Source organism: Scyliorhinus torazame, chromosome 4 (assembly GCF_047496885.1).
Source record: "Scyliorhinus torazame isolate Kashiwa2021f chromosome 4, sScyTor2.1, whole genome shotgun sequence".
NCBI lineage: Eukaryota > Metazoa > Chordata > Chondrichthyes > Carcharhiniformes > Scyliorhinidae > Scyliorhinus > Scyliorhinus torazame.
This window is the reverse complement of record NC_092710.1, coordinates 112,619,789-112,908,146: the sequence shown is the minus strand read 5'-3', so window position 1 is coordinate 112,908,146 and position 288,358 is coordinate 112,619,789. Positions and strand designations below refer to the sequence as shown.

Genomic DNA, 288,358 nt, shown 5'->3' with positions numbered 1-288,358 from the left:
GAGTACGAGTGAGTGTGAGTGAGTGGGTGTGGGTGTACGTGTCTGAGTATGAGTGAATGTGTGTGGGTGTATGTTTCCGAGTATGAGTGAGTGTGAGTGGGAGTATGTTTCTGAGTATGAGTGAGTGTGAGTGAGTGTGTGTGGGTGTATGTTTCTCAGTATGAGTGAGTGTGAGTGTGTGTGTGTGGGTGTATGTTTCTGAGTATGAGTGAGTGTGAGTGTGTGTGTGTGGGTGTATGTTTCTGAGTATGAGTGAGTGTGAGTGAGTGTGTGTGGGTGTATGTTTCCGAGTATGAGTGAGTGTGAGTGAGTGTGTGTGGGTGTACGTTTCCGAGTATGAGTGAGTGTGTGTGGGTGTATGTTTCCGAGTATGAGTGAGTGTGAGTGGGTGTATGTTTCTGAGTATGAGTGAGTGTGAGTGAGTGTGTGAGTGTATGTTTCTGAGTATGAGTGAGTGTGAGTGAGTGTGTGTGGGTGTATGTTTCTGAGTATGAGTGAGTGTGAGTGAGTGTGTGTGGGTGTACGTTTCTGAGTATGAGTGAGTGTGAGTGAGTGAGTGTGTGTGAGTGTATGTTTCTGAGTATGAGTGAGTGTGAGTGAGTGTGAGTGAGTGTGTGTGGGTGTATGTTTCTGAGTATGAGTGAGTGTGAGTGAGTGTGTGTGGGTGTACGTTTCTGAGTATGAGTGAGTGTGAGTGAGTGTGTGTGGGTGTATGTTTCTGAGTATGAGTGAGTGTGAGTGTGTGTGTGTTGGTGTATGTTTCTGAGTATGAGTGAGTGTGAGTGTGTGTGTGTGGGTGTATGTTTCTGAGTATGAGTGAGTGTGTGAGTGTGAGTGGGTGTATGTTTCTGAGTATGAGTGAGTGAGTGTGAGTGTGTGTAGGTGTATGTTTCTGAGTGTGAGTATGAGTGTGTGTGTGTGGGTGTATGTTTCTGAGTATGAGTGAGTGTGTGTGGGTGTATGTTTCTGAATATGAGTGAGTGTGAGTGAGTGTGTGTGGGTGTATGTTTCTGAGTATGAGTGAGTGTGAGTGAGTGTGTGTGGGTGTATGTTTCTGAGTATGTGTGAGTGTGAGTGAGTGTGTGTGGGTGTATGTTTCTTAGTATGAGTGAGTGAGTGTGAGTGTGTGTGGGTGTATGTTTCTGAGTATGTGTGAGTGTGTGTGAGTGTGTGTGTCGGTGTATGTTTCTAAGTATGGGTGAGTGTGAGTGAGTGTGGGTGGATCTATGTTTCTGAGTATGAGTGAGTGTGAGTGAGTGTGTGTGGGTGTATGTTTCTGAGTATGAGTGAGTGTGAGTGAGTGGGTGTGGCTGTATGTTTCTGAGTATGAGTGAGTGTGAGTGAGTGTGTGTGGGTGTATGTTTCTCAGTATGAGTGAGTGTGAGTGAGTGTGTGTGGGTGTATGTTTCTGAGTATGAGTGAGTGTGTGTGGGTGTATGTTTCTGAGTATGAGTGAGTGTGAGTGAGTGTGTGTGGGTGTATGTTTCTTAGTATGAGTGAGTGAGTGTGAGTATGAGTGAGTGTGAGTGAGTGTGAGTGAGTGTGTGTGGGTGTATGTTTCTGAGTATGAGTGAGTGTGAGTGAGTGTGAGTGAGTGTGTGTGGGTGCATGTTTCTGAGTATGAGTGAGTGTGAGTGAGTGTGTGTGGGTGTATGTTTCTGAGTATGAGTGAGTGTGAGTGAGTGTGTGTGGGTGTATGTTTCCGAGTATGAGTGAGTGAGAGTGAGTGTGTGTGGGTGTATGTTTCTGAGTATGAGTGAGTGTGAGTGAGTGTGGGTGGATCTATGTTTCTGATTATGAGTGAGTGTGAGTGAGTGTGTGTGGGTGTATGGTTCTGAGTCTGTGTGAGTGTATGTTTCTGAGTATGAGTGAGTGTGAGTGAGTGTGTGGGTGTATATTTCTGAGTGTGAGTGAGTGTGAGTGAGTGTGTGTCGGTGTATGTTTCTGAGTATGAGTGAGTGTGAGTGAGTGTGTGGGTGTATATTTCTGAGTGTGAGTGAGTGTGAGTGAGTGTGTGTCGGTGTATGTTTCTGAGTGTGAGTGAGTGTGTGTGGGTGTATGTTTCTGAGTATGAGTGTGTGTGTGTGGGTGTACGTTTCTGAGTCTGAGTGAGTGTAAGTGAGTGTGTGTGGGTGTATGTTTCTGAGTATGAGTGAGTGTAAGTGTGTGTGGGTGGGTGTATGTTTCTGAGTATGAGTGAGTGTGTGTGGGTGTACGTTTCTGAGTATGAGTGAGTGTGAGTGAGTGTGTGTGGGTGTATGTTTCCGAGTATGAGTGAGTGTGAGTGAGTGTGTGTGGGTGTACGTTTCTGAGTATGAGTGAGTGTGAGTGAGTGTGTGTGGGTGTACGTTTCTGAGTATGAGTGAGTGTGAGTGAGTGTGTGTGGGTGTATGTTTCCGAGGATGAGTGAGTGTGAGTGGGTGTATGTTTCTGAGTATGAGTGAGTGTGAGTGAGTGTGTGTGGCTGTATGTTCCTGAGTATGGGTGAGTGTGAGTGAGTGTGAGTGGGTGTATGTTTTTGAGTATGAGTGAGTGTGAGTGAGTGTGTGTGGGTGTATGTTCCTGAGTATGAGTGAGTGTGAGTGAGTGTGAGTGGGTGTATGTTTCTGAGTATGAGTGAGTGTGAGTGAGTGTGTGTGGGTGTATGTTTCCGAGTATGAGTGAGTGTGAGTGGGTGTATGTTTCTGAGTATGAGTGAGTGTGAGTGAGTGTGTGTGGGTGTATGTTCCTGAGTATGGGTGAGTGTGAGTGAGTGTGTGTGTGTGTATGTTTCTGAGTATGTGTGAGTGTGTGTGGGTGTATGTTTCTGAGTATGAGTGAGTGTGAGTGTGTGTGTGGGTGTATGTTTCTGAGTATGGGTGAGAGTGTGTGAGTGTGTGTGGATGTATGTTTCTGAGTATGAGTGAGTGTGAGTGAGTGTGTGTGGGTGTATGTTTCTGAGTATGAGTGAGTGTGAGTGTGTGTGTGTGGGTGTATGTTTCTGAGTATGAGTGAGTGTGAGTGAGTGTGTGTGGGTGTATGTTTCTGAGTATGAGTGAGTGTGAGTGTGTGTGTGGGTGTATGTTTCTGAGTATGTGTGAGTGTATGTTTCTGAATACGAGTGAGTGTGAGTGAGTGTGTGTGGGTGTATGTTTCTGAGTATGTGTGAGTGTATGTTTCTGAGTATCAGTGAGTGTGAGTGAGTGTGTGTGGGTGTATGTTCCTGAGTATGGGTGAGTGTGAGTGAGTGTGTGTGGGTGTATGTTTCTGAGTATGAGTGAGTGTGAGTGAGTGTGTGTGGGTGTATGTTTCTGAGTATGAGTGACTGTGAGTGAGTGTGTGTGGGTGTATGTTTCTGAGTATGAGTGAGTATGAGTGAGTGTGTGTGGGTGTATGTTCATGAGTATGAGTGAGTGTGAGTGGCTGTATGTTTCTGAGTATGAGTGAGTGTGAGTGAGTGTGTGTGGGTGTATGTTTCTGAGTATGAGTGAGTATGAGTGAGTGTGGGTGGATGTATGTTTCTGAGTATGAGTGAGTGTGAGTGAGTGTGTGTGGGTGTATGTTTCTGAGTATGAGTGAGTGTGAGTGAGTGTGTGGGTGTATGTTTCTGTGTGTGGGTGTATGTTTCTGAGTGTGAGTGAGTGGGTGTGAGTGTGTGTGGGTGTATGTTCTGAGTATGGGTGAGTGTGAGTGAGTGTGTGTGGGTGGATCTATGTTTCTGAGTATGAGTGAGTGTGAGTGAGTGTGTGTGGGTGTATGTTTCTGAGTATGAGTGAGTGTGAGTGACTGTGTGTGGGTGTATGTTTCTGAGTATGAGTGAGTGTGAGTGAGTGTGTGGATCTATGTTTCTGAGTATGAGTGAGTGTGAGTTATTGTGTGTGCGTGTATGTTTCTGAGTATGAGTGAGTGTGAGTGAGTGTGTGTGGGTGTACGTTTCTGTGTGTGGGTGTATGTTTCTGAGTGTGAGTGAGTGGGTGTGAGTGTGTGTGGGTGTATGTTTCTGAGTATGGGTGAGTGTGAGTGAGTGTGTGGGTGTATGTTTCTGAGTATGAGTGAGTGAGTGTGTGGATCTATGTTCCTGAGTATGAGTGAGTGTGAGTGAGTGTGTGTGGGTGTATGTTTCTGAGTATGAGTGAGTGTGAGTGAGTGTGTGTGGGTGTATGTTTCTGAGTATGAGTGAGTGTGAGTGAGTGTGTGTGGGTGTATGTTTCTGAGTATGAGTGAGTGTGAGTGAGTGTGTGTGGGTGTATGTTTCTTAGTATGAGTGAGTGAGTGTGAGTATGAGTGAGTGTGAGTGAGTGTGAGTGAGTGTGTGTGGGTGTATGTTTCTGAGTATGAGTGAGTGTGAGTGAGTGTGAGTGAGTGTGTGTGGGTGCATGTTTCTGAGTATGAGTGAGTGTGAGTGAGTGTGTGTGGGTGTATGTTTCTGAGTATGAGTGAGTGTGAGTGAGTGTGTGTGGGTGTATGTTTCCGAGTATGAGTGAGTGAGAGTGAGTGTGTGTGGGTGTATGTTTCTGAGTATGAGTGAGTGTGAGTGAGTGTGGGTGGATCTATGTTTCTGATTATGAGTGAGTGTGAGTGAGTGTGTGTGGGTGTATGGTTCTGAGTCTGTGTGAGTGTATGTTTCTGAGTATGAGTGAGTGTGAGTGAGTGTGTGGGTGTATATTTCTGAGTGTGAGTGAGTGTGAGTGAGTGTGTGTCGGTGTATGTTTCTGAGTATGAGTGAGTGTGAGTGAGTGTGTGGGTGTATATTTCTGAGTGTGAGTGAGTGTGAGTGAGTGTGTGTCGGTGTATGTTTCTGAGTGTGAGTGAGTGTGTGTGGGTGTATGTTTCTGAGTATGAGTGTGTGTGTGTGGGTGTATGTTTCTGAGTCTGAGTGAGTGTAAGTGTGTGTGTGTGGGTGTATGTTTCTGAGTATGAGTGAGTGTAAGTGTGTGTGGGTGGGTGTATGTTTCTGAGTATGAGTGAGTGTGAGTGAGTGTGTGTGGGTGTACGTTTCTGAGTATGAGTGAGTGTGAGTGAGTGTGTGTGGGTGTATGTTTCCGAGTATGAGTGAGTGTGAGTGAGTGTGTGTGGGTGTACGTTTCTGAGTATGAGTGAGTGTGAGTGAGTGTGTGTGGGTGTACTTTTCTGAGTATGAGTGAGTGTGAGTGAGTGTGTGTGGCTGTATGTTTCCGAGGATGAGTGAGTGTGAGTGGGTGTATGTTTCTGAGTATGAGTGAGTGTGAGTGAGTGTGTGTGGGTGTATGTTCCTGAGTATGGGTGAGTGTGAGTGAGTGTGAGTGGGTGTATGTTTTTGAGTATGAGTGAGTGTGAGTGAGTGTGTGTGGGTGTATGTTCCTGAGTATGAGTGAGTGTGAGTGAGTGTGAGTGGGTGTATGTTTCTGAGTATGAGTGAGTGTGAGTGAGTGTGTGTGGGTGTATGTTTCCGAGTATGAGTGAGTGTGAGTGGGTGTATGTTTCTGAGTATGAGTGAGTGTGAGTGAGTGTGTGTGGGTGTATGTTCCTGAGTATGGGTGAGTGTGAGTGAGTGTGTGTGTGTGTATGTTTCTGAGTATGTGTCAGTGTGTGTGGGTGTATGTTTCTGAGTATGAGTGAGTGTGAGTGTGTGTGTGGGTGTATGTTTCTGAGTATGGGTGAGAGTGAGTGAGTGTGTGTGGATGTATGTTTCTGAGTATGAGTGAGTGTGAGTGAGTGTGTGTGGGTGTATGTTTCTGAGTATGAGTGAGTGTGAGTGTGTGTGTGTGGGTGTATGTTTCTGAGTATGAGTGAGTGTGAGTGAGTGTGTGTGGGTGTATGTTTCTGAGTATGAGTGAGTGTGAGTGTGTGTGTGGGTGTATGTTTCTGAGTATGTGTGAGTGTATGTTTCTGAATACGAGTGAGTGTGAGTGAGTGTGTGTGGGTGTATGTTTCTGAGTATGTGTGAGTGTATGTTTCTGAGTATGAGTGAGTGTGAGTGAGTGTGTGTGGGTGTATGTTCCTGAGTATGGGTGAGTGTGAGTGAGTGTGTGTGGGTGTATGTTTCTGAGTATGAGTGAGTGTGAGTGAGTGTGTGTGGGTGTATGTTTCTGAGTATGAGTGACTGTGAGTGAGTGTGTGTGGGTGTATGTTTCTGAGTATGAGTGAGTATGAGTGAGTGTGTGTGGGTGTATGTTCCTGAGTATGAGTGAGTGTGAGTGGCTGTATGTTTCTGAGTATGAGTGAGTGTGAGTGAGTGTGTGTGGGTGTATGTTTCTGAGTATGAGTGAGTATGAGTGAGTGTGGGTGGATGTATGTTTCTGAGTATGAGTGAGTGTGAGTGAGTGTGTGTGGGTGTATGTTTCTGAGTATGAGTGAGTGTGAGTGAGTGTGTGGGTGTATGTTTCTGTGTGTGGGTGTATGTTTCTGAGTGTGAGTGAGTGGGTGTGAGTGTGTGTGGGTGTATGTTCTGAGTATGGGTGAGTGTGAGTGAGTGTGTGTGGGTGGATCTATGTTTCTGAGTATGAGTGAGTGTGAGTGAGTGTGTGTGGGTGTATGTTTCTGAGTATGAGTGAGTGTGAGTGACTGTGTGTGGGTGTATGTTTCTGAGTATGAGTGAGTGTGAGTGAGTGTGTGGATCTATGTTTCTGAGTATGAGTGAGTGTGAGTTATTGTGTGTGCGTGTATGTTTCTGAGTATGAGTGAGTGTGAGTGAGTGTGTGTGGGTGTACGTTTCTGTGTGTGGGTGTATGTTTCTGAGTGTGAGTGAGTGGGTGTGAGTGTGTGTGGGTGTATGTTTCTGAGTATGGGTGAGTGTGAGTGAGTGTGTGGGTGTATGTTTCTGAGTATGAGTGAGTGAGTGTGTGGATCTATGTTCCTGAGTATGAGTGAGTGTGAGTGAGTGTGTGTGGGTGTATGTTTCTGAGTATGAGTGAGTGTGAGTGAGTGTGTGTGGGTGTATGTTTCTGAGTATGACTGAGTGTGTGGATCTATGTTTCTGAGTATGAGTGAGTGTGAGTGAGTGTGTGTGGGTGTATGTTTCTGAGTATGAGTGAGTGTGAGTGAGTGTGTGTGGGTGTATGTTTCTGAGTATGAGTGAGTGTGAGTGAGTGTGTGGATCTATGTTTCTGAGTATGAGTGAGTGTGAGTTAGTGTGTGTGGGTGTATGTTTCTGAGTTTGAGTGAGTGTGTGTGGGTGTATATTTCTGAGTATGAGTGAGTGTGAGTGGGTGTGTGTGGGTGTACGTTTCTGAGTATGAGTGAATGTGAGTGAGTGTGTGTGGGTGTATGTTTCTGAGTATGGGTGAGTGTGAGTGTGTATGTGGGTGTATATTTCTGAGTGTGAGTGAGTGTGAGTGAGTGTGTGTCGGTGTATGTTTCTGAGTGTGAGTGAGTGTGAATGAGTGTGTGTGGGTGTATGTTTCTGAGTATGAGTGTGTGGGTGTATGTTTCTGAGTCTGAGTGAGTGTGAGTGAGTGTGTGTGGGTGTATGTTTCTGAGTATGAGTGAGTGTGAGTGTGTGTGGGTGGGTGTATGTTTCTGAGTATGAGTGAGTGTGAGTGAGTGTGTGTGGGTGTATGTTTCTGAGTATGAGTGAGTTTGAGTGAGTGTGTGTGGGTGTATGTTTCTGAGTATGTGTGAGTGTGTGTGGGTGGGTGTGAGTGTGTGTGGGTGTATATTTCTGTGTACGAGTGAGTGTGAGTGAGTGGGTGTGGGTGTACGTTTCTGAGTATGAGTGAGTGTGAGTGAGTGTGTGTGGGTGTATGTTTCTGAGTATGAGTGAGTGTGAGTGAGTGTGTGTGGGTGTATGTTTCTGAGTATGAGTGAGTGTGAGTGAGTGTGTGTGGGTGTATTTTTCCGAGTATGAGTGAGTGTGAGTGAGTGTGTCTGGGTGTATATTTCTGAGTACGAGTGAGTGTGAGTGAGTGGGTGTACGTTTCTGAGTATGGGTGAGTGTGAGTGAGTGTGTGTGGGTGTATGTTTCCGAGTATGAGTGAGTGTGTGTGGGTGTATGTTTCCGAGTATGAGTGAGTATGAGTGAGTGTGAGTGTGTGTGGGTGTATGTTTCTGAGTACGAGTGAGTGTGAGTGAGTGGGTGTGGGTGTACGTGTCTGAGTATGAGTGAGTGTGAGTGAATGTGTGTGGGTGTATGTTTCCGAGTATGAGTGAGTGTGAGTGGGTGTATGTTTCTGAGTATGAGTGAGTGTGAGTGAGTGTGTGTGGGTGTATGTTTCTCAGTATGAGTGAGTGTGAGTGTGTGTGTGTGGGTGTATGTTTCTGAGTATGAGTGAGTGTGAGTGTGTGTGTGTGGGTGTATGTTTCTGAGTATGAGTGAGTGTGAGTGAATGTGTGTGGGTGTATGTTTCCGAGTATGAGTGAGTGTGAGTGAGTGTGTGTGGGTGTACGTTTCCGAGTATGAGTGAGTGTGAGTGAGTGTGTGTGGGTGTATGTTTCCGAGTATGAGTGAGTGTGAGTGGGTGTATGTTTCTGAGTATGAGTGAGTATGAGTGAGTGTGTGTGAGTGTATGTTTCTGAGTATGAGTGAGTGTGAGTGAGTGTGTGTGAGTGTATGTTTCTGAGTATGAATGAGTGTGAGTGAGTGTGTGAGTGTATGTTTCTGAGTATGAGTGAGTGTGAGTGAGTGTGTGTGGGTGTATGTTTCTGAGTATGAGTGAGTGTGAGTGAGTGTGTGTGGGTGTACGTTTCTGAGTATGAGTGAGTGTGAGTGAGTGAGTGTGTGTGAGTGTATGTTTCTGAGTATGAGTGAGTGTGAGTGAGTGTGAGTGAGTGTGTGTGGGTGTATGTTTCTGAGTATGAGTGAGTGTGAGTGAGTGAGAGTGGGTGTACGTTTCTGAGTATGAGTGAGTGTGTGTGGGTGTATGTTTCTGAGTATGAGTGAGTGTGAGTGTGTGTGTGTTGGTGTATGTTTCTGAGTATGAGTGAGTGTGAGTGTGTGTGTGTGGGTGTATGTTTCTGAGTATGAGTGAGTGTGTGAGTGTGAGTGGATGTATGTTTCTGAGTATGAGTGAGTGAGTGTGAGTGTGTGTAGGTGTATGTTTCTGAGTGTGAGTATGAGTGTGTGTGTGTGGGTGTATGTTTCTGAGTATGAGTGAGTGTGTGTGGGTGTATGTTTCTGAATATGAGTGAGTGTGAGTGAGTGTGTGTGGGTGTATGTTTCTGAGTATGAGTGAGTGTGAGTGAGTGTGTGTGGGTGTATGTTTCTGAGTATGTGTGAGTGTGAGTGAGTGTGTGTGGGTGTATGTTTCTTAGTATGAGTGAGTGAGTGTGAGTGTGTGTGGGTGTATGTTTCTGAGTATGTGTGAGTGTGTGTGAGTGTGTGTGTCGGTGTATGTTTCTGAGTATGGGTGAGTGTGAGTGAGTGTGGGTGGATCTATGTTTCTGAGTATGAGTGAGTGTGAGTGAGTGTTTGTGGGTGTATGTTTCTGAGTATGAGTGAGTGTGAGTGAGTGGGTGTATGTTCCTGAGTATGAGTGAGTGTGAGTGAGTGTGTGTGGGTGTATGTTTCTGAGTATGAGTGAGTGTGAGTGAGTGTGTGTGGGTGTATGTTTCTCAGTATGAGTGAGTGTGAGTGAGTGTGTGTGGGTGTATGTTTCTGAGTATGAGTGAGTGGGTGAGTGGGTGTCAGTGTATGTTTCTGAGTATGAGTGAGTGTGAGTGAGTGTGTGTGGGTGTATGTTTCTGAGTATGAGTGAGTGTGAGTGAGTGTGTGTGGGTGTATGTTTCTGAGTATGAGTGAGTGTGAGTGAGTGTGTGTGGGTGTATGTTTCTGAGTATGAGTGAGTGTGAGTGAGTGTGTGTGGGTGTATGTTTCTTAGTATGAGTGAGTGAGTGTGAGTATGAGTGAGTGTGAGTGAGTGTGAGTGAGTGTGTGTGGGTGTATGTTTCTGAGTATGAGTGAGTGTGAGTGAGTGTGAGTGAGTGTGTGTGGGTGCATGTTTCTGAGTATGAGTGAGTGTGTGTGGGTGTATGTTTCTGAGTATGAGTGAGTGTGAGTGAGTGTGTGTGGGTGTATGTTTCCGAGTATGAGTGAGTGAGAGTGAGTGTGTGTGGGTGTATGTTTCTGAGTATGAGTGAGTGAGAGTGAGTGAGTGTGGGTGTATGTTTCTGAGTATGAGTGAGTGTGAGTGAGTGTATGTTTTTGAGTACGAGTGAGTGTGAGTGAGTGTGTGTGGGTGTATGTTTCTGAGTATGAGTGAGTGAGTGCGGGTGTACGTTTCTGAGTATGAGTGAGTGTGAGTGAGTGAGTGTGTGGGTGTATGTTTCTGAGTATGAGTGAGTGTGAGTGAGTGGGTGTATGTTCCTGAGTATGTGTGAGTGTGAGTGAGTGTGTGTGGGTGTATGTTTTTGAGTTCGCGTGAGTGTGAGTGAGTGTGTGTGGGTGTATGTGTCTGAGTATGAGTGAGTGTGAGTGTGTGTGTGTGGGTGTATGTTTCTGAGTATGAGTGAGTGTGTGTGGGTGTATGTTTCTGAGTATGAGTGAGTATGAGTGAGTGTGAGTGGGTGTATGTTTCTGAGTATGAGTGAGTATGAATGAGTGTGAGTGGGTGTATGTTTCTGAGTGTGAGTGTGAGTGTGTGTGGGTGTATGTTTCTGAGTATGAGTGAGTGTGAGTGAGTGTGTGTGGGTGTATGTTTCTGAGTATGAGTGAGTGTGAGTGAGTGTGTGTGGATTTATGTTTCTAAGTATGAGTGAGTGTGAGTGAGTGTGTGTGGGTGTATGTTTCTGAGTACGCGTGAGTGTGAGTGAATGTGTGTGGGTGTACGTTTCTGAGTATGAGTGAGTGTGAGTTAGTGTGTGTGGGTGTATGTTTCTGAGTATGAGTGAGTGTGAGTGTGTGTGGGTGTATTTTTCTGCGTATGTGTGAGTGTGAGTGAGTGTGTGTGAGTGTGTGTGGGTGTATGTTTCTGAGTATGAGTGAGTGTGAGTGAGTGTGTGTGGGTGTATGTTTCTGAGTATGAGTGAGTGTGAGTGAGTGTGGGTGGATCTATGTTTCTGAGTATGAGTGAGTGTGGGTGGATCTATGTTTCTGAGTATGAGTGAGTGTGAGTGAGTGTGTGTGGGTGTATGTTTCTGAGTATGAGTGAGTGTGAGTGAGTGTGGGTGGATCTATGTTTCTGAGTATGAGTGAGTGTGGGTGGATCTATGTTTCTGAGTATGAGTGTGTGTGAGTGAATGTGTGTGAGTGTACGTCTCTGTGTATGAGTGAGTGTGAGTGAATGTGTGTGGGTGTATGTTTCTGAGTGTGAGTGAGTGTGTGTGGGTGTATTTTTCTGCGTATGTGTGAGTGTGAGTGAGTGTGTGTGAGTGTGTATGTGTGTATGTTTCTGAGTATGAGTGAATGTGAGTGAGTGTGTGTGGGTGTACGTTTCTGAGTATGAGTGAGTTTGAGTGAGTGTGTGTGGGTGTATGTTTCTGAGTATGAGTGAGTGTGAGTGAGTGTGTGTGGGTGTATGTTTCTGAGTATGAGTGAGTGTGTGTGGGTGCATGTTTCTGAGTATGAGTGAGTGTGAGTGAGTGTGTGTGGGTGTACGTTTCTGAGTATGAGTGAGTGTGAATGAATGTATGTGGGTGCATGTTTCTGAGTGTGAGTGAGTGTGTGTGGGTGTATGTTTCTGCGTATGTGTGAGTGTGAGTGAGTGTGTGAGTGTGAGTGAGTGTGTGTGTGTGTGTATATTTCTGAGTGCGAGTGGGTGTGTGAGGGTGTCTGTTTCTGAGTATGAGTGAGTGTGAGTGTGTGTGAGTGAGTGTGTGTGGGTGTCTGTTTCTGAGTATGAGTGAATGTGAGTGAGTGTGTGTGGGTGTACGTTTCTGAGTATGAGTGAGTTTGAGTGAGTGTGTGTGGGTGTATGTTTCTGAGTATGAGTGAGTGTGAGTGAGTGTGTGTGGGTGTATGTTTCTGAGTATGAGTGAGTGTGTGTGGGTGCATGTTTCTGAGTATGAGTGAGTGTGAGTGAGTGTGTGTGGGTGTACGTTTCTGAGTATGAGTGAGTGTGAATGAATGTATGTGGGTGCATGTTTCTGAGTGTGAGTGAGTGTGTGTGGGTGTATGTTTCTGCGTATGTGTGAGTGTGAGTGAGTGTGTGAGTGTGAGTGAGTGTGTGTGTGTGTATATTTCTGAGTGCGAGTGGGTGTGTGAGGGTGTCTGTTTCTGAGTATGAGTGAGTGTGAGTGTGTGTGAGTGAGTGTGTGTGGGTGTCTGTTTCTGCGTATGTGTGACTGTGAGTGTGTGTGTGTGGGTGTATATTTCTGAGTATGAGTCAGCGTGAGTGAGTGTGAGTGTGTGTGGATGTATGTTTCTGAGTGTGAGTGTGAGTGACTGTGGGTGTATGTTTCTGAGTGTGAATGAGTGTGAGTGAGCGTGAATGACTACCACAGCTGGTTTCACGGCACTCTCTCATGAGACGCTGGTTATATTTTTATCTGTAGATTTTGTGGCCTGGATCTTTTTACCAGCTGTCACCTTGACAACAACAGCTATAGCGAGCAATATTTGCCCAGAGATGGAAAAAGAATCCGAAAGCATCTGGTGTTGCTTTTCTACAATTTGCCAGCAACCTTTCCTTGAAGTTATTCACTCCTCTGGCTCTGACCTCCCATTAAGTCAAATCCGGATAATATTTTTCCTTCATTCTTAGGATGTTGCGTGTCACAGGCAAGGCGGGTGTTTACTCTCCGTCCTCCGTCACCCTGGTCTTGTTAGGCCACTCCAGGGGGAGTGCTGTACCATGTGAACGCATCAGTGTGGGTTTGAGCTCACCGCTGGGAAACATGTAGCTCTGGAATGTCTTTCTTGAAAGAAACCTGTTTGTAGATAATGATTACCTATTAAATCATGGATGGGTGGGTGAACGTGAGAGGATACTTTGAAATCATATCTCAACAATGGAGCAGCTAGTCTAGAACAATACTGGGATTAGAAAGGTTCAATTATGAGGATAATTTGCACAGTCTAGATTTGTAATCCCATGAGTTAAAAAATTTAAGGAGGTGATCTAATTGAGGTATTTAAAATGATTAAAGGGCAGCATGGTAGCGCAAGTGGTTAGCACTGCTGCCTCAGTACCGTAGGCAGCAGCGCTAACCACTGAGTCACCATGCCGCTCCTTAATGTCCAAAAATGAGCAGGTTAACGGGGCAGCACGGTGGTTAGCACTGCTGCCTCATGGCGCCGAGGTCCCAGGTTTGATCCCCGCTCTCGGTCACTGTCCATGTGGGGTTTGCACATTCTCCCCATGTTTGCATGGGTTTCGTCCCCACAACCCAAAGATGTGCAGGGTAGGTGGATTGTCCACGCTAAATTGCACCTTAATTGGAAAAAATGAATTGGGCACTCTAAATTTATAAAAATAAAAATAAAATGATTAAAGGATTCAATAGGGTAGAAAGCGGGCAGGGTTCCGTGGTCCCGCCGGCAGTGCGTTCCCGCCCGTGGGTATCCCAGCGGCATGGGGTGGCTTCAATAGGAAATCCCATTGACAAGGAGTGGGAACACAGAATCCTGCCGCCAGGTGAACAGCGCAGCCAAATTGTCCATTCTGTCCAGCAGCAGCAGCGGGGTGGACTCGCAATGGAGAATCCCGCCCACTATTTAATCTATGGGAGAGTTCAGAACAAGAGGACAGAGCTTTCAAATTACAGGGGTGATGTCAGACAGATTACTTCACCGATGACTAGTGAGAGTGTGGAACGGTCTGTCCTGTGGTGTTGCTGGGGCCGCCGTGGGGTGGGGGGCGGGTAAGGGTGCATGTGTATGTGTCTGTCTGTCTGTCAATTGGAAATTTCACTACAGATTTCCATTTCTATTAAAGATGTACAGAACCAAGGCAGGAAATTGGAGTTAAAATGCAGATCAGCCATTATATCAAACAGTGCGGCAGAACTGGCTGGAGGGGCTGAATGGCCTAATCCTGCTGCTCCCTGACACCCGGTCCCTGAGACAGTGCTGGAATGTCATCAGGTATTCATGTTGGGTGGAATCTTTCCAAAAAATGACCATGTGTCAGGTTCAGTCAGAACACCGGCACATTCCTCCCCAGCGAAACAGGTTTCCCGACGAGATCTTCCCTCACTTCACCATTTTTCTGAAGGGGGGCGTGTTTTGTGACGCCATTGTGAGGGGAGAGCCTAAACACCTCCCCTTCCCACGGGCATCCTCTTTGATGGGATGCTCCTCCCTGGCCCCTGCCCGAACATAGATCACCGGCGACGGGGCCCTACCAGCGGGCCGCCCAAATGGGCTGCCCCTTCAGGCCCTGCTTCCTTCAGACCCTGCCCCTGGTAGTGCCGTTCTAGAAGTACCAACCTGGCACTGTCAGGGTGCCAGGGGACAGTGTCAGAGCCCCAACCACCTGTGGGCTACAATAGCCTCCAAGTCCCCCGGTGTGGTCATCACATCTGCAGGTGTCCGTTTTGGAGACCAGTAGTGATTTCCGCTGACACCACGTCACGCCGACGGATGGGAACATACCACATCCCTGGAAGATTAGGCGTTAAGCTGATTTTTAACATTACAATATATTTAAATGAATGGTAATTAGATTCTTGCCCTCGCTGGGCATGAACCTGATTATGTCTGCTGGGAGGGCCTAACATTGCAAACTGTTTTGTGCCCGACACAAATCCCGTTTCAGAACTCTCCAAGACTTTCCCCACCATACCGGGATTAGTACCGGGAGCACTTCAGCCCCCATTATCGGTTACTCAAACTGTTTTATAACTAACCTGAACCATAAGCAGGGAGCTCGTGACGAGGCTGTTCCAGGATCCAAGTCAACAGGTGCCGGAATGTGGCGACTAGGGGCTTTTCACAGTAATTCATTGAAGCCTACTTGTGACAATAAGCTGTGATTATTATTATTATTATGTTGCACTCTTAGTTCACTTGCTAAGTGAGAAAGTGACTGCATTGTGAATGAATGGTGTCTGGTACCTGTAGGTAGTGTCCATACTTCCCTGAATCCTGTCACTATGCATTCAACTCGTTGCCAGGCATGGGCAAACCCAATGGTTAGGAGAGCAGCCACTTCCTTGTACCCCCCCCCCCCCCCCCACACCCACCCACCCACACATTTTGTAGCATCCAGGAGATGACTTAACTAATCTTTGCTCTGGTTGGCACTGTGCCCTTCAGTGTTCCCGAGATAAGGAGGGCACGGGAAGGAGGGCATGTTCCTCATGGTAGAATTCCTAGTTCTCATTGCTCCCCAGCGACCTCTACTGGCGAATGTGTAGGTGCTGTGTCAGCCCGATGCCGCTTTGTAAAAATTCATTTTCAGTGTGTGGGTGTCGCTGGCTAGGGCAGCATTTATTGCCCAAATTGCCCTGGAGAAGATGGCGGTGAACCCCCTTTTTGAACTGCTGAAGTCCATATGGTGTAGGTACACTCACAGAGCTGTTAGGGAGGGTATTCCAGGATTTTGCCCCAGCGACAGTGAAGGAATGGTGATATATTTCCAGGGCAGAATGGTGAGTAACTTGGAGGGGATTCTCCAGATGGTGGGTTCTCAGGTATCTGCTGCCCTTGTCCTTCTAGATGGTAGTGGTCGTGGGTTTGGAAGGTGCTGTTGAAGGAAGCTTGATGAGTTGCTTCAGTTAATCTTGTCGATGGCACACATGGCTGACACTGTGCATCGGTGGTGGAGGGAGCGAGTCATAGAATCATAGCATTTACAGTGCAGAAGGCTGTTTAGCACTGGGCTAAATCGCTGGCTTTGAAAGCAGACCAAGGCAGGCCAGCAACACGGTTCAACTCCCGTCTCAGCCTCCCCGAACAGGCGCCGGAATGTGGCAACTAAGGGCTTTTCACAGTAACTTCATTTGAAGCCTACTTGTGACAATAAGCGATTTTCATTTCATTTTTCAGAAGGAGGCCATTCGGCCCATTGAGTCTGCACCGGCTCTTGGAAAGAGCACCCTACCCAAGCCCACATCTCCACCCTATCCCCGTAACCCAGTAACCCCACCCAACACTAAGGGCAATTTTGGACACTAAGGGCAATTTATCATGGCCAATCCACCTAACCCGCACATCTTTGGACTGTGGGAGGAAACCGGAGCACCCGGAGGAAACCCACGCACACACGGGGAGGATGTGCAGACTCCGCACAGACAGTGACCCAAGCCGGGAATCGAACCTGGGACCCTGGAGCTGTGAAGCAATTGTGCTATCCACAATGCTACCGTGCAGCCCTGAATGTTGAAGGTAGTGGATGAGGTGCCATTTATGTGGACTGCTTTATTCCGGATGGTGTCGAGTTTCTTGAGTGTTGTTGAAGCTGCACTCATCCAGGCAAGTGGAGAGTATTCCATCACACTCCTGACTTGTGGTCTGGAATATCTTCTCAAGAAGGAAAATTAAGGGCAGCACGATGGTGCAGTGGTTAGCACTGCTGCCTCACGGCGCTGAAGTCCCAGGTTCGATCCCGGCTCTGGGTCACTGTCCGTGTGGAGTTTGCACATTCTCCCCGTGTTTGCGTGAGTTTCACCCCCACAACCCAAAGATGTGCAGGGTAGGTGGATTGGCCACGCTAAATTGCCACTTAATTGGAAAAAATAATTGGGTACTCTAAATTTATAAAAAGAGAAGGAAAATTAGATGCTCGCTCAGACATAAGCTACTGAATCAGGCCGCTGATAGGCTTGTTGTTTGAGATATCAGACAAGACACTGGCAATGGACAAAGAGTCAATCCAAATTAATCAAGAAATAAATGCTCTGTCAAGAAAGTCTTTCCTTAAAGAAATGGATTTAAGGAGCTTCACGTGAGCTGAATTTGTTAACCTGTTCATGATGATTAGGTACCTCAACTCCAATGAGTTTTCACTATTTTTGTCTATTTTTCCTGGCTATGCTCACAATCTGATCTATTATTGGTTGTTTGTGTATCGAGAATTGGAAAGTAGGGAAATTTTGCTGAACCCTTCTTGTACCTTGGTTCGACCAGTCGGAAGAGTACTGTGCGCATTCTGATCACCATATTATAAGAGGATATCGAGGCAGTGGAGAGGGTGCGGAGAAGATTTAATGGATGATACAAGAAATGAATGAATAGACAGATCAGGAAAGGAAAGACAGGCCGGGTCTACTTTCACTTGAAAAGAGAAGTCTGAGGGGTGACCTAATAGAGATCACTAAAATCTCAGATAGAGTGGATACAGACAGAATATTTCCTCTTGCGGGGAAGAGCCGGGCTAGAGGCCGTCAATATATGAGAGTCACCAAGAAATCCAGTGGGGAATCCTTGAGGGTGGCACGGTAGCACGGTGGTTAGCACTGTTGCTTCACAGCACCAGGATGCCAGGTTCGATTCCCGGCTTGGGTCACTGTCTGTGCGGAGTCTGCACATCCTCCCCGTGTCTGCGTGGGTTTCCTCCGGGTGCTCCGGTTTCCTCCCACAAATCCCGAAAAACGTGCTGTTAGGTGAATTGGACATTCTGAATTCTCCCTTTGTGTACCCGAACAGGCACCGGAATATGGCGACTATGGGCTTTTCACAGTAACTTCATTGCAGTGTTAATGTAAGCCTACTGGTGACACTAATAAAGATTATTATTAATAATAAAAAAAGAACATCCTCACCCGGAAAATAGTGAGAATTTGGAACTGACCAAAACAAATAATATGGATAAGTCGAAGAGGAAACTAGACAAACATATGAGGGAGAAGGAACTAGGGGGATGATGATAGATTCAGACGAGTGAAGACAGGAGGGACACGAATGGAGAACATGGCCTGTTTGTGTGCTGTACATCCTTTGTAATCTGGTGTAATCTAGAAACAATGATGTTGACAGTTTCCAAGGGGTAGTTTGACGAGGCTCCACTGTCAGTGTGGGCTCTCCTCGCACTTAAGCCTGGTCTGGAATCTGTGGTATAAGACCATTGGCCTGATTCTCACTGGCTCGTTGCTCTCTCTCTCATCAATAACCAATGCATTCGGCCAACAACCACTGACACTGAAACAGATGAACCATTCGTTGTCTTGTTGCTATTCACGGGATCTTGCTGTGCACAAATTGACCGCCGCGTCTCGCGAAATTACAACAGGGACTGTGCTTCGGAAGCAACTCATTTGCTGTGAAGTGCTCGGGGTCGTGCTGAGGTGGCGAGAAGCCCGAACTACGAATTCTTTCTTTCGTTACATGAGCCGCCAAGGCAGGTTTTAGAGCTGGGGAACAAAGAAATGTAAACAGCCTGGATCAGAAAGGGTTAAAACAGTAGCTTGCCTATTAAAACAAAACACATCACACACGCAGTCACTTGACAACACACAAAGCTACCTTGGCAACAGTTCAAAATGTACTAGGCAACTGAGTGTTTCTATTGAGAGAAAACTGGGGTTTAAATAAACGTGTTCTATAACATTCCTCCAGCCTGTCTCCACCCCACCCCCAGCCCTGTGGGATTCACAATGGAACAGGTCCCTCCACTGCGACTCAAGTCTTCTCGCCTGGATCGCAGTAAACAGGAGCAAGGCCTTTTAATTCTGTCTCCCACCCCCAACCACACTGTGTACATCTGGACCAAAACACAGCTTGACCTCCGGCCATACCCACCCCCAACGATGCCCCAGTTGGGCCCCATCCCCCTTGCTTTTCGGAACTCCCTCTGGTCTCAGCGACTCCTGCCTGCTTGGAGTGGGGGTGGTGTGGGGAGGGGGGGCTGGGGAAGGAAGGGAGTAGGAGGTAAGGGGCCAGAGGAGGGGGGTTTAGCTGACTGGAGGCTGGGAGAGAGAGGAGGTTAAGGGTGGCTGAAGGAAGACTGGCAACAACATTGGGCTGAGGGGAGTTGGCGCCATGCCAAGCCCTGGAGTACTAAGCTTTCAGCTCTTGGCTCTGTAAACTGGTTTCAGCGAAGCTTCCTGTTTGGTTTCCCAGCAGACCCCACCCTCTACCCCCCCCCCCCCCCCCCACCTCTCCTCTTGGCTGATTGCCAGGCCCGCTGGGACCTCAAATAGAATGAGCACAGAAAAGAGCTGTTTTTCTCTTTTTCTCTCTCTGTCTTTTTGCAACCGTGTCAATAACATCACCTCCACCGACACCATTTACTGGGAGTCTCCGCTCTAAACTGACTTCAGACTCGTACTCGAATCTTGCAAATCATAATACCCTCAACACCAGCAGCCACCCCCCCCCCTCCCCCAGCCCCCCCACCTCCTCCCCCAGCCCCCCTCTTCCTTTTCGATGGAAGTAGAGTGGAAAATGGGAGTGGAGGTTGGGGTACAGGGGTCCTTGGTGAGTATGGTAGCGTTGTAGTTACATTATTGGGCCAGTATATTCAGCTGCAACATGGTTTCCAACCCCACCGAGCGAGGTACCCTCAGAAATGTGACTTCCTTGCAGAAAGTAATCCTAGAACCTAAAAATCCTGGTGTCAGTAAAGTGGTGACACTGAAACTGTCAAATTGTCAGAAAGACACAATTGGTTCAGAGGGCGGCACAGTGGCGCAGGGGGTTAGCACTGCTGCCTCACTGCGCCGAGGTCCCAGGTTCGATCCCGGCTCTGCGTCACTGTCCGTGTGGAGTTTGCACATTCTCCCCGTGTTTGCGTGGGTTTCGCCCCCACAACACAAAGATGTGCACGTTAATAATAATATAATAATAATAATCACTTATTGTCACAAGTAGGCTTCAATGAAGTTACTGTGAAAAGCCCCTAGTCGCCACATTCCGGCTCCTGTTCGGGGAGGCCGGTACGGGAATTGAACCCGCGCTGCTGGCCTTGTTCTGCATTACAAGTCAGCTGTTTAGCCCACTGTGCTAAACCAGCCCCGTTAGGTGGATTGGCCACGCTAAATTGCCCCTTAATTGGAAAAAATGAATTGGGTACTCTAAATTTATTAAAAAATAGATAAAGACCCAATTGGTTCAGGAATTTCCTTTTGGGGAGGAACCAACTGCAACATGCATTCCTATAGCACTGTTTTTAAAAAAAATTTAGACCCAATTCATTTTTTTTCCAATTAAGGGACAATTTAGCGTGGCCAATCCACCTAACCTGCACATCTTTGGGTTGTGGGGGCGAAACCCACGCAGACATGGGGAGAATGTACATTGCTGTAGCACTGTTAACATGGTAACACATCACAAGTGCTTCACAGAGGCAGTATCAGATATTTTATCCAGACCAGAACCTGCAACCAAAGAGTCAGTGAGGTTTCTGAAAAGGTGGAGGAAACAGCAGTGGTTGTTTGCAGTCAGACCGTTCCAGGAGAAATGCCAAGAACAGAACATGGGCTACTGCACCATGTTTGTTAATCTGACCAAGGTCTTTGATATTGCAGTATAGGGGTTAATTCTAAATGTGTGATTTGCGAATGAGACATAGTTTACATAATCACAGGAAGTAATGCAATACCTCATGACCTTCCTCTCTCCTGTGGAACCTCATGGCAAAGAAGCCACAGTAAGTGATGTTCCAATAAAGTTAATGTTGTCCTTACCTCAGCAGACCCTGTGAATGTTCTGTGCGAGCACAGTGAGGCCAAGAATATGATATGGTGGCAGCAAGTGAAGAGAACGTTGATGGAAAAACCTCTGCCATTGCCGGAATGCTTTGAGCAGGTTTCAATCAAGCAGAAGTGTGCCTCAATTGGCACCCTTGATTTTCCAGATATCGCACCACATCGGGCCTCGCTGAGCAGGGAGCAGGTCAATACGCTGTTATAGGTGAGGGGTGGCTATGTAGGTGACATCCTAGTCAGTTATGGGATTGCCAGAGAAAATCTACGTATGATGAAGTTATAAAATCGCTTGATGCTGCTTCAGTCTGTGAAGGAATACCATTGTTGAGTGAGCCAAATTTAACAAGTATACCCCAAAACAAGGGATACGCATGTATACATTTATCAACAATCTGTATAGACTTACAGAGAACAGGGAATATGGCAGCTTAAAAGATGAACTAATCAGAACAGAATTGTCCAGGATGAATCTGACCATTTGAAGGCGGGAGATGATTAACCTTAACAGAGGCAATTCAACTGAGCAGACAAGCTGAGGTCAGGAAGCAAAAGTCAATCGATGATTTGGGGTGACAGGGAAAACTATATCACAATGACTGACTCAGTGAAGAATATTAAATTTAAAAGCAGAGGGCAGCAAGGTGGTGCAGTAATTAGCACTGCTGCCTCACGGCGCTGAGGTCCCGGGTTTGATCCCGGCTCTGGGTCACTGTCCGTGTGGAGTTTGCACATTCTCCCCGTGGATTTCGCCCCCCACAACCCAAAGATGTATAGGGTAGGTGGATTGGCCACACTAAACTGCCCCTTAATTGGAAAAAATGAATTGGGTACTCTGAATTTATTTATAAAAAATTTAAAAGCAGAGAGGTGCCCATTCTAAAGCATGGGAAGCAGGAAGAGCGTCCATCAACCGTCACCAGCTAATTGATATTGGTGGGCCATTTTTGCAGGAAGGTGGGCCACTGTCAGGTTGTGCGCCGCAGCAAGGAGCCTGTACAGAATAAACAAAAAGAGATGCCTTTGATTGGTGACAAGATGCATGAGGGAGAAGATATCAATGATATCAAGATGCCTTTCCTTGGAGAGATCCAGGAACCGAACAGAAAGTCCGGGAGTTCTGATATTCCAGTAGGGGAAGCTAGACACAGGTGCAGCAGTTTCAGTTCTTTCTGATGCTGAACCATTGTTGGAGTTCCCTTCAACCATCATGCATAAAACAACATGGACCGGGAGGTATAGAACTCAAGGTCAAAGGGCAACTGAATTAAACCCTTCAACATCGAGAGAGAACAGCGAGAGCTGGTTGTACAGTGAAAGCATTGCCAACTTGTACTTCTCAGCAATCATTCAATTAAACTTCAAAATGGTCGAGCACCATATGAACTCTTCATGGGAAGAAGGCAGAGAACTCAATTCCCTCCTCTCTCTCTCTCACACATTCATGTCATGTGTGCAAGATGATAACTTGGACAAGTTGAGGGTCAAAGAAGATGAGTATTGATCCAGGCAGATGCGGAACTATGACAAACATCACAAGGCGTGCAACCTGTCAGAGCTCCAACCAGTGTATATTCCATACCAAACTCGTTATGGATATGTGGTTGAACAAATCCCACATACATGGTCCTACCCCATCCAAACAGATACTGGTACAGTGAGGCACAACAGATGTCCGCTAGTTGCCGCAGCAGAAGCTACTGCCTACACAGTCGAAGCTATCATCTGCCAAATCCATTAGACCAGGGATGCTACATTCATCAAAGATACGGGTGAGTACCAGATTGATGAACCTGATTCATCTGCAAATTCTCCTCCTGCCCAGCAGAGTCAGAGAGACCACCCACAGAACTCAAATCCCCAGCAAAGGAGCTGAGGACCCATTTGAGTAGACTAGTGAAACTGCCCAGCAGTTGTCGCTATAAAAAGAGATTGCAGCTAATTTGGGTGTTAAACTCTGTTGGTGTCTCTGTAATAAGAACACAAAGGAAGTCTTGACTTATTGTGTCCTACAATCACTTCTCCTATGTGTCAACTATGTATTAGCACCAACCATCTTCAGCATGTTTTTCTCCACCATGTTCTCTGGTGCCTTCTATGATGTAGATCCCAGCATCAAATCCATTGCAAACCCAGGAAACTGTTCAATTTGAGACGACTCCAGACAAACACCAAAGTCTCCAAAGACATACTTTGCAATTTCCTGTTTCCCGATAACTGTGCACTAGCTGTCGGGTTAGAACTGGATATGCAGTGCAGCATGTTCTTTGTTCTCCAATGCATGCAACACCTTCAGCCTTACAATTAGCAGGAATAAACCAGAGTCGTATGCCAGCCTACTCCAGAAAAGCCCTGTCTCGAGCCCCAAGATTTCAGTCCATGACCAGAATCTGGCAGCAGTGGATACATTATCTCGGTTCCACACCCACGCGAGCTGTCTATGTGGATGACGAGACACCACATCAGTGTAGCCTTTGGCAGATTTTGACCATAAGTCTGTGAAGGAATAGGAGTAGGTCTGCCTACCAAACTGTAGAGGAAGTCTGTAGAGGAATTTATATAGAATTTACAGTGCAGAAGGAGGCCATTCAGCCCATCGGGTCTGCACCGGCTCTTGGAAAGAGCACCCCACTTAAACTCACATCTCCACCCTATCCCCGTAAACCAGTAACCCCACCTAACCTAAGGGCTATTTAGCATGGCCAATCCACCTAACCTGCACATCTTTGGACAGTGGGAGGAAAACGGAGCATCCGGAGGAAACCCACGCACACACGGGGAGAACGTGCAGACTCCGCACAGACAGTGACCCAAGCCGGGAATCGAACCTGGGACCATGGAGCTGTGAAGCAACTGTGCTCACCACTGTGGGGTTACTGGGTTACGAGGATAGGGTGGAGGCGTGGGCTTAGGTAGCGTGCTCTCCAAGGGCCGGTGCAGACTCGATGGGCTGAAGGGCCTCCTTCTGCACTGTAAATTCTGTTCTATTCTACTTGCAGCAGAACCTCCTGGGTGCAGATTGGCCTTAGCATCACCTAACCACTTACTGGAACCCTACTAAACCCTTTTGAGAAAGGGATTTGGCAAAAGCGCCACTGAACAGACAAAGATGAACCTTCCATATGTAGAGTGCGCAGGAGGGACGTGAGGGCAGAGGATGAGGCTATCATTTCCAGTCTCCTGATCCCAGAGCTTGACCAATGGGACTGAACGTTCCGACACTCCATCCTAGTCCAGATCAAGTGCTTTTTTAGACACGGAGCAAAACAAGAGTTGGGGATATGTCGGATACCCTGGGCGGTGTCCGAAAGGGAAGGAATTGGAGCAGGGTGTACAGCAGGCCTGTTCTGAAACGCTGCCAGCTGACATTCGGCAAAGACAAAACACCTTTGTGGTTTCCCTTCTCTCGCACAGACTCCACACTGTGCGCACGGAAGGAAGATGCACAAAACTTTATAAAATCGCACTCAAAAACTTACAACCTGCAAGACTGCTAACACATAAAAAACACACCAATTAAAGGCAGCATGGTAGCATAGTGGCTTCACAGCACCAGGGTCCCAGGTTCGATTCCCCGCTGGGTCACTGTCTGTGCGGAGTCTGCACGTTCTCTCTGTACCTGTGTGGGTTTCCTCCGGGTGCTCCGGTTTCCTGCCACAGTCCAAAGACGTGCAGGTTAGATGGATTGGCCATGATAAATTGCCCTTAGTGTCCCAAAAGGTTAGGAAGGGTTATTGGGTTACAGGGATAGGGTGGAAGTGAGGGCTTAAGTGGGTTGGTGCAGACTCGATGGGCCGAATGGCCTCCTTCTGCACTGTATGTTCTATGAAGCAGAAGGCCACTAGGCCCCTCGAGTCTGCAATAAGATCATAGCTGGCACATGGCTAATTCAGGGCCATTTCATATACTTAACCCTTTATTATCAGCCACAAATCTAAGCTCTCACTTGGAATCACAAGTAGTCCTGCCTGAAATCGTATGTCAAGAAAACATTCAGCAAAGTTGATCGCTAATAGTGGGAAACCAGATAAACGAGATAAACTTCTAACCTTTTTCTCGAAACATATTTACCTGTTTAAACTTGCTGAATTTTTAAGTTTTACTAATTATACTCACAGCTTGTCCTGATTTGTAACTAAGATTCCCTCAAACTGCTATTTTCCACCTCGGGTGCAGATCGGACTGCGGTGTGTTCCAATCTCTCACTGGGTGTTGCTTTGGACATCGTGGGGCAGTGTGTAATGGAAACTAGCAAGCTGATAGCCCATTTGACATCTATCCCCAGTCAATCAGTGGGAACTGTAATGAGAGGGGGTGCAAGGTGGCGCAGTGTTTATCACTGCAGTCTCACAGCGCTGAGAACCCGGATTCAATCCCGGCTCTGGGTCACTGTCCGTGTGGAGTTTGCACATTCTCCCCGTGTCTGCATGGGTTTCACCCCCACAACCAAAAGATGTGCAGAGTAGGTGTATTAGCCATGCTAATTGCCCTTTCATTGGAAAAACAATAATTGGGTTCTCTAAATTTATAAAAATATATATATATCTATAATGAGAGGGAGCCAGGAAACTTGCTGTGGACTTGCTATCACCCATTTCACACTATCGCAGCAAGTCAATCATACTGTTTCACACCTCCTCACCCTCAAATCTATTCTTTAGTGATAGTCACAGATTATTAACTGCTGAAATACATCAGGGGCGGATTCTCTGTTCCCGACGCCAAAATCATAATTGGCGATCGGGCGGAGAATCGATTATGACGCCAGAATAGGGGTTTGCATTTCTCCGCCTCCTCCGAAATGACGTCATTGTGATGCGCAGCGCGCGCAGTCACAATGCCGTTGGCGCTTCATCAGCCGGCCCACTCACGATGCTCCGTCTCCGATGGGCGGGGTTCCCAATGGTGCGGGACACGTGTCGTCACACAAATCGTGTACCCGGCGTGGAGGCTGCGTACCATGCCGCTCGATGGGGGGCCTTCTGCGAGGACTGCGGGGACTGGTTGGGGGCGGACAGGCGGTAGCCAAGGGTTGGTACTGAGAAAGAGCTGCACTGTCACAGGGTCAGGACTGAGGGAGTGCTGCACTGTCAGAGGATCAGTACTGAGGGAGAGCTGCACTGTCACAGGGTCAGGACTGAGGGAGTGCTGCACTGTCAGAGGGTCAGTACTGAGGGAGAGCTGCACTGTCAGAGGGTCAGTACTGAGGGAGTGCTGCACTGTCAGAGGGTCAGTCCTCAGGGAGTGCTGCACTGTCAGAGGGTCAGTACTGAGGGAGAGCTGCACTGTCAGAGGGTCAGTACTCAGGGAGTGCTGCACTGTCAGAGGGTCAGTACTGAGGGAGTGCTGCACTGTCACAGGGTCAGGACTGAGGGAGTGCTGCACTGTCAGAGGGTCAGTACTGAGGGAGAGCTGCACTGTCAGAGGGTCAGTACTGAGGGAGAGCTGCACTGTCAGAGGGTCAGTACTGAGGGAGAGCTGCACTGTCAGAGGGTCAGTACTGAGGGAGAGCTGCACTGTCACAGGGTCAGGACTGAGGGGGTGCTGCACTGTCAGAGGGTCAGTACTGAGGGAGAGCTGCACTGTCAGAGGGTCAGTACTGAGGGAGTGCTGCACTGTCAGAGGGTCAGTCCTCAGGGAGTGCTGCACTGTCAGAGGGTCAGTACTGACGGAGAGCTGCACTGTCAGAGGGTCAGTACTCAGGGAGTGCTGCACTGTCAGAGGGTCAGTACTGAGGGAGTGCTGCACTGTCACAGGGTCAGGACTGAGGGAGTGCTGCACTGTCAGAGGGTCAGTACTGAGGGAGAGCTGCACTGTCAGAGGATCAGTACTGAGGGAGAGCTGCACTGTCAGAGGGTCAGTACTGAGGGAGAGCTGCACTGTCAGAGGGTCAGTACTGAGGGAGAGCTGCACTGTCACAGGGTCAGGACTGAGGGAGCGCTGCACTGTCAGAGGGTCAGTACTGAGGGAGTGCTGCACTGTCAGAGGGTCAGTACTGAGGGAGTGCTGCACTGTCACAGGGTCAGTACTGAGGGAGAGCTGCACTGTCAGAGGGTCAGTACTGAGGGAGAGCTGCACTGTCAGAGGGTCAGTACTGAGGGAGTGCTGCACTGTCAGAGGGTCAGTACTGAGGGAGTGCTGCACTGTCAGAGGGTCAGTACTGAGGGAGTGCTGCACTGTCACAGGGTCAGTACTGAGGGAGAGCTGCACTGTCAGAGGGTCAGTACTGAGGGAGTGCTGCACTGTCAGAGGGTCAGTACTGAGGGAGAGCTGCACTGTCAGAGGGTCAGTACTGACGGAGAGCTGCACTGTCAGAGGGTCAGTACTCAGGGAGTGCTGCACTGTCAGAGGGTCAGTACTGAGGGAGTGCTGCACTGTCACAGGGTCAGGACTGAGGGAGTGCTGCACTGTCAGAGGGTCAGTACTGAGGGAGTGCTGCACTGTCAGAGGGTCAGTACTGAGGGAGTGCTGCACTGTCACAGGGTCAGTACTGAGGGAGAGCTGCACTGTCAGAGGGTCAGTACTGAGGGAGTGCTGCACTGTCAGAGGGTCAGTACTGAGGGAGAGCTGCACTGTCAGAGGGTCAGTACTGAGGGAGTGCTGCACTGTCAGAGGGTCAGTACTGAGGGAGAGCTGCACTGTCACAGGGTCAGTACTGAGGGAGTGCTGCACTGTCAGAGGGGGCGGACAGGCGGTGGCCAAGTGTTGGGCTGTCAGAGGGTCGGTACTGAGAAAGTGCTGCACTGTCAGAGGGGCAGTACTGAGGGAGTGCTGCACTGTCAGAGAGTCAGTGCTGAGGGAGAGCTGCACTGTCAGAGGGTCAGTGCTGAGGGAGTGCTGCACTATCAGAGGGTCAGTACTGAGGGAGTGCTGCACTGTCAGAGGGTCAGGACTGAGGGAGTGCTGCACTGTCAGAGGGTCAGTACTGAGGGAGTGCTGCACTGTCAGAGGGTCAGTACTGAGGGAGTGCTGCACTGTCAGAGGGTCAGTACTGAGGGAGTGCTGCACTGTCAGAGGGTCAGTACTGAGGGAGTGCTGCACTGTCAGAGTGTCAGTACTGAGTGGAGCTGCACTGTTAGAGGGTCAGTACTGAGGGAGTGCTGCACTGTCAGAGGGCCAGTACTGAGGGAGTGCTGCACAGTCAGGGTCAGTACTGAGGGAGTGCTGCACTGTCAGAGGGTCGGGACTGAGAAAGTGCTGCACTGTCAGCAGGTCAGTACTGAGGGAGTGCTGCACTGTCAGAGGGTCAGTACTGAGGGAGTGCTGCACTGTCAGAGGGTCAGTACTGAGGGAGTGCTGCACTGTCAGAGGGTCAGTACTGAGGGAGTGCTGCACTGTCAGAGGGTCAGTACTGAGGGAGAGCTGCACTGTCAGTGGGTCAGTACTGAGGGAGAGCTGCACTGTCAGAGGGTCAGTACTGAGGGAGCGCTGCACTGTCAGAGGGTCAGTACTGAGGGAGAGCTGCACTGTCAGAGGGTCAGTACTGAGGGGGAGCTGCCCTGTCACAGGGTCAGTTCTGAGGTAGTGCTGATCTGTCAGAGGGTCAGTACTGAGGGAGAGCTGCACTGTCACAGGGTCAATACTGAGGAAGTGCTGCACTGTCAGAGGGTCAGTACTGAGGGAGAGCTGCACTGTCACAGGGTCAGTACTGAGGGAGAGCTGCACTGTCAGAGGGTCAATACTGAGGGAGAGCTGCACTGTCAGAGGGTCAGTACTGAGGGAGAGCTGCAATGTCAGAGGGTCAGTACTGAGGGAGTGTTGCACTGTCAGAGAGTCAGTGCTGAGGGAGAGCTGCACTGTCAGAGGGTCAGTACTGAGGGAGAGCTGCACTGTCAGAGGGTCAGTACTGAGGGAGAGCTGCACTGTCAGAGGGTCAGTACTGAGGGAGTGCTGCACTGTCAGAGGGTCAGTACTGAGGGAGTGCCGCACTGTCAGAGGGTCAGTACTGAGGGAGAGCTGCACTGTCAAAGGGTCAGTACTGAGGGTGTACTGCACTGTCAGAGGGTCAGTACTGAGGGGGAGCTGCACTGTCAGAGGGTCAGTACTGAGGGAGTGCTGCACTGTCAGAGGGTCAGTACTGAGGGAGTGCTGCACTGTCAGAGGATCAGTACGGAGGGAGAGCTGCACTGTCAGAGGGTCAGTACTGAGGGAGTGCTGATCTGTCAGAGGATCAGTACGGAGGGAGCGCTGCACTGTCAGTGGGTCAGTACTGAGGGGGAGCTGCACTGTCAGTGGGTCAGTACGGAGGGAGCGCTGCACTGTCAGTGGGTCAGTACTGAGGGAGAGCTGCACTGTCAGTGGGTCAGTACGGAGGGAGCGCTGCACTGTCAGAGGGTCAGTACTAAGGGAGTGCTGCACTGTCAGACGGTCAGTACTGAGGGAGAGCTGCACTGTCAGAGGATCAGTACTGAGGGAGAGCTGCACTATCAGTGGGTCAGTACTGAGGGAGCACTGCACTGTCAGTGGGTCAGTACTGAGGGAGCGCTGCACTGTCAGAGGGTCAGTACTGAGGGAGCGCTGCACTGTCAGAGGGTCAGTACTGAGGGAGAGCTGCACTGTCAGAGGGTCAGTACTGAGGGAGAGCTGCACTGTCACAGGGTCAGTTCTGAGGTAGTGCTGATCTGTCAGAGGGTCATTACAGAGGAAGTGCTGATCTGTCAGAGGATCAGTACTGAGGGAGAGCTGCACTGTCACAGGGTCAGTACTGAGGGAGTGCTGCACTGTCAGAGGACCAGTACTAAGGGAGTGCTGCACTGTCAGAGGATCAGTACTAAGGGAGTGCTGCACTGTCAGCAGGTCAGTACTGAGGGAGTGCTGCACTGTCAGAGGGTCAATACTGAGGAAGTGCTGATCTGTCAGAGGATCAGTACTGAGGGAGAGCTGCACTGTCAGAGGGTCAGTACTGAGGGAGAGCTGCACTGTCACAGGGTCAGTATTGAGGGAGTGCTGCACTGTCAGAGGGTCAGTACTGAGGGAGTGCTGCACTGTCACAGGGTCAGTACTGAGGGAGAGCTGCACTGTCAGAGGGTCAGTACTGAGGGAGTGCTGCACTGTCAGAGGGTCAGTACTGAGGGAGAGCTGCACTGTCAGAGGGTCAGTACTGAGGGAGAGCTGCACTGTCACAGGGTCAGTACTGAGGGAGAGCTGCACTGTCACAGGGTCAGTACTGAGGGAGTGCTGCACTGTCAGAGGACCAGTACTATGGGAGTGCTGCACTGTCAGAGGATCAGTACTAAGGGAGTGCTGCACTGTCAGCAGATCAGTACTGAGGGAGAGCTGCACTGTCAGAGGATCAGTACTGAGGGAGAGCTGCACTGTCAGCAGGTCAGTACGGAGGGAGAGCTGCACTGTCAGAGGGTCAATACTGAGGAAGTGCTGATCTGTCAGAGGGTCAGTACTGAGGGAGTGCTACACTGTCAGAGGGTCAGTACTGAGGAAGTGCTGATCTGTCACAGGGTCAGTACTGAGGGAGTGCTACACTGTCAGAGGGTCAATACTGAGGAAGTGCTGATCTGTCACAGGGTCAGTACTGAGGGAGTGCTGCACTGTCAGAGGGTCAGTACTGAGGGAGATCTGCACTGTCAGAGGCTCAGTACTGAGGGAGGGCTGCACTGTCAGAGGCTCAGTACTGAGGGAGGGCTGCACTGTCAGAGGGTCAGTACTGAGGGAGGGCTGCACTGTCAGAGGGTCAGTACTGAGGAAGTGCTGATCTGTCAGAGGGTCAGTACTGAGGGAGAGCTGCACTGTCAGAGGGTCAGTACTGAGGGAGAGCTGCACTGTCACAGGGTCAATACTGAGGAAGTGCTGCACTGTCAGAGGGTCATTACAGAGGAAGTGCTGATCTGTCAGAGGATCAGTACTGAGGGAGAGCTGCACTGTCACAGGGTCAGTACTGAGGGAGTGCTGCACTGTCAGAGGACCAGTACTAAGGGAGTGCTGCACTGTCAGAGGATCAGTACTAAGGGAGTGCTGCACTGTCAGCAGCTCAGTACTGAGGGAGTGCTGCACTGTCAGAGGGTCAATACTGAGGAAGTGCTGATCTGTCAGAGGGTCAGTACTGAGGGAGAGCTGCACTGTCACAGGGTCAGTACTGAGGGAGCGCTGCACTGTCAGAGGGTCAGTACTGAGGGAGCGCTGCACTGTCAGAGGGTCAGTACTGAGGGAGAGCTGCACTGTCAGAGGGTCAGTACTGAGGGAGAGCTGCACTGTCAGAGGGTCAGTACTGAGGGAGAGCTGCACTGTCACAGGGTCAGTACTGAGGGAGAGCTGCACTGTCAGAGGGTCAGTACTGAGGGAGTGCTGCACTGTCAGAGGGTCAGTACTGAGGGAGAACTGCACTGTCAGAGGGTCAGTACTGAGGGAGAGCTGCACTGTCAGAGGGTCAGTACTGAGGGAGAGCTGCACTGTCAGAGGGTCAGTACTGAGGGAGAGCTGCACTGTCAGTGGGTCAGTACTGAGGGAGCGCTGCACTGTCAGAGGGTCAGTACTGAGGGAGTGCTGCACTGTCAGAGGGTCAGTACTGAGGGAGAGCTGCACTGTCACAGGGTCAGTATTGAGGGAGTGCTGCACTGTCAGAGGGGGCGGACAGGCGGTGGCCAAGGGTTGGGCTGTCAGAGGGTCGGTACTGAGAAAGTGCTGCACTGTCAGAGGGGCAGTACTGAGGGAGAGCTGCACTGTCAGAGGGTCGGTACTGAGGGAGTGCTGCACTGTCAGAGAGTCAGTGCTGAGGGAGAGCTGCACTGGCAGAGGGTCAGTGCTGAGGGAGTGCTGCACTATCAGAGGGTCAGTACTGAGGGAGTGCTGCACTGTCAGAGGGTCAGTACTGAGGGAGTGCTGCACTGTCAGAGGGTCAGTACTGAGGGAGTGCTGCACTGTAGGAGGGTCGGTACTGAGAAAGTGCTGCACTGTCAGCAGGTCAGTACTGAGGGAGTGCTGCACTGTCAGAGGGTCAGTACTGAGGAAGTGCTGATCTGTCACAGGGTCAGTACTGAGGGAGTGCTGCACTGTCAGGATCAGTACTGAGGGAGAGCTGCACTGTCAGAGGATCAGTACTGAGGGAGTGCTGATCTGTCAGAGGGTCAGTACTGAGGGAGTGCTGCAGTGTCAGAGGATCAGTACTGAGGGAGAGCTGCACTGTCAGTGGGTCAGTACTGAGGGAGCGCTGCACTGTCAGAGGGTCAGTACTGAGGGAGCGCTGCACTGTCAGAGGGTCAGTACTGAGGGAGAGCTGCACTGTCAGAGGGTCAGTACTGAGGGAGAGCTGCACTGTCACAGGGTCAGTTCTGAGGTAGTGCTGATCTGTCAGAGGGTCAGTACTGAGGGAGAGCTGCACTGTCACAGGGTCAATACTGAGGGAGTGCTGCACTGTCAGAGGGTCAGTACTGAGGGAGTGCTGCACTGTCAGAGGGTCAGTACTGAGGGAGTGCTGCAGTGTCAGAGGATCAGTACTGAGGGAGAGCTAATCTGTCAGAGGATCAGTACTGAGGGAGAGCTGCACTGTCACAGGGTCAGTACTGAGGGAGTGCTGCACTGTCAGAGGACCAGCACTAAGGGAGTGCTGCACTGTCAGAGGATCAGTACTAAGGAAGTGCTGCACTGTCAGCAGATCAGTACTGAGGGAGTGCTGCACTGTCAGAGGGTCAATACTGAGGAAGTGCTGATCTGTCAGAGGATCAGTACTGAGGGAGTGCTGCACTGTCAGAGGGTCAATACTGAGGAAGTGCTGATCTGTCAGAGGATCAGTACTGAGGGAGATCTGCACTGTCAGAGGCTCAGTACTGAGGGAGGGCTGCACTGTCAGAGGGTCAGTACTGAGGGAGGGCTGCACTGTCAGAGGGTCAGTACTGAGGGAGAGCTGCACTGTCAGAGTGTCAGTACTGAGGGAGAGTTGCACTGTCAGAGGATCAGTACTGAGGGAGATCTGCACTGTCAGAGGCTCAGTACTGAGGGACGGCTGCACTGTCAGAGGGTCAGTACTGAGGGAGAGCTGCACTGTCAGAGGGTCAGTACTGAGGGAGGGCTGCACTGTCAGAGGGTCAGTACTGAGGAAGTGCTGATCTGTCAGAGGATTAGTACTGAGGGAAGGTTGCACTGTCAGAGGGTCAGTACTGAGGGAGAGCTGCACTGTCAAAGGGTCAGTACTGAGGGAGAGCTGCACTGTCAAAGGGTCAGTACTGAGGGAGTGCTGCACTGTCAGAGGGTCAGTACTGAGGGAGAGCTAATCTGTCAGAGGATCAGTACTGAGGGAGAGCTGCACTGTCACAGGGTCAGTACTGAGGGAGTGCTGCACTGTCAGAGGACCAGCACTAAGGGAGTGCTGCACTGTCAGAGGATCAGTACTAAGGAAGTGCTGCACTGTCAGCAGATCAGTACTGAGGGAGTGCTGCACTGTCAGAGGGTCAATACTGAGGAAGTGCTGATCTGTCAGAGGATCAGTACTGAGGGAGTGCTGCACTGTCAGAGGGTCAATACTGAGGAAGTGCTGATCTGTCAGAGGATCAGTACTGAGGGAGATCTGCACTGTCAGAGGCTCAGTACTGAGGGAGGGCTGCACTGTCAGAGGGTCAGTACTGAGGGAGGGCTGCACTGTCAGAGGGTCAGTACTGAGGGAGAGCTGCACTGTCAGAGTGTCAGTACTGAGGGAGAGTTGCACTGTCAGAGGATCAGTACTGAGGGAGATCTGCACTGTCAGAGGCTCAGTACTGAGGGACGGCTGCACTGTCAGAGGGTCAGTACTGAGGGAGAGCTGCACTGTCAGAGGGTCAGTACTGAGGGAGGGCTGCACTGTCAGAGGGTCAGTACTGAGGAAGTGCTGATCTGTCAGAGGATTAGTACTGAGGGAAGGTTGCACTGTCAGAGGGTCAGTACTGAGGGAGAGCTGCACTGTCAAAGGGTCAGTACTGAGGGAGAGCTGCACTGTCAAAGGGTCAGTACTGAGGGAGTGCTGCACTGTCAGAGGGTCAGTACTGAGGGAGAGCTGCACTGTCAAAGGGTCAGTACTGAGGGAGTGCTGCACTGTCAGAGGGTCAGTACTGAGGGAGTGCTGCACTGTCAGAGGGTCAGTACTGAGGAAGTGCTGATCTGTCACAGGGTCAGTACTGAGGGAGTGCTGCACTGTCAGAGGATCAGTACTGAGGGAGAGCTGCACTGTCAGAGGATCAGTACTGAGGGAGAGCTGCACTGTCAGTGGGTCAGTACTGAGGGAGCGCTGCACTGTCAGAGGGTCAGTACTGAGGGAGCGCTGCACTGTCAGAGGGTCAGTACTGAGGGAGAGCTGCACTGTCACAGGGTCAGTTCTGAGGTAGTGCTGATCTGTCAGAGGGTCAGTACTGAGGGAGAGCTGCACTGTCACAGGGTCAATACTGAGGAAGTGCTGCACTGTCAGAGGGTCATTACAGAGGAAGTGCTGATCTGTCAGAGGATCAGTACTGAGGGAGAGCTGCACTGTCACAGGGTCAGTACTGAGGGAGTGCTGCACTGTCAGAGGACCAGTACTAAGGGAGTGCTGCACTGTCAGAGGATCAGTACTAAGGGAGTGCTGCACTGTCATCAGGTCAGTACTGAGGGAGTGCTGCACTGTCAGAGGGTCAATACTGAGGAAGTGCTGATCTGTCAGAGGATCAGTACTGAGGGAGAGCTGCACTGTCAGAGGATCAGTACTGAGGGAGAGCTGCACTGTCAGCAGGTCAGTACTGAGGGAGTGCTGCACTGTCAGAGGGTCAATACTGAGGAAGTGCTGATCTGTCAGAGGATCAGTACTGAGGGAGAGCTGCACTGTCAGAGGATCAGTACTGAGGGAGATCTGCACTGTCAGAGGTTCAGTACTGAGGGAGGGCTGCACTGTCAGAGGGTCAGTACTGAGGGAGGGCTGCACTGTCAGAGGGTCAGTACTGAGGAAGTGCTGATCTGTCAGAGGATTAGTACTGAGGGAGAGCTGCACTGTCAGAGGGTCAGTACTGAGGGAGAGCTGCACTGTCAAAGGGTCAGTACTGAGGGAGAGCTGCACTGTCAAAGGATCAGTACTGAGGGAGTGCTGCACTGTCAGAGGGTCAGTACTGAGGGAGAGCTGCACTGTCAGAGGGTCAGTACTGAGGGAGTGCTGCACTGTCACAGGGTCAGTACTGAGGGAGTGCTGCACTGTCAGAGGGTCAGTACTGAGGGAGAGCTGCACTGTCAGAGGGCCAGTACTGAGGGAGAGCTGCACTGTCAGATGGTCAGTACTGAGGGAGAGCTGCACTGTCAGAGGGTCAGTACTGAGGGAGAGCTGCACTGTCAGAGGGTCAGTACTGAGGGAGCGCTGCACTGTCAGAGGGTAAGTACTGAGGGAGTGCTGCACTGTCAGAGGGTCAGTACTGAGGGAGAGCTGCACTGTCACAGGGTCAGTACTGAGGGAGTGCTGCATTTTCAGAGGGGGCGGACAGGCGGTGGCCAAGGGTTGGGCTGTCAGAGGGTCGGTACTGAGAAAGTGCTGCACTGTCAGAGGGGCAGTACTGAGGGAGAGCTGCACTGTCAGAGGGTCGGTACTGAGGGAGTGCTGCACTGTCAGAGAGTCAGTACTGAGGGAGAGCTGCACTGACAGAGGGTCAGTACTGAGGGAGAGCAGCACTGTCAGAGGGTCAGTGCTGAGGGAGTGCTGCACTATCAGAGGGTCAGTACTGAGGGAGTGCTGCACTGTCAGAGGGTCAGTACTGAGGGAGTGCTGCACTGTCAGAGGGTCAGTACTGAGGGAGTGCTGCACTGTCAGAGGGTCGGTACTGAGAAAGTGCTGCACTGTCAGCAGGTCAGTACTGAGGGAGTGCTGCACTGTCAGAGGGTCAGTACTGAGGAAGTGCTGATCTGTCACAGTGTCAGTACTGAGGGAGTGCTGCACTGTCAGAGGATCAGTACTGAGGGAGAGCTGCACTGTCAGAGGATCAGTACTGAGGGAGTGCTGATCTGTCAGAGGGTCAGTACTGAGGGAGTGCTGCAGTGTCAGAGGATCAGTACTGAGGGAGAGCTGCACTGTCAGTGGGTCAGTACTGAGGGAGCGCTGCACTGTCAGAGGGTCAGTACTGAGGGAGCGCTGCACTGTCAGAGGGTCAGTACTGAGGGAGAGCTGCACTGTCAGAGGGTCAGTACTGAGGGAGAGCTGCACTGTCACAGGGTCAGTTCTGAGGTAGTGCTGATCTGTCAGAGGGTCAGTACTGAGGGAGAGCTGCACTGTCACAGGGTCAATACTGAGGGAGTGCTGCACTGTCACAGGGTCAGTACTGAGGGAGTGCTGCACTGTCAGAGGGTCAGTACTGAGGGAGTGCTGCAGTGTCAGAGGATCAGTACTGAGGGAGAGCTGCACTGTCAGTGGGTCAGTACTGAGGGAGTGCTGCACTGTCAGAGGGTCAGTACTGAGGGAGTGCTGCAGTGCCAGAGGATCAGTACTGAGGGAGAGCTGCACTGTCAGTGGGTCAGTACTGAGGGAGCGCTGCACTGTCAGAGGGTCAGTACTGAGGGAGCGCTGCACTGTCAGAGGGTCAGTACTGAGGGAGAGCTGCACTGTCAGAGGGTCAGTACTGAGGGAGAGCTGCACTGTCACAGGGTCAGTTCTGAGGTAGTGCTGATCTGTCAGAGGGTCAGTACTGAGGGAGAGCTGCACTGTCACAGGGTCAATACTGAGGAAGTGCTGCACTGTCAGAGGGTCATTACAGAGGAAGTGCTAATCTGTCAGAGGATCAGTACTGAGGGAGAGCTGCACTGTCAGAGGGTCAGTACTGAGGGAGAGCTGCACTGTCACAGGGTCAGTACTGAGGGAGTGCTGCACTGTCAGAGGACCTGTACTAAGGGAGTGCTGCACTGTCAGAGGATCAGTACTAAGGGAGTGCTGCACTGTCAGATGATCAGTACTAAGGGAGTGCTGCACTGTCAGAGGGTCAATACTGAGGAAGTGCTGATCTGTCAGAGCATCAGTACTGAGGGAGATCTGCACTGTCAGAGGCTCAGTACTGAGGGAGGGCTGCACTGTCAGAGGGTCAGTACTGAGGGAGGGCTGCACGGTCAGAGGGTCAGTACTGAGGGAGAGCTGCACCGTCAGAGTGTCAGTACTGAGGGAGAGCTGCACTGTCAGAGGATCAGTACTGAGGGAGATCTGTACTGTCAGAGGCTCAGTACTGAGGGAGGGCTGCACTGTCAGAGGGTCAGTACTGAGGGAGAGCTGCACTGTCAGAGGGTCAGTACTGAGGGAGGGCTGCACTGTCAGAGGGTCAGTACTGAGGAAGTGCTGATCTGTCAGAGGATTAGTACTGAGGGAGAGCTGCACTGTCAGAGGGTCAGTACTGAGGGAGAGCTGCACTGTCAAAAGGTCAGTACTGAGGGAGAGCTGCACTGTCAAAGGGTCAGTACTGAGGGAGTGCTGCACTGTCAGAGGGTCAGTACTGAGGGAGAGCTGCACTGTCAAAGGGTCAGTACTGAGGGAGTGCTGCACTGTCAGAGGGTCAGTACTGAGGGAGTGCTGCACTGTCTGAGGGTCAGTACTGAGGAAGTGCTGATCTGTCACAGGGTCAGTACTGAGGGAGTGCTGCACTGTCAGAGGATCAGTACTGAGGGAGAGCTGCACTGTCAGAGGATCAGTACTGAGGGAGAGCTGCACTGTCAGTGGGTCAGTACTGAGGGAGCGCTGCACTGTCAGCGGGTCAGTACTGAGGGAGCGCTGCACTGTCAGAGGGTCAGTACTGAGGGAGAGCTGCACTGTCAGAGGGTCAGTACTGAGGGAGCGCTGCACTGTCAGAGGGTAAGTACTGAGGGAGTGCTGCACTGTCAGAGGGTCAGTACTGAGGGAGAGCTGCACTGTCACAGGGTCAGTACTGAGGGAGTGCTGCATTGTCAGAGGGGGCGGACAGGCGGTGGCCAAGGGTTGGGCTGTCAGAGGGTCGGTACTGAGAAAGTGCTGCACTGTCAGAGGGGCAGTACTGAGGGAGAGCTGCACTGTCAGAGGGTCGGTACTGAGGGAGTGCTGCACTGTCAGAGAGTCAGTACTGAGGGAGAGCTGCACTGACAGAGGGTCAGTACTGAGGGAGAGCAGCACTGTCAGAGGGTCAGTGCTGAGGGAGTGCTGCACTATCAGAGGGTCAGTACTGAGGGAGTGCTGCACTGTCAGAGGGTCAGTACTGAGGGAGTGCTGCACTGTCAGAGGGTCAGTACTGAGGGAGTGCTGCACTGTCAGAGGGTCGGTACTGAGAAAGTGCTGCACTGTCAGCAGGTCAGTACTGAGGGAGTGCTGCACTGTCAGAGGGTCAGTACTGAGGAAGTGCTGATCTGTCACAGTGTCAGTACTGAGGGAGTGCTGCACTGTCAGAGGATCAGTACTGAGGGAGAGCTGCACTGTCAGAGGATCAGTACTGAGGGAGTGCTGATCTGTCAGAGGGTCAGTACTGAGGGAGTGCTGCAGTGTCAGAGGATCAGTACTGAGGGAGAGCTGCACTGTCAGTGGGTCAGTACTGAGGGAGCGCTGCACTGTCAGAGGGTCAGTACTGAGGGAGCGCTGCACTGTCAGAGGGTCAGTACTGAGGGAGAGCTGCACTGTCAGAGGGTCAGTACTGAGGGAGAGCTGCACTGTCACAGGGTCAGTTCTGAGGTAGTGCTGATCTGTCAGAGGGTCAGTACTGAGGGAGAGCTGCACTGTCACAGGGTCAATACTGAGGGAGTGCTGCACTGTCACAGGGTCAGTACTGAGGGAGTGCTGCACTGTCAGAGGGTCAGTACTGAGGGAGTGCTGCAGTGTCAGAGGATCAGTACTGAGGGAGAGCTGCACTGTCAGTGGGTCAGTACTGAGGGAGTGCTGCACTGTCAGAGGGTCAGTACTGAGGGAGTGCTGCAGTGCCAGAGGATCAGTACTGAGGGAGAGCTGCACTGTCAGTGGGTCAGTACTGAGGGAGCGCTGCACTGTCAGAGGGTCAGTACTGAGGGAGCGCTGCACTGTCAGAGGGTCAGTACTGAGGGAGAGCTGCACTGTCAGAGGGTCAGTACTGAGGGAGAGCTGCACTGTCACAGGGTCAGTTCTGAGGTAGTGCTGCACTGTCAGAGGGTCATTACAGAGGAAGTGCTAATCTGTCAGAGGATCAGTACTGAGGGAGAGCTGCACTGTCACAGGGTCAGTACTGAGGGAGTGCTGCACTGTCAGAGGACCTGTACTAAGGGAGTGCTGCACTGTCAGAGGATCAGTACTAAGGGAGTGCTGCACTGTCAGATGATCAGTACTAAGGGAGTGCTGCACTGTCAGAGGGTCAATACTGAGGAAGTGCTGATCTGTCAGAGCATCAGTACTGAGGGAGATCTGCACTGTCAGAGGCTCAGTACTGAGGGAGGGCTGCACTGTCAGAGGGTCAGTACTGAGGGAGGGCTGCACGGTCAGAGGGTCAGTACTGAGGGAGAGCTGCACCGTCAGAGTGTCAGTACTGAGGGAGAGCTGCACTGTCAGAGGATCAGTACTGAGGGAGATCTGTACTGTCAGAGGCTCAGTACTGAGGGAGGGCTGCACTGTCAGAGGGTCAGTACTGAGGGAGAGCTGCACTGTCAGAGGGTCAGTACTGAGGGAGGGCTGCACTGTCAGAGGGTCAGTACTGAGGAAGTGCTGATCTGTCAGAGGATTAGTACTGAGGGAGAGCTGCACTGTCAGAGGGTCAGTACTGAGGGAGAGCTGCACTGTCAAAAGGTCAGTACTGAGGGAGAGCTGCACTGTCAAAGGGTCAGTACTGAGGGAGTGCTGCACTGTCAGAGGGTCAGTACTGAGGGAGAGCTGCACTGTCAAAGGGTCAGTACTGAGGGAGTGCTGCACTGTCAGAGGGTCAGTACTGAGGGAGTGCTGCACTGTCTGAGGGTCAGTACTGAGGAAGTGCTGATCTGTCACAGGGTCAGTACTGAGGGAGTGCTGCACTGTCAGAGGATCAGTACTGAGGGAGAGCTGCACTGTCAGAGGATCAGTACTGAGGGAGAGCTGCACTGTCAGTGGGTCAGTACTGAGGGAGCGCTGCACTGTCAGCGGGTCAGTACTGAGGGAGCGCTGCACTGTCAGAGGGTCAGTACTGAGGGAGAGCTGCACTGTCAGAGGGTCAGTACTGAGGGAGAGCTGCACTGTCACAGGGTCAGTTCTGAGGTAGTGCTGATCTGTCAGAGGGTCAGTACTGAGGGAGAGCTGCACTGTCAGAGGGTCATTACAGAGGAAGTGCTGATCTGTCAGAGGATCAGTACTGAGGGAGAGCTGCACTGTCACAGGGTCAGTACTGAGTGAGTGCTGCACTGTCAGAGGACCAGTACAAAGGGAGTGCTGCACTGTCAGAGGATCAGTACTAAGGGAGTGCTGCACTGTCAGCAGGTCAGTACTGAGGGAGTGCTGCACTGTCAGAGGGTCAATACTGAGGAAGTGCTGATCTGTCAGAGGATCAGTACTGAGGGAGAGCTGCACTGTCAGAGGGTAAGTACTGAGGGAGTGCTGCACTGTCAGAGGGTCAGTACTGAGGGAGAGCTGCACTGTCACAGGGTCAGTACTGAGGGAGTGCTGCATTGTCAGAGGGGGCGGACAGGCGGTGGCCAAGGGTTGGGCTGTCAGAGGGTCGGTACTGAGAAAGTGCTGCACTGTCAGAGGGTCAGTACTGAGGGAGAGCAGCACTGTCAGAGGGTCAGTGCTGAGGGAGTGCTGCTCTATCAGAGGGTCAGTACTGAGGGAGTGCTGCACTGTCAGAGGGTCAGTACTGAGGGAGTGCTGCACTGTCAGAGGGTCAGTACTGAGGGAGTGCTGCACTGTCAGAGGGTCGGTACTGAGAAAGTGCTGCACTGTCAGCAGGTCAGTACTGAGGGAGTGCTGCACTGTCAGAGGGTCAGTACTGAGGAAGTGCTGATCTGTCACAGTATCAGTACTGAGGGAGTGCTGCACTGTCAGAGGATCAGTACTGAGGGAGAGCTGCACTGTCAGAGGATCAGTACTGAGGGAGTGCTGATCTGTCAGAGGGTCAGTACTGAGGGAGTGCTGCAGTGTCAGAGGATCAGTACTGAGGGAGAGCTGCACTGTCAGTGGGTCAGTACTGAGGGAGAGCTGCACTGTCAAAGGGTCAGTACTGTGGGAGAGCTGCACTGTCAGAGGGTCAGTACTGAGGGAGCGCTGCACTGTCAGAGGGTCAGTACTGAGGGAGTGCTGCACTGTCACAGGGTCAGTACTGAGGGGAGCTGCACTGTCAGAGGGTCAGTACTGAGGGAGTGCTGCACTGTCAGCGGGTCAGTACTGAGGGAGCGCTGCACTGTCAGAGGGTCAGTACTGAGGGAGAGCTGCACTGTCAGAGGGTCAGTACTGAGGGAGAGCTGCACTGTCACAGGGTCAGTTCTGAGGTAGTGCTGATCTGTCAGAGGGTCAGTACTGAGGGAGAGCTGCACTGTCACAGGGTCAATACTGAGGGAGTGCTGCACTGTCAGAGGGCCAGTACTGAGGGAGAGCTGCACTGTCAGATGGTCAGTACTGAGGGAGAGCTGCACTGTCAGAGGGTCAGTACTGAGGGAGAGCTGCACTGTCAGAGGGTCAGTACTGAGGGAGCGCTGCACTGTCAGAGGGTAAGTACTGAGGGAGTGCTGCACTGTCAGAGGGTCAGTACTGAGGGAGAGCTGCACTGTCACAGGGTCAGTACTGAGGGAGTGCTGCATTGTCAGAGGGGGCGGACAGGCGGTGGCCAAGGGTTGGGCTGTCAGAGGGTCGGTACTGAGAAAGTGCTGCACTGTCAGAGGGTCAGTACTGAGGGAGAGCAGCACTGTCAGAGGGTCAGTGCTGAGGGAGTGCTGCACTATCAGAGGGTCAGTACTGAGGGAGTGCTGCACTGTCAGAGGGTCAGTACTGAGGGAGTGCTGCACTGTCAGAGGGTCAGTACTGAGGGAGTGCTGCACTGTCAGAGGGTCGGTACTGAGAAAGTGCTGCACTGTCAGCAGGTCAGTACTGAGGGAGTGCTGCACTGTCAGAGGGTCAGTACTGAGGAAGTGCTGATCTGTCACAGTGTCAGTACTGAGGGAGTGCTGCACTGTCAGAGGATCAGTACTGAGGGAGAGCTGCACTGTCAGAGGATCAGTACTGAGGGAGTGCTGATCTGTCAGAGGGTCAGTACTGAGGGAGTGCTGCAGTGTCAGAGGATCAGTACTGAGGGAGAGCTGCACTGTCAGTGGGTCAGTACTGAGGGAGCGCTGCACTGTCAGAGGGTCAGTACTGAGGGAGCGCTGCACTGTCAGAGGGTCAGTACTGAGGGAGAGCTGCACTGTCAGAGGGTCAGTACTGAGGGAGAGCTGCACTGTCACAGGGTCAGTTCTGAGGTAGTGCTGATCTGTCAGAGGGTCAGTACTGAGGGAGAGCTGCACTGTCACAGGGTCAATACTGAGGGAGTGCTGCACTGTCAGAGGGTCAGTACTGAGGGAGTGCTGCACTGTCAGAGGGTCAGTACTGAGGGAGTGCTGCAGTGTCAGAGGATCAGTACTGAGGGAGAGCTGCACTGTCAGTGGGTCAGTACTGAGGGAGTGCTGCACTGTCAGAGGGTCAGTACTGAGGGAGTGCTGCAGTGCCAGAGGATCAGTACTGAGGGAGAGCTGCACTGTCAGTGGGTCAGTACTGAGGGAGCGCTGCACTGTCAGAGGGTCAGTACTGAGGGAGCGCTGCACTGTCAGAGGGTCAGTACTGAGGGAGAGCTGCACTGTCAGAGGGTCAGTACTGAGGGAGAGCTGCACTGTCACAGGGTCAGTTCTGAGGTAGTGCTGATCTGTCAGAGGGTCAGTACTGAGGGAGAGCTGCACTGTCACAGGGTCAATACTGAGGAAGTGCTGCACTGTCAGAGGGTCATTACAGAGGAAGTGCTAATCTGTCAGAGGATCAGTACTGAGGGAGAGCTGCACTGTCACAGGGTCAGTACTGAGGGAGTGCTGCACTGTCAGAGGACCTGTACTAAGGGAGTGCTGCACTGTCAGAGGATCAGTACTAAGGGAGTGCTGCACTGTCAGATGATCAGTACTAAGGGAGTGCTGCACTGTCAGAGGGTCAATACTGAGGAAGTGCTGATCTGTCAGAGCATCAGTACTGAGGGAGATCTGCACTGTCAGAGGCTCAGTACTGAGGGAGGGCTGCACTGTCAGAGGGTCAGTACTGAGGGAGGGCTGCACGGTCAGAGGGTCAGTACTGAGGGAGAGCTGCACCGTCAGAGTGTCAGTACTGAGGGAGAGCTGCACTGTCAGAGGATCAGTACTGAGGGAGATCTGTACTGTCAGAGGCTCAGTACTGAGGGAGGGCTGCACTGTCAGAGGGTCAGTACTGAGGGAGAGCTGCACTGTCAGAGGGTCAGTACTGAGGGAGGGCTGCACTGTCAGAGGGTCAGTACTGAGGAAGTGCTGATCTGTCAGAGGATTAGTACTGAGGGAGAGCTGCACTGTCAGAGGGTCAGTACTGAGGGAGAGCTGCACTGTCAAAAGGTCAGTACTGAGGGAGAGCTGCACTGTCAAAGGGTCAGTACTGAGGGAGTGCTGCACTGTCAGAGGGTCAGTACTGAGGGAGAGCTGCACTGTCAAAGGGTCAGTACTGAGGGAGTGCTGCACTGTCAGAGGGTCAGTACTGAGGGAGTGCTGCACTGTCTGAGGGTCAGTACTGAGGAAGTGCTGATCTGTCACAGGGTCAGTACTGAGGGAGTGCTGCACTGTCAGAGGATCAGTACTGAGGGAGAGCTGCACTGTCAGAGGATCAGTACTGAGGGAGAGCTGCACTGTCAGTGGGTCAGTACTGAGGGAGCGCTGCACTGTCAGCGGGTCAGTACTGAGGGAGCGCTGCACTGTCAGAGGGTCAGTACTGAGGGAGAGCTGCACTGTCAGAGGGTCAGTACTGAGGGAGAGCTGCACTGTCACAGGGTCAGTTCTGAGGTAGTGCTGATCTGTCAGAGGGTCAGTACTGAGGGAGAGCTGCACTGTCACAGGGTCAATACTGAGGAAGTGCTGCACTGTCAGAGGGTCATTACAGAGGAAGTGCTGATCTGTCAGAGGATCAGTACTGAGGGAGAGCTGCACTGTCACAGGGTCAGTACTGAGTGAGTGCTGCACTGTCAGAGGACCAGTACTAAGGGAGTGCTGCACTGTCAGAGGATCAGTACTAAGGGAGTGCTGCACTGTCAGCAGGTCAGTACTGAGGGAGTGCTGCACTGTCAGAGGGTCAATACTGAGGAAGTGCTGATCTGTCAGAGGATCAGTACTGAGGGAGAGCTGCACTGTCAGAGGGTAAGTACTGAGGGAGTGCTGCACTGTCAGAGGGTCAGTACTGAGGGAGAGCTGCACTGTCACAGGGTCAGTACTGAGGGAGTGCTGCATTGTCAGAGGGGGCGGACAGGCGGTGGCCAAGGGTTGGGCTGTCAGAGGGTCGGTACTGAGAAAGTGCTGCACTGTCAGAGTGTCAGTACTGAGGGAGAGCAGCACTGTCAGAGGGTCAGTGCTGAGGGAGTGCTGCACTATCAGAGGGTCAGTACTGAGGGAGTGCTGCACTGTCAGAGGGTCAGTACTGAGGGAGTGCTGCACTGTCAGAGGGTCAGTACTGAGGGAGTGCTGCACTGTCAGAGGGTCGGTACTGAGAAAGTGCTGCACTGTCAGCAGGTCAGTACTGAGGGAGTGCTGCACTGTCAGAGGGTCAGTACTGAGGAAGTGCTGATCTGTCACAGTGTCAGTACTGAGGGAGTGCTGCACTGTCAGAGGATCAGTACTGAGGGAGAGCTGCACTGTCAGAGGATCAGTACTGAGGGAGTGCTGATCTGTCAGAGGGTCAGTACTGAGGGAGTGCTGCAGTGTCAGAGGATCAGTACTGAGGGAGAGCTGCACTGTCAGTGGGTCAGTACTGAGGGAGCGCTGCACTGTCAGAGGGTCAGTACTGAGGGAGCGCTGCACTGTCAGAGGGTCAGTACTGAGGGAGAGCTGCACTGTCAGAGGGTCAGTACTGAGGGAGAGCTGCACTGTCACAGGGTCAGTTCTGAGGTAGTGCTGATCTGTCAGAGGGTCAGTACTGAGGGAGAGCTGCACTGTCATAGGGTCAATACTGAGGGAGTGCTGCACTGTCAGAGGGTCAGTACTGAGGGAGTGCTGCACTGTCAGAGGGTCAGTACTGAGGGAGTGCTGCAGTGTCAGAGGATCAGTACTGAGGGAGAGCTGCACTGTCAGTGGGTCAGTACTGAGGGAGTGCTGCACTGTCAGAGGGTCAGTACTGAGGGAGTGCTGCAGTGCCAGAGGATCAGTACTGAGGGAGAGCTGCACTGTCAGTGGGTCAGTACTGAGGGAGCGCTGCACTGTCAGAGGGTCAGTACTGAGGGAGCGCTGCACTGTCAGAGGGTCAGTACTGAGGGAGAGCTGCACTGTCAGAGGGTCAGTACTGAGGGAGAGCTGCACTGTCACAGGGTCAGTTCTGAGGTAGTGCTGATCTGTCAGAGGGTCAGTACTGAGGGAGAGCTGCACTGTCACAGGGTCAATACTGAGGAAGTGCTGCACTGTCAGAGGGTCATTACAGAGGAAGTGCTAATCTGTCAGAGGATCAGTACTGAGGGAGAGCTGCACTGTCACAGGGTCAGTACTGAGGGAGTGCTGCACTGTCAGAGGACCTGTACTAAGGGAGTGCTGCACTGTCAGAGGATCAGTACTAAGGGAGTGCTGCACTGTCAGATGATCAGTACTAAGGGAGTGCTGCACTGTCAGAGGGTCAATACTGAGGAAGTGCTGATCTGTCAGAGCATCAGTACTGAGGGAGATCTGTACTGTCAGAGGCTCAGTACTGAGGGAGGGCTGCACTGTCAGAGGGTCAGTACTGAGGGAGAGCTGCACTGTCAGAGGGTCAGTACTGAGGGAGGGCTGCACTGTCAGAGGGTCAGTACTGAGGAAGTGCTGATCTGTCAGAGGATTAGTACTGAGGGAGAGCTGCACTGTCAGAGGGTCAGTACTGAGGGAGAGCTGCACTGTCAAAAGGTCAGTACTGAGGGAGAGCTGCACTGTCAAAGGGTCAGTACTGAGGGAGTGCTGCACTGTCAGAGGGTCAGTACTGAGGGAGAGCTGCACTGTCAAAGGGTCAGTACTGAGGGAGTGCTGCACTGTCAGAGGGTCAGTACTGAGGGAGTGCTGCACTGTCTGAGGGTCAGTACTGAGGAAGTGCTGATCTGTCACAGGGTCAGTACTGAGGGAGTGCTGCACTGTCAGAGGATCAGTACTGAGGGAGAGCAGCACTGTCAGAGGATCAGTACTGAGGGAGAGCTGCACTGTCAGTGGGTCAGTACTGAGGGAGCGCTGCACTGTCAGCGGGTCAGTACTGAGGGAGCGCTGCACTGTCAGAGGGTCAGTACTGAGGGAGAGCTGCACTGTCAGAGGGTCAGTACTGAGGGAGAGCTGCACTGTCACAGGGTCAGTTCTGAGGTAGTGCTGATCTGTCAGAGGGTCAGTACTGAGGGAGAGCTGCACTGTCACAGGGTCAATACTGAGGAAGTGCTGCACTGTCAGAGGGTCATTACAGAGGAAGTGCTGATCTGTCAGAGGATCAGTACTGAGGGAGAGCTGCACTGTCACAGGGTCAGTACTGAGTGAGTGCTGCACTGTCAGAGGACCAGTACTAAGGGAGTGCTGCACTGTCAGAGGATCAGTACTAAGGGAGTGCTGCACTGTCAGCAGGTCAGTACTGAGGGAGTGCTGCACTGTCAGAGGGTCAGTACTGAGGGAGTGCTGCACTGTCAGAGGGTCAGTACTGAGGGAGAGCTGCACTGTCAGAGGGTCAGTACTGAGGGAGAGCTGCACTGTCAGAGGGTCAGTACTGAGGGCGAGCTGCACTGTCAGAGGGTCAGTACTGAGGGAGAGCTGCACTGTCAGTGGGTCAATATTGAGGGAGCGCTGCACTGTCAGAGGGTAAGTACTGAGGGAGTGCTGCACTGTCAGAGGGTCAGTACTGATGGAGAGCTGCACTGTCACAGGGTCAGTACTGAGGGAGTGCTGCATTGTCAGAGGGGGCGGACAGGCGGTGGCCAAGGGTTGGGCTGTCAGAGGGTCGGTACTGAGAAAGTGCTGCACTGTCAGAGGGGCAGTACTGAGGGAGAGCTGCACTGTCAGAGGGTCGGTACTGAGGGAGTGCTGCACTGTCAGAGAGTCAGTGCTGAGGGAGAGCTGCACTGTCAGAGGGTCAGTGCTGAGGGAGTGCTGCACTATCAGAGGGTCAGTACTGAGGGAGTGCTGCACTGTCAGAGGGTCAGTACTGAGGGAGTGCTGCACTGTCAGAGGGTCAGTACTGAGGGAGTGCTGCACTGTCAGAGGGTCGGTACTGAGAAAGTGCTGCACTGTCAGCAGGTCAGTACTGAGGGAGTGCTGCACTGTCAGAGGGTCAGTACTGAGGAAGTGCTGATCTGTCACAGGGTCAGTACTGAGGGAGTGCTGCACTGTCAGAGGATCAGTACTGAGGGAGAGCTGCACTGTCAGAGGATCAGTACTGAGGGAGTGCTGATCTGTCAGAGGGTCAGTACTGAGGGAGTGCTGCAGTGTCAGAGGATCAGTACTGAGGGAGAGCTGCACTGTCAGTGGGTCAGTACTGAGGGAGCGCTGCACTGTCAGAGGGTCAGTACTGAGGGAGCGCTGCACTGTCAGAGGGTCAGTACTGAGGGAGAGCTGCACTGTCAGAGGGTCAGTACTGAGGGAGAGCTGCACTGTCACAGGGTCAGTTCTGAGGTAGTGCTGATCTGTCAGAGGGTCAGTACTGAGGGAGAGCTGCACTGTCACAGGGTCAATACTGAGGGAGTGCTGCACTGTCAGAGGGTCAGTACTGAGGGAGTGCTGCACTGTCAGAGGGTCAGTACTGAGGGAGTGCTGCAGTGTCAGAGGATCAGTACTGAGGGAGAGCTGCACTGTCAGTGGGTCAGTACTGAGGGAGTGCTGCACTGTCAGAGGGTCAGTACTGAGGGAGTGCTGCAGTGTCAGAGGATCAGTACTGAGGGAGAGCTGCACTGTCAGTGGGTCAGTACTGAGGGAGCGCTGCACTGTCAGAGGGTCAGTACTGAGGGAGCGCTGCACTGTCAGAGGGTCAGTACTGAGGGAGAGCTGCACTGTCAGAGGGTCAGTACTGAGGGAGAGCTGCACTGTCACAGGGTCAGTTCTGAGGTAGTGCTGATCTGTCAGAGGGTCAGTACTGAGGGAGAGCTGCACTGTCACAGGGTCAATACTGAGGAAGTGCTGCACTGTCAGAGGGTCATTACAGAGGAAGTGCTAATCTGTCAGAGGATCAGTACTGAGGGAGAGCTGCACTGTCACAGGGTCAGTACTGAGGGAGTGCTGCACTGTCAGAGGAACAGTACTAAGGGAGTGCTGCACTGTCAGAGGATCAGTACTAAGGGAGTGCTGCACTGTCAGAGGATCAGTACTAAGGGAGTGCTGCACTGTCAGAGGGTCAATACTGAGGAAGTGCTGATCTGTCAGAGGATCAGTACTGAGGGAGATCTGCACTGTCAGAGGCTCAGTACTGAGGGAGGGCTGCACTGTCAGAGGGTCAGTACTGAGGGAGCGCTGCACTGTCAGATAGTCAGTACTGAGGGAGAGCTGCACTGTCAGAGTGTCAGTACTGAGGGAGAGCTGCACTGTCAGAGGATCAGTACTGAGGGAGATCTGCACTGTCAGAGGCTCAGTACTGAGGGAGGGCTGCACTTTCAGAGGGTCAGTACTGAGGGAGAGCTGCACTGTCACAGGGTCAATACTGAGGAAGTGCTGCACTGTCAGAGGGTCATTACAGAGGAAGTGCTGATCTGTCAGAGGATCAGTACTGAGGGAGAGCTGCACTGTCACAGGGTCAGTACTGAGTGAGTGCTGCACTGTCAGAGGACCAGTACTAAGGGAGTGCTGCACTGTCAGAGGATCAGTATTAAGGGAGTGCTGCACTGTCAGAGGATCAGTACTAAGGGAGTGCTGCACTGTCAGAGGATCAGTACTGAGGGAGAGCTGCACTGTCAGCAGGTCAGTACTGAGGGAGTGCTGCACTGTCAGAGGATCAGTACTGAGGGAGAGCTGCACTGTCAGAGGATCAGTACTGAGGGAGTGCTGCACTGTCAGAGGATCAGTACTGAGGGAGAGCTGCACTGTCAGCAGGTCAGTACTGAGGGAGTGCTGCACTGTCAGAGGGCCAATACTGAGGAAGTGCTGATCTGTCAGAGGATCAGTACTGAGGGAGAGCTGCACTGTCAGAGGATCAGTACTGAGGGAGATCTGCACTGTCAGAGGCTCAGTACTGAGGGAGGGCTGCACTGTCAGAGGGTCAGTACTGAGGGAGGGCTGCACTGTCAGAGGGTCAGTACTGAGGAAGTGCTGATCTGTCAGAGGATTAGTACTGAGGGAGAGCTGCACTGTCAGAGGGTCAGTACTGAGGGAGAGCTGCACTGTCAAAGGTTCAGTACTGAGGGAGAGCTGCACTGTCAAAGGGTCAGTACTGGGGGAGTGCTGCACTGTCAGAGGGTCAGTACTGAGGGAGAGCTGCACTGTCAGAGGGTCAGTACTGAGGGAGTGCTGCACTGTCACAGGGTCAGTACTGAGGGAGAGCTGCACTGTCAGAGGGTCAGTACTGAGGGAGTGCTGCACTGTCAGAGGGTCAGTACTGAGGGAGAGCTGCACTGTCAGAGGGTCAGTACTGAGGGAGAGCTGCACTGTCAGAGGGTCAGTACTGAGGGCGAGCTGCACTGTCAGAGGGTCAGTACTGAGGGAGAGCTGCACTGTCAGTGGGTCAATATTGAGGGAGTGCTGCATTGTCAGAGGGGGCGGACAGGCGGTGGCCAAGGGTTGGGCTGTCAGAGGGTCGGTACTGAGAAAGTGCTGCACTGTCAGAGGGGCAGTACTGAGGGAGAGCTGCACTGTCAGAGAGTCGGTACTGAGGGAGTGCTGCACTGTCAGAGAGTCAGTGCTGAGGGAGAGCTGCACTGTCAGAGGGTCAGTGCTGAGGGTGTGCTGCACTATCAGAGGGTCAGTACTGAGGGAGTGCTGCACTGTCAGAGGGTCAGTACTGAGGGAGTGCTGCACTGTCAGATGGTCAGTACTGAGGGAGTGCTGCAATGTCAGAGGTTCGGTACTGAGAAAGTGCTGCACTGTCAGCAGGTCAGTACTGAGGGAGTGCTGCACTGTCAGAGGGTCAGTACTGAGGAAGTGCTGATCTGTCACAGGGTCAGTACTGAGGGAGTGCTGCACTGTCAGAGGATCAGTACTGAGGGAGAGCTGCACTGTCAGAGGATCAGTACTGAGGGAGTGCTGATCTGTCAGAGGGTCAGTACTGAGGGAGTGCTGCAGTGTCAGAGGATCAGTACTGAGGGAGAGCTGCACTGTCAGTGGGTCAGTACTGAGGGAGCGCTGCACTGTCAGAGGGTCAGTACTGAGGGAGCGCTGCACTGTCAGAGGGTCAGTACTGAGGGAGAGCTGCACTGTCAGAGGGTCAGTACTGAGGGAGAGCTGCACTGTCACAGGGTCAGTTCTGAGGTAGTGCTGATCTGTCAGAGGGTCAGTACTGAGCAGGAGCTGCACTGTCACAGGGTCAATACTGAGGGAGTGCTGCACTGTCAGAGGGTCAGTACTGAGGGAGTGCTGCACTGTCAGAGGGTCAGTACTGAGGGAGTGCTGCAGTGTCAGAGGATCAGTACTGAGGGAGAGCTGCACTGTCAGTGGGTCAGTACTGAGGGAGTGCTGCACTGTCAGAGGGTCAGTACTGAGGGAGTGCTGCAGTGTCAGAGGATCAGTACTGAGGGAGAGCTGCACTGTCAGTGGGTCAGTACTGAGGGAGCGCTGCACTGTCAGAGGGTCAGTACTGAGGGAGCGCTGCACTGTCAGAGGGTCAGTACTGAGGGAGAGCTGCACTGTCAGAGGGTCAGTACTGAGGGAGAGCTGCACTGTCACAGGGTCAGTTCTGAGGTAGTGCTGATCTGTCAGAGGGTCAGTACTGAGGGAGAGCTGCACTGTCACAGGGTCAATACTGAGGAAGTGCTGCACTGTCAGAGGGTCATTACAGAGGAAGTGCTGATCTGTCAGAGGATCAGTACTGAGGGAGAGCTGCACTGTCACAGGGTCAGTACTGAATGAGTGCTGCACTGTCAGAGGACCAGTACTAAGGGAGTGCTGCACTGTCAGAGGATCAGTATTAAGGGAGTGCTGCACTGTCAGAGGATCAGTACTAAGGGAGTGCTGCACTGTCAGAGGATCAGTACTGAGGGAGAGCTGCACTGTCAGCAGGTCAGTACTGAGGGAGTGCTGCACTGTCAGAGGGCCAATACTGAGGAAGTGCTGATCTGTCAGAGGATCAGTACTGAGGGAGAGCTGCACTGTCAGAGGATCAGTACTGAGGGAGTGCTGCACTGTCAGAGGATCAGTACTGAGGGAGAGCTGCACTGTCAGCAGGTCAGTACTGAAGGAGTGCTGCACTGTCAGAGGGCCAATACTGAGGAAGTGCTGATCTGTCAGAGGATCAGTACTGAGGGAGAGCTGCACTGTCAGAGGATCAGTACTGAGGGAGATCTGCACTGTCAGAGGATCAGTACTGAGGGAGAGCTGCACTGTCAGAGGATCAGTACTGAGGGAGAGCTGCACTGTCAGAGGATCAGTACTGAGGGAGAGCTGCACTGTCAGAGGATCAGTACTGAGGGAGATCTGCACTGTCAGAGGCTCAGTACTGAGGGAGGGCTGCACTGTCAGAGGGTCAGTACTGAGGGAGGGCTGCACTGTCAGAGGGTCAGTACTGAGGAAGTGCTGATCTGTCAGAGGATTAGTACTGAGGGAGAGCTGCACTGTCAGAGGGTCAGTACTGAGGGAGAGCTGCACTGTCAAAGGGTCAGTACTGAGGGAGAGCTGCACTGTCAAAGGGTCAGTACTGAGGGAGTGCTGCACTGTCAGAGGGTCAGTACTGAGGGAGAGCTGCACTGTCAGAGGGTCAGTACTGAGGGAGTGCTGCACTGTCACAGGGTCAGTACTGAGGGAGAGCTGCACTGTCAGAGGGTCAGTACTGAGGGAGTGCTGCACTGTCAGAGGGTCAGTACTGAGGGAGAGCTGCACTGTCAGAGGGTCAGTACTGAGGGAGAGCTGCACTGTCAGAGGGTCAGTACTGAGGGCGAGCTGCACTGTCAGAGGGTCAGTACTGAGGGAGAGCTGCACTGTCAGTGGGTCAATATTGAGGGAGCGCTGCACTGTCAGAGGGTAAGTACTGAGGGAGTGCTGCACTGTCAGAGGGTCAGTACTGATGGAGAGCTGCACTGTCACAGGGTCAGTACTGAGGGAGTGCTGCATTGTCAGAGGGGGCGGACAGGCGGTGGCCAAGGGTTGGGCTGTCAGAGGGTCGGTACTGAGAAAGTGCTGCACTGTCAGAGGGGCAGTACTGAGGGAGAGCTGCACTGTCAGAGAGTCAGTGCTGAGGGAGAGCTGCACTGTCAGAGGGTCAGTGCTGAGGGTGTGCTGCACTATCAGAGGGTCAGTACTGAGGGAGTGCTGCACTGTCAGAGGGTCAGTACTGAGGGAGTGCTGCACTGTCAGATGGTCAGTACTGAGGGAGTGCTGCAATGTCAGAGGTTCGGTACTGAGAAAGTGCTGCACTGTCAGCAGGTCAGTACTGAGGGAGTGCTGCACTGTCAGAGGGTCAGTACTGAGGAAGTGCTGATCTGTCACAGGGTCAGTACTGAGGGAGTGCTGCACTGTCAGAGGATCAGTACTGAGCGGGAGCTGCACTGTCAGAGGATCAGTACTGAGGGAGTGCTGATCTGTCAGAGGGTCAGTACTGAGGGAGTGCTGCAGTGTCAGAGGATCAGTACTGAGGGAGAGCTGCACTGTCAGTGGGTCAGTACTGAGGGAGCGCTGCACTGTCAGAGGGTCAGTACTGAGGGAGCGCTGCACTGTCAGAGGGTCAGTACTGAGGGAGAGCTGCACTGTCAGAGGGTCAGTACTGAGGGAGAGCTGCACTGTCACAGGGTCAGTTCTGAGGTAGTGCTGATCTGTCAGAGGGTCAGTACTGAGGGAGAGCTGCACTGTCACAGGGTCAACACTGAGGGAGTGCTGCACTGTCAGAGGGTCAGTACTGAGGGAGTGCTGCACTGTCAGAGGGTCAGTACTGAGGGAGTGCTGCAGTGTCAGAGGATCAGTACTGAGGGAGAGCTGCACTGTCAGTGGGTCAGTACTGAGGGAGTGCTGCACTGTCAGAGGGTCAGTACTGAGGGAGTGCTGCAGTGTCAGAGGATCAGTACTGAGGGAGAGCTGCACTGTCAGTGGGTCAGTACTGAGGGAGCGCTGCACTGTCAGAGGGTCAGTACTGAGGGAGCGCTGCACTGTCAGAGGGTCAGTACTGAGGGAGAGCTGCACTGTCAGAGGGTCAGTACTGAGGGAGAGCTGCACTTTCACAGGGTCAGTTCTGAGGTAGTGCTGATCTGTCAGAGGGTCAGTACTGAGGGAGAGCTGCACTGTCACAGGGTCAATACTGAGGAAGTGCTGCACTGTCAGAGGGTCATTACAGAGGAAGTGCTAATCTGTCAGAGGATCAGTACTGAGGGAGAGCTGCACTGTCACAGGGTCAGTACTGAGGGAGTGCTGCACTGTCAGAGGACCAGTACTAAGGGAGTGCTGCACTGTCAGAGGATCAGTACTAAGGGAGTGCTGCACTGTCAGCAGATCAGTACTGAGGGAGTGCTGCACTGTCAGAGGGTCAATACTGAGGAAGTGCTGATCTGTCAGAGGATCAGTACTGAGGGAGATCTGCACTGTCAGAGGCTCAGTACTGAGGGAGGGCTGCACTGTCAGAGGGTCAGTACTGAGGGAGGGCTGCAGTGTCAGAGGGTCAGTACTGAGGGAGAACGGCACTGTCAGAGTGTCAGTACTGAGGGAGAGCTGCACTGTCAGAGGATCAGTACTGAGGGAGATCTGCACTGTCAGAGGCTCAGTACTGAGGGAGGGCTGCACTGTCAGAGGGTCAGTACTGAGGGAGAGCTGCACTGTCAGAGGGTCAGTACTGAGGGAGGGCTGCACTGTCAGAGGGTCAGTACTGAGGAAGTGCTGATCTGTCAGAGGATTAGTACTGAGGGAGAGCTGCACTGTCAAAGGGTCAGTACTGAGGGAGAGCTGCACTGTCAAAGGGTCAGTACTGAGGGAGTGCTGCACTGTCAGAGGGTCAGTACTGAGGGAGAGCTGCACTGTCAAAGGGTCAGTACTGAGGGAGTGCTGCACTGTCAGAGGGTCAGTACTGAGGGAGTGCTGCACTGTCAGAGGGTCAGTACTGAGGAAGTGCTGATCTGTCACAGGGTCAGTACTGAGGGAGTGCTGCACTGTCAGAGGGTCAGTACTGAGGGAGTGCTGCACTGTCAGAGGGTCAGTACTGAGGGAGTGCTGCACTGTCAGAGGATCAGTACTGAGGGAGAGCTGCACTGTCAGAGGATCAGTACTGAGGGAGAGCTGCACTGTCAGTGGGTCAGTCTTGAGGGAGCGCTGCACTGTCAGAGGGTCAGTACTGAGGGAGCGCTGCACTGTCAGAGGGTCAGTACTAAGGGAGAGCTGCACTGTCAGAGGGTCAGTACTGAGGGAGAGCTGCACTGTCACAGGGTCAGTTCTGAGGTAGTGCTGATCTGTCAGAGGGTCAGTACTGAGGGAGAGCTGCACTGTCACAGGGTCAATACTGAGGAAGTGCTGCACTGTCAGAGGGTCATTACAGAGGAAGTGCTGATCTGTCAGAGGATCAGTACTGAGGGAGAGCTGCACTGTCACAGGGTCAGTACTGAGGGAGTGCTGCACTGTCAGAGGACCAGTACTAAGGGAGTGCTGCACTGTCAGAGGATCAGTACTAAGGGAGTGCTGCACTGTCAGCAGGTCAGTACTGAGGGAGTGCTGCACTGTCAGAGGGTCAATACTGAGGAAGTGCTGATCTGTCAGAGGATCAGTACTGAGGGAGAGCTGCACTGTCAGAGGATCAGTACTGAGGGAGAGCTGCACTGTGAGCAGGTCAGTACTGAGGGAGTGCTGCACTGTCAGAGGGTCAATACTGAGGAAGTGCTGATCTGTCAGAGGATCAGTACTGAGGGAGAGCTGCACTGTCAGAGGATCAGTACTGAGGGAGATCTGCACTGTCAGAGGCTCAGTACTGAGGGAGGGCTGCACTGTCAGAGGGTCAATACTGAGGGAGTGCTGCAATGTCAGAGGGTCAGTACTGAGGGAGGGCTGCACTGTCAGAGGGTCAGTACTGAGGAAGTGCTGATCTGTCAGAGGATTAGTACTGAGGGAGAGCTGCACTGTCAGAGGGTCAGTACTGAGGGAGGGCTGCACTGTCAGAGGGTCAGTACTGAGGGAGTGCTGCACTGTCAGAGGGTCAGTCCTGAGGCAGTGCTCCACTGTCAGAGGTTAAGTACTGAGGGAGAGCTGCACTGTCAAAGGGTCAGTATTGAGGGAGTGCTGCACTGTCAGAGGGTCAGTACTGAGGGAGGGCTGCACTGTCAGAGGGTCAGTACTGAGGGAGTGCTGCACTGTCAGAGGGTCAGTACTGAGGGAGAGCTGCACTGTCAAAGGGTTAGTATTGAGGGAGTGCTGCACTGTCAGAGGATCAGTACTGAGGGAGATCTGCACTGTCAGAGGCTCAGTACTGAGGGAGGGCTGCACAGTCACATGGTCAGTTCTGAGGTAGTGCTGATCTGTCAGAGTGTCAGTACTGAGGGAGTGCTGCACTATCAGAGGGACACTTCAGAGGGAGTGCTGCACTGTTGGATGGGCAATGCTGAGGGAGAGCTGCACTGTCAGAGGATCAGTACTGAGGGAGATCTGCACTGTCAGAGAGTCAGTACTGAGGGAGTGCTGCACTGTCAGAGGGTCAGTGCTAAGGGAGTGCTGCACTGTCAGAGGGTCAGTACTGAGGGAGTGCTGCACTGTCACAGGGTCAGTACTGAGGGAGAGCTGCACTGTTGGATGGGCAGTGCTGAGGGAGAGCTGCACTGTCAGAGGGTCAGTCCTGAGGGAGTGCTGCACTGTCACAGGGTCAGTACTGAGGGAGAGCTGCACTGTTGGATGGGCAGTGCTGAGGGAGAGCTGCACTCTCAGCAGAATTGTAAATCAATAAATTTATTTATTGCAGATGAATGAGAAAAAACGTTTTCACCGAGAAATCTCTCTATTTCCTGCTGCACTGCGTAGCATAAAAATAATGAGGGCGCAATGCTGCCTGAGCCCCATCTTTCTCCATCCTATTGCGACACATTTCTGAGAAGAGATGACTGACTGTAGACAAGGAACCACTCAAACAAGTCTGTGGAAGACTGACTGTATTGTGTAACTGTCACAGGGTCTAAGTTTCTAAACCATGTCAGGCAGCAAAACCACCTTTTCACAGCCCCCCCACTTTGTACAGGGTACCAGTTCCTGATCAATTAGATGTTTGCTCATTTAATAGAGCCTTGCTTGCCAAACCCTAGCCAACCCCTATATTTATTAAATGGACAGTGATGAAGGATTGTCTGCCTTTTGCTGCTTTAAGTTGCAGGCTGATATATTATGTTTATTGATTTTTAGAGTACAAACACATATCCCTCGGGATTTCCCACAGGAAAACCATGAAACTTCAAGTCAATGGCCTTTGATGAGAACAATTACCATGGAAACAGAGGCAGGTCTGTACAGCCATGTTCAAAAGCAGATCTCAGCCATTTTGAAGAGATTGCTATCCCACTCTCACTCCCCAAACAGCAATAAAAAATGTCAACTCATTTGTAAGTGCTTTAATCAGTGCTTCAGTGGCTATTGTCATAATATCCACGCATGTATATAATGAGATGCAGACAGGCAGTGATTGACACACAGGATGACCAGTAAGCACACAACACAGCACAGCCAATCACCAGACAGGACACTACCACTATAAAGCCAGAGGGCACTAGGTTTCCCACTCTCTCGGGACCCAGCTACTGAGACAGTCAGAGTCCACGAGCTAGCAAGTGCAAACACCATGCGGTAGCTAGTAAGTCTGGTCAGGCTACTGCAAAGTCACGAGTCAGATCAGTATAGTGTAGACCCACAGCTGAATATGTACAGCAGTTCATCTAGTTGAATAAAACAGTGTTGGATCTTCTCCTGTGTTAGACGTCTGTTTCTAACTTCCCTGCATCGAGTGCAGTCCACATCGAACCAACCTGCCTAACACATCATGGTACCAGAGTGATACTGATCTTGACGGACCTACCTCGAGTGAATCAGCATTGACCAGCAAGCAGCCATCCAGCCAGCGAAATGGAAAACATCCAGCCTCCTCCGCAACTTTGCATCTCTGGCAACCGTGGCGCCAACTGGAAAATCCTCAAGCAAAAGTTCCTCTTGTACATCGAGGCCTCCGATCTCGAGGCAGCATCGGATGCCAGGAAGATCGCGCTATTTCTCTCCACCGCGGGGGACCACGCAATCTATATCTACAATTCGCTTACGTTCGATGATGGCGTAAACAAAACAGTCCTGCTGAAGTTCGACAGCCACTGCGACATTGAGGTGAATGAGAGCTTTGAACGGTACATCTTCCAGCAGAGGCTTCAGGGTAAGGATGAACCTTTTCAGTCCTTCTTGACCCATCTCCGCATCCTAGCGCAGTCATGTAACTATGACTCGACGTCTGATTCCATGATCCGGGATCAGATCGTTTTCGGGGTCCACTCCGACTCCCTGCGGCAGCAGCTCCTTAAAATAAAACAGTTGACCCTCTCTGTCGCTATCGAGACGTGCGTTGTCCATGAGCATGCCAAGAATCGTTACTCCCACATCAGGGCGGCAGAAACTGCAAAGCTGGCCTCCCACAAGGCAGGAAGGGTGCAGGCCATTGCACAAATGCAGGGCCTGAGCATCGAGGAGAGTGGCCGTATCGCGCGCTTTTCCCGGGTCCCTGCGCATGCGCGCCACGACCGAGTGGACGACGAGCTCGACAACTCGACTGCGCAGGTGCGTACGTCGGTCGACCGCATTGCGCATGCGCGATGGCGCACGGAACGCGCTGACGTCAGCATCATGACGTGGCCGAATTGTGGCCCCGCCCACTTAAAGCGGCAATGTCCGGCAAGAGGACACCGATGTCTCCAGTGTGGTAAGCTTGGCCACTACGCAGCCCTCTGCGGATCCGCTCCACCGCTCAGCAGCCAGCGTCCCCAGCTGCGGCGCAGAAGTATCCGATCAGTACAACAAGGCATGCCAGATTCCAATCCCGACAGCCCAACAGACCCTGATGCTGACTGCCTCAAGTCCCCACACCGGGTGGGCATCATAACCACACATGCGCTGCCTCCACCACACCTGCGCAACGCCTCTCGATCCTCAGTGTGGATCCCGACGACGAGTGGTGTGCTGTCCTCACAGTTAACAATGCTCGCATCCGATTTAAACTGGACACTGGCGTATCAGCGAACCTCATCTTACAATCCGACCTCGACACCATCCGGGCCCGACCAAGCATTCTTCCACCGGCCTGCCAGCTCCTTGACTACAATGGCAATGCCATAGCTGCCAGTGGCTCCTGTCAACTAGGGGTATCCAACAAGGCGATCAGGGCAACAGTGCGGTTTGAAATCGTCGGGCCTGACAGAGCGTCCCTGCTCGGTGCTCGAGCCTGCAAGCTCCTGAATCTGGTTCAGCGAGTCCACACCATGTCATCATCACCGGCGACAGCCTCGCCTGATGGAAACTTGCAAGCCGACATAGACGACATTATCACGCAGTACCACAGCGTATTCGATGGAATGGGCACGCTCCCGTACCGATATAAAATCCTGCTCAAGCCGAACGCCACCCCTGTAATTCATGCACCACGCCGGGTGCCAGCTCTCCTCAGGGATGGCCTGAAGATGCAATTACAGGACCTCCAAAACCAGGGCATCATCTCGAAGGTCACAGAGCCAACAGACTGGGTCAGCTCCATGGTCCGCGTAAAGAAGCCATCAGGGGAGCTCCGCATTTGCATTGATCCCAAGGATCTAAACCGCAACATCATGCGGGAGCACTACCCGATCCCGAAGCGTGAAGAGTTAACCAGTGAGATGGCTCATGCCAAATTCTTCACTAAGCTGGACGCCTCCCGGGGTTTTTGGCAAATACAGTTGCATCCAGTCACAAGCTGTGCACGTTCAACACCCCGTTCGGCCGCTACTGTTACAACCGCATGCCTTTTGGTATCATATCTGCCTCCGAAGTGTTTCATCGCATCATGGAGCAGATGATGGAGGGCATCGAGGGGGTGCGAGTATACGTGGACGACGTGATCATCTGGTCAACAACGCCCCAGGAACACATCGCTCGCCTCAAGCAGGTCTTCCAGCGAATTCATGAACATTGGGCGAAATTCTCCCCCAACGGCGCGATGTCCGCCGACTGGCGCCAAAAACGGCGCCAATCAGACGGGCATCGCGCCGGCCCAAAGGTGCGGAATGCTCCCCCCCCGTTGTCGTTGGCCTCCACGTTCCTTTCGATACACCCCCTCACCTTCCCACACACCACCTCATCTGCCAACAGTCCCACGTCCAGCCGCCACAGCGGGCGTTGGTCCCTCTCCTCTCCCAGCCCCATTTCCACCCAGTGCGGGGCATGGTCCGAAATGGCTGTGGGATGAGCGCCCTTGGGATGAGCGCCCTGCCCAGAACAAAGAAGTCTATCCGGGAGTATGCTTTGTGTACATGGGAAAAGAAAGAAAATTCCCTGGCCTGCGGTCTTACAAACCTCCATGGGTCCACTCCTCCCATCTGATCCATAAACCCCCTGAGCACCTTGGCCGCCGCCGGCCTCTTTCCAGTCCTTGATTTGGAGCGGTCCAGTGCTGGATCCAGCACTGTATTGAAGTCCCCTCCCATTATCAGTCCTCCTACCTCCAGGTCCGGAATGCGCCCCAACATGCACTTCATGAATCCTGCATCATCCCAGTTCGGGGCGTATAAATTTACCAACACCACCCACGTCCCTTGCAACCTACCGCTCACCATCACATATCTCCCTCCATTATCCACTACGATAGCCTTGGCCTCAAATGACGCCCGCTTTCCCACCAGAATTGCCACCCCTCTATTTTTTGCATCCAGTCCCGAGTGAAATACCTGTCCTACCCATCCCCTTCTTAACCTAACCTGGTCCGCCACCTTCAGGTGTGTCTCTTGGAGCATAGCCACGACTGCCTTCAGTCCCTTCAAGCGCGCGAACACTTGAGCCCTCTTCACCGGCCCATTCAGGCCCCTCACGTTCCCCCCGCGCTTTCCAAAGCCTGCCCCGCCCCCTCTGGCGCAGCTCCTGTCGCAGCCTTGTCTCTCTCCCCCAGCCCCTATAACATTCCCTGCGTGTGATTGACCCCCTATATACAACAACCATCGTACTTTAACCCTCAAACACCCCCCACCCTCACAAACCCTCAATTAGAGTCCAACTTTTCAGTTAGTATAAAGGTCCACGCCTCTTTGGGTGTTTCGAAGTAGTGGTGTTGGCCGTTATATGTGACCCACAGTCGCGCTGGCTGCAACATTCCAAATTTCACTCCTTTCCGATGCAGCACCGCTTTGGCCCGGTTGAAACCCGCTCTCCGCTTAGCGACCTCCGCGCTCCAGTCCGGGTATATTCTGATCTCAGCATTGTCCCACCTGCTGCTCCGTTCCTTCTTGGCCCATTTCAGGACCCTCTCTCTGTCCGTAAACCGGTGAAATCTCACCACCATCGCCCTTGGCGGCTCATTTGCCTTGGGCTTCCTCGCCAGCACTCGGGGGGGCCTCCGCGCCCATCAGCACCCCGATCATTGTGCCGTGGCGTTAGCCCCCTCCACTCCTTCTGGGAGACCCAGGATCCTCAGATTATTCCTCCTCGACCTGTTCTCCAGGTCTTCGAGTCTTCCCGCCCACGTCTTGTGTAGCGCCTCGTGCCGCTCCACTTTCACCGCCAGGCCCAAGAGCTCGTCCTCATTCTCACTCACTTTGTCCTGAATCTCCTGGATCTTCACCTCGTGGGCTTTCTGGGTTGCCCCCAGTCCTTCAATTATTGCCAACATATGCACCACCATCTCCTTACGCAGCTCCTCGAAGCAGCGCTTGATGAATTCCTGCATCTCCTCTTTGTCCCCAGCCGCCACCATTTTGCTTGTTTTCCCTCTCTTCTCCCGCTGCTCCAATGCCATTTTTTTGGCCGTTTCGCTGCGGGTCCGGTCCATACAAGTTAGTAGGGGACCTCTCTCCTCTCTTCCCCACGGGTTGGCTGTGAAAAAAGTTCCGTTGGGGCTCTTCTACCAAGCCCGAAAGTCCGTGTTCGCGGGAGCTGCCAAATCGTGTGGCTTAGCTCCGCATAGCCGCAACCGGAAGTCGGCGTGACAGTTAAGCACCATGTTGACAATGCCATCGCTGATGCACGGCCAGTATACAGCTTCTCGGGCCCTCCGTCTGCACTTCTCAACCCCCAGATGGCCTTCGTGAGTTGGTCGAGGACCAGCTTGTGCATGCTGTGTGGAACCACAATCCGGTCCAGCTTTAGGAGGACACCGTCAATGACGGCCAAGTCGGCCCGGACATTGTAGAATTGTGGGCACTGTCCTTTGAGCCACCCTCCCGTAATGTGGCGCATCACACGTTGTAGAAGGGAGTCAGCCGCAGTCTCCCGGCGAATACGGGCCAGACTTGAATAATCAGCTGGCAGATTTGCCGATGTGAAGGCCACCTGCGCTTCGACCTGACAGACGAACCCCTCCGAGTCTGGCGGTGTGCTCACTGCTCTGGATAGGGCATCCGCAATGATGAGGTCCTTTCCCGGGGTGTAGACCAGTTGGAAGTCGTACCTCTGGAGCTTGAGCAGGATGCGTTGGAGGCGATGGGTCATCTCGTTCAGGTCCTTATGTATGATGCTGACCAGGGGGCGATGGTCGGTTTCCACGGTGAACTGGGGGAGACCATACACATAGTCATGGAACTTGTCTATGCCGGTTAACAAACCCAGGCACTCCTTCTCGATCTGCGCATAGCGCTGTTCTGTGTGGGTCATGGCCCGCGAGGCATAGGCGACCGGGGCCCATGATGCAGTGTCATCCCGCTGTAGGAGCACCGCCCCAATGCCGGACTGGCTGGCATCAGTTGAGATCTGCCTGCTCCTGGAAGGGCTGTTTAGCACAGGGCTAAATCGTTGGCTTTGAAAGCAGACCAAAGCAGGCCAGCATCACGGTTCAATTCCTGTAACAGCCTCCCTGAACAGGCGTTGTTGTGGCGACTAGGAGCTTTTATTATCTTAGGGGCAGCACGGTAGCCTTGTGGATAGCACAATTGCTTCACAGCTCCAGGGTCCCAGGTTCGATTTCGGCTTGGGTCACTCTCTGTGCGGAGTCTGCACATCCTCCCCGTGTGTGCGTGGGTTTCCTCCGGGTGCTCCGGTTTCCTCCCACAGTCCAAAGATGTGCAGGTTAGGTGGATAGGCCATGCTAAATTGCCCTTAGTGTCCAAAATTGGCCTTAGTGTTGGGTGGAGTTACTGGGTTATGGGGATAGGGTGGAGGGGTTGACCTTGGGTAGGGTGCCCTTTCCAAGAGCCGGTGCAGGCTCGATGGGCCGAATGGCCTCCTTCTGCACTGTAAATTCTATGATAATCTTCGTATCACGAGAGGATTCGAAGAACGCCAATACCGGTGCTATGGTGAGCTTAATTCTGAGCTCCTCCCATTCCTTCTGGTGTGTGGGCAGCCACTGGAACTCCGTGGACTTCTTTACTAGGTGGCGAAGAGCCGTTGTATGGGAGGCAAGGTTGGGAATGAACTTCCCCAGGAAGTTGACCATGCCGAGGAAGCGTAGCACTGCTTTCTTGTCTGCCGGCTGCGGCATGGCTGTAATGGCGCTCACCTTGTCTGCATCCGGACGCCCTCCTGACCGGGATATGTGGTCCCCCAGAAGCTTTAGCTCAGTTTGGCCGAAAGAACACTTGGCTCGGTTGAGGCGCAGGCCGTTTTCCCGTATCTGCGCAAAGACACGCTGGAGACGACTGATGTGCTCCTGTGGTGTGGTGGACCAGATGATGGCGTTGTCAACATAGACGCGTACCCCTTCGATGCCTTCCATCATCTGCTCCATGATTCTGTGGAAAACCTCGGATGCCGAGATGATGCCAAACGGCATTCTGGTATAGCAGAACCTGCCGAAAGGAGTGTTGAAGGTGCACAGCTTTCGGCTGGACTGATCCAGTTGAATCTGCCAAAAATCCTTCGAGGCATCAAGCTTTGTGAAAATTTTAGCCTGGGCCATTTCGCTCGTGATCCCTTCCCATTTGGGTATGGGGTAATGTTCCCTCATGATGTTGTTGTTCAGGTCTTTCGGGTCGATGCAGATCCGGAGTTCGCCAGAGGGCTTTTTAACGCACACCATGGAGCTGACCCATGGCGTGGGCTCCGTGACCCGGGGTAGCACTCCTTGGTCCTGGAGATCCTGCAGCTGCTGCTTGAGGCAGTCTTTGAGTGGTGCTGGGACCCTGTGAGGTGCATGAATGACCGGGATGGCATCTGGTTTGAGCCGTATTCTGTAGGTATAGGGCAGTGTGCCCATGCCCTCGAATGCCTCCTGGTTATGGGCGAGGAGCGAGTGGAGCTGTGCCCTAAATTCTGCATCCGGGAAGTCGGACGTGCCTTCTGGAGACAGAGCGTGTACCCGCTGCACGAGGTGGAGAACCTTGCACGCCTGTGCGCCTAGCAGGGAGTCCTTTGATGATCCAACTATCTCGAAGGACAGTGTGGCCGTGTGTGTGTTGTGTGTCACCTGGAGCTGGCAGGATCCCATGGCCGGGATAACGTTTCCATTGCAGTCGACCAACTGACAGTGGGATGGCCGAATTGGTGGTCTGACCTTCAAGGCGTAGAAGGCTGACCATGCTATTAGGTTGGCGGAGGCACCAGTGTCCAAACAGAATGTTATTGGTGATCGGTTGACCGTTAGGGTGGCACACCATTCATCACCCGGATTGACACTGTTCACTGGCACCGGCTGGTGGGTCCCGCTTGGAGACATCCGGTTCCTATCAATGACCGCAACGCGGAAGGCTTCCTGGTCGTCTGTATCACCGGTTTGTATATTGTCCGGGTATGACTCGGAGTACGGAGGCTGAATGGTCTGCACGTCCCTGCGAGACTGGCGGAATTGGGGAGCGTTGGCAGGTTGAGCTGCTCGGCAGCAGGCAGCGTGGAGGCCCATTTTGCCACAGCGGAGGCATTGTCAGTTCTTTGCTGGAAATTGCCGCTTTAAATGTGCAGATCCACAGTTGCCGCACGTTGTGACGTCATGGCGTTCGTTGCGCCATCGCGCATGCGCAGTTTGGTCCTGCGTACAGCGCGTCTGCGCGTCATGTCCCTCGGCGTCGACGTCTCTTTTGGCGTGTACAAGCGCGGGAGGCCGCGGAAAGCGCGCGAAATGGCCGCCCTCGTCCGGGCCGCGGGCCAGGAGGAATTCGATCGCCTGGACCCGCTCGGCCTCGTAGGACCCCTGCCTTGCCGATTCGGCCGCGTAGGACCCCTGCTGTGCCGATTTGGCCACCTGGAATTGGGAGTAGCGGCTGGTCGCGTTTTCATGGAGGACGCAGGCTTCGATGGCGGTGGCTAGGGTGAGGCTTTTAATTTTGAGGAGCTGCTGGCGTAGGGTGCCCGAGGTGACCCCAAAAACCATCTGGTCCCGAATCATGGAATCGGAGGCGGCCTCGTAACCGCAGGACTGCGCGAGGATACGGAGGTGTGTTAGGAAAGAATGAAAGGGCTCATCCTTACCCTGCAGGAAGAGATACCTCTCGAAGCTCTCATTTACCTCGATGCTGAAGTGTTGCTCGAGTTTGAGAAGGACCATCTTGTACTTCGTCTTGTCCTCACCTTCCGCGAACACCAGGGAGTTGTAGATGTGGATGGCGTGTTGCCCTGCCGTGGAGAGGAGGAGGGCGATTTTCCTGGTGTCCGAAGCATTCTCCCTTTCTGTGGCTTCTAGGAAGAACGGGAAAAAAAAATTGCTTATTGTCCCAAGTAGACTTCAATGAAGTTATTGTGAAAAGCCCCTAGTCGCCACATTCCTGCGCCTGTTCGGGGAGGCTGGTGCGGGAATTGAACCGTGCTGCTGGCCTGCCTTGCTCTGCTTTAAAAGCCAGCGATTTAGCCCAGTGAACTAAACCAGCCTCTGGAAGCGCTGTTTAAACAGCTTCCAGTTGACGCCGAGGTTTCCAGCGATTTGGAGCGGCTGCGGCGGGCTGATGGTGTCCATGGCGCAGGATGGCGGATTCCTGAAGATGCGTAGGTAGATCTCACAGTTGCTGGGTTCCAATCCTGGTACTATGTCGTGTTGGGTGCTCTGCTACACAGATGAACCAACACGGTTGCGGATGGCACAACTCAGTTTTATTACTAACAATAACAACATCTGTAAACTGGTTACTGTGGTTCGTTCATTACCCTCTAATCTGTGGACCCAGCCCTAACACTATCTTGGAGAAGCACTCAGCACATGGTGAATGTCTGAGTGGCTTGCTGTGAGCTCTGTGCCCTGAGCTGTCTCCTGCTGGAATGAGCGGGAAGTGTCGTGTTCCCCGTTTTATAGTGTGTATGCTCTTGCCTGTGATTGGCTGTGATGTTGTGTGTGTATTGATTGGTCCGTTGATCTGTCCATCAGTGTGTATGTGTGTTTGCACCATGATGTTTATCTGAATATCATAACACAATCTGGTCATTTATTTAATTGCTGTGCGAAGATTAGCGTTTCCTACGTTACAACAGTGACTAGACCTCAAAGTAACTTTGTCTGTAAAACAAAACAAGTTGTAAAAGCTGCTGTGTAAATGTGAAACTCATGATGGGAAGGAGTAACTGAGGTGATAGCATAGACACTCTGATGGGAGACTGGACGGATGCACAGGGAGAAAGGAACAGAAGGAGGTTGGATAGGGTTACAGGAAGAGGGGAGGGAGCAAGCTCGTACGGATGATAAATACCAACCTGGACCTCAGCTCTGGCCTTTGCGGTTCAGCAATAGCTCCGTGGGTAGCACTCTCGGCTCTGAGTCACAAGGTTCTGGGTTCACGTCCCGCTCCAGGACCTCAGCATGCAAGTCGAGGCTGACACTCCAATGCAAACCTTAAGTGTCATTTTACAGCTCAGAGATTAAACTGAGGCCCATGTAAAAGATGCCACGGCAGCATTTCAAAGAAGAGCAGGGGAGTTCTCCCTTCTGTCCTGGGATCAAAATCTATCCTTCAACCAACATCATTAAAAGAACAGGTCATTATGCCGTTGCTGTTTCCTTTTTAAATTTAATTTAGAATACCCAATTCATTTTTTCCAATTAAGGGGCAATTTAGCGTGGCCAATCCACCTACCCCATACATCTTTGGGTTGTGGGGGCAAAACCCAAGCAAACACAGAGAGAAATTGCAAACTCCACATGGACAGTGACCCAGGGCCAGGATCGAACCTGGGACCTTGGCGCCGTGAGGCTGCAGGGCTAATCCACTGTGCCACCGTGCTGCCCTGCCATTGCTGTTTCTGAGAGCTGCCTGCGAGCGAATGGGTTGCTGCGTTTCCTATATTGTGACAGTGACTACACTTCACTGGCTGGAAAAGCGTTTTGGGACGTCTGGCGATTGTGCAAAGCACCATATAAATGCACGTTTTCCGTTTATAACTGAGTGCCTCGCTCAGCCATTTCAGAGGGCAGTTAAGAGCGACATATTGCATTGGGGCTGGCACGGTGGTGCAGTGGTTAGCACTGCTGCCTGACGGCGCCAAGGACCCGGGTTCTATCCCGGCCCCAGGTCACTGTCCATGTGTCGTTTGCATGTTCTCCCCATGTCTGCGTGGGTCTCACCCCCCACAACCCAAAGATGTGCAGGGTAGGCGAATTGGCCATGCTAAATTGCCCCCTTAATTGGAAAAAATTAATTGGGTACTCTAAATTTATTTTAAAAAAATATTACTCTCTTATTCTTCTCTCTGTTCTCTATTACTCTCCCATTCCTCTCTGTTACTCTCTCTCTGTTACTCTGTCTTTTTTGCTCTCTGTCTCTGTTACTCTCGTTCTGTTACTCTCCTTTCTATGTTACTCTCTGCTGTTGGAACATTATTTTATTCTCTCTGTTACTCTTTGTCTCTGCAGTTTTCCTGTTCCTCTCTGTCTCTTGTTACTTTCCAGTACCTCTCTCTGTTACTCTCTGTCTCTTGTTACTTTCATGTTCCTCGCTCTGTTACTCTCTGTCTCCGTTACTCTCTGTCTCTTGTTTCTTTCCTGTTCTTCTCTCTGTTCCTATCTATCTGTTACTCTCCGTCTCTTGTACTTTCCTGATCCTCTTTCTGTCCCTCTCTGTCTCTGTTGCTCTCTGTCTCTGGTACTTTCCTGATTTTCTCTGTTACTGTCTATTGCTTGTTACTTTCCTGTTCCTCTCTCTCTTACTCTGTCTCTTTTATTCTCCCTTTCCTCTCTGTTACTCTCTCTGTTACTCTCCCCTTTCTCTCTATATTGTCGGTTGAATTATTCTCGGGTGGTATTTTCCCAGGTCTGGGAAGTCGGGATCAGAGTGCGACCAGAGAAATAGCAAAAAAGTGTCACTGGGTCAGAATTCCAGCCTTTTTCCGAGGGGCAGGTCGGAGTGGTCAAAAGCCCCATTGCTGAGGCGGGAAGCCAGTTGAGGCAATGAAAAGGACAATTGAGAGCACTTTCACACTGGCAATGCTTCTTTCCCAGTGGTGTACGGGTGACATGCTGATGCTGTGTCGGTATCTGAGCAGCTGAGACAAGGTGAGTTCACAACAGGAAGTTATTGACGCCTGAAACTGACATGGAATCATTAAGATAGAGGAGGAAAGTAGCAACCCCAAGACCAGCTCCAGTCAAAGGCTGGTGCTGACAGGAGCTGGTCATTGCGACAAATATCATCATATATGGCACAGGAGAATGCCATTCGGGCCATCGTGCCAGTTTTTGAAGGAGCTATCCAATTATTCACTGCTCTTTTCCAATTGCTCTACAAATGTTTCCCTTCAAGTGCTTACCAAGTTATCTTTTGAAACTTACTGTCGAACTTGATGTGTGTCAGTCATGGCTCAGTTACTTCGGAGTAAGAGGTTGTAGGTTCAATCCCATTCCAGGGTTTCAATGTAAAAAACAAAAGCTGACACTCTGGGTAGACACTGTGGGAGCACTGTAAAAGGTGCTGCCCTTCAAACAGGTTGTGCTCATGGAAAAGCCATTTCCTTGGGGCGAGCCGGACACCTCTACGGGGCATTGGACATTTTCAGCTGTGAGTGTACAGAGGGACATGGGGTCCACATACGGAATCACAGCATTAGGGGCAGTTACTGCCGTATCCCACACAGAGAGGATGCGACTCAGCGAGCCCGGAACGGGTGAATCACACAAGAGCCCCAAATCGGACGTCCTGCAGATTCCGCCGAGCCGAAGGGCTCATTTAAATTCCCGGACGCAAAATTCTCCCGGCACCCGGGCGACAACAGTTGTGCCTGGGGCACCATTTAGTCCTGATCTACACAAACATGGACCAGGCGTGACGGCAGCGCAGTGACAAATGGAATTTACCCCTGAAAGGTAATGGTGCCTGGAGATGGGCAGGGGAACAGCATTGGGATGGTGTTCAATCTGGAGATGGGCAGGGGGACAGCATTGCAGGATGGTGTCCTATCTGGAGATTGGAAGGGGGGCAGCATTGCAGGATGGTTTCCGATCTGGAGATGGGCAGGGGGACAGCATTGCAGGATGGTGTCCTATCTGGAGATGGGCATGGGGACAGCATTGCAGGATGGTGTCCTATCAGGAGATGGGCAGGGGGACAGCATTGGGATGGTGTCCTATCTGGAGATGGGCAGGGGGACAGCATTGCAGGATGGTGTACTATCCGGAGATGGGCAGGGGGGCAGCATTGCAGGATGGTTTCCGATCTGGAGATGGGCAGGGGGACAGCATTGCAGGATGGTGCCGTATCTGGAGATGGGCAGGGGAACAGCATTGCAGGATGGTGTCCTATCTGGAGATGGGCAGGGGGACAGCATTGGGACGGTGTCCTATCTGGATATGGGCAGGGGGACAGCATTGCAGGATGGTGTCCTGCCTGGAGATGGGCAGGGGAACAGCATTGCAGGATGGTGCCCTATCTGGGGATGGGCAGGGGGACAGCATTGGGATGGTGTCCTATCTGGAAATGGGCAGGGGGACAGCATTGCAGGATGGTGTCCTATCTGGAGATGGGCAGGGGGACAGCATTGGGATGGTGCACTATCTGGAGATGGGCAGGGGGACAGCATTGCAGGATGGTGTCCTGCCTTGGATGGGCAGGGGAACAGCATTGCAAGAAGGTGCCCTATCTGGGGATGGGCAGGGGGACAGCATTGGGATGGTGTCCTATCTGGAGATGGGCAGGGGACAGCATTGCAGGATGGTGTCCTATCTGGGGATGGGCAGGGGGACAGCATTGGGATGGTGTCCTATCTGGAGATGGGCAGGGGGACAGCATTGAAGGTTGGTGTCCTAACTGGAGATGGGCAGGGGGACAGCATTGGGATGGTGTCCTATCTGGAGATGGGCAGGGGAACTGCATTGCAGGATGGTGTCCTGCCTGGAGATGGGCAGGGGAACAGAATTGGGATGGTGTCCTATCTGGAGATGGGCAGGGGGACAGCATTGGGATGGTGTCCTATCTGGAGATGGGCAGGGGGACAGCATTGGGATGGTGTCCTATCTGGAAATGGGCAGGGGAACAGCATTGGGATGGTGTCCTATCTGGAGATGGGCAGGGGGACAGCATTGGGATGGTGTCCTATCTGGTGATGGGCAGGGGAACTGCATTGCAGGATGGTGTCCTGCCTGGAGATGGGCAGGGGAACAGCATTGGGATGGTGTCCAATCTGGAGATGGGCAGGGGAACTGCATTGCAGGATGGTGTCCTGCCTGGAGATGGGCAGGGGAACAGCATTGGGATGGTGTCCTATCTGGAGATGGGCAGGGGGACAGCATTGGGATGGTGTCCTATCTGGAGATGGGCAGGGGGACAGCATTGGGATGGTGTCCTATCTGGAAATGGGCAGGGGAACAGCATTGGGATGGTGTCCTATCTGGAGATGGGCAGGGGGACAGCATTGCAGGATGGTGTCCCATCTGGAGATGGGCAGGGGGACAGCATTGCAGGGTGGTGTCCTATCTGGAGATGGGCAGGGGAACAGCATTGGGATGGTGTCCCATCAGGAGATGGGCAGGGGACAGCATTGGGATGGTGTCCTATCAGGAGGTGGGCAGGGGGACAGCATTGGGATGGTGTCCTATCTGGAGATGGGCAGGGGGACAGCATTGCAGGATGGTGTCCTATCTGGAGATGGGCAGGGGAACAGCATTGCAGGATGTTGTCCTATCTGGAGATGGGCAGGGGGACAGCATTGCAGGATGGTGTCCTATCTGGAGATGGGCAGGGGGACAGCATTGGGATGGTGTCCTATCTGGAGATGGGCAGGGAGACAGCATTGCAGGGTGGTGTCCTATCTGGAGATTGGCAGGGGGACAGCATTGCAGGATGGTGTCCTATCTGGAGATGGGCAGGGGAACAGCATTGGGATGATGTCCTATCTGGAGATGGGCAGGGGAACAGCATTGGGATGGTGTCCTAACTGGAGATGGGCAGGGGAACAGCATTGGGATGGTGTCCTATCTGGAGATGGGCAGGGGAACAGCATTGGGATGGTGTCCTATCTGGAGATGGGCACGGGGACAGCATTGCAGGATGGTGTCCTATCTGGAGATGGGCAGGGGGACAGCATTGGGATGGTGTCCTATCTGGAGATGGGCAGGGGGACAGCATTGCAGGATGGTGTCCTATCTGGAGATGGGCAGGGGGACAGCATTGGGATGGTATCCTATCTGGAGATGGGCAGGGGGGCAGCATTGGGATGGTGTCCTATCTGGAGATGGGCAGGGGAACAGCATTGCAGGGTGGTGTCCCATCTGGAGATGGGCAGGGGGACAGCATTGCAGGATGGTGTCCTATCTGGAGATGGGCAGGGGGAAAGCAATGGGATGGTGTCCTAACTGGAGATGGGCAGGGGGAAAGCAATTGGATGGTGTCCTAACTGGCGATGGGCAGGGGAACAGCATTGCAGGATGGTGTCCTAACTGGAGATGGGCAGGGGGACAGCATTGGGATGGTGTCCCATCTGGAGATGGGCAGGGGGACAGCATTGGGATGGTGTCCTATCAGGAGATGGGCAGGGGAACAGCATTGCAGGATGGTGTCCTAACTGGAGATGGGCAGGGGAACAGCATTGGGATGGTGTCCTATCTGGATATGGGCAGGGGGACAGCATTGCAGGATGGTGTCCTATCTGGATATAGGCAGGGGGACAGCATTGGGATGGTGTCCTAACTGGAGATGGGCAGGGTGACAGTATTGGGGTGGTGTCCGATCTGGAGATGGGCAGGGGAACAGCATTGCAGGATGGCGTCCAATCTGGATATGGGCAGGAGAACACCATTGGGATGGTGTCCTATCTGGAAGTGGGCAGGGGGACAGCACTGCAGGATGGTGTCCTATCGGGAGATGGGCAGGGGAACAGCATTGACATGGTGTCCAATCTGGAGATGGCCAGGGGGACAGCATTGGGATGGTGTCCTATCTGAAGATGGGCAGGGGGACAGCATTGGGATGGTGGCCTATCTGGAAATGGGCAGGGGAACAGCATTGAGATGGTGTCCTATCTGGAGATGGGCAGGGGGACAGCACTGCAGGATGGTGTCCTATCGGGAGATGGGCAGGGGAACAGCATTGAGATGGTGTCCAATCTGGAGATGGCCAGGGGGACAGCATTGGGATGGTGTCCTATCTGGAAATGGGCAGGGGAACAGCATTGGGATGGTGTCCTATCTGGAGATGGGCAGGGGAACAGCATTGCAGGATGGTGTCCTATCTGGAGATGGGCAGGGAGACAGCATTGCGGGATGGTGTCCTATCTGGAGATGGGCACGGGGACAGCATAAGACCATAAGAAATAGGAGCGGAAGTAAGGCCATTTGTCCCATCGAGTGCACTCCACCATTCAATCATGACTGATTTCAACTCCATTTACCCGCTCTCTCTCCATAGCCCTTAATTCCTCGAGAAATCAAGAATTTATCAACATTGAAGCATTGAAGGATGGTGTCCTATCTGGAGATGGGCAGGGGGACAGCACTGCAGGATGGTGTCCTATCGGGAGATGGGCAGGGGAACAGCATTGAGATGGTGTCCAATCTGGAGATGGCCAGGGGGACAGCATTGGGATGGTGTCCTATCTGGAAATGGGCAGGGGAACAGCATTGGGATGGTGTCCTATCTGGAGATGGGCAGGGGAACAGCATTGCAGGATGGTGTCCTATCTGGAGATGGGCAGGGAGACAGCATTGCGGGATGGTGTCCTATCTGGAGATGGGCACGGGGACAGCATAAGACCATAAGAAATAGGAGCGGAAGTAAGGCCATTTGTCCCATCGAGTGCACTCCACCATTCAATCATGACTGATTTCAACTCCATTTACCCGCTCTCTCTCCATAGCCCTTAATTCCTCGAGAAATCAAGAATTTATCAACATTGAAGCATTGAAGGATGGTGTCCTATCTGGAGATGGGCAGGGGGACAGCATTGCAGGATGGTGTCCTATCTGGAGATGGGCAGGGGAACAGCATTGCAGGATGGTGTCCTATCTGGAGATGGGCAGGGGAACAGCATTGCAGGATGGTGTCCTATGTGCAGATGGGCAGGGGGACAGCAATGGGATGGTGTCGAATCTGGAGATGGACAGGGGGACAGCATTGGGATGGTGTCCTATCTGGAGATGGGCAGGGGGACAGCATTGCAGGATGGTGTCCTATTTGGAGATGGGCAGGGGAACAGCATTGCAGGATGGTGTCCTATCTGGAGATGGGCAGGGGAACAGCATTGCAGGATGGTGTCCTATCTGGAGATGGGCAGTGGAACAGCATTGGGATGGTATCCTATCTGGAGATGGGCAGGGGGGCAGCATTGGGATGGTGTCCTATCTGGAGATGGGCAGGGGAACAGCATTGCAGGATGGTGTCCTATCTGGAGATGGGCAGGGGGACAGCATTGGGATGGTGTCCTATCTGGAAATGGGCAGGGTGACAGCATTGCAGGATGGTGTCCTATCTGGAGATGGGCAGTGGAACAGCATTGGGATAGTATCCTATCTGGAGATGGGCAGGGGGACAGCATTGGGATGGTGTCCTATCTGGAGATGGGCAGGGGAACAGCATTGGGATGGTGTCCTATCTGGAGATGGGCAGGGGGACAGCATTGGGATGGTGTCCTATCTGGAAATGGGCAGGGGAACAGCATTGCAGGATGGTGTCCTATCTGGAGATGGGCAGTGGAACAGCATTGGGATGGTATCCTATCTGGAGATGGGCAGGGGACAGCATTGGGATGGTGTCCTATCTGGAGATGGGCAGGGGAACAGCATTGGGATGGAGTCCTATCTGGAGATGGGCAGGGGACAGCATTGGGCTGGTGTCCTAACTGGAGATGGGCAGGGGAACAGCATTGCAGGATGGTGTCCTCTCGGGAGATGGGGAGGGGGACAGCATTGTGATGGTGTCCTAACTGGAGATGGGCAGGTGAACAGCATTGCAGGATGGTGTCCTATCTGGAGATGGGCAGGGAGACAGCATTGGGATGGTGTCCTATCTGGAGATGGGCAGGGAGACAGCATTGGGATGGTGTCCTACCTGGAGATGGGCAGGGGGACAGCATTGCAGGATAGTGTCCTATCTGGATATGGGCAGGGGAACAGCATTGGGATGGTGTCCTATCTGGAGATGGGCAGAGGAACAGCATTGCAGGATGGTGTCCTATCGGGAGATGGGCAGGGGAACAGCATTGGGATGGTGTCCAATCTGGAGATGGGCAGGGGACAGCATTGGGATGGTGTCATATCTGGAGATGGGCAGAGGAACAGCATTGCAGGATGGTGTCCTATCTGGAGATGGGCAGGGGGACAGCATTGGGATGGTGCACTATCTGGAGATGGGCAGGGGGACAGCATTGCAGGATGGTGTCCTGCCTTGGATGGGCAGGGGAACAGCATTGCAAGAAGGTGCCCTATCTGGGGATGGGCAGGGGGACAGCATTGGGATGGTGTCCTATCTGGAGATGGGCAGGGGACAGCATTGCAGGATGGTGTCCTATCTGGGGATGGGCAGGGGGACAGCATTGGGATGGTGTCCTATCTGGAGATGGGCAGGGGGACAGCATTGAAGGATGGTGTCCTAACTGGAGATGGGCAGGGGGACAGCATTGGGATGGTGTCCTATCTGGAGATGGGCAGGGGAACTGCATTGCAGGATGGTGTCCTGCCTGGAGATGGGCAGGGGAACAGCATTGGGATGGTGTCCTATCTGGAGATGGGCAGGGGGACAGCATTGGGATGGTGTCCTATCTGGAGATGGGCAGGGGGACAGCATTGGGATGGTGTCCTATCTGGAAATGGGCAGGGGAACAGCATTGGGATGGTGTCCTATCTGGAGATGGGCAGGGGGACAGCATTGGGATGGTGTCCTATCTGGTGATGGGCAGGGGAACTGCATTGCAGGATGGTGTCCTGCCTGGAGATGGGCAGGGGAACAGCATTGGGATGGTGTCCAATCTGGAGATGGGCAGGGGAACTGCATTGCAGGATGGTGTCCTGCCTGGAGATGGGCAGGGGAACAGCATTGGGATGGTGTCCTATCTGGAGATGGGCAGGGGGACAGCATTGGGATGGTGTCCTATCTGGAGATGGGCAGGGGGACAGCATTGGGATGGTGTCCTATCTGGAAATGGGCAGGGGAACAGCATTGGGATGGTGTCCTATCTGGAGATGGGCAGGGGGACAGCATTGCAGGATGGTGTCCCATCTGGAGATGGGCAGGGGGACAGCATTGCAGGGTGGTGTCCTATCTGGAGATGGGCAGGGGAACAGCATTGGGATGGTGTCCCATCAGGAGATGGGCAGGGGACAGCATTGGGATGGTGTCCTATCAGGAGGTGGGCAGGGGGACAGCATTGGGATGGTGTCCTATCTGGAGATGGGCAGGGGGACAGCATTGCAGGATGGTGTCCTATCTGGAGATGGGCAGGGGAACAGCATTGCAGGATGTTGTCCTATCTGGAGATGGGCAGGGGGACAGCATTGCAGGATGGTGTCCTATCTGGAGATGGGCAGGGGGACAGCATTGGGATGGTGTCCTATCTGGAGATGGGCAGGGAGACAGCATTGCAGGGTGGTGTCCTATCTGGAGATTGGCAGGGGGACAGCATTGCAGGATGGTGTCCTATCTGGAGATGGGCAGGGGAACAGCATTGGGATGATGTCCTATCTGGAGATGGGCAGGGGAACAGCATTGGGATGGTGTCCTAACTGGAGATGGGCAGGGGAACAGCATTGGGATGGTGTCCTATCTGGAGATGGGCAGGGGAACAGCATTGGGGTGGTGTCCTATCTGGAGATGGGCACGGGGACAGCATTGCAGGATGGTGTCCTATCTGGAGATGGGCAGGGGGACAGCATTGGGATGGTGTCCTATCTGGAGATGGGCAGGGGGACAGCATTGCAGGATGGTGTCCTATCTGGAGATGGGCAGGGGGACAGCATTGGGATGGTATCCTATCTGGAGATGGGCAGGGGGGCAGCATTGGGATGGTGTCCTATCTGGAGATGGGCAGGGGAACAGCATTGCAGGGTGGTGTCCCATCTGGAGATGGGCAGGGGGACAGCATTGCAGGATGGTGTCCTATCTGGAGATGGGCAGGGGGAAAGCAATGGGATGGTGTCCTAACTGGAGATGGGCAGGGGGAAAGCAATTGGATGGTGTCCTAACTGGCGATGGGCAGGGGAACAGCATTGCAGGATGGTGTCCTAACTGGAGATGGGCAGGGGGACAGCATTGGGATGGTGTCCCATCTGGAGATGGGCAGGGGGACAGCATTGGGATGGTGTCCTATCAGGAGATGGGCAGGGGAACAGCATTGCAGGATGGTGTCCTAACTGGAGATGGGCAGGGGAACAGCATTGGGATGGTGTCCTATCTGGATATGGGCAGGGGGACAGCATTGCAGGATGGTGTCCTATCTGGATATAGGCAGGGGGACAGCATTGGGATGGTGTCCTAACTGGAGATGGGCAGGGTGACAGTATTGGGGTGGTGTCCGATCTGGAGATGGGCAGGGGAACAGCATTGCAGGATGGCGTCCAATCTGGATATGGGCAGGAGAACACCATTGGGATGGTGTCCTATCTGGAAGTGGGCAGGGGGACAGCACTGCAGGATGGTGTCCTATCGGGAGATGGGCAGGGGAACAGCATTGACATGGTGTCCAATCTGGAGATGGCCAGGGGGACAGCATTGGGATGGTGTCCTATCTGAAGATGGGCAGGGGGACAGCATTGGGATGGTGGCCTATCTGGAAATGGGCAGGGGAACAGCATTGAGATGGTGTCCTATCTGGAGATGGGCAGGGGGACAGCACTGCAGGATGGTGTCCTATCGGGAGATGGGCAGGGGAACAGCATTGAGATGGTGTCCAATCTGGAGATGGCCAGGGGGACAGCATTGGGATGGTGTCCTATCTGGAAATGGGCAGGGGAACAGCATTGGGATGGTGTCCTATCTGGAGATGGGCAGGGGAACAGCATTGCAGGATGGTGTCCTATCTGGAGATGGGCAGGGAGACAGCATTGCGGGATGGTGTCCTATCTGGAGATGGGCACGGGGACAGCATAAGACCATAAGAAATAGGAGCGGAAGTAAGGCCATTTGTCCCATCGAGTGCACTCCACCTTTCAATCATGACTGATTTCAACTCCATTTACCCGCTCTCTCTCCATAGCCCTTAATTCCTCGAGAAATCAAGAATTTATCAACATTGAAGCATTGAAGGATGGTGTCCTATCTGGAGATGGGCAGGGGGACAGCATTGCAGGATGGTGTCCTATCTGGAGATGGGCAGGGGAACAGCATTGCAGGATGGTGTCCTATCTGGAGATGGGCAGGGGAACAGCATTGCAGGATGGTGTCCTATGTGCAGATGGGCAGGGGGACAGCAATGGGATGGTGTCGAATCTGGAGATGGACAGGGGGACAGCATTGGGATGGTGTCCTATCTGGAGATGGGCAGGGGGACAGCATTGCAGGATGGTGTCCTATTTGGAGATGGGCAGGGGAACAGCATTGCAGGATGGTGTCCTATCTGGAGATGGGCAGGGGAACAGCATTGCAGGATGGTGTCCTATCTGGAGATGGGCAGTGGAACAGCATTGGGATGGTATCCTATCTGGAGATGGGCAGGGGGGCAGCATTGGGATGGTGTCCTATCTGGAGATGGGCAGGGGAACAGCATTGCAGGATGGTGTCCTATCTGGAGATGGGCAGGGAGACAGCATTGGGATGGTGTCCTATCTGGAAATGGGCAGGGTGACAGCATTGCAGGATGGTGTCCTATCTGGAGATGGGCAGTGGAACAGCATTGGGATGGTATCCTATCTGGAGATGGGCAGGGGACAGCATTGGGATGGTGTCCTATCTGGAGATGGGCAGGGGAACAGCATTGGGATGGAGTCCTATCTGGAGATGGGCAGGGGACAGCATTGGGCTGGTGTCCTAACTGGAGATGGGCAGGGGAACAGCATTGCAGGATGGTGTCCTCTCGGGAGATGGGGAGGGGGACAGCATTGTGATGGTGTCCTAACTGGAGATGGGCAGGTGAACAGCATTGCAGGATGGTGTCCTATCTGGAGATGGGCAGGGAGACAGCATTGGGATGGTGTCCTATCTGGAGATGGGCAGGGAGACAGCATTGGGATGGTGTCCTACCTGGAGATGGGCAGGGAGACAGCATTGCAGGATAGTGTCCAATCTGGATATGGGCAGGGGAACAGCATTGGGATGGTGTCCTATCTGGAGATGGGCAGAGGAACAGCATTGCAGGATGGTGTCCTATCGGGAGATGGGCAGGGGAACAGCATTGGGATGGTGTCCAATCTGGAGATGGGCAGGGGACAGCATTGGGATGGTGTCATATCTGGAGATGGGCAGAGGAACAGCATTGCAGGATTGTGTCCTATCTGGAGATGGGCAGGGGAACAGCATTGGGATGGTGTCCTATCTGGAGATGGGCAGAGGAACAGCATTGCAGGATGGTGTCCTATCGGGAGATGGGCAGGGGAACAGCATTGGGATGGTGTCCAATCTGGAGATGGGCAGGGGACAGCATTGGGATGGTGTCATATCTGGAGATGGGCAGAGGAACAGCATTGCAGGATGGTGTCCTATCTGGAGATGGGCAGGGGAACAGCATTGGGATGGTGTCCAATCTGGAGATGGGCAGGGGGACAGCATTGGGATGGTGTCATATCTGGAGATGGGCAGGGGAACAGCATTGGGATGGTGTCCTAACTGGAGATGGGCAGGGGAACAGCATTGCGGGATGGTGTCCTATCTGGAGATGGGCAGGGGAACAGCATTGCAGGATGGTATCCTATCTGAAGATGGGCAGGGGAACAGCATTGCAGGATGGTGCCCTATCTGGGGATGGGTAGGGGGACAGCATTGCAGGATGGTGTCCTATCTGGAGATGGGCAGGGGAACAGCATTGCAGGATGGTGTCCTATCTGGAGATGGGCAGGGGAACAGCATTGTAGGATGGTGTCATATCTGGAGATGGGCAGGGGAACAGCATTGGAATGGTGTCCTAACTGGAGATGGGCAGGGGAACAGCATTGCGGGATGGTGTCCTATCTGGAGATGGGCAGGGGAACAGCATTGCAGGATGGTATCCTATCTGAAGATGGGCAGGGGAACAGCATTGCAGGATGGTGCCCTATCTGGGGATGGGTAGGGGGACAGCATTGCAGGATGGTGTCCTATCTGGAGATGGGCAGGGGAACAGCATTGCAGGATGGTGTCCTATCTGGAGATGGGCAGGGGAACAGCATTGTAGGATGGTGTCCTATCTGGAGATGGGCAGGGGAACAGCATTGGGGTGGTGTCCTATCTGGAGATGGGCAGGGGAACAGCATTGGGATGGTGTCCTATCTGGAGATGGGCAGGGGAACAGCATTGCAGGATGGTGTCCTATCTGGAGATGGGCAGGGGAACAGCATTGGGATGGTGTCCTAACTGGAGATGGTCAGGGGAACAGCATTGGGATAGTGTCCTATCTGAAGATGGGCAGGGGGATAGCATTGTGATGGTGTTGAATCTGGAGATGGGCAGGGGGACAGCATTGGGATGGTGTCCTATCTGGAGACGGGCAGGGGGACAGCATTGGGATGGTGTCCTATCTGGAGGTGGGCAGGGGGAAAGCATTTGGATGGTGACCTATCTGGAGATGGGCAGGGGGACAGCATTGGGATGGTGTCCTATCTGGAGATGGGCAGAGGAACAGCATTGCAGGATGGTGTCCTATCTGGAGATGGGCAGGGGAACAGCATTGGGATGGTGTCCTATCTGGAGATGGGCAGGGGGAAAGCATTGGGATGCTGACCTATCTGTAGATGGGCAGGCGGACAGCATTCGGATGATGTCCTAACTGGAGATGGGCAGGTGGAAAGCATTGGAATGGTGTTGAATCTGGAGATGGGCAGGGGGACAGCATTGGGAGGGTGTCCTATCTGGAGATGGGCAGGGGGACAGCATTGGGATGGTGTCCTACCTGGAGATGGGCAGGGGGAAAGCATTGGGATGGTGACCTATCTGGAGGTGGGCAGGGGGACAGTATTGGGATGGTGCCCTATCTGGAGATGGGCAGGGGAACAGCATTGCAGGATGGTGTCCCATCTGGAGATGGGCAGGGGGACAGGATTGGGATGGTGTCCTATCTGGAGATGGACAGGGGGTCAGCATTGGGATGGTGTCCTATCTGGAGATAGGCAGGGGAACAGCATTGCAGGGTGGTGTCCCATCTGGAGATGGGCAGGGGGACAGCATTGCAGGATGGTGTCCTATCTGGAGATGGGCAGGGGCGCAGCATTGGGATGGTGTCCTATCTGGAGATGGGCAGGGGGATAGCATTGGGATGGTGTCCTATCTGGAGATGGGCAGGGGACAGCATTGGGATGGTGTCCTATCTGGAGATGGGCAGGGGAACAGCATTGGGATGGTGTCCTATCTGGATATGGGCAGTGGAACAGCATTGCAGGATGGTGTCCTATCTGGAGATGGGCAGGGGCACAGCATTAGGATGGTGTCCTATCTGGAGATTGGCAGGGGGACAGCATTGGGATGGTGTCCTATCTGGAGATGGGCAGGGGGACAGCATTGGGATGGTGTCCCATCTGGAGATGGGCAGGGGGACAGCATTGCAGGATAGTGTCCTATCTGGAGATGGGCAGGGGGACAGCATTGGGATGGTATCCTAACTGGAGATGGGCAGGGGGACAGCATTGCAGGATAGTGTCCTATCTGGAGATGGGAATGGGGACAGCATTGGGATGGTGTCCTATCTGGAAATGGGCAGCGGTACAGCATTGCAGGATGGTGTCCTATCTGGAGATGGGCAGGTGGACAGCATTGGGATGGTGTCCTAACTGGAGATGGGCAGGGGAACAGCATTGCAGGATGGTGTCCTATCTGGAGATGGGCAGGGGGACAGCATTGGGATGGTGTCCTATCTGGAGATGGGCAGGGAGAAAGCATTGGGATGGTGTCCTAACTGGAGATGGGCAGCGGTACAGCATTGCAGGATGGTGTCCTATCTGGAGATGGGCATGGGGACAGCATTGGGATGGTGTCCTAACTGGAGATGGGCAGCGGAACAGCATTACAGGATGGTGTTCTATCTGTAGATGGGCAGGGGGACAGCATTGGGATGGTGTCCTAACTGGAGATGGGCAGGGGAACAGCATTGCAGGATGGTGTCCTATCTGGAGATGGGCAGGGGGACAGCATTGGGATGGTATCCTATCTGGAGATGGGCAGGGGGACAGCATTGGGATGGTGTCCTATCTGGAGATGGGCAGGGGGACAGCATTGGGATGGTGTCCTATCTGGAGATGGGCAGGGGAACAGCATTGGGATGGTATCCTATCTGGAGATGGGCAGGGGAACAGCATTGGGATGGTGTTCTATCTGGAGATGGGCAGGGGAACACATTGCAGGATGGTGTCCCATCTGGAGATGGGCAGGGGGACAGCATTGGGATGGTATCCTATCTGGAGATGGGCAGGGGGACAGCATTGCAGGATGGTGTCCTATCTGGAGATGGGAATGGGGACAGCATTGGGATGGTGTCCAATCTGGAAATGGGCAGTGGTACAGCATTGCAGGATGTTGTCCTATCTGGGGATGGGCAGGTGGACAGCATTGGGATGGTGTCCTAACTGGAGATGGGCAGGGGAACAGCATTGCAGGATGGTGTCCAATCTGGATTTGGGCAGGGGAACAGCATTGGAATGGTGTCCTATCTGGAGATGGGCAGAGGAACAGCATTGCAGGATGGTGTCCGATCGGGAGATGGGCAGGGGAACAGCATTGGGATGGTGTCCAATCTAGAGATGGGCAGGGGACAGCATTGGGATGGTGTCATACCTGGAAATGGGCAGGGGAACAGCATTGGGATGGTGTCCTATCTGGAGATGGGCAGGGGGACAGCATTGCAGGATGGTGTCCTAACTGGAGATGGGCAGGGGACAGCATTGCGGGATGGTGTCCTATCTGGAGATGGGCAGGGGAACAGCATTGCAGGATGGTATCCTATCTGAAGATGGGCAGGGGAACAGCATTGCAGGATGGTGCCCTATCTGGTGATGGGCAGGGGGACAGCATTGCAGGATGGTGTCCTAACTGGAGATGGGCAGGGGAATAGCATTGCAGGATGGTGTCCTATCTGGAGATGGGCAGGGGGACAGCATTGTGATCGTGTTGAATCTGGAGATGGGCAGGGGGACAGCATTGGGATGGTGTCCTATCTGGAGATGGGCAGAGGGACAGCATTGGGATGGTGTCCTATCTGGAGATGGGCAGAGGAACAGCATTGGGATGGTGTCCTATATGGAGATGGGCAGGGGAACAGCATTGCAGGATGGTGTCCCATCTGGAGATGGGCAGGGGGACAGCATTGGGATGGTGTCCTATCTGGAGATGGGCATGGGGACAGCAATGGGATGGTGTCCTATCTGGAGATGGGCAGGGGAACAGCATTGCAGGATGGTGTCCTATCTGGAGATGGGCAGGGAGACAGCATTGCAGGATGGTTTCCTATCTGGAGATGGGCAGGGGAACAGCATTGCAGGATGGTGTCCTATCTGGAGATGGGCAGGGGGACAGCATTGTGATCGTGTTGAATCTGGAGATGGGCAGGGGGACAGCATTGGGATGGTGTCCTATCTGGAGATGGGCAGAGGAACAGCATTGCAGGATGGTGTCCTATCTGGAGATGGGCAGGGGAACAGCATTGGGATGGTGTCCTATCTGGAGATGGGCAGAGGGACAGCATTGGGATGGTGTCCTATCTGGAGATGGGCAGGGGAACAGCATTGGGATGGTGTCCTATCTGGAGATGGGCAGGGGAACAGCATTGCAGGATGGTGTCCCATCTGGAGATGGGCAGGGGGACAGCATTGGGATGGTGTCCTATCTGGAGATGGGCAGGGGGACAGCATTGGGATGGTGTCCTAACTGCAGATGGGCAGGGGAACAGCATTGCAGGATGGTGTCCCATCTGGAGATGGGCAGGGGGACAGCATTGGGATGGTATCCTATCTGGAGATGGGCAGGGGGAAAGCATTGGGATGGTGACCTATCTGGAGATGGGCAGGGGGACAGTATTTGGATGGTGTCCTATCTGGAGATGGGCAGGGGAACAGCATTGCAGGATGGTGTCCCATCTGGAGATGGACAGGGGGACAGCATTGGGATGGTGTCCTATCTGGAGATGGGCATGGGGACAGCATTGGGATGGTGTCCTATCTGGAGATGGGCAGGGGGTCAGCATTGGGATGGTGTCCTATCTGGAGATGGGCAGGGGGACAGCATTGGGATGGTGTCCTATCTGGAGATGGGCAGGGGGACAGCATTGGGATGGTGTCCTATCTGGAGATGGGCAGGGGGACAGCATTGGGATGGTGTCCTATCTGGAGATGGGCAGGGGGACAGCATTGGGATGGTGTCCTATCTGGAGATGGGCAGGGAAACACATTGCAGGTTGGTGTCCCATCTGGAGATGGGCAGGGGGACAGCATTGCAGGATGGTGTCCTATCTGGAGATGGGCAGGGGGACAGCATTGGGATCGTATCCTATCTGGAGATGGGCAGGGGAACAGCATTGGGATGGTGTCCTATCTGGAGATGGGCAGGGGAACAGCATTGGGATGGTGTCCTGTCTGGAAATGGGCAGGAGGACAGCATTGGGATGATGTCCTATCTGGAGATGGGCAGGGGGAAAGCATTGGGATGGTGTCCTATCTGGAGATGGGCAGGGGAACAGCATTGGGATGGTGTCCTATCTGGAGATGAGCAGGGAAACAGCATTGCAGGATGGTGTCCTATCTGGAGATGGGCAGGGGGACAGTATTTGGATGGTATCCTATCTGGAGATGGGCAGGGGAACAGCATTGGAATGGTGTCCTATCTGGAGATGGGCAGGGGGTCAGCATTGGGATGGTGTCCTAACTGGAGATGGGCAGGGGAACAGCATTGCAGGATGGTGTCCTATCTGGAGATGGGCAGGGGCACAGCATTGGGATGGTGTCCTATCTGGAGATGGGCAGAGGGACAGCATTGGGATGGTGTCCTATCTGGAGATGGGCAGGGGGACAGCATTGGGATGGTATCCTAACTGGAGATGAGCAGGGGGACAGCATTGCAGGATGGTGTCCTATCTGGAGATGGGAATGGGGACAGCATTGGGATGGTGTCCTATCTGGAAATGGGCAGCGGTACAGCATTGCAGGATGGTGTCCTATCTGGAGATGGGCAGGGGGTCAGCATTGGGATGGTGTCCTAACTGGAGATGGGCAGGGGAACAGCATTGGGATGGTGTCCTATCTGGAGATGGGCAGGGGCACAGCATTGGGATGGTGTCCTATCTGGAGATGGGCAGGGGGACAGCATTGGGATGGTGTCCTATCTGGAGATGGGCAGGGGAACACATTGCAGGATGGTGTCCCATCTGGAGATGGGCAGGGGGACAGCATTGGGATGGTGTCCTATCTGGAGATGGGCAGAGGGACAGCATTGGGATGGTATCCTAACTGGAGATGAGCAGGGGGACAGCATTGCAGGATGGTGTCCTATCTGGAGATGGGAATGGGGACAGCATTGGGATGGTGTCCTATCTGGAAATGGGCAGCGGTACAGCATTGCAGGATGGTGTCCTATCTGGAGATGGGCAGGGGGACAGCATTGGGATGGTGTCCTAACTGGAGATGGGCAGGGGAACAGCATTGCAGGATGGTGTCCTATCTGGAGATGGGCAGGGGGACAGTATTTGGATGGTATCCTATCTGGAGATGGGCAGGGGAACAGCATTGGAATGGTGTCCTATCTGGAGATGGGCAGGGGGACAGCATTGGGATAGTGTCCTATCTGGAGATGGGCAGGGGGACAGCATTGCAGGATGGTGTCCTATCTGGAGATGGGCAGGGGGATAGCATTGTGATGGTGTTGAATCTGGAGATGGGCGGGGGGACAGCATTGGGATGGTGTCCTATCTGGAGGTGGGCAGGGGGAAAGCATTTGGATGGTGACCTATCTGGAGATGGGCAGGGGGACACCATTGGGATGGTGACCTATCTGGAGATGGGCAGGGGGACAGCATTCGGATGATGTCCTAACTGGAGATGGGCAGGGGGACAGCATTGGGATGGTGTCCTATCTGGAGATGGGTAGGGGGACAGCATTGGGAGGGTGTCCTATCTGGAGATGGGCAGGGGGACAGCATTGCAGGATGGTGTCCTATCTGGAGATGGGCAGAGGAACAGCATTGCAGGATGGTGTCCTATCAGGAGATGGGCAGGGGAACAGCATTGGGATGGTGTCCTATCTGGAGATGGGCAGGGGGAAAGCATTGGGATGGTGACCTATCTGGAGATGGGCAGGGGGACAGCATTCGGATGATGTCCTAACTGGAGATGGGCAGGGAGACAGCATTGGGATGGTGTCCTATCTGGAGATGGGCAGGGGGACAGCATTGGGAGGGTGTCCTATCTGGAGATGGGCAGGGGGACAGCATTGGGATGGTGTCCTATCTGGAGATGGGCAGGGGGACAGCATTGGGATGGTGTCCCATCTGGAGATGGGCAGGGGGACAGCATTGGGATGGTGTCCTAACTGGAGATGGGCAGGGGAACAGCATTGCAGGATGGTGTCCTATCTGGAGATGGGCAGGGGGACAGCATTGGGATGGTGTCCTATCTGGAGATGGGCAGGGAGAAAGCATTGGGATGGTGTCCTAACTGGAGATGGGCAGGGGAACAGCATTGCAGGATGGTGTCCAATCTGGATTTGGGCAGGGGAACAGCATTGGGATGGTGTCCTATCTGGAGATGGGCAGAGGAACAGCATTGCAGGATGGTGTCCTATCGGGAGATGGGCAGGGGAACAGCATTGGGATTGTGTTGAATCTGGAGATGGGCAGGGGGACAGCATTGGGATGGTGTCATATCTGGAGGTGGGCAGGGGGAAAGCATTGGGATGGTGACCTATCTGGAGATGGGCAGGGGGACAGCATTGGGACGGTGTCCTATCTGGAGATGGGCAGGGGGACAGCATTGGGATGGTGTCCTATCTGGAGATGGGCAGAGGAACAGCATTGGGATGGTGTCCTATCTGGAGGTGGGCAGGGGGAAAGCATTGGGATGGTGACCTATCTGGAGATGGGCAGGGGGACAGCATTGGGACGGTGTCCTATCTGGAGATGGGCAGAGGAACAGCATTGCAGGATGTTGTCCCATCTGGAGATGGGCAGGTGGACAGCATTGGGATGGTGTCCTATCTGGAGATGGGCAGGTGGACAGCATTGGGATGGTGTCCTATCTGGAGATGGGCAGGGGGAAAGCATTGGGATGGTGACCTATCTGGAGATGGGCAGGGGGACAGTATTGGGATGGTGTCCTATCTGGAGATGGGCAGGGGAACAGCATTGCAGGATGGTGTCCCATCTGGAAATGGGCAGGGGGACAGCATTGCAGGGTGGTGTCCCATCTGGAGATGGGCAGGGGGACAGCATTGCAGGCTGGTGTCCTATCGAGATGGGCAGGGGCACAGCATTGGGATGGTGTCCTATCTGGAGATGGGCAGGGGGACAGCATTGGGATGGTGTCCTATCTGGAGATGGGCAGGGGGACAGCATTGGGATGGTGTCCTATCTGGAGATGGGCAGGGGGACAGCATTGGGATGGTGTCCTATCTGGAGATGGGCAGGGAAACACATTGCAGGTTGGGTCCCATCTGGAGATGGGCAGGGGGACAGCATTGCAGGATGGTGTCCTATCTGGAGATGGGCAGGGGGACAGCATTGGGATCGTATCCTATCTGGAGATGGGCAGGGGAACAGCATTGGGATGGTGTCCTATCTGGAGATGGGCAGGGGGACAGCATTGGGATGGTGTCCTATCTGGAGATGGGCAGGGAAACACATTGCAGGTTGGGTCCCATCTGGAGATGGGCAGGGGGACAGCATTGCAGGATGGTGTCCTATCTGGAGATGGGCAGGGGGACAGCATTGGGATCGTATCCTATCTGGAGATGGGCAGGGGAACAGCATTGGGATGGTGTCCTATCTGGAGATGGGCAGGGGAACAGCATTGGGATGGTGTCCTATCTGGAAATGGGCAGGGGGACAGCATTGGGATGATGTCCTATCTGGAGATGGGCAGGGGGAAAGCATTGGGATGGTGTCCTATCTGGAGATGGGCAGGGGGACAGTATTGGGATGGTGTCCTATCTGGAGATGGGCAGGGGAACAGCATTGCAGGATGGTGTCCCATCTGGAGATGGGCAGGGGGACAGCATTGCAGGGTGGTGTCCCATCTGGAGATGGGCAGGGGGACAGCATTGCAGGCTGGTGTCCTATCGAGATGGGCAGGGGCACAGCATTGGGATGGTGTCCTATCTGGAGATGGGCAGGGGGACAGCATTGGGATGGTGTCCTATCTGGAGATGGGCAGGGGGACAGCATTGGGATGGTGTCCCATCTGGAGATGGGCAGGGGAACAGCATTGCAGGATGGTGTCCTATCTGGAGATGGGCAGGGGAACAGCATTGCAGGATGGTGTCCCATCTGGAGATGGGCAGGGGGACAGCATTGGGATGGTGTCCTATCTGGAGATGGGCAGGGAAACACATTGCAGGTTGGGTCCCATCTGGAGATGGGCAGGGGGACAGCATTGCAGGATGGTGTCCTATCTGGAGATGGGCAGGGGGACAGCATTGGGATCGTATCCTATCTGGAGATGGGCAGGGGAACAGCATTGGGATGGTGTCCTATCTGGAGATGGGCAGGGGAACAGCATTGGGATGGTGTCCTATCTGGAAATGGGCAGGGGGACAGCATTGGGATGATGTCCTATCTGGAGATGGGCAGGGGGAAAGCATTGGGATGGTGTCCTATCTGGAGATGAGCAGGGAAACACATTGCAGGTTGGGTCCCATCTGGAGATGGGCAGGGGAACAGCATTGCAGGATGGTGTCCTATCTGGAGATGGGCAGGGGCACAGCATTAGGATGGTGTCCTATCTGGAGATGGGCAGGGGGACAGCTTTGGGATGGTGTCCTATCTGGAGATGGGCAGGGAAACACATTGCAGGTTGGGTCCCATCTGGAGATGGGCAGGGGAACAGCATTGCAGGATGGTGTCCTATCTGGAGATGGGCAGGGGCACAGCATTAGGATGGTGTCCTATCTGGAGATGGGCAGGGGGACAGCATTGGGATGGTGTCCTATCTGGAGATGGGCAGGGGAACACATTGCAGGATGGTGTCCCGTCTGGAGATGGGCAGGGGGACAGCATTGCAGGATGGTGTCCTATCTGGAGATGGGAATGGGGACAGCATTGGGATGGTGTCCTATCTGGAAATGGGCAGCGGTACAGCATTGCAGGATGGTGTCCTATCTGGAGATGGGCAGGTGGACAGCATTGGGATGGTGTCCATTCTGGAAATGGGCAGCGGTACAGCATTGGGATGGTGTCCTATCTGGAGATGGGCATGGGGACAGCATTGGGATGGTGTCGTAACTGGAGATGGGCAGCGGAACAGCATTACAGGATGGTGTCCTCTCTGGAGATGGGCAGGGGGACAGCATTGGGATGCTGTCCTAACTGGAGATGGGCAGGGGAACAGCATTGCAGGATGGTGTCCTATCTGGAGATGGGCAGGGGGACAGCATTGGGATGGTGTCGTATCTGGAGATGGGCAGGGGGACAGCATTGGGATAATGTCCTATCTGGAGATGGGCAGGGGGAAAACATTGGGATGGTGTCCTATCTGGAGATGGGCTGGGGGACAGCATTGGGATGGTGTCCTATCTGGAGATGGGCAGGGAGACAGCATTGCAGGATGGTGTCCTATCTGGAAATGGGCAGCGGTACAGCATTGGAGGATGGTGTCCTATCTGGAGATGGGCATGGGGACAGCATTGGGATGGTGTCCTAACTGGAGATGGGCAGCGGCACAGCATTGCAGGATGATGTCCTCTCTGGAGATGGGCAGGGGGTCAGCATTGGGATGGTGTCCTAACTGTAGATGGGCAGGGGAACAGCATTGCAGGATGGTGTCCTATCTGGAGATAAGCAGGGGGACAGCATTGTGATGGTGTCCAAACTGGAGATGGGCAGGGGAACAGCCTTGCAGGGTGGTGTCCTATCTGGGGATTGGCAGGGGAGCAGCATTGGGATGGTTTCCTATCTGGAGATGGGCAGGGGGACAGCATTGCTGGATGGTGTCCTATCTGGTGATGGGCAGGGTGACAGCATTGCTGGATGGTGTCCTATCTGGTGATGGGCAGAGAAACAGCATTGGCATGGTGTCCTATCTGGAGATGGGCAGGGGAACAGCATTGCAAGATGGTGTCCTATCTGGAGATGGGCAGGGGAACAGCATTGCAGGATGGTGTCCTATCTGGAGATGGGCAGGGGAACAGCTTGCAGGATGGTGTCCTATCTGGAGATGGGCAGGGGGACAGCATTGGGATGGTGTCCTATCTGGAGATGGGCAGGGGAACAGCATTGCAGGATGGTGTCCTATCTGGAGATGGGCAGGGGGACAGCATTGGGATGGTGTCCTATCTGCAGATGGGCAGGGGAACAGCATTGGGATTGTGTCTCGTCTGGAGATGGGCAGGGGGACTCGAGGAAACGGAGGGCTCGATGCTGGCCAAAAAAGGGTGATGGCTAGTCGGCAGGAGGATGGGGGTTCGAAGCCCCCCGACCAGGCTGATCACATGGAACGTGAGAGGACTGAATGGGCCGGTCAAGAGGGCTCGCGTGTTTGCGCATTTGAGGGAACTGAAGGCCGACTTGGCAATGCTGCAAGAGACACACCGAAAGGTTACAGACCAGACGAGATTGAGGAAGGGGTGGGTTAACCAAGTGTTCCACTCAGGACTGGACTCAAAGACCAAGGGGGTAGCGATCTTGATCAGCAAACGAGTGGCATTCGAGGCAGGGAGAATCGTGTCAGACACTGGGGGTAGGTACATAATGGTGAGTGGGAAGCTGGAGGGGGTACGAGTAGTACTTGTGAACTTATATGCTCCGAATTGGGACGACGTGGAATTTATGAGGCGGGTGTTAGGTAAGATCCCAGACTTAGAGTCACATAACCTGATCATGGGAGGGGACTTCAATACAGTCATTGTTCCGGAATTGGACCCGTCAAAATCCAGGACAGGGAGGGGGCCGGCTGCAGCAAAGGAATTGAAGGATTTTATGGAACAGATGGGGAGAGTAGACCCATGGAGGTTTGCACGGCCGAGGATGAAGGAGTTTTCCTTTCTATCACATGTCCACAAGGTATACTCTCGCATCGACTTCTTTGTTCTGAGCAGGGTGCAATACCGAAGGTGGTGGATACTGAGTACTCGGCAATCGCAGTGTCGGATCATGCCCCACATTGGGTGGATCTACGGGTTAGCGTGGAGAGAGGGCAACGCCCGCTGTGGAGGCTGGATGTGGGGTTGCTTGCGGATGAGGCGGTCTGTGGGCGGGTCCATCCAGAACTACCTGGAAACAAATGATACAGGGAAAGTCTCTGCAGCGACCGTCTGGGATGCTTTGAAGGCAGTAGTCAGAGGGGAATTAATCTCGATACTGGCCCACAGAGAAAACGCGGAACGGGCTGAGAGGGATAGGTTAGTTGAGGAGATACTCCAGGTGGATAGGAGATACTCAGAGGCCCCAGACGCGGGGCTACTGAGGGAGCGGTGGAGGTTACAGGTGGAGTTTGGGCTGTTGACCACAGGGAAAGCAGTGGAACAGTTGATGAAGGCAAGGGGGGCGATTTAGGAGTACGGGGAAAAGGCAAGCAGAATGTTTGCTCAGGAAAAAGGAGGCGGCCAGGGAGGTAGGGAAAGTAACCAGCGGGGGTGAACGAGGTGTTTAAGGACTTTTATAGTAAATTATATGAGCCGGAACCCCCGGCTGGGGTGGAGGGGATAAGGCAATTTCTGGATCAGTTGAGGTTCCCGATGCTGGAGGAGGACCTGGTGGAAGGGCTGGGAGCCCCAATTGAGATCGAGGAAATAATCAAGGGGCATGCAGCCGGGCAAGGCTCCGGGGCCTGACGGCGAGAAGTTTTCAGAGATATTGAGCCCACTGCTGGTGAGGACATTTAACAAAGCAAGAAAGAAGGGAGCCCTCCCCCCAACAATGTCGCAGGCCTCGATTTCATTTCTCCTGAAGCGGGAGAAGGATCCGGAGCAATGCGGGTCATTCAGGCCGATTTCTCTACTAAATGTGGATGCCAAACTGCTGGCTAAGATATTGGCCACAAGGATAGAGAACTGTGTCTCGGAGGTGATAGGGGAAGACCAGACGGGCTTTGTAAAGGTCCGGCAACTCAAGGCCAATGTTCGAAGGCTTCTGAATGTTATTATGATGCCCTCGGAAGGAGAGGAGGCGGAGGTGGTGGTAGCGATGGATGAGGAGAAGGCTTTTGATGGGGTGGAGTGGGATTACCTGTGGGAGGCGCTGGGAAGGTTTGGGTTTGGAGAGGGCTTTATTGACTGAGTGCGGTTGCTCCATCAGGTACCAGTAGCGAGTGTGTGTACGAACCGGCTGAGGTTGGGGTATTTTAAACTACACCGAGGGACGAGGCAAGTGTGCCCCCTCTCCTCGCTGCTGTTTGCTCTGGCCACAGAGCCATTGGCCATGGCATTAAGAGCCTCTAGGAACTGGAAAGGGCTGGTTCGGGGGGGGGTTCCCTTTTTACTTGCTATAAATATGGCAGTCAATAAGGTTGCCCTTCTTTTATCTAGATATCGATATGAGATTGCTTTCAGAGTCGCCAGGTATCAAATGATACCACCACAAGGTTCAACCGGATATCAATCAAAGACCCAACAACCAGTTAGTTAGTTCAAGTTCAATAATACTTTATTTACACACAAGATTAACTTATACGTGCAACATAAACACTACGAGTTAAACTACACCTAACAACTATGACAACCTGTACTTAACTTCAGGCACCCAGCTTAGGTCAGAGGAACAGTGGCCTTTGTTCGAATCTGGATCTACTGGGTCTGGAGAAGTAACTGCTGCTCAGCTGGACTCATCCGTCTGGTAGCGGGCGTTGTACTTGAACTTGCTTCTGGCGGTGCTACGATTGGAGATGGACGTTGCCGGAGCGCCAGGTCCAAAAGAGGTCAAACACATGGCAGTGTCTCTCTTTATCCTTGGGGAGTTCCGTTCTCTTTTGGGCAGTCCTTGGGTTTGGACCCCATTAATTGGGCAGTTCAAGATCACTGTCTTCGATCTGAGCCAATAAAGGGGTGGGTGCCTTGATGGCTGGGAGTGTCCCAAGCAGTCATTGACCCTGTTGTTGATGCTTCCTGAGTAAAGGGGGTGGCGCCGAAATGTCTGGGATTGTATCGGTTACTCAAGTATCAATCTTTTGTCTTACGGAGATGGACCATCAAAATGCTAATCGGTTGGGGGGTTTCGATGCTGTCTGGATTCTTTGCTCACAAATATACATTCAGGCTCTGTGCCTGCCTGAATCTTGCATTGTCCATATTTCCCTTTAGGCTTTGCGAACGTCCATGTTTCTTGCTGCAAATGGCCATCCCAGATGGCTACAAGGGGTGGAGAACCGGGTCTCGCTCTATGCAGATGACCTGCTCTTGTACATTTTGGACCCGTTGGAGGGGATGGGGGAAGTAATGCGAATCTTGGGGGAATTTGGCAATTTTTCGGGATATAAATTGAACATGGGGAAAAGCGAGATGTTTGCAATCCAGGCAAGAGGGCAGGAGAAGAGACTGGGAGAGCTGCCACTTAGAATGGTAGGGAAGAGCTTTCGATATCTGGGAATGCAGGTGGCCCGGAAATGGGAGGTATACACAAGTTAAACCTATCCCAGCTGGTAGAATAAATGGAAGGGGACTTTAAGAGATGGGACATGCTCCCGCTATCACTGGCGGGGAGGGTACAGACCGTGAAAATGACGGTCCTCCCCAGATTTCTGTTTGTCTTTCAGTGCCTCCCCATCTTCATCCCGAGAGCCTTTTTAAAACGGGTAAATAAGGTTATTTTGGGCTTTGTGTGGGCGAGTAAAACCCCGCGAGTGAAGAAAGTGTTGCTGGAGCGCAGTCGGGGGGGAAGGTGGGTTGGTGCTGCCGAACTTCTGCAATACTACTGGGCAGCTAATATAGCCATGATCAGGAAGTGGGTAGTGGGGGAGGGGTCGGCATGGGAGCGGATGGAGGCGGCGTCATGTAAAGACACCAGTCTGGGAGAACTGATGACGGCACCTCTTCTGTTCTCGCCGGCCCGACACTCCACAAGCCCGGTGGTAGTGGCGGCTCTGAGAATCTGGGGGCAGTTGAGGAGATATAAGAGAGTGGAGGGAGCATCGGTTTGGACCCGATTTATAACAACCACAGGTTTGACCGGGTAGGCTGGATCATAGAATTTAAGGTGCAGACGGAGGCCATTCGGCCCATCGAGTCTGCACCGGCTCTTGGAAAGAGCACCCTACCCAAGGTCAACACCCCCACCCTATCCCCATAACCCAGTAACCCCAGCCAACACTAAGGGCAATTTATCATGGCCAATCCACCTCACCTGCACATCTTTGGACTGTGGGAGGAAACCGGAGCACCCGGGGGAAACACACGCAGACACGGGGAGGATGTGCAGACTCCGCACAGACAGTGACCCAAGCTGGAATCGAACCTGGGACCCTGGAGCTGTGAAGCAATTGTGCTCTCCACAATGCTACCGTGCTGCCCCAAAAATAGAAGGGGAAAAAAGATGGTGGGTTCTGGAGTTGGCAGAGGGCAGGAATTAGAAGGATGGGGGATCTATTTATAGACGGGAGCTTTCCCAGCTTGAACGTATTCGAGGATAAATTTAAATTGCCAGCAGGGAATGGGTTTAGGTATTTGCAGGTGCGAGACTTTCTGAGAAAACAGGTGCTGGCCTTCCCGCTGCTGCCGCCATGGGAGATACAGGATAGAGTAGTTTCCAGTGCCTGGGTGGGAGAGGGGAAGGTATCGGATATTTACCAGGAACTTTCGGAGGCGGAGGAATCTCCGGTGGAGGAGCTTAAGGGCAAGTGGGAGGACAAGCTAGGAGGAGAGATAGAGATGGGTCTATGGGCGGAAGCCCTAAGCAGGGTTAATACCTCCTCATCATGTGCCAGGCTTAGCCTGATACAATTTAAGGTAGTCCACCGGGCACACATGACAGTGGCCCGGATGAGCAAGTTTTTCGGGGTAGAGGACAGGTGTGCGAGGTGCATGGGAAGCCCAGCAAATCATGTCCATATGTTTTGGGCATGCCCGAAGCCCAGAGGGTTTTGGCAGGGTTTCGCTAAGGCAATGTCCACGGTGCTAAAAACACGGCTGGTGCCGAGTCCAGAGGGAACGATCTTTGGAGTGTGGGAAGATCCGGGAGTTCAGGGGGCGAAAGAGGCTGATGTCCTGGCCTTTGCTTCCCTGGTAGCCCGGAGACGGATCTTATTAATGTGGAGGGACTCGAAGCCCCCGAGTGCAGAGACCTGGGTTAGTGACATGGCTGGGTTCTCAGTCTCGAGAAAATAAAGTTTGCCTTGAGAGGGTCAATGTGAGGGTTCACCCGGAGGTGGCAGCCGTTCATCGACTTTCTCGGGGAAAATTAAAAATGTCAGCAGATGCAGTATTCCAGGGGTTAGGGTTAGGGTTTGGGGGGGCGGGCGGATTGTTGTTGTATGGTTGAGGTGTGTGAAGATTGGGCTGGGGGGGAAATGTTTATTTTACCATGTTGATGTCATTGTTTTCGTTACTGTTATAAAATTTTTCAAATACCTTAATAAAATATTATTTAAAAAAAAGAAAAGATCGAGACATGGGACAGTCTTTGTTGACAGGAGGTAGGCATGGAGGGAGATGGGGTGGGAGCGGTCACTGTTGGATGGGGAGTGCTGGTCTGCAGTTTGAAGGGAAGGACCAGTGCTGTCCGTGGAGAAAGATCATTAAGGAGGAATCTGGCGAGGCAGTCTTTTCTTACACCATGTGCTGCCGATCTGCAGACTGCTGGGAAGGAGAGAGTGATGCTAACCAGTGGAGGATTACACAGCATTCACCTTGACAGATACCAGGAGGTAATTGACCATTTCCTGCACAGCACACTAACCGCTCACCCACCACCTCTTGTGACCTCCAACCTAATGCACTATCAATTACGAGAGCAGGCAGGGATCTACCCCCATACCTGTAGTACAGGGGCCTTACCGTAATACCCTTTGTATGCGGTATATACAATACAACAGTGGTGACTACCACATTCACCCCCTGTTAAAAAAGAGTCCAGCGGGGGTGGTGAAAAACTATTTACATTCAGGTGTTTAACATTTTAAGGAAAAGTTTACAAATTCAGACGATCAGGCGCCTTGATCTGGCAGATGGAATACAATGTTGACAAATGTGAGGTTATCCATTTTGGTAAGAATAACAGCAAAAGGGATTATTATTTAAATGATAAAATATTAAAACATGCTGCTGTGCAGAGAGACCTGGGTGTGCTAGTGCATGAGTCACAAAAAGTTGGTTTACAGGTGCAACAGGTGATTAAGAAGGCAAATGGAATTTTGTCCTTCATTGCTAGAGGGATGGAGTTTAAGACTAGGGAGGTTCTGCTGCAATTGTATAAGGTGTTAGTGAGGCCACACCTGGAGTATTGTGTTCAGTTTTGGTCTCCTTACTTGAGAAAGGACGTACTGGCACTGGAGGGTGTGCAGAGGAGATTCACTAGGTTAATCCCAGAGCTGAAGGGGTTGGATTACGAGGAGAGGTTGAGTAGACTGGGAGTGTACTCGTTGGAATTTAGAAGGATGAGGGGGGATCTTATAGAAACATATAAGATTATGAAGGGAATAGATAGGATAGATGCGGGCAGGTTGTTTCCACTGGCGGGTGAAAGCAGAACTCGGGGGTATAGCCCCAAAATAAGGGGAAGTAGATTTAGGACTGAGTTTAGGAGGAACTTCTTCACCCAAAGGATTGTGAATCTATGGAATTCCTTGCCCAGTGAAGCAGTAGAGGCTCCTTCATTAAATGTTTTTAAGATAAAGATAGATAGTTTTTTGAAGAATAAAGGGATTAAGGGTTATGGTGTTCGGGCCGGAAAGTGGAGCTGAATCCACAAAAGATCAGCCATGATCTCATTGAATGGCGGAGCAGGCTCGAGGGGCCAGATGGCCTACTCCTGCTCCTTATGTTCTTATGTTCTTATGTTCTCCTTGTTGTAGGTTCGGTTGAGGAGTTTGGTGGTGTGGAGAAATTTGGAAAGGTTAGCGTCATGGTCCTGCTGGTCGTGGCTGCAGATGGTGACGTTATCCAGGTACGGGAAGGTGGCCCGCAGTCCGTACCGGTCAACCATTCGGTCCATCTCCCGTTGGAAGACAGAGACCCCGTTAGTGACGCCAAAGGGAACCCTAAGGAAGTGGTAAAGGTGGCCGTCCGCTTCAAACTCGTGTACGGGTGGTTCGCCTTGTGAATGGGGCGCTGGTGGTAGGTCCACTGTGGAGAAGACCCGGTACTGCGCAATCTGATTGACCATACCAGTTCTGCATGGGATGGGGTACGCGTCAAGCTGCGTGTACCGATTGATGGTCTGACTGTAGTCAACGACCATCCTGTTTTTCTCCCCAGTTTTCACAATTACCACTGTTGCTGGCCTCGATAATACCTTCCCGTAGCTGCTGCTGGACCTCAGACCTGATGAAGGTCCTGTCCTGGGCGCTGTACCGTCTGCTCCTGGTGGCGACGGGTTTGCAATCCGGGGTGAGGTTTGCAAACAGAGAAGGCGGGTCAACCTTAAGGGTCGTGAGACCGCAGACAGTAAGGGGTGGGAGGGGCCCACCAAATTTCAGGGTTATGCTCTGGAGGTTGCACTGGAAGTCCAGGCCGAGTAGCAAGGCAGCGCAAGGGTTGGGGAGGACGTAGAGCCGGAAGTCGCTGAACTCTACGCCCTGGATGGTGAGGGCGGCGGTGCAGTACCCCCGGATCGCCACGGAGTGGGATCCGGAGGCCAGGGAGATTTTCTGGTTAATGGGGTGTACCGAGAGGGAGCAGCGCCTTACCGTATCGGGGTGGATGAAGCTCTCAGTGCTCCCGGAGACCAGAAGGCAGGATATCTTGTGCCTGTTGACCTTCACTGTCGTTGACGCCGTCGCGAGGTTGTGCGGTCGGGACTGGTCGATCGTCATGGAGGCAAGACGTGGCTGGTCGGCGGCGGTTGCAGGCGATGAGCGGCCCCATGAGGTGGCCGACGAGCTTGGGTCCTGAGGCGGGGATGATGGCGGTGCCCATGGGCCGCACGTGGTCTGAGGCGAGGAAGATGGCGGCGCCCACGGGTCGCACGTGGGGGGTGCAGGGACAATAGTGGCGATCGAGCGGGCCTGGTGAAATGTCCTTTCTCCCCGCAGACCTTGCAGACTCACCGGGGAGTCGATGCCGCGTGGACAGGAGGTGCCTGCCGTAGATTTTGTTGGTCTGCTGAGTGTAGTTCTCCTTCAGTAGCGCCATGGCCTCAGCGTAGGATGGCACGTCCCGGATGAGGGGAAAGATATCGGAGCTCAGCCACGTATACAGGATCTGGAGCTTCTGTGCCTCTGAGGGTGGTTCTCTCGCAGATCCGATGTATGCTTCAAAGCAAGCTAGCCAATGTGCGAAGGCCGACTTGGCATTGTCTGCTTGAGGGTGCAGCTGCAGGCGATCAGGCTTGATGCGGAGATCCATCGTTGTAAAATCTCTGTGTCATAAATTGATGCACTATCAATTACGACAAGACGAGAGTAGAGAGTAATTGAGGCTTTATTACACAGAGATGTGTGGCCTCCAACAGCTGCTGCCGAAATGGCTGCAGCTCGGAGAGCCCACACATTTATACTCCGCCTACTGGGCGGAGCCAGCAGGCAGGGATCTACCCCCGTACCTGTAGTACAGGGCCCTGACCGTAATACCCCTCGTATGCGGTATATACAATACAACAGTGGTGATTACCACACAGCCCAGCCTCTCCGCTGAATCTGATTCACCTCCACCTGCTATCCTTTTGAAATCCACCATCCTCTGTGCAGTCACTGCTTGCAACATCACCCCCACCCCCCAGGAAGTGACCATGAGGCAGAGTGGGGTGTAGGGGGAGGGGGGTAGCTCTTCCCTGTCCGCGAAATAGTGCCCCCTCTTTGGCCGGCTCGCGTGCCCTGGACCACCCCCCCCCCCACACACACACAGTGCCTCCAGCCCCTAATAAAGTCCGTCCCCCCCCCGAATCCGCACTGCCACACCAAGTTCCCGATGGTGAGACCACACGCGACCGACGCCTTTGGGAACCCGGCCGGTTGGGGGCATCGGCAACTGGAGAATCAGGACACATGTCCCAATACTCCCTCTGTCCTCCCTGTGTTAGTCCTCTCTCCGCTCTCCCTGTGTTAGTCCTCTCTTCCTGTGTTAGTCCTCTCTCTGTCATGATATTCAAACACACACATCATGATGGACACACTAACAGGCAAATCAGAGTACACAACACCACAACCAATCACAGACAAGAACACCAACCACATAAAAAGCACGAGCACGACACCTGGAGGTCAGTAGGTCTGGGGAGAAGGGAACAGAAAGAGCTGTTGAAACACCACAAGCAGGGAGCCCCCCACGTGCAGAGTGCAAAGACCAAGTTGTAAATAGTGAGTTTAAATAAAGAAGCTTTGTACCATATGCAACTGTGTTGGCTCATCTGTGTGTCAGAACACCCAACACCACATGGTACCAGGAGTGGGGGTACGTGTATATGTGGACGATATCATCATTTGGTCCACCACTCCGCAGGAACACATGCATCGTCTTCGACGTGTCTTCACCCGCATACGGCAAAATGGCCTGCGTCTCAACCGTGCGAAGTGTGCTTTCGGCCAGACGGAGCTGAAATTCCTCGGGGACCACATCTCAAGGTCCGGGGTCCGTCCCGATGCAGACAAGGTTAGCGCCATCACAGCCATGCCACGACCGGCTGACAAGAAGGCTGTCTTAAGATTCCTGGGCATGGTCAACTTCCTTGGGAAGTTCATTCCCAACCTGGCTTCTCATACAACAAACATGCACCATCTCGTAAAAAAATCGACGGAATTCAACTGGCACCAGTCGCATCAGCGGGAATGGGAGGAGCTCAAGCACAAACTGGTCACGGCACCAGTGCTGGCCTTCTTTGACACGACTCGCCCTACAAAGATCTCAACAGACGCCAGCCAATCTGGTATTGGAGCGGTACTCCTGCAAAAAGACAGCACGTCATCATGGGCCCCGGTTGCGTATGCCTCACGAGCCATGACCCCGACCGAACAGCGCTACGCGCAAATCGAAAAAGAATGCCTGGGCTTGTTAACTGGACTGGACAAGTTCCACGACTATGTGTATGGCCTGCCACGATTCACGGTCGAAACTGACCACCGCCCCCTGGTCAACATCATTAACAAAGACCTGAACGACATGACTCCTCGCCTCCAGCGCATCTTACTCAAACTCAGGAGGTACGATTTTGAACTGATCTACACTCCGGGGAAGGAACTCATCGTGGCGGACACTCTTTCCCGAGCAGTGAGCACACCACCAGATGCAGAGGGGTTCGTGCGTCAAATTGAGGCACACGTGACTCTGACAGCAGCAAATATGCCAGCTGATGATCCTAGTCTGGCCCACATACGCGCAGAGACGGCGACTGACCCTCTGCTGCAGCGAGTGATGCGCCACATGACGGAAGGGTGGCTAAAAGGGCAGTGCCCCCAGTTTTATAATGTGCGAGATGATCTCACCAATATAGACGGGGTCCTTATGAAATCGCATAGGATCGTCATTCCACACAGTGTGCGCCAGATGATTCTTCGTCAACTACACGAAGGCCACTTGGGCGTCGAAAAATGCAGACGAAGGGCCCGGGAGGCGGTATATTGGCCGGGTATTAATGAAGACATAGCCAACATGGTGCTCAACTGCACAACCTGTCAGAGGTTTCAGCCAGCGCAACCTCCGGAAACACTTCTCCCACACGAGATGGTGACGTCCCCCTGGGCGAAGGTGGGTGTTGACCTATTTCACACGCTCGGCAGAGATTACATTGTTATTATAGACTACTTCTCAAACTACCCGGAAGTCATGCCTCTCCATGATCTGACGTCGTCCGCAGTCATTGGGGCCTGCAAGGAAACGTTTGCTCGCCATGGCATTCCAAGGACTGTCATGTCAGACAATGGACCTTGTTTTGCCAGCCGTGAATGGTCGTCCTTTGCCGCAGCATATGGTTTCACTCATGTGACATCCAGCCCTCTGCATCCACAATCGAACGGGAAGGCTGAAAAGGGTGTCCACATCGCAAAGCGGCTCCTGTGCAAGGCGGCTGATGCCGGATCGGACTTTAACCTTGCCTTGCTGGTCTATCGATCGGCCCCGTTATCCACGGGCCTCTCGCCAGCGCAGCTACTAATGGGTCGCTCCCTCAGGACGACGGTACCTTCCGTCCTGGCACCGACAACAGACCATGAGGCGGTTCTTCGGAACATGCAACTGCAGCGTGATCGCCAGAAAGGTCGGTACGACACACGAGCGACGGACCTGCCCCCCCTGTCCTCCGGAGACAAAGTACGCGTCCATCAACCGTATGGTGGCTGGTCAGCACCGGCCGAAGTCCTCCGACAAGTGGCTCCCCGCTCGTTCCTGGTTCGCATGCCGGATGGTTCCGTGCGTCGCCGCAATCGGCGCGCCCTTCGCCGACTTCCACGCTCACAGCCACACAACACGCCAGATCCTCACCAGGCTTCCGAGGATGACTTTGTGGAGCTGCCGCACATCACGCCCTTTCCATCGCCACCCATGGCCATGCCTGCACAGCAGCCGGTGGTTCTTGATCCACCCTTAAGGCGGTCAACCCGAATTCGTCGCAAACCCATTAGAATGGACTTATAATACAGTTCATATGTTTAATAAGTTGGACAATTTTACATGATAACCTGTTGTTGTTTATCGTTCCAGATGTCGTCTGACTGGACAACTGTTCAAATTTTTTTTCTTCTTCTCTCGTTCGCATTTCTGTTATGTTATGGTACAACTTGGTTCATGTGACGCACCCGACATCGCCCCATGTACATAGTTCCGTCATAGACACATGCTGCACACGACACACACACACTCTTAGAGGCACTCACGTCACGATCATATTTATTACCACGTAGGCACATATCTTTGTAAAAAGGGGGGATGTCATGATATTCAAACACACACATCATGATGGACACACTAACAGGCAAATCAGAGTACACAACACCACAACCAATCACAGACAAGAACACCAACCACATAAAAAGCACGAGCACGACACCTGGAGGTCAGTAGGTCTGGGGAGAAGGGAACAGAAAGAGCTGTTGAAACACCACAAGCAGGGAGCCCCCCACGTGCAGAGTGCAAAGACCAAGTTGTAAATAGTGAGTTTAAATAAAGAAGCTTTGTACCATATGCAACTGTGTTGGCTCATCTGTGTGTCAGAACACCCAACACCACACTCTCCTCTCTTCCTGTGTTAGTCCTCTCTCCTCTCTCCCTGTGTTAGTCCTCTCTCCTCTCTCCCTGTGTCAGTCCTCTCACCTCTCTCCCTGTGTTAGTCCTCTCTCCTCTCTCCCTGTGTTAGTCCTCTCTCCTCTCTCCCTGTGTTAGTCCTCTCTCCTCTCTCCCTGTGTTAGTCCTCTCTCCTCTCTCCCTGTGTTAGTCCTCTCTCCCTGTGTTAGTCCTCTCTCATCTATTCCTCTGTTAGTCCTCTCTCCGCTCTCCCTGTGTTAGTCCTCTCTCCTCTCTCCCTGTGTTAGTCCTCTCTCCTCTCTCCCTGTGTTAGTCCTCTCTCCTCTCTCCCTGTGTTAGCCCTCTCTCCTCTCTCCCTGTGTTAGTCCTTTCTCCTCTCTCCCTGTTGTGGTGAATGTATTATGCCAATAATCCACCATTGTATTTGTATCTATGCTGTTGCCCTTGTATTTGTATCTGTGCTATGCTGTTGCCCTTGTGGGCTCCACCTATGGGCCATTGTATGGCATTATCCATAGGGGAACACGTTAGGGCCTGTATGGGCTCCACCCATGGCTCCTTCCCTTGAAGGGAGGTATAACGAGAAGACGACCTGGAGGTGGTTCTCAGTATTGGATCAGTCGCGGGCAGGCACTGCTCTAAGTTGATTAAAGCCACAGTTTACTTCTACTCCCGTCTCAAGTGAATTGATGGTCGCACCGCCTGTGTTAGTCTTCTCTCTGTTACTCTCTCCTCTCTCTCTGTGTTAGTCCTCTCTCTGAATACTCTCTCCCCTCTCCCTGTGTTAGTCCTCTCTCTGTTACTCTGTCCACTCTCCCTGTGTTAGTCTTCTCTCTGCTACTCTCTCCTCTCTCCCTGTGTTACTCCTCTCTCTGTTACTCTCCCCTTTCTCACTGTGTTAATACTCTCTCTGTTACTCTGTCCTCTCTCCCTGTGTTAGTCCTCTCTCTGTTACTCTCCCCTTTCTCCCTGTGTTAGTCATCTCTATGTTACTCTCTCCCCTCTCCCTGTGTTAATCTTCTCTCTGTTACTCTCTCCTCTCTCCCTGTGTTAGTCCTCTCTCTGTTACTCACCCCTCTCTCCCTGTGTTAACCCTCTCTCTGTTACTCTCTCCTCTCTGCGTTAGTCCACTCGCTGTTACTCTCCTCTCTCCCTGTGTTAATCCTCTCTCTGTTACTCACCCCTCTCTCCCTGTGTTAACCCTCTCTCTGTAACTCTCTCCTTTCACCCTGTGTTAGTCCTTCTCTGTTTCTCTGTCATCTCTCCATGTGTTAGTCCTCTCTCTGTTACATTCCTGTTTCTCTGTGTGTTAGTCTTCTCTCTGTTGCTCCCCTATTTCTCCCTGTGGTAATCCTCTCTCTGTTACACTCCCCTTTCTCGCTGTGTTAATCCTCTCTGTTACTCTGTCATCTCTCCATGTGTTAGTCCTCTCTCTGTTACATTCCCCTTTCTCTCTGTGTTAGTCTTCTCTCTGTTACTCTCTCCCTGTGTTAATCCTCTCTCTGTTGCTCTGCCCTTTCTTGCTGTGTTAATAATCTCTCTGTGACTCTCTCCTTTCTCCCTGTGTTAGTCCACTCTTTGTTACTCTCTCTTTTCTCCATGTGTTAATCCTCTCTCTGTTCCTCTCCCCTTTCTCCCTCTGTTAGTCCTCTCTCTGTTACTCTCTCCTTTCTTACTGAGTTAGTCCTCTCTCTGTTACTCTGTCCTCTCTCCCTGTGTTAATCCTCTCTCTGTTACTCTGTCCTCTCTCCCTGTGTTAATCCTCTATCTGTTACTCACTTATTTCTCCCTGTGTTAATCCTCTCTCTGTTACTCTGTCCATTCTTCCTGTGTTAGTCCACTCTCCCCGTGTTAATCCTCTCTCTGTTACTCTGTCCTCTCTCCCTGTGCTAGTCCGATCTCTGTTACTCTCCCCTTTCTCGCTGTGTTAATAATCTCTCTGTTACTCTCTCCTCTCTCTGTGTTAGTCCTCTCGCTGTTACTCACCCCTTTCTCCCTGTGGTCGTCCTCTCTGTGTTACGCTCTCCTCTCTCCCTGTGTTAGTCTCTCTCTGTTACGCTCTCCTCTCTCCCTGTGTTAGTCCTCTCTCTGTAACTCTCTCCTTTCACCCTGTGTTAGTCCTTCTCTTTTCCTCTCCCTTTTCTCGCTGTGTTAATCCTCTCTCTGTTACTCTCTCCTCTCTCTGTTAGTCCCCTCTCTGTTACTCTCTCCTTTCACCCTGTGTTAGTCCTCTCCCTGTTCCTCTCCCTTTTCTCGCTGTGTTAATCCTCTCTCTGTTACTCTCCCCTTTCTCGCTGTGTTAATCATCTCTGTTGCGCCCCTATTTCTCCCTGTGTTAACCGTCTCTATGTTACTCTGTCCTCTCTCCCTGTGTTAGTCCATTCTCTGTTACGCTCTCCTCTCTCCCTGTGTTCATCCTCTCTCTGTTACTCTCTCCTTTCTCACTGTGTTAATAATCTCTCTGTTACTCTCTCCGTTCTCCCTGTGTTAGTCCTCTCTCTTTTACTCTCCCCTTTCTCCCTGTGTTAATCCTCTCTCTGTTACTCTGTCCTCTCCCGTGTGTTAATCCTCTCTCTGTTACTCTTCCTTTCTCCCTGTGTTAGTCCTCTCTCTGTTACTCTCTCTTTTTTCCATGTGTTACTCCTCTCTCTGTTTCTCTCTCCTCTCTCTTTGTGTTAATCCTCTGGCAGTTACTCCCCCTTTTGTCTCTGTGTTAGTTCTCTCTCTGTTACTCTCTTATTTCTCCCTGTGTTAGTCCTCTCTCTCTTACTCCACAGTTTCTCCCCGTGTTCGTCCTCTCTGTTCCTCTCTTCTTTGACCCTTTGATGCATGTGGAATCACAATGTGGCACTGTTACATAATCTGTTCCCATGCTAAAGATACAGGAATTTCTAATGGAAATAGTTGAGTGGAAGTGAGAATCTTGACATGTTTATAGATAGTTGAGTGGATAACTAATTGCCATGGTAACTAAGGAAATGCCGTTGTGGAGTTTGAATCTGCAGATATGTTGTTATTGTGATATCTAGTTTTTGTAACATGATCAGGTAGAACTTTGTTTGCAGGGACAATAGGGAGCAATTTTGCACGATATGGTTTTCTGTAACCAAAAGAAGAAAATGACCAACCAGAAAGGAGAACCACGCCTGGAGTTAACCAATGAGGAGGAAGAATATTGATGTATGTTCAAAGGGCACAAGATCGTGACAAGACTTTGAGTCACGACGGACGTGGCCACACAAAGCATTTCATGACAACTTCCCTCTGAAATATATAAAAATAATCACAGACTCCAGAATGTGGGATGATAATTGTTGGGTATCGCGGCTGCCATGGAAACAAATTACTGTGAATACAGATTACCGTCGCACTTTGAACTGACCAATAAAATGACTGGACATGTGTCTGGCCTTTATTTGGACTGGGGGAAAGGTCAGAACTCAAAATGCATATATTCAATTTTGAAACTCATTTGAGGATTGCTATGTTTCTAGATCAGCTGCAGTAATATATTAGAGTGGAGCCTCCCTTCACACCAAAACCAGGAACAATCAATGTCATTAATAAATCCAGTCCAAAATTCAGGAGAAACAACTCTATCGAGAGTATCATTACCAAATGGAGGCGTTGAGGCACATAATGGAGATGTATTTGAGGAAAACTAGCTAGTCAGAGTGGGAGCGAGGAATAGAAGGGTATGCAGATAGTTTCAGCCGGGGTAAGATGGCAGGAGGCCCATGTGGAACAGGATCATCAACATGGGCCAGTTGAACTGAGAGGCCTGGAGTACATCTTGTGTGAAATACTATCGGTGGGACTCCATTTCAGAGACTAAGGGCTGATTTTCTCTGGTCGCCGACGCCGATATCGTGTTCAGTGATTGGCCGGAGAACCCAAGTCTCTGACCAAATAGGGGCGGCGCCGCTTTCACGATACTCCGCCCCCTCCAAAGCGGCGCTCTCTAGGAGTACGCTGTGCCACGTACCGATGGCCTCAGGACATTGCCTGAGGCCCCACCCCCGATGCTCTGCTCCCGACCGGCCGAGTTCCCGACAGCGTGGGTCACTCATGGTCTCATCCATCGGGAACTCAGCGTGACGGCTGCAGACTTCGTTCCACGCCGCCACAGTTGGGGGGAGGGCCGATCCGCAGGCAGGGGGGGGCTGTATTAGGGGCAGCTGGGGGCACAGTGGGGGGATGGTCTGGGGCACGGGGGCCGACCAAAGGACCACTATTTTGCGGGCCGGGTCCGCGGGCGGCCTCCGCCATGTAGAAATTCTCCAGGAGATATCGGCAACTAGAGCCGGGTCCTCTGCGATGTCGGCATGCTAGCCCCCAGCAAAACGGGGAATTGGTGGCCATTTTTTCTAGCGTAAAAGGCCACCGTTCCCACGGCGGCATGGGGATATAGCCCCAGAATCGGAGAATCCAGTATTGACGCCGGAACTGAATCGGTGATGCTCTACGACAGCAAAATTGGCACCGTTCCCAGAGCAATTCATCAATCGTCAGTGGCGAGCATCAGCTCCACATGGAACACAACCAATTCCAATGAAAAACGGTGTTTGATTCGCCAGAGTGGAGATTGACACTCGAGAGGCTGACACGATGCAGCAGAATGGGGCAGCACGGCGGCGCAGTGGTTAGCACTGCTGCCTCACGGCGCCGAGGTCCCAGGTTCGATCCCGGCCCCGGGTCACTGTCCGTGTGGAGTTTGCACATTCTCCCCGTGTCTGCGTGGGTTTCACCCCCACAACCCAAAGATGTGCAGGTTAGGTGGATTGGACACGCTAATTGCCCCTTAATTGGACAAAATGAATTGGGTACTCTAAATTTATTTCAAAACAAGCTGCAGCAGCCTATCAGCACTCCACTCCCCCCCCCCCACACACACACACACATCCCAGCTAACAAGGTGGCTGCAAGGAGAGCAGCACTCTGTTTCACCAATGGGGAACTGGACATGCTGGACGCAGTGGAGGAGCGGCGGGATACCCTGCACCCCGGGGTGGGGTGGAGGTGACCCCCCTGCCGCTATGCACTGTGCCTGGGCACAGCTGGGATATGCCATGAGCGCCGTGGGCAATGCCACCATAAGAAATTGCAGGACCTCCGCAGGGTGGCCAGGGTGATTAGGCAGCACTGTGCCCCTAGCACTAACCCACATGCTCGTAACCTTCCCCCACCCCCAACCCAGAGGGCGATCGAACCCCCACCCTGCGCCACCTGCCAGCACCCATACCAGCTGCCACGGCCGGGTGTCGTGGTCACGAAGGCCACCAGCTACCCACCCCCTAGGTCCCTTGAGTCCGACTGTCTAACACTGTGCGTGTTCTGTCTCTCCCCCCAACCCCGGAGAAGGTGGCTCACAAACGTAGTGAGAGGGAAATACCGGAGGGGGACCGCCGGACCTGCAGCCCCTCACCGCAGCAGAGCAGCGGGCACTGGAATTGATCAGTGTGCCCGGGGAGAGGGCAGTCACCGAGGCAGAGGTTGGCATCGAGCAAGCAAGTGACCACTACCGTCCTCCCCTCCCCAGGGGCTCCTACCTCCACCTGCCTCAATGCTCTGCCAGATGCGTGCGAGGGGCTGGGTTGGCCGCGGAGGCTGGGGCGGCGGTGGGTGGGGGTGTGGGGGAGGTGGCGGATGTTGGGGGTGGGCTTGGCTCAGGGTCCCCAGTTCAGCCAACGCTCTCCTCTGCGGTGTCCCACCCCCATCACCATCCCCACCTCTGCCAGGGATGCGATGGGACCGTGTGATGGAATGGCCAACTCGCACGCAGGGATCTCCCAGGTGGGCAGCGGAAGGTTCTACCGTGGGCAGGAGTCAGACATTGTCAAACGGAGCGGAGCACCGGAGCTCGTCGCAGACTGGGTTGTTATCATCCTCCAGTCCATGGACGAGACCCGCTATTAGGAATCATAGAGGGGGCTGCAAGGGGGGGAGGGGGAAGATTGCACAAGGAGGGTGTTCATCGAAGGGGATGGGACGCCCGTGCCAATGGCCTGGCCCCTAGTCGGTGAACCTGGAGGTGATCATCGCGTCCCGTGTGGACTGGTCCTGGCGGACATGTTGTGCGGCCTCCTGTGCCTGCCCAGGCCCCATGTCCTGCCTATCCATGCCTCCTCCGCATCCTCCTTGTCGGGCCCTAAATGGTTTACCCTGAATCCTCAGACTGAGACCCCTGGTTCTGGACACACCCATCATTGGTAACATCTTCCCTGCATCTACCCTGTCTAGTCCTGTTAGAATTTTATAAGTCTCTATGAGATCCCCCCTCCTTCTTCTGAACTCCAGTGAGAACAATCCCAACCTAGTCAATCTCTCCTCATATGACAGTCCCGCCATCCCTGGAATCAGTCTGGTAAACCTTCTCTGCACTCCCTCGAGAGCAAGAACATCCTTCCTCAGAGAGGGAGATAAAAACTGCACACAATACTGCAAGTGTGGCCTCACCAAGGCCTTGTACAATTTCAGCAACACATCTCTGCTTCTATACTCGAAACCTCTTGCAATGAAGGCCAACATACCATTAGCCTTCTTTACCGCCTACTGCACCTGCATGCTTACCTTCAGCGAATGGTGCACAAGGACACCCAGGTCCCGCTGCACACTCCCCTCTCCCAATTTACAACCATTCAGGTAGTAATCTGCCTTCCTGTTTTTGCATTCAAAGTGAATAACCTCATACTTATTCAAATTATACTGCATCCGCCATTGATTTGCCCACTTGCCCAACCTGTCCAGATCATGCTGTAAGATCCCTGCATTCTCGACACAATTCACCCTCCCACCTAACTTGGTATCATCTGCAAACTTTGAGATGTTACATTTTGTTCCCTCATCCAAATCATTAATATATATTGTGAATAGCTGGGGTCCCAACCCCGATCCCTGTGACACTCCACTAGTTACTGGCTGCCAATTTGAAAAGGACCCCATTAATTCCTATTCTTTGTTTCCTCTCTGCCAACCAGTTTTCTATCCAACTCAATACATTTCCCCCAATCCCATGCGCTTTAATCTCTGATAGCATTGATCTCTCTTCCTCCACTCACTCCCTCCAAGTCTCAGGAGTGAGACTTGAACCCACAGTCTTCCGACCCACAGCCAGGAGTACTACCCGCTGTGCCATGCTTGGCATCCATAAATCATGCGGGTGATATTCCACATTCTGCTGCATGAACTTTCCTTTTTGAAATGGGACAGTACGTCAGGAAATCACAGCTGCAGGAATGTCACGTGATCACCTCACAACTTTCAATGTTCATATTATGAAATAGAAGCTTCAAAATCTGTGTTTTTACAAACAATACCTCGGGGAGTAAAGTGTACAGAGGTACAGAGCTGGATTGGCCAGATCCTGCAGTGTCTTTTGTTTTTATACATTTAGAGTATCCAATTCTTTTTTTTTCCAATTAAGGGGCAATTTAGCGTGGCCAATCTACCTATCCTGCACATCTTTTTGGGTAGTGGGGGTGAGACCCATGCAGACACGGGGAGAATGTGCAAACTCCACACAGACAGTGACCCGGGGCCGGGATTGAACCCGGATCATTGGCGCCGTGAGGCTAACCACTGCGCCACCATGCCAATCCTGAGCCCAACATTACTGACGTCACTTAAATTAATCTCTGCTCACCCAGTTTTGAGCACTTTTGAGGCCTTTGCATTTATTGAAAGATTCTTTTTTTAAATCTCCAAGTCACAAAAATCGGTCTGTTTTTTTTTTAATCCTCTCGCCCTCCCCTATGTTCCAAAAGAAAATGACTAGGTGTGGACTTTGATAGATATTGATTTTCTTCCTGAAATAAAAGCCAATAACGTGTACCTGCCTGTGCGGCACACGTTATTATCTTTGCTAACTGAGTTTACCTTCCACTTGTAGCAAATAGTCCTGCTTAATAAAGACTGATTGTGATACAGTGGGACAGAAGTATTGAAGATGAAACAGCAGGATATTGTTAAATTGCTTCAATTTTAACATGACTCTAAACACAACAGAAAATCGGAATGCTTCCTATTACCAGTTTAAATACTGGCCTACGCTATTGACACGTTTATAACACAGGTCTCCAGATTTGCTTTTGCTGTATTCATTGAGATAGTAGGGACATTTATTACATATATCCTTCAGCCACAGAGAGTTTGCATCTGCAGACCTGACTGGAAGTCTGATTGCTATTGCTTCAGGAAACTATAAGGGATAAGTAGCGATCTGTCACTATGAACCCTCTGCCTCAAGCAATGTCACTGCTCATATCTCCATTAGTAACCAGCAAGCCAAGGCTTGGCTCAGTGGGAGCATTCCTGCCTAAGAATTGAAAGGTTATGAATTTGCGCCCTACTTCAAACAGCCAAGATAAGCATTCTGATCTCTGAATACTTGGATGATAACCCAGCGGAGCCTAAATGTTGGAATTGAGCACAGCATTGCACCATACTCATTCTACTGCTAGGGTGAGCTGTGTAAGGAGACTAATGAACTCTTCACTTACAGTACTGGGACTGGAAAGATACTGAGACTAAATGGGTTGAGGACAGGTTGCCTACACTCATTTTGCATCCCCTTGAGTTTAGCAAGTTAGTCGGTGATTATGATGATAGGGTAGATAAAGAGTAAATATTTTCTGTGGTTGGTTGGGTTGGGGAGGCAGTCTTGACAAGGCAACATAATGTTAAAATTAGGACTAGCCAATTCAGAGGTGACATCGGGGTACAGTCCTTCACATAGAGGAATAACACCTGAAACTCTCGCCCCATGAGGCTAGGTAGGGGTTGGTGATTGAAAATAGAGTTTGTTGGGCAAGAGTATTTGTGAGGGCCACGAAGAAGAATCAACCTGAGTTTGTAGAGTCAAACAGAAAGCAACTTTATTAACAACAATATGTACACAGTTCCAACAGTTCATTACTGGTTCCCTCTCTAGCCGGTACAACACTGGCCAGCTCTATTTATACAGCTGCATTACTAATGATTGCCCATTCTCATCCCCATTCTCCTGCCTTCTCCCCGTAACCCCTGATTCCCTTATTAATCAAGAACCTATCTATCTCTGTCTTAAAGACACTCAGTGATTTGGCCTCCACAGCCTTCTGCAGCAAAGAGTTCCACAGATTCACCACCCTCTGGCTGAAGAAATTTCTCCTCATCTCAGTTGTAAAGGATCATCCCTTCAGTCTGAGGCTGTGGCCTCAGGTGCTAGTCTCTCCTACTAGTGGAAACATCTTCTCCACATCTACTCTATCCAGGCCTCTCAGCATTCTGTAAGTTCCAATGAGATCCCCCCTCGTTCTTCTAAACTCCATTGAATACAGATCCAGAGTCCTCAACCACTCCTCATATGACAAGCCCTTCATTCCAGGAGTCATTCTTGTGAACCTCATCTGGACCCCTCCAACGCCAGCACATCCTCCCTTAGATACAGGGCTCAAAACTGCTCATAATATTCCAAATGGGGTCTGACCAGGCCCTTGTATAGCCTCAGCAGTACATCCCTCCTCTTGTATTCTAACCCTCTCGAAATGAATGCTAACATTGCATTTGCATTCCTAACTGCCACTAACCTGCACGTTAACCTTAAAGGAATCCCGAACTAGGTCTCTTAAGTCCCTTTGGGCTTCAGATTTCCAAAGCCTTTCCCCATTTAGAAAATAGTCTATACCTCCATTCTTCCTACCAAAGTCCATAACCTCACACTTTTCCACATTGTATTCCATCTGCCACTTCTGTGCCCACTCTCCTAGCCTGTCCAAGTCCTTCTGCAGCCCCCCTGCTTCCTCAATACTACCTGTCCCTCTGCATATCTTTGTATCATCTGTAAAACTTAGCAACAGTGCCTTCAGTTCCTTCTTCCAGATCATTAATGTATATTGTGAATATTTGTGGTCCCAACTCTAACTCCTGTGGAACTAGTAACTAGTTACCGGCTGCCATCCTGAAAAACACCCCCTTATCCTCACTCTCTGCCTTCTGCCAGTGAGCTAATCCTCTATCCATGCCAGTACCTTGCCCCTAACGCCATGGCCCTCCTGTACGGCACTTTATTAAAGGACTTCTGGAAATCCAAATAGATCACATCCACTGGTTCTTTGTCTAACTTGTCTAACTTCCTTGTTACCACCTCAAAGAACTCTTAACAGATTTGTCAGACATGACCTCCCCTTGACGAAGCCGTGCTGACTCAGTCCTATTTTATCATGCACTTCCAAGTACTCCGCAATCTCGGGCGTCATTCTCCGACCCCCCGCCTGGTCGGAGAATGGCCGTTGGCCGCCGTGAATCCCGCCCCCGCCCCGCCGAAGTCTCCGGTACCGGAGATTGGGCGGGGGCGGGAATCGGGCCGCGCCCGTTGGCGGGACCCCCCGTTCAATTCTCCGGCCCGGATGGGCCGAAGTCCCGTCCAGAAATTGCCTGTCCCGCCGGCGTAAATCAAAGCTGATATTTACCGGCGGGACCAGGCGGCGTGGGCGGGCTCCGGGGTCCTGGGGGGGGGGGGGCGCGGGGCGATCTGACCCCGGGGGGTGCCCCCACGGTGGCGTGGCCTGGCCTGCGATCGGGGCCCATCGATCCGCGGGCGGGCCTGTGCCGTGGGGGCACTCTTTCCCTTGCGCCTCCGCTACGGCCTCCACCATGGCAGAGGCGGAAGAGACTCTCCCCACTGCGCATGCGCGGGAAACGTTCAGTGGCCGCTGACGCTCCCGCGCATGCGCCGGGAAACTGTCAGCGGCCGCTGACGCTCCCGCGCATGCGCTGCATTTCCGTGCCAGCTGGAGGGGCACCAAAGGCCGTTTCCGCCAGCTGGCGGGGCGGAAATCCCTCCGGCGTCGGCCTAGCCCCTCAATGTTGGGGCTAGGCTGCCAAAGATGCGGAGCATTCCGCACCTTTGGGCCGGCGCGATGCCCGTCTGATTGGCGCCGTCTTTGGCGCCAGTCGGCGGACATCGCGCCGTTGGGGGAGAATTTCGCCCCTCATCTTTAATAATGGACTTGAAAGCCTGCATGTTACCTTTATTTAGTTACATCTGATTGATTCCAGCTTCTCCCTCTCAAACTGCAGGGTAAATTCCATCATATTGTGATCACTGCTCCCTAAGGGTTCCTTCACCTTAAGATCCCTAATCAAGTCTGCCTCATTACACATCACCATGTCCAGAATTGCCTGTTCCCTAGTGGGTTCTGTCACAAGCTGTTCCAAAAAAACATCTTGTAGACATTTCACAAATTCCTTTTCTTGGGATACACTACCAACCTGATTTTCCCAGTCCACCTGCATATTGAAGTCCCCCATGATTATTGTAATATTGCCTTTTTTACATGCCTTTTCTATCTCCTGATTTATTTTCTGCCCCACATCCTGACTACTGCTAGGGGGCCTGTGCATAACTCCCATCAGGGTCTTTTTACCTTTGCGATTCCTCAACTCTACCCACAGAAATTCTGACCCTATATCGTTTCTTGCTATCCATTTAATTTAAGTTCTTACCAACAAGGCAACCCTGCTCCCCTGCCCATCGGCCTGCCCTCTATTCCTAAAATGGGATCTTCACTACAGAGGCAACCAGGGCAGGCAGGGCAGCATGGTAGCACAGTGGTTAGCACAGTTGCTTCACAGCTCCAAGGTCCAAGGTTCGATTCCCGGCTTGGGTCACTGTCTGTGCGGAGTCTGCACATCCTCCCCGTGTGTGTGTGGATTTCCTCTGGGTGCTCCGGTTTCCTCCCACAGTCCAAAGATGTGCGGGTTAGGTGGATTGGCCAAGATAAATTGCTCTTCATGTTGAAAAAGGTTGGGTGGGGTTACTGGGTTATGGGGCTACAGGGATAGGGTGGAGGTCTGGGCTTAAATGGGGTGCTCTTTCCAAGGACCGGTGCAGACTCGATGGGCTGAATGGCCTCCTTCTGCACTGTAAATTCTATGTAAATTCTATGTGATGCTCAAGGGCAGGGTCAATGGTAAAAAGGAAGAGTAGGTCAACCAGCGAATCAGGATACTTGTCTTGAATTTAGAACAGACAGTGAGTAATTGTGAAATGGGAGACAGAGGGAGGGAGGGCTTCGTCCATTTGAGGTTCAAGCAGAGTAAGAGGTCCTTAAGTGCTTTCCAAACAGTGAAGTGCTTTGAAGTGTCGTGACTGTTGTAATGTATGGAAAGGTGTCTGCCAGACTAAACACAGCAAGACAAGATCCCACAGACAGCACTGAGAGAAATGAACAGACACTGTTTTTAGTCATGGTCGCTGCAGGATAAATATTGACCAGGACACTGGGGAGAACTCCCCAGCTCTTCTTAAAATAGTAGCATGGTATTTATTTTTTGTTATGTCCACCGGGAGGGCAGACCAGGCTTTTCACCTGAAAGGCAGCCCCTCAGACCGTGCAGCACTCTCTGAGTCTGCACCAAAGTATCAACCTGGAGTTTTTGTGCACGAGGCTCGATGGAGTGAGTCTTGGAGCCTTGACTTCTGACTCAGATGCTGGCTCGGGTGCCACCACTAAGACACCTAAATGATAGGAGCTATTGAGTCTGCAGCGAGAGGAAGCTGAATTCGCTCAGTTGGCTGGACGGCTGGTTCGCGATGCTGGAGCAACGGCAACAATGGGAGTTCAATTCCTATACTGGCTGAGGGTTCTCCTGCCTTCTCAACCTTGCCTAAGGTGCGGTGATCTTCAGGTTAAATAGCCACCAGTCAGCTCTCAAAGGGGAGAGCAGCCTGTAGTCCTTGGGGACGCAGTGGTGACGTTTATTCACAAATGAAACGTGAGGAAATCTTAGGCACAGTGTATCAGCTGCTATCTCGACTGATGTTGATTCAGCTGCCTCACAGCATCAGTAACTCCTCCCACAGTGATTTTGACAGTGAAGCCCATCAGTGTTCTTTGTTTAACAAAAGTCCTTTTTGAAATCTTCAGACAAGAAGGCCGATAAGATATTAACAGGTTAAAGCAGCATTGATGATGAGACATGCTCTTTAATACAGACTATGTCTGCTCATCTTGTGCAAACATGTTGATGCCAACTGCATTATTGCATCAACCCCTAATTATCAGACCTCACAGTCTGAATTTAACAGCAACATGAGTTTTATCCATCGTTCAAATTAATCTGAAGACACCTTACTGAATAAGTGTTGTGCTGTAACTATAGAAGATTATGTTTACCACAATCAACAAACGCAAATGGAATCAGTGAAACTGTTATTCTGTCCCATGGCGAGAGGAAGTTCAGTCATATATTAGGATGGCATGGAGAGTTAAGTGGATGACTAAGAAAGAAAACTTGCATTTATTCAGGGTTTTCACAACGTCAGGATGTTCCAGTGTATTTCACAATGGATGAAGTACTATATGAAGTGTAGTCTCTGTTGTAATGTAGGAACCACAGCAGCCAATTTATGCACAGCAGCAAAGTTGCCAGAAGCAGCAGTGGGAAAATGACCAGATATTATCAAATGGTGAAATCTCCTATGCGGCCTCCGACAGTGCAGCATTCACTCGGTACCGCCCTGAGGGCTGTAAGCACAGTCGTTTCCGAATAAAGCACAATTAAGGACACTGGACTGTATAACACATTTAACAACAAACTCGCCATTGTTGGCAAGTTGCAGTGGAACAATCTGTTTGCTCTTTCAAAGGCCCCAATACAGGCATGATGGGCCCCTGTGCTGTACAGGCCAATGAAGTCCCATTGGTGTGGCTGTGCAGTTACAATCATTGAATTGGCATTCCCCAATACCTTGTTTAATTTTATTCCTCATTGTTAGCACGGAATGGCCAAGCTAGATTCCTTGATCTTAATCTCTAGCTCGGGTTAGTCTTCTAGAATGCACTGGCGGTGATGCTTATGTAAATTTTACACTGCGCATATACAATATATTATTTGCAACGCCCCCATAGCCTCACCCACCTGACCTCTGTAACCTCCCTACAACCCTCTCAGATTTCTGCATTCCTCCAACTTCCTTGCCACATATTGCTGGGTTTCTTATATTACTGATGTTGTGAACTTGCGATTATTTCCCTGCAATTTTGTGGTCTCTGTGTATTTATGTCTTCTGTACCGCATCTTCAGCCTGAACAAAGGAATGGCCTCCGTGGTAGGCTCCATCTGCTGGGAAAATATGTCAATACATGGTACAATCTCATGTCGCCATCTTGCCATCCTTTGAATTTGACAGTCGGCAACAGTCATTGAATAAGCCAACATAGCTTTGGGGGCAGCATGGTAGCACAGTGGTTAGCACAGTTGCTTCACAGCTCCAGGGTCCAAGGTTCGATTCCCAGCTTGGGTCACTGTCTGTGCGGAGTCTGCACGTTCTCCCCGTGTGTGCGTGGGTTTCCTCCGGGTGCTCTGCTTTCCTCCCACAATCCAAAGATGTGCAGGTTAGGTGGATTGGCCATGCTAAAATTTCCCTTAGTGTCCAAAAAGGTTAGGTGGGGTTACTGGGTTACGGGGATAGGGTGTGGGCGTGGGCTTAGGTGGGGTACTCTTTCCAAGGGCTGGTGCAGACTTGATGGGCCGAATGGCCTCCTTCTGCACTGTAAATTCTATGATTCTATTAACTGATGTAAATCCACTGTGCGGACTGAAGTATAGCTGAATCAGCAACAACGTTGCATTTATATAGCACCTTCAAAGCAGCAGAACATTCCAAGGTGCTTCACAGGACTGTTATCAAACCAACTTTTTTTTTAATTTAAAGTGCCCAATTCTTTTTTTTTCCAATTAAGGGTCAATTTAGTGTGGCCAATCCAGCTACCCTGCACATCTTCTGGGTTGGGGGTGGGAGGGGGATTGGGGGGGGGGGGGGGGGGGGGAGTGAGACCCATGCAGACGGGGAGAATGCGCAAACTCCACACGGACAGTGACCTGGGGCTGGTATCAAACCAGGGTCCTCGGTGCCGTGAGGCAGCAGTGCTAACCACTGCACCACCAGCAGTGCTGCCCTAACAAACCATCTTTAACAGTGATCTGTATAAGGGGATATTAGGTAGGTTTGCAAAAACTTGCCAAACAGGTAGGTTTTAAGGAGTGCTTTAAAGGAAGAAAGAGAGGCAAAGAGCTGAGGGCTTCGGTAGCTGAAGGCATGGCCAGCAATTGGTGCAGTGATGGGAATTGGGGACATGCAAGAAGCAACAATTGGAGGACCAGAGATCTTGAAAACTTGTATTAACACTGAGCGAAACGACAGAGATAGAGAGGGATGAAACTGCCCAGGAAATTGAGAACAAGAATAAGAATTTTAAAACCAAGGGCATTGTTGGACTGGGAGCCACTGTGTGTCAGCGAGCACAACCGTGATGGTGAACAGGATTTTGTGTGCGTTATGAGACAGGCAGCAGAGCTTTTGATGGCTTCAGATTTGCAGAAGGTGGAATATGGGAGGCCATCTCGGGGAGTGTTGTTTTAGTCATGTTTACAGGAAACAAAAGCATGGCTGGAGTTTCAACTGCAGATCAGCTGAGGCTGGAGCAAGGGTGGGTTATTTTTTATTTGTCCACTGGATGTGGGTTCCATTGGCCAGGCCAGCATTCGTTTCCCATGAGAAGTTGGTGGTGGGCTGCCTTCCTGAACCGCTGCAGTCCATGTGGTGTAGATACACCCACTGTGCTGTGAGGGAGTGAGTTACAGAATTTTAAAAAATATAAATTTAGAGTACCCAATTCATTTTTTCCAATTAAGGGGCAATTTAGCGTGGCCAACCTGCCTACCCTGCCCATCTTTTGGGTTGTGGGGGCGAAACCCACGCAAACAAGGGGAGAATGTGCAAACTCCACACAGACAGTGACCCAGAGCCGGGACCGAACCTGGGACCTCGGCGCTGTGAAGCAGCAGTGCTAACCACTGTGCGTTCCAGAATTTTGACCCAACCACAGTGAAGGAACGGCGATATATTTCCAAGTCAGAATGGTGAGTGACTTGGAGGGGAACTTCCAAGTGGTGGGGTTCCCAGGTATCTGCTCCCCTTGTCCTTCTAGATGGTAGTGGTCATGGGCTTGGAAGATACTGTCGAAGGAGCCTTGGTGAGTTCCTGCGGTGCATCTTGGAGATGATACACATGGCTGCTACTGGGCTTCAGTGGTGGAGGGTTTGAATGTTTGTGGATGGGGTGCTATTCAAGCGGGCTGCTTTGTCCTGGATGGTGCCAAGCTTCTTTGTTGTTGGAGCTGCACTCATCCCCGCAAGTGGAGGGTATTCCATCACAATCCTGACTTGTGCCTTGTAGACGGTGGACAGGCTTTGGGGGGGCAGGAGGTGAGTTACTCATCACAGGATTCCCGGTCTTGTAGCCACAGTAATAATGTGGATGGTCCCGTTCAGATTCCGGTCAATGGTAACCCCAGGATGTTGATAGTGGAGGATTCAGTGATGGTAATGCCATTGAACATCAAGGTGCGATGGTTAGACTCTCTCTTATTGGAGATGGTCATTGCCTAGCATTTATGTGGTGCGTATGTTACTTGCCACTTGTCAGCCCAAGCCTAGATTTTGTCCAGGTCTTGCTGCATTTGCACGTAGACTGCTTCATTATCTGAGGAGTCGCAAATGGTGCTGAACATTGTGCAGTCATCAACGAACATCCCCACTGCTGACCTTATGTTGGAAGGAAGGTCATTGTTGAAGCAGCTGAAGATGGTTGGGGACTAGGACACTACCCTGAGGAACTCCTGCAGTGATGTCCTGGGACTGAGATGATTTACCTCCAACCACCACAATCATCTTATTTTGTGCCAGGTATGACTGCAGCCTTGGAGAGTTTTCCCCCTTATTCCCATTGACTCCAGTTTTGCCATACTCGGTCAAATGCTGTCTTCTTGTCAGGGGTAGTCACTCTCACCTCACTGGTGGTTCTGGAGGTGGAAATAGGCAGTGTTACTGTTGGGTGGACATGACGTTGGATGTTCGGCTCTTTGGGATTATCCAAATACTTAGCTGTGCTCTACGGGCTGTTCCCAGGGATGCACACCAGGACAAAGATCAGCTGTTGCTGGAGGATCATCAACTCAGTGAAAAATTCTCTTTGGTCTGCCCGAAACTTGTTGGTCTTCCAGTGAAAGAATTGTCCTTGCAGACTGGCACATTCCAAAGCCCAGGGCTTTGCGCTGAGGGAAACACTAAAGCCTGGTGCAGCTGCTGCAGAGGCTCAATGAGGAAAGGTCGCTGTCCAAGACCTTTCAGCCGGAATGAACTGAGGGGCTGGGAATTGTATAGAACCCCCTCGGACTTTATGACTTACATACTGAACGGAGGTTGAGGGGCGACCTGATAGAGGTCTACAAAATTATGAGGGGCACAGACAGAGTGGATAGTCAGAGGCTTTTCCCCGGGGTAGAGGGGTCAATTACTAGGGGGCATAGGTTTAAGGTGTGAGGGGCGTTTAGAGTAGATGTACGAGGCAAGTTTTTTACGCAGAGGGTAGTGGGTGCCTGGAACTCGCTACTGGAGGAAGTGGTGGAAGCAGGGACGATAGTGACATTTAAGGGGCATCTTGACAAATACATGAATAGGATGGGAATAGAGGGATACGGACCCAGGAAGTGTAGAAGATTGTAGTTTAGTCGGGCGGCATGGTCGGCACGGGCTTGGAGGGCCGAAGGGCCTGTTCCTGTGCTGTACTTTTCTTTGTTCTTTGAATGTGTACAGTCAATATTATAATAATCACAATAGTATTGAAGCACCTCAGAGTGCAACTTGATCTATGTAGACAACTTAAACTACCTTAAATTACACCATTTGTGTAATGACCATTTTGAAATGCCTGTAATGTTTCTTTGACTGTATTGAAGCACCTCAGAGTGCAACATGATATACGTAGAGACGCCGAATATTGTTGCACTTTGTGTGATGGCCATTGCGAAATGTTTGTAAAAGAAAGTTACTGTGGATGCTGGAATCTGAAACAAAAACAGAAAATGCTGGTCAATCTCAGCAGTTCTGACAGCATCTGTGGAGGGAGGAGGGAGCTAACGTTTCGGGCCTGGGGGACTCGTTGTCAAATGAAATGTTTGTCATGTTCTTTCAGATATTTTCAGAATAAAGTATATTTTTGCAAAAAAAAATCCTTTGGTCACCTGCTTGTTTGTTGATCAACACGGTTAACATGACTTTACACCAGGTATGATGTAGCGGGGCCAGGTGTTTTAGGAGATACTCCTCTTACGCAACCTGTGGCTCTGTGTGACTCAGAAGGTTGTGAGTTCAACTCCCACTGTCACATAAGGGAGTGTTTGGAGGCGTTGTAATCATAGAAATCATAGAAAGCAGAGAATCCCTACAATGCAGGAGGCCATTCGGCCCATCTAGTCTGCACTGACCCTTCCAATGAGCACTCTGCCCATTTACAAGTGTCTACCCTGCCCTATCCCCGTAGCCCCATCACCTAACCTGCACATCCCTGGACATTAGGGGCAATTTAGCATGCCCAAACCGTCTAGCCCGCACATCTTTGGGCTGTGGAAGGAAACCGGAACACCGGGAGGAAACCCATGCAGACACGGGGAGAACGTACAAACTCCACACAGTCACCTGAGGCTGGAATTGAACCCGAGTCCCTGACGCTGTGAGGCAGCAGTGCTAACCACTGTGCCACCGTGCGGCCCAAACTTGTACTTGTAGACTGATGCAAGTCCCACTCTGCACTCAACTCAACGACCCACCCAGTGGTGTGAATGGACACCCTGCTACAGAAGAAGCAAACAAGCCCCCTTCCTTTACTTTGTTGGTGTATTTTAGCTGTTGAAAATGGAATACAAGGATTGCCTGGGAGCCGCGCAACCTGAGGGAAGGAGAGTTGGGAAGCGCGGCTCCTGCACCATTTGAGCTCGACAGGAGTGATGTGGAAACGCAAGGGTTACAGGCGCTTAAAAAAAAACCTTTGCATCACAAGTCCCCATCTGTTGTCTGCGCTAAAACCACGTGTTGGTTTCGCTCACCAAATTAGCATTCACTTCGCATCTGTATCAGTAAACAAAGCCTAATGCTTCTGTATAGGAATGGAGTGAGAGAGCCTAATTAGTCAAGTGTATCTTTAAACATCATTCTTTCTCCCATCTGTACCTGAGGGGATTTATTTTTTTTGAAAAGAAAATCAGCGCAGCATGCATAATCCTATCAGTTCAAACAATCTCTGCTCTGTTATCCCCCTCCTCCTCCTCCCCTCAACACTCTGAATTCGAGACTAACAGCAGGGATGGATGGCAGTGAATTCTGGCAACTGAGACTTCAACAGAAATATTAGAATTACAGCCTGTTTTTCTCTCTGAAGCAGCAAGTAGGCAGAACATTTAAGGAAACACAGGCACAATAGGTCATCATTGGAATAAATTGCTCCTCGCGCTATTTATTTAAATAATTGGAATTGAATTGAATTGAAACATTTTTTTTCTGACCCTGCACACACACACACTGCAAGGAATAAAGATTGGAAATGGAACATGGGTTTACAAATATCACCCCCTAGAATGAACTGTATGTGTGAGGGGTAATATTCCCGAGCACAAATATTACATTGTAGTGAGGCGGGACGTCACAGCAAGGGCTGTGTTTACGCGCCTCTCTCTCTGTCCATCTGTGTTAGCAGTCGAATTGTGGGATATTTCCACTGTTCACACTCATGTTGCTTGTCGCAATGAGCCAGTCCTGGAGGCGGAGAGCGGCTGAGAAATGAGCCGACGTGGCATGTTCGCTAACCCCCCCCCCCCCCCCCAGCAAAGTCCTGGAAGCACTTGAAACATCCTACTCGTTTTAATTCAGTTATGGAAAGTATTTTATGTAACAGATGGCGTTTCGCAATCGGGCAACTGCGCCAAGACTTACTTTCCTCATTACAGCCATAACAGAATTGGAGCATGCTCCATGCATTTTGACATACACAGTTTCTGTCCTGTATATTCAATGTAACATCCATGCCCTTGTGTACACTATCATTATATGTCGCCTGTTTATAGATACGCCTGGGTTTGGTGGGTGGGGATTGTCCCATGAGGAAATATTGGCTCCTGTATTCTCTATAGTTGGATAAGAATGAGAAGGGATTCTAATAATAATCTTTATTGTCACATGTAGGCCTACATTAGCACTGCAATGAAGTTACTGTGAAAAGCCACACTCCGGTGGCTGTTCGGGTACACTGAGGGAGAATTCAGAATGTCCAATTCACCTAATGTGCACATTTTTCAGGACTTGTGGGAGGAAACTGGAGCACCCGGAGGAAACCCACGCAGACACAGGGAGAACGTGCAAACTCAGCACAGACAGTGACCCAGCGGGGAATCGAACCTGGGACCCTGGAGCTGTGAAACAACTGTGCTAACCACTATGCTACCCGTCCCACCCATTGTTTCTCATTGAAGTGCACAGAATTCGTACAGGGTTTGACAGGGTGGATGCAGGGAGAATGTGTCTACTGGCTGGGGGTGGGGGCGAGAATGAGGGGACGTCGTCTCCGACTAAGGGCTAGATTACTCAGAATTGAGATGTGGAGGAGTTCCTTCACTCGGAGAGTGGTGAATCTTTGGAATTCTCTATCCCCAGAGGGCTGTGGGATCTCAATCAGCGAGCATGTTCAAGACAGAGATGGATAGATTTCCAGACATTGAACATATCAAGGGATCTGGGGGATAGTGTGGGAAAAGGACATTCAGTGGACCAGCCATGATCTAGTCTCGTTGAATGGCAGAGCAGCCACGAAGAGTCAAATGGTCTTCTCCTGCTAATGTTCCCATGTAACTGTTCATCAATATATGCAGGTATAGCTTATTTATAACAAGACCATAATAGTACAATGAAAAACAGACATTCGGCCCAACTGCTCCATGCTGCACACAAGCCTCCTCCCAATCTATTTCATCTAGCCCTAGAATATGGACAGATAGATGTTTTTAATAATACAAGATAAAAAAGTATATATATATGTGCATATGATATAAAGTATAGTTTTGGTATATGTGCAGATAAGAGCTGTGGATATATAGAAGCTGTACATGTTTCTATACAGAAGCAGTCGGTAGTGAGGTGGATTGGAGAGATTGCCTGAGTTGTTCAGTGCAGCATCATGGCCTGACTCCAGCATTCCCTGAGGGAGTGGGGGGGGGGGGGGGGAGGAAGCGCCTGCGCGCTGTGACTTGGCTCAGTGCCCAGAAACTGAGCCAGAGCCTCAGGGGTTGGGCACCGAGTGTGTACGACCCAACAGTCCAACATCCTCTTTCATAAAAGTAATCATCACGCGCACACAGCAGCCCCTCCTCCTCCCCGGCTATATTATATGTCTTGTTGCTTTGTGTCTGCACATTTTTCAGACGCATTGCCTCACCCCCCACCGACTCACACACACATACACACTTGTACCGAGGCTGCGAATTATTCTGGCAGCGGCTCAATTGCATCGAAGCAGGAAAAAACAACTCCCCCCCCCCCCCCCCCCGCCCCTCAAAAAAGCACGCAGGGGACAGATTACTGTTGCAATCCGCCAGGAGAAATGGAGCCGCCAAACATTTGCTTTAGGCTGACAAACCAGAACGTATTCATTTTTTAAAAGTTACACATGTTTAGTTCCATTTGTCCCCTACACTTCCTTTAAGAGAAGGCAGCTTGGATATGTAACTGCTGTTTTAAATAGCCATTCATTTTTAGCAACACGTCTTTCTTTCTTAAAAATGGAAATGTGTCCAGTTTTGTAAACTTTGTATCAAAAACTAGTTTTTTTTAAATGGCCGCATACATTTATAATCGGTGTTAATTTTGCATGCATGCAACCCATATCTTACAGAAAGTTGAAAAAAAATGACTTGCTGCTTGCGAATTAATTTGGAAATAGTAACACGAATGTTCCGCATTTCTGGTTGAATGTTGACATTTGTCCAACCCCCGCCAGCGCCAGAGTAATTTTTTTGATGACACATTTTGCAATGAGCTCATTTATTCTGAAGGGAAATCTTCAGAAGCGCGCTGTAAATTGTAAACACGCCACAATGTACCATTGACAAGCGAACTGGGGGGCGTGGGTCAAATATTAACCATGTACAACATGTTATAGTTAATCCCCTGCGTATTTAAAAGCGAAACTATTAAGAGAAAACTATTTGAAAAACAAAACATGCAAACTGTATGGCGAGAGGTTCCCATGTAGACACACTGCGTTTTTCAAGCAAAAATAAACGCAGCAAAAAAAGTGTAGGGGGATGTTGTTATTGCAAATAAATGCACAATTGGACGCCTGCGTTTGCGGTGCAAAAGCACAAGAGAGCCAAAAGCTTGCAGCATTTCTTGGCTGCAGTTCCTGTGACATTTCCAATATCAACAAGAGGGCACTGTATCCGGCTCCTGACGTCAGCCCGGGCTGCACTATGTCAATACAGCGAACTCTTGAGTATTCCGGGGTTCTCCACATTCCCCGTCAGTTTTACATGTTGATGCAAAGCTTCATTTACACCTTAAAGCTCCCGAAATACAAGCCAAATTGATGGTGGGGGTTCCGTTGCTTTTCGTTCGAAATCAAGTTCCACTTGCGCAGCAATTCCATCCTTCCTCGCGAAAGGGAAACACACGTTTGGGATTTGCTCGGGAAGGGTTAATGCAATTTGGAAAGAGCAATGCGCCTGAGAAAAAGACGCTCAGGGGTTAAAAAGGAGACAAGTCGGCAAGGTGGAGGAAGAAAAAGCACGCGCGCACAAATGGATCTTGACATCGACACTTCCTATTTATTAGGAAAAAAAGAAAAGTCCCATTCATGACAGGCGTTTCTAATTTTAGAGTGGTTGAATCATTAATTTGCACTGTGCTCAGGATCCCCTTTCACTGCCCTCTGTGAATGTGTGCTTTTGCAATAGTGCTAGCTTTGCACTAACTCACATTTCCGCCTGGGTGAGCTCGCACGGTTTGCATTGCATCGGGCTCTGCAAATTTGCAGAGCAAGCGATGCATGGCGCCGGTGACGCGCGCCGCCCTGGCATTCCAAATGGAATGTTGGTAAACGGAGCTCTTATTTACATACAGTGATGAGGGGGGGGGGGGGAGAAAGAGGGAGGTGAGTGAGTCAGAACGCATACACTTTTCTACCCCTTCCCCTCCCCCCATCTCCACAGAAGGTTGGAGGGGGGGAGGACAATGGAGCTACGTCACCAGAGCTCTCACTCTGGGCCAGGAGGCGCGGCGACGGAGCATGCGCATGGAGGGGCTGTCGATTTTTAAAAACGGTTTGCAGGAAGACGGAGGGGAGGAGGGCGGGTGATTGACAGGTGACGTCAGAGCGGGTCGAGCGCGTAGCAGCGCGAGAAAGGGGGCAGTGAGAGGGAGAGCGAGTCCGGGGCGCGCGCTCCGGGGACAGGCGCTGCCATGAAGTTGCAACTTAGTAACCATTTCATGTAGATACTTTGTTTCTTTTCATTTGTTGTTTTTATTTTGTATCCGTTTGCAGCGAGATTGTTGCAAAGTCAGCAGGAATAGAGCGAGAGAGAGGGGGGAATCCTGCATTACACACACACTGAGAGCAGCCAGTACAACACACTCGCCGGAGGGACCCCCCCCCCCCCCCCCAAAAAAAAACACACCCCGCGTCCCTCCCTCCCTCTCTTCCTCACTCTCTGAGCCGCCACCATGTCGTCCGCCGCGGTCGCCTCCACCCGGAGACAGTCGTGTTATTTGTGCGACTTGCCCCGCATGCCGTGGGCGATGATCTGGGACTTCACCGAGCCCGTGTGCCGAGGATGCGTCAACTACGAGGGAGCGGACCGCATCGAGTTCGTGATCGACACCGCCCGCCAGCTGAAGCGGGCGCACGGCTTCCAGGAGGGCCGCTCCCCCGGGCCGGCCGCCGGCAAAGCCACGCTGGCCAAAGACAGCGGCTCGCCGCAGCTGGTGCACCCGGCGGACGGCTGCTCGTCCAGGCCGCCGCAGCCTCTGGACCGCTACCCGCTGGCCTCGGACCGGCCTCCCCCTCGCCTGGAGTTCCCGCCGGCCCGCCAGAACGGCACCGGCGCCCTGCTCAACGGCTACTCGAAAGCGGACGAGCCGCCCGAGCTGAACCGCCAGAGCCCCAACTCGCGGAGGGCGCACGGGGCGCCGCCTCCTCCCAACCTGGTGCCCATGGTGAACGGCAGCTCGCACCCCCTGCCGCCCAGCTCGCAGCCGCACGGCGTCAACGGGCGCCTCCTGGATGTAAACAAGCGGCCGGGCTGCGGCTCCTCGGCCGCGGAACACGAGACTGCCAAGGACAGCAAACACCGGGCCGACGAGCTGGCCGACAGCCTCAAGTGCCGGGGGGAGGAGTGGGCCGGGAAGCCCAAGACGGTGAAGGAGACGCTGATGAGTCTGGGCGGACACCCGCCCTTCGACGTGAGGTTCAAGAAGGAGCACTCGCTGCAGCACGGCCGGGTGCTGGCTTTCGAGGCCACGGCGGCGGCAGCAGCGGCGGCGGCAGCGGCCAAATCAGGTATGCAACCCGAATGGAAGTTTGTGCAGAAGATGCCTGGCTCTGCAAATGTTCTTTCTGCAAAGTGTGACTGGAGTAAACGGGGCAGCTGAGGTGGCATTGCATGCAAAAGGGGAACTATCTGGGTGCAAGAAGTGGGTTCGTGTGAGGTGAAGGTTAGGCTCAGGAATGTGTGTGTGTTGGGGGGGGGGGGTTACCGTTTCCTTGACTTAAAAGAGGAGGAGGCCGCTCGGCCCGTCAGGCCTGTGACCGCACCAGCGTGACACTTCCAGGAAGTGACATTGAGTGCAGTGAGAGAAAGTTGTTTTTTTAAATCTATACTTGTTATTATACTTGTAGTTGTCAAACAGCTTTTAATGTAACGTCCCCTCATGCCTCCCCTCCCCTCCCTCCTCATCCTTCACCAGGTACCCGAGGAGGCCGCAAGAGGAAAGCGTCACCCGAGCCAGAAATGGAAGGGCCACCCCTCGGCAGCAAGGTCAACGGAGAGGGGCAGCCGTGGCCCCTGATGCCAACCGACGGCCTGAAAATGACGCCAGTGCCCTACGCCCCCTCGCCGTCTCCCCACTCCACACCGCCGGACGCCGGGCAGAATGGACAGTCTCCCATGGCCGCCCTGATCCTGGTTGCGGACAATGTGGGCAGTGTGCACTCACCAAAGGAAGCTGGACAGGTCCACTCAACCACCCGACGCAACAGCAGCAGCCCCCTCTCGCCGTCGTCCCTGAGCCAGAGGCGAATGGTCCACCGGGACACCTCGGCATCATCGGGAGGCAACCCTCACCCGGGCTTAGAACCAGTGCATCCGCCAAACATTCCAGACTCCTCGGTGCCCAACAGTGTGCCACTCTGCTGTACGATATGCCACGAACGCTTGGAGGACACCCACTTCGTGCAGTGCCCATCGGTGCCCTCGCACAAATTCTGCTTCCCCTGCTCCAGGGAGAGCATCAAGCAACAGGGGGCCACAGGCGAGGTGTACTGCCCCAGCGGTGAGAAGTGCCCACTGGTCGGCTCCAATGTGCCCTGGGCTTTCATGCAAGGAGAGATTACCACCATCCTGGCGGGGGACGTTAAAGTAAAAAAGGAGAGAGACCCATGATTCGTTTGTGTGTTTGTGTTTTTTTAAAAAAAAAGAAAGACACTCTTGAAACCAACTTCCCCCACCCCCCCAAAAAAACTGATTAATTGTATATACTCAACACTTAAACATGGCTGTACAATTTTGATTTTCAATACATTGTGTTTCTATATTTTTTGAAGATTAAGAAGGTATGTACTCATGATTGTTTTTTTTCTCCTCTCTCTGATGTAAATCGTTATTATACATTATGGAAAAATCTTTCTGTACTGGCCTTTTCTTGGTGACAGTAACTGTTTAATGTAGACTGTGACTAACATTGCTTTCAGAGCACTTGGCAAAAAAAAACTGAATGCTTCTAGTTGTACCTGTATGCACTTGTTAAAATTGCCAAATACAGTTTTCTGGCATTTTATTAATATCTTGTTAGTCTGTGATTACTTCTTCCTCGTAATGAGTAAGGTTTGAGTGGCGAGGGTGTACAGTGACAAGTGTTGGTGAGCGCTGTGATGTCATCCGGTACTGTAGGGCGTGGTTACACATAAAATGAAAAACTGCTATGGTTTGACCTTGAAAACTGCAGACGTTTCTGTTTTAATGAGTAGCACAGTGCAAGGCAGTATGCATGTACTTTGACTTTAGTAGCATGACTCTTATTGCCTAGTTATTGGATTTTGTTCTTTAGACTGACTAGCAACTATTCAGGAAGTGCCAGAATTGCCTACGGCAGGTTTCTCTCTCTCTCCTACTCACTCACACACAACCTAGGTTGGGTGGAGTAAATCTGTAAATTCCTCCCCCCTAGGCTATTCTACTTGCTTGGCGTAATTCAATGTTTCGATTTTGGCAGGCATTTTTAACAAAGCCTCTATTATCACTGTGCCAGGACCCAGCTGAGAATGACTTTGAACACTTGTACTTGCCAGACAGAATACTGCCACAAAAGGCGAGGTTCTTTACTGCTAATATGTATAGTGACCGTTGACAAACAGGAGGAATGGGGGATTAAAAAGTATAAACCACAAAGCTCATCATCTGTGCAAAACCGACTTTTGAACTTGGCTAACATAAGCAAATCCTTTAGCAGAAAGTAGATGAATTTGACCCCTTTTCAGTTGGCTCAGTGGGGAAAGGCTGTACCATTTTGGAAGAGAGAAAAATGGTGCACTCTGCATGTTTTGCTGCATCACTGTACTTCGGGGATAGAGGGGAGGGGGAACTTGCAGCATCAGCATTAGGGTAGAGTCATGTGACTTCCCTTGACATACAAGACAGATCTCCGATGTACGTTAATAGTTTTTAATCTGCTTGATAAGTGTCTGCTGGAGACATGATGGGAGGTGGATGACTAACTATCGCAATAGGAAGAATGTTTAAAAAATGTTTAAACTATCCCCTTTTTCCCACCATCTTGCTGTTTCCCTAGATATCTGGATTTGGCCTTTTTTATATGATGTAGGCGATTTAACGAAATATTAAAACGGAAGATTCAATCCAATCCCCTTAATGTGCACAAGTGAAACTTACAAAACAAATTCTGGCCCCAATTTTCAAAATTGCCCAAAGGAAGTTGGATCATGGTGAAGGGACTGGTTGGTGCTGTATTTCTGTGGAGCCCAAAGGTGTTTCTGAGTCTCTCTCTTTCCATTCCCCCTGCCCCCGCGCACAGTGGTGCAGAAAACAAAATCTCATACAAAGTAAAGCTGGTGATTTTGCCACATGATGCCACAGTTACATCGCCCTTTTCGTCCTGATTCTCAGCTGCAGACATGGAATCATTCAGCACTTCTTAAACAAAAAGAAACACTTGATCAGATGACAACTCCTGGAATCCCTGAGTCACTCAGATGCCTTTTGTTCTGGTACACCATGGTGCTAGCACGCCTCCCCGTCGTACACTCTCACCATGCCAGTTCAATGCAAACCGAAAGATTAATTATAGTCCACCCAGAATCCTTTCGATAAAGTCAATGAGATATGGGGGGGGGGGGGGAAAGAGAGAGAGAAAGAGGAATTCCACTGTAACATTGTATGGCCAACCTATTAAAACCCCATGTATATTTTCAAATCGCAATTCAATGTTTGTTTATTCAAGTTTTTTAAGCTTGGAACAAATGGATATTTAAAATTTCTTGTCTCGTTCACTTTATTGTTCTAAAATACAGCTGCTTTGTGGTATTCGTGAGAGTCAGAACAATAATTAGTCAGGGCATCAGTGCTAAATCAGAGACTTGTATGTGAACAGCTTGAAGTCCTGCTGATTTTTTTTCAAAAAAGATCCTACCAATTTCCTTTTGCTAAGGAATTAAATATTTCAAGGTATTTGGCCTGCTTGAATTGTAAGTAGCAGGTTGGGTAACCCATTGTATGAGTCTAATACTAACACATGTCCACTTCCCTATTACTGTACTCCTATTCACCATGTTGCAATAACTCCGTGATTAGTGTTATCACATGTTCAACGGTCACTCCTTTAACAGCAGCTTTCTGGCACGCTGGTTTAAGATCAGCTACAACTGATTAAAAGAGACTTGCTCTTGTTGTTTACTCCATTGAGAGCTGACCACTAAGTCTTCATAGTGCTGATTCCCGATATATGATGTAGTAGCAGAAATGGTACATTGTGCTTTTTGCTCTATTTGTGCGAGGCAGAACCTACCTGAGCCACTGCAGCTGTAGTAAGGTAGCTGGGAAATGCAGCAGGGAAGCTATAGTGTTTAACATGGCTGCTCAGTTCAATGAGAGGTGCATATATGACGCACGCTTTAAAATGTGCTTTTTGTTTCTTCAAGATTGCATTTACTGCCCCCTCTCCCCTAGACAGTAGCAATGTAGGACAATGAGCGTCTGTAATTGGGGAAGGCATTTAGGACATTATGGCATGTTTTGCAATACCAGCCTATAGGTTGACTGACTTATGTAGTGCAGTCAGATGGCTGTGCTGTTAGTAATCGCAACCATGGCTTTAGATTGCCTGGGTTACTGAACAGGGACAGAAGAACAGGAGGCGGCCATTCGGCCCCTTGAACCTGCTCTACCATTCGATCAGATCATGGTGATCTGTACCTCAACTCCATCTACTACTCATTTGCTTGATACCCATATCCAACAACCATATCTCCAACTCTGTCCTGACCCCCCCCCCACCCCAAAAGAATCTGCAGTCTTTGGAAGGGGCAACTGAATTTTAGTACAATTATGCAAGGGCGAGCAAGCAGTGTGTGAAATCAATTTAATCACAATAGCACGGCAGATTTACTGAATCATTTCCTGAATTAAAATGCTTAATTTGCCCTCTAATCATTCTTGGATCATCGCTGCTTCTTTAATGTCACAGTCATTTGACCAGCCAGTTCCTTCGTTATTTTGGATTTCATAGCATAATTGATTATTTTCGAATGTAACTGTGACCAGTCCGAAATGAGGAGCAGTCGGTGATTATTATTACTGGGAGTGTTTGTCTAGATGTAGATTCATGTCTCGCTGTTGCTTCCGAGGCGCCCTGGACTGTTTTAGTGCTTGATTCTTTACAAAAAGACTCGTCTTATGACCTGGAATTCACTGTCTGAAAGGATGGTAGAATCAGAAGGAACTTTCAAAAATAAATTGGATGAATACTTGAAAATTGGGGGTGGGGGGGGGGTTGGAATTACAGGCCTTGAGGAAAGAGCAAGGGAGTGGAATTAATTGGATAGCATTTAAAGAGCTGCGTGGTGGGCTGGATGGCCTCTGTGCATTGTCGACGGACTTGGGCAGAGTAAACAATGGGGAGGTCAATCCATCTGGACATACTGTTACCTGGCACTGCACCCTCTTCCCACACAAACTGTCACTTTATACACACACGGTGAATCAAATTCCAACTGAAACGTTGACCCCCCCCTTCCCCCCCCCCCCCCCCACAATCCCCCTCCCCATTTTCAGCTGAGGATGATGTTGATGTGCTGAAGTATTTGACAACTGTTGAGCTGGAAAGTTGGGCTGATCATCAAAGCCACCCAGGAATGCCACTCACCACGATTTGCACCACCAACAACCAGGAATGCCACTTCCCAGGATTTACGATCAGTCCAGAATTGTTCATGGAAGGGAGCAGGGCTACGTCGGCTGAGGGTGCCTGGCAGCACCTTTTCCCCAGAGGGGGAAGAGTGATTGCAGCTGCTCATTCACCCATTGAGGCAGAAAAAACAAGAATGTATTTTAACTTGTGCTATTCCTAAGTGACTCCGTGTTTCCGAACGCTTCTGACAAGATCTCCCCCCCCCCCCCATTAGCCACACTATTCTTGATATTCGACAACCCCACGTTGAATGGGAAATCAAGGACTAGACAATGATGGCGTGTAAGACCCTCGCGTAACACTTGGCTTGGGTGAAATTGCAGATACTTTTTTTTTTAGACCGAACTTTGGCAGGTGTAAGCTTATTTTTCACCTTGCTGTTTGCAAAGTTTTTTTTCTGTCGACCTCCCCCTGTTTATTTTATTTATTTTGATGAAACTTCATGTCAACCGTAAGACCAAACAAAAGCCCCGACGGGGGCCGCTGGTGCAAGAGTGAATAGGAGAGTATTTGAGACTTGCAAGAGGGCAGGACACCGAGAGGAGGGCCCGCAGGAGAGCCGTCGGGGCGTGTTGTGTTTTGGAAAATCTATGTGTTTATCTTCACTGCACCTTCACCTGAGACAGTAATGGTGTTTCCACTATGACACCTACCGATAGAGAATTCGTGGGCTATAACAGTCGAAGCATTCAAAAAGGACGTTACACATGCTAGCTGAACAGGATAGAATGTGCAGGGTTAGGGGGAGGATGGCACTAAGTGAGGGGCCCGTGCAGACCCGATGGGTCTGCACTCTATAACAATTCAGTGAAAAGTAGCAACTTTCTTCCTGTGAACTCCAGCATTTATCAGACGCGACAATGTCCTTACCAATACCCAGGCTTGAGTGAAAGGTGAAGTGCACCATTCCACACTGAAACATTGGCAAGTCCAAACCGGCTCCTTGCGGAGTAGCAGCTGAGCATACAAACTCCAGCCAGAGACTTCAAAATAGATGCAAATTAACAGACCTAAATCACAACTGTGGAGGGTGCATTTTCACCTCCTGCAGCCGGCCATTTCGGTGTGGGGAGGGGAGGGGAGGGGGCTTTGCTTTGGGGAATAAGTTTGAGTTGATGTCGTGACTGAAAAAGAGTCAAAACGCCTTGGGTGTGTTTTTTGAATGAAGAGCGGAACCAGACAGGGACTGATAGAAACTCGTCAGAGCCCCGAGGCTGATTGTGTGTGTGCATACGACACCAACGCGTTATAATACACAGCAGTGGGGATGCGGAAGAGAGCAAGTTCCTGCATGAAAAGAGAATTGGAAAACCAGCTGTTCCTTGCCAAGGTATGTGGGCATGTTTTGAGGAGTTAGTTTATTTATCCTTGGTGCTTTGGAGATGTGAATTTCCTCTGGAACTTTGGCAGACAAAAACCCCATCCGCCTGGCTGTCAGCTCCCAGTTAATGACCGTCTCCTTACCGTACAGCAGCGCCTACATGAATAAATATTGGCTGGGGTTATGAAAGGCGCTACAATAATGCTTTTTTTTATTTTAGAAGGAAATTTCAAAATCCTCGTGTATTTTCCCTGTATATTAAAACCGATTCCAGGGAACATCACACCACTTACTGGATGGACACTGCTCCCATGGTTCCATCACTAAAACTTCAAATGGCACTAACGCAGTAAAGTCCACCCACACAAGTGTTGCACATTTACCATGATATTACTATACAATAATAAAACGATGCAGTGCAGGAGGAGGCTATCCTGCCCAACACATCTGGGTTGGCTCTTTGGGTTTTCACTCCATTGCTTCCCTTTTCCCGACAGTCTTGCATTTTTTTCAACTTTTCGAGCATTGATCCTATTACCTTTTGAAAGTTACTCCTAAATGTGCTTTTGAGGGAGCATCGCACCCCCTCCCTCCACACATACACACGTTCCTTTCTCCAACCATTTTAAAACTGCTACCCACTCCTGCCAGTGGAAATACTCCCTCCCCCCCCCCCCCCCCCCCCCACCTTCCTGCATCAAAACCACTCGTCAACACTACTTCCATTACATTTTCCCCTCCAAGGTGAACAACCCCAGCTCTGATCTCTACATAACTGAGGGTCCTCATTCCTGCTTTCCCTATGAATAACGAAAAGCAACCCCTCTCTCTGAACCCCCCCCCCCCCAAAAAAAACAAGAGAGAAAATAATCAGGCCATCAGGAAGTTCAAAGGATAATAATCATCTCTAAAGTGCGAGCATTGAAGGCGTGGTTAAATGGTAGCGTGAAGGAATTCCAAATGTCAGCTGCTTTGGAGCTGGGAGACCAGCGCTAATTTTATTAGTTGATGCAGTGCAACCAGGCAGAAAAACATATGCCCTTGCATTCCGGTACAAGAGATTACTGAGAGGATGGGGGAGGGGGTGGGCTCGGTACTAAACAAGGAATAGTAACTCATCTGTCCAGCTGGACAAACTATAATTAGATAAACGACTTGGCTTTGAACAACCATTCATCACCGCAGCTAACACCAAGAAAGGAATTTCTCTTCAGCTGCCGACTCGACTTTTTATTCTTTATATATCTGGGATTCGAGAAGAGGCCGATTGTGAAACAGAAATAATGATCCGTCTCTTTAAATTTCCTTGTAGCTGCCACAGACTCCGGGGTCTGCACTGCCTCATTCCCCGGAGCCACCCGGGCAAAGCAAAGGCTTCTTCCACCAGCTGACATTGGGCAGGGTGGCAGCGACACGTCGCAGTTGCCACGGTTACAGGGGATGCGGGGCAGTTTGCATGGCAGGATGATGAAATGCAAAAAAAAAAGGAAAACTGGCCGCCCCCGCCAATGCAAGTTTGTGCAAACGTAAGATCATTATTCCACAATAAAGGCATCCCGGGCTCCGCGAGCTACCGCTTTGATCCGAAGGGAAAATGTATATTTCAGCCACCCACACACACACCATCCCCCTCCCCAATTCTCTAATGTTTTTCACACTGACATTGTAGCATTATTCACCTACCAAGCCCCTTCCCCACACACACACCATTGGGAAATGTATTAACGCAATTTCACCCGGAGAGATGAGAGATGGAATGTTACAAGCGGGGAAACCAATCCTCTTTCTGCCTTCGCATTTCATCCTGTGACCCCTCTGGTTTTCAGAGCTATAAATATTTCTTGAAGTTATGCGTTAGCTCCTTTTTAAGTCGGCGATTATGGCCCAACTCGAAAAGGGAAAATAAACCACCCTGCTGCAAGCAACGTCAGTCGATTGGCTGGCCAGCATTCTTTTCAGTTGCTTATGTACAGGTTGTTCCTGTTATAAGATCCCTCTCGCCATTTAACCTCGAGGAGCCTTTCCTCTCGACATGTGGCATTTGCTGAGAAAGTCTTTTAGAACCCTCACAAATCGCTTAAAGGCAGGTTACACTTGGGTATGCATCAGCAGCCAGCACTGCCTTGCTGCCTCATTGAGCATGAGTTTAATCTTAAAGCAGCAATAAAAGCTGCGATTGTATTTTCCAATGCAACACATCTTTCTCTAAACCTTCAAGTTATATGAACTCATCTGGAACATTGATGCAAGGCGGTTGGATAATGGAACCTAAAATGAGGCCATTCTGCCCATGCAGTCTATCCTGTCATTTAATTTTTTCAAAATAAATTTAGAGTACCCAATTATTTTTTTCAATTAAGGGGCAATTTAGCGTGGTCAATTCACCTACCCTGCACATCTTTGTGTTATGGGGGTGAGACCCACGTAGACACGGGGAGAATGTGCAAACTCCACACGGACGGTGACTCGGGGCCAGGATCAAACCCGTGTCCTTGGTGCCGTGAGGCAGCAGTGTTAACCACTGTGCCACCATGCCACCCTTTCCTGCCATTTGATGAGACCCTGGCTGATTTGCTACTTCAAACTCAACCAGTATCCTTGTTTCTGCATTCCTTAATAATCTTACCCAAAAAGCCTAGCCATTTCTGCTTTGAAATGTTAATTCATCCACAGCCTTTTTTTTTGAGGGGAGGTGGGGTGCTGCGGGGAGAGGGTTCCAGATTTCCACTAGTCTTTGTGTGAAGAAAGTATGAAGGGCCCTTGCTCTGTCTGGACTGCCCCTCCTCCAGCGGAACTAGTTTCTCTCTTGTCTACCCCATCAAATCCTTTCATTATCTTAAACATCTCAACTGGATCACCCCTCAGTTTTCTTTACCCGAGGGAAGGCCAGTCTCATGCTGGTTAAAGCTGCACCACAGTCCAAGGAACAGGACACTGAACAGCCAACAACGGAAAGAAGCAAAATGGGATCATCTAATAACTGAGGTGGTACAAATCAGTAACATTGCCTTCCCAGAGATATACATATACAGTAAAAGTCAATTACCATCCTATTAGGCTCCTCTGTCCAATTTATCAATTAAAGAAATTTGCATTTTATCTCCCATTGACATTGGTGGAGAGAATTTTGCATTGGCCCCTTGATTTCACAAATTAATCATAGATAGATTGATACAGATGGAGGGCTATTGCTAAAAGATTGAGGTATAGAGAGAGATATTGTTAATAGAGGCTTTATTGGAAATAGAATGATCTTTTAAAAAAAATTTAGAGTACCCAATTATTTTTTCCCAATTGAGGGGCAATTTAGCATGGCCAATCCACCTAACCTGCACATCTTTGGTTTGTGGGGGTGAAACCCACGTAGACACGGGGAGAATGTGCAAACTCCACACAGACGGTGACCGGGGCCAGGATCAAACCTGGGACCTCGGCGGCGTGAGGCAGCAGTGCTAACCACTTGGCAACCGTGCCGCCCTGGAAATAGATTCATTTTGATGGAAAGACAGATATTGTTAGTAGATTGGTATAGGTGCAAACAGATTGATTGTAAAGAGAATGAAATTGATAGTAGAAGATAAGATGTTGTGGAAAACATGGGGATTATTAATGGGTACTATAGGTGAAAAAAGAACCAACTTCTTCTCAGATTCTCTGCTCTGCCCTAGGCCTGAACTCATGTTTTTCTTGTTTCTCCACTATCTCCTCTAGAGCCCTCTCCAAACTCATCGCATCCATGGGACATGTCTCCTGATGTCTTGACCCGATTCCCATTAATCTATTGACCACCCAACTGCCCTCCCCTGTCAGCTGATATTGGAAACAGTTATTTCTCTACAGACACTCTCTCCCGCTTTTTAAATCAACCCTCCCCTAAAGAAAACGCTTTTCAACCCACCTTTCCTCTGCAAAGGTTTTGAAGATGCTTCTGCTTTTCAGAGCCATGCCCAACTTTCTATGTTTAAATCCCTTCATCAGGTTTTTGCTTCTGTCATAATATCAAAATGGCTTTTATCAAAGTCACCAATTACATCCTATGTGACTGTAACAAAGATAAACTCCCCCACATTGACCTTTGACCTGCCAGCAGCCTTTGATGTGGTTGACTACACGGTCCTCGCCCAGTGCCCCTCCACTGTTGTCCAGCTGGGTGGGGATGCACTTGCCTGCTTCCATTCTTATCCATCAAGGCATAACCAGAGAATCACCTGCAACGGCTTCTGTTCCTGGTCCTCACCCTTGCGTTCATCTGATGAAAGATCGTCAACCTGAACCGTTAACTCCGTTTTACTGTCCACAGATGATACCTGATCTGCTGAGTATTTCCAACAATTGGTGCTTTTACTGTTTATGTCGACATACAAGTCAACCTTTCAAGCCTGGAAAAATCCCTCCAAAAATGGGGTTTGACTTATACACTGAGTATAAAAGCCAGTTTGGGGGGCAGCGCGGTGGCGCAGTGGTTGGCACTGTTGCCTCACGGCGCCGAGGTCCCAGGTTCGATCCCGGCTCTGGGTCACTGTCCATGTGGAATTTGCATATTCCTTCCGTGATTGCGTGGGTTTCTTCCAACAACCAAAGATGTGCAGGGTAGGTGAATTGGCCACGCTAAATTGCCCCTTAATTGGAAAAAATGAATTGGGTACTCTAAATTTGTTTTTAAAATAAATAAAAAAATAAAAGCCAGTTTGAAATGTTATCGGCATCCGAGGCAGATGGGTACATCTTAAGCTCCACTCGTCTTCGCAACACAGCCCATATATAGCCTGTTTGATCCCTTGTGCCTGGCTATAAGGTAAGTGCATTTGTGGGGTGAAAAATTGAGCTGAGCACAGCATATTGTGGCTGGAAAGGCGGTTGACTTATATGCCACATATATGTAAAAACATGATTGTTGGGGTTGATAAAATGGGGTTGCCTTACACACCAGATTGGCTTATACACTGCAATCTACAATATTTTGCTTTAGTTTTCTACACAATAGGTTGGATTAGATGGAAAGAGGGGGTATGACACTGTACACTCATTAGCATAAATGAACAGAGATGTTAATTACAGGACAAAAACAACCCATTTGGCCAACATGTCCATGTCAGTGTTGCGCATGAGTCTGCTTCCAACTACATCTAACCCTATCCACATATCCCACTATTCCGTTCTCCCTCTTATGTTTATCTAGCTACCCCTTGAATGCATCAATGATATTAACTTCAACTTTGCTGGTGAATTCCTTATTGGCTTTAATAGCAGCTATCTTACATTCATCGTACTTGTTTTGGTCTTATCTGCAAGTGGAAATGTCTACATCTACCCGATCAAACCGCTTCATCATCTTGAAGATTTCTATCAGGTCACACAGAGAGAAAAGTACCCCAATTTTTTGATAGGCATGACCTCAAGGTACTGTATTTTTACAGCAAATCTTTTTTTGCACCTACTCTGGTGTCTATATTTATTTCTAATTAGGCGATCAGAACTATTCACAGTATGCCAAGTGTGGTTTAATCGTCTGTCCAAGTTTAACATAACCATACTGCTTTTGAACACCATCCCTCTGGAATGTTTTTTCTCCACTCATTAACCTTTGTCACTACTTTTAATGATCTGTAATCTGTCCCCTTGATCACTGTATTCAGTTGCCTCATTTAGACTCAGTATCAAGTAGTCTATAGCCTCTTTATTGTTTAAATTTCATATTACCTTTTCTCATCATCTCCTTTATGGCTATGTATTTAATGTTTGTCTTTTTCTTTTGTTTTAATGTTGCCTTTATTTCTGGCATGCTATTTACTGGTTTGTTTGTTCTTGTTTTTTACTGGGATATATTTACCCTGGGTAATATTGACCACCGATTAATATGTTTCGCACTGCTGTTCTATTTCCTTGCTTGTCAATACATTTTTCCACTTTATTTTTCCTGAGCCACTTAAAATGAGCTTTTGTCAATTTATTACTTTGGTCTTTTCCTTACTGATGTCGTGCTTCATCTTTATCCTGAACCTTATTATGTGTGATGGCTATAGCCTCAAGAGACATCCTCAAAGTATCCCTGAAGTGGTCAAACCACCCACTAACTCATGGGAGACCCTAACCTGAGACCAGGGGAGGGCACGGAACAATGTAGAGATTTTATTGGGAATGCGCAGAGGTGAAGTCAAGGCATCGGAAGAGAAGCACAAACCTCCTCACAAACTGCCCATCCAACGCCCCCCCCCCCCCCCCCTCCCCAAGCAACACCTGCCCTGCATGTAGGGAGAGTCTGCAGATCACACATTGGACTCAACAGCCATCTCGGAACCCATTGAACTGGAGTGACAGCAAGTCACTCTCAATCTCGAGGGACTAAGAAGAAAAAGCCTTGATGTTCTCCTAAACTCTTCTTACCTTTTGGTTCATCACACATTATTAGATCCAGCAGCCACTCCCTCTTTAGTTGGGAAAAGACTGTGACATGGGACTGAAACGTTGCCAACAGTTGATGGAACTAAGCAGGCTCATTAGTCATCTTGTGTCAACAATGTGTAAAAACAAAATTGCATTTTGAAAGCACCTCTCACATCCCAAAATGCTTTACAGCCAATGACACCCTTTTGAAACACAACCATTGTCGTAATGGAGGGACTGTGGCAGCCAATTTACTGACAGCACGCTCCCATAAACAGCAAAATGATAATGGGCAGATCATCTGTTTCGGTGGTGTTGGTGAGGGGGATATCTAGTCGGGCACTAGAAATAACTCCCCCTTGCTGTTCTTTGACGTACTGCAAGGTTTTTTTTACATTGACCTGAGAGGACAGAGGGGCCTCGGTTGTGGAAATACAAAGTACAACCCTAGTGTGTCAGCCTAGATTATGTACTTGGGTCTTGAACTCACATTCCACTCTCAGAGGCAAGATTGCTGATCACTGAACCACAAGCTGACTACTGTTAAGCGCATGTTTTTCCTCTTACTGTTGGATCCAGGGATGTCCGCATTATCTTGGTCCACTTGGGGAGGGCAGCATATGAAGGCCCTTGGAAATGACCTGGGGTAAAAAAGCCACCTCCCTGACAGTTCTTGAAATCTCAACTCCATGGCCATGTACGCTTCATTCCATAGAATTAGCTGTTGCTATTTTTAGGCAGTTTAATCACTGTTGTTTGGAGACCTGGTAAATGATGGAGGGTGTGTTGTGGGGAAGAACGTGTGTGTGTACCTGGGCTGTGAGCATGAAAACCATCAGCAGCTTGCCCGCCAGCAGCAGAGTAAAACCATCGCTAAAAGTCATGACCTACAAAGAGGCTTGAATCAGCTTCTGTAACGTCTCTGCTTTCATCTCGGATTCTGGGAGTTACTCTCTCTCTCTCATGCGTGGCTCGAAGTCTGTAAAATGGAAATTAGGACGACGGCTCCACTGGGAGATGAGAGCGAGATTGTTTGTGCGCTGAATGATGTGCCTATGTGAGCTGTTGGCTGCCTGCCAAAGGCTGAGAGAGGCCCCTTTAGTCTAACAGGAAGGGCTTTGTGGAGTCATTATTTATGGTATGCAATGCTAGCATCAGCTGATGGGGCGCATTGATTAAGGTGACTAGCAAATAACAGTTAAGCATTTCAGCCCTGCTTCCCCAGCTAGCCTCTCAGGCAGTTATTCAGCAGGATCTGTGACAAGACTTGTACAGTTCTAGCTGCCATTTACATCACTTGTGCAAGGGAACACATGCTCCCCCCTCCCCGCCTGTCGAAGCAGTGCTTGCCTTTTGTCACAGGAGCTTCCAGGCAGAGCAGCCTGTCTGGTGATTCACCAGGGATTAAAGAAACACCGGGCTGTTTCCCCCCACACAGCCCAGCGTAGCTTCCTCTCGCAGCCTTCACCCAGGTCACAAAGGAAAGCTACATCCGCCACCCCCCCTCCTGACCGTCTAAAACTGCAGGGCCGTGCTGCCACACATCACTCGATTCACCAAGCACAAGAGTTTGGGAGATTGTTGGAAGGAGAGCGGAGGGGAGGAGGTGCTACCAGAAGAAATAAACATTCAAACAATGTCCCTGACTGAACGTTCAGACCGTCGCTGCCAGCCCAGGATTGCAAACGCCGGCTGGACGACACTCCGTGGAGGTTTCACCCACATGACTGACCTCTAACCCCCCTCCCCAACTCCAATCCGGTCAAGGAAAAACATGCTCAAAGAAAACCTTGAACAAAAAAGAACACCACAAAAACTTGGTCTTAAATCCCCCCCCCCCCCCCCCACACACACACAAATGATTTTCCTCCCGGTTTTCTTTAGTTTCAGAATTAAGTATCTCTGGCAAATTAATTATGAGTCCTTAGAGGCTCCAGGACACCCCTGGAGGGTTGGCACCCCATACAGTTAGGCACAAGGATGCCATCAACAGTGGTGTGCTAGAAATAACAAATGGAGTTGGGATGTAAAGAGGGCTATGGAAACTTGACTGTGTAGGCAATGGGTTACTGAGGTTAGACTTTGTTTGCTCTCTCTCTCTCACACACACACACACACACACTCATTCAGTTGGGCACTCAGCCACGATTGCTAAAGAATGTGGGCTGGCGTAAGCTCATTGTTGCTAGCATGTAAGCACATCTAGAATATTCCGTGCTCAAGCCTGTTCCGAATTAGTCAACTACAAGAATCGACTGACTCAGACTGGAAGAGAGGCTGTTTAAGGGTTCATTGAAGGAGTTCAAAACGTCAACTAGATATATTTTTTCTCTCTTCTCAATTTCATTTTTTAACTCACTGTAGCAATCTCTCAGGGACTGTTTGGAAAAAAAATGTATTTGTAATGTCAACTTATTCTCACTTCCTATTCTGAACTGTCGATTTGAAGAGAAACTGCCACATGAGTCACTAACCCCCTATATTGTTATTTATGGATTTAAAAACTGCGCATTCGCTTCTTGACATATTTGGCAATGGGAGTGGTTCAGTTTGCAGCCGTTTGAAACCCAGTTTCCATGTTTTGCTGAGTTACAGCTGTATTTCACCAAGAAAACCACCACAACTTCTTTTAACCACTTCCTTTCTTGCACAAACTGGTTGTGTCACAAAGCTTAGAGAGAAAGAGAGAGAGAAATATGCAACGCTTGTTTTTACAAGGAGATGGTGACAGAAAAGGTCATTTACTCAGTGCCATTTGAAATCGAGTCACTCAGCTGGCAGCATTCACTGTGTACATTTATGTCATTTATAAATTAACTAAATCAGCCAGCAAGGCCAAAACACACAGGAAAGGACAAGGTTACACTATAAACAAAACCCCTGGAGCAGGTGGTTTTGTCTGTGTTTGTAAGTGACACAGGGCATCAGATAAGCTCATTAGAACAAAGAAACAATAGAACCCCCGACAGTGCAGAAGGAGGCCGTTCGGCCCATCGCGTCTGCACCGACCCTCTGAAAGAGCACTCTAACTACCAGGCCCACTCGCCCTCCCTAAACCCGTAACTCCAGCTAACCTGCACATCCCTTTTTTGGGCAGCACGGTAGCACAAGTGGATAGCACTGTGGCTTCACAGCGCCAGGGTCCCAGGTTCGATTCCCCGCTGGGTCACTGTCTGTGCGGAGTCTGCACGTTCTCTGCGTGGGTTTCCTCCGGGTGCTCCGGTTTCCTCCCACAGTCCAAAGGTGTGCAGGTTAGGTGGATTGGCCATGCTAAATTGCCCTTAGTATCCAAAAAGGTTGGGAGGGGTTATTGGGTTACGGGGATAGGGTGGAAGTGAGGGCTTAAGTGGGTCGGTGCAGACTCGATGGGCCGAATGGCCTTCTGTACTGTATATTCTATGTTCTTATGCTCCCTGGATATCGAGGGGACTGCGGGAGGAAACCAGAGTACCCTGAGGAAACCCACGTAAACACGGGGAGAACGTACAAACTCCACACAGACAGTCACCCAAGCCAGCAATTGAACCCGGGTCCCTGGGGCTGTGAGGCAGCAGTGCTAACCACTGTGCCACCGTGCCATCCACCATGTACCATACCTTCCCATATTTATGTGACAAAGTGCTGAGGATCTATTCTTGAGGAACATTCACTTCTCACATCTTCAGCCTGCATTTTCTTTTGTAAAACCTGTGGCAATTGCAATACTTAACTTTCCGCACCAGCTTGGTTTTTAAGTTCTCATCCTTGTTATCAGGCCCTCCATTGCCTCAGCCTCCCTATCCCCTGTGAAATCTTTGTGTTTCCCCATTTCTGGCCTCTTGCACAACCCTGAATTTACTCACTTGACTGGCGATAGTCATGCTTTTAGCTCATTTTAAAAGGCTGCTTAAAACTCCTTCATTGACTGAGCCTGTGGGATTAGAAACTCACAACCCTCTGTGTGTCAGAGGCAGGAGTGCTACCTACTAAATCAGGGCTAACACTGGCTCAGTATAGCCTTTACCAGAATTACAGCAGGGTCTAGCCCATACCTCGCTGGCTGTCAAGTACTTTTGGAAGCCTTGAGGTCATTTAAGACCTTGTATAAATGCAAGTCTTTGTTTTGCACCTCATGTAAACAGATATTTGGAGGAAAAAACACTGTGGTAGTCGCTTCTGAGGTGAATGTAGTTAGGTATGTGCTGCAACAGTTTTAATATAACAGCTGACTCCTATGATGCCCCAGTTAGGAAAATAAATGTTAATTGCAGTGATGAAATTGTGCAGTCCGGCCGATTAAACCTAGGGGTTGCCAACCCTCCAGGATTGTCCTGGAGACTCCAGGAATGAATCCCCGGATACTGGTGCAAGTAAAAATGCAGGAGTAGAATTATTAGTACTTTAAAAAAAGGAGTGTTTTTCCCGTTTGCTTGTGCCGGATAGAAGTGTTAGATATTGGGCAGCATGGTGGTGCAGTGGGTAGCACTGTAGCCTCATGGTGCCGTGGTCCCAGATTCGACCCTGGCTCTGGGTCACTGTGGAGTTTGCACATTCTCCCCATGTTTGCGTGGGTTTCGCCCCCACAACCCAAAGATGTGCAGGGTAGGTGGATTGGCCACGCTAAATTGCCCCTTAATTGGAAAAAATGAATTGGGTACTCTAAATTTAAAAAAAAAGAAGTATCAAATACTGTTGGTAGGAGTGGAGAGAATGCTGGCTGACTGGGACAAGTTGAGTGGGCAGGGGGTTAAGCAATAAAACCTCCAGCAATATGTGCTACCAGAGTTGGTAACCCTACCTTGGCCAACCTTGAGCCTTTATAGACCAGCTAACCAGCCTGTCGCTGAATTTAAGGACCCTCACCATCATTCTGAGACAAGACCCTTCCTCCATGCTCAGGCTGCCGTTTGTGTTGAGAGTTTGCCCACCACATTGCATACCTGTCAAGGGGCGGCACGGTGGCACAGTGGTTAGCACTGCTGCCTCACAGCTCCAGGGCTCAATTCCAGCGTCAGGTGACTGTCTGTGTGGAGTTTGCTCTTTCTCCCCGTGTCTGCGTGGGTTTCCTCCGGGTGCTCGGGTTTCCTCCCACAGTCCAAAGATGTGCAGGTTAGGTGGATTGGCCATACTACAAAAGTGTTCCATCGTGTTCAAAGATGTGAAGGTTGGGTGGGGTTACGGGGACAGGGTGGGGGAGTGGCTGAATGGCCTCCTTCTGCACTGCAGGAGTTCTACGGTTCTTGGAGTTTTGAGTGGTCTTCTCTACTGAGCCTTCCCCTCTGCCAAGAGAGACCCAGCCTTGGCCATGATGCCAGTGCTCCTTTATCAGTTCGCTACTTCAGACACTCTCTTTCACTAAATTAAATTGAAGTTCAATCATTTCTTCTATACTAACTCCTCAAAGACCCTCCCAACAATGCTGCATAGAATGTGCAATACAGAAACAGGCCATTCAGCTCATCTGGCCCATGCCAGTTTTGATGTTCCACATGAGCCTCCTCCCATATTCATTTAACCCTGGCAATTAACTTTCTATTCCTTTCTCCCTCACGTCTTTATATCCAGTTCCCCTTAACTATGTCTGTACTTTTCGTCTCAATCACTCCATGTGGTAACAAGTTCCTCATTCTTAGCACTCTCAGGGTGAAGCCATTTCTCCTGAATTCCTTGTGGCTATCCTCTATTAATAGCAACTCCTTTTGGTCTCCTTCTCCAGTGGAAACATTCTCTCTACATCCACCTCATTTTAAAGACCCCTATCTCTCAGTTAACCCTTTTCTAGGGAAAAGAGCCCCACACTGTTCAGCCTTTCCAAGTTGGGCGTATTTAGACCATAAAACATAGGAGCAGAATTAGGTCATCAGCCCATCGCATCTGCTCCGCCATTCAATCATGGCTGATATATTTCTCATCCCCACTCTCCTTTTTTTTAATACATTTAGTGTATCCAATTGATTTTTTCCAATTAAAGGGTAATTTAGCGTGGCCAATCCACCTTCCTTGCACATCTTTGGGTTGTGGGGGCGAAACCCACACAAACACGGGGTGAATGTGCAAACTCCACACGGACAGTGACCCAGAGCCAGGATCGAACCTGGGACCTCGGCAACTTGAGGCAGCAATGCTAACCACTTGCACCACCGTGCTGCCCCCCACTCTCCTGCCTTCTCCCCATAACCCCTGATCCCCTTATTAATCAAGAACCTCTCTATCCCTGCCTTAAAGACACTCAGTGATTTGGCCTCCACAGTTTTCTGCGGCAAAGAGTTCCACAGATTCACCACCCTCTGGCTGAAGAAATTCCTCCTCCTCTGTTTTGATGGATCGTCCCTTTAGTCTGAGGCTGTGATAACACACAAATGGTCTAAATGTGTTCTAAACCCAGGTGTTTTTTTCTCCTTCCTTCAGTGTGGTTAATTTTTTCATCCATTTTGGAAAGAGCAGAATCCCTCAGCTCAGCACTGCCCTGGAGTGAGTTGTCCGTTAGCCTGTCCACCGTCATTACTTTGTAAAGCTTGGGTCAACGACAATCTAATGTAACTTTAGAATTGAACCCTTGCCACAGCAGTGTGATATAACAAGGCCATTTTGTGTGAGACTGCTGATCGGTGATTAATTAGATTTTGTCTTTTGTAACTGAACTAATCTAACGTCCACGCTCAAAACATGGCATTGGCTTAGAAAACTCTTCAACTGAACATAGAAGGAGTGTGCCTTTAGTGTCAAAGAAATAGAAGGACTTGCATTTTCACAACGCCTTTAAGTGGGGCCTGCGCTTTCAGTTATCCAGAGGGGCAAAGTCAGGTGCAGGTACACTTTGATAATTGTGATCCCAGGTGGAGTGCCAGTCTTCCAACACTCCTACGACTCGCTGCTAATTTCAAAGTGAGGGCCGGGGTTCGGGGAGGGGGGGTGGGGGAAGAGAGATGAGCCTGAAACCTGCACACTTCCAATTAACTGGGTGTTAAGCTCGTTTAAGAGCTTATTAATGAGCTGGACAGGGACAGAATCACATTTTCAAAGGTCAGAACTGGAAGAGTGAACGGTCTGTGCCTGTCGGGAGGAGAGCTTGAGGCCATTATTTAATGTTTTATTTAAAATCTCGAGACAAAAGTGGGGGAAGTTATGCTGAGGTGCTCCTGCAGTGTCTCAAAGTTCTCATCACCTGAGCAGTGGATTAAGTGCCTGATGGTTGAGCGTTTTGTCTCTTCTTTGTTCCATTCTGCAAGGCCACATCAAGCCCAGTTGCGACTGTCATCTGTCTTTGACAATCGCTCCTGAGCCAATTCCTACCTCCAGGGTAGTGCCTGGTGCCGTACAAATTGGATGCCATACTCACCTCCAGCCCACGGTGGCGCAATGGTCAGCGCTGCCGGCTCACGGGTGCCGAGGACCCAGGTTCAATCCCGGCCCTCCGGTCACTGTCCGTGTAGAGTTCACACATTCTCCCCATGTCTGTATGGGTCTCACCCCCACAACCCAAAGATGTGCAGGGTGGGTGAATTGGCCGCGCTAAATTGCCCCTTAATTGGAAAAAATAAACCCACCTCCAGCCCAATGACCTCCTTTGCATACTGAGAAAGTATCGCGTATGTCACACTGATGTGACGCTAAGCCGAGACCCCAAAATGATCCAGGTGTTGGGTTCCTGACTCCTGATTGAAAATACTGCCCAGGATTCCCCAGAGCACTCAATAGCCAATTAAGTACTTTTTGATGTGTAGTCACTTTTGTAATGTAGGAAATGCGTCGGCTAAGTTTTGCCCACAGTAAGATCCCATAAGCAGCAATGAGATAAACACCAAATAATCTGTTTTAGAGATGTTGCCTGAAGGATAAATACTGGCCTGGACACCAGGGAGAACACTGCTGCGGTTCTTCAAGATATTACCAATGGATCTTAAATGTTGACCTGAAAAGGTAAGCAGGGCTTTTGTGAGGGCCATCAAGAAGAATCCAGCATGACTTTGTAGAGTCAAACAGAAAGTAACTTCATTTACAACAGTATGTACACAGTACCAACAGTTCATAGCTAGTTCCCTTTCTAGCCGGCACAACACTGGTCAGCTCTATTTATACAGCTGCTCTGTTAATGATTGCCCCCTCCACCACATTGGGGAGCACATATTCCTCAAGGAACATGGGGTAATGGGGTAACCAAACCTGCTCCAGGACCTGGTGAAGCTCGCCATTAACAGGTCCAGGCAGCGGGCGATCGGGGGAGGGGGTCATCCAACCGAAATGCCTGTCCCTCTTCCGCGGCTTTATTCACGGCCGAGTGTCCCTGGAGAGGGAGCATGCGGTGTCCACGGGCACTCTTGAGGTCTTCCATGCCCGGCGGGCACTGCAGGGCTTGGATTGCTTTATCGCCCCTTCTTTTCATATTATGGTTTGATGTTGGTAAGCTTCCGTTGTGCTTTGTTTTTTTTGGGCAGTGCCCCTACCAGGAGCAGCCCCTTTTAATTTGTTCCTGAGTTAATTTCTGTTATTCTATTAAGTTATACTTAATGATGTAACCAATTCTCCCCAGCCAATAGGATCTGGGCAGGTTATAAAAAGGGCCTCGGTCTAACATTTCATTGAAAAGATAGTGGGCGGAATTCTCCATCCTGCCATCCTCCATCCATTCATCCATCCGTTCTCTGGCGAGGCGCACCCCCGCCGGCAGCCAGATCTTCTGTCCCGACAGCTGGTCATGGGGTATCCCATTGTGGCCACCCGCACACCGTTGGGAAATCTATGGGCGTGAGTGCATTGCCGACAAAGTGGAGGATCCCGCCGACGGAGAATCCCGACCAGTAACTCTGACAGTGCAGCATTCCACTGGGATTGAGATCCTGGATTATTTACTCAAATCGCTGGAGTGGAATTTGAACTCCTGAATTTATAATTCAGGGGGTATCTATGGCTGACAGGTCCAAGTTGTTCTGCTGGGGCTGGGGAAGGGGGAGGTGGAGATGTGTGGGTAGTCTCATTTCTCACCTCGCCTTAGACCCCAATTCTAATATCAGGTTATATTCACGTTGCAGCCTAAGACAACTCAAACAACTATTACATAATATCCTTCCAACCAATGGAGCAGAACTGCAGCCCAACATTCTACACTAGACTTGAGCCTAAGTCAATGTAATGTCCAGTCCTTCCAGAAGTTGGCCAGTGTAAAATGGAAAGGATTCCATCTCTTTTCATTTTTCCCTATTCTTGCTTAGCAAATACTTCTCCAGTTCCAATGAAATGAGGTTACAATCTATGTTTCAAAGAACAAAGAAAAGTACAGCCCAGGAACAGGCCCTTCGGCCCTCCAAGCCTTTTTCTGTGATAGGTTGCTCATTCCAAGCTTGCTCAACTGTCTGTGAAACTAATCTTCCCATTTAAGACCATAGAATTCCTACAATGCAGAAGGAGGCCATTCAGCCCATCAATTCTGCACCGGCCCTCTGAAAGAGCACCCCACCTATGCCCACTTTCCTGCCCTGTCCCCAGTTCCCCATCTAACCTGCACATCTTAAAAAAAAATTTTAGAGTACCCAATACATTTTTTTCCAATTAAGGGGCAATTTAGCGTGGCCAATCCACCTAACCTCCACATCTTTGGGTTGTGGGGGTGAAACCCACGCAAACACGGGGAGAATGTGCAAACTCCACATGGACAGTGACCCAGAGCCGGGATCGAACCTGGGACCTCGGCGCCGTGAGGCAGCAGGGCTAACCCATTGCGCCACTGTGCTGCCCGTTAACCTGCACATCTTTGGACACTAAAGAGCGACACGGTGACTCAGTGGTTAGCATTGCTGCCTACGGCAATGAGGATCCGGGTTCGATCCCGGCCCTGAGTCACTGTCCGTGTGGAGTTTGCACATTCTCCCCGTGTCTGCGTGAGTTTCACCCCCACAACCCAAAGACAAGCAGGTTGGGTGGATTGGCCATGCTAAATTGTCCCTTAATTGGAAAAAGAATAATTGGATACTCTAAATTTATTTTTAAAAATAATCTTTGCACACTAAGGGGCAATTTAGCATGGCCAATCCAACAAAGCTGCACGTCTTTGGGCTGTGTGGGCAGTACGGTGACGCAGTGGGTTAGCCCTGCAGCCTCACGGCGCCGAGGTCCCAGGTTCGATCCCGGCTCTGGGTCACTGTCCGTGTGGAGTTTGCACATTCTTCCCGTGTTTGCGTGGGTTTCGCCCCCACAACCCAAAGATGTGCAAGCTAGGTGGATTGGCCACGCTAAGTTGCCCCTTAATTGGAAAAAATGAATTGGGTACTCTAAATTTATTTAATAAATAAAATAAAAAATAAAAAATTATTGGGCTGTGGGAGGAAACCAGAGCATCCGGGGAAAACCCATGCAGACCCAGAGAAAATGTTCAAACTCCACACAGTGACCCAAGGCCAGACTCAAACCCAGGGCCATGGCACTGTGAGGCAGCAGTACTAACCACTGTGCCACTGTGCTGCCTATTTCTTTGAGAATCCTCAGACTGGACTCAAACACTTTTCATTCAATGAGTGGAAATCATCTTTCACTATTCATGGGAGCTTGCTGTGCACAAATTGACTGCCATGTTTCCTACATTACCACAGTGACTATATTTCAAAAAGTGCTCCATTGACGGCATGGGGTGTCCCGCAGTTGCGAAAGGTGCTATATAAATGCAAAGATCTTTATTTTTCTTCATTTACCGTATTCTTCATTTTGAAAACCGAGATTACAGCTCTCCATAACCTTCTTAAATCCAGTCGGGGGGAAAAAAAACACATTTCTTGAGCATTTCTTCAGAATGATAACGGCTCATTTCAGAGATCATCTTACAAAAACAACATGACGTTGTTTTATCATCCTTAATGTACCTCCCAGGATTATAGTCAGACAAAGGTTTGACACTGAATCACATAAGGTGCTATCAAGACAGAAAAGAGGTAGATTTTAAGGAATGCCTTACGGGAGGAGGGAGAGGCAGGGAATTCTAATGACTAATTGTTTTATAGTCTAATGTTCCTCCTATCGGTTTGCAGGAAGTGTATGGCAACCGTCTACCCTGTCTAAATTCATCATTAATGTGGAATTTGACTCGAATCACAACGCACACTGCAAATAGAAATTCAGGAAATACGGGCCTCCCAGCTTTGTTTCGTTACCACACTGCAACCACGTGAAGGATGTTGCTTTCGGTTTGTCTGTGGGACACTCGATAAACAACGTGGGTGTGACTCAACTCTGTGACTGATGGATGCCTGTAAACGTAGTGTTAAGTGAAACCCGGTCGTTTCCCAGCAGTACACAAGATTAAGGAGGTGATGGAATTGAGGTGTTTAAGATGATTCAAGAATTTGATCAGATAGCTTAGAGAGAAGCTATTTCCTTTTGTGACTGTACAATGGGGGAGCCAGGCTGTTCAGGGGGGATGGCAGGAAGCACACAAAGGGGAGTGGAAGTGTAGAACTCTCACTCACCCACCCCCCTCTGCCCATCCCTCCAAAAGGCTGCCGTTGGGGTCAGTTGAAATGTTCAACACTGAGCTTGAAAGGCTTTTTGTGATGCAGGCAAGGATGTTAAAAGTAATGCAGCCAAGATGGGCCAATGGAGTTAAGATACAAATTAGCCATGATCAGCGCAGGTGGATTGGCTATGCTAAATTGTCCCTTGTGTCCAAAAGGTTAGGTGGCGTTACAAGCATTGGGTGCCCTTTTGGAGGAGCGCTGTAGACTCGATGGGCCGAATGGGCTCCTTCTGCACTGCAGGGATTCCATGAACCAGTGATTAGCACTGTTGCTTCACAGCTCCAGGGTTCCATGTTCGATTCCCGGCTTGGGTCACTGTCTGTGTGGAGTCTGCACGTTCTCCCCGTGTCTGCGTGGGATTCCTCCCGGTGCTGCGGTTTCCTCCCACAAATCCGGAAAGACGTGCTGGGTGAATTGGACATTCTGAATTCTCCCTGTGTACCCGAACAGGTGCCAGATTGTGGCGACTAGGGGCTTTTCACAGTAACTTCATTGCAGTGTTAATGTACAGTAAGAAGTCTTACAACACCAGGTTAAAGTCCAACAGGTTTGTTTGTGTTAATGTAAGTCTACTTGTGACAATAAAGATTATTATATTATAACAAGCTGCTCTTATTGTATTCCTGCAATGAGACTAAAATGGAGTCTTGACTGTTTTACCCGGACCTTACTCTGAGAACTGATTGAGATGGGCAATTGCCAGTTCATGAATCAGACACTTAGAGCTGGACGGATGGCTTTAAAAATCAAACCTTTGGGAGGGTTGGGTTTGGGGGGGGGGGGGGGGGGGTGGTAGTGAAATATGTCGTAAGGGGATGTGCTTGTATATTCCATTCAGTCCCCAACAACCTCCCCCCCACCACTGCGCCCACTCCGCTCTCCCCAAATCCCCGCCACCTTTCACACCCCTCCCTTGCTTGACCAAATTACTAGTGCAGCTAGCATGTTCAGTCAGTGGATGTGTGTTAGCCCCTGTTCCTTTCAATAGTCCAGCTTGCTAGCTGGAGGCCTGCCGGGGAAGGACATCACTCTCGGCTGCTTTGTGCTTCGAATCGGAGGTGGCAGGCACCGGAAGGTTAAATCTAGGCGGGCATGAGGCACTGCTCCAGTAATGAGCTGAAGAGAACAGTGCCTGGCAGCCAGCCAGGCAGTAAAAGTGGAACACACTTGCGTCACTGTTTCCTTGGCAACGCAAGGCTCTTCAGAGAACTATCCCCTCTGGTTATTTGTTTCATGTTTTGATGTGTGTGATTCACACCATTAATGTTGAATGGGATTTCTAGCTGGTTCCACAGCCGCGAGTTGTCAACTTGGTTATTTGGGAAAAAAAGTCATTCTCTCAACAATATGCTTGTGGACATAATTCTGAGCAGCTGACAGCGCAGCTAAGTTCGCCTTCTGTGCTTCAGTGTGAATGGGAGCGTCAAAACAAAAGACTTGTGATATATTAGTGCTCAAAGGGCTGCACTTATATAGCGCCTTTGACATGGTGAAAACATCCCAAAGCTCTTCACAGGACACTATCAAACAAATTTGACACTGAGACATTGACTCGATGGGCCGAAGGGCCTCTTCTGCACTGTATTGTTCTGTGATTCTGTGTGAGATATTAGGGCAGGTGACTGAAGCTTTGATTCCAGAGGTAGGGTTCAAAGGAAAAGAAGGTGGGAAAGAGGCAGAGAGGTTCAGGGGTGCAATTCCTGAGCAAGATAGTTGAAAGCATGGCTGCTAGTGTTGGAGTGTTTGAAATGTGGAGTGTTTGGGCGGCACGGTAGCACAGTGGTTAGCACAATTGGTTCACAGCTCCAGGGTCCCAGGTTCGATTCCCGGCTTGGGTCACTGTCTGTGCGGAGTCTGCATGTTCTCCCCGTGTCTGCGTGGGTTTCCTCCGGGTGCTCCGGTTTCCTCCCACAGTCCAAAGATGTGCAGGTTAGGTGGATTGGCCATGCTAAATTGCCCTTAGTGTCCAAAATTGCCCTTCGTGTTGGGTGGGGTTACTGGGTTATGGGGATAGGGTGGAGGTGTGATCTTGGGTAGGGTGCTCTTTCCAAGAGCCGGTGCAGACTCGATGGGCCGAATGGCCTCCTTCTGCACTGTAGATTCTATGAATTCTATAAATTGGGATGTGCAAAAGGCAGTAATTGTAGAAGCACAGAGCTATCTGAGGACTGGAGGAGGTTAGCAGAGAGAGGGAGGGTTATACGGACTGGAGGAGGTTACAGAGAGAGGGAGGGTTGTAGGAGCTGGAGGAGGTGACAGGAAGAGGAAAGGTTGTCGTGCTGGTGGAGGTTACAGAGAGAGGGAGCCTTGTAGAAATGGAGCAGGTTGCAGAGAGAGGGAAGGTTATCGGTGCTGGCTGACAGAGAGATGGGTGGTTTTAGGAATTAGAGGTGGTTTCAGAGAGGGAAGGCTCTATGTTTGGAGGGGATTAGAGAGAGGGGGAAGGTTATAGGGCTGAAGAAGGTTACAGACAGAGGGAGGGTTGTGGTGCTAAATAGGTTACAAAGAGAGGGATGTTTGTATGGGCTGGAGGTGATTACAGAAGGAGGGGAATGTGATAGGGCTGGAGGAGGTTACAGAAAGAGGGGGAGGGTTGTTGGGGCTGCAGTTGGTTGCAGATGTAGGGCTGTAGGAACTGGAGGATATTACAGAGAATGAGGGAGGCGGTTACTGAGAGAGGTGAGGTTGTAGGGACTGGAAGAGTTTACAGAGAAGGAGGTTGAGGGGATGGAGGAGGTTACAGAGAGAGGGAGGGTTGTATTGGTTGGAGGAGGTTATGGAGAGAGGGAGGGTTGTAGGGGCTGGAGGAGGTTACAGAGAGAGAGAGGGTTGTAAGGGCTGGCGGAGGTTACACAGAGAGGGAAGGTTGTAGGGGATGGAGGAGGTTGCAGAGAAAGAGAGGATTGTAGGAGGCTGGAGGAGGTTACAGAGAGAGGGGATGTTGGCGGGATTAGAGGAGGTTACAGAGAGAGGTAGGGTTGTAGAGGCTAGAGGAGGTTACAGAGCGAGGGAGGGTTGTAGGGGATAGAGGAGGTTACAGAGAGAGAGAGGGTTGTAAGGGCTTGCGGAGGTTACACAGAGAGGGAAGGTTGTAGGGGATGGAGGAGGTTGCTGAGAAAGAGAGGATTGTAGGAGGCTGGAGGAGGTTACAGAGAGAGGGGATGTTGGCAGGATTAGAGGAGGTTACAGAGAGAGGTAGGGTTGTAGAGGCTAGAGGAGGTTACAGAGCGAGGGAGGGCTGTAGGGGATAGAGGAGGTTACAGAGAGAGGGAGGGTTGTAAGGGCTGGAGGAGGTTACAGAGCAAGGGAGGTTTGTAGGGGATAGAGGAGGTTACAGAGAAAATGAGAGTTGTCGGGGCTGGAGGAGGTTACAGAAAGGGTTGTGGTGGCTGGAGGATGTTACAGGGAGAGGGAGGGTTTTCGGGGCTGGAGGAAATTACAGAGAGAGGGAGTGTTGTAGGGGCTGGAGGAGGTTACAGAAAGAGTGAAGGTTGTAGGTGCTGGAGCAGGTTACAGAGAGAGGGAGGGTTGTAGGAAGTTACAGAGAGAAGGAGGGTTGTGTGCTGGAGGAGGTTACAGAGAGAGGGAGGGTTTGGGGGCTGGTGGAGGTTGCAGAGTGAGGGAGGGTTGTAGGGGTTGGAGGAAGTTACAGAGACAAGGAGGGTTGTGTGCTGGAGCAGATTACAGAGACAGGGAGGGCTGTAGGGGCTGGTGGAGGTTACAGAGATAGGGTGGAGGGAGCCACGCAGGTAAACAGATTGCAAGAATATTTCAAGGAAAATGCCTATCATTGGGATATATCTATATCTCTGAGGATTCTCAAAACAGTTGCCTGGTAGATTTGCAAACCTGAGGGAACCATTTTGAATGACACACTGGCAACTAGAGTTAAGCCTGGTCGTCATCTGAACAAGACCTGGGGATTTCCACTTCACAGAAATAACATCTAACCGCAAACCCACGCTCATTTTCCGAGTGTTGTTCTCAAATCATTGAACTTAAAAATACATGTAAATTCAATGTATTTATTCTGTGGACGTGTTCGCCGCTGACAAGGCTGGCATTTAGTGCTAATCCTTAGCTGCCCTGAGAAGGTGGAGGTGAAACCTCTTCCCAACATGCTGGTATGGTGTGACGAAGTAAGATGATGCGAGGCGGTTCGTAAGTAGCATAAACAAGAGCACGGACAGTTTGGGCTGAACTGCCTGTTTCTGTGCTAAACATTATGTCTAATTCTTCAACCGCTGCCTTGTGTGTGGTGAATTCCAGGATTTCGACTCATTGATGATGTATACATGTCCGACTTTTTGTTCTGTAAAGAATGACCCACATTTTGTGGTCAGGGGTGAAGCAATGGTGCTTTCTGGTCATCATGCTGACAACAGCCATGAGCTCCTCATAGACCTTTAAGGCTCAACCTGTGGTTTATGGAGATTATTTCTAGCTCAGCATCCTGTACAGGGAGGCCTAGGTGAGCCTCATCAACCAATCATACTGAAATATTGTCACTGAGACACGCAGAGTCCAAACAAGGAAATATTAATCAGAATATTGAATTCATTTCAAAATCACGTGCAGGAAAATCTTGATTACCCAATTGCTCCAAATATGGGAGGTGTTGCCTGAACAGTTGTGCCGGTTAACTGAGACGTAAAGTGAGTTCTACGTTTTCATCCAGTAAGAACCCTCCAGGATGATCTCACTGGTGTCGAAGTCTCGGGAGGTGAGGGAGCACACAGATCGAGTTAGCGGTGCGACTGCTACCTCAGAGCAATGTGAGGTTGAGACTGGAGCGAAGACAGACCACAAGCAACTGCTACTGATGATTTCAACATCTGCAATTGAAAAACAGACCAGGAATTCTATTTAATAGAGAATTCTGGTTGGTAGGTAGCCTGTTACGATCCCGGTTGATGGAAGAACCCAGAATGCAACCCTGCCTCAAACGACCACACCTTTTACTTTGTTTTTATAGCACATGAAGGAACAGGATCACAGGACCGCTAATTAGAAAACATTTACGAAACATGGAAAAATTGGATTATAATCCACAATAACTTCATTGCAGTGTTAATGTAAGCCTACTTGAGACAATGAAGATTATTATTGTTATTCCTTTATTCCCGTTCAGTTTAACAGGCACACACAGATTTAAAGATTAACATGGATTACAAAGTATATTTTAAGCTACACTGGTCTCATTGACACAAAGTTCCTTTTCAGCACACAAGATGACTGCGGGAAAATACACTCTCTGCTCTGAACCTTGAGTGAATCTTTGTGGATGTCTCCTCAGAATCCCCTCAGATGATTTTCACCTGAGAGTTTCCAAACTCCACTCCCAAAAAACGCACTTTGAAATTTCATCACGTAATTATTCTTTCCTGTAGCAGTTTGCATTCTGAAATCCAGACCAGGTTTTCCAAATGCCACTTTTAAACCGAGATTCCGCTCCACTTTAAAAAGTGAATCCAGTCCAAGATCTTACACCAACCCCTTTAGGATTTATTTATTTTGATTGCTGTGCAAATTGCTTTAACTCTCGATTCCCAGACTGTATTAAAATGGCATCAGGCATTGCTTTTCCTTAGAAGGCTGTTGTCCTACTTTAAATCTTCTTACTGCAATTGTCTCTTTAACTGAGAACATTTTGTTCACTCGACTTTGAATTCTTCAGAACAATATGTTGATCTCTGTTTTCTTAACTTCAGGTGTCTTAAATATTCTTTCTATCCCAATCCTCTAGTTATCTGGGCTGCAACTTGTACTTTAGGAAGTCTGCCTCTTTGCAGCCCCAATCCTGTCCAATCTTTCTTCTGGCAGGGTTATGAAATATCCCCTTCCCGATGTCCTGTCTCCAACTGCAATCAAATTAGCTGAACTAAAATTTAAACACTTCTCTGCCTTACAATGTCCCAGTTGCTAAGCAACACCCACATGCTGCTGGCTTATTTATTTATTCTCCAGCTCCTCAGAAACCGCGTTAGGGAACTGGAGCTGTAGCTGGATGAACTTCGGATCATTCGGGAGGCAGAGGTGGTCATAGATAGAAGCTTCAGGGATGTAGTTACTCCGAAGAATAAAGATAGATGGGTGACGGTGAGAGGGGCTGGGAGGAAGCAGTCAGTACAGGGATTCCCTGTGGTCGTTCCCCTTAGTAACAAGTATACCGCTTTGGATACTGGTGGGGGGGGACTTATCAGGAGTAAGCCATGGGGTACAGGTCTCTGGCACAGAGTCTGTCCCTGTTGCTCAGAAGGGAAGGGGGGAGAGGAGTAGAGCATTAGTCATTGGAGACTCCATAGTTCGGGGGATAGATAGGAGATTCTGTGGGAACGCGAGAGACTCGCGGTTGGTGTGTTGCCTCCCAGGTGCCAGGGTGCGTGATGTCTCAGATCGTGTTTTCAGGATCCTAAAGCAGGAGGGGGAGCAGCCCCAAGTCGTGGTCCACATTGGTACCAACGACATAGGTAGGAAAAGGGATAGGGATGTAAGGCAGGAATTCAGGGAGCTAGGGTGGGACCTTAGATCTAGGACAGAGTTATTATCTCTGGGTTGTTACCCGTGCCACGTGGTAGCGAGACGAGGAATAGGGAGAGAGGAGTTGAACACGAGGCTACAGGGATGGTGCAGGGGGGAGGGTTTCAGATTTCTGGATAATTGGGGCTCATTCTGGGGTCGGTGGGACCTCTACAAATGGGATGGTCTACACCTGGACCAGAGGGGTACCAATATTCTGGGGGGGAAATTTGCTAATGCTCTTCGGGAGGGTTTAAATTAATTCAGCAGGGGCGTGGGGACCTGAACTGTAGCTCCAGTATACAGGAGGTTGAGAGTAGTGAGGTCATGAGTAAGGTTTCAAAGTTGCAGGAGTGTACCCGCAGGCAGGAAGGTGGTTTAAAGTGTGTCTACTTCAATGGCAGGAGCATCCGGAATAAGGTGGGTGAACTTGCGGCATGGGTTGGTACCTGGGACTTCGATGTTGTGGCCATTTCGGAGACATGGATGGAGCAGGGGCAGGAATGGTTGTTGCAGGTGCCGGGGTTTAGATATTCAGTAAGCTCAGGGAAGGTGGTAAAAGAGGGGGAGGGGTTGCATTGTTAGTCAAGGACAGTATTACGGTGGCAGAAAGGACGTTTGATGAGGACTCATCTACATGAGGTAGTATGGGCTGTGGTTAGAAACAGGAAAGGAAAGGTCACCCTGTTAGGGGTTTTCTATAGGCCTCCGAAAAGTTCCAGAGATGTAGAGGAAAGGATTGCAAAGATGATTCTGGATAGGAGCGAAAGCAACAGGGTAGTTGTTATGCGGGACTTTAACTTTCCAAATATTGACTGGAAATGCTATAGTTCGAGTACTTTAGATGTGTCCGTTTCTGTCCAATGTGTGCAGGAGGGTTTCCTGACACAGTATGTAGAAAGGCCAACGAGAAGCGAGGCCATATTGGATTTGGTACTGGGTAATGAACCAGGACAGGTGTTAGATTTGGAGATAGGTGAGCACTTTGGTGATAGTAACTACAATTCGATTACGTTTACTTTAGTGATGGAAAGGGATAGGTATATACTGCAGGGCAAGAGTTATATCTGGGGGAAAGGCAATTATGATGCGATGAGGCAAGACTTAGGATGCATCGGATGGAGAGGAAAACTGCAGGGGGTGGGCACAATGGAAATGTGGAGCTTGTTCAAGGAACAGCTACTGCGTGTCCTTGATAAGTATGTACCTGTCAGGCAGGGAGGAAGCGGTCGAGCGAGGGAACCGTGGTTTACGAAAGCAGTCAAAACACTTGTCAAGAGGAAGAAGGAGGCTTATGTAAAGATGAGACATGAAGGTTCAGTTAGGGCTCTTGAGAGTTACAAGTTAGCTAGGAAGGACCTAAAGAGAGAGCTAAGAAGAGCCAGGAGGGGACATGAGAAGTCTTTGGCAGGTAGGATCAAGGATAACCCTAAAGCTTTCTATAGATATGTCAGGAATAAAAGAATGACTAGGGTAAGTGTAGGGCCAGTCAAGGACAGTAGTGGGAAGTTCTGCGTGGAGTCCGAGGAGGTAGGAGAGGTGCTAAATGAATATTTTTCGTCAGTATTCACACAGGAAAAAGACAATGTTGTCGCGGAGAATACTGAGATTCAGGCTACTAGACTAGAAGGGCTTGAGATTCATAAGGAGGAGGTGTTAGCAATTCTGGAAAGTGTGAAAATAGATAAGTACCCTGGGCCGGATGGGATTTATCCTAGGATTCTCTGGGAAGCTATGGAGGAGATTGCTGAGCCTTTGGCTTTGATCTTTAAGTCATCTTTGTCTACAGGAATAGTGCCAGAAGACTGGAGGACAGCAAATGTTGTCCCCTTGTTCAAGAAGGGGAGTAGAGACAACCCCGGTAACTATAGACCAGTGAGCCTTACTTCTGTTGTGGGCAAAATCTTGGAAAGGTTTATAAGAGATAGGATGTATAATCATCTGGAAAGGAATAATTTGATTAGCGATAGTCAACACGGTTTGGTGAAGGGTGGGTCGTGCCTCACAAACCTTGAGTTCTTTGAGAAGGTGACCAAACAGGTGGATGAGGGTAAAGCAGTTGATGTGGTGTATATGGATTTCAGTAAAGCGTTTGATAAGGTTCCCCACCGTAGGCTACTGCAGAAAATACGGAGGCATGGGATTCAGGGTGATTTAGCAGTTTGGATCAGAAATTGGCTAGCTGGAAGAAGGGTGGTGGTTGATGGGAAATGTTCAGACTGGAGTCCAGTTACTAGTGGTGTACCACAAGGATCTGTTTTGGGGCCACTGCTGTTTGTCATTTTTATAAATGACCTGGAGGAGGGTGTAGAAGGATGGGTGAGTAAATTTGCAGATGACACTAATGTCGGTGGAGTTGTGGACAGTGTGGAAGGATGTTACAAGTTACAGAGGGACATAGATAAGCTGCAGTGCTGGGCTGAGAGGTGGCAAATGGAGTTTAATGCAGAAAAGTGTGAGGTGATTCATTTTGGAAGGAATAACAGGAAGACAGAGTACTGGGCTAATGGTAAGATTCTTGGCAGTGTGGCTGAGCAGAGAGATCTCGGTGTCCATGTACATAGATCCCTGAAAGTTGCCACCCAGGTTGAGAGGGCTGTTAAGAAGGCGTACGGTGTGTTAGCTTTTATTGGTAGAGTGATTGAGTTTCGGAGCCATGAGGTCATGTTGCAGCTGTACAAAACTCTGGTGCGGCCGCATTTGGAGTATTGCGTGCAATTCTGGTCGCCGCATTATAGGAAAGATGTGGAAGCATTGGAAAGGGTGCAGAGGAGATTTACCTGAATGTTGCCTGGTATGGAGGGAAGATCTTAGGAGGGAAGATCTTATGAGGAAAGGCTGAGGGACTTGAGGCTGTTTTCGTCAGAGAGAAGAAGGTTAAGAGGTGACTTAATTGAGGCATACAAGATGATCAGAGAATTGGATAGGGTGGACAGTGAGAGCCTTTTTCCTCAGATGGTGATGTCTAGCACGAGGGGACATAGCTTTAAATTGAGGGGAGATAGATATAAGACAGATGTCAGAGGTAGGTTCTTTACTCAGAGAGTAGTAAGGGTGTGGAATGCCCTGCCTGCAACAGTAGTGGACGTTCCAACACTAAGGGCATTCAAATGGTCATTGGATAGACATATGGATGATAAGGGAATAGTGTAGATGGGCTTTAGAGTGGTTTCACAGGTCGGCGCAACATCGAGGCCGAAGGGCCTGCGTACTGCGCTGTAATGTTCTATGTTCTATGTTCATGCCGTAGCCCTTTCTAAGCACAATAGAAACACAGTTGGAACTTACCCATCCCCACACTTACAAACACCTGTGACCAGCATGAATCTAACTATAGGTTTTACCCTTCCAGACACAGAAACATAGAACAACATAGAACATAGAACATACAGTGCAGAAGGAGGCCATTTGGCCCATTGAGTCTGTACCGACCCACTTAAGCCCTCACTTCCACCCTATCCCCGTAACCCAATAATTCCTCCTAACCTTTTTGGTCACTAAGGGCAATTTATCATGGCCAATCCACCTAACCTGCACGTCTTTGGACTGTGGGAGGAAACCGGAGCACCCGGAGGAAACCCACGCAGACACGGGGAGAACGTGCAGACTCCGCACAGACAGTGACCCAGCGGGGAATTGAACCTGGGACCCTGGCGCTGTGAAGCCACAGTGCTATCCACTTGACATTAAATTAAATACATTTAAAACTATACCTTTTTTTGTAATGTTTACCAATACAAATATAAATCCCTTAGAACTACTTTTGTTTCCCTAATATGCTGGATAACAGAACTTTTACTGTATTGATTGTGAACTAAAGAGAGAGCAAGGAAGATGGTAACACGAGAGACAGAAAAGTCAACGTTAAAAATAACTTCTCCAATAATAATGATTACCTGAAGTAATGAGACTCCACACTTGTAAAGGTATATTTTCAGTGCCGAAGAGGTCATTGAGCAATAACCATGGCTTGTTGCACCACTTAACATTTACTTGCATCTGACTGGACAAGCCCAATCTTTTTCTGGGTGTTTAGTGGTTAACAATGGGCACATAACTGCCACTTCACACCCTTACAGGTATTTCAAAGCTGAGCCTTTAAAAAAAAATTTAGAGTACGCAATTCATTTTGTTTTCCAATTAAGGGGCAATTTAGCATGGCCAATCCACCCACCCTGCACATCTTTGTGTTGTGGGGGCGAAACCCATGCAAACACTGGGAGAATGTGCAAACTCCGCACGGACAGTGACCGAGAGCCAGGATCGAACCTGGGACCTCGGTGCCGTGAGGCAGCAGTGCTAACCAGTGCACCACCGTGCTGTCCCAAAGCTGAGCCTTTTGATGAAGTAGTGGTATTGCACAGCTTGTACAGAACCAGAGTAAATTGGACAGCATATTTTATGATTCTACATGTACAGTAATATGTGGAAATGTGGAATTTTCTGCTTGATTTACTTCATAACACCAGTTAGTGCTAATAGCCTCAGCATCATTCTCAACACAAAATCCAGGTCGATAATAGAATGTGCGAGCGTGACTTTACTTTGAACTTCCAACCAGCGATAAGATATCTCTGCTCCCTGTCTCATTTATATTATTTCTTTACATCTGGTAAACAAAAATCTGTGTTGTAGCACCAGGGTTGCTTAAACATTTTGTTTCACAACTTCAAAAGAGATTCTGTTGGCATTTATTGCAGATGCACTATTTAACAACACAGGAACTAAACCTTAGCTATTTTTTTCCACATCAGTCATCTCCTGAACAACCTAGTCAATAGCTCTCAGGCAGGCATACAGAATGTGCAACATGACCCACATGAGCAGTCACCTTGGCAACAGACAATTCTCATCAATACCAGTGAAACATACCCTACATTGCTCGGGAAGGGTAGAATCAGATGGTAAACACATAAAAGAGAAACGCTAAAGAACAGAAACCCACTTCTTGCGCAAAGGGTCATGATTTAAATTCCATCCCAGAAATGTTTTCACAAAATCCAGACCGACACGTAATGCAGTGCTGAAGGAGTGCTGCACTGCTGAAGGTGCTGTTGTTTGGATGAGGTGTAAAACTAAAGACCCCGCCTGCCCTCTCGGGTGGATTTATCCTATGGCACTATTTTTGGGGAAGAGCAAGGCGGCGGATTCTCTGTTTCTGAGACTAAGTGTTGACGTCAGCACAGAGCATGGACGTGCACGACAGAAACACTGGCACAAAACCTGGACCGATTCCGCCACTGTTGAGGGGCTAGCACTGGCTCCACGTGGAACACATTTGATTCCAATGAGAAACGATGCCGGATTCGCCGGTTTCGCAATTGACACTCAGGAGGCTGACAAGCTGCAGCTGCATATACACACTTCACTCCCCACACACACCATCCCAGCCAACAAGATGGCAGCGAGGAGACCAGCCCCGAGGTTTACCGATGCCGAATGGAGACCCTCTTGGACGCGGTGGAGGAGAGGCGGGTGACCCTGTACACCAGCTTGGGTGGTGCCGGGCCTGGGCGTAGGTGGCAGAGGTGGGCAGCGCCATCAGCAAAATCATTCGGACCGGCCAGCAGTCGTAAAAAACTGCACAACCTCCTCAAGGCGGCCAGGATGAGTAGGCAGCACCATCCCTGGCAGTAATCCGCGACCCACACACCCGTAACCCCCACCCGGAGGGCGGCCGAACCCTACCCTGCACCACCTGCCGGTACCCATTCCAGCTGTCATGGCCGGGTGCCCTGGCCACTGAGGCCACCAGCCACCCACCCCTTTGCTGCGTCGGACTGTCTAACACTGTTGTTTTCTGTTCCCTTCCCCCAGGTGAAGGCCGCACACAATGACCGGGAGCGGGAGAAGACGGGAGGAGGACTGCCGGACCTGCGGTCCCTCACCATGGCCCAGCAGAGGCCCCTGGATTTGGTCGGCAGCCGGGGGGGGAACAGGAGGTCGCCAGGGTGGAGCTCGGCTGTGGGCGAGGAAGTGAGACCCCGCTTAGTTGCGGTTCCCCATTACACGTGTCAACCATCCTACCCTCCAACACCAAACCCACACCACCCTCACCCCAAACCACCCTGACCTCCATCCTCACCCCCACACCACCCTCACCCCCTCATTATCCTTACCCCCACACCACCCTCACCCCCACCCATACGCCCACCCCTCGATCGTGGAAATGCTGTCGCAGAGCCAGGGACTACATGAGGGGTTGTCGACGAGCGTTCAGCACCGACAGGCGTAGGTGGAGGAGTCCAACCGCATGCAGCGGCAGGAGGTGGTGCCGATAATGCATCCCACCCAGGCAAACATCCGCGGTGGAGGCATCGGTGGCGTGGGTTTCGGCCGTGGATCAGCATGCCCAAGGCCGGGGGCATTCTGTGGAGGCGCTGGCTGAGGCCCAGGACAGGGTTGCCGACTCACAGGTGACCATATCCCACAGCCACCTAAAAATCGCAATGGCACTCCTGAGCAGGCCATGGTTGAGAATGTCGGCGGCATTGCCCAGGCGCTGGCCGACGTGGCGCAGACATAGAGGGAGGTGGCTCAGTCCCAGAGGGAGACGGCACAATCACTGGCTGATGTGACGGACCCAGAAGGTGTTGGCACAGTTGCAGCGTGATGTGGCGCAGTCCCAGACGGAGATGGTCGTCTCCCTGTGCTCCATGGCCGCGAGCGTGCATTCCCTGGTCCAGTCCAGAGAGGGCTCCAGGACTGGCAGCGGCAGGTGGTGGGGTCCTCAGGGGGTGGCCCTGTGGGACGAGTAGGTGTTGGGGTCCGTGCCAGTGACTCCCGCGGGGCTGGTGCCGGAACATCGCAGCACCTTGGACCCCCTCCGCCCTCCTGTCCCTTGTGCATTTGGTGGGCAGCGGGCAGAACGTGGCAGCACCACGCCACCCGGGACGCCTGAGCAGCAGCCGGGTCCATCCAGGCCGAGTTGCCCCAGAAGATGCCCGCCAATGGAGACCCAGGTCGTCAGGCAGGAATCACAGCAGGCCACCTCCACTCTTGCTGTACCATCATGGGAACCACCTAGATATAGCGCTAGGGCCCGCAAGGCCAGGAAGTTAGACACTAGTTAAGTTGGCATGGGTGCAGGGCACAGATTTATTATAGGGGCTAGGGCACAACTCTGTAAATATTCATTCACATTAAACAGCTGTTCACAATGTTACAATCTGCCTCAGTGTTCTGTCGGATGGGTGGGCTGGTCTGGGCTGGCTGGGGGTGTGGGGGAAATGGGCCGACGTTTGGGAGGGGGAAAGGGCAGACATTGCGGGTGGCCTGGGCTCCCCCCACCCCCCCACCCCACTGCCCACCGCTACCCCAGGGATCTGATGGGACCGTGTGATGGAATGGCCAGCTCGCATGCAGGGATCTCCCAGGTGGGCAGTGCTACCGTGGGCAGGAGTCAGACTTTGTCAAACGATGTGAAGCACCGGAGCTCGTCGCAGGTTGTCATCAACCTCCATCCCAGGGACCAGAGCCGCTGTTACTGCAAAGCCAGGGCCCACAGCCCATAGTGCGAAAGGCATGTATCACCGGGGTGGGGGTGAGGAGGGGTGGGGGGGTGGAGGGGGGGAGAGTGGGGGAGTGTGAGGTTGGGATGCGGTGTCCATGCAGCTGGCCAGTGCTCCCCCAGTTGGTGAACCTGGAGGCGATCAGTGCGGCCCATGTGCGTTTGCCATGGCGCACACATCGTGCGGCCTCCCGGGCCCCATGTCCTGCCCACCCTCGTCGGACAAGACCTGGCGTTCCTCCTCCTCCTCCAACATCTTGTCCATCTCCTGGCACCTGAACCGCATCCTCAGGAGGCCGAAGCATCACTCGATCACGGACCTGATTGCTGTATGGGCTTCGTTGTAGTGGGCCTCTGCATTGGTCTGTGGCCTCCGGATAGGCGTCATCAGTCACGACCACAGTGGATAAGTCCTGTCACCCAGGAGCCAACCCCTCAGCCGGGGTGGGGGTGGGGGCACGTCTCGAACATGTCAGGAATCGTCGAGCGTGCCAGGATGAAGGTGTCGCGCACACTGACCGGGTATCGGGCGCAGACGTGCATGATGCACAGCTGATGGTGGAATCCCTGTGGGTTTGTGCAGAGCGGCCTGTCATCTGCAAGTGCCTGTAGGGGGACATGCATCCTGTCAATCACCCCCTGGACCCGGGGCATCCCAGCGATGGCGGCGAACCCCGCTGCCTGGGCATCTTGGTGGGCCCTGCCCACATTGAAGTGGATGTATTGTGCTGACTGGGCAGATAGGGGGCGGGATTCTCCGGTTACCGACGCTGAAATCACGTTCGGCGATCGGCCGGAGAATACTCGTTTCTGGCCAAATCGGGGGCGGCGCCACTTTCACGATGCACCGCCTTCTCCAAAGCTGCGTACACCAGGAGTACGCCGCGCACCATACCGACGGCCTCAGGACATTGCCTGAGGCTCACCCCCCCGATGATCCGCCCCCGACCGGCCGAGCTCCCAATGGCGTTGGTCGCGTGTGCTATCATCCGTCAGGAACGCAGTGTGAACTCAGTCCAGCGCCGCCATGTTGCACGGCGTGTCCGCTGCAGGCCACCGCCAGGCGCAGGCGCAGCCACGGACCCGGCAATTCTCCCGGCCGTGTCGGCAGCTAGAGCCGGGTGCTCCACACTGCCGGCATGCTAGTCCCCAGCCTAACGGAGCATCGGTGGCCGTTCTACACTGAATGTTCGGGCGTAAAACGCCACTGTTCCCACGCCGGCTTCAGGACACAGCCTCAGAATCAGAGAACCCAGCCCAGTGCCTCCGTGACAGCACGGTGCACCTGTGCACCGAGGTGTGTGAGATCCCGGACAGGTCCCCACTTGGCCACTCGAAGGACCCCGTCGCATAGATGTTCAGTGCGACCGTCACCTTGACGGCCACTGGGAGCGGGTGTCCTCCCCCATACCCTCACAGTGCCAGTGTGCCATCAGCTGGCAGATGTGCCGCACTGTCTCCCCGCTCAGCTGGAGTATTGACGGCCCGCTTAGTCTGGCAGGTCCTCGAATGGCAGACGGTGCCGGTACACACGAGGCCTCATGCGGTGCCTCCTTGGCACCTCTTCCTTCCCGCCCTGTTGGGTGGTCGGCTCTCTAACCTGGGCAGCTGCCACCTGTCCCTCTGCTGCCACTCTGCAGCTGCCCGCTCCACTGCTGCATGCTCCACTGCTGCATGCTCCACTGCTGCACACTCCGCTGCTGCATGCTCCGCTGCTGCCCGCTCCGCTGCTGCACACTCCGCTGCTGCACGCTCCGCTGCTGCTCGCTCCGCTGCTGCACGCTCCGCTGCTGCTCGCTCCGCTGCTGCCCGCTCCGCTGCTGCACACTCCGCTGCTGCACGCTCCGCTGCTGCATGCTCCATTGCTGCATGCTCCGCTGCTGCATGCTCTGCTGCTGCATGCTCCGCTGCTGCATGCTCTACTGCTGCACGCTCCGCTGCTGCATGCTCCGTTGCTGCACGCTCCGTTACTGCACGCTCCGTTGCTGCACGCTCCGTTGCTGCACGCTCCGTTGCTGCCCGCTCCACTGCTGCATGCTCCGCTGCTGCATGCTCTGCTGCTGCACGCTCCGCTGCTGCATGTTCTACTGCTACACGCTCCGCTGCTGCAGCTTCCTCCTCCTCCTCGAGCAGCTCCAGCTCGTACAGCCACAGGGCATTCCAGGGCTGCGGTGACTAGCAGGAACCATTGGTGGTTGAATTCCAATATCCATTGTCTGCAGGAGGTATTAGCATGGTGCGTATCCCCAGGCCCAACCAGGTCCAATGGTGGTCTGTGCCTAGGCACCGCCCCAGTCCCATGCACATAATGGTTGCATTATTTCTGATTACATAACAGTGAGAAAACTTCAAAACATTACTCCACTGGCTGAAAGGAGCTTGGGGGATTCCTGAGCTTGTGACAGGTACTATATAAACGCAAGCTCTTTTTAATAAACTTCTGATGTTCTCGACTTCCATGTATTTCTTTATAATCTTACAGTGTCGTTGTGGATGCTTATCTCCTTGATTATGTTGTCAATTTTAACACAGTAAACAATTGCTCAGTTCCCAGGTCCCAGTCCTGTTGGAGATAAGGAGGTTGGGATGAATGATTTACAACCTCTGGTCACAGGAATGAACTGTTAGGTGGAGGAGCCAGTGGGAGGGTCATATTGTGAGAATAGACGTTTACTGCAACTCCTGAGGGGCTCAGCTTACCTCGCAAATACTTCAATGAAGTAGCATCTAGCAAGAGGTGAATCAAATGACATCAGACTCTGTATTGGTTTTTCTTGAGAGCCTTCCTGCTATCCGGTTACTATAGTTACCGGATATTGCTCATGTCGTGGTGAGTGTGTCAGTCACATTTACCGGGCTACCTATCTCTGATCCTATCACGTTACAGAAACAAGGACGTGTGGTTTCTAATGATGCAACAAAGGTCAAGTCTTCTCTACAGAGCCTGTTGTTTTCTCTCTTTGCTCACCTCTTCTTGCTGTGCTCAAAATGGCTGACTCATTTCTGAAATTACAACAGTGACTATACTGTAAAAGTGCCTCATTGTCTGTAAAGAGCTTTGTCATGGGGGGCACTACAGAAATGCAAGTCCTTTCTTTTTCTTTATTGAGAGGCGTCCTATTGGAACATGTTATTTCAGGATTTAAAGGCTTGCATTAACTTTAAAAACTTTCTAAAAGTCCGCCTGTACAAAAGCCTGCAAGATTCTGATAAATACAGAGCTTGTGGATTGACACAGAATAGAGCTAGGAGAGTAGTTTATGAACAGCTTGTGACAGGAGGTGCTTCGTGCAGTCAACCACTGGAAGGAGTTCAATGATCTCACCAGGCCAGGCAAGGTAATAGGAGCCATTGCTACCGTCTAAAGCTGGTTCTATTTAACACATCTGCTATTGATATGCACCCTATTCCTCACATAACTGAGAGACCTCTTTAAAGTTACGCAGACTTTCACTAAGGTAGACAAAGAGATGTTTCCACTTGCAAAATGAATGATCATAAATATTAATCCGATTCAGGAGAATCTTAATGATGTGGAGATGCCGGTGTTGGACTGGGGTGAGCACAGTACGAAGTCTTACAACACCAGGTTAAAGTCCAACAGGTTTGTTTCGATGTCACTAGCTTTCGGAACACTGCTCCTTCCTCAGGTGAATGAAGAGGTCTGTTTCAGAAACACATATATAGACAAATTCAAAGATGCCAAACAATGCTTGGAATGCGAGCATTAGCAGGTGATTAAATCTTTACAGATCCAGAGATGGGGTAACCCCAGGTTAAAGAGGTGTGAATTGTACCAAGCCAGGACAGTTGGTAGGATTTCGCAGGCCAGATGGTGGGGGATGAATGTAATGCGACATGAATCCCAGGTCCCGGTTGAGGCCGCACTCATGTGTGCGGAACTTGGCTATAAGTTTCTGCTCGGCGATTCTGCGTTGTCGCGGGTCCTGAAGGCCGCCTTGGAGAACGCTTACCCGGAGATCAGAGGCTGAATGCCCTTGACTGCTGAAGTGTTCCCCGACTGGAAGGGAACATTCCTGCCTGGTGATTGTTGCGCGATGTCCGTTCATTCGTTGTCGCAGCGTCTGCATGGTCTCGCCAATGTACCACGCTTCGGGACATCCTTTCCTGCAGCGTATGAGGTTGATAACGTTGGCCGAGTCGCACGAGTATGTACCGCGTACCTGGTGGGTGGTGTTCTCACGTGTAATGATGGTATCCATGTCGATGATCTGGCACGTCTTGCAGAGATTGCCATGACAGGGTTGTGTGGTGTCGAGGTCACTGTTCTGAAGACTGGGTAGTTTGCTGCAAACAATGGTTCGTTTGAGGTTGCGCGGTTGTTTGAAGGCAAGTAGTGGGGGTGTGGGGATGACCTTGGCAAGATGTTCATCGTCATCAATGACGTGTTGAAGGCTGTGAAGAAGATGACGTAGTTTCTCCGCTCCGGGGAAGTACTGGACGACGAAGGGTATTCTGTCGGATGTGTCCCATGTTTGTCTTCTGAGGAGGTCGGTCCGGTTTTTCGCTGTGGCGCGTTGGAACTGTCGATCGATGAGTCGAGTGCCATATCCCGTTCGTACAAGGGCATCTTTCAACGTCTGTAGATGTCTGTTACGCTCCTCCTCGTCTGAGCAGATCCTGTGTATACGGAGCGCTTGTCCATAGGGGATGGCTTCTTTAATGTGTTTAGGGTGGAAGCTGGAGAAGTGGAGCATCATGAGGTTATCCGTGGGTTTGCGGTAAGTGCTGAGGTGACTGTCCTTGATGGAGACGAGTGTGTCCAAGAATGCAACTGATTTTGGAGAGTAGTCCATGGTGAGTCTGATGGTTGGATGGAACTTATTAATGTCATCGTGTAGTCGTTTCAGTGATTCTTCGCCGTGGGTCCAAAGGAAAAAAATGTCATCGATGTATCTGGTGTATAACGTCGGTTGAAGGTCCTGTGCGGTGAGTAGGTCCTGTTCAAACTTGTGCATGAAGGTGTTGGCGTATTGGGGTGCGAATTTGGTCCCCATGGCTGTTCCGTGCGTCTGGATGAAGAACTTGTTGTCGAAGGTGAAGACGTTGTGATCCAGAATGAAGCGGATGAGTTGCAGAATTGCGTCTTCTTTGCGAAATCCTACCAACTGTCCTGGCTTGGTACAATTCACACCTCTTTAACCTGGGGTTACCCCATCTCTGGATCTGTAAAGATTTCATGTTTTCCAGGGCACCAGGAAAAATCTGTTGTTCAAAGGCAGACAGGTTTAACATCAAAGCTTCCAGAAGTACAGGACAACCCCCCCCCCCCTCCTGCAAATACTGCACTAAAAATAAACATTGAATAACCCTGCTCTGTACTCAGTGAATCATGCTTCCCACTGACAAAGCAGTCAAGGGTTATGGGGGGGGGGGGGGGGGGGGGGTTAAGCAGGAAAATGAAGTTTAAGGCCACAATCAAATCAGCCATGATCTAATTTAAAAAAAATAAATTTAGAGTACCCAATTCATTGTTTCCAATTAAGGAGCAATTTAGCGTGGCCAATCCACCTACCCTGCACATCTTTGGGTTGTGGGGGCGAAACCCACACAAACACGGGGAGAATGTGCAAACTCCAGACGGACAGTGACCCAGAGCCGGGATTGAGACCTCGGTGCCGTGAGGCTGCAGTGCTAACCACTGCACCACCATGCTGCCATAGCCATGATCTAATTGAATGGCGAAGCCAAATGAAGCACTCCTGCTGCTGTTTCTTCTGCTCTATTGCGAATTTGGGTACAAGAGAGGGGTTGTCAACTCTGAGCGGACCTATTCCTAGATGCGTCACCACAGGCCCTCCAACCTCTGGCTACCCCGCCCCACACTCCTGCCAACATGTCCATCCTCGTGTCACTCCGACTTCACACATTATCTGACTGGATGATTCCTGACTGTCCGGAAAGGAATTAGATATATTTTTTAGAACCAGCAAAAGATACTCGAAGGAAATTTTGGGGACTTTTATCAAGCCGCCACGAGTTTTTAGCTGACGACAGGTGTCCTAAAAATTGGACTCTGGTTTATGCAGACTCCAGGGTAATCCTAGAGATTGGCAAACCTGAGAGTATGGGTTTAAAATCTGGCCTCAACTAAATAACAGATTGTTGATGGACAAATGTTGACAGTGATGCTAAAGAGAAACACAGATAAGGCAAGCAAAGAGAGAAAACAACAGGCTCTGTAGAGAAGACTTGACCTTTGTTGCATCATTAGAAACCACACGACCTTGTTTCTGTAACGTGAGAGATAGGTAGCCCGGTAAATGTGACTGACACACTCACCACGACATGAGCAATATCCGGTAACTATAGTAACTGGATAGCAGGAAGGCTCTCAAGAAAAACCAATACAGAGTCTGATGTCATTTGATTCACCTCTTGCTAGATGCTACTTCACTGAAGTATTTGCGAGGTAAGCTGAGCCCCTCAGGAGTCGCAGTAAACGTCTATTCTCACAATATGACCCTCCCACTGGCTCCTCCACCTAACAGTTCATTCCTGTGACCAGAGGTTGTAAATCATTCATCCCAACCTCCTTATCTCCAACAGGACTGGGACCTGGGAACTGAGCAATTGTTTACTGTGTTAAAATTGACAACATAATCAAGGAGATAAGCATCCACAACCACAACGACACTGTAAGATTATAAAGAAATACATGGAAGTCGAGAACAAGAGGTTTATTATAAAGAGCTTGCATTTATATAGTACCTGTCACAAGCTCAGGAATCCCCAAAGCTGGGCGGCACGGTGGCGGTGGTTAGCACTGCTGCCTATGGCGCTGAGGACCTGGGTTCTATCCCGGCTCCGGGTCACAACTATCACTATCTGTGTGGAGCTTGCAGATTCTCCCCGAGTCTGCATGGCTCTCACCCCCACAATTCAAAGATGTGCAGATTAAGTGGATTGGCCAGGCTAAATTGGCCCTTAATTGGAAAAATATAATTGGTTACTCTAAATTTATTTTTAAAAATATGAAGCCCCAAAACTCTTTTCAGCCAATGAAGTAATGTTTTGACATTTTCTCTCATTTTTTGCAATACACAAATCAGAGCAACCAATTTGCACACAGCTGGCTCCCAGGAAAAACAATCAGATGGTGACTGGATAATCTGTTTTGATGGAATCGTGTAAGGGATAAATATTGTCCAGCACACTGGAGAGAGCTTCCTTGCTGGGATGTAAGAGACTGCCTGACAGTGACATCGCATCTGAAAACTGGCACATCCAACAGTGCAGTGCACTCACACACACACACACACACACTCACACATCTCTCTCTCACACACACACACATCTCACACACACACACATCTCTCTCACACACACACACACATCTCACACACACACATCCCACACACACATCTCACACACACACACATCTCTCTCACACACACACACACATCTCACACACACACATCCCACAAACACATCTCACACACACACACACACACATCTCACACACACACACATCTCTCTCACACACACACACACATCTCACACACACACATCCCACAAACACATCTCACACACACACACACACACATCTCTCTCACACACACACATCTCAGACACACACACACACACACATCTCTCACACACACACACATCTCACACACACACATCTCAGACACACACACACACACACATCTCACACACACACACACACATCTCTCTCACACACACACATCTCAGACACACACACACACACACATCTCTCACACACACACACATCTTACACACACACATCTCACACGCACACACATCTCATACAAACACACACATCTCTCTCACACACACACATCTTACACACACATCTCACACACACACACATCTCACACACACACACTCTCACACACACATCTCACACACACACACATATCACACACACATACTCACTCACACACACACACACACACACATCTCACACACACACACTCACACACACATTGCACACACCTCACACTCAAACACACACATCGCGCACACACACCTCACACACAGATCACACACACACACACATCTCACACACACACATCTCACACACACACTCACATATATACACACACACACACTTACACACACACACACACACACACCTCACACACACAAACTCACACACACACATCTCACACACACACACCTCACACACATCGCACACACACACCTCACACACACACCTCACACACATCGCGCGCACACACACCACACACACACATCTCACACACACACACTCACACACACATCACACAACACACACACATACTCACACACATCACACACACACATATACATCTCACACACACACCTCACACACACATTGCACACACGCACACACCTCACACATACACACCTCACACATACACACCTCACACACACACTCACACACACAGACCTCACACACACAATCACACACACACATCACACATACACACACATCACACATCTCACACACAAACACATATCACACACACACATCTCACACACACACACACACATCTCACACACACATCTCACACACACACATTACACACACATCACACACACACATCACACACACATCACACACACACACATCACACATACATCACACACACACTCACACACATCACATCAACACACATCTCACACACACACACATCACACATACATCACACCCACTCACACACATCACGCCCACACACATCTCACACATACACACATCTCACACATACACACACACATCACACACACACACACTCACACACATCTCACACACACATCGCACACATCACACATACATCACACACACTCACACACATCACACCCACACACACATCACACACATACATCTCACACACACACATCTCACACACACATCACACATCACACATACATCACACACACTCACACACATCACGCCCACACACATCTCACACATACACACATCTCTCACACACACACACATCTTACACACACACATCTCACACACACACACATACACACACTCACACACACACACGTTACACATCTCACACACAAACACACATCACACACACACACATCACACACACACATCTCACACACACATCACACACACACACATCACACACACACATCACACATACATCACACACACACACACATCACACCCACACACATCTCACACACACACATCTTACACACACACATCTCACACATACACACATACACACCTCTCACACACACATCACACATACACACACATTACACATCTCACACACAAACACACATCACACACACACATCTCACACACACACATCACACACACACACACATCACACACACTCATCACACATACATCACACACACACACACATCACACCCGTTGGGTTGGGGCGATGGATAGTACAAGGTAGCGAGGAAGGATCTAAAGAGAGAGCTAAGACGAGCAAGGAGGGGACATGAGAAGTATTTGGCAGGAAGGATCAAGGAAAACCCAAAAGCTTTCTATAGGTATGTCAGGAATAAGCGAATGACTAGGGAAAGAGTAGGACCAGTCAAGGACAGGGATGGGAAATTGTGTGTGGAGTCTGAAGAGATAGGCGAGATACTAAATGAATATTTTTCGTCAGTATTCACTCAGGAAAAAGATAATGTTGTGGAGGAGAATGCTGAGCCCCAGGCTAATAGAATAGATGGCATTGAGGTACGTAGGGAAGAGGTGTTGGCAATTCTGGACAGGCTGAAAATAGATAAGTCCCCGGGACCTGATGGGATTTATCCGAGGATTCTATGGGAGGCCAGGGAAGAGATTGCTGGACCTTTGGCTTTGATTTTTATGTCATCATTGGCTACAGGAATAGTGCCAGAAGTCTGGAGGACAGCAAATGTGGTCCCTTTGTTCAAAAAGGGGAGCAGAGACAACCCCGGCAACTATAGACCGGTGAGCCTCACGTCTGTAGTGGGTAAAGTCTTGGAGGGGATTATAAGGGACAAGATTTATAATCATCTAGATAGGAATAATATGATCAGGGATAGTCAGCATGGCTTTGTGAAGGGTAGGTCATGCCTCACAAACCTTATTGAGTTCTTTGAGAAGGTGACTGAACAGGTAGACGAGGGTAGAGCAGTTGATGTGGTGTATATGGATTTCAGCAAAGCGTTTGATAAGGTTCCCCACGGTAGGCTATTGCAAAAAATACGGAGGCTGGGGATTGAGGGTGATTTAGAGATGTGGATCAGAAATTGGCTAGCTGAAAGAAGACAGAGGGTGGTGGTTGATGGGAAATGTTCAGAATGGAGTACAGTCACAAGTGGAGTACCACAAGGATCTGTTCTGGGGCCGTTGCTGTTTGTCATTTTTATCAATGACCTAGAGGAAGGCGCAGAAGGGTGGGTGAGTAAATTTGGAGACGATCCTAAAGTCGGTGGTGTTGTCGATAGTGTGGAAGGATGTAGCAGGTTACAGAGGGATATAGATAAGCTGCAGAGCTGGGCTGAGAGGTGGCAAATGGAGTTTAATGTAGAGAAGTGTGAGGTGATTCACTTTGGAAGGAATAACAGGAATGCGGAATATTTGGCTAATGGTAAAGTTCTTGAAAGTGTGGATGAGCAGAGGGATCTAGGTGTCCATGTACATAGATCCCTGAAAGTTGCCACCCAGGTTGATAGGGTTGTGAAGAAGGCCTATGGAGTGTTGGCCTTTATTGGTAGAGGGATTGAGTTCCGGAGTCGGGAGGTCATGTTGCAGCTGTACAGAACTCTGGTCCGGCCGCATTTGGAGTATTGCGTACAGTTCTGGTCACCGCATTATAGGAAGGACGTGGAGGCTTTGGAGCGGGTGCAGAGGAGATTTACCAGGATGTTGCCTGGTATGGAGGGAAAATCTTATGAGGAAAGGCTGATGGACTTGAGGTTGTTTTCGTTGGAGAGAAGAAGGTTAAGAGGAGACTTAATAGAGGCATACAAAATGATCAGGGGGTTGGATAGGGTGGACAGTGAGAGCCTTCTCCCGCGGATGGATATGGCTGGCACGAGGGGACATAACTTTAAACTGAGGGGTAATAGATATAGGACCGAGGTCAGAGGTAGGTTCTTTACGCAAAGAGTAGTGAGGCCGTGGAATGCCCTACCTGCTACAGTAGTGAACTCGCCAACATTGAGGGCATTTAAAAGTTTATTGGATAAACATATGGATGATGATGGCATAGTGTAGGTTAGATGGCTTTTGTTTTGGTGCAACATCGTGGGCCGAAGGGCCTGTACTGCGCTGTATTGTTCTATGTTCTATGTTCTACCCACACACATCTCACACACACACATCTCTCACACACAGACACACATCTTACGCACACACATCTCACACACACACATCTCACACACACATCTCACACAAACACACACCTCACACACACAAACTCACACACACACATCTCACACACACACACCTCACACACATTGCGCACACACACCTCACACACACACATCGCGTGCACACACACACCACACACACACACATCTCACACACACACACTCACATACATCACACACACACACACATCACACCCACACACATCTCACACACACACATCTTACACACACACATCTCACACACACACACATACACACCTCTCACACACACATCACACATACACACACATTACACATCTCACACACAAACACACATCACACCCACACATCTCACACACACACATCACACACACACATCACACACACACATCACACACACTCATCACACATACATCACACACACACACACATCACACCCACACACATCTCACACACACACATCTCTCACACACAGACACACATCTTACGCACACACATCTCACACACACACATCTCACACACACATCTCACACAAACACACACCTCACACACACAAACTCACACACACACATCTCACACACACACCTCACACACATCGCGCACAAACACCTCACACACACACATTGCGTATACACACACATCTCACACACACACACTCACACACATCACACAACACACACACACACTCACACACACATCACACACACACACATACATCTCACACACAAACCTCACACACACACCTCACACAAACATTGCACACACACACCTCACACATACACACCTCACACATACACACCTCACACACACACTCTCACACACACAGACCTCACACACACACTCACACACACATCACACATACACACACATCACACACACACACACACACTCACACACACATCACACACACACACATCTCACACACACACACATCACACACACACATTACACACACACATCACACACACACACGCACAAAACACATACATCACACACACACTCACACACATCACACCCACACACATCTCACACACCACACATACACACCTCACACATACACACCTCACACACACACACTCACACACACACACCTCACACACACCTCACAAACACACACATCACACACACTCACACATCTCACACACACACATCTCACACACACACATCACACACACACATCACACACACACACATCACACACACACATCACACATACATCACACACACTCACACACATCACGCCCACACACATCTCACACACACACATCTCTCACACATACACACATCATACACACACACATCTCACACACACACACATACACACACTCACACACACACCTCACACACACACCTCACACACACACCTCTCACACACACATCACACATACACACACATTACACATCTCACACACAAACACACATTACACACACACACACATCTCACACACACACACATCACACACACACATCACACACACACATCACACACACACACACACATCACACATACATCACACACACACACACACACATCACACCCACACACATCTCACACACACAGACACACATCTTACACAGACACACATCTTACACACACATACATCTCACACACATCTTACACACACACATCTCACACACACACATCTCTCTCTCACACACACACACACTCACACACACACACACTCATCGCACACAGATACATCACACACACACATCTCACAGAGACTCACACACACACATCTCACACACACACATTTCACACACACACACTCACATATACGCACACATCTCACACACACACACACTCACACATCACACACACACATCTCACACACACTCTCACACACACACATCTCACACACACACACTCACATATACGCACACATCTCACACACACACTCACACATCACACACACCACACATACACATTCACATCACACACACAGATCACACACACGCACACATCACACACACATCGCACATACACATACACACATCTCACGCACACACACATCACACACACTCACACATCACACACACACCGCACATACACACGCACATCACAAACACACATCTCACACACACACACACCACACATATACACGCACATCAGACACGCACATCACACACACACATCACACATCACACACACATCGCACACACACACACCTCACACACACACATCACACACACACAGTGCACACACACATCTCACACACACATCTCTCACACACACACACAGATCACGCACTCACACACACATCGCACACACACACACCACACACACACACACATCACACACACTGCACATATATATGCACATCACACCAACACACACATCTCACACACACACACACACCTCTCACACTCACACAGTCACATCGCACACACAGATCGCGCACACAAACATCACACACACATTCACACACAGATCGCACACACACACATCGCACACACACACACTGCACACACACTCACACATCACACAGACACCGCGCATACACACGCACATCACACACACACATCACACACACACATCACACACACATCACTTACACAGACAGATCACACACACACACATCACACACACACACATCACACATACACATACAAACTCACATCACACACTCACACACTCATCGCACACAGATACATCACACACACACATCTCACACACACTCTCACACACACACATCTTACACACACATCACACACACACATCTCACACACACTCTCACACACACACATCTTACACACACATCTCACACACACTCACACATCACACACACACACACATCGCACATACACATACACACATCTCACACACACACACCACACATATACACGCACATCACACACGCACATCACACACACACATCACACATCACATACACACACACACACACATCACACACACACACACACACATCGCACACACACACATCATAGAATTTACAGTGCAGAAGGAGGCCATCCGGCCCATCGAGTGTGCACCGGCTCTTGGAAAGAGCACCCTACCCAAGGTCAACACCTCCACCCTATCCCCATAACCCAGTAACCCCAGCCAACTCTAAGGGCAATTTTGGACACTAAGGGTAATTGATCATGGCCAATCCACCTAACCTGCACATCTTTGGACTGTGGGAGGAAACCGGAGCACCCGGAGGAAACCCACGCACACACGGGAAGGATGTGCAGACTCCGCACAGACAGTGACTCAAGCCGGAATTGAACCTGGGACCTGGAGCTGTGAAGCAATTGTGCTATCCACAATGCTACCGTGCTGCCCATCGCACACATCACACACACACACATCACACACACACACACACACACACACACATCACACACACAGACACATTGCACACACACACACCTCTCACACACTCACATCACACACACAGATTGCGCACACACACACACCTCACACACATACTCACACACACACATCTCACACACACACATCTCACACACATCACACACACTCATCACACACACACATCAAACATCACACACATCACACACACACACATTGCACACACACATCGCACGCACACACACCTCACACACACACTGCACACACACTCACACACACCGCACATACACACGTACATCAGACCAACACACACATCTCACACACACACCTCTCACCCACACACACTCACATCGCACACACAGATCGCGCACACACACACACATCGCACACACACACACATCGCACACACACACACCGCACACACACTCACACATCTCACACACAAACACACATCACACACACACACATCTCACACACACACCTCACACACACACACTCACACACACACATCTCACACACACACATCTCACACACACACACATCACACACTCACATCACACACACACACATCACACATCTCACACATCTCACATACATCACACACACACACTCACACACACACATCACACACACATCGCACACACATCGCACACACACACATCGCACACACACACAACTCACACACACACATCGCACACACACCACACACACACACTCACACACACATCAACACACACATCTCACACACACACACACCTCTCACACACACACAGTCACATCGCACACACAGATCGCGCACACACACACACATTCACACACACGTTGCACACACACACATCGCACACACACACACACTCACACATCACACACACCGCACATACACACGCACATCACACACACACATCACTTACACAGACAGATCACACACACACACACACACACATCACACATACACATACAAACACACATCACACACCCACATCCCACACACACTCTCATACACACACATCTCACACACACATCTCACACACACACACTCACATATACGCACACATCTCACACACAAACACTCACACATTACGCACACACACTGCACACACACTCACACATCACACACACTCCGCACATACACACGCACATCACACACACACATCACACACACAGATCACACACACACACACACAGATCACACACGCACACATCACACACACACACATCGCACACACACTCACACATCACACACACACTGCACATACACACGCACATCACACACGCACATCACACACACATCATACATCACATACACACACTCACACAGATCACACACACATCACACACACACATCACACATACACATACACGCACACATCACACACACACACACTTACACACACGCACATCACACACACATCGCACACACACACACACATCACACACATCACCCAGACACACATCGCACACACACACACACACATCACACACACAGACATACACACGGACATCACACACGCACATCACACACACACACACATCACATACACACACACACAGATCACACACACACATCACACACACACACACATCACACATACACATACACGCACACATCACACACACACTCACACACACACCTCTCACACACTCACATCACACACACAGATCGCACACACACACACACTTCACACACATACTCACGCACACACATCTCACACACACACACATCTCACACACACACACTCATCACACACACACATCAAACATCACACACATCACACACACATTGAACACACACACATTGCACATACACATCGCACACACACACCTCACACACACACACATCACACACACCGCACACACACTCACACACACACATCACACACACACATCACACACATACATCACACACATACATCACACAGCACACATACACATTGCACACACACACATTGCACACACACATCGCACACACACACCTCACACATCGCACACACACATCACACACACATCACACACACACATCACACACATCACACACACACATTGCACACACACACGCATTGCACACACACACATCGCACACACACACACCTCACACACACACATCGCACACACACACATCACACACACACACCGCACACACACACTCACACACACATCACACACACACACACACTGCACACACACTCACACATCACACACACACCGCACATACACACACACATCACACACACATCACTTACACAGAAAGATAACACACACACACTCACACACTCATCGCACACAGATACATCACACACACACATCTCACACACACATCTCACACACACACATCTCACACACACACACACACTCACACATCACACACACACACACACTCACACATCACACACCGCACATACGCACGCACATCACACCAACACACACATCTCACACACATGCACACACCTCTCACACACACACTCACATCGCACATGCAGATCGCGCACACACACACACATCGCACACACACACATTCACACACACATCGCACACACACACTGCACACACACTCACACATCACACACACACCGCACATACACACGCACATCACACACACACATCACACACACACATCACTTACACAGACAGATAACACACACACACTCACACACTCATCGCACATACACATACACACACACATCACACACACTCACACACACACCGCACACACACACTCACACACACATCACACACACACCGCATATACATACGCACATCATACCAACATACGCATCTCACACACACACACACACCTCTCACACACACACTCACATCGCACACACAGATCGCATGCACACACACACATCACACACACACACATTCACACACACATCGCACACACACACACACTGCACACACACTCACACATCACACACACACCGCACATACACACGCACATCACACACACACATCACACACACACACATCACTTACACAGACAGATAACACACACACACTCACACACTCATCGCACACAGATACAACACACACACACATCTCACACACACATCTCACACACACACATCTCACACACATCTCACACACACACACACACTCACACATCACACACACACACACGCTCACACATCACACACCTCACATACGCACGCACAGCACACACACATCACACACACACAGATCACACACACACACACATCACACACACACATCGCACAGATACATACACACATCACACACATCACACACACATTACACACACACATCGCACACACATACATCACACAGCACACATACACATTGCACACACACACATTGCACACACATCGCACACACACACCTCACACATCGCACACACACATCGCACACACACATCACACACACACATCACACACATCACACACACACATTGCACACACACACACATTGCACACACACACATCGCACACACACACACATCACACACACACACCGCACACACACACTCACACACACATCACACACACACACACACTGCACACACACTCACACATCACACACACACCGCACATACACACGTACATCACACACACACACACACACACACACATCACTTACACAGACAGATAACACACACACACTCACACACTCATCGCACACAGATACATCACACACACACATCTCACACACACATCTCACACACACACATCACACACACACATCTCACACACACACACACACTCACACATCACACACACACCGCACATACACACACACACACACATCACACACACACCGCACATACACACACACATCACACACACATCACTTACACAGAAAGATAACACACACACACTCACACACTCATCGCACACAGATACATCACACACACACATCTCACACACACATCTCACACACACACATCACACACACACACCGCACACACACACTCACACACACATCACACACACACACACTGCACACACACTCACACATCACACACACACCGCACATACACACGTACATCACACACACACACACACACACATCACTTACACAGACAGATAACACACACACACTCACACACTCATCGCACACAGATACATCACACACACACATCTCACACACACATCTCACACACACACATCACACACACACATCTCACACACACACTCACACATCACACACACACCGCACATACACACACACTCACACATCACACACACACCGCACATACACACACACATCACACACACATCACTTACACAGAAAGATAACACACACACACTCACACACTCATCGCACACAGATACATCACACACACACATCTCACACACACATCTCACACACACACATCACACACACACACACACTGCACACACACTCACACATCACACACACACCGCACATACACACACACATCACACACACATCACTTACACAGAAAGATAACACACACACACTCACACACTCATCGCACACAGATACATCACACACACACATCTCACACACACATCTCACACACACACATCTCACACACACACACACACTCACACATCACACACACACACACACTCACACATCACACACCGCACATACGCACGCACATCACACCAACACACACATCTCACACACATGCACACACCTCTCACACACACACTCACATCGCACATGCAGATCGCGCACACACACACACATCGCACACACACACATTCACACACACATCGCACACACACACTGCACACACACTCACACATCACACACACACCGCACATACACACGCACATCACACACACACATCACACACACACACATCACTTACACAGACAGATAACACACACACACTCACACATCATACCAACATACGCATCTCACACACACACACACACCTCTCACACACACACTCACATCGCACACACAGATCGCATGCACACACACACATCACACACACACACATTCACACACACATCGCACACACACACACACTGCACACACACTCACACATCACACACACACCGCACATACACACGCACATCACACACACACATCACACACACACACATCACTTACACAGACAGATAACACACACACACTCACACACTCATCGCACACAGATACAACACACACACACATCTCACACACACATCTCACACACACACATCTCACACACATCTCACACACACACACACACTCACACATCACACACACACACACGCTCACACATCACACACCTCACATACGCACGCACAGCACACACACATCACACACACACAGATCACACACACACACACATCACACACACACATCGCACAGATACATACACACATCACACACATCACACACACATTACACACACACATCGCACACACATACATCACACAGCACACATACACATTGCACACACACACATTGCACACACACATCGCACACACACACCTCACACATCGCACACACACATCGCACACACACATCACACACACACATCACACACATCACACACACACATTGCACACACACACACATTGCACACACACACATCGCACACACACACACCTCACACACACACACATCGCACACACACACATCACACACACACACCGCACACACACACTCACACACACATCACACACACACACACACTGCACACACACTCACACATCACACACACACCGCACATACACACGTACATCACACACACACACACACACACATCACTTACACAGACAGATAACACATCACACACACACAGATCACACACACACACACATCACACACACACATCGCACAGATACATACACACATCACACACATCACACACACATTACACACACACATCGCACACACATACATCACACAGCACACATACACATTGCACACACACACATTGCACACACACATCGCACACACACACCTCACACATCGCACACACACATCGCACACACACATCACACACACACATCACACACATCACACACACACATTGCACACACACACACATTGCACACACACACATCGCACACACACACACCTCACACACACACACATCGCACACACACACATCTCACACACACATCTCACACACACACATCACACACACACATCTCACACACACACACACACTCACACATCACACACACACACACACTCACACATCACACACCGCACATACGCACGCACATCACACCAACACACACATCTCACACACATGCACACACCTCTCACACACACACTCACATCGCACATGCAGATCGCGCACACACACACACATCGCACACACACACATTCACACACACATCGCACACACACACACTGCACACACACTCACACATCACACACACACCGCACATACACACGCACATCACACACACACATCACACACACACACATCACTTACACAGACAGATAACACACACACACTCACACACTCATCGCACATACACATACACACACACATCACACACACTCACACACACACCGCACACACACACTCACACACGCATCACACACACACCGCATACACATACGCACATCACACCAACATACGCATCTCACACACACACACACACACCTCTCACACACACACTCACATCGCACACACAGATCGCATGCACACACACACATCACACACACACACATTCACACACACATTGCACACACACACACTGCACACACACTCACACATCACACACACACCGCACATACACACGCACATCACACACACACATCACACACACACACATCACTTACACAGACAGATAACACACACACACTCATCGCACACAGATACAACACACACACACATCTCACACACACATCTCACACACACACATCTCACACACATCTCACACACACACACTCACACATCACACACACACACACGCTCACACATCACACACCGCACATACGCACGCACAGCACACACACATCACACACACACAGATCACACACACACACACATCACACACACACATCGCACATATACATACACACATCACACACATCACACACACATTGCACACACACACACACATCGCACACACATACATCACACAGCACACATACACATTGCACACACACACATTGCACACACACATCGCACACACACACCTCACACATCGCACACACACATCACACACACATCACACACACACATCACACACACACACATCACTTACACAGACAGATAACACACACACACTCACACACTCATCGCACATACACATACACACACACATCACACACACTCACACACACACCGCACACACACACTCACACACACATCACACACACACCGCATATACATACGCACATCACACCAACATACGCATCTCACACACACACACACACACCTCTCACACACACACTCACATCGCACACACAGATCGCATGCACACACACACATCACACACACACACATTCACACACACATCGCACACACACACACACACTGCACACACACTCACACATCACACACACACCGCACATACACACGCACATCACACACACACATCACACACACACACATCACTTACACAGACAGATAACACACACACATCTCACACACACATCTCACACACACACATCTCACACACACACACACACACACACACGCATCGCACACACACACATCATAGAATTTACAGTGCAGAAGGAGGCCATCCGGCCCATCGAGTCTGCACCAGCTCTTGGAAAGAGCACCCTACCCAAGGTCAACACCTCCACCCTATCACCATAACCCAGTAACCCCACCCAACACTAAGGGCAATTTTGGACACAAAGGGTAATTTATCATGGCCAATCCACCTAACCTGCACATATTTGGACTGTGGGAGGAAACCGGAGCACCTGGAGGAAACCCACGCACACACGGGAAGGATGTGCAGACTCCGCACAGACAGTGACCCAAGCCGGAATCGAACCTGGGACCCTGGAGCTGTGAAGCAATTGTGCTATCCACAATGCTACCGTGCTGCCCATCACACACATCACACACACACACATCGCACACATCACACACACACACACATCACACACACAGGCACATTGCACACACACACACCTCTCACACACTCACATCACACACACAGATTGCGCACACACACACACCTCACACACATACTCACACACACACATCTCACACACACACATCTCACACACATCACACACACTCATCACACACACATCAAACATCACACACATCACACACACACACATTGCACACACACATCGCACGCACACACACCTCACACACACACTGCACACACACTCACACACACCGCACATACACACGTACGTCAGACCAACACACAAATCTCACACACACACCTCTCACCCACACACACTCACATCGCACACACAGATCGCGCACACACACACACATCGCACACACACACACATCGCACACACACACACCGCACACACACTCACACATTAACACACAAACACACATCACACACACACACATCTCACACACACACCTCACACACACACACTCACACACACACATCTCACACACACACATCTCACGCACACACACATCACACACTCACATCACACACACACACATCACACATCTCACACATCTCACATACATCACACACACACACTCACACGCACACATCACACACACATCGCACACACATCGCACACACACACTCACACACACATCAACACACACATCTCACACACACACACACCTCTCACACACACACAGTCACATCGCACACACAGATCGCGCACACACACACACATTCACACACACGTTGCACACACACATCGCACACACACACACACTCACACATCACACACACCGCACATACACACGCACATCACACACACACATCACTTACACAGACAGATCACACACACACACACATCACACATACACATACAAACACACACACACACCTCACACACACACACTCACACACACACATCTCACACACACACATCTCACGCACACACACATCACACACTCACATCACACACACACACATCACACATCTCACACATCTCACATACATCACACACACACACTCACACGCACACATCACACACACATCGCACACACATCGCACATCACACACACACATCACACACACAGATCACACACACACACACACAGATCACACACACGCACACATCACACACACACACATCGCACACACACTCACACATCACACACACACTGCACATACACACGCACATCACACACGCACATCACACACACATCATACATCACATACACACACTCACACAGATCACACACACATCACACACACACATCACACATACACATACACGCACACATCACACACACACACACTTACACACACGCACATCACACACACATCGCACACACACACACACATTACACACATCACCCAGACACACATCGCACACACACACACACACATCACACACACAGACATACACACGGACATCACACACGCACATCACACACACACACATCACATACACACACACACAGATCACACACACACATCACACACACACACACACATCACACATACACATACACGCACACATCACACACACACTCACACACACACCTCTCACACACTCACATCACACACACAGATCGCACACACACACACTTCACACACATACTCACGCACACACATCTCACACACACACACATCTCACACACACACACTCATCACACACACACATCAAACATCACACACATCACACACACATTGGACACACACACATTGCACATACACATCGCACACACACACCTCACACACACACACATCACACACACCGCACACACACTCACACACACACATCACACACACACATCACACACATACATCACACAGCACACATACACATTGCACACACATACACATTGCACACACACACACATTGCACACAGACACCTCACACATCGCACACACACATCACACACACATCACACACACTTATCACACACATCACACACACACATTGCACACACACACACATTGCACACACACATATCGCACACACACACACCTCACACACACACATCGCACACACACACATCACACACACACACCGCACACACACACTCACACACACATCACACACACACACTCACACATCACACACACACCGCACATACACACGCACATCACACACACACATCACACACACACACATCACTTACACAGACAGATAACACACACACACTCACACACTCATTGCACACAGATACATCACACGCACACATCTCACACACACATCTCACACACACACATCACACACACACATCTCACACACACACACACACACTCACACATCACACACACACACACACTCACACATCACACACCGCACATACGCACGCACATCACACCAACACACACATCTCACACACATGCACACACCTCTCACACACACACTCACATCGCACATGCAGATCGCGCACACACACACACATCGCACACACACACATTCACACACACATCGCACACACACACACTGCACACACACTCACACATCACACACACACCGCACATACACACGCACATCACACACACACATCACACACACACACACATCACTTACACAGACAGATAACACACGCACACTCACACACTCATCGCACATACACATACACACACACATCACACACACTCACACACACATCGCACACACACACTCACACACACATCACACACACACCGCATATACATACGCACATCACACCAACATACGCATCTCACACACACACACACACACCTCTCACACACACACTCACATCGCACACACAGATCGCATGCACACACACACATCACACACACACACATTCACACACACATCGCACACACACACACACTGCACACACACTCACACATCACACACACACCGCACATACACACGCACATCACACACACACATCACACACACACACACATCACTTACACAGACAGATAACACACACACACTCACACACTCATCGCACACAGATACAACACACACACACATCTCACACACACATCTCACACACACACATCTCACACACATCTCACACACACACACACACTCACACATCACACACACACACACACTCACACATCACACACCGCACATACGCACGCACAGCACACACACATCACACACACACAGATCACACACACACACACATCACACACACACATCGCACATATACATACACACATCACACACATCACACACACACACACATCGCACACACATACATCACACACACCTCACACACACACATCACACAAACACAGTGCACACACACACATCTCACACACACACCTCACACACACACAGATCACGCACTCACACACACACATCGCACACACACACATCGCACACACACCGCACACACACACTCACACACACATCACACACACACACCGCATATACATACGCACATCACACCAACACACGCATCTCTCACACACACACACACACCTCTCGCACACACACTCACATCGCACACACAGATCGCACGCACACACACACACATCACACACACACACATTCACACACACATCGCACACACACACATCGCACACACACACGCTGCACACACACTCACACATCACACACACACCGTACATACACACGCACATCACACACACACACACATCACTTGCACAGTCAGATAACACACACACTCACACACTCATCGCACACAGATACATCACACACACACATCTCACACACACATCTCACACACACACATCTCACACACACATCTCACACACATACACACACATCACACATCTCAGACACAAACACACATCACACACCTCACACACCTCACACACACACACACACTCACACACACATCACACACCTCACACACACACACATCACACACACACATTACACACACACATCACACACACACACGCACAACACACAGACATCACACACACACTCACACACATCACACCCACACACATCTCACACACCACACATACACACCTCACACATACACACCTCACACACACACACTCACACACACACCTCACACACACCTCACAAACACACACATCACACACACTCACACATCTCACACACACACATCTCACACACACACATCACACACACCACACACACACACATCTCAGACATCACACACACCCATCTCACACACACACTCGCACACACACATCTCAGACACACACACATCACACACACACACGCTCACACACACATCACACACACACCGCATATACATACGCACATCACACCAACACACGCATCTCACACACACACACACACCTCTCACACACACACACTCACATCGCACACACAGATCGCATGTACACACACACACATCACACACACACACATTCACACACACATCGCACACACACACATCGCACACACACACACACTGCACACACACTCACACATCACACACACACCGCACATACACACGCACATCACACACACACATCACACACACACACATCACTTACACAGACAGATAACACACACACACTCACACACTCATCGCACACAGATACATCACACACACACATCTCACACACACACATCTCACACACACATCTCACACACACACACACACTCACACATCACACACACACACACAGTCACACATCACACACCGCACATACGCACGCACAGCACACACACATCACACACACACACACAGATCACACACACACACATCACACACACACATCGCACATACACATACACACATCACACACATCACACACACATTGCAGACACACACAAATTGCACACACACACACATTGCACACACATACATCACACACACCTCACACACGCACCTCACACACACACAGTGCACACACACACATCTCACACACACACCTCACACACACACAGATCACGCACTCACACACACACACATCGCACACACACACATCGCACACACACCGCACACACACACTCACACACACATCACACACACCGCATATACATACGCACATCACACCAACACACGCATCTCTCACACACACACACACCTCTCACACACTCACATCGCACACACAGATCGCACGCACACACACACATCACACACACACACATTCACACACACATCGCACACACACACATCGCACACACACACACACTGCACACACACTCACACATCACACACACACCGCACATACACACGCACATCACACTCACACATCACTTACACAGTCAGATAACACACACACACACACACTCACACACTCATCGCACACAGATACATCACACACACACATCTCACACACACATCTCACACACACACACTCACACATCGCACACACACACACTCACACATCGCACACCGCACATACGCACGCACAGCACACACACATCACACACACACACAGATCACACACATCACACACACACATCACACACACATCGCACATACACACATCTCACACACACACATCACACAGACACTCACACATCACACACACACATCACACACACACACACACACATCACACACACACACATCACACACACCCACATTGCACATACACATACATGCACACATCACACACACACACTCACACACACACATCGCACACACACATCTCACACAGACACATTACACACACTCATCACACACACACATCACACATCACACACATTCATTGCACACACACACACACATTGCACACACACACACACATTACACACACACACATCGCACACACATACTTTGCACACACACACACACCGCAGACTTACACACACATCACACACACCGCACATACACACGCACATCACACCAACACACACATCTCACACACACGCCTACACCTCTCACACACACACACACTCACATTTACACACACATCACACACACACATCGCACACACCCCACACACACTCACACATCACACACACACACACACACACACACAAACATCGCACACACACATCATATACACACACAGATCACACACACGCACACCATACACACACATTGCACATACACATACACACACACATCACACACACTCACACACACATCACTCACACAGATCATACACACACACAGATCACACACACACATCACACACACACACATCGCACATACACATCACACACACACATCTCACACACACACACATCTCACACACATCACACACACACACACACATACATCACACACACACATTGCACACACACACATCACACCCACACACACACTCACATCACACACACACAGATCTCGCACACACACACATCGCACACACACACACCACACTCACACTCACACATCACACACACACCGCATATACACACGCAAATCACACACACACAGATCACACACACACACACATTACACACACACACACATCACACACACACTCACACACACTCACACATCACACACACACCGCACATACACACACACATCACTTACACAGACAGATAACACACACACACTCACACACTCATCGCACACAGATACATCACACACACACATCTCACACACACATCTCACACACACACATCTCACACACACACACACTCACACATCACACACACACACACACACTCACACATCACACACCGCACATACGCACGCACAGCACACACACATCACACACACACACACACAGATCACACACACACACACATCACACACACACATCGCACATACACATACACACATCACACACACATTGCACACACACACACATCGCACACACATCTCACACACACACCTCACACACACACATCACACACACACAGTGCACACACACACATCTCACACACACACCTCACACACACACAGATAACGCACTCACACACACACACATCGCACACACACACATCGCACACACACCGCACACACACTCACACACACATCACACACACACCGCATGTACATACGCACATCACACCAACACACGCATCTCACACACACACACACCTCTCACACACACACTCTCATCGCACACACAGATCGCACGCACACACACACACACATCACACACACACATTCACACACACATCGCACACACACACATCGCACACACACACACACATCACTTACACAGTCAGATAACACACACACACTCACACACTCATCGCACACAGATACATCACACACACACATCTCACACACACATCTCACACACACACATCTCACACACACATCTCACACACACACACTCACACATCGCACACACACACACTCACACATCACACACCGCACATACGCACGCACAGCATACACACATCACACACACACACAGATCACACACACACATCACACACACACATCGCACATACACATACACACATCTCACACACACACATCACACAGACACTCACACATCACACACACACCGCACATACACACGCACATCACACACACAAATCTCACACACACACCTCACATACACACGCACATCACACACACACATCACACACACACACATCACACATACACACATCACACACACCCACATTGCACATACACATACACGCACACATCACACACACACACTCACACACACACATCGCACACACACACATCTCACACACACACATTACACACACTCATCACACACACACATCACACACATTCATTGCACACACACACATTGCACACACACATCGCACACACACAATACACACACATACATCGCACACACACACTTCACACACACACACACCGCACACTCACACACACATCACACACACCACACATACACATGCACATCACACCAACACACACATCTCACACACACGCATACACCTCTCACACACACACACACACTCACATTGCACACACAGATCGCGCACACACACACATTCACACACACATCGCACACACACATCGCACACACCGCACACACACTCACACATCACACACACACACACACACACAAACATCGCACACACACATCATATACACACACAGACCACACACACGCACATCACACACACACACATTGCACATACACCGCATATACATACACACATCACACCAACACACGCATCTCACACACACACACCTCTCACACACACACTCACATCGCACACACAGATCGCATGCACACACACACACATCACACACACACATTCACACACACATCGCACACACACACATCGCACACACACACACACACACTGCACACACTCACACACACACACACCTCACACACACACCTCACAAACGCACACATCACACACACTCACACATCTCACACACACACATCTCACACACACACATCACACACACATCACACACACACACCCATCTCACACACACACTCGCACACACACATCTGACACACACACACACACACTCACACACACATCACACACACACCGCATATACATACGCACATCACACCAACACACGCATCTCACACACACACACACACCTCTCACACACACACACACTCACATCGCACACACAGATCGCATGCACACACACACACATCACACACACACACATCGCACACACACACATCGCACACACACACACACTGCACACACACTCACACATCACACACACACCGCACATACACACGCACATCACACACACACATCACGCACACACACATCACTTACACAGACAGATAACACACACACACTCAAACACTCATCGCACACAGATACATCACACACACACATCTCACACACACATCTCACACACACACATCTCACACACACATCTCACACACACACACACACTCACACATCACACACACACACACAGTCACACATCACACACCGCACATACGCACGCACAGCACACACACATCACACACACACACACAGATCACACACACATCACACACACACATCGCACATACACATACACACATCACACACATCACACACACATTGCACACACACACACATCGCACACACATACATCACACACACCTCACACACACACCTCACACACACACAGTGCACACACACACATCTCACACACACACCTCACACACACACAGATCACGCACTCACACACACACACATTGCACACACACACATCGCACACACACCGCACACACACACTCACACACACATCACACACACACCGCATATACATACGCACATCACACCAACACAAGCATCTCACACACACACACACACACCTCTCACACACACACTCACATCGCACACACAGATCACACGCACACACACACATCACACACACACACATTCACACACACATCGCACACACACACATTGCACACACACACACATACTCACACATCACACACACACTGCACATACACACGCACATCACACACACATCACACACACACACACATCACTTACACAGTCAGATAACACACACACACACACACTCATCGCACACAGATACATCACACACACACATCGCACACACACACATCTCACACACACATCTCTCACACACACACACACTCACACATCGCACACACACACACTCACACATCGCACACCGCACATATGCACGCACAGCACACACACATCACACACACACACACACAGATCACACACACACACATCACACACACACATCTCACATACACATACACACATCTCACACACACACATCACACAGACACTCACATATCACACACACACATCACACACACACACATCACACATCACACACACACACATCACACACACCCACATTGCACATACACATACACGCACACATCCCACACACACACTCACACACACACATCGCACACACACACACATCTCACACACACACATTTCACACACTCATCACACACACACATCACACATCACACACATTCATTGCACACACACACACACACATTGCACACACACATCGCACACACACACATTACACACACACACATCGCACACACACACCGCAGACTCACACACACATCACACACACCGCACATACACACGCACATCACACCAACACACATATCTCACACACACGCATACACCTCTCACACACACACACACTCACATTTACACACACATCGCACACACACATCGCACACACCCCACACACACTCACACATCACACACACACACACACACAAACATCGCACACACACACACAGTCACACATCACACACCGCACATACGCACGCACAGCACACACACATCACACACACAGATCACACACACACACACATCACACACACACATCGCACATACACATACACACATCACACACATCACACACACATTGCACACACACACACATCGCACACACATACATCACACACACCTCACACACACACCTCACACACACAGTGCACACACACACATCTCACACACACACCTCACACACACACAGATCACGCACTCACACACACACACATCGCACACACACACAGCGCACATACACCGCACACACACACTCACACACACATCACACACACACCGCATATACATACGCACATCACACCAACACACGCATCTCACACACACACACACACACACCTCTCACACACACACTCACATCGCACACACAGATCGCACGCACACACACACATCACACACACACTCATTCACACACACATCGCACACACACACATCGCACACACACACACACTGCACACACACTCACACATCACACACACACCGCACATACACACGCACATCACACACACACATCACACACACACACACATCACTTACACAGTCAGATAACACACACACACACACTCACACACTCATCGCACACAGATACATCACACACACACATCTCACACACACATCTCACACACACATCTCACACACACACACATCGCACACACACACACTCACACATCGCACACCGCACATACGCACGCACAGCACACACACATCACACACACACACACAGATCACATACACACACACACATCACACACACACATCGCACATACACATACACACATCTCACACACACACATCACACAGACACTCACACATCACACACACACATCACACACACACACACACATCACACATCACACACACACACATCACACACACCCACATTGCACATACACAAACACGCACACACACTCACACACACACATCGCACACACACACACATCTCACACACACACATTACACACACTCATCACACATCACACACATTCATTGCACACACACACACACATTGCACACACACATCGCACACACACACATTACACACACACACATCGCACACACACACTTCGCACACACACACACACACATCACAGACTCACACACACATCACACACACCGCACATACACACGCACATCACACCAACACACACATCTCACACACACGCATACATCTCACACACACACACACTCACATTTACACACACATCGCACACACACATCGCACACACCCCACACACACTCACACATCACAGACACACACACACACACACACACAAACATCGCACACACACATCATATACACACACAGATCACACACACGCACACCACACACACACATTGCACATACACATACACACACACATCACACACACTCACACACACATCACTCACACAGATCATACACACACACAGATCACACACACACATCACACACACACACACACATCGCACATACACATCACACACACACATCTCACACACACACATCTCACACACATCACACACACACACACACATACATCACACACACACATCACACACATCACACACACACATTGCACACACACACATCATACCCACACACACACACTCACATCACACACACAGATCTCGCACACACACCCATCGCACACACACACACCACACTCACACTCACACATCACACACACACTGCATATACACACGCAAATCACACACACACAGATCACACACACACACACATTACACACACACACACATCACACACACACTCACACACACTCACACATCACACACACACCGCACATACACACGCACATCACACACACACATCACACACACACACATCACTTACACAGACAGATAACACACACACACTCACACACTCATCGCACACAGATACATCACACACACACATCTCACACACACACACTCACACATCGCACACACACACACTCACACATCACACACCGCACATACGCACGCACAGCATACACACATCACACACACACACACACACAGATCACACACACACACATCACACACACACATCACACATACACATACACACATCTCACACACACATCACACAGACACTCACACATCACACACACACCGCACATACAGACGCACATCACACACACAAATCTCACACACACACCTCACATACACACGCACATCACACACACACATCACACACACACACATCACACACACACACACATCACACACACCCACATTGCACATACACATACACGCACACATCACACACACACACTCACACACACACATCGCACACACCCACATCTCACACGCACACATTACACACACTCATCACACACACACATCACACATCACACACATTCATTGCACACACACACACATTGCACACACACATCGCACACACACACAATACACACACACACATCGCACACACACACTTCACACACACACACACCGCACACTCACACACACATCACACACACCGCACATACACACGCACATCACACCAACACACACATCTCACACACACGCATACACCTCTCACACACACACACACACTCACATTGCACACACAGATCGCGCACACACACACACATTCACACACACATCGCACACATACATCGCACACACCGCACACACACACACACACACACACACACAAACATCGCACACACACAGACCACACACACGCACATCACACACACACACATTGCACATACACCGCAGATACATACGCACATCACACCAACACACGCATCTCACACACACACACACACCTCTCACACACACACACACTCACATCGCACACACAGATCGCATGCACACACACACACATCACACACACACATTCACACACACATCGCACACACACACATCGCACACACACACACACACTGCACACACTCACACATCACACACACACCGCACATACACACGCACATCACACACACACATCACACACACACACATCACTTACACAGACAGATAATACACACACACTCACACACTCATCGCACACAGATACATCACACACACACATCTCACACACACATCTCACACACACACATCTCACACACACATCTCACACACACACACACTCACACATCACACTCCGCACATACGCACGCACAGCACACACACATCACACACACACACAGATCACACACACACACACATCACACACACACATCGCACATACACATACACACATCACACACATCACACACACACATTGCACACACACACATCGCACACACATACATCACACACACCTCACACACACACATCACACACACACAGTGCACACACACACATCTCACACACACACCTCACACACACACAGATCACGCACTCACACACACACATCGCACACACACACATCGCACACACACCGCACACACACACTCACACACACATCACACACACACCGCATATACATACGCACATCACACCAACACACACATCTCACACACACACACACACCTCTCACACACACACTCACATCGCACACACAGATCGCACACACACACACACACACACATTCACACACACATCGCACACACACACATCGCACACACACACACACTGCACACACACTCACACATCACACACACACCGCACATACACACGCACATCACACACACACACATCTCAGACATCACACACACCCATCTCACACACACACTCGCACACACATATCTCACACACACACACATCACACACACACACCTCTCACACACACACACACAAACATCGCACACACAGATCGCATGCACACACACGCACATCACACACACACACATTCACACACACACCGCACATACACACGCACATCACACACACACATCATACACACACACATCACTTACACAGACAGATAACACACACACACTCACACACTCATCGCACACAGATACATCAAACACACACATCTCACACACACATCTCACACACACACATCTCACACGCACATCACACACACACACACACACACTCACACATCACACACACACAGTCACACATAACACACCGCACATACGCACGCACAGCACACACACATCACACACACACACACACACATCACACACACACACATCACACACACATATCGCACATACACATACACACATCACACACATCACACACACATTGCACACACACACACATCGCACACACATACATCACACACACCTCACACACACACAGTGCACACACACACATCTCACACACACACCTCACACACACACAGATCACGCACTCACACACACACACATCACACACATCGCACACACACACTCACACACACATCACACACACACACCGCATATACATACGCACATCACACCAACACACGCATCTCACACACACACACACACCTCTCACACACACACTCACATCGCACACACAGATCGCACGCACACACACATCACACAGACACACACATTCACACACACATCGCACACACACACATCGCACACACACACACTGCACACACACTCACACATCACACACACCGCACATACACACGCACATCACACACACACATCACACACACATCACTTATACAGTCAGATAACACACACACACACACACTCACACACTCATCGCACACAGATACATCACACACACACATCTCACACACACATCTCACACACACATCTCACACACACACACACACACTCACACATCGCACACACACACACTCACACATCGCACACCGCACATACGCACGCACAGCACACACACATCACACACACACACACACAGATCACACACACACACACATCACACACACACATCGCACATACACATACACACATCTCACACACACACATCACACAGACACTCACACATCACACACACACATCACACACACACATCACACATCACACACACACACATCACACACACCCACATTGCACATACACATACACGCACACATCACACACACACACTCAAACACACACATCGCACACACACACACATCTCACACACACACATTACACACACTCATCACACACACACATCACACATCACACACATTCATTGCACACACACACACACATTGCACACACACATCGCACACACACACATTACACACACACACATCGCACCCACACACTTCGCACACACACACACCGCAGACTCACACACACATCACACACACCGCACATACACACGCACATCACACCAACACACACATCTCACACACACGCATACACCTCGCACACACACACACACTCACATTTACACACACATCGCACACACACATCGCACACACCCCACACACACTCACACATCACACACACACACACAAACATCGCACACACACATCATATACACACACAGATCACACACACGCACACCACACACACACATTGCACATACACAAACACACACACATCACACACACTCACACACACATCACTCACACAGATCATACACACACACAGATCACACACACACATCACACACACACACACATCGCACATACACATCACACACACACATCTCACACACACACATCTCACACACATCACACACACACACACACATACATCACACACACACATCACACACATCACACACACACATTGCACACACACACATCACACCCACACACACTCACATCACACACACACAGATCTCGCACACACACCCATCGCACACACACACACCACACTCACACTCACACATCACACACACACCGCATATACACACGCAAATCACACACACACAGATCACACACACACACATTACACACACACACACATCACACACACGCTCACACACACTCACACATCACACACACACCGCACATACACACGCACATCACACACACACATCACACACACACACATCACTTACACAGACAGATAACACACACACACTCACACACTCATCGCACACAGATACATCACACACACACATCTCACACACACATCTCACACACACACATCTCACACACACATCTCACACACACACACACACTCACACATCACACACACACACACACACACTCACACATCACACACCGCACATACGCACACACAGCACACACACATCACACACACACACACAGATCACACACACACACATATCACACACACACATCGCACATACACACATCACACACACATTGCACACACACACACATCGCACACACATCTCACACACACACCTCACACACACACATCACACACACACAGTGCACACACACACATCTCACACACACACCTCACACACACACAGATCACGCACTCACACACACACACATCGCACACACACACATCGCACACACACCGCACACACACACTCACACACACATCACACACACACCGCACATACATACGCACATCACACCAACACACACACACACACACACCTCTCACACACACACACTCACATCGCACACACAGATCGCACGCACACACACACACATCACACACACACACATTCACACACACATTGCACACACAAACATCGCACACACACACACACATCACTTACACAGTCAGATAACACACACACACACACACTCACACACTCATCGCACACAGATACATCACACACATCTCACACACATCTCACACACACACATCTCACACACACATCTCACACACACACACTCACACATCGCACACACACACACTCACACATCACACACCGCACATACGCACGCACAGCATACACACATCACACACACACACACACACACACAGATCACACACACACACACATCACACACACACATCGCACATACACATACACACATCTCACACACACACATCACACAGACACTCACACATCACACACACACACATCACACACACACACACACATCACACATCACACACACACACATCGCACACACACACACATCTCACACACACACATTGCACACACTCGTCACACACACACATCACACATCACACACATTCATTGCACACACACACACACATTGCACACACACATCGCACACACACACATTACACACACACACATCGCACACACACACTTCGCACACGCACACACACCGCACACACACATCACATACACCGCATATACACACGCACATCACCCCAACACACACATCTCACACACACGCATACACCTCTCACACACACACACTCACTCACATTCACACACACATCGCACACACACATCGCTCACACCCCACACACACTCACACATCACACACACACACACACACACACAAACATCGCACACACACATCATATACACACACAGATCACACACACACACACCACACACACACACATTGCACATACACATACACACACACATCACACACACTCACACACACATCACTCACACAGATCATACACACACACAGATCACACAGACACACCACACACACACACACATCTCACATACACATCACACACACACATCTCACACACACACATCTCACACACATCACACACACACATACATCACACACACACATCACACACACACATTGCACACACACACATCACACCCACACACACACACACTCACATCACACACACACATACATCACACACACACATCACACACACACATTGCACACACACACATCACACCCACACACACACACACTCACATCACACACACACAGATCTCGCACACACACCCATCGCACACACACACACCACACTCACACTCACACATCACACACACACCGCATATACACACGCAAATCACACACACACAGATCACACACAGACACACATTACACACACACACACATCACACACACACACACACTCACACACACTCACACATCACACACACACCGCACATACACACGCACATCACACACACACATCGCACATACACATACACACACATCACACACACACATTGCACACACACACATCGCACACACATACATCACACACACCTCACACACACACATCACACACACACAGTGCACACACACACATCTCACACACACACCTCACACACACACAGATCACGCACTCACACACACACATCGCACACACACACATCGCACACACACCGCACACACACACTCACACACACATCACACACACACCGCATATACATACGCACATCACACCAACACACACATCTCACACACACACACACACCTCTCACACACACACTCACATCGCACACACAGATCGCACACACACACACACACACATTCACACACACATCGCACACACACACATCGCACACACACACACACTGCACACACACTCACACATCACACACACACCGCACATACACACGCACATCACACACACACACATCTCAGACATCACACACACCCATCTCACACACACACTCGCACACACATATCTCACACACACACACATCACACACACACACCTCTCACACACACACACACAAACATCGCACACACAGATCGCATGCACACACACGCACATCACACACACACACATTCACACACACACCGCACATACACACGCACATCACACACACACATCATACACACACACATCACTTACACAGACAGATAACACACACACACTCACACACTCATCGCACACAGATACATCACACACACACATCTCACACACACATCTCACACACACACATCTCACACGCACATCACACACACACACACACACTCACACATCACACACACACAGTCACACATAACACACCGCACATACGCACGCACAGCACACACACATCACACACACACACACACACATCACACACACACACATCACACACACATATCGCACATACACATACACACATCACACACATCACACACACATTGCACACACACACACATCGCACACACATACATCACACACACCTCACACACACACAGTGCACACACACACATCTCACACACACACCTCACACACACACAGATCACGCACTCACACACACACACATCACACACATCGCACACACACACTCACACACACATCACACACACACCGCATATACATACGCACATCACACCAACACACGCATCTCACACACACACACACACCTCTCACACACACACTCACATCGCACACACAGATCGCACGCACACACACATCACACAGACACACACATTCACACACACATCGCACACACACACATCGCACACACACACACACTGCACACACACTCACACATCACACACACCGCACATACACACGCACATCACACACACACATCACACACACATCACTTATACAGTCAGATAACACACACACACACACACTCACACACTCATCGCACACAGATACATCACACACACACATCTCACACACACATCTCACACACACATCTCACACACACACACACACACTCACACATCGCACACACACACACTCACACATCGCACACCGCACATACGCACGCACAGCACACACACATCACACACACACACACACAGATCACACACACACACACATCACACACACACATCGCACATACACATACACACATCTCACACACACACATCACACAGACACTCACACATCACACACACACATCACACACACACATCACACATCACACACACACACATCACACACACCCACATTGCACATACACATACACGCACACATCACACACACACACTCAAACACACACACACATCTCACACACACACATTACACACACTCATCACACACACACATCACACATCACACACATTCATTGCACACACACACACACATTGCACACACACATCGCACACACACATCGCACACACACACATTACACACACACACATCGCACCCACACACTTCGCACACACACACACCGCAGACTCACACACACATCACACACACCGCACATACACACGCACATCACACCAACACACACATCTCACACACACGCATACACCTCTCACACACACACACACTCACATTTACACACACATCGCACACACACATCGCACACACCCCACACACACTCACACATCACACACACACACACAAACATCGCACACACACATCATATACACACACAGATCACACACACGCACACCACACACACACATTGCACATACACAAACACACACACATCACACACACTCACACACACATCACTCACACAGATCATACACACACACAGATCACACACACACATCACACACACACACATCGCACATACACATCACACACACACATCTCACACACACACATCTCACACACATCACACACACACACACACATACATCACACACACACATCACACACATCACACACACACATTGCACACACACACATCACACCCACACACACTCACATCACACACACACAGATCTCGCACACACACCCATCGCACACACACACACCACACTCACACTCACACATCACACACACACCGCATATACACACGCAAATCACACACACACAGATCACACACACACACATTACACACACACACACATCACACACACGCTCACACACACTCACACATCACACACACACCGCACATACACACGCACATCACACACACACATCACACACACACACATCACTTACACAGACAGATAACACACACACACTCACACACTCATCGCACACAGATACATCACACACACACATCTCACACACACATCTCACACACACACATCTCACACACACATCTCACACACACACACACTCACACATCACACACACACACACACACTCACACATCACACACCGCACATACGCACACACAGCACACACACATCACACACACACACACAGATCACACACACACACATATCACACACACACATCGCACATACACACATCACACACACATTGCACACACACACACATCGCACACACATCTCACACACACACCTCACACACACACATCACACACACACAGTGCACACACACACATCTCACACACACACCTCACACACACACAGATCACGCACTCACACACACACACATCGCACACACACACATCGCACACACACCGCACACACACACTCACACACACATCACACACACACCGCACATACATACGCACATCACACCAACACACGCATCACACACACACACACACACACCTCTCACACACACACACTCACATCGCACACACAGATCGCACGCACACACACACACATCACACACACACACATTCACACACACATTGCACACACAAACATCGCACACACACACACACATCACTTACACAGTCAGATAACACACACACACACACACTCACACACTCATCGCACACAGATACATCACACACATCTCACACACATCTCACACACACACATCTCACACACACATCTCACACACACACACTCACACATCGCACACACACACACTCACACATCACACACCGCACATACGCACGCACAGCATACACACATCACACACACACACACACACACACAGATCACACACACACACACATCACACACACACATCGCACATACACATACACACATCTCACACACACACATCACACAGACACTCACACATCACACACACACACATCACACACACACACACACATCACACATCACACACACACACATCGCACACACACACACATCTCACACACACACATTGCACACACTCGTCACACACACACATCACACATCACACACATTCATTGCACACACACACACACATTGCACACACACATCGCACACACACACATTACACACACACACATCGCACACACACACTTCGCACACGCACACACACCGCACACACACATCACATACACCGCATATACACACGCACATCACCCCAACACACACATCTCACACACACGCATACACCTCTCACACACACACACTCACTCACATTCACACACACATCGCACACACACATCGCTCACACCCCACACACACTCACACATCACACACACACACACACACACACAAACATCGCACACACACATCATATACACACACAGATCACACACACACACACCACACACACACACATTGCACATACACATACACACACACATCACACACACTCACACACACATCACTCACACAGATCATACACACACACAGATCACACAGACACACCACACACACACACACATCTCACATACACATCACACACACACACATCTCACACACACACATCTCACACACATCACACACACACATACATCACACACACACATCACACACACACATTGCACACACACACATCACACCCACACACACACACACTCACATCACACACACACAGATCTCGCACACACACCCATCGCACACACACACACCACACTCACACTCACACATCACACACACACCGCATATACACACGCAAATCACACACACACAGATCACACACAGACACACATTACACACACACACACATCACACACACACACACACTCACACACACTCACACATCACACACACACCGCACATACACACGCACATCACACACACACATCACACACACACACATCACTTACACAGACAGATAACACACACACACTCACACACTCATCGCACACAGATACATCACACACACACATCTCACACACACATCTCACACACACATCTCACACACACACACACACCGCACATACGCACGCACAGCACACACAGATCGCACGCACAGCACACACACATCGCACACACACACACATCACTTACACAGTCAGATAACACACACACACACTCACACACTCATCGCACACAGATACATCACACACACACATCTCACACACACATCTTACACACACACACTCACACATCGTACACACACACTCACACATCACACACCGCACATACGCACGCACAGCCCACACACATCACACACACACACACACACAGATCACACACACACACACACATCACACACACACATCGCACATACACATACACACATCACACACATCACACACACATTGCACACACACACACATCGCACACACATCTCACACACACACCTCACACACACACATCACACACACACAGTGCACACACACACATCTCACACACACACCTCACACACACACAGATCACGCACTCACACACACGCATCTCACACACACACACACACACACACCTCTCACACACACACACTCACATCGCACACACAGATCGCACACACACACACATCACACACACACACATTCACACACACATCGCACACACACACATCGCACACACACACACATCACTTACACAGTCAGATAACACACACACACACACTCACACACTCATCGCACACAGATACATCACACACACACATCTCACACACACATCTCACACACACACATCTCACACACACATCTCACACACACACACTCACACATCGCACACACACACACTCACACATCACACACCGCACATACGCACGCACAGCATACACACATCACACACACACAGATCACACACACACACAGATCACACACACACATCGCACATACACATACACACATCTCACACACACACATCACACAGACACTCACACATCACACACACACCGCACATACACACGCACATCACACACACAAATCTCACACACACACCTCACATACACACACACATCACACACACACACATCACACACGCACACACACATCACACATCACACACACACACACATCACACACACCCACATTGCACATACACATACACGCACACATCACACACACACACTCACACACACACATCGCACACACACACATCTCACACACACACATTACACACACTCATCACACACACACATCACACATCACACACATTCATTGCACACACACACACATTGCACACACACATCGCACACACACACAATACACACACACATCGCACACACACAAACACACCGCACACTCACACACACATCACACACACTGCACATACACACGCACGTCTCACCAACACACACATCTCACACACACGCTTACACCTCTCACACACACACACACTCACATTGCACACACAGATCGCACACACACACACACACATCTCACACACACACCTCACACACACACATCACACACACACAGTGCACACACACACATCTCACACACACACCTCACACACACAGATCACGCACTGACACACACACACATCGCACACACACACATCGCACACACACCGCACACACACACTCACACACACATCACACACACACCGCATATACATACGCACATCACACCAACACACGCATCTCACACACACACACACACCTCTCACACACACACACTCACATCGCACACACAGATCGCACGCACACACACACACACATCACACACACACACATTCACACACACATCGCACACACACACATCGCACACACACACACACATCACTTACACAGTCAGATAACACACACACACACACACTCACACACTCATCGCACACAGATACATCACACACACACATCTCACACACACATCTCACACACACACATCTCACACACACACACTCGCACATCGCACACACACACACTCACACATCACACACCGCACATACGCACGCACAGCATACACACATCACACACACACACACACAGATCACACACACACACACATCACACACACACATCGCACATACACATACACACATCTCACACACACACATCTCACACACACACATTGCACACACTCGTCACACACACACATCACACATCACACACATTCATTGCACACACACACACACATTGCACACACACATCGCACACACACACATTACACACACACACATCGCACACACACACTTCGCACACGCACACACACCGCACACACACATCACATACACCGCATATACACACGCACATCACCCCAACACACACATCTCACACACACGCATACACCTCTCACACACACACACTCACTCACATTCACACACACATCGCACACACACATCGCTCACACCCCACACACACTCACACATCACACACACACACACACACACACAAACATCGCACACACACATCATATACACACACAGATCACACACACACACACCACACACACACACATTGCACATACACATACACACACACATCACACACACTCACACACACATCACTCACACAGATCATACACACACACAGATCACACAGACACACCACACACACACACACATCTCACATACACATCACACACACACACATCTCACACACACACATCTCACACACATCACACACACACATACATCACACACACACATCACACACACACATTGCACACACACACATCACACCCACACACACACACACTCACATCACACACACACAGATCTCGCACACACACCCATCGCACACACACACACCACACTCACACTCACACATCACACACACACCGCATATACACACGCAAATCACACACACACAGATCACACACAGACACACATTACACACACACACACATCACACACACACACACACTCACACACACTCACACATCACACACACACCGCACATACACACGCACATCACACACACACATCACACACACACACATCACTTACACAGACAGATAACACACACACACTCACACACTCATCGCACACAGATACATCACACACACACATCTCACACACACATCTCACACACACATCTCACACACACACACACACCGCACATACGCACGCACAGCACACACAGATCGCACGCACAGCACACACACATCGCACACACACACACATCACTTACACAGTCAGATAACACACACACACACTCACACACTCATCGCACACAGATACATCACACACACACATCTCACACACACATCTTACACACACACACTCACACATCGTACACACACACTCACACATCACACACCGCACATACGCACGCACAGCACACACACATCACACACACACACACACACAGATCACACACACACACACACATCACACACACACATCGCACATACACATACACACATCACACACATCACACACACATTGCACACACACACACATCGCACACACATCTCACACACACACCTCACACACACACATCACACACACACAGTGCACACACACACATCTCACACACACACCTCACACACACACAGATCACGCACTCACACACACGCATCTCACACACACACACACACACACACCTCTCACACACACACACTCACATCGCACACACAGATCGCACACACACACACATCACACACACACACATTCACACACACATCGCACACACACACATCGCACACACACACACATCACTTACACAGTCAGATAACACACACACACACACTCACACACTCATCGCACACAGATACATCACACACACACATCTCACACACACATCTCACACACACACATCTCACACACACATCTCACACACACACACTCACACATCGCACACACACACACTCACACATCACACACCGCACATACGCACGCACAGCATACACACATCACACACACACAGATCACACACACACACAGATCACACACACACATCGCACATACACATACACACATCTCACACACACACATCACACAGACACTCACACATCACACACACACCGCACATACACACGCACATCACACACACAAATCTCACACACACACCTCACATACACACACACATCACACACACACACATCACACACGCACACACACATCACACATCACATACACACACACATCACACACACCCACATTGCACATACACATACACGCACACATCACACACACACACTCACACACACACATCGCACACACACACATCTCACACACACACATTACACACACTCATCACACACACACATCACACATCACACACATTCATTGCACACACACACACATTGCACACACACATCGCACACACACACAATACACACACACATCGCACACACACAAACACACCGCACACTCACACACACATCACACACACTGCACATACACACGCACGTCTCACCAACACACACATCTCACACACACGCTTACACCTCTCACACACACACACACTCACATTGCACACACAGATCGCACACACACACACACACATCTCACACACACACCTCACACACACACATCACACACACACAGTGCACACACACACATCTCACACACACACCTCACACACACAGATCACGCACTGACACACACACACATCGCACACACACACATCGCACACACACCGCACACACACACTCACACACACATCACACACACACCGCATATACATACGCACATCACACCAACACACGCATCTCACACACACACACACACCTCTCACACACACACACTCACATCGCACACACAGATCGCACGCACACACACACACACATCACACACACACACATTCACACACACATCGCACACACACACATCGCACACACACACACACATCACTTACACAGTCAGATAACACACACACACACACACTCACACACTCATCGCACACAGATACATCACACACACACATCTCACACACACATCTCACACACACACATCTCACACACACACACTCGCACATCGCACACACACACACTCACACATCACACACCGCACATACGCACGCACAGCATACACACATCACACACACACACACACAGATCACACACACACACACATCACACACACACATCGCACATACACATACACACATCTCACACACACACATCACACAGACACTCACACATCACACACACACCACACATACACACGCACATCACACACACAAATCTCACACACACACCTCACATACACACGCACATCACACACACACACATCACACACGCACACACACATCACACATCACACACACACACACATCACACACACCCACATTGCACATACACATACACGCACACATCACACACACACACTCACACACACACATCGCACACACACACATCTCACACACACACATTACACACACTCATCACACACACACATCACACATCACACACATTCATTGCACACACACACACATTGCACACACACATCGCACACACACACAATACACACACACATCGCACACACACACACACACAGCACACTCACACACACATCACACACACCGCACATACACACGCACGTCTCACCAACACACACATCTCACACACACGCTTACACCTCTCACACACACACACACTCACATTGCACACACAGATCGCACACACACACACACACATTCACACACACATCGCACACACACACCGCACACACCGCACACACACTCACACATCACACACACACAAACACCGCACACACACATCATATACACACACAGACCACACACACGCACATCACACACACACACATTGCACATACACATACACACACACATCACACACACTCACACACACATCGCTCACACAGATCATACACACACACAGATCACACACACACATCACACACACACACATCGCACATACACATCACACACACACATCTCACACACACACACACACATACATCACACACACACATCACACACATCACACACACACATTGCACACACACACATCACACCCACACACACTCACATCACACACACACAGATCTCGCACACACACCCATTGCACACACACACACACCACACTCACACTCACACATCACACACACACCGCATATACACACGCAAATCACACACACACAGATCACACACACACACACATTACACACACACACACACATCACACACACACATCACACACACACATCGCACATACACATACACACACATCACACACACACACATTGCACGCACACACACAGCGCACACACACCTCACACACACACACACACATCTCACACACACACATCTCACACACACACACCTCACACACACACACCACACACACAACTGACACACGCACACCACTCACACACATCTCACACACACGCATCTCACACACACACATCTCACACACACAGACATTTCACACACACACACACACAATTCACATATCAGACACACACCACTCACACACATCTCACACAAACACATCTCACACACACATCTCACACTCACACACAACCACACACACCTCACACACACACACCACTCACACACACATATCTCACACACATCACACACACATCTCACACACACACATCTCACACAAACACATCTCACACACACAGACATTTCACACACACACACACACAAAATTCACATATCAGACACACACCACTCACACACATCTCACACAAACACATCTCACACACACAACCACACACACCTCACACACACACACATCTCACACACACCACTCACACACATCTCACAGACACATCTCACACACACAACCACACACACACATCTCACACACACACACTCACACACACACAACCACACACACATCACACACACATCGCACACACACACATCGCACACACATCACACACACATTGCACACACACACATCGCACACACACACACACATCACACACACAGACATTGCACACATACACACCTCACACACACACACCTCACACACACACATCGCACACACACACACATCTCTCACACACACACATCACACACACACAAATGACACACACACCACTCACACATACACACATCTCACACACGCACACATCTCACACACACACAGACATTTCACACACACACACCACTCACATATCTCACACGCACACCACTCACACACATCTCACATACACACATCTCACACACATCTCACACACACAACACGCACCTCACAGATACACACACTCACACACACAACCACACACACACATCACACACACATTGCACACACACACATCGCACACACATACATCACACACATACACATCTCACATACACACACACAGACATTGCATACATACACATCTCACACACACACACACACATCGCACACACAAACACACATCTCACACATCACACACACACACAAATGACACACACACCACTCACACACATCTCACACACACACACATCTCACACACACACATCTCACACACACACAGACATTTCACACACACACCATTCACATATCTCACACGCACACCACTCACACACATCTCACACACACACATCTCACACACATCTCACACACACAACCACACGCACCTCACACACACACACACTCACACACACACATCTCACACCCACACACATCTCACACACACATCTTTCATACACATCTCACACACACACTCACATCTCTCTCACACACACACACACACCACTTACACACACACATATCTCACACACCACACACACACACATTTCACACACACACATCTCACACCACTCACACACATCTCACACACACATCTCATATACACATCTCACACACACAACCACACACACACATCCCACATACATCTCACACACACAACCACACACACACACATTGCACACACACACCGCACACACACTCATACATCACACACACCGCACATACACACGCACATCACACACACACACAGATCACACACATCTCTCACACACACAACCGCACGCACACATCTGACACACACACACTCACACACACACCACTCACACACATCTCACACACACATCTCACACACACAACCACACACACATCTCATACACATGCACATCTCGTACACGCACACCCCACACACATCTCACACACACAACCACACACACATCTCACACACACACAACCACATACAAACACATCTCACACACACATAACCACACACATCTCACGCACACCACTCACTCACACGCATCTCACAAACACATCTCTTAAACACATCCCACACACACCACTCAAACACACACACCACTCACACATACCACTCGCACACACACACACCACTCACACACATACCTCACACACAAACCACTCACACACATATCTCACAAACGAACATACACAAACCACTCACAGACACACACAAATCACTCACTCACTCACACACCGCTCACACACGCATCTCACACATACATCTCACAAACACAACCACTCACACACACCACTCACACACATACATCTCGCAAACATACACACATATCTCTCACACACACCTCCCATACTTCACTCACACGTGTGCACATACACATTTCACACACTCCTCACAGACTTCACACTCACACACATAGACACACACACCACAAACACATACATACACGCAAATATACACATGCACACCTCACACACTTCACGCATACAAACCTACACAAATACACATACACACACTCATACACACCTCATGCACACACACACATACACAAACTTCACGCATGCACACACTTCTCTCACATGCTTACACACACCTCACACACACTTAATCCACACCTCACACACATACCTCACACTCTGTAGCCACCTAAATTGGCCAACTCCCGATTTAAAATGGCGAATGGCAAAGGCTAATGGGAAAGTCAGTCAACAAGACAGAAACCAGCAGCTGCAGGTTTGCTGTGTATTTACCTCTGAGATAGGCGCTCCTAGCTACCAATCCGTACCAACTTCGAATCCCGCAGACTCAGAACCCGAACGAAAGGCCATTTGTTCCCCTGACCTGGTGGGCCAGTCCGAAGTTAAGTATAGGCCTGTTAGTTGTAGAAGTAGCTTAGACGTAGAATTTGTGCATGAGTAGCGATTACTGTGTATAATAAATGTGCTTTGATTTGAATCTTACTAATCGGTGTATAGGGTTATTGATCATTACTCGGACTTGAACCTCGTGGCGGTATCATAAAGATACCTGGCGACTCGAGAGCAAAGGTAATAAAACAGAGCAATTGAACCAAGGAGAAAGTTAGCAACATTATTTGGCGACTCTGGTGGGAGCCGATCTAGAAGTGGAAAACCACTCCGGGAGAACCCAGAATTTGAATTAGAGATCCAATTGGAAACAGAAAACCACAAGTGTTCAAGCAGTTCCGATCAATACTCATAATTCGGAAGTGTGTGTATGCATGCGTAACTAACGGCGATAAGGTAAAACTGATTGATTTTTGTTGCGACAAAACTGTCGGAAGTTTGTATTTTGGAAAGTAGCGAAAGCCGTACCCGTATTTACAACACCGCCTTAATACCCCTGTCCCAAATTTGAAGAGCAGCATTCGGATAGGAAAGATGGCAATGCAGGCAATGCAGCGCCTCATGAACCCCGAGGAATTTGCGGTCGCAGCGACCAGCAGCAGTAGAGTGGGACAGTGTCCCATTTGGGAGGAAGAGATCAGGAAATATCTCAAAGGGAAAGGATGGCCCCTTTGGAATGAATTCCGTGACAACGAGGAATCAGCTCCCGGGAGTATAGGGCATACTTGGTGGGAGAACCTGAGCGAGATCCACAAAAAGAGCTTAGGGAAAGCTCACAAGCCGATGGCAATTGTGTCCTTCTTGGCACAATTGCTAGGCACAGAGGAGGTCGTTAGGACGCTCCGGAAAGAAGTTGAGGGCATACATCAAATGAGTAAGGTCGATGTAAGCAAGGTAGAAAAGGAGAATTTGGAATTGAGAAGGAAGTTGGCAGCAAAAGATGGAGAGGTGGATGATGCCAAAAGGGCACACCAGTCTTATCTGGCACACGTAAGCAGCTTCCAGTCTCAATACGAAAAGGCCTATCAGGACACGCAACGTGCAGTCCTGGTACGTGAGGAAACGGAAAAGCAGGTAGAGGCATTACAGAGACAGTGTAGTGACCTCAAGGCAGCATTAAGAGCACTCCATGCTGCCACCACAGAACAAAGACAAAGATCACGCAAAGTGCCGGAAGCAGATTGCAGAGCTGCAATCGCTGCTTTCAGTTCAGAAAGGATTCCAGGAAACCTTTGGAGCGAAATTAGATCAGGAAGACGGCCCTGATTGGGAAGAATTGAATGAAACAGCGCAGAGATATGTTCAAGGAACATGTGCGCAGGGAAAGCCCCAAAAGAGGAAAGCGCCCCAACCCCCAACAGAGCAGATAGTTCAAGCTCCAATGAACCCTGTAACCACCCACCGCACAGCCACATCAGATGATGCGGAATATCTATATTCCACCACCTTAACAGTGACCCAATTACGGGACGCGTGTGAGAAGATCACACCGTTCCTCCCCGCCTCAGACCCCCACCATTTCTTTGCCACAGTCAAGCATCAGGCGACCATGTACGGCCTGGATGAGCAAGAGCATGTAAAGCTCACAGTTTTAAGTTTAGACCCTTCAGTAGCAGCAGCCCTTCCCGACCCACAGAAATGTAGGAGGAGGCACCCTTGCAGAAATGCATACCGCGATCCTGGATGCGATCGGGCATAACCGGGGTGACCCCGTAGATGGCCTCAACAAATGTAGGCAAAAGAAATCCGAGCACCCACAGCGTTCGCTGGACGCCTGTGGATCCACTTTGCAGCAGTCTTCAGAGACTTAGACCGCGCACATTTGTCCCCAGACAACATGACCAAATGGACCCGCACCCTTATCTCCCATGCCACAGATGCAGGACAGAAAGCCTGCGCGAGGTATGATCCCTCAGAGGAGGCCCATAACGAGAAGTGGGTAGTGAAAAGATTGTCCCGCGCTTGGGAGCAATCTATACAAAGCAAACCCGCAGTCAAGAATCCCGAGGAAAAGCAGGCCGGAGCAGATATACAGGCAGTAAAAACACACCAGAGCCCCGCATGGGTGAATGAAGGAAAGAACAGCCCCCCACCCAAGTCACAGGAGTGTTACAACTGTGGACAGTTGGGACACTTCACAAAAGAGTGCAATGCCCCTAGAAAGCCACAGAGAGCCCAGCAGACGGGCACTCTGAGTAAGAAAAAGACAGAGCCCATTCATAGCGTTAACGCCCGTTCAGATCAGACGGACTTGACCGGAACGGACTGACGGTGCACGGGCTCCCCCAGTTGGGTCTGCGACACCCTTTGGGATAGGTCCGGACGACCGGTAGTTGCAGCGAAAATTCGGGGACTGCCCATCGAATTTCTCTGGGACACAGGAGGGTCCCGCACCACAATAAATTCCTCCACCATGTTTCAAAAAGACACGTGGCCCACTACAACCACCATCACCCTCAGCGGCTTTACAGGCCACTCACAGCAGGGACACATCACAGCCCCTGTACCCATTCAAATCGGTACCATCACCACCAATCACCCCGTAGTTTTAGTTGACCTGCCCCACACAGCAGAACACATTCTGGGAATCGATTTTATGAATTCCCACAATCTTTCATTTGATCCAGTCAACCAGTGTGCCTGGAAAATGGCAAAATCCGCAAGAGCCCCCGCAATGCTCAACATAGGAGAGTACATGAACAAAATTAGCGCAGTAGGCGAATTTTGGTTCAACCCGACCACGCTTAGTACGGACAAGCAGGTTAGGGCAGTTCTGCAAAAGAACAGGGCAGCATTCGCGACCCACAAGCACGACTGTGGACGGATGACTGGCTCCGTACAAATAACAGGACCTGTCCCTAGACCCCAAAACAGTACGGATTTCCCCAAGAGGCAGAGGGAGAAATCTCCACGGTAATAGAAAGCTTATTAGAGCAGGAAGTACTTAGATCAGTAGCCTCCACTAATAATGCCCCGATTTGGCCAGTGAGAAAGCCCGATGGATCATGGCGACTGACCATCGATTACCGGGAACTCAACAAAATCACCCCCGCAGCAGCCCCCACAGTAGCCACAAGTCCCGAGACCATGCTCAAGCAGGGACTCAATTCCCGATTCTTTACGGTTTTGGATGTCAGTAATGGATTCTGGTCCATTCCGTTGGCAAAGGCGTGCCAGTACAAATTTGCCTTCACCTTCAAAGCGCAGCAGTACACGTGGACATGCCTGCCACAAGGCTTCCACAACTCCCCCTCCATTTTCCACCGACAGCTGGCAAATGGTTTAGCCAAATTCTCTCGCCCCGAATGTCTGGTTCAGTACATAGACGACCTATGTAGCCACCTAAAATGGCTGATTCCCGATTAATTTGGCCAAAACCCAATATAAAATGGCTAACCGAAAAGGCTGATGGGAAAAGCAGCCAACAGGACACAAACGGACAGCTGCAGACAGAATAGCGTATTCGGCTCTGGGGAAGTCGGCCCAGATCGATACTCAAGACCATTAGCAGCACATCAACCCAGACATCTGCAGTTTCATCGGCTATCCCCGGGAACAATTGCAACATATTAGCAATTGAATGCCGGGCCAGACCTGTCGGCGCCTGCAGTGGCCGAAACAAAGACAGGTGAACGACCACCCCCCGATCGAGGAATCGCCCTGTTATTGGACATATCGAACCCAGTGATTGGGAACAAGTCCAATCACTTGGGACTCAGGGTCAAGGGCCGCCCCGAGAGGCGGGAAGCCCCTGGGCCCTATAAAGTAAGGGGCCAAGTTCAGATCTCTCTCTCTCTCTCTCCCTTCTTCTCCTGCTCGCAACCTTCGCAAGAACATAGACCAGAAACTGTAAGTTTGACTCCAGCGATCGCTACCCGATAAAGACTCCTAGCCATCGACCCGTATCAGCCTTTTGAATCCCGCGGGCCAGACCCAATTCGATAAACCATTCGTTTCCCTGACCTGGTGGGCTATTCCCAAAAGTTAAGTATTGGCCAGTAGTGGTAGGTTGTGATATAGAAAGTAGGATTATTGTGTAAGTATTTATTGCTGTACATAATAAATGACCGTTGATTTTAATCTTACTAAGCGGTGTGCTGACTTATTAATCATAACTCGAGCTTGAACCACGTGGCGGTATCAGAAAGATACCTGGCGACTCGTGAGCAAAGGTGACATAATCAGAGCTAATAAAACTAAGGCTAAAAAGAGCAACACCTACTACTGCAGACAGACACCAAGGAAGAGCACATTGAGCTTCTGTCCGAACTCCTGGAATTGTTACACTCAATCGGTTGGAAAGTCAACCCCAAAAAGGCCCAGATTTTGGAAGATAAGGTGATATATTTGGGAACAATTATCACGCACGGTAAACGCGAGATCGAGCACAAAAGGATTGACTCGATTGCTAAATTGCCCCTTCCCCAGAACGTTTCAGCCCTCCGGTTGTTTTTAGGACTGGTTGGCTACTGCCGAAACCACATTGACGGTTTCGCCAGCAAGGCAGCCCCCTCTCAGACCTCCTAAAGAAAGGAGCCCCCTAGGAATGGCTTCCGCAGCATACGGATGCTGTGGACTCTTTAAAACAGGCAGTCATAGCAGCCCCCGCACGACAAGTTCCAGACCCGCTTTCCCCTTACGCCAAAGAGGTAGCGACCACAGACCGCACCCTTTCAGCCGTGCTCCTCCAGTTAAGGCCCGTAGCTTATGCCTCCCGACTTTTAGATGCTGTGGAGCAGGGATTTTCAGCCTGTGAGAGGCACCTGCTCGCAGTATTTTGGGCAGTGCAGTATTTTTCATATATTACCGGACTGAACCCCATCACAATTCTCACCGAACACCCCCCCACCCAACTTTTACTGGACGGACGACTCAAGGACGGCACAGTAAGCCAGATTAGAGCAGCTAGATGGACCCTTCTCTTGCAGGGACGGGACATCACTGTTAAAAGGACAAAGACGCGCACCTATTTAGCCGACAACTTATAGTACCCCGGAACCCCCCATGAATGTGAAATTATCTCTCCACACCATAACACAGGCCCCTTTATCGCTAAAACACCTCCAGAAAGATGGGTAGTTCAACCCAGAGCCCCCAGCACATGGACACGTGTGAGCCCATAAAGATCTATGTGGATGGATCTTCCACAGTCTTGGATGGGAAGCGCATAACAGGTTGCGGTATCTATGTCGAGGACGCGCAGGGACGTACCCTTGAGGAAATATCGTTAAAACTTCCAGGCCACTTAGGCGCACAGGCAGCAGAACTTGCGGCCATCGCATATATAGTGGAACACCCAGGTTCCTTCCCCAGCCCAGCAGACATATACTCGGACAGCCTCTATGTCTGCAACAGCCTCACGGAATTCCTGCCCCTGTGGAAAGCAAGCGGATTTGCTTCCACAGATGGAAAACCCCTCCCCTCAGCCCCATTGCTCCGTCACATTTTAGAGAGAGCACAGAACAGGATTTTTGGGATAGTCAAGGTTCGTAGTCACCGTCGTTCCTCCCCCACTGGAAATGTGAAAGCCGACCCACTGGCTAAAGCAGGTTCCAGGCACGGATACCTTTGGACACCCCCCGAAAGTGCACCAGTGAGTGCAGTTCAGGTCTCACAGATAAAGATCGAGGATCTAGTGGAGGCCCAGAAGCAGGACAGCAATCTCCGGGTGATTGTAAAAGGAAAATATCCAGCTCCCTATGAGAGGTTCAAAAATGCTCTGACCACACATGACGGTGTGGTGTTAAAAGACACCCTTTATGAGGTTCCTGAACAGGACAGGAATCAACTGATTTGTTTGTTCCATGACGGTCATGGACATCAGGGAATCGATCCCACTACAGCCCACCTCAAGCAGCTTTATTGGTGGCCGAATTTAAAGGATGATGTAAATCACTACATCGAGAATTGTCTTATCTGTGCCCAGAATAATCCGGACAGATATGCCAAAAAGGCTCAACTCAGCCACACCCGACCCGTTAATGGCCCCTGGACTAACCTCCAGATTGATTTTATAGGACCATTGCCCCCTTGAAGGAATGGCTATAAATATGTACTTGTGGTAATTGACACATTTACGAAATGGGTGGAAGCGTTCCCAGCCCGCACAAACACTGCAAAAAGCACAGCCAAGATTTTGACCCACCACATCTTTACAAGATGGGGTCTCCCCCGCAGCATTGAATCCGACCAAGGCTCCCATTTTACGGGACGTGTCATGCAGAACACCCTCACGATATTTGGCAGCACCCAGAAATTCCACATTGCATACCACCCACAGTCAAGTGGTATCGTGGAGCGCATGAATCGGACCCTAAAATCCACCATCAGAAAAATGGTCCAGCAGAACAACACCACTTGGTACTCAGTCCTCCCTTTTGCGCTGATGTTTTTGCGTAATACAATTTTCACTTCCACAGGTTACACCCCACGCACCCTCATTACCGGACGCCCCATGACAGGCACAGAATTTTTATTAGGTTTAGACTTGACCAGCCCCGAAGTGACGGCCCTCACACACAAGAAAGCAATTAGTGGAAAATGTTAAAACGGCTCAGCTAGCAGCCGCAGTGCAATTGGTCACCAGGAAGAAACAGAGCAAGACTTGTTTCGACAAGACAGTGCATGTGACTGAGTACAGTATAGGACAGCAAGTCATGCTCTCCGTATACAACCCCAGCATATTCCTGTCTCCAAAGTACTCGGGTCCGTACTCCATTGTGGACAAAGTAAGCCCTTCCGTATATAAAATAAAGTACCCCAACGGTAAGACTGCGTGGTTCCATATCAACCAGCTTAAGCCATATGGAACACAGTCGAACCACACACACCATGTCATGCTTGACGCAGCAGACCACACCCCGCCCACAGCCAACATAACCCTACCATCCCCCAACACGTCCAGCCCAGCCACGGACTTGATCTCGACTCCACCCCCAAAATATACACTCCGCCCCGGAACGCCCACAGACTGCAGCAGCAGAGACAGTGACTGTGACTCGGACGATAGCCACAGCACGCCTCCCTACTATCCCCATGCAACAGGACCCACACCCAGCGATTCCGACTACAATCCAAGTGATCCCTTCATGATCACTTTCCTGAACAAACCCCACCACCGACCACCGACCTACAATGACGACCCCGATTCCGTCCCCACACAGCTGCACACCCACTATTGGCACCGAGATAACTCGTTCCGACTCGTCCGCAACGATGAGAGCGACCCCACCTCACACCATGCAGCCCTTTCAGCCCTGATACACTCAAGAGTTTGGCACCCGGGAGAAGATGACGACCTTGAGTCTGACTCCCAAACTGAGAACCCCTTTGCGACCCTGTTCGCAACCGAGAACTGAGGTGTGCAGATGATGTTTAAAAGGAACCGCTTGGGAGAAGGGTGTCCGTTCTGATGGAACCTGCCGCATGTTTTATGTTGTTTGTAAGTTTTTTAAATGTTGTTTGTCAGACCGAAAAAAAACATCACGGCCCCACGCCTTTTCGGCCGAAACCTCTGAGGACTTGCTTACAGAGACTCACTATTGCCGGACACTAGTTTAGCAGAACTAGCTTGTCTGCAGAGACTTGTTCAGGTTCGAGACGCCCGTTCGTAACTGCTCTTCTGGTTCGAAGGTAGAACCACTACGGCAGCCCCACCACGATGACTACATTTCTTGCCCGTTCTTGTCGGTTGCTCAGGCAGTGGAGAAATGGCTTGAGACCCGCCCTGCCTGGGAAATTCCCCTCTGGTCAGCTACGCTCGGGTAGGGGACACACGGCATTGGTAGCCGTCCTACCCGGGGACTCCATCCAACTCTTACCCGTCGCGGCCCATACGCACCTCATTTTGGCAATTTTAGTTCAAAAAGTTTTGTTTTGTTTCAGGTAACCCTTAGGTTGCCAACCACATGCTATTTACATCCTGAAACATTTGGATGGTAAATTGCACAGTCTGCGAGACGGCTCGCACTGGTTCATTAGTTGGAAGTGTGTCGTGTCCTAAAATTCGGTTTTGAAAAAAATGAGGGAGTCACACATAGTGACCAATTATAAAGGGGGTAATTGGCACTAAAGGACAGACAGGCTATCGTACGAGATATTAAACAAAGATAGTTACAGACACTATGCTTGTTTCCACAGAACTCCAGAAGCTCCAGGACCGGAGAAGAAAAGAAAAGGAAAGAGAAGAGCCATGAGGACTTCCTCCACATGGATCATCATCTTTATGGACATTTGGTTGCGAGTGAACGCGAACCCCATGACCTCAAGCTCCCCAGCCGTTAATGTTTCACTTCCCCGCAGTACCCAGAGCCCAGTCACCAGCGACACCACATCATCTTGGTGTGCCAGGTTTATAACCTGGTACTCCCTGTCCTATGTAATAGAAACCTTACTGGTAAAGCGGTACTCTGCTGCATCGTGCAGACTATGCGTCTGAGAAAATGGAGAAGGAGAGCCTACCGCGCTCGAACCCCGGTATATAGGATCAGATCCCCTATTTTCGGATACGACCAGAGCCCCGACCCCCGCGATCTATAATAAAGAGCATTCATTTGCGCTTTTATTGTAAATAAAGAAATGTAAAGAAATGTTCATGAGCAAATTGTACAATCCTGAGCTTGACTGCCAAGCCAGGAAAACTGTGTATAAACTGCTATGATTTTGTTTGTATGGTTGAGGAAGTTAGAATAATGAAATGTTTCATAGAATTTACAGTGCAGAAGGAGGCCATTCGGCCCATCGAGTCTGCACCGGCTCTTGGAAAGAGCCCAAGGTCAACACCTCCACCCTATCCCCATAACCCAGTAACCCCACCCAACACTAAGGGCAATTTTGGACACTAAGGGCAATTTATCATGGCCAATCCACCTAACCTGCACATCTTTGGACTGTGGGAGGAAACCGGATCCCCGGAGGAAACCCACGCACACACGGGGAGGATGTGCAAACTCCGCACAGACAGTGAACCAAGCCGGAATCGAACCTGGGACCCTGGAGCTGTGAAGCAATTGTGCTATCCACAATGCTACCGTGCTGCCCGTTTAAGTGAGTGTAGTGTATTAAGAATACTTAGAGGTTCCCATTTTTATTGTTTTGTAATGCATGTCCCTGTTTGACATAGCGCTCCTTAGAATTGTCAGCAAAAATGTTTTTGCATAGTTATGGTCAGTGTAGAGGCCATGAAAGAAGTGCCCCCCAGGTCAGGGAATGGAAAGCAACATAGTTATGTGATCCTTCACGCTTTGCGTTAGGATCACAAGGAGGGTGTGTAGCCACCTAAATTTGCCAACTCCCGATTTAAAATGGTGAACAGCAAAGGCTGATGGGAAAGTCAGAAACAAGACAGAAACCAGCGGCTTCAGGTTTGCTGTGTATTCACCTCTGCAAAAAACAGACAACATCGATACCAGCGGCCATCAGCATAACAAAGTAGCAGCTATCTGCATAGTGATGAGCAATCCCCGGGAACAATAAGTAACATTTTGACACACAAAGCAAAGCCAGACTCCCCGGGCCAGCAGGAGCCAACACAAAGGAGGTGAACGAGCACCTCAAGACCGCCCATCGATCAGGGAACCGCTCCAGCATTGGAGAAAATCGAACCAAGTGATTGGGACAAAGTCCAATCACTTGGGACCAGGTACAGGGTCCGCCCCGAAAGACGGGAAGCCCCTGGGGACTATAAGAGTTAAGCCCCAAGTTAAAATCGCTCTCTTCAGCAGCTCTCTTCACCTCTGCGTCCTGCCCGGGTCACCCAGCAACACGAACCAACATTGACCGTGACCGGTGCAGTGACTCCAGTGATCACCGAAGCCCGTAAGTCTTAATCCAACGCTCGCTACGAGATAGGCGCTCCTAGCTACCAATCCGTACCAACTTTTGAATCCCGCAGACTCAGAACCCGAACGAAAGGCCACTTGTTCCCCTGACCTGGTGGGCCAGTCCGAAGCTAAGTATAGGCCTGTGCATGAGTAGCGATTACTATGTATAATAAATGTGCTTTGATTTATATCTTACTAATTGGTGTGTTGAGTTATTGATCATTACTTGGACTTGAACCTCGTGGCGGTATCATAAAGATACCTGGCGACTCGAGAGCAAAGGTAATAAAACGGAGCAATTGAACCAAGGAGAAAATCAGCAACAACACACATACACAAACCTCACACGCACCTCACACACACATGCTTCATACATATACAGAAACTTTTTTTATTTAAAACAAAGAATTTTCATTATAGCAACCAAATACACAATAACAACATGGAAAACGGGTGTTACAAAATTCCGTATCAGAAAAAAACGAACTAACCATGCAAAGCCCACCCAGGAGAGAAACCCTTTCCCCAACAATGAAAACTAATCCCCCCACTCCTAACAGCTGCTGGTAATTAATTCTTTAAAGTTGGAAATGAATGGCCACCACCTCATGTAGAACCTTCGACCGGCCCCCTGACATGTACTTGACATTCTCCAGATGTAAAAATTCCATGAATCACCCGACCAGACCGAGGCACTGGGTGGAGTTGAAGATTTCCATCACAACAGTACTCACCTCCAGGCTACTGGTGAGGCAAAGGTGGAACTTCCACCTTCACTTCGTCCGTAACCCAAATGAGTCCGGACTCCAAAAATGGCCACCAAAGGACAAGGGTCCACATCAATGGTTTTTAAAAATAAATTTAGAGTATCCAATTTCTTTTCCACTTAAGGGACAATTTAGCGTGGCCAATTCATCTACCCTACACATCTTTGGGTTGTGGAGGTGAGACCCACGCAAACACGGGGAGAATGTGCAAACTCCACATGGACAGAGTCATTCCTATTTCATCGAGTGTACACCTCGATGGTCCTGGGCATGTGTTCACAAAACCCCCTGTCTGCCAACAGTGTTACGTCCAGCGTCCATAATGGGCGCTGATTAGAATCTGTTTCCAAGGCAAGTCCACCCAGAACATGGTCCATGGGGCAACATGGTAGCACAATGGTTAGCACTGTTGCTTCACAGCGCCAGGGTCCCAGGTTATATTCCCGGCTTGGGTCACTGTCTGTGCAGAGTCTGCATGTTCTCCCCGTGTGTGCGTGGGTTTCCTCCGGGTGCTCCGGTTTCGTCCCACAGTCCAAAGATGTGCAGATTGGGTGGATTGGCCATGATAAATTGCCCTAAGTGTCCAATAAGGTTACATGGGGTTACTGGGATAGGGTGGAGGTGTGGGGATAGGGTGGAGGTGTGGGGATAGAGAGGAGGTGTGGGCTTAGGTAAGGTGCTGTTTCCAAGGGCCGCTGCAGACTCGATGGGCCGAATGGCCTCTTTCTGTAAGTTCGATGATAATTCTAATTCTATGATTACAATTGCCGAGTATTTTGCTCTCCAAGGTAGGAGTTAGCCACCCATTGAGAAGAAGTCAATCCTGGAAGAGACTTTATGCATGTGGGGAAAGAACAAGAACTCCTTGTCCTTGGATGCAAACACCGGCACAGGTCTGCCCCCACCTCCCCAATGACCTGTTCCATAAAGGCCAGGAGCACCTTAACTACCCCCAAGAGAGCAAACAATTTAGGCCTGGAGCAATCTTGTTTACGGTCCAACACAGTTGAAACCCTCTCCAAAGATCAGTTGGTGTGTGTCCAGATCAAGGGGCGGGATTCTCCGCAATCGGCACGATGTCCGCCGACCGGCGCCAAAAACGGCGCGAATCAGTCCGGCATCGCGCCGCCCCGAAGGTGCGGAATTCTCCACATCTTGAGCGGCCGCGCCCTCACCTTGAGGTACTAGGCCCGCGCCGGAGTGATTACCGCCCCGCCAGCTGGCGGGAAAGGCCTTTGGTGCCCCGCCAGCTGGCGCGGAAATGACTTTGCCAGGCGGCACATGCGCGGGAGCGTCAGCGGCCGCTCACGGCATCCCCGCGCATGCGCAGTGGAGGGAGTCTCTTCAGCCTCCGCCCTGTGGAGACCATGGCGAAGGCGGAAGGAAAAGAGTGCCCCCACGGCACAGGCCCGCCCGCGGATCAGTGGGCCCCGATCGCGGGCCAGGCCACCGTGGGGGCACCCCCCCGGGGCCAGATCGCCCCGCGCCCCCCCCAGGACCCCGGAGCTTGCCCGCGCCGCCTTGTCCCGCCGTTCAAAAGGTGGTTCAATCCACACCGGCTGGCGTGGGTTGACAGCGGCGGGACTTCGGCCCATCGCGGGCCGGAGAATCGCCAGGGATGGGCCCGCCGACCGGCGCGATTTCCGCTGACCGGCGCGGCACGATTCCTGCCCCCGCCGAATCTCCGGTGGCGGAGAATTCAGGACACGGCGGGGGCGGGATTCACACTGGCCCCCGGCGATTCTCCGACCCGGTGGGGGGTCGGAAAATCGCGCCCAAGATTGGAAGTCAACATTCTTCTAACGATTGTTACATCGTCCCAATTTTGTGCGTAGATATTTATTAGTACCACCGACATGCCCGCTAAAGACCCACTGACCATTACAAATCTGCCATTGGCAACTGCTATGGTCCTAGTGGCCGAAAAAACGACCTGTTTTTTAATTAAGACCGCTGAACCTCAGGTCTGTCCATCAAAGCCCAAATGGAACACTTGGCTCAGCCATCCCTTCCACAGCCTAGTCTGATCCCTTACCCGCAAGTGGGTCTCCTGCAGAAATACCATCAAACAAGCAATGTTTTCACTAGACTGCAGCAGTTTCAACAAGTGTAATGGATGGCTCGCCTCTCAGCCAAGCCTTGTTATGTACACTTGACTGAGAGCCCAGACATTTATTAATCTTACTGTAACACCATCATAGAAGAGGTACGAGTGAAACTAGAGGGAGTTACAAGTTTAGGACTAGGGCAGGGGAAACTTTGGAGGATGTTTGAACCTGTGGGCTGGTTGTGGGCGATGCCAGAGGCAAATGATTGGATGAAGTGATGAAGAAGCCCAGGACCTCCTCACACCTGTTATTGGATTTAAGGAGATAGTTTGTAGTAGAGAAAAGAAGCCGGGGGGGAGGCGGGAGGGGGGGGGGGCGGCTGGGGAGGTGGCGCTCTCATTGCATTCCAGGATAATCCTGGAATACTGAACAGTTTTAGCAGATGGGAGCGGGGGACCCGATTATGATTAATGTGGGCAGCCAGAGCTTGATGGTGGATGGTTAAAACAGTGGCCTGCCAAATCCGTTCTAGCCCGCACCATCTGAGTTCAGGGACCACAAGTGAAGGCTGTACTCGGGCAGCACCGTAGCACAGTGGTTAGCCAGGGTCCCAGGTTCGATTCCCCGCTGGGTCACTGTCTGTGCGGAGTCTGCACGTTCTCCCCGTGTCTGTGTGGGTTTCCTCCGGGTGCTCCGGTTTCCTCCCACAAACCCCAAAAGATGTGCAGGTTAGGTGGATTGGCCATGCTAAATTGCCCTTAGTGGCCAAAAAGGTTAGGAGGGGTTATTGGGTTACGGGTATAGGGTGGAAGTGAGGGCTTAAGTGGGTCGGTGCAGACTCGATGGGCCGAATGGCCTCCTTCTGCACTGTATGTATGTATGTATGTCCTATGAGAGAGACTGTAACAGGGACAAGGGCATCAGAGGTGGAGGTGAGGGTGTGACTGAGCAGAAACGGTGAGCCGAGGGCCAGAAGCTAGACGCAGTTCATCTGCTCATTTATCTCGTTGCCGTTTGTGGAATCTTGCTGTGCACAATTTGGCTGTGGCATTTCCTACATTACATCGACACTGTTACTTCATAAAGGACATCGCTGACTGAGAATCAGCTTGAAACACCCTGGGGTAATGAAAATCATGAGATAAATGCAAGGCCCTTTCTTTATATCACTCTGACTCCAAATAAAATCATTGTGTTCAAACAGACGGTCACAGCCATTTTCTCGCCAGCGGCTGCTCCGAACCGTGCTGCCGAGCTTTTATTTACACTTTGTACTTTGGACTGCTCTCACAGTACTTGTAATCATTCACAGCAATTTAAACAAGAAAAGCACAAAGCAGAAACTGTAAAAGCTGTTGCAAATAGGTGCCGAGACTTCGCAAGACAGAACATTCGTCATTTTTTTCACCGTACAAACTGAGTTTCAACAGCTTGACCTCCCATTAAACACATTTTCATGCCCCAGACATCCATTTTCCTCAACCTGTCTCAAATCATCTTGGTATCGCCTGTAAAATGAGTACGTTGTGTACCCGCGGGGATATGCAAATTTGTTAATTGTGAAAGAGCTATTTATTCTTTCCCAGCAACAGGAGAGACATTTGAATGGACTCCTTCCATTTCAAACCTGCAAGCCTGATACACGTTAGTGTGCCATTGTTGACGATGCCACTAACTCACTGGTGCAAAGGTCTCAGGGGACTGTGTCCACATTGTTCACACACATATTACATAAGATCAGGGGCGTCATTCTCCGACCCCCCGCCGGGTCGGAGAATGGCCGTTGGCCGCCGTGAATCCCGCCCCCGCCCCCGCCGAAGTCTCCGCTCCCGGAGATTGGGCGGGAATCCGGCCGCGCCGGTTGGCGGGACCCCCCGCTGGATTCTCCGGCCCGGATGGGCCGAAGTCCCGCCCAGGAATTGCCTGTCTCGCCGACGTAAATCAAACCTGGTATTTACCGGCGGGACCAGGCGGCGTGGGCGGGCTCCGGGGTCCTGGGGGGGGGCGCGGGGCTATCTGACCCCGGGGGGTTCCCCCACGGTGGCCTGGCCCGCGATCGGGGCCCACCGATCCGCGGGCGGGCCTGTGCCGTGGGGGCACTCTTTCCCTTCCGCCTCCGCCACGGCCTCCACCATGGCGGAGGCGGAAGAGACTCTCCCCACTGCGCATGTGCGGGAAACTGACAGCGGCCGCTGACGCTCCCGCGCATGCGCTGGGAAACTGACAGCGGCTGCTGACGCTCCCGCGCATGCGCCGCATTTCCGCGCCAGCTGGCGGGGAAACAAACGCCATTTCCGCCAGCTGGCGGGGCGGAAATCCCTCCGGCGTCGGCCTAGCCCCTCAATGTTGGGGCTAGGCCGCCAGAGATGCGGAGCCTTCCGCACCTTTGGGCCGGCGCGATGCCCGTCTGATTGGCGCCGGCTTTGGCGCCAGTCGGCGGACATCCCGCCGTTGGGGGAGAATTTCGCCCATGGTTTTTGCCAATCTCAACAACAATAAATTCAACTTTTCACAATTTATATAAATGACTTGGATGAAGGGACTGAAGGTACAGTTGCAAAATTTTGCTGACAATACAAAGATAGGTTGGAAAGTAAACCGTGAAGAAGACATAAGGAGGTTACAAAGGGACACCGATAGGTATGAGTGGGCAAAAATCTGGTAAATGGGGTTTAATGTGGGCAAATGTGAAATTGTCCATTTTTCCAGGAAGAATAAAAAATAAGCTTATTATCTGAGTGGTGAGAGAATGTAGAGCTCAGGTTCAGAGTGATCTGGGTGTCCTAGTGCACGAAACGTGTAAACATGGAAAATAGGAGCAGGCATAGATCATTCAGCCCTCCGAGTCTGCCCCACCATTCTTTATGACCATGGCTGAATATCCAACACAGTAACCTGTTACTACTTTCCCCCACATCCTTTGATCCCTTTAGCTCCAAGAGCTATATCCAACTCCTTATTGAAAACATATAATGGCCAGGATTCTCCATTCAATGCTGCTCTGATTGGAATTACTGATTGGGTGGAAAATGGAGCTTTGAGAAAAAGAGGAAGTGAAAGCACTTAGCTGCTTTTGATATGGCGAGGAGCTGTCAATCATAGAAAGAGTGTTTGTAAATATTATGGTTAGCATCAAAGCAAGGTAATTGAGATGCATTCAGGTTGAAAGAAACAATAAATAAACAAACCCCCGAAGCAGCTGGATCTGGATCAATAAAACTGTTAATGATGATAAGGATGATAAGGGAATAGTGTAGATGGGCTTTAGAGTGGTTTCAAAGGTCGGCGCAACATCGAGGGCCGAAGGGCCTGTACTGCGCTGTAATGTTCTATGTTCTATGTTCTATTGTCTAGTGCAATGTATTGCTGGCAAAATTAAATGATTGATTTGCATTTCAAAGGCTTTCAAGGGACTTGAAGCCCTTTGAAATGTACTTGGCCATATAGGAAGCCTGTGACACTTATCTTTTTATTTATTTTTAAAAAATTTAGAGTACCCAATTAATATTTTCCAATTAAGGGACAATTTAGTGTGACCAATCCACCTACCCTTCACATCTTTTTTTTGGATTGTGGGGCGAAACCCACGCAAACACGGGGAGAATGTGCAAACTCTACACGGACAGTGACCCAGAGCCGGGATCGAACCTGGGACCTCAGCGCCGTGAGGCAGCAATGCTAACCACTGTGCCACCGTGCTTCCCTGCCTCTGACAGTTATAATAGCTACCGCTTTAAACACTTTCGTCTGAGGCAGATGTGAGGGAAGAGTAAGTGAAAATGCAGTGAAAGCATTTCACTCTACCACCTAGACTGCTCTCCAGCTTTGTGATGATGTAGGATTTTCAGATATATTGTATTATATGTAGTTGGTGCAGTAAGGGTTAAAAGCCTGGGTTAGTATGTGACTGCTGGTGTCATTTTTTAAAATCTTGGGTTAGTGGGTGACTGCTGCTGTCATTTTTAAAAATCCTGGTTTGAAAGGCTTTTTGTAGATAGAGATGCAATTAAAGCATTGTAAAAGTTGGGTGAATGGAATTTTGTTTCCGTAAGTGAGGTACCCTGAGGAGTAGACAATCAGAGACATTGGGCTGGATTCTCTGATCTGCCAGCCATGTGTTTCTCAGTAGCGTGGCATTCACTGGCGGCAGGATTCTATTTTCCCTCCGCTCATCAATGGGATTTCCCATTGAAGCCAGCTCGCGCTGCCGGGAAACCCAAGGGTGGAACTGTGCTGCAAGCAGGAAAAGAGAATCCCGACGACCGGAGAATTCCAGCCATTATGCTTAGTTTTAGTAAGGTGGTATAGTTAATGGGAGGAGCCAGGGGCTGAAGCCAGCTGTTGAATTTGCAGTTTCAGTTCAGTTTTAGTTTGGGTTTGACTGTGGGCAGACCAGCTGCTGCTCTCAAAACAGTGAGTTTTGATCTGTCTGCGAACATGAGCAGTTTCTCTCAAAACAGTGAGTTAAAGATTTGCCTGTGAACCGTAAGGAGCAGTTTGTCAACGGCTGGCAGGTTAAACAGTAGTTTGAGACAGGCAAGAATCTGCAGGCTCTTTCCTGATTGGATTTCCTCTCCCTCCAGTCAGTCATCTCTATTAAACAAGTATCCCTGGGTCTGCTCGCTGTATTTAAAAGTGGATTTTGACCTGAGGTGGGTTTTGCTTGAGTGGGGATAAAAGTTAGCAGTGACGATTTATTGTTTTATTGTGTTGTTAAGCATTGTTTAACGGGTAATTGTAAGCTATTTTTTCTTGTATGAGGGTAAAGTTATTTTAATCATGTGTTAGTAATAAAGTGTTTTTTTAATATATCATATCCCTATTTGTGCCTGGAATTACTCCTGGAACGAAATATCCTTTTTGCACAGTTTTACAAATTAAATAATATATTGGGCTTTCTGTCCTAGCAACTGTTGGGATCTGGTCCGGGATCGTAGGAGCAGGGGTGACTGATGGGGGACTCTTGTGGGTTTCTGATTGGGGAGGGGGGGGTGGTGGGGGGGGCTGATGGGTGGTTTGGTGGGGGAGGGTCAAGTCGCCCTCATGCATGCATGCTGTGGGGGGCGGGCTATTATTCCCCTGGTGGTGGGGGGGGGGGGTGTAGGATGCCCCTATTTGTCAGTCTGGGGAAGCAGAATTTGTCTTGTGAGGGGGTAGGGTGATCCGCTGCCGCCTTCAGTATCAGGTCGCCCGCTCAGAATGGCGGCCCGAGACCGAACCAGAATCTGGCGAGATCTCCCCCATGCATAAATTAGCATGATGAAGCGAAGGGACTCACAAACTGGGCCCCGCTCCTAGCGCCAGTGAGGCCAGTGGCAATTCTCCGCTGGTGCTAGGAGCAGGGCCCAGTTAGTCTCCCGAACAGAGGATCCTGGCCACTGTTTATCTGCGGTAGTGAATTTCACTGGCTCACTACTCTCTGGGTGAATAGATGTCTCCTCATCTCAGTCCTAAATGGTCTACCCTGTATCCTCAGACTGTCACCCCTGGTTTTGAACTCCCCGCCATCCTTTCTGCACCGACCCTATCCAGTCCTGTTAGAATTTTATAGGTTTCTATGATCCATCCTTATTCTTCTGAACTCTAGCGAATATCATCCTAACCAATCTCTCCTCACACATCAGTCCTGCCACCCCAGGAATCAGTCTGGTAAACCTTTGCTGCACTCCCTCTATAGCAAGAAAATCCTTCCTCAGATAAGGTGACCAAAACTGTACACATTATTCCAGATGTGGCTTCACCAAGGCCCTGTATAATTGCAGCAAGACATCTCTCCTCCTGTACTCAAATCTTCTCGCTATGAAGGCCAGCATCCCATTTGCCTTTTTTGCCTGCATGTGTACTTTCAGTGACTGGTGTACAAAGACACCCAGATCATTGCATGTTTCCCTCTCTAAATCCACAGCCATTCAGATAATAATCTGCTTTCCTACTTTTGCTACCAAAGTGGATAACCTCATATTTATCCACATTATACTGCATCTGCCTTGCATTTGCCCACTCACTCAGCTTGTCCACATCACACTGAAGGATCTCTGCATCCTCCTCACAGCTCACCCTCCCACCCAGCTTTGTGTCATCTGCATATTACTTGTCTTCACCAATCTTTTTCTCTTCACGTACCTATAGAAGTTTTTACAACCAGTTTTCATGTTTCCTGCAGGCATAGGGGCTGGTTTAGCACATTGGGCTAAATCGCTGGCTTTGAAAGCAGACCAAGGCAGGCCAGCTGCATGGTTCAATTCCCGTACCAGCCTCCCCGAACAGGCGCCGGAATGTGGCGACTAGGGGCTTTTCACAGTAACTTCATTTGAAGCCTACTTGTGACAATAAGCGATTTTCATTTTTTCATTTTTCATATTCTATTTTGTTCTTCTTTTTAAAATAAATTTAGAGTACCCAATTCATTTTTTCCAATTAAAGGACAATTTAGCGTGGCCAATCCACCTAGCCTGCACATCTTTGGGTTGTGGGGGCAAAACCCACGCAAACACGGGGAGAATGTGCAAACTCCACACGGACAGTGACCCAGAGCCAGGATCGAACCTGGGACCTCGGCGCCGTGAGACTGCAATGCTAACCACTGCACCACCGTGCTGCCCTTGCTTTCCCCATCTTAATCAATCCCTTTGTCCTCTTTTTCTGAATTCTAAACTGCTCCCAATCCTCAGTTCTGTTGTTTTATCTGTCCAATTTATATGCCTCTTCTTTGGATCAATACTATCTCTAGTTTCTCTTGTAAGCCAGGGTTTGGCTTATTTTTGCACCAGACAGGAATGAACAAGTGTTGCAGTTCCCCCATGTGCTCTTTGAATGTTTGCCATTGTCTGTCCACCTTCATCCCTTTAAGTAATGGTTTGCAATTCATCATAGCCAACTCGGCGCCTCATTCTATTGTAGCTTCCTTTATTTAGATTCAGGACCCGCGTCTCAGAATCAACCATGTCACCCTCCATCTTGATGAAAATTTTGTCATATTATGATCGCATCCCCAAGGGGCCTCGCACAACTAGATTGCCAATTATTCCTTTCTCATTACACAATACCCAATCTAGGATGACTTGTTCTCTAGTTGGTTCCTCAATAATAACCTTTTATTGTCACAAGTATGAAATTACTGTGAAAAGCCCCGAGTCTCCACATTCCGGTGCCTGTCCGGATAGGCTGGTACGGGAATTGAACCCGCACTGCTGGCCTTGTTCTGCATCACAAACCAGCTGTCTAGCCCTGAGTTAAACCAGCTTGTATACCTTGTCAAGGTATTGATCCAGAAAACCATCCCGTATACACTCCATGAATTCCTCCCCTGTGGTATTATCACTTAGTTGATTTGCCCAATCTTTATGCAGATTAAAGTCACCCATCGTTACAAATGTTCCTTTATCACATGCATCTCTAATTTCCCATTTAATACCATCCCCAACATCACCACTACAATTTGGGGGTCTATATCCAATCTACACTAATATTTTTTGTCCCTTGGTGTTTCCCAGCTTTACCCACACAGATTCCACATCATCGGGGCTAATATACTTCTTTACTATAGAGTTAATTTCCTCTTTAACCAGCAATGCAACTCCACCGCCTTTTTCTTTTTGTCCGTCCTTCCTTTTTCTATTCTTTTATCAGAGTTACAAAGCTAAAGAAGAATTGACAGGGCCAAACATCTAATCCAGCTCCTTGCCTGCTCCAAAAACTAATTCAAATTGATTCCAATTCATGGGAGACAGACCAGATGCGGCATTACACCTGATCCCACGCACATCTTAGCCAAAAGGCCAAGAAGCGATTGTCTGTCCTTCCGAAATATTGAATACCCCGGGATGTTCCGTTCCCATCCCTGGTCACCCCACAGCCCTGTCTCCATATTCCTGACTGTCGCACCTGTTTACATCTATTTGTGTGATTAATTCATCCACTATATTACGAATGCTCCGCGCATTAAGGCACAAAGCCTCGAGGTTTGTCTTTTTAACATCCTGTGTTCCATTCCCATTATTTTTCACTGTGGCCCTGTTTGACTCTGGTCCTTACTTTAGTGATACTTGCCTGTCACTTTTCTTACTCCCCTTTCTATATTTTGTTCTTGTCCATGTTTCCCCCAATTCTGAATCTTAGCATAGGTTCCCTTCTCCCTTCTATTTTAGTTTAAACGCTCTCCAACCAATCTAGCAAATACTCCCCGTAGGACATCAGGTCCTGCCCAGACGTAACCAGTATGAGGAAAGGTTGGACAGGCTAGGCTTGTATCCACTGGAGTTTATAAGAGTGAGAGTCAATTTGATTGAAACATATAAAATTCTGAGGGGAATTGACAGAGTGGATGTGGAGAGGATGTTTCCCCTTGTGGGAGAATCTAGAACGAGATGGTCACTGTTTAAAAATAACAAGTCGTCCATTTAGGCCAGGGATGAGGAGAATTTCTTTCTCTCCGAGGGCTGTGATTCTCTGGAACTCTCTTCCACAAAAGGCAGTGGAAGTGGTGGGCTAGATTCTTCAGACCCCCCCAGCCACGTGTCTCTCGGCCACGGGTTGGTCGCTGGTGGCGGGATTCTCCACTCCCGCTGCTTGTCAGTGGGATTTCCTAATGAAGCCATCCCGCGCCGTCGGGAAACCCACGGCGAGGATGCGCAGCCGGGGAGAACGGTGAATCACGACGGCCGGAGAATTTCGGCCAGTGTCTTTGAATGTTTTCAGGTCAGAGGTAGATAGATTCTACAAAGGGGCTAAAGGTTATCGGGGAAAATAGAGGTTATAGTCAGACCGGTCACGATCTTTATTGAATGGCAAAGCAGGCGCAAAAGGCCAAGTGGCTTAATCGTATATTTGCATGTTCACTTGCATAATGCCTTCAGCATTGCAAAACTTCCCAGGGTGCTTACCAAGAATGTCATTGAATGGAACCTGAATTTGAGACACATAAGGAGATATTCAGTCAGGTGACCAAAGTCTTTGATAAGGTGGTAGGTTTCAAGGAGTATCTTAAAGGAAGAGTTAGGTAGGGTTGCAAAGAGGTTGAGGGATGGAGTCCATGCCACAGGGCCTGAGCGGCTGAGGAACAATGAAAACAAGTGACACATAAATTCTAGAATTGGAGGGCAGAGCAGAGATCTCCGAGGGCTGCAGGAGGAGTTACAGAGTTGAGAGTTAAAATTGGACCGTGCAGTTCACCATGGTGTGGCCCTTGGGAAGGAAATCATTTAAAATAATAGCTCAATCTGAAACCTACCCCCTCTATCATGGAAAGAAAAATGAATGGATTTGCTTTGACATAATGGGCGGTATTACCCATTCTCTGTACAGAGGCGCTGACAGACGAGTGTAATCCGGTGTGCAGCTCACGGGCTGTACTGCTGGCTTTTCACTCCACATTGTGCAGCATTCTGTGCAGACACAATCTGCAGGTGTGGCCCTGCCGGGGCGGGGTGCAAAAAAGTCAGCAAGCCAGGAATCCCGGGCTTGGGGTGCTCTTCTTGATACACTCCCCGAGCTCTGACAGAAAAAACAGGAACCCCCCCCCCGCCAGCATGCTCACAGAGATTCCTTCCACATGTACATGGTTATGGGGAAACCCCCCCCAATGAAACTCCCCAGATGGCCCCTCTTAGCATAGCCCACCTGGCAATGCCCTGGCATCCTGGCACTGCCGGGAGAACTGCCAGTGTGCCAGGGGCAGTGCCAGGAGGCAGCGCCAGAGAGCCTGGGGCAGTGTTATGAGGCAGCGCCAGTGTGTTGGGGGCAGTGCCAGGTGCAGCACCAGGGTACTGCCTGGCCATATCCCTCTTTCCCCTTGGGGGTATCCTTACCTATCCCCACTTGGCGGGTTCCCTCCACCTGGCCTCCGATGTGGGGGGGCACATCCGGTGGGAAATTTTAATGACATTATAATGAGGTTCCCAACCTTTCTGGGCAGGATCCTTCTTATGTCACTAGTGCGGAGCAGGGAGAATCTCAGCAAGATTGTCGTTTCCCGACTCTCGCAATATTTTGCGTCCACGCCGCCATTTGCACTCACAGCAAACGCAAAATCGCAGTCAATGTCTTTCCCATGCCTTCGAGACAATGAGAAACCTGTACAATATTACACCCTTGTTCACAAAGAAAGTGAAGGATAAGCCTCGTCAGTTTAATCTGGTGGGAAAGCTCTGACAGTCATTTGGGACAAAATTAACGGATGCTGGGACAAGGGCGGAATAATTAAGGAAGGTCAGCATGGATTTGTCAAGGACAAATTTTATTTAATCAACTTGTTTGGGCTTTTTGAATAGGTACAGAGATGGCTGACAGGGCCGTGCTGTTGATGTGATGAACATGGACTGTCAAAAGGCAGCTTGCACCACAAGCTCAAGAGCAAGGCGGTTATGAGAAACATTTACAAAAACTGCTCCAGCCGCCACTGGAGTAGTGGGTCCAATTCTGGGCACCACTCTTGAGGAAGGATGTGAAGTCATTGGAGAGGGTGCAGAAAAGATTCAGGAGAATGGCTCCAGGAATGAAGGAAGTTCAGTTACAAGTCGGGGCAGTTGTCCTTGGAGATGAGAAGATCATCAGCAGATTTGATTCAGGTGTTCAAACTCATGGGGGGTCAGGGTAGATTAGGCACCTGCTGCATTGGTGCAAGGGTAAATAGCCAGACAGCACCAATTTAAGGTGTTTGGCAAACGAACCAAAGGTGAGATGAGGAATCTTTTTTAAACAGCGAGTGGTTAGGATCCGGAACGCACTGACTGAGAGTGTGGTGGAGGCAGATTCAATCATAGCTTTCAGAAGGGAATGGGAGAAACATTTGAAGATAAGGGGCACGATTCAACTAAAAGGGAACAAAGTCCCATAGCGAGCGTGTTTAGCCTCATGTTTCCTGCCGCTCGCAGCACCGAGAAACACATGGGCCAAACAACGGCATTCCCGTTAAATAAGGGGCCTCAGCGGGAACGCGCAGCTGAAGCTGCACACAGCCCCGTTTTCTACACGAAGCAGCTCCGCTCGCCGGAACGCCTCACTGTAACGAGAGATAGTGTCCCAATCTCTGAGGCCCCCAACACGGTCCCCCCAAGCCCCTCCCAACACCCACACAGGACACCCTTGGCCCAATCGCCAGCACACAAAAGGTGCCAGTGTGGCACCTTGGCAGTGCCAACCTGGCACTCTGGCAGTGCCCCTGCCAGCTGGCAGCCATTGGCACCACCAGTGTGCCTGGTGGCACTGCCAGTGTGTCACCAGCAGTGCCAGTGTACCACCCTGCCCAAAGGACATGCACCTGGAGGCCTCAGACCCAAGGAGATCCCCACGAGTGCCGTTCTGTCTAGCCCTGTCTAGTGGGTACCAGTGCTGAATGACGCTCGCCCGCAGTCTCTGAGGCAAAGGGGATAGGTTCCAATGCCTTGGTTACCTCAGGAATCTGCACATTACAGTGAGACTAGCTGTCTCACTCTGATATGCAGATTTGCTAAAAAGTGACCCCGCCCACAATGGGCAGGATTTACATCACAGCGTCTCGCGGATCGCGTTAGATCTCGCGAAGCGTTGCGAACTGGGTAGATCCGGGGAGCGGGGTCTCCGGCTTCTATCGGTCACGTTGTGCCACGGCGGACAGTTTTCCGGGTGCTTCAAGGCCGTTGGATTGCACCCAAGATATTTGCCGGGCTACACGAAGGGAAGGGCAATGGAAATTACTGTATTTCTCTTGCAGAGAGCTAGCATAGATGGGATGGACCACATGGCCTCCCTCCATGCTGTAACCTTCCAAAAAATCTATTCCATGAATGAAGTACTTTTTATGTCTAGACACTGTTGTAATGCAAGAAACAACAATGTGATAATGACCAGATAATCTGATATTTAGTGATGCGGATTGAGGGATAATTATTGGCCAGGGCACTGGGGGAGATTACTTCTCTTCTTCAAATAGGCTGTGGCACCTCTTACACTTCACCCGGGAGAACATACAGTGCCTTGGTTTAGCATCTTGTCTTAGAGAGTGTACCTTTGATAGTAGTACATGACTCTCGGTACTGGCAGTATCAGCCTTGAACATGGGCTCCAGTCAGTGTATCGATCGTACCCCATTGGAGTGTGATAGTACAATTTTATCACCTGTGACCTATTGGTTTGATGAAGAGGTGTGGAGAGATCTTGGCGTTAAGTGAATGTTGGCACAGAGCATTTGAGCCAACTGGCTCGCTGTTTCTGCGATGTAAGCTTGATGGAATTATGAAAACCACAATATAGTTCTGCCCTGACCTTGTCACGCATTCTGAAAAGCTTTGCCTCATTCTTCATCTGTTTTTTAAAAAATATATATTTTTATTAAGAATTTTTCAATAACAATATTTTCCACCTTACAAACAACCCCCCCCCCCCCCCCCCCCCCCCCCCCCCCCCGTAACAAAGAAAAGAGAAAGAACTTGTGTGGCAAGGCATGAACATGGCAAGTCAATAAAATACAGAACTTTGTACATTGGAGTCTTCCCGTACATGTCAGTTTCCGGATCATTCATGTGCTTTCTTGCTCACATGCCCCCCACAGGAATCCTCCCCCCCCCCACGAACGATGTCACCCCCCCACCCCACCCCACCCCCACCCCCCCTGGGTTGCAGCTGCTGCTGACCGACCTTCATCTAACGCTCCGCGAGATGGTCTAGGAACGGTTGCCACCGCCTGTGGAACCCCTGCGCAGACCCTCTCAAGGCGAACTTAATCCTCTCCAGCTTAATGAACCCAGCCATATCATTTATCCAGGCCTCCACGCTGGGGGGCTTCGCCTCCTTCCACATTAACAAGATCCTTCGCCGGGCTACTAGGGACGCAAGGGCCAGAATGCCGGCCTCTTTCGCCTCCTGCACTCCCGGCTCGTCCACTACTCCAAATAGTGCTAGCCCCCAGCTTGGCTTGACCCGGACTTTCACCACCTTAGATACTGTTCGCGCTCATTCTTCATCTGTGATAAATCTCAGTGGGGAACAAAATCTGCTGACCTTAGCTGGGTTGGGCCTATACATGACTCCAGTCCCCACATCGACACGGTGTCCTTTGTAGTGGACCAGGGAGCCTTTCGTTATCCAGTTGTAATAATAATAATCTTTATTATTTTCACAAGTAGGCTTACATTGACACTGAAATGAAGTTACCGTGAAAATCCCCTGGTCGCCACATTCCGGCGCCTGTTCGGGTACACAGAGGGAGAATTCAGAATGTTGAAATTACCTCACAAGCACATCTTTCGGGTCTTGTGGGAGGAAACCGGAGCATCCGGAGGAAATCCCACACAGACACGGGGAGAACGTGCAGACTCCGCACAGACAGTGACCCAAGCCAGGAATCAAATCTGGGATCCTGCCGCTGTGAAGCAACAGTGCTAACCACTGTGCTACCGTGCCGACCAAACTGCTCTGCTGTGTTTGCACAGAATAACAAACCTAACATCTCATCGCACTTCTCAGTGTCGCATTATTTTTTTTGAAATAAATTTAGAGTACCCAATTATTTTTTTCCAATTAAGGGGCAATTTAATGTGGCCAATCCACCTACCCTGCACATCTTTGGGTTGTGGGGGTGAAACCCACCCAAACACGGGGAGAATGTGCAAACTCCACACAGACAGTGACCCAGGACAGGGATTTGAATCTGGGATCCTGGCGCTGTGAAGCAACAATGCTAACCACTGTGCCACCGTGCTGCCCCCATCATATTGTATTTTAATTGCTCCCCATGAAGCACCTTGTGACACTTTATTACATATATTTGTATTGTTATTTAGGGTTTTGGCCAAGGGTGGTATCATGACCAGAACAGGCTTGGAGGGCTGAAGGGCCTGTTCCTGTGCTGTATTGTTCTTTGTTAAAGAAACCACACAAATCTAATTAGTTGTTTGCAGCACAAGTGGCCTGTTAGCTTGACTGGTGTAGAGTGGGTCGGAATTCTCTCATCTCACCCGCGCTTCTCCGGCCCTGTGGCAGTGATTAGCATTTTGGCTGAGTGTCAAATTCTCCGTGCTCGCTGACAGTGGTGGCGGGGCGAACGTGATCTGGGAATCCTGACTGTGGTATTTATACATCACACGACCCTCCCCCAACTCCCTTCCCCAACTCTCCGCTTAATTTCCTGCTTCCAGCAAACTCTCCTATTCATTTCTCCCTCATGTACTTACTTAATGATGCTCGATCAATGACTCCAGAAGCGAGATTAGAAGACAATTGAAGGCTTTATTGGACTAGATGTTTCCCCCAGCAGCGTAGGTACAGAATGCGGCTGCTAGGGAGACACAGACTCTTATACTCCACCTTACTGGGCGGAACCAGCATGCAGGCTTCACCAATGATCTTCCTGTCTCAGGTACCTCCCACACCAATGATCTTACAGCCTCACCCTAGGTACCGTAATATCCCTAATAAAGACTACCACATTCATCCCCTATTAAAAAATAGAGTCCTGCGGGAGTGGTGGTCTCGCGTCACACAGTGGTAGAGGTTATGGTGGTACCCGTCGGTGGTACAGTGTTTTGCCTTATTACATGTCACAACTATTTACAGTATTCATTTTACATGTACATATCAGAATGAAGCAATTAGTCGATCGGGGGCCCTGGTCGCCCTCTGTGATCGTCGCAGTTTCGGCGGTGATGCAGGCGCCGGCTCGGGCATCCGTGACTCTGGGAGCGTGACTTTGGCTTCTTCGGTAACTTCATCACCCCTGGGTGGGACCAGTGGGAGAACCGATCCACCTGAGAAGGGGACAGCCGTGGGGTGCGACGGTGGTAGGGAGGGTGATGTTGGTGGGGGGGGGGGGGGGTTGGGGATCCAGCGAGCGCCAGGTCTCGTAGGGAGACCGTATCCTGCCGGCCATCGGGGTACGCCACGCGTACTGAGGGTTAGCGTGAAGGAGGTCGACCCACGCTACCAATGGGTCTGACTTGTGCGCCCGCACAAGTTTGCGGAGAAGAATGGGTCCAGGAGCTGCCAGCCAGGTTGGGAGCGAGGTCCCGCAGGAGGACTTCCTAGGGAAGACAAGGAGATGTTCATGAGGTGTTTCGTTTGTCGTGGTGCACAGCAGTGATCGGATGGAGTGGAGTGCATCGGGAAGGACCTCCTGCCAGCGGGAGACTGGGAGATTCCTGGACCGTAGGGCCAGTAGGACGGTCTTCCAGACCGTTCCGTTCTCCCCCTCTACCTCTCCGTTTCCCCGGGGGTTATAACTGGTCGTCCTACTTGAGGCGATGCTCTTGCTGAGCAGGAATTGACGCAGTTCGTCGCTCATGAAGGAGGACCTCCTTATCGCTGTGTATGTAGGCGAGGAAACCGAACAGGGTAAAGATACTGTGGAGGGCTTTTATGACGGTGGCTGTGGTCATGTCTGGGCAGGGGATGGCAAATGGGAGCCGGGAGTACTCGTCAATCACGTTCAAGAAGTACGTGTTGCGGTTGGTGGGGGGGGAGGGGCCCTTTGAAGTCCGTACTGAGACGTTCAAAGGGACGGGAAGCCTTTATCAGGTGCGCCTTCTCTGGCCTGTAGAAGTGCGGCTTGCACTCCGCGCAGATTTGGCAGTCCCTGGTGGTGGTCCTGATCTCCTCGAGGGAGTAGGGCAGGTTGCGGGTCTTGATAAAATGGAAGAATCGAGTGACCCCCGAGTGGCAGAGGTCCCCGTGGAGGGCCCGGAGGCGGTCCACTTGTGCGTTGGCACATGTGCCGCGGGACAGGGCATCAGGAGGCTCGTTTAGCTTCCCGGGACGATACAAGATCTCATAGTTGTAGGTGGAGAGCTCGATCCTCCACGTTAAGATCTTATCATTCTTTATATTGCCCTGCTGTGCATTATCGAACATGAAAGCTACTGACCGTTGGTCAGTGAGGAGAGTGAATCTCCTGCCGGCCAGGTAGTGCCTCCAGTGCCGCACAGCTTCTACTATGGCCTGGGCCTCCTTTTCAACGGAGGAATGACGGATTTCTGAAGCATGGAGGGTGCGTGAGAAGAAGGCCACGGGCCTGCCCGCTTGGTTGTGGGTGGCCGCCAGAGCTACGTCAGACCCGTCGCTCTCGACTTGGAAGGGAAGGGATTCATCGATTGCGTGCATCGTGGCCTTTGCGGTGTCCACCTTTATGCGGCTGAAGGCCTGGAGGGCCTCTGCCGACAGGGGGAAAACTGAGGATTGGATTAGTGGACGGGCCTTGTCCGCATAATTGGGGACCCACTGGGCGTACTATGAAAAAATCCCAGGCAGCGTTTCAGGGCCTTGGAGCAGTGGGGGAGGGGAAACTCCATGAGGGGGCGCATGTGTTCGGGATCTGGGCCTGTGACTCCATCATGCATTACGTAGCCGAGGATGGCCAGACGGTCGGTGCTGAACACGCATTTGTCCTTGTTGTAGGTTGTTAAGGGTTTTTGCGGTATGAGGGAATTTGCGGAGGTTGGTGTCGTGGTCCTGCTGGTCGTGGTCGCAGATGGTGACGTTGTCGAGGTACGGAAACGTCACGGTCGAGAGCGTTCGGGGCCGAGACTGGTCCAAGGTCACCGAGGCGAGTCGTGGTAAAAGTTGAAGATTTTCCTCAGGCGGAGTGTGGTCATCCAAATCCAGACTCCAGCCAAGATAGCGGCGCCCACGCATCGCACGTGGTCCCTGGGCAACAAGATGGCGGCGCCCGGGGCCCGCACATGGCTGGGGAAAATGAAGATGGCGGCGCCCGCGGCCCGCACATGGCCCGTGGAGAGAGTTGTGGTGGCGGCCAGGATTTTATTTGTATTAAACTAGCAGTACTTGACTGTATTCTTCCTAACAGAACGCACTGCCCCATACATATCTATATCAAATTAATATGCCAATTACATGCCCATTCTGCAAGCTTATTAATGTCTGCTTGTGTTTACTAAGACCCCTATTAGTTCAGTGGTCAGCCTTCTCTTTTCTAGACAAAGGATACGAGGAGGGGAAGCACTCCTGCATTTTCTGGCACAGCAACACTTAATAAAATATTTTATTGACAGAAAAACATACCGGCAGTCAAAGATTCCTGAGGGGAATTCCAGTTCTGTTCCTCGTTCACAGGTTTTCCAACAGAAGGGCCTGAAAGGCTGGCAGGTCCCTCATTTATGATGGTGAAGGACCTTCCCCATGTTTTGCCAGCTGCCTGAAGTATGGCCTGCCTCAATATTGGGTTTGGGGCGTCCTTTAGCTGCAGGACATTGGTCCACGAAACTGACGCTTGTTGCACCCAGTTTCTGGCCCATAAAATGGGCATGGTCAGGTTTGATTTCTACCCAACTGTCTTTCCACGTGGTGCAGGCCAGGAAGGTTGGATCCGTGTCCAATCCCCAGCGTCAGGATAGTACTATCCATTACCAAGGCTGCCCACTCCAATCTCCGTATCATCGCTTGTCTTTACCACCCCTCCCCCCCCCCCCCCCCCCCCACCCACCCCAAGGTCAGCTGCTGTTGAAATGCTCGTCCATGCCTTTGTTACCTCCAGACCCTCCTTAAACCCAAACTCATCCAAACCTCTGTTTGTCACTCACACCAAGTTCCGTTCACCCATCACCTCGTGCTCACTGACAAATTCTTGCTCTCGGTTCAGTAATGCCCCCATTTCAGAATTCTAGTCCGTTTTTCCACATGGCCTCATGGCCTCGTGCCTCTTGGGGTTGAGTGGTAACCTTTACCCAGAGAGGGAGCTGAGGCTAACTTTCCCCAAATGTTGCCACGACCCCAATTAACGTGAGGTCAGCCTGACTGCTCAGCTCCAGCCACGTTCAGAGCGACACCATGCAATCGGAGCTGTGCTCAAAGACCACATTCATAACGCTGAATGGAGACAGGGTGATGATGACCATGCCTTGTACTATACTGTGGCTTTGCTGGAGGTTCATTCATAGTTCATATCGAGCTTGGCCTTCCAGTGAAATGAGTCTCTTACTGGGAGAAGATATGTTGGAGTTCTGTGCAGTGTGTGAGGTCTCGGTTAATAAAAAAACTTGTGCTTAAGCTCATTAATGCGGCTATCATTTTGTTTGGCTGAAGGGTCTCCTGAAATGGTGCCTGTAAAGCTCGGAGAGGCAGTTGCTCTTTGATTTGCTCGGTGTCCCAGAGACCAGAGTTTCCTGCTTTGGGTGCTGACAATGAAAGTGAGGCCTTGCATGAAAGTTACAAGCATTTATTTCCCTCTGCCTTCAAGTGAATAGTGGAGCTTGTGTTATTCAACAGTTACCACAGTAAGCAGCCAGAATCTTCCCTCCTGGATTGATTTTTTTCCAAAGCCGAACATAGGAAAATGGAATGAACCATTCAGCCGGGTGCATGCTTGCTTCTTTTGCCCTCACTCCATTTCTGGAAACTGAGTCTGAGGTTAACAGATGACTGCTTGCTGAAGACTTTGACGGCTTGGGGGTATTCAGACTCGGGGGTCTCTGTGAACAATCCCACTTCCACACTGCCTTCCTCCCTCCTCCCACTAGCCAGCCTTTCTCGCCAGTATCACCAAATGACAAAATATGGCGTCCCCTAACCCCTGGGATACTGCAGCTCGCTCCTGCCTTATAAATGGAATGTTACCTTGGATTTATACCACACCTGTGTAGTGTTATGCCTGTGAATAGTTTTATACGTGGTTAGCAGTGTGACCTCCAACTTGACCACGACCGTACAGTCCCTCGGAAGTGTGCCAACACGAGAAGACTCAGCAGATGATCCACAAGCAACCACTCCAATGGCGCAGGCCAGCGGCAAGACGGGTGCTACCAAAGCCAAGTGGAAAAAGAGGAGCAGTCACAAAATCAATCACAATATCGCTCTCACAAAAAAACGAGGAAGAGAAGGACAGTGGGGATACCGTGAGTCTCACTGATGACACCAAACAAGAAGACATTGACAATGTGGCCAGCAGTCATGATGGTGAACAAAATAGGTCCAGACGGCAGAACATTAGAATAGTGGGCCTGCCAGAGGGGATAGAGGGCAGAGACCCAACAGGCTACATCACCCAAACGATAGACAAGCCACTGGGAAAGGGGGTACTCCCAAACCCACCAGAAATAGACAGGACGCACAGGTCGCTCCGACCCAAGCCCAAAGCCAGGGAGCAGCCCAGAGCGATTATCGCGAAGCTGCACCGGTTCCAAGACAGGGAGAAAATCCTAAAGTGGGCCCGGCAAACGAAACAGAGCACGTGGGAAAGGAAGACCATAAGGGTGTATCAGGACATTGGGGCGGACCTGGCCAAAAGAAGGGCTGAGTTCAACAAGGCGAAATCAGCACTGCACAAAAGCAAGGTACAATTTGGGATGTTATTCCCGGCCAAACTCTGGGTAACATTTGAGAGGAAAGAGCTGTATTTTAACACCCCAGCGGCAGCTGATGAGTTTGTTAGAGCGAACAAACTGGGAGAGGAGCAGACGCAACCGCAATGAAAGACACGGGGACAGAAAAGGAAGGGAAAACCAGAACAAAGAGCGGAGGACAAACCGCAAACAAGGACAATGGACTCATGAACTGTGCACTTGGGTTATGCCTTGCGCGGGACTGTGCTGTCTTGTCTCAGAGCTTGTCTCCTCTCTCAATGCAATGGGGGGGGGTGGAGCGAGGGGAAGGAGGGTGAGGAAAGCAAACAGGAGGGCGAGGCAAGGGCCGGTAGGAGAAAGGTTAAACAGGGCCAGAACGGGGCGAACACTGGGAGGAGGGTCACCGTACTAGCAAGGAGGGCCAGCACGGGAGGGCAGGAAGGGAGGAGGGCCGCGGCCCCCTCTCAGGGAAGGGGGAGCGTCTGGCCCAAGGAGGGGAGGGGGGGCAGAAGAGGGTGAGAACACAGGGGGGGGTCAAAGGGACAGGGGCTGGGGGGAGGAAGGAGTCTGGGGGAGAGCGCAGAACAAAAGAGAAGCAAAGAGAAGGGTAAGATAGTGAAGCAGTACAGACATAGGCCTCAGCGGGCATGGAGCAGGGCGAGGAACCAAGAGGGTGCCGCAAACAGCCACTCGAGAGGGCATCAGGGCGGAGGGAGACCCCAGAGCGGAGGGGCTCACCCATGTGGCATACACACAGCTGGTGGTCACATTGGGTGCCCCCTGGGCAAAGGGAAACCCCTGAGCGCTGGGGCCTGACCCCATGGTGAGAGCGGTGACCGTGGCCATTTGCCCCCGGAGTGCAGGGGCGGGTTCACCAGGTAAGTATGGGTGATCCCACAGGACCGGGGGGTCAGAAACCCCCCACCAGGATTGTTACCTGGAATGCAAGGGGACTCAACGGCCCAGTGAAAAGATCCAGATTGTTCGCCCACCTAAGAAGCCTAAAAAGCAGACATAATCTACCTACAAGCGACGCATCTGAGGGAGAAGGATCAACTGCTGGTAAGGGCTGGGTGAGACAGACGTACCACTAATGCTACGGGACAAGGGCTAGGGGGTAGCAATATTAATTAGCAAAAGGACAAGGTTTACGGAAACCAAGACAGTTACGGACCCAGGGGGAAGGTACATCATGGTCAGCGGTGTCCTGGAAGGGGCACCGGTCGTATTGGTAAATGTGTACGCTCCCAACTGGGACGACACAGAATTCATAAAGAAGACCATGGCGGAAATCCCCGACCTTGACACACACCGACTGATTATGGGGGGGGGCGACTTTAACTGCGTACAGGGCCCACTGACCGATCGATCAAACCCCAGAATGGGGAATAAGTCTGGCATGGCTAGGGAACTAGGGGCCTTCATGGAACAGATGGGGGCGGTGGACCGATGGAGGTTCCTGCACCCGGGAGAAAAGGAGTTCTTGTTCTTTTCGCAGGTGCATAAGGTATACACCCGTATAGACTTTTTTTGCAGTGGGGAAATCGGTGCTTCCAGGGATCACGGGAACGGACTACTCCGCGATCGTTATCTACGACCACGCTCCACACTATATGGATGTGAGGTTGGAGACAGGCTGGGCCCAGCGCCCCACATGGAGGCTGGACATGGACCTCCTGGCCGACTAGGCTTTCTGACAAAAAATATCGCAGGCCATAGGCAATTACATTAGTAACAACCAAAACGGGGAGGTCTCACCTTCCACGTTCTGGGAGGCACTGAAGGCCGTGATCAGAGGAGAGATCATAGCCTAGAAGGCAAATAGAGATAAGGAAGAGAGGGTGGCCAAGCAACAGCTAGTGGACTCCATTCTGGAAGTCGATAGAAAATACCCCGAGGCCCGACCGTAGAGCTGCTGGCGGAGAGGAAAAAGCTGCAAATGGACTTTAACCTGCTATTCACTAGGAAAGCAGTGTACCAACTCCGCCAGACACAGGGAACCTTCTACGAACACAAAGACAAGGCTGGCCACCTATTGGCTCACCAGCTGAGAATGCACGCAGCCACGAGGGAAATAGCGCAGGTTAAGGATAGCAAAGGCAGACTGGTAACAGAGCCAAAGGAGGTCAATCGGGCATTCGAGACCTTCTACCGGAGACTGGACACCTCCTAGCCCCCCGACGAGGGCGCGGCGTGCAACAGTTCCTAGACGGACTGGAACTACCAGTGGTGGGGGAAGACAGACAGGGGGGAGCTGGAAGTACCAATAGACCTGGGAGAAATCATGGAGAGCATTAGCTCTATGCAGGCGGGGAAGGCACCGGGACCCGACGGGTTCCTAGCAGGCTTTTACAAAAAATTTGCACCAGTCCTGGCCCCACACCTAAGAGACATGTTCACGAACTCACTGGCATGGGGCATCCTATCCCCCACGCTAGCGCAGGCCACAATCTCACTGATACCCAAAAAAGATAAAGACCTGATGGAATCTGGATCATACAGACCCATTTCACTGCTGAACGTGGATGTGAAAATACTCGCAAAAGGTCCTGGCCAAAAGGCTGGAGGGCTGCGTACCAGAGGTGGTCGCAGAGGACCAAACGGGCTTTGTCAAGGGTAGACACCTCACAGCAAACATCAGGCGGCTGCTGAATGTAATAATGACCCTACCCCGGGGAGAGAACACCAGAGGTGATTGTCTCCCTGGACGCAGAAAAGGTCTTCGACAGAGTCGAACGGAACTACCTCCTCGAGGTACTGGAACGGTTTGGGCTAGGAGCGGGATTCATTGCCTGGGTGAGGCTCCTGTACAACGCTCCCAAAGCGAGTGTCTGAACTAACACCACCAGCTCTGAATACTTCCAGCTACAGAGAGGAACAAGACAGGGCTGCCCCCTGTCCCCACTCTTGTTCGCGCTAGCAATCGAACTCCTGGCAAAAAGCTGGAAGGGAAACCAGAGAGGAGACAGAGAGCACAGAGTCTCACTCTATGCAGATGACCTGCTCCTCTAAGTCTCGAAGCCACAGGAGGGACTGAAGGCAATACTGCAAATACTGAAAGAGTTTGGAACCTTCTCGGGCTACAACCTTAACCTGGGCAAAAGCGAGACATTCCCAGTGAACCCAAAAGGGGGAGGGACAGAGCTGAAGGGGCTCCCGTTTAAAACGGCCCAGAACAGATTCCGTTACCTGGGGATCCAAATAGCCAGAGACTGGACACAGATCCACAAGTGGAACCTGACCAGCCTGTTGGAGGAAGTAAGAAAAGACCTTCAATGGTGGGGCTCACTCCCACTCTCCCTGGCGGGAAGAGTGCAGACGATCAAGATGAACGTACTGCCAAGGTTCCTCTTCCTGTTTAGACCCATCCCGATCTTCATCTCCAAGGCCTTTTTCCAAAACATAGACAGGCTAATCATGGCGTTTGTGTGGGGGGGGGCAAGAACCCGAGAATTCCCAAACCGACACTGCAAAGAGGGAAAGTCAGAGAGGGCCTGGTTCTATCGAACCTACAATACCACCACTGGGCAGCAATGGCAGAAAAAGTGAGGGGATGGGTACAAGAACCCGACACAGATCGGGTACAAATGGAGGAGGCATCCTGTAAAGGAACGACCCTCCGGGCCCTGGCCACAGCAGCACTCCCATCCTCCTCAACAAGATACACAACAAGCCCAGTGGTAGCGGCCATGCTGAGAACGTGGACCAGTTGCGACAGCACTTCGGAATAACCAAAATGTCCCTTATGGCCCCCATCTGCGGCAATCACAGATTCCCCCCCCCCAGCCATGCTAGATACCACCTTCAAAAGATGGAGGCGGGACGGGGGCACACTGACGGTCGGGGACTTCTACGTAGGGCGCAGACTGGCGACACCGGACGAACTGACGAGGAAGTGGAAATTAGCAAGAGGACAGGAATTGAGACACCTCCAAATGAAGCACTTCCTCCACCAAGAGACTGTAGGTACCCCGGGGCCCCAGAAAGCACACTACTAGAGGACCTGATAGGCACAAGCAGCGAGAAGGGGGGGCTATGTGGGAAAATATACAGACAGCTACTGGACAGAGCCCGGACTCCACTGGACGAGACCAGACAAAAATGGGAGGACGAACTGGGGACAGAGGTAGGATGGGGACTCTGGAGCGAAGCACTGAGCAGAGTGAGCTCCACCTCCTCCTGTGCAAGGCTAAGCCTAATGCAGCTCAAAGTGGTGCACAGAGCACGCCTGACCAGAACCCGAATGAGCAGGTTCTTCCCAGAGGTGGAGGACAAATGTGAGCAGTGCTAGAGGGCCCGGCCAACCACACCCACATGTTTTGGGCTTGCCCCAAGCTTGCTGGGTTCTGGACAGCCTTCTCCGAGGCAATGTCCAAGGTTGTGGGGGTGAGGGTGAAGCCATGCCCAATAGAGGCAATCTTCGGGGTATCGGAGCAGCCAGAGTTACACATGGGGCAGGGGGCCAACGCCCTCGCTTTCGGTTCCCGAATCGCACGCCGGAGAATCCTGCTCAGCTGGCGATCGGCAGCACCACCCAAAGCTGCAGACTCGCTCGCTGACCTCTCGGAATTTCTCCACCTGGAGAAGATTAAGTACGCCACCCGAGGGTCAGAGGACGGCTTCCTGGACACTTGGGGGCTTATTCCAAAACCTGTTCAAGGCCAGCACAGAGGAGTAAGCTAGGAAAAAAAAAGATGAGGGGGGGAGAAGCTGGTGACACAGGCATGGACAGCAAGGATACCAGTCTTCAGGATGCATTGCATCAAATGGCTACAGCACAAAATATCTGCATGTAGCCCGTCTTCCAGAGGCAAAAGTGTCAGAATGTAATAATGACCCTACCCCGTCAGAAAGCTGATAAGAGCCCTGAAGACCAGCGGGGTGATCCTGTCGGAGATGCACAATGAGCTGTGCAACAGGGACTAATTAATCAGGCATATCACGTCAATTAAAGCACAGTTTAATCTGTATATACATATGCCACATATGTTAAACGATAATACAAATCATGTTTTTGTATATAATTGTTAACATCTCCAAAGGAAGAGGTGATATGCCCATGAATAATATTGTACATGGTCAGCAGTGCGACCTCCAACCAGCTGGTGGCGTCAAACATCGGTCACGTGACGTGGGACACTGGCCAGTTGGTAGTAAGGTGTACAACAGGACAGTTGCACATAGGATTGCTCCAGGAGAGTTCACGGAACTCAAATAGTAGCCTAGTCTGAAAAGTAATCTGTTTGTTATCTTTCCACGTGTTCATCAATAAATCATCATTCTAGTTCAGTCACCAGATGTTCAGTGTACATCATTGCAACGGCAAGATCACAGAACACAACAGCCTGCAATGTCGTAAAACATCCAAAAATGCTTCACAGGAGCAATGTCAAACTAAATTTGAACAGATGACAAAAGGAGGTGCTTGTCTGAATTAACCAAAATTGTTGTCAAAGGGATAGATAAGGAATAAAGATCAAACATTTTCAGGGAGGGATTCCGGCGCTTTGAGGGTGGAGGTTACTGAACACATGGCCACCAATTTTGCCATGATTAAAATGGAGAACGTGCAGGAGGCCAGAATTGAAGGATTCCAGAAATCTTGTAGGGTTGTAGGAGCTGGAGGAGGTGAAGAGAGGGAGGGTTGTAGGGGCTGGAGGAAGTTAAGAGAGGGAGGGTTGTAGGGGCTGGAGGAGGTTACAGAGAGAGGGATGATTGTAGGGGCTGGCAGAAGTTAGAGAGAGATAGAGGGTTGTAGGGGTTGGAAGAGGTTACAGAGAGAGAATGGGGGATGGAGGAGGATACAGAGATAGGGAGGACTGTAGGGGCTAGAGGAAGTTACAGAGAGACGGGGGGTTCTAGATAGTGGTGGTAGTTTCAGAGCGAGAGAAGATTGTAGGAGCTGAAGGAGGTTACAGAGAAAGGAAATGATGTAGGGTCTGGAGAGGTTACAGAGAGAGGGAGGATTGTCGGGACTGGAGGAGGTTACAGAAAGACAGAGGTTTTTAGGGGCTGGGAGGGGGGGGCGGTTGTAGAGAGAGGGAAGGTTTTAGGGACTGGCGGAGGTTATAGAGAGGGGGAGGGTTGTAATGGCTGGAGAAGGCTATAGAGAGAGGGAGAGTTGTAAGCGCTAGAGGAGATTGCAGAGAGAGGGTGAGTTGTAGCGGGGGAAGGGGTTTACGGAGAGAGGGAGGGTTGTAGAGGCTGGAGGAGGTCACAGAGAGAGGGAGGGTTGTTGAGGCTGGAGGAGGTTGCAGATAAAGGTACAACACAATTGTCATCTTCTGGCATATCAGTGGCTTTTGGTGTTTCTGATTGGTGAAGGAGGGGGAGGTTATTGCTTGCACCTGGGCGTCACTGCATTAACAAATTGATCTCAAGCTTTGTGGAGTCATCATCACAGATAGAAGGTCTGAATGAAATCTGTCTATTAGTGCTGTGGGTCTCCTGTTGTGAAGAGATCCCTGGATGTATCTGAAATCTCAGGGATTTGAATTGGAATGTATAAACAGATGGGCAATTAAGAGATAGAATAATAGAACTGGTAGTATTTTTCATCTTATTGCAAGCTTTCTCCTACTGAGGGGGTGTCACTCACATCCAGTACGGCACTATATCTGGTGTCAACAATAACATCAGCAAAGCCCAAGCACTCTGAATAAAACAGCTTTGTCCAGTCTACATAGATTAATAGAATTTTATAGCACAGAGGGAGGCCATTCTGCCCATCGTTTCTGCACTGGCTCCCGAAAGAGCTACCCAGCTAGTCCCATTCCCCAGCCCTATCTCCGTACCCCTCTAAATTCATTGCTTTCAAATATATATCCAGCTCTCTTTTGAAACCTCCTATGGAATCCACCTCCACCATTCTCCCAGGCAGCGCATTGCAAATCCCAACAACTCTCTGAATAAAGAAGTTTCTCCTCTTCTCATTCCCAGCACTCTTACTGACCATCTTGAAATTGTGACCCCCACTGACTTATCAACTCGTGGAAACAGAATATCCTTCTTTACCCTGTCAAAATTGTTCACAATTTTGAACACCTCAATAAGATCACCACGTAATCTTCTCTGCTTTAAGGAAACAAGCCCAATTTCTCTAATCTTTCCTCATTCCTGTGTCATTCCAGTAAATCTCCTCTGCACTCTCTCCAGGGACGGGATTCTCCGCAATCGGCGCGATGTCCGCCGACCAGCGCCAAAAACGGCGCGAATCAGTCCGGCATTGCGCTGCCCCAAAGATGCGGAATCCTCCGCACCTTGAGGGGCTGAGCCCTAACCTTGAGGGGCTAGGCCCGCGCCGGACTGATTTCCGCCCTGCCAGCTGGCGGGAAAGGCCTTTGGTGCCCCGCCAGCTGGCGCGGAAATGACATTGCCGGGCGGCGCATGCGCGGGAGTGTCAGCGGCCGCTCACGGCAGCCCCGCGTATGCGCAGTGGAGGGGGTCTCTTCCGCCTCCGCCATAGTGAAGACCATGGCGAAGGCGGAAGGAAAAGAGTGCGCCCACGGCACAGGCCCGCCCACGGATCGGTGGGCCCCGATCACAGGCCAGGCCACCGTGGGGGCACTCCCCGGGGCCAGATCGCCCCCCCCCCCCCCCAGGACCCCGGAGACCGCCCGCGCCGCCTTGTCCCGCCGGTAAGAGAGGTGGCTTGATTCTCGCCAGCGGGACAGGCATTCTAGCAGCGGGACTTCGGCTCATCACGGGCCGGGGAATCGCCGGGGGGGGGCCCGTCAACCGGCGCGGCGCGATTCCCAGCCCCGCCGAATATCCGGTGCCGGAGAATTCGGCAACCGGTGGGGGCGGGATTCACGCCAGCCCCCGGTGATTCTCCGGCCCGGCGCGGGGTCGGAGAATCCCGCCCATGGGCTTTAACATCCTTCCATAAACACAGGGCGGAATTCTCCCCCCCCCACGTCGGGTGGGAGAATCGCCGGGGCGCCGTGCATATCCCGCCATGCCGCCCCGACGCCCGCACGCGATTCTCCCACCCCCCCCAAACCGGCACAGCGAGAATCACGGCTGGCCACTGGAAGAATCGCCCGCTCGCCATTTGCAACGGGCGAGCGGCGATTCTCCGGCCCGGATGGGCCGAACGGCCTGCCCAATACGACGCGTTCCCGCCGGCGCCGTCCACACCTGGTCGCTGCCGGCGGGAACAGCGCGGGAACGCTGGGGGGGGGGGGCGGCCTGTGGGGGGCGGGGGGTAGGGGGGTTCCTGCACCGGGGGGGCCTCAAATGGGGTCCGGCTCGTGATCGATGCCCACCGATCGGTGGGCCGGCCTCTCTGAAGGAGGACCTCCTTTCCTCCGCCGCCCCGCAAGATCCATCCGACATCTTCTTGCGGGGCGGCCTCGGGGACGACCTCAACTACGCATGCGCGATGACGGCAATTACGTGGAGCCGGCCGCGTCATTTACACGGTTCCGCTTTTACGCGGCGCCAATGCCCAGCGCGCGTTAACGACGCGACGCCGCTCCTAGCCCCCCGGGGGTGGGAGAATAGGGGGCTGGGAGCGGGCTCTGGTGCTGGAGTGAAACACTTCGGTTTTCACTCCGGCGTCGGCACTTCGACACCCGATGGGAGAAATGTGCCCACAATATTCCAAATGTGGTCTGACCATATTTGTGTACCATCACATCCTTGCTTTATACTCGATCCATCTATTTATAAACCCAAAACTGTTTCAACTTGCCTGGCCACCTTCAGAGAATTATGCACTTGAACCCTGGGGTCCCTCCGCTCCTCTGCTCCTGTGCTCCCGTCAACGTTGTACTATTGAGCCTATATTGTCTCCCCATGTTTCCTCTACCAAAATGCATTACTCTCACATTTCTCTCCATTAAAATTAATCAGCCAGGTGTCTGTCCATTTGGTCAACTTGTTAATGTCCCTTTGAAGTCGCTCAGCATCATCCTCACAATTCACTGTTCTCCCTGGCTTATTATCTGCTAATTTAGAGAATTTGCCTTCAACATCCATTTCTAAATCATTGATATAAATCAGAAAAAGCAAGTGTCCCAACACTTGATCCCTGGGAAACACCACTTTCAACTTGCCTCCAGTCTGAGAAATGCCCATCGATACCTATCCTTCCAACTCTTAGCCACTTCTAATCCATGCCGCCAAGGACCCATCACTCCCAAACATTTCTAATTTGCTAACCAACCTGCCATGTGGCACCATATCAAATGCTTTCTGAAAGTCCAAATATACAACATCCACAGCACTACCTTCATCCACTCGATCCTTCACTAATCTTTTACCATTAATATGTTTGAAGAACATTTTACTCTTTGTTTTAGAAAGCCTGCCATCCTTTCTTCGTGCTTCCTGTTAGCCTTCCTTATTCCTGCCTTAGTCTCTCTCCTGATTTCTGTTGTTATTATTACTCCGGCATGTATCATATGCCTTATTTTCTCCTGAGTAACATTAGTCATCCAGGGTAGTCTAGTTTTGGAGATCTCTTCTCATGGGTATGTATCTAGCTTGCACCCTATTCATCTCTCCTTTAAAAAACGCCCATTCACTGCTGCCTACGGCATTGAGGACCTGGGTTCGATCCCGACCCTGGGTCACTGTCTGTGTGGAGTTTGCACATTCTCCCCGTGTTTGTGTGGGTTTCACCCCAAAACCCAAAGATGTGCAGGGTAGGTGGATTGGCCATGCTAAATAGCCCTTTAGTTGGAAAAAAAAGATTGGGTACTCTAAATTTTTTTTTTAAATCTCCCATTTTTCATCCACTGTTTTGTCCACCAAAATGTGTTTCCAATCAACCTTCTCCAGTTCAACTTTTAAACTCCTAAATTTGTCCTTTTCCTGTCTGGGATCTTAATCCGTGACTGATTTTTACACTTATTATTATATTATGATCGCTATTTCCAAACTGCTCCCTCACTCTGACTTTTTCCATCTGGCCTCCCTCATTTCCTAGGACCAGATCCAGCACAGCTTGCTCCCTGGTAGAACTGGAAATGTACTGTTCCAGAAATTTCTCTTGCACATACTGTAGGAATTTCTCCCATTCCACACCCCACACTCGACCCTTCTCTCTGTCTACCTCAGAGTAATTGAAATCCCCAACTATTACAACCATACTTGTCCTGTAGGTTTCCATAATCTGCATACAAATGTTCTCTTCTACTTCCTCCCCACTATTTGTAGGTCGATAATAAATATCCAACAAGGTCACCTCTCCCTTCCTGTTTCTCACCTCCAACCATTTGGATTTGGATCCAGGAACTGCATCTCGTTCAAGAGCTATGACACTATCTTTAACCAAGATTGCTACTCCTCCTCCCTTTTTACCCACCCCGTTCCGACTAAAAACCTTAGAACCCGGGATGTTAAGTATCCAGTCCTGTTCAGGCTTGAGCCATGTTTTGTCATCGATACTATGTCATATACTATGTCATAGCAAATCAAAAGATTCACAATCTGATTTTTATCTATCTTTACTCAATTACAGAACATCACCTTTAGCAACAGGATTATCTCCATCTCAAATGTTACACAACAGGAATTTAAGAACGACTCTACCTCATTTACATTTTCCCGATCCTGAACAATATTGCACTGTGAAGAAAATTCAACAACAGGAAATGAAACAAAAGCAATATTTTGATCTACATTCAAAAGAATTGTCTATTCTATCTGAGAATGATACTGTTAGATTAAGACTTCCTGAAGGAGGTTGGTCTGACATTGCTCGCATAATTCGGCAATTCTCTCCAAGACCTTTCTGAGAAGAAATCGTAGAGATCTACTTCAAGTCACAGATACTGCGAAGATTTTTCTGAATCTTGATTTGACCCAGACAATATCAAAACAAATTGAACAGCAAATGCATTCAAATTTGATGATCAACAAAGACATTAAAACTTCTTCATCGCCTTTAACATTAAGAAGATCGACAAGGAGAAGAAGAAGATTCAATCGTCTGAGTTTGTCACCTTTTTCATAATTCTAGTGATTGCTGTACATTGTATACACTGCATTTGATACGTAAAATTTTCCTTTAATATTTGAAAGACAATTTTTTTAAAAGGGAGATGTAGTGATCCCTGTATATCAATATCCATGATCAATGTATGTAAAACTAGTACAGTCAAGTCAACACTAGATGTCTCTATCCGATGGTATAAAAAGGACTTTCCCGCTCTTTCTGAGAGCGTGCTTCAGGAGAGTGAACAGACAAGACATAGAATAGCTAGAGAGAGAGGTTATAAGTTATTTCATTATTACATTGCATAGTTAGTTATCTTTACTGTATTTTATTTCTTTTACTAGTTGAATATTAAGTAAAAAGGACTCACAAATATTATTTATATTAGTCAATAAATTAGTTCACCTTTACAAGAAGATTGTTGTTTATTTTATCAACTCGGCTGGTTCAAAGAGTAATATACTATATTGTACAAGGTAATATAACACCCTTTCCTACCCGGGTCCTACGCAAGGCCCTTTCTTTCACTGCAGGTGGTTTGTTTTGATGTTTGTCTTATTCTTGTGGTTTTGTGATGGGCCCTTTGGTCCCCACGTCGGTCTCTCCCTGGGCTCCCCTTTGGGGTTTCCTTTGGTGTCTCCCTCCTGTTGCCCCTCCCCTTTGTTTTGTCTGCTTTCTGTGGCCCTGATGGCTCCTGTGCATCCCCCCCCCCCCCCCCCCGCCCCCCACCTCCTGTTCTATCAGTTGTTGGCTTCAACCAGGTCTTGGAACAGGCTGATGAATGGCTCCCATGCTTTGTGGAAGCAGTCTTCCGGCCCTCAAATGGTGCACTTAGGCTTATCCTCCCTTAACAGGCAGGCCCAGTAATGGCTTGAGTTCAGTCACTATGTCGACTACATCTGGTAGAATTTCTTCACACTTGCCGACTACGGCAAGCTTACCCGGGATCTACCGGCCTCCCCAGCGAGGCCACAGCCGGGCGTCGTTCAGCATTGGTCCACACTAACGTGGACCAGGCGGAACAGCACCCGGGGGGGGGGGTGTCTCCTGGGCTATCGGAGACCCCTGGGTGGTCAAGGCCAGTGCAGGGCGGCTCCCTGGCCTTCCCACTGGAATGTGGGATCCTCGGCACTGCCACCCTGGCACGTTGGCACTGCCAAGCTGGCAGGAGCAGTTCCAGGGTGCGAGGGTGCCTATTGCCAGTGTGGCGCTGCCAAGGGTCAGGGGCCGAGGGGCCATTCCCATGAAAGAAGAGTGAGGGGGGGTTGAAGGGTGGGGGTATGCGTGGCAGGTATTTAGAGGCCTCTGGAAGGTTGGGGGGGTGACAGGGTGTGGGTCCTGGAAGGGTGGGGCCTGGACGAGGGCGTGGGAGAGCCTGAAAAGGGGGGCCCCCCAGTGACCCCATCGGCATTTTCCTCACTTGGAGGGTCCTGGGTAGTGCCATGTGTGGGAGGGTGACATTACCCATGGGTGGGGAGTGTGGGGGTCCCACAAGCTCACTTAGAAATCGGAGCACCCTTTCAAAATGGTGGCCCGACCTCTGCGTTCAGCTCCCAGTGATGGATCAAATCCTAAGGGCACGATTCTCCGGAAAGATTTGCAGTGTTGCAGTGAGCGGGAGCTGCCGCGAGCTTCCCGTCACTCGGCCCATTGAGGCCGTTATTTGGTCCATTTAACAAGGCCTCACGGGCTTCTCGCGGCAAATGGAAGCTCACAAGCCGATTCGATGGCACTGCCTCATCAGCCCCCCCGCTAACAAGGTCAAGCAGCACTTAGGCTCAGCCAACCCCAGCCAGCTCGCAACAATGGACCAGGAGACCGGCCCCAAGATTCGGGGACGCTGACCTGGGGAGGCTCCGAGACACAGTGGAGGCCAGGAGGGATGTCCAGTTCCCTCGAGGGTCCAGGAGGGTCAGCCGTAGGGCAGCCTGTGCTGCCTGGGAGGAGGCTGTGAGCTTGGGGAGTGTGACCAGGAGGCCTGGCCTCCAGTGCAGGAAAAAGGTCAATAAACACACCGGGCAGCACGAGTGAGTGGACACCAATGCTGCCCCCCCCATCCCCCATCCCCAACCCCCCCCCCCAAGACCTTTCCACCCCCAAGATAGCATCCACTCCCCCCCAACTCTCCATGCGACCCCAACCATCCCTCCACCCCCCCCCCTCTCCCTTTAACCCCCCCCAACCCCTCCTTCACACCCCCTCCCACCACTGTGAAACACGCGTGTGGCTAACGATGCCCTCTCTGTGTCTCCTCAGGAAAAGCTCTCGCACAATCGCCGGGAGAGGGCCCAGACTGGCGGTGGTGTGCCAGACATCAGAATCCTCACCACCTTCGAGGTGCGTGCCCTGGAGACGACCCCTGTGCGTGAGGACAGAGCGGTCACCATCACGGAGGCTGGCGGACACCACAGAAGAGGAACCACCGGGCTCCGCCCAGGGTTGACTCCCGGTGCCCCTCCTCCCGCTCGGTGCCCATAGGGCCCTGGGGTTCGCCTCGGGATGGAGGGGCAGCTTGTTTGAGCCCCGACTGCCCCTGCATCATCCTGGCTCTACCCGCCCTGGCAGCTCCCCATGGCCCGCACCATCGTGTCAACGCCCTCGGCGATGCTCCTCAGTGACTGGGACAAGCTCCGCAGCGCCTCGACCATTCCCAGCTGAGAGCGGGACATGTCCAGCAGCACCTCATCAAGGTCAGACTGGTACTGGGTAACAGCCCCCAGTGTGGCGGACATTCTGCTGAGGCCCTCAGCCATGGCTGTCAGCGACTGTGCGACGACACTAAAGTCGGTGGTGTTGTCGATAGTGTGGAAGGATGTAGCAGGTTACAGAGGGATATAGATAAGCTGCAGAGCTGGGCTGAGAGGTGGCAAATGGAGTTTAATGTAGAGAAGTGTGAGGTGATTCACTTTGGAAGGATTAACAGGAATGCGGAATATTTTGCTAATGGTAAAGTTCTTGGAAGTGTGGATGAGCAGAGGGATCTAGGTGTCCACGTACATAGATCCCTGAAAGTTGCCACCCAGGTTGATAGGGTTGTGAAGAAGGCCTATGGAGTGTTGGCCTTTATTGGTAGAGGGATTGAGTTCCGGAGTCGGGAGGTCATGTTGCAGCTGTACAGAACTCTGGTACGTTTGCATTTGGAGTATTGCGTACAGTTCTGGTCACCGCATTATAGGAAGGACGTGGAGGCTTTGGAGCGGGTGCAGAGGAGATTTACCAGGATGTTGCCTGGTATGGAGGGAAAATCTTATGAGGAAAGGCTGATGGACTTGAGGTTGTTTTCGTTGGAGAGAAGAAGGTTAAGAGGAGGCTTAATAGAGGCAAACAAAATGATCAGGGGGTTAGATAGGGTGGACAGTGAGAGCCTTCTCCCGCGGATGGAAATGGCTGGCACGAGGGGACATAGCCTTAAACTGAGGGGTAATAGATATAGGACAGAGGTCAGAGGTAGGTTCTTTACGCAAAGAGTGGTGAGGCCGTGGAATGCCCTACCTGCAACAGTAGTGAACTCGCCAACATTGAGGGCATTTAAAAGTTTATTGGATAAACATATGGATGATAATGGCATAGTGTAGGTTAGATGGTTTTTGTTTCGGTGCAACATCGTGGGCCGAAGGGCCTGTACTGCGCTGTATCGTTCTATGTTCTATTTTCTATGTTGCCCCCCCAGAGACTCCCCCCACCCTCCCACGGCGACCCACCACTGCGCAGCATCCCCCACCCCCAGCCGAGGGTCCCAGCTGAGGGTCCCCCACCCCCCATCGAGCACTGGGGTGGCCAGCACGCCGGGCTCTTTGTCTGTGAGCAAAGATGGCTACTCACCTCCTTAGCTCCCCACAGAAGCCCTTCCACCAGCTTCTCGTCTTTCAAAAGGAGCGCTAATCGGCGCCAGCGTGACCACTTGCTGGGGAGGCCGCTGAATCACAGGAGGCTGTTGGATATAATATAATAATCTTTATTTTCACAAGTAGGCTTACATTAACACTGCAATGAAGTTACTGTGGAAAGCCCCCAGTCGCCACAATCCGGCACCTGTTCGGGTATACAGAGGGAGAATTCAGAACGTCCAATTCACCCAACAGCACATCTTTGGACTGTGGGAGGAAACCGGAGCACCCGGAGGACACCCACGCAGACACGGGGAGAACGTGCAGACTCTGCACAGACAGTGACTCAAGCCGGGAATCGAACCTGGGACTCTGGTGCTATGAAGCAACAGTGCTAACCACTGTGCTGCCCATATGGGATGGCCTTGGTTCATTGTATGGAAATTAGGCTTAAATGATGATAATTGGTTTCACGCCACACTCCCGATTTTGCCTACGGGATCGGACGTGTTGCTTGCAAACTGCTTCTCATTGTCTGCTTCTCCCTCCCGCTGTTCACCCACCTTGTTTCGCTTGAGCGACAGTGTATCGAGGCCGGAGAACCTGGCCCTAAGTGTGGGCTAAACCGGTGAGAAACTTCCTAGGGCCCAAAAAAGTGACTGGGGGCTGGATTCTTCTGCCCTGCACACCCGGCGACCGGAGAATCCCCCCTGACGTCAATATCGCCATGGGCGGGACGCGGACAATGGAAACGTCCATTGACGTCGGGGTGTTTCTCCAGTCGCCGGGCGTGCGCGGGCGGAGAATCCTGCCCTAAGGATGCGATTCCCCCAAAAGGAACCAAGTCCCCTAGCAAGTGCCTTGAGCTGCATGTTTCCCGGCACTCGCAGTGGAAGCTTCCCGTAAAATCCCCCACAGATGATCTTCGACATTTTTCCATTGAATTCTGCCCCAGGGGCGACATTCTCCGACCTCCCGCCGGGTTGGAGAATCGCCGGGGGCTGCCGTGAATCCCGCCCCCGCCGGTTGCCGAAGTCTCCGGCACCGGAGATTCGGCGGGGGCGGGAATCGCGCTGCGCCGGTTGGCGGACCCCCCCCGCTCCATTCTCCAGCCCGAATGGGCCGAAGTCCCGCCGATAAATTGCCTGTCCCGCCTGCGTGGATTAAACCACCTTTTGAACGGCGGGACAAGGCGGCGTGGGCGGGCTCCGGGGTCCTGGGGGGGCGGCGCGGGGCGATCTGGCTCCGGGGGGTGCCCCCACGGTGGCCTGGCCCGCGATCGGGGCCCACCGATCCGCGGGCGGGCCTGTGCCGTGGGGGCACTCTTTCCCTTCTGCCTCCGCCACGGTCTCCACCATGGCGGAGGCGGAAGAGACTCTCTCCACTGCGCATGCTTTGGAAACTGTCAGGGGCCGCTGACGCTCCCGCGCATGCGCCGCCCGGGGATGTCATTTCCGCACCAGCTCGCGGGGCAACAAAGGCCGTTTCCACCACCTGGCGGGGCGGAAATTCCTCCGGCGCCGGCCTAGCCCCTCAATGTTGGGGCTCGGCCCCCAAAGATGCGGAGCATTCCGCACCTTTGGGGCGGCGCGATGCCCGACTGATTGGCGCCGTTTTGGGCGCCAGTCGGCGGACATCGCGCCGTTTCGGGAGAATTCCGCCCCAGGTCTTTACACTTCAGCTCCCTGGTCCACACTGCCCAAGGTCCTGCTCCCAGGGCCCCGTTGACAGGGGTTCACGCACTCCCGCATGATTGACCCCGAGCCAGTCACATGGTCCATGGAGTCCAATCCCTTAAACAGGTCGCGTTACCACAATTACTTCCCCTATTACTGCGGTCTTTTACCTTTGTCGTTTAATCTCTCCCGCCTTCCATGTCATGAATTTTCTCTTTTCCTTTTTCCTACTCTCCCTCCTTTCCCTGACTGTGCATTTGCTTAACGCCTGCTACATCTCGAACATTTTGCAGATCTGATGAAACATAAACTCCATTTCTCTCTCTCTACAGATACCTGAGCCGCTGAGTGTTTCCAGCATTTCTGACAGTGAGGGCCTTCTTAGGGCTTTCTTCCATTCTGGCTCCCTCTCACAATCTCTGCTACCAATGTGCCTGTCCCAATTACACACACAGACAGATATAAAAATAACATTCTCACTGTGACACATGCTTTTGGCGGTATCTGTAACTGTGATTTGTGCCTTTAATGTGGAGATGACTGGATGAAAAGAGGACTGTTTTTGCACCTAATCAGATTTAGAACCAAACAACATGACCCTCAAGGGGCAAAATTCTAATGGATGTGGGAAATATATCCGAGCTGCTTTTTGCCTGACTGGCACTGACGTCTCCTCATCATAGAAGTGTATAGCCGACCCACAGCCTCCCGCAGTCACAGCGATACAGCCAAAGGGCAGGTATCATGTTAGCTACGTGTCGGGCAGCACACTGGCGCAGTGGCTAGCACTGCTGCCTCACAGCGCCGAGGACCCGGGTTTGGTCCCGGCCCCGGGTCACTGTCCGTGTGGAGTTTGCGTAATCTCTCATTGTCTGCAAGGGTTTCACACCCACAACCCAAAGATGTGCAGGTTAGGTGGATTGGCCACGCTAAATTGCCCCTTAATTGAAAAAGAAGCACTTTAAATTTAAATTTTTTAAATCTACGTGTTAGTCTTGATTCAGCAGGTAGCATTCCCGCCCCTGAATCCTGAACCTGGATCATATCCTGTAATCCAGTGCAGTACTAAGGGAATGCAGAACTGTCCGAGGTGCAGTTTTTGAATGAGACATTAAACTGCAGCACCATCTGCTCTCTGAGGGGGTTGTAAAAGGTCCCATGGCACTATTTGGAAGATGAGTGATGGACTTCTCCCTCGTGTCCTGGCCAATATTGATCCCTCAATCCCAAAATCACACTATCTGGAAATTATTACATTGCAGTTCGTGGGAGTTTATCGGTGCCAATTGGCTGCCATGCTTCCCACATAACAACAGCAATTACACTGCAAGAACACTTCATTGGCTGCACGGTGCTTTGCAACATCCTTAGGTTGTATAAGGTGCTATATGGACCCAAGTCCTTTTTCTAAACTTAACACAAATGTAGAAAGTTAACAAAGACACAGACAGGCTGGGTCTGGATTGGGAACGTCAATGTCCATCACCAAGGGTGGCTCTGTAGCACCACTATTGACCAAGATGGCTGGACCCTAAAGAACGTAACTGTTAGACTGGGCCTGTGGTATGTGGTGAGAGAACCAACAAGAGGGCGACATCTACATGATGCACCCTCACACTGAGGGCAACCTCTATCTTGTGGTGTGGCACTAAGGTAAAGCAATTAGCCATAGTCCACGAAGGACCACTAGCATCTCTCTATCTCTCTCTCTCTCTCGTTCTCTCTCTCTCTTTTGCTCTCTCTCGCTCTCGCGCTCTCCATTAGAGAGCGACAAAAGATGGATCCTGAGTGCACCGCTCCATAAGCATTCAGCAAGGTGAGGAGTCAGGCCTCCAATGGCTACCACAGCAAATATGGGGCTGGAACCTGTGCCATTGGCACCATTACCATAATGCTAAACAGGATAGATTCAGAACAGATGCAGCAGCTGGAAAGTAGATACCATGAGGCGCTGCGGGTCAGCAGCAGCAGAATTGTATTCAACCACAATCTGTAACCTCAGGGGCTGGTTTAGCACAGTGGGCTAAACAGCTGGCTTTGAAAGCAGACCAAGGCAGGCCAGCAGCACGGTTCAATTCCCGTACCAGCCTCCCCGAACAGGCACCGGAATGTGGCGACTAGGGGCTTTTCACAGTAACTTCATTTGAAGCCTACTCGTGACAATAAGCGATTTTCATTTTCATGTTCATGGTCTGGCATACGCCCCCCTCTACCATTCCCACCAAGCCAGGGGAACCACCCGGGTTCAATGAAGAGAGGAGGAGAGCATGTCAGGAGCAACATCAGGAATACCAAAAAAATGAGGTGTCGACCTGGTGACACTATAACACAGAACTACTTGCATTCCAAACAGCATAAGCAGCATGTTTTAGACAGAGCTAAGTGATCCCACAATCAACGGATCAAATCTAAGCTCTGTAGTCCTGCCACATCCAACTGCGAATGGTGGTGGACAATTAAACAACTCACTGGAGGAGGGGGCTCAAATATCTCTATCCTCGATGATTGAAGAGATCACTTCTCGGCCTTTTGGCTCAGTTCAAGCGTTAGATCAAGCCCAAGGTGAGGTGCGATGCCTTTTCTTGGCAGCTTGGATCTTGTATGTCTCTCTCGTGGACACCCTGAATTGGCTTGAATTTGAATTTGAATTGTTTTTTTGAGCAAACAATGGGATGGAGAAAGGGTTTGCCCTGTCCACTCTGCGCATTGGCTTTGTAACTTTAAGGATAGGATAAAAAATTAAAAATAGATCAATGATGGAGGAGCCCAGCACATCAGTACAAATACAAGGCTGAAACATTTGCCAGAAGTGCAGAGTAGATGATCTATCTCGGCCTCCCCCAGCATCACAGGTGCAGTCTTCAATCAAGTTGGTTCATTCCATGTGGCCGAGGGTGTTGGATACTGCTAAAGGCTATGGGCTCTGATAATATTCTGGCAATAGTGCTGAAAACTGTTGCTCCAGAACTTCCTAGCCAAACTGTTCCAGTACATCTACCACACTGAATCTACCCGGCAATGTGGAAGTTTGTCCATGTCCAGTGGTTAGCACTGCAACATCACAGCACCATGAACCCGGGTTTGACTCCCGCTTGGGTCCATATGTTCTCCCCGTGTTTGCGTAGGTTTCCTCCGGGTGCTCCGGTTTCCTCCCACAAGCCCTGAAAGACGTGCTCGTTAGTGAATTGGACATTCTGAATTCTCCCTCAGTGTACCATAACTAGGGGCGACTAGGGGATTTTCACAGTGACCTCGTTGCAATGTTAATGTAAACCGACTTGTGACAATAATAACGATTATTATTATTATTATTATTATGTATGTCATGTACACAAAAAGCAGGACAAATCTAACCTGGCCAATTACCGCCCTATCAGTCTTCTCTCCATCATCAGGAAAGTGATGGCAGGTGTAATAGTTAGTGCTATAAAGGGCAGCTGCTTTAGTAATAACCTGTTCATGGATCCTCAGTTTGGTTTCCGCCAGGGTCACTCAGCTCCATACCTCATTACAGCTTGGTCCAAATATGAAAAGATTTGAATGCCAGAGGTGAGGCGAGAGTGACTGCCCTTGACATCAAGGCAGCATTTGACCGAATATGGCATCAAGGGCCCCCTAGCTAAACTGGAGTTACCGGGAAACAGGGGGAAAACTCTCCGCTGGGTGGAGTTATACCCGGCACAAAGGAAGATGGCTGTGGTGGCAGGACATCAAGGACTGCACGAGTTCCTCAGGGTAGTGTCCCAGGCCCAACCATCTTCAGCTGCTCATCAATGGTCTCCCTTCCATCATAAAGTAAGAAATGGGGATGTTTGCCAATGATTGTAGTGATCATTTGTGACAAGCAGTTCAGAAACTGAAGCGGTGACAATGTGCAGCAGGCCCTGAATTTTCAGGATGGAGCGTGTTCGGTGTCCACCATGCTGAGAGTCGGTGAGGAACGCATCGGCAGCGGCTCCGACAAACCCACTGCCATTTTACGCTCCATTGAAATCGGGCGCCGCGCCGCTTTCGCAATGCTCTGCACCCCACGGCCTCCGTACGTTGGCTGAGGCCCGCCCCACAGTGCTCCGTCCCCGACCAGCCGAGTTCCCGACAGCGTGGGTCACGTGTGGTCTCACCCGTCGGGAACTCAGCGTGGCGGCTGAGGACTCAGTCCAGCACCTCCACTGTCGGGTGAGGGCCGATCCGCGGGGCTGGGGGCACTGTGGTGAGATGGTCCGGGGTGCGCCAGCCGGCCGAGGGGTGAGACTATTTTCCGGGCCGGGTCAGCGAGTGGCATCTGCCACGAAGCTCGGCGCGGCCGCTGCAGGCCACGGAGCCGGCAATTCTCCAGGCCGCATCATGCAGCTCGAGCCGGGTGCTCTACGCTGCCTTCCTGCTAGCCCCAGCCAAATGGGGAATCGGTGGCCGTTTGGCGCCATTTTCCTCCACCGTTTTCATGCCGTCGTGGGGACATAGTCTCCAAATCGGAGAATCCAGCCCCCTATTTCTCGTTTAAATATGCTGATCTGGATCTCGCACAGGGGCGAGGTTCGGTTGAATCTTGTGAGACGCCTCGGGTGTCACAAATCTCATGAGAAGCCTCTCCTGAAATTCAACAGCCTCGTCGCGACAACACGTCGGCTGCGACGAGCCCGATAAATCGCGGCCCATGATTCCACGGCGTTGAGAGCTAGTCGCTGCCCGTTGGGTTGGCCTTTCAGTGCCCCCTGGTTGACCATTCGGTCAGAACAGGTAATTGGGCATTCCAGGAACACATTTTCGTCCGCGCGGTGGTTAGGGGTTTCCTGCTTCAGAAAATGTTTTCTTGTAAAGGCGGATGCTTCATGAGAGGAGCAAGTTTCCAAACTGTCCCAATGCTCCCCCCCCCCCCACCGTCACCAACTAACTCCCTTCCTACAATTTGCCCAAACTTTCTCTTCAGATTGTGGGTGGAGGGGGAGGGGCATGGCAAAGGATGGTGCACATTATGTGAACCTAGGCCGAGAGGTAAACACGGGGTATCGACAATCAGCAGCCGGTGACGTCAAAACCAAATCTAATCAGCAAAAGCAGCCATTGTAGATCAGTGCTGAGTGGCTGGAGTTAGGCTGGGAAGTATGTGGGTCGACCTGACCCCCCCTGCTGCAAATGGTTCAGTGTTCATCTCTGAGTGGTCCAGGCAGACAAGCACATCAATCAGAGTATTCCCAGCCCTTTAAATCAGGCGAATGACTCACAAAGCAGTTTGCTTTTTGATGTGCAAATAAGGTGAGATGACACAGGCCTGATGTGTAAACATTTCTCAACTGGCTTTCGTTTGCCTGTTTGTGTGTGCGCCTTGGGCACCTTGCGGCAAACTCCAGCAGCTGGCAGTTTTTCTAGCGGATCTCGTTATAAATGGATGTTAGGATAGGAGGGAAAGATATAGATAGCCCCTGTCTAGAGGCTAACGGCAGCTGTGGGACATTTCCTGGAACCTGTCATGAGGGACAGACTGATTGAGTACTTGGAAGAGTGTAAGCTGATCAAAGAGTCAGCCTGGACTTGTAAAGGGTAGGTCAGGTCTGCCTCAGCCAGCTGAATTCTTCTTTAAGGAGGTCACTAGAGCAGTGGATGGTCGATGCATGTTATTTACATGCACGTCCAGAAAGTATTCAATAAGATGTCACGCAAGAGAAGATTAGCAAAAATGAAAGCATGAGACACTGGTGGTAGCTTTTTGAGGTATAGGAATAAATGCACAGAACTACACACAGTATACAGAATGGAATCAGGCCATTCAGCCCAACCTGTCCATGTCAGCATTTATCCTTGACTTGGACCTCCTATTCAACCTCGGCTAGTAGCTGGAGATGGATAGAAAGCTGGTTAGCAGACAGGAAGCAAAAAGTTGGAATAAAGTTATCTGATGGGCAGGCAGTGACTAATGGTGTGCTAGGACCCCAACTGTTCACATTATATGTTAATGATTTGGACGAGGGAACTAAATGTACTACCTCCAACTTTGCAGATGATACAAAGTTGGGTGGGATGGTGAGCTGTGAGGAGGATGCAGAGATGCTTCAGCAGGATTTGGACAGGCTGAGTGAGTGAGCATATGCATGGCTGATGCAGTATGATGTGGATAAATGTGAGCTTATCCGCTTCGGCAGCAAAAATAGGAAGGCAGATTATTATCTGAATGGGTGTAAATTGAGAGAGGCGGATACTCAGCGAGACCTTGGTGTCCTCGTGCATCAGTCACTGAAAGTAAGCACACAGGTACAGCAGGCAGTATAGAAGGCAAATGGTATGTTGGCCCTCATAGCGAGAGGATTTGAGTCTAGGAATAGGTATGTTTTACTGCAATTGTATAGGGCGTTGGTGAGGTCACACCTGGAGCATTGTGTGCATTTTTGGTGTCCTTATCTTAGGAAGGATGCTCTTGCTATGGAGGGAGTGCAGCGAAGGTTTACCAGGCTGATTCCTGGGATGACGGGAGTGCCATACGAGGAGAGACTAAATCGGTTAGGATTATATTCATTGGAGTTTAGAAGAATGAGGGGGGATCTCATAGAAATTTACAAAATTCTAACAGGATTAGACAGGGTAGATTCAGAAAGAATGTTCCCGATGTTGGGAGAATCCAGAACTAGGTTTCATAGTTTGAGGATAAGGGGTAAACCTTTTCGGATTGAGGTGAAGAGAAATTTCTTCACCAGAGAGTGCTGAATCTGTGAAATTCACTACCACAAGAAGTAGTTGAGGCCAAAACAGTGTGTAATTTGAAGAAGGAATTAGATATAATTCTTTTTTAAAAATAAATTTAGAGTACATTTTTTCCAATTCAGGGGCAATTTAGCGTGGCCAACCCACCTATCCTGCACATCTTTGGGTTGTGGGGGTGAAACCCACACAGACACGGGGACAATGTGCAAACTCCACACGGTCTGTAACCCAGAGCCGGGATCGAACCTGGGACCTCAGCGCCGTGAGGAAACAGGGCTAATCCACTGCGCCACCGTGCTGCCCAATTGGATATCATTCTTGGGGCAAAGGGATCAAGGGATATGGGTCACTAAAAGCAACAGGTGCAGCAAGCAATCAGGAAGGCAAATGGTATGTTGGCCTTCATCACGTGGGGATTTGAGTTCAGGAATAAATATGTCATACTGCAACTGTGCAGAGCCCCGGGGAGACTGCACCTGGAGTATTGTGCAGTTTTAGTCTACTTATCTAAGGAAGTATATACTTGACATAGAGGGAGTGCAACAAATGTTCACCAGACTAATCCCTGGGAGAAGGGATTGTCTTACAAGGAAAGATTGAGGAAACTAGGCCTGTATTCTCTAGAGTTTTGAAGAATGAGACGTGGTCCCATTGAAAACTTGACATTATTACAGGATGTGTCTAGATGTGTGTGGTGGCTTGAGACATGCACTGGAGGCTTCCAGCAGTTACAAAGGGGTTTATTGATGAAAGGCACAGAACACTATATACCATTACACCAGCTCCCTGGTCAACTTTGCCTGGGGTATGCACCCCACTGCACAAGGTCTTTCTCTCAGGGCCCCGCACAACCTCCCCATTGGCCGGGATGCTGTGATCGCCTCCAGGTTCACCGGTTGGGGGGGGAAACACTGGCCAGGGGCACGGGCACCGCATCCCCCCCCCCCCCAGTCCCATCGGATCGCTGGGGTGACAGTGGTGGGGATGTAGGGTGTGGTGGGTGGGGGGTGGGTGGGTTGGGGGGAGGGTGCAAGGAGCCCAGGCCACCCACAACATCCACCCATTCCAACCACTCCGCCCCAACCCCCCTCCCCGCACACCCTCTCTGGCCAGCCCAGACAAGCCCACCGCTCACATCTGGCGGAGCACCGAGGCAGTGGTAAAAGGTGTTTGATGTGACAAAATATGTACAGATTTGTGCCCTAGCCCCGATCGCTAAACTGTGCCCTACACCCAAGCCAACTTAACTGGTACCTAACTTTCAGGCCTTATGGGCCCTAACACTACTTCGAGGTGGATCCCCAGATGGTACATCAGAGGTGGAGACAGCCTGCTGTGATTCCTGCCCTGTGACCCGGGTCACCATTGGTGGCCGCCTTCTGGGGCAGGCGGGCCTGGATGGGCCCTGCTGCTCGGGTGTGCCAGGAAGCGCCCTGTTCTGCCTGATGCCCACCAGATGTGCCAGGTACAGGACGGGGGGGGGGGGGGGGGGGGAGGGGGGGAGTCCGAGGTGATGCGGTGTCATGAGAACCTCTCCTGCGGGAGTCACCGGCAAGGGCCCCATCACCTCCTCCTCCCTTGGAGTGCCCGATGGCCCCCGGGCTAATCCATGGGACAGGGGTGCGAGGGGAGCTACCACCTGAGGGTCCTCCTCCACATGGCGCTGCCAGCCATGGAGGCCCGCATTGATCTCGGCCAGGGTCTGCATGCTCGCGGCTATGGAGCACACGGAGTGGACCATCTCCGCCTGGGAGTGCGCCACACCACCCATTGACTGTGCTACCACCTTCTGGGTTTGTATCACATCAGCCAGTGACTGCGCCACCACCCTCTGGGACTGGGCCACGATGGCCAGCGCCTGGGCAATGCCGCCGACGTTCTCAGCCATGGCCTGCTGTGACTGGGCCATGTCGAGGAGCGCCGCTGCGATGTCAGGTGGTTCTGGCACATGGCTGCCTGTGAGAGGGCAGCCCTGTCCTGGGCCTCGGCCAGCGCCTGCACAGAATGTCCCAGACCCTGGACATGCTGATCCAGAGCCAAAGCCGTTGCCCCCAATGCCTCCACCGCGGACGCCACCCGTGAGATGTTGGTCTGGGTGGCACTTATTATCGGCACCAGCTCCTGCTCCTGCACGCGGTTGGACTCCACCAACTGCACCCGCAGGTACTGAAATCCCGCCGACAACCCCTCATGCAGTCCCTGGCTCTGCGACTGTATCTCCACTAGAGATGGAGCTGTCCCTTCCAGAAGCCCAAAACCCGCCTGGGAGGCAGCTAATCCCTGGAGTGGGCCTGCCTTCTCACTGTCCGCACCTCGGGAGTTCCTACCTCCACCTGCTGTACCAGAGCAGCTGTATGGTGCGCACCAGATAGTGTCCCAGGAACCTCTTCCCTAAAGTGCCCAACCGAGGTGAAAGTTTCTGGGATGGTGGAGGGTGTTGGAGACAGCTGTGACGGGAAATTTGTGTCAACATTGGACTCGAGCCCCTGGGCATCCTGGGTTTCGGGCCAAGGGCTATCGTCCGAGCTGCTCTCCTCACTGTTTGGCTCATGGGGGGACTGCACTGTGGCACTGGCTGGGGGCGGGGGACATTGGATGGACCCGCCCCATCGCCAGCAGGTCCTGCAAGACACAAGACAAGACAAAAGATTGGACCGCAGGCCGTGGGCGTGGGGGATGTTGGGTGAAGGCGAGAGTGAAGGTGAGAGTGAGGGTGGTGTGGGAATGGTGGTGGGGGGGTTGAACAAGTGTCACGGGGAACCGCAACTCGGCAGGGTTCACTCCCTTGCCCACGGCTGACCTCCCATTCCGGCAACCACCCATTCCTCTGGGTCGCTTACCACGTCCAGGGCCCTCTGCTCTGCCACGTTGAGAGGCCGCAGGTCCGGCAGTCCCCCTCCAGTTTTCTCCCACTCCCGGAGATCTCCTCCTGGGAGGTTGGGGAAACAGAAATAACAGCGTTAGACAGTCCGACGCATGCAGCCCAGGGGGTGGGTAGCTGGTGACCTCAGTGGCCAGGGCACCCGGCCATGGTGGCGGGTATGGGTGCCAGCATGAGGCGCAGAGTGGGGTTCAGCCAACCTCCGGTTTGGGGGTCGGGTTATGCGTGTGTGGGATGCGGGTTAGAGCCATGAGCTCGGTGCTGCCACCTTGAGGAGGTTGTGCAGGTTTTCTGGGACGATTGTCCGGTCTGGACAGTGTTGCTGGTGGCGCTGCCCGCCTCTGCCACCTGCGTCCAGGCACGGCGAATGGCGGCGGCAGGGTCATCCGCCTCTCCTCCACTGTGTCCAGGAGGGTCTCCAACTCGGCCTCTGTGAAATGGGGTGTCGTTCTCCTCGCTGCCATCTTGTTGGCTGGGATGGTGTGTGTGGGGAATGAAGTGTGTATGTGCGGCTGCAGCTGTCATCCTCCTGAGTGTCAATCGCGAAACCGGCGAACCCAGCACTATTTCTCATTGGAATGATTGTGTTCTACGTGGTGCCGGTGCTAACCCCTTAACTGTAGCTGAATCGGTCTAGCAGCAGCGCCAGTTTTGCTGTCATGGAATTCCACAAATCCTGCGCGGCGTCAACGCTTATGGAATGGAGAATCCCGCCAAGGATGTTCCCCCTGACTGGTCAGTCCAGAGCTAGGGGACATAGTCTCAGAATACCAGGTAGGCCACTTAAGACTGAAATGTGGAGGAATTTCTTCACTCAGAGGGTGAATCTTTGTTATTCTCGATCCCAGAGGGCTGTGTAAGCTTGATGATTGACCATGTTCAAGATGGAAATCAAGATGGAAATCAATACCTCAAGGGATATGGGGACAGCACCCGAAAGTGGCAGTGAGGTAAATGATCAGCCATCATCTCATTGAACAGCAGAGCAGGCGTGAGAGACTGAATGACCTATCTTGTTTCTCTGTTCCCTTGGCTTTTGTCCAATCATTTGACCGAGTATGGCATCAAGGAGTCCTAGCTAAACTGGAGACAATGGGAATCAGGGGCAAAACTCTCCGCTGGGTGGAGTCATACCTGGTACAGATGGTTGTGGTGGTTGGAGGTCAATCATCTCACCTCCAGGACATCACTGCAGGAGTTCCTCAGTGTAGTATCCTAGGCCCAACCATCTTCAGCTGCTTCACCAATGACCTCCCTTCCATCATAAGGTCAGCAGTGGGGATGTTTGCGGATGACTGCACAATGTTCAGCACCATTCGTGACTCCTCAGATAATGAAGCAGTCCCTGTCCAAATGCAGCAAGACCTGGACAATATCCAGGCTTAGGCTGATAAGTGGCAAGTTAAATTGGTGCCACACAAGTGCCAGGCAATGACCATCTCCTACAAGAGAGGATCTTTCTAAAAAATAAAATTAGAGTACCCAATTCATTTTTTCCAATTAAGGGGCAATTTATTGTGGCCAATCCACCTAGCCTGCACATCTTTGGGTTGTGGGGGCGAAACCCACGCAAAAACGGGGAGAATATGCAAACTCCACACGGGCAGTGACCCAGGGCGGGATTCTCCGACCCCATGCCGGGTCGGAGAATCGCCAGGGGCTGGCGTGAATCCCGCCCCCGCCGTGTCCCGAAGTCGCCACCACCACAGATTCGGCGGGGGCGGGAATCGCGCCGCGCCGGTCGGCGGGGGCGGGAATTGCACTGCGCCGGTTGGCGGGCCCACCCACGCCGATTCTCCGAACCGCGATGGGCCGAAGTCCCGCTGCTGCTGGAATGCCTGCCCCGCCAACGTGGATTAAACCACCTTTTGAACGGCTGGACAAGGCGGCGCGGGCGGGCTCCGGGGTCCTGGGGGGGGGGGCGCGGGGCGATCTGACCCCAGGGGGTGCCCCACAGTGGCCTGGCCCGCGATCAGGGCCCACCGATCCGCGGGCGGGCCTGTGCCATGGGGGCACTCTTTCCCTTCTGCCTCCGCCATGGTCTCCACCATGGCGGAGGCGGAAGAGACTCCCTCCACTGCACATGCGCGGGGGTGACGTCAGCAGCCACTGACGCTCCCGCGCATGCGCCAATCCACGTCGCCCGGCGAAGACCTTTCAGCCCCGGCTGGCGTGGCGCCAAAGGCCTTTCCCGCCAGCTGGCGGCGCGCAAACCTCTCCGGCGCGGGCCTAGTCCCTCAAGGTGAGGGCTTGGCCCCTAAAGGTGCGGAGTCTTTTGCACCTTCGCGGCGGCCCGACGCCGGAGTGGTTCCCACCATTCCATTACGCCGGAACCCCCCGCCCCGCCGGGTAGGGGAGAATCCCGCCCCCAGAGTGGGATCAAACCTGGGACCTCGGTGCCGTGAGGCAGCAGGGCTAACCCACTGTGCCACTGTGCTGCCCACAAGAGAGGATCTAACCACAGCACCTTGACATTCAATGGCATTACCATTGGCAAATCCCCCACAATCAATATCCTGGGAGTTACCATTGATCAGAAACTGAACTGGACCAGCCATATAAATACTGTGGCTACAAAGTGCTGAATGCTCTTATGTTCCTATGTTCTGAGATGTCTTTGGATCAATGATAAGAAGCGCAAGAGAGAGAGAAGCAGTTTTGTCTCTGCTAGAAAAGGATGTTGGACTGAGTGGGGGAGGGCTGCGTGGGGTGGGGCGTTTCCATGGATGACATCATTGTCTAGGTAGAAATCTATGGGAAGTGAATGGAAGGGATGGCCAAGTATTCTGTAGCAGAGTTGTCACAACATGCAGACAGAGTATATTAAATGCAGCCTTAACCCCCAAGTGACCTTTTGGTGTGTTTTTTTTTCCTTTCAAGGCAGGGCTGTAGCATTAGAGCAGAGGCCTGGGACAGGATAAACAACAGATGTGTTGTCTATCAGTGTTTGTGGAGGGACACTGACTATCGCAGTCTACAGCTTCAGCTAAAGGATATAGGTCAAACCCAACATTACACAGGGACCCCAGTCACATTGGTTTTAAAAATACATCTTACCAAATTAAACTGGATATCATCTGAAAGCAGGGTGTTAGTTTACACATGTACGCTGACAATATCCAGCTCTGCCTCACCACCACCTCTCTCGACTCCTCCACCATTGTTAAATTAGCAGATTGCTTATCCGGCATCCCGTACTGGATGAACAGAAATTTCCTACAATAAATATTGGGAAGACTGAAGACTTTGTTTTCGGTCGCTGCTCCAAACTCTATTCCCTACCTACAGACTCCATCGCTCTCCCTGGCAATAGGCTGGCCGCAACGGCTTGGCGTCACATTTGTTTCCAAGATGAGCTTCTGACCTTATATTTGCCCCATTGCTAAGTTTAATGACTCAGGTGAAGCTGGCGGTAAATTAACACAACTTTATTAAACTATTTACTGAACTGTAAATTAAACTATTTGCAGAGTTCTGCTAAAGGCAGCATGTCACTCCCAGTACAGTCGCTGCTGAGGGGGCTAAACTCACCAGGCCCTACTTTGGGCCTGTATTTATCTTCATTCATAACAAGTCCCAGATGGGTGGCCTCCGCTCCATATCAGGGAAGCTCGTACACCATGGGTCCCAGGGGGAGATCAATGGTGGTTTCCTCTTGGTTCCCATGGGGGTTATGATACCGTCTCCCCCTCCAAAGTCCGAAAGTCCTCCTTTGTCTGCCAATAATGGGGGCTTTCTATGCCACTTTGCGGCTGCGTTTCAAATTGTGGTGGCTCTGGGTCGGACAGAGTGTATCTGTTTGTTGATCGCCGTTTCCTGGCCGTCCATTGAAGCATCACTACCGGGACCTCAGTTCCGGACATTCCCTAGTCCACCTCAGATCCGGAGTCATCCTCCTTTTGTTGGACTAGGCCCTGTGACCTGGACGGCTGGGTACCCAGGCTGTGGGATGGTTCCTGGTGCAGGGGAGGCGCCACTACTGCCAGTCGAGTATTCTGAAGCACGGGTTCTCGCTTCTGCAGGTGGTCCAAATATTCCTGTGGTCTTTCCCCTGAAATTGGACTTTATACGAAACTGGACCCGTTTGTTCCAGCACTACTTCTGGGAGTCACAACGCTCCGCCACCAAAATTTCAAACATGGACAGTATCCCCAATGAGAAATGTCCATCCTGGTATCCTCCAGTCATGGTGCCATTTCTGTGTCGCCTGCTGCACCATCATTTTCCTGCGGAGACTTGGGAATGTCAGGCTCAGCCGGGTCCTGAGCCTGCGGCCCATCAACAGTTCCGCAGGGGTGATTCCCATCATCTCATGCGGCCGCTTGTGCGATAGCTGAAAAGGAACCCTGCCAGCCATGTGACCATGGACCCTGTGGATTGCTTCTTTAACCCTCTTTTGAAGGTTGGGCAGCTCTTTCTGCTAGACCATTGAAGGAGGGATGATACCGGACGATCCGAATATGTCGAATGCCGTTCCTCTCATGAACACAGCAAATTCCTCGCCAGTGAACAGAGAGTCCCGTTATCCATCACCAGGACCTCAGGTATTCCAATGTGTGCTAAAAGAGCCCCAGAGTTTCTCTATTTAGGCCCTAGGTGTTGTGGAGGCCATTCTGCGCACTTCAAGTGGGCATCCCCGATTACGAGGAACATGGACCCCATGAAATGTCCCGCAAAATCTGTAAGTGAACCCAAGAGCGTACTGGCCATTTTCCAGGGTGGTGGTTGGGGGTTTCTGATGCTCCTGGTACACCGGGAAGTTGTGCACAACCTCTCGATGCCCCATGAATGCTGGGCCACCAGACATAACTTTAGGCCACATTTTCATTTTTGATGCCCCTGGATAGCCACTGTGCAGATCCTGCAGCAGGGCATCCTGACACTGCGGGGAAGGTGACCACACGAGTTCCCCATAACATGATGCCGTCTTCTAGACTGAGTTCAGAGAACTTCTGGGCGAATGACTGGAAGGTTACCGGAAGGGCCTCCATTTTCCCACAGCTTAACAGCATGAGGTGAAGCTTTGCCAATTTTGCGTTGTGCTGTGTCCATGCACGCACTTGAACACTGTCACCAGTAAGGTGTCCAGAAAGTTGAGTGTCGCAATCACCTCATTCGCCATTGGTGGGGAGGGGCCGCTCATGGGCAACGGCAGCTAGCTGAGGGCGTCTGCGTGGGTAATTCAGGTACCTGATATGTACCGAAATGTATATGCAGCGCGCAGGAGCGCCCAACGCTGGATCCTAGCCGACGCGATCGGTGCGATTCCCTCATTCTCCTGGAAGAGGCTTGTGGTCCGTGAAAATAAAAAACGTGTTGCCCATAAACGTACTGATGGAACTCCTTCATACTGAAAGTCACTGCCAAGCCCTCTTTCCTTATCTGAGTGTAACGACATTCGGCATCCGCCATGTCCGGGTGCTCTGGCCACCCACCCCCTGTGCTGCATGCATTAGACTGTCTAACGCTGTGCCTTGTCTATTTCTCCAGCCCCCCCACACACAAGGAGAAGGCGCCGCCATCGCCGGGAGCGGGCGAAAACGGAAGGGGGGCCGCCGGACCTGCGGCCCCTCTCTGTTGTAGAGCAGCGGGCCATGAGCCTGATCAGCGGGCCCGGGGAGAGGGCAGTCACCGAGGCAGAGGTCGGCATCGGGTGAGCAAGTGAGACCTCGCTGAGTTGCGGTTCTCCATGGCATGTGTGTCATCACCCTCACACCCACCACCACCCCTCCAACCCCGCCCCACACCCCTCTCCCCCCTTCACCAGCCCCCCACACTGCTCCCTCCACCCCCACCACCGCCAAACACCCCTCCACAATGCCCCCTCCACCCCTACCTGCCACCCCAACCCGCGGTCCAACCATACGTTTTGTTTTGTGTATTTCAGGATCACATGGCAATGATGTGACCCCTTCTGGTGTCCCCCAACCTTGAACCACAACCCCAACCCCAGGAGGAGAGAGTGAGGAGGAGGACACGGACTGGAGCGCCCGGCCCACAGCCGGAGAAACCCCGGAACACCAGTCCATGGACGACACTGACTTTCTGTCACAGCGGAAGAAAGTCCCTCTCTCTGCCTATTGCCCGAAGGCAGGTGCTTCTAGACCTAGAAAAAGCTGTTTCTCTCTCTGTCTCTCGAATGCTGGCTGCTGCTATTTCTGTGAGTCTGAGTGAAAACCATTACAAGCTGAAAGAAAAGATCATTGAAAGCCGAGACTGAAGACAAAACTAACTGGACGATGTCCATCTGAAACAAAAACTCTTATCTTTTCACACCCATCATTATTTCCCCTCTGTGTTTGTTTGTTTGTTTGTGTGTGCGTGGAGGGTGGGTGAGTTAAAAGAGGGGGTGGGGGAGTTAGAGATTAGATAATAGTTAACCAGTTGTAAAAGCTAATTTAAACTATGCTACAACCAATGCGCAATACTGTCCCTGGCCAATCCATTGGTCACCCTTCCAATCTCTTGGGTGCCACAGAGTCTGGGTTCTTCTGCCCAAAATACACACTTTATAACACAAGTGTACTATTCTGACACTCTGAGTTCCTTACTTCCTCGACTTACCTTTATGTCTCCAAGAATGATCCACCGACCAAAATCAATAAAGACAAAATCTAGGAATTTGAACAAAGGGAATCAACAGGAAGCACTCTTACACTGGAAACAAATGGAACCCAGCAGTTTGAACAGGTGGGTGACAGGAAGCCATGTGATAATATTTCATCATTACAATCAACCAGAGTTGGTAACCTGAGGAAGGCATCTCCTAACAGCAAGTACAATTGTCCAAACAAACTCATCCTGCTCTGTATTTCCAATTTCCCAGCGAAAAACAACCTGATCTGTATTTCCAGTGTCCAGGGAAGCTCATCCAGCACTGTAATTCCAGTGTCCACGGAAGCTCATCCTGCTCTGTATTTCCAGTGTCCAGGGAAGCTCATCCTGCACTGTATTTCCAGTGTCCAGGGAAGCTCATCCTGCACTGTATTTCCAGTGTCCACAGACGCTCACCCTGCACTGTATTTCCAGTGTCCACGGACGCTCACCCTGCACTGTATTTCCAGTGTCCAGGGAAGCTCATCCAGCACTGTAATTCCAGTGTCCACGGAAGCTCATCCTGCTCTGTATTTCCAGTGTCCAGGGAAGCTCATCCTGCACTGTATTTCCAGTGTCCAGGGAAGCTCATCCTGCACTGTATTTCCAGTGTCCACAGACGCTCACCCTGCACTGTATTTCCAGTGTCCAGGGAAGCTCATCCAGCTCTGTATTTCCAGTGTCCTGGGAAGCTCATCCTGCTCTGTATTTCCAGTGTCCAGTGAAACTCATCCTGCTCTGTATTTCCAGTGTCCTGGGAAGCTCATCCAGCTCTGTATTTCCAGTGTCCACAGAAGCTCACCCTGCTCTATATTTCCAGTGTCCAGGAAGCTCACCCTGCTCTGTATTTCCAGTGTCCTGGGAAGCTCACCCTGCTCTGTATTTCCAGTGTCCAGTGAAACTCATCCTGCACTGTATTTCCAGTGTCCACGGAAGCTCGCCCTGCTCTATATTTCCAGTGTCCAGGAAGCTCACCTTGCTCTGTATTTCCAGTGTCCACGGAAGCTCACCCTGCTCTGTATTTCCACTGTCCAGAGAAGCTCATCCAGCACTGTATTTCCAGTGTCCAGGGAAGCTCACCCAGCACTGTTTTTCCAGTGTCCAGGGAAGCTCATCCTGCTATGTATTTCCAGTGTCCAGGGAAGCTTACTCTGCTCTGTATTTCCAGTGTCCAGGGAAGCTCACCATGCACTGTATTCCCAGTGTCCAGGGAAGCTCTCCCTGCACTGTATTTCCAGTGTTCAATGAAACTACTCGAGCTGTGTATTTCTAGTGAAGCTCACCCTGCTCTGTATTTCCAGTATCCAGGGAAGCTCACCCTGCTCTGTATTTCCAGTATCCAGGGAAGCTCACCCTGCTCTGTCTTTCCAGTGTTCAGTGAAACTCACCCTGCACTGTAATTCCAGTGTCCAGGGAAGCTCACCCTGCACTGTATTTCCAGTGTCTTGGGAAGCTCATCCAGCTCTGTATTTCCAGTGTCCAGGAAGCTCACCCTGCTCTGTATTTCCAGTGTCCTGGGATGCTCATCCTGCTCTGTATTTCCAGTGTCCACGGAAGCGCGCCCTGCTCTATATTTCCAGTGTCCAGGAAGCTCACCCTGCTCTGTATTTCCACTGTCCAGAGAAGCTCATCCAGCACTGTATTTCCAGTGTCCAGGAAAGCTCACCCTGCACTGTTTTTCCAGTGTCCAGGGAAGCTCATCCAGCTCTGTATTTCCAGTGTCCCAGGAAGCTCACCCTTCTCTGTATTTCCAGTGTCCTGGGAAGCTCATTCAGCTCTGTATTTCCAGTGTCCTGGGAAGCTCATCCTGCTCTGTATTTGCAGTCTCCAATGAAGCTCATTCAGCTCTGTATTTCCAGTGTCCCAGGAAGCTCACCCTGCTCTGTATTTCCAGTGTCCCGGGAAGCTCACCCTGCTCTGTATTTCCAGTGTCCTGGGAAGCTCATTCAGCTCTGTATTTCCAGTCTCCAATGAAGCTCAATCAGCTCTGTATTTTAAGTGTTCAGTGAAGTTCATCTTGTTCTATATTTCCGGCTGTCCAGTGAAGTTCATCATGCTCTGTATTATCAATTTTCCAGTGAACCTCACCAGCTCTGTATTTCCAATTATGCACTGAAGCTCACCCTGCTCTGTATTTCCAGTGTCCTGGGAAGCTCATTCAGCTCTGTATTTCCAGTGTCCTGGGAAGCTCATCCTGCACTGTATTTCCAGTCTCCAATGAAGCTCATTCAGCTCTGTATTTCCAGTGTCCCGGGAAGCTCACCCTGCTCTGTATTTCCAGTGTCCTGGGAAGCTCATTCAGCTCTATATTTCCAGTGTCCTGGGGAGCTCATCCTGCACTGTATTTCCAGTGTCAAGTGAAGCACATGTTGTTCTGTATTTCCAGCAGTCCAGTGAAATTCATCCTGCTCTGTATTTCCAGTTCCCAGTGAAACTCATCCCGCTCTGTATTTCCAGTTTCCAGTGAAACTCATCCCGCTCTATATTTCCAGTTCCCTGTGAACCACATCCTGCACTGTATTTCCAGGGGTGCAGTGAAGCTCATGCTGCTCTGTAGTTCCAGTGTCCCAGGAAGCTCACCCTGCACTGTATTTCCAGTGTCCAGGGAAGCTCATCCTGCACTGTATTTCCAGTGTCCAGGGAAGCTCATCCTGCTCTGTAATTCCAGTGTCCAGGGAAGCTCATCCTGCTCTGTATTTCCAGTGTCCAGGGAAGCTCACCCTGCTCTGTATTTCCAGTGTCCACGGAAGCTCATCCTGCTCTGTATTTCCAGTGTCCAGGGAAGCTCGCCCTGCACTGTATTTCCAGTGTCCTGGGAAGCTCATTCAGCTCTGTATTTCCAGTCTCCAATGAAGCTCAATCAGCTCTGTATTTTAAGTGTTCAGTGAAGTTCATCTTGTTCTATATTTCCGGCTGTCCAGTGAAGTTCATCATGCTCTGTATTATCAATTTTCCAGTGAACCTCACCAGCTCTGTATTTCCAATTATGCACTGAAGCTCACCCTGCTCTGTATTTCCAGGAGTGCAGTGAAGCTCACCCTGCACTGTATTTCCAGTGTCAAGTGAAGCACATGTTGTTCTGTATTTCCAGCGGTCCAGTGAAATTCATCCTGCTCTGTATTTCCAGTTCCCAGTGAAACTCATCCCGCTCTGTATTTCCAGTTTCCAGTGAAACTCATCCCGCTCTATATTTCCAGTTCCTTGTGAACCACATCCTGCACTGTATTTCCAGGGGTGCAGTGAAGCTCATGCTGCTCTGTATTTCCAGTGGTACAGTGAAGCTCATGCTGCTCTGTATTTCCAGGCGTGCAGTGAAGCTCATGCTGCTCTGTATTTCCAGTGGTGCAGTGAAGCTCATCCTGCTCTGTATTTCCAGTGGAGCAGGTAAGCTCATCCTGCTCTGTATTTCCAGGAGTGCAGTGAAGCTCATGCTGCTCTGTATTTCCAGTGGCGCAGTGAAGCTCATCCTGCTCTGTACTTCCAGTGGCGCAGTGAAGCTCATGCTGCACTGTATTTCCAGTGGCGCAGTGAAGCTCATGCTGCTCTGTATTTCCAGTGGTGCAGTGAAGCTCATCCTGCTCCATATTTCCAGTGGTGCAGAGAAGCTCATACTGCTCTGTATTTCCAGTGGTGCAGTGAAGCTCATGCTGCACTGTATTTCCAGTGGTGCAGCAAAGCTCATCCTGCTCTGTATTTCCAGTGGCGCAGTGAAGATCATCCTGCTCTGTATTTCCAGTGGTGCAGTGAAGCTCATCCTTCTCTGTATTTCCAGGGGTGCTGTGAAGCTCAGCCTGCTCTGTATTTCCAGTGGTGCAGTGAAGCTCATCCTGCTCTGTACTTCCAGTGGTGCAGTGAAGCTCATCGTGCTCTGTATTTCCAGTGGTGCAGTGAAGCTCATCCTGCTCTGTATTTCCAGTGGTGCAGTGAAGCTCATCCTGCTCTGTATTTCCAGTGGCGCAGTGAAGCTAATGCTGCTCTATGTTTCCAGTGGCGCAGAGAAGCTCATGCTGCTCTGTATTTCCAGTGGTGCAGTGAAGCGCATCCTGCTCTGTATTTCCAGTGGTGCAGTGAAGCTCATCCTGCTCTGTATTTCCAGTGGTGCAGTGAAGCTCATCCTGCTCTGTATTTCCAGTGGCGGAGTGAAGCTCATGCTGCTCTATATTTCCAGTGGCGCAGAGAAGCTTATCCTGCTCTGTATTTCCAGTGGTGCAGTGAAGCTCATCGTGCTCTGTATTTCCAGTGGTGCAGTGAAGCTCATCCTGCTCTGTATTTCCAGTGGTGCAGTGAAGCTCATCCTGCTCTGTATTTCCAGTGGCGCAGTGAAGCTAATGCTGCTCTATGTTTCCAGTGGCGCAGAGAAGCTCATGCTGCTCTGTATTTCCAGTGGTGCAGTGAAGCGCATCCTGCTCTGTATTTCCAGTGGTGCAGTGAAGCTCATCCTGCTCTGTATTTCCAGTGGTGCAGTGAAGCTCATCCTGCTCTGTATTTCCAGTGGCGGAGTGAAGCTCATGCTGCTCTATATTTCCAGTGGCGCAGAGAAGCTTATCCTGCTCTGTATTTCCAGTGGTGCAGTGAAGCTCATCTTGCTCTGTATTTCCAGTGGTGCAGTGAAGCTCATCCTGCTCTGTATTTCCAGTGGTGCAGTGAAGCTCATCCTGCTCTGTATTTCCAGTGGTGCAGTCTTTCACCAACTCTGAAACTTTCTCTGACCTAAAACCCACCAAGATAGTTGTTTTTCTCCAATTTTGGCCCCTTCAGCACACTGGGTATTAATTGTGCCACTGTTGACGCTCGTGCCTTTAGTTGGCTAGGCCCTAGGCTTTGGAATAACCTCTCTATGCCTTCCTCAACTCGCTGCCCTCCTTTAATGTACAACATTAGATTGTGGCGAAGGGACATTCAATCGAGGCTGTCAAAGCGAATTGAATATTGTTACGGACAGGGGCGAGATGGTTCCCCCTTATTCCACCTTTAACGAATCAAAAACCAGAAACGTTTCCAAAACAAAAAGGTGTTTTACCCTTGATTGCGGTAACTGTTAACAACAGCCAAATGACAGGTTTTCTTGAAGTTTTTTTAAAAAGCAAGGTAAATGATTATTATTCAACACCCTGAAGTATATTAAAACCGTGCACTCATGCACACTCACACTCAAGAAAAGATGGTGATTCCAAAACAGGGAGCATGCACTTAAGTCTGAAAAGTCCCCAATGTTTACTTCTCTCGCGATGAAGTCGTGGAACATTGCAGACCTGTGATTCCATTTTGGCTCACTGAAGAAATAGGTTGTGGAGGTTGATGGAGATGTATTTGCAGCGGGTTGCTGCTTGCAGTTGTAGGTTTCTCTTGTTTCACTCCAGTTGAGGTGCAGTTGATCCCCTGGAGCAGAAACTTGGTTTTGTTCTTCAATTGACAGGTAAAGACTAGCCCAAATTAGGTCTTTTGATGGTTCTTGGTGTGGACCCTGTTCCTTTGCTGGTCTGGATGTTTTGCTCTATTCATGCAAAAACGTCTTATTAAAAAATGTCTTTAATCAGAAAGTAGTTTCTGTCATGTAACCAAAGGGTCTGTTTCTCATTGCCCTCACAAATGGACTCTGATGACTTGGCTATTGAGGCATAATGGGGCTTGAGTTTCACCTGCTCACATATCATTGTGACAAAACATTTTTTTTCACACCCATTCTTTGCAATTCCACTCGGAAGCTGGAACGTCTACAAGAAGTGCTGTGAACCAGTTAATTTTATTATTTGGATAAGGACAGCCATTAAAGGTGTGTTGCATTTTAATTACTTCTCAATGAGTTATCCTGAAAATTAATTTGCATTTTAATGTCTTGTCCAAACATGAAGGCTAACTCCAAGGCTTTGTGTAGTTCCATGAATGTTGACAGGAAAGAAGAGATCGTCTGACCTCTCAACTCCATTTTGTTTTAAGTTGGAGTGTTAATCTTAAATTTTTACTCCGCAAATCCATGATTCAATATTATGTGAACATGACAATAATTATCTGAAGAGAAAATAAATTGCAGGCCAAGGCGGAAAAGGCAGAGGAGCAGGACTAATTACGTTGTTTTTGCAGGGATGCAGCATGGACACGATGGGCCAAATGGGGTCTTTCAAAGCTGTAACCATTCCACAGATCTATGATTCTAATATATTCATTAAAAACAACCTCTTTGACCAGCTTTTGGTCATTATTCTAATATCCTCACAACCTTATTTTATTACTGCTGCTGCGAAGTGCCTCGAATGTACATTAAAAACACAATATGAATTCAAGTTGTTGCTGAGAAATGGCTGGC

General features: G+C 50.7%; 1 protein-coding gene and 3 long non-coding RNA genes across 4 annotated transcripts; 2 read left to right on the top strand and 2 right to left on the bottom strand.

The window, feature by feature from the left end:
* Window positions 1-16,960: 16,960 nt before the first annotated feature.
* Window positions 16,961-56,836, bottom strand: LOC140411624 (uncharacterized). Its single transcript, XR_011940903.1, has 3 exons — window positions 56,597-56,836; window positions 20,398-20,723; window positions 16,961-18,123 (listed from the first exon to the last, which is right to left on the bottom strand). It is a non-coding gene; the product is annotated as an uncharacterized lncRNA (long non-coding RNA).
* Window positions 56,837-123,900: 67,064 nt separating this feature from the next.
* irf2bp2a (interferon regulatory factor 2 binding protein 2a) lies at window positions 123,901-126,558 on the top strand. Its single transcript, XM_072498493.1, has 2 exons — window positions 123,901-125,058; window positions 125,466-126,558. Exons 1-2 carry the CDS (start codon window positions 124,224-124,226, stop codon window positions 126,158-126,160), a joined length of 1,530 nt encoding a protein of 509 aa, XP_072354594.1. The 5' UTR covers window positions 123,901-124,223; the 3' UTR covers window positions 126,161-126,558.
* Window positions 126,559-130,992: 4,434 nt separating this feature from the next.
* On the top strand, window positions 130,993-149,975 carry LOC140410422 (uncharacterized). The gene is made up of 3 exons (XR_011940645.1): window positions 130,993-131,529; window positions 145,703-145,803; window positions 148,899-149,975. It is a non-coding gene; the product is annotated as an uncharacterized lncRNA (long non-coding RNA).
* Window positions 149,976-153,395: 3,420 nt separating this feature from the next.
* On the bottom strand, window positions 153,396-264,317 carry LOC140410423 (uncharacterized). The gene is made up of 2 exons (XR_011940646.1): window positions 264,206-264,317; window positions 153,396-154,219 (listed from the first exon to the last, which is right to left on the bottom strand). It is a non-coding gene; the product is annotated as an uncharacterized lncRNA (long non-coding RNA).
* Between the last annotated feature and the right edge of the window lie 24,041 nt (window positions 264,318-288,358).

What these genes read in the sequence shown, in the direction of transcription:
- irf2bp2a (XM_072498493.1), top strand. Translation starts at nt 124,224, where the DNA reads ATGTCGTCCGCCGCGGTCGCCTCCACCCGGAGACAGTCGTGTTATTTG. An exon ending in GGCGGCAGCGGCCAAATCAG is followed by an intron (nt 125,059 to 125,465) that starts GTATGCAACCCG and finishes ATCCTTCACCAG; the next exon opens with GTACCCGAGGAGGCCGCAAG.